Below are 243,793 nucleotides of genomic sequence, written 5' to 3'. Positions count from 1 at the left end.
ATGATCGTTAAGTGATGTATTTCTAATTTCAGATTTCGACACCCAGCATGTTTCAACTTAGCTTAATATGAAATATACACTCATTAATAATGATATACTTCGCATCGTTTCAAGTAAGATATTCCTAGTAAAATAATTGTCCATCGCTTTCTAAAGACAAAGTGAGCAATTCTTGTAAATTTATGACAACTTGCTAATGAAAGTTTTTATTTCTTCTAATCAGAATTCCTCTAACCCTCTCCCATAAGCCTAAATTCCAAGTCCTTACTCCAGTTCAAAATATCTGCACCAGGCGGCGCTACTGCTTCGGAGAAAAAACAAAAATCTACGACATGACACGCAATCCAGTACGTTTTGGAGAGCAGCCAATCAAGAGGCAGTTGGGCGGAGTTAACTCGAAACAGGCACGGCTGGGGTTTTCAGTTTACATGTCAGCCGAGTTAGGGTCTTCCTGTCTGACCGATTGCAGTTTGAGCGACCGTCCGTCTTTTACGAAAAAATTATAATAGAAATTCCATTTGATTTAGCATCTTCGCTCTGTGCATTTTATTGTTTTAAATTTAAGAACTTCTGATCGTTAAATAGTTTTGTTTATTCGAACTTCGTGATTTTTTTTTTTATTGGAATAAAACCGAATAGGACAGCTTATGGTCAGTTCAGGTCCGATCTTCAACAGAAGCAAATGATACATTAGCACAGCTGATTTTGATGCAAATTTAATTATCGGACTCGAACAATTTCTCTACCCGGTTCAACTTCATAAAAATTAATTCCGCAGTGAATTAATCTTTGAATCCAAGAGGGGACCATTTGAATTTCGAATGAAACGAACGACATCTTTTCCATACATCCGGATTAATTTCTGATGTAGCTGGAAAGGGATCATCAGAAAGAATAAGGGGTCGTCCTGTTTTATCTTCTGACCGCAAGCGCACCCACCAAGACTCAACCCTGGCTTCTGGACATAGCAAGGACTCTTACCGACGTGTGGCACAACACCTTCTGGCTCACATTTTGCCATCGAAGGAGACAACGGCATATATCACCTTTTCCACTCTGAGGCCCAACGAAACCGCCAAAATTTCGCCTTCCAAGAGCGGAGATAGTGCCGACATGGCGGAGACACAGCCGCAAAGTAAGTGACACATTTTTTAAAAAATAAAAATCTTCATGTTTTTATAGACTTTGTCATAAAAGCGTTCGTTAGCTGTATTTGCTTTGTTATGATCATAAATATGTAAATATAAGACCGATGTAAGATATCTGAGAGATTCGCTTTCACTAATTCAAAATTTGTATTTTTACTTATTTATATTAAATTGACGTTTTTTTTTTTTTTAAAGTCTGTTATCCTGGATTTTGTCATAAAAGCGTTAGTTAATTGATTGTAACTGCTTTGTATGATTATAGATATGCAACTATAAAACCGATAGAAGATATCTTACAGATTCGCATTCACTCATTCAGAATTTATATTTTTAATAATTCTCTTTTAAATGAACGCTTTTATTTACAAAAAGAAATGTCATGTTTCCACGGACATTTTATGACATTTGTCATAAAAGTGTCAGCTATTTGTAATTGCTTTCGTATGATTATAAATATGTTGTTATATGACCTATAAAAGATACCTTAGAGATTCGCTTTCACTAATTCAGAATTTGTATTTTTACTTATTTATATTAAATTGACGTTTTTTTTAAAAAGTCTGTTATCCTGGATTTTGTCATAAAAGCGTTAGTTAATTGATTGTAACTGCTTTGTATGATTATAGATATGCAACTATAAAACCGATAGAAGATATCTTATAGATTCGCATTCACTAATTCAGAATTTATATTTTTAATAATTCTCTTTTAAATGAACGTTTTTATTTACAAAAAGAAATGTCATGTTTCCACGGACATTTTATGACATTTGTCATAAAAGTGTCAGCTATTTGTAATTGCTTTCGTATGATTATAAATATGTTGTTATATGACCTATAAAAGATACCTTAGAGATTCGCTTTCACTAATTCAGAATTTGTATTTTTACTCATTTATATTTAATTGACGTTTATATATATATATATATATATATATATATAAGAAAAGTCTGTTATCCTAGACATTGCCATAAAAGCGTTAGCTAATTGTAACTGCTTTGGTTTGATTATAAATATGCAGCTATAAAACCAATAAAAGATACCTTATAGATTCACCTTCACTAATTCAGAATTTATATTCTTAATAACTCTCATTTAAATGGCGTTTTTATACAAAAAAAAAAAAAATCATGTTTTCACGGACTTTGTCATAAAACCGTTAGCTAGTTGTAATTGCCTTGCTATGGTTATAAATATATTAATATATGAATGATAAATGATACCTTAGATATTCGCTATCACTAATTCAAAATTTATATTTTTAATAATTCTCGTTCAAACGACACATTTTTAATTATTCAAAAATCATGTTTTGACGCACTTTGTCATAAAAGCATTAACTAGTTGTAATTTCTTTGGTATACGTTGTTATATGACCGACAAAAGGTACCTTAGAGATTCGCATTCATGAATTCAAAATTTGTATTTTTTAATGAATCTTGTTCAAACGGCGTTTTTGTTTATAAAAGGAAGTCATGTTTTCACGGACATTTTATTACATCTGTCATAAAAGTGTTAGCTTCCTGTAATTGCTTTGGTATGGTTATAGATATGTTATTATGACAGATAAAAGATACCTTAGATTTTCGCATTCACAAATTCGAATTCGCCTTTTTAATAATCTCAATTAAATGACAAGTTTTTATTTGCAAAAATATTATGCCTATCAAGAAATTTGTTATAAAAACATTAGTTTGTTGTAGTTTATTTGGTATAGTTATGGATATATAGTAAGATTTACAGTAGATCCATTTAATTTTCTTATTTACTAACTCATGATTCTTTTTTTCCCTACGAATTTTTTTTTTTTTTTTTACTTTTTTTATTTTTTAGAATAAAAATATTATTTTCTCACGGACGTTATAAAAGTTTTGCATTTTTTCTTAACATTGTGAAGTTGTTATCTAGTTTAATAAGATTACAAAATTTAGTTTAATTGTTCAATACGTTTTATAGTTTAGTAAGTTTATAATGATTTTACTAGGGATATTGAAAATTATTTTCAAATTTCAGATTATCATTATTATTAACATTTTTTTTCTTTTTTTGGGGGGGTGGGGAGGCGGCTTTTGTTCTCATTACATTTATGATTTTTTTCAAGGACTTTCTTATTAATTATTTATCTCAAAGAATATCATATTTTCAAAATCTTATTCGTAAAAATTATTTCGATTCTAATTGGTTATATCCAGTTTTCTCGTTTTGCAGCGTTTGCTAATATTACGAAACTGTTGTCTATTCTGGTAATGTAAACATTTTTTAGAAATGATACCGAAATGGATACATTTATACAAATAATATCGACAACTATTTCTCATTAGGTATTAATCATAGATAATATGCAACTATCAAAACCTTATTCCCAGAAGTAACCCCCCCCATTTGTTAACTAATTATATTGAGTCATCTTGTTTGAATTACATTTTTAAAAAAATAGAAATTTAAATTGCTTTCACATTTGATGTATTCCGATCTAAAATAATTTGATCGAAAATTCTGGCATAAACATTTATCCTGTTTCATTTACAAATTTCATTTAATAATAGATACTTAAATCAATTAAAAATGCTGTCAAAAATGGGATTAGTTATTCAAAATAATAAGATTTTCTTTCTTATGATATTTATCGAGCAGCTAATGCGATTTTAATATGAGTTAAAATGTTATTGCATTGTTTTTGTTTATAGGTTATAGAGTTAAAAAGGAAATGAACGTCATTTTCCGATTAACTATTTAAGAAAGGAAAAATTGTAATAAAAATAATGTATTTTTGAGAAATTTAGAATAAAGCAATATGTCAAATTTTAATTAAACAAATTTTAAATATTTTGTATATATTTTATTTGAATAATAGTGTAATTTATAATAAAAATAGAAATGACTTTCTAACAATCAGAATTTATTAATTTCCATTAGAGAAAGTAATTTTTTTTTTGAAAAAATATAAATTGCGTTAATATGAAAAATAATTTTGTGATTTTTTTGTTAAGTTTCTAAATAATTTTATATTTTTAGATTGTTAGAGTTTTTCTTTTCTTTTTGTATTTTAAATTGCTGGTAATTTACTTGTTACAATATAACAAATGCTAATATGGAGTTAAATAACTTTGAGATATTCTGTTAAATCTTTTAAAAACCCTTAAATTATGCTAGAATTTTCTAGAATTTCAGATTTTGAAAGTAAATATCAGACAACTAATTTTTTTAAAAAAAAGTGATCAGTGATATGACAAAATAGATTTGAAAATATTAGATAGTAAAGGATTTAAAATGAATCATAAGATTTCTATAGCATTTATCATTATTTACTTTTTTTAAATAACTTCTGACAACGAATTTTTTTCTCTATTATTGCTATTTCATTAATATTACGATGGCATCCTAGAGGAAAAAGTTATTGTAATGTTTATCAAATGTTTTTCGTCTTATCAAAAAAAGTTAAATAATAATAGAAAAAATAATTAAACATTTTCAAAAGAACAATAGACTTAAAATTTTATTCAAGAAACCAAGAGAAAACATTAAACGACAGATCGAAATTTTGATCAAACTTTACAATGTGTGGTCATATTCTGAATATAGAAAGTTCCCAACGGCTAATCTTCGGTCTATCGTAAGGATAAGTACAAACAAATGCTTATTATGATTTATTTTTTTCAATTCTCAATTCAAGGGACAATTCAATTGAATGCTTTGTATTATTTAGTATTTAATATTAATGCATTGCTCTTTTATGAGAAGTTATATGCAATTCTGGTTAGGGGAAAAGTTTTTAAGATGAAAGAAGCTTAGGTTATCATTCGCACTAATATTTAAATTCTGTTTGGTAATATATGCATTTAAGTATTCGTTAGTCCAAATATTACACTTCTAGTAATTATACAATATAGGAATTTTAATAATTTAAAATTCTGGATTTAATTTCTGATTTCGTATTATAATAGTAATTATAATAGTTATGCTTCCTTTTCACTCCTTGTTTTCCAATACAGTTTTTGGGCAGAAATAGTTCACACATTGTTTGAATTTTCGATACCCTTTTCTTTAAAAGCTACCTTTTTTTTTTTCTTAAGTATTGATATAACTTGATGAAATATAAACTTTGATTTTATGGATAAATTAAGTATTTTAAAATCGATGATTCTTGATAATATCTTTATAAAGGTTTCAAAATGGAATTTTTCTCATATTCAACAGCAATTCAAATAAAAACTCAGTCAACTTTTTTTATTTTATTCTGTTGAAATAAAAAGTCGTTTTTCTGCATTTCCATTCGCTAATAATATAATTTAGAGTATATTGTAGTTGAAAACATTAATTGCAAAAATTATTTTTAAAGCTAGTTCTGGCAAACTTTGATATTAAAAAATATTTCAAAACGACAGCTTTTTTATTATTAAATCTATTCATATTTTTTAAGATTAATTTTTTGAGTCTTAATTTAAAAATATTAAATAAGTGGAAAGTTGAAATAAAAATAAATATTTCTGAATGTAAATATAATTGACCAGTTTTGTAAAAAGAATCTTAAAATATTTTATTTAAAAAAAATGTCCGTTTTTTGTTTTGTTTTTTGAAATGAAAAAAGGAAAAACATTTCCATGATAGATAGAGATCCCCAAGGATGGATTTGAGATAATCGGCAATAACAAAGCGGTGAAACTTATTGGCATTATCAGATTACAATACAGAATTTTGCATATATCTGTAACAGACTTTTGCAAAGCTCAGTCTTAAAAAAGGGAACTCATTATTACTTGAACCCTGAAAACATTGTCTCTATTCATGATGCAACCTCCAACTGTTGAATGTGCTTAACATAAGATTTATTGGAAATGGCAATTAAATTTCTGCACATTGAAATGCTCAGACATAAAAGATTTTGGTAATAGTTATTTTTAACGAGATTCCTTGCTAAGAAAAGCAAAAAAGGAACGATGTTAGATAGTTTTTGGCGTTTTCTTTCCTAGAATTGGCGTTATTTTTTTTCATTTAAAAATTATTCTGTGCATTCATAAACTGTTTTATTTCATTTAAGATAGTTGCTTTGATTGTTTCCTAAATTCAGACTAAAATCCTTGATTGTTTCCTAAATTCTGACTAAAATCCTTGATTGTTTCCTAAATTCAGAATTCTAAATTTAATGGGATTCACTCCTTACATTTAAAAGTACTTTCAAAAGCAGTCCAAAGATATTTCTAAACACAATTTCGGATAGTTTGATACTAATTATTAATTAAATCTTGATATATTTAAAATTAAATAAAATTAAATATCTTCTTTTTTAAAAAAAAGAAAAATACGTTTCTTTAATTAAATTCATTTTTTAAAATATTACTTTCCATATACCAACTTGATTAGAAAGCTTTTTTACCAAGAGACAAAAGAACCATTTTTGTTTAAATTTCAAAATAAGTTTAATAATAAAGTTTGAAAATTAATAATAAGTTTTTATCTAAAGTTTTAGTTTTGGACTACTGTTTTCTTTTATTAATTTGATAAAATTTAAATTTATAAAACTTTAATGAAATTCACTGATTATATAAACATTTTATTTGTATTAAATCATTTAATTTCTGGTCGCTATGGCAGAAAATTTTATCCAACGCATGCAATTCACAATGTTACACATTCCGACTGTGAAAAATTTTGAATATTCATTTAAACTGCAATTTCAGGAATGAAATTAAAAAATATAAAGAGAGTCTGTTTCCATTACATTAATTTTAAATTTTTGATTAGCTTTCCAATTTAAATTAATAATCAGAGTTAAATGTGAAAAATTTGAAAATACATTCAATATAAGACAATATGCTTTCTTTTTAGATTGAAAAAAAATGTGCTCGTTTTCTATATCTATTTGTTTTAAAATTTGAGTTCAAAGGCAATTATCAAAGTTCAATGTTAAGAATTTAAAAAATTAAAGAAAATATTCTTTTTTGTTTGTTTAGAAAAACAGCAATAATTTGCATTTCTTACTAAAATACTCATATATTATTCTTGAAAGACGTAACGACTCAGATTTAAAACTACCAAGATATTATATTCTTAATTTATGGAAAATTTAAATCTTTTTAAACAATATTGCTTTTTTCATATAAAAATATCTTATAGATTTGTATAAAATATATAATATGTCAAAAATATGCTAAATACAAAGTTATTATTTATGCATTTCATTTTTAAAAAGAGGTTTTTCAACTATCTGTACAATTTTAATGCTTTTATATTTCTGCTTATGTTATGAAAAATCTTTATTAGTTAAAAATATCAAGTCCTAACATTTTTAAAGTTAATTTGGGTTATCAATACTAAAATTAATATTAAATCACATGGGGATTTAAAAATTCTGATTAGTTTTATTTTTAAGCAAACGCTTTCCTCATTATAACAATAGAATTTATGACAATCATTATTATGGTTACTTTCTGAAAATTTTTGTAGAAAAAGTGTTTTTTTTTTCTGTGTGAATCGTTTTAAGATAATTTTTATGTTAATGACAATATCAAATTTAATAAGAAATAAACTTTTTGAGCTCAACGAAAAAAGTAAAACTCCAATTTTTTTAAATGTAATTTCCTATACAAGTTGAGTAAAAGTTAATGATAATCTTATTCCGAAAAAAAATTAAGATTAAAATTAAATTAAAATAAAAAAAATTAAATCAAATATCATGCCAATTTATCAGCAGTATTAAAATTTTGACAATATTATAGGATTTCAGGACAAAATTTATTTACGTAAACAATTTTGGAGAAAATATATTTTATCAATTTCATATATCCGGTATTGTTTATTCGTTATGCGTTTCTTGCTCTAATACACAATATACATATATAAAAATAATTTATTTTTCTCAATTATGGTTAGCATTAATGATACGAAAAGCAAACATTCAAAATAAAAATAAAGTTTATTTTCGGTTTAAATTGAAAATATTTTGAACATTCAGACGGACACCTACCAAATGTGAATATTAATATGTAGATTTAGCATTCAAAATTATTATAAATTATTTTTATTTAATGTGAAAGTATTTTGAGCATTCAGACGGATTTTCACAAAATGTTAACATTAATAATATGCATATTTAGCATTCAAAGTTGTAATGAAGTTTGTTTTTACTTAACGTGAAAATATTTTGAGCACTCAGACGGACTCACACAAAATGTTAAAATGCAATGAGATTATGTTTTGGATTTAAATACAGGATAATTTTAACGATATAACGTCTTTGTATCATGATGTATTCGGGTTATAAGAAACTATTTTTAATATTAAGTTTAATAAGTTATAATTTATTGAAATTTTCTACATCCTCTTGAAGCGTTTTATGGACACATATCTTTTATATTACTCTCCTTTGTCTTATATAGTTCCGTGAATTAAAACAATTTTCTTTTAATCTATTTATTAAAATATCAAACGCAACTCATTTCCTTCCAGTGCGAGAGATTTTAATTTGAGATTTGAAAATTCAGAATATTTTTTGTCTTTTAATAAGCATTTGAAAAACCTGATCGGTAGAAAAACAAAATTTACAAAATTTCTCTATGTGCAATGCAATACTATTAGATTAAAAAGAAAGAAAACCTATTTTACAGTTATTTACAAAAATTTTAGCTTTAAAATGAAATTTCAATGATACCTATTAAATAAAGCTAAACGTGTAAATAAAAGTATTTATTTGTTTTATTTGAGTTATTTACTTTGAAATATTACTCAGTTATGATGAAAATTTAGTTTAACAACCATATTGTGGCAGTAAACTTAAATTCATTAGTAATATGCTGATTTTTAAACTTTAATTTATGAGGAATATGTTACTTTTTAGAATATTTTTTTAGAGTATATTTAAATTCATGAATTATATACTACTATTTAGTGTACCTTTTTTTATAGTGCATTTAAATTCATAATTAATATGCTGCTTTTTATAATACGTTTCAATTTATGAATAATATGCTGCTTTTAATACGTTTCAATTCATGGATAATATGCTGCTTTTTATAATACGTTTCAATTCATGAATAATATGCTGCTTTTTATGATACGTTTCAATTCATGAATAATATGCTGCTTTTTATGATACGTTTCAATTCATGAATAATATGCTGCTTTTTATGATACGTTTCAATTCATGATGCTACTTTTAAAAGTACTTTTTTTTACAATAAGTTTAATTCATGAGAAATAAGATGATTTTTACAGTAAATCTTAATTTATGGAGAAAATAGGGTTTTTTAGATTCTTGTGTAATACATTAATTTTAGAAAACCATTTTTTTACAGTATATGTTTGAATTCTTAAGGGGAAAAAAAAACAACAACTTTTTTTTCTGAAAGTAGTTGTGAGGTTTCTTAAGTGTAGAAACAATGAAATTACGTCTCTTTCTAGGAATATTCCTAAACATCCTAGGATTTAAAAAAAATCCAGAATAAAAAAAGTTTATTTTACATTTTAGAAGGACGTAACAAATAAAATATATTTGAAGTTAGAATTGATATGAGTATTCCAGACTTTTTTCTCATAGTAGTTGAATAAAGTAAATGTTTAAAAAGAAAAAAAAATATTATAGTTTTTGAAACATTATTTAGCAGTTTCCTAGTAATATGGTGTATCAGTTAATTGCTTCATTATTACTATATACTGTAAAAATCAAGAAAACGTCAATCAGGATATATAAAATAAAAGCGCCAAAATAAATTAAATATGTCACTTTATATCATGCTTGAATTTACATCTGATGACATCAAAGAAAAAGCACTTTCAATGAATTTTATTTAAAAAGTTAGAAAATATATCAAATAAAGTGTTTAATATTTTAAAAGAATTAAAATATAAGAATTAAAATATTTAAGTAAATAAGTAAATATTAAGAGTAAATATTGCCTGAGCTATAACTGAAACATTACGTACTTAAATCTGATACGATGAAAAAAGAGAATTTTAAATTTTAATATTTTACTGTCACAAATATATATCATAATATTAATTCCTTTTTTTACTACTCTGTTTTTGATTACAGAAAATTAATTTGTAAATACGAGCAGATTAAATGAAACACAACTATGAATTTTTTATACTTTATTGTAATTTCGACACTGTTGAAAACTAATTTCTGCAGTTGAATGTAAAAGATTTTGTCGAAATATATCCGAATTATTTTCTTTTATGAATCTCCGGTGAATTAGAAATACCGGAAAACGAGTTTCATTTTAACGGGGATGAAATGAAAATCATTCGGGCGATGATAACATACTTATTGCTGTTAAAATTAATCGAAATTGTTTATCATCAAATCATTTTTCAATTTCTAGATGTTGAAAACTTTAAGCTTGACGTAATTTGTTTCTGTGCTATAATTTTTTCTGTTATTTTTTTTGTTTCAAAAACCAATAAGAGAAGTTACATAAAAAGCAATTTTGTACAATTATTTATAAAAAAATGATGCAGTATTATTCATTTGCTATTGCATAATATTCATTTTAAAAAACGGAATTGAAACAAGAGATTTTGAATTAGACGGGACACAAATTAATTGATTCACATTTTTTTTCATTTACTTTGAAATTATTCTACATTTTTCAAAACTTAATCAGAAATGCAAAATAAAAACATCTTGAATAATATCAGGGATATTTGATGTTATTAAAAAGACACAAAAGTGTTTGAAAATTGTAATCAAAATTTGGCAAATTTAATACTCTTGCGATGTTATTTTTTGATTAAGATAAAAAAAGTTTTAAAGATGAAATTTTCATATAGCGATCGATATTATACCGGCAAAAAAAATATTTTCTTATTTATTTTACTTTAATATTTGCAGACAAAGATTTTTCAATTTTAATTAAGTAAACAAATATCTGAGACAAAGAATTTTTTGTACTTAAGTTAATCATAGAATTGTTGTGAAGGTTTTCATATTAATTTTAGGTATATAAATCAAGTTATAATATTAAGTGCAAGGGAAAATTGCAGAATAAAAATGCAGCAATAAAAAATTTTTGTGCGAATTATTTTAAGCTTTCAATACTTCCTTTAATGGATTTTTTTTTGCTTCAATCCATATTAGAAAAAAAGGGGGCGATTGAAAGCTATTTTTTAAAAAATTATTTGATGTTTTGATTTTGGCACATGGAGAAAACATAGTAAGATTTAAATATCAAAAATTAAATATTAATATTTTTTAAACTAAGACTGTTAATAGTATTTATGACTTAAAAAAACGAATATTGCTTGTTGTAACCGACACAGAAAATAGACATTATACTGTACGCGAAATATTTATTAATAACAATTTTGAAAAAAAAAAAAAACACTTGTATAATAATTAAATTACATCCGATAAAATCAAAGTAATTCTTTAAAAAAACTTGATTAAGTGCGTATATCTATATGAGCGTTATTTAATATAATATTTTTTCAACAATTCAAATCTGTACTTCAAAGATGAAGAATTTGGACATGCATTTAGCAATTTTCAGAATTTTGGTTTACACAATTTGCTCGGCTTTCAATCAAATAATAAGTTATCAGTTAATGTGACTGCTATCATTTCATTAGATTTTTCAGCATTGAAAAAGCACTATGAAAAAAATTTTGAATCATGCTCAATTAGCGGAAATTTGTTTGATATATTACTCACTTCTTAAATTGTCATGTAAAAACCAACTTGAAGAGGCTTGACTCTCGACAAAATTCTATGCACATTAGGCCCATATAAACATAGAATCATAAGACAGTGAATTAGGTACAATAGTATCATCTTTTTTAAATCGAGTTATTTTCTATACTCATATCCAATGGGAATTTCAAAAATTTTTAAATTATATTGATGATAAATGAATAATAATTATTACCAGATGCATCAAAAATCAGTTTAGAATAAAAATTTTCAGGATTGTAATCTATAATTTTATAATTATCCAAGTTATGACAAAATTCTATAAACATTGGAACCGTATAAACAAAGAGTATTTTTAAATGCAAAAACCGTAAACCTGCTATAAGACTATAATAAATATTATTTAGCTAAACAAAGAAATAATTACAAACAATATCGTTTAAAATAAGTGATTTATCTGCGGAAATCCGTTAAAGAAATGACTGTAATCAAGTAATGAATAAAAAGTTTCTCTTCAATGTGCTATTTAAGAATAGGATGCTTTTACAATCATAAAATAAAACTAATATGCCAATGAGCTTTCACTTTTCAACTTATTCACTTTGCTATTTTATTCTAAATTCATCCCAAATATGTTAGCTTCCAGGATTTAAATAACAAAAATGAGCCTAATTCTACCCAAGTATATCTATTTTTTAAAAAAAAAATTATTCGCGATTCTAACGAGCATCAGAAACACATCATACAGCATTCATTTTCATCATATCATCTTTAATAGGGACTGCAAGTGGAAAAAAAAAAAAGAATAAATTATATTTCATGTTAGCCTCTTTAGTCGGTCCCCGAAGTTGCTTTTATACCTTTAGCGCTGAGTATTCCCTGAACAAATGAAACAATTTGCATTTAAAATTTTTTTACCGCAACCTCTGTGCGTATTAAGTGCTAACAACTTATGCCCGAGCGCAATTGGTTTACTGTTAGGAATAAAAATGGATTAGAACTGTAGAAAAGAGAAAAGCATTTGTGCTTTCATTTTATTTTTCACTCTTCGAAAAGCTTTTATTATTATTTCCGAAAGTTTTTTTTTGATGTTCTGTTGTATTCTGATCGCATAAAAAGGTATCTACATTTCGGAAACGATTCAATTACCCATTTTCAATTATTTTAACATTATTTTTCTTGTTTCATAAGTAAAATTCTACACATTTTGTTTTTAAAAAGAACATATTAGTAAAAAAAGAGAATGTTTCTCAGTGTAAATGGTATTGTGAAAGATTGGTAACTAGAAAAAGTAGATATTTTTCGATTAAACTCAACATTCTCGCTTGATGTCTCCGAAACAATTGCTAAACATCATTATTTTTCATTTGCACCACCCGCAAATGTACATATTCAGTATACATTTATGGTGAACACTTAATAAAAACGCTTTGTTAAAAAACAAACGTTCAACTTTTTAAATTGTACTTCATTATTAAAACATATTTTGATATGTATCCAAAACTTGCAAGTACGTAATGTACTACATCAAAATGAACGTGAACTAAACGTAAATTATACTTCATTATTAAAACGTAAATAAACTACTTAACTTAAAATGAACAGTACATTCCAGACAAGAAAAGAAAACGGTATCAATTATAAACTTGCACTTAAATTATGCGGTTAACGTTATACAATCTTTTTTTTCTTGCAACAACTTAAACTGCTATGTTCATTTCTCTAGCTGTGTCTTATTAACTTCTGTTTTCACCTCTCACCAGAATTTATCCGTGCTTGTCGACAAACATCAAAGATGGGTCAAATATATTAGAATTTCACTAAATGTTCGATTTTTCACCGACAATTTTGATTTATGTCTATATTCAGTTCAAAATATTGACATTTTGCAATTTCGTTGTTTCATGGTAATTATATTACTGAGAATCATATCTATATACTTTGAGTCATATCTATGAATCATTGCACTATCTATAATTAGATATATAAAGCATATATATCTAACTTCGATAATAATATGCTTTGAATAATTAAGTAATTCATGGGAAGAATTTTGATAGACGCAAATACTAATGTTTTGTTATTATTTAATGGTATCTTGAACTTTCATCACTTTTCATTTTTCTTGTTCCATAAGCAAAATTCAACATATTTTGTTTTTAAAAAGGACTTACCAGTAAAAATAAAATATTTGATAATGCATATATTTAATTTCGTTGAATTGAATGGATGACTAGTTTATGTGAAGATTTTTGACTACATTTATGCATTGCATTTTGACTACATTTGCAGTTATTTAATGATATCTTGAGCTTTCTCCAAGTTATGGGTGATGGTATCTTGAACTAACGTCACGTTCCTAATTTTCCTGTCTTATAAGCAAAATTATCTGTTTCTAAAAAAAATAATATCTATAAATAGAGAATATTTTATAACGCATACTTCCAATTTCGATAATAATGTGTATTTAATAACTGATTAATTCATTGGTTGATTCTTTATTAATTCATTAATTTAACAATTTATTTATCAAATTCAAGAGGGAATTTTTAGCAAGATATAGACTTTAATGATTTATTGTTGTTTAATGGTATCTTGAATTTTCGCCATTTCTTTTCTTGTTTTATACGCAAAATTATCTATTTTGTTTCTGAAAAGGTCAATGTTGTAAACAGGGAATATTTTATATTGTAAATATCTAATTTCTGTGTTAATGTGCATTGAATGGATGATTAATTCATGAAAAGAATTTTAACGAATTATGGAACCTTAATGATTTATTGTTATTTAATATTATCTTGAACTTTCATCAAAGCTTGAATGGTATCTTGAACCTTCGACACTTTTTAATTTTCTTGTTTCTTAAAAGGATATATATATATATATATATATATATATATATATATATATATATATATATATATAAATATAATTTTTATAGCGTATATACCTATTTCAGATCGTTATGTGTGTTGAATGAATTAATTTTAAGTCATGGAAAGATTTTTGATGAGATGTGAGTTGTCATGATTTACTGTTCTTTAATGGTCTCAAGAATTTTCAGCAAGGAATCATAATGAGGCATAAATCTTATAATATACACTACTTCCGTTTATTATTATCTCGAAATTTCATCAAGAAATTCTGACTTCGTCATGATACGAATAATTTACAGTTTGTTTATGGATATTTGGAAATGTATATGCTCCTCTAATTCGTGAAAATATGACCATTTTAATTTTTTTATTTACTTTTTGGAGAAGGTGGCATTATAATCTCAAATTCATCGCGAGACGATCGCAATTCTGATATCGGATTCCTTCAAAAACACTTATATACGTATTCCAGACCTTCGTATGATTTGTTAGCTAGGAGAAAGACGTGCCAGTTCAGGTGTCGATTTCATTATCTAATCACAGTTCATAATTTCGCCAATCACCAATACATGCCAAAATCCCCCTCCAATAATATCAGTAGATGAAGAAAATCAGTAATCATTTATCAAAAGAATGAAAATTAATTGTAACTCAATTTAACTATAGATATTGAATTTTGACAGTAGATATTGAATTAATTGTAACTGTAGATATTGGATAGTAACTGTAGATACTGAATTAATTGTAACTGTAGATATTGGATAGTAACTGTAGATACTGAATTAATTGTAGTTGTAGATATTGGATTGTAACTGTAGTTAATGAATTAATTGTAACTGTAGATATTGGATAGTAATTGTAGTTACTGAATTAATTGTAACTGTAGATATAGGATAGCAACTTAGATACTGAATTAATTGTAACTGTAGATATAGGATAGCAACTTAGATACTGAATTAATTGGAACTGTAGATATTGGATAGTAACTGTAGATACGGAATTATAACTGTAGATACTGAATTAATTGGAACTGTAGATACGGAATTATAACTGTAGATACTGAATTAATTGGAACTGTAGATACGGAATTATAACTGTAGATACTGAATTAATTGTAACTGTACATATATTTATAATATAGAAGTTTTGCATCAAATTCAATTTTCCCTCTTCTCAAAGGAATGGTTTCAAGTAGCATCTGGCGTTAAAAATATATTTACCGATTTTTGATTTTTCATCTAGTATAATCTATTTTTTTTTCTTTTTTAATGTTCGGTTGAACCTTATTTTGTTGAAAAGAGAATGTTTTTTTTTCTTTGCAATAGTTTTTAATTTACTTTATTTAGAAGCATTAACAAAAGAAGACAATTCCTTAATTTTCGAAGAGGTATATAAATCATGATGACACGGGTATTTGCAATTCTCTGAATAATTTCAATAGGATAGTTCTGAAATTCTTTGATTTAATAGCAGTGGTTTCGAAATTAGAAGGAAAAGTTATCTCAATAAACGTTGAAAATAACTGAAAAGCATTGCATATAACCTAAGCAATGCCTTGAATAAAATGTTATGAAAGTGAATCGTACCTTAGTTATTGCAACATAAACGAGAATATTAAATATTATATATAATCGATAAAATATTTTGTATTATTTGTATCGATATAATTTATTACAAAATTGGCCATTTCTGAAGAATATGATACTTTCTATTTTTCTTAAATACAGTAGCCCCCCCCGCCGATCATCAATTTTATCAGTAATTAAAATGATAATGGAAATTTCTCATGATATATTTTAACTATAAAAAAATAAAAGCTAAGTAAAAAATAAAGAGAAAATCAATGTATTCACAACTTGGGGGAAAAAATGTATGATTGAAACTGCAACAAACAACAGCAATAAAATATAACCTCTGATATATAATATAACCATTAATATAGTTTATGAAATAGTTCCATTTAGAAAGGGATGGAGACATCTGAAAATTAAATATTAAATATTATTTTTTAAAAAAATATTATTTGTATCTATTTATGTGGTTCATCTTATTTCATAGAGTTCAAGATATTCTTCGTCAAATGGTCCAATATAGCACGATTATTTAGAATTCTAGGAACAAAATATCATTTGACGCTCAATGTTATGTCACATACTCCAATCTCATTCCAACTAAAATCTATTTTCTAAAACAAGCGAATTGCTTTTTTAAGCAACTGGAACGAATAATTTTTCGACATACAAGATTCAATATTATATTATCTTCAAAAATTTTGCACAAATATTTGTATCTGGTAAGCAGAAGATGTTCTAAAAGAAAGCAAGTGCACAAAATTATGTTTAATGAATTTATGTTTATGTGTAAGGAAATTCTGAGATTAATCATGAGAAATCAGGTGATATTTATGTTAAAATACCAGCAATAACAGGTATAATTCTTTAAAATAATACTTTAATGACATGTAATAAAGTTAAACCTTTTAATAGCTAGATTATCTATTTAGATAATACATTATTTTTGGAAAAGAGAATGTGTTGTCTTTTGATTCAACTAAAAGTCCATATAACACTCTCTGAGAGAAAATTATCTAAAACTTTCATCAATTTTTAATGACTTTAATAATTAATTTAAATTTATTAGTTTAAAAAACGAGCTCGATGAAAGTGGTTAAAAATTGAACCTTTGAAAAAACTTTCGTGGCAGTTCCAATGATTTCTATTAATACGTATTAAATCTTAATTAAGTTATAATAACATTGCGCTTATTAATCTTAACAAATATAATAAATTTTAAATGGATTATACTATAAAAACAGCTTTAAATGCAATGTTTTCCTCCGAGAATTTCTCATTTGTATCCAATGCTATTCGAAACTTATAGCTACATTCTTTACTTGCTTATCCCTACTTATTAAATATTAATTAAGGTTAATATAATATTGCGCTTATTAATTTTAACAAATATAATAAATTTTAAATGGATTATACTATAAAAACAGCTTTAAATGCATGTCGCCCCCCCCCCCCCGCAAATTTCTGTTTTATATCCAGCGCTATTCGTAGACGAATTTCCGAAACTTATTGCTTGATACATTCTTTTTTTCCCAGACTTTATCTCGAAATTTAATCAAGTGAGTTATTCCTCGGCAAATAGTGAGCTCCATTGCTACACAAAGAGATATATACATATTTACATCGCGCAGATATGTGTTTCCGAAATTATATCTCGCCGGTAATCACCTGCTACACAGACAAGTTTCTTGCTTCAGCTGTTTGCGAGACAGCGCTGAACAAACAGCAGCAAAAAGTTATTTGCTAAACGTGTTCACCCAGCTCGAGTTAGGACCTCACAATTCAGCAATTATAGAATCAGTTGTTTCCGATCTATTTCGGTTAGATGATCGTGGCAGATTTCGATTATTGTCTAACTACAGACTAAATTAAACGTTCAAAGAGATTATGATAAAATTTTGAGGTTCGATTAAACATGTATTGCCATTCGTTCAACAGATTATCTACAGGTGAGTTTTCTTTTGGTTTAGAATTAAAGAGATATGAACAAACTATGAATTTAATTTTTCCTTCGTATGAATTCATCAAATGTAGAACAAGACTTTCGATTTTGATGCGACGATTGATGACGAATATGGTTATTTCTATCTGCTGCCTAAACTAAGCGTTCAAAGAGATTCTGATAAAATTCTGAGGTTTAATTAAACATTTAATTCCAGTCGTTCAACGGATTATCTGCATGTGAATTTTCATTTCATTTAGAATTAAATAGACGTGAAAAAATTATTAATTCAGCCATTTGTTCGTGTGAATTCATTCTGCAAGTGTAGAACAAGTCTTCCAATTTTAATACGACGATTGATGCTGTGTATGGTTAATTCTATTAAGCGTTCAAAAACATGAATAAAAATATCATTATAAAATTCTAACGTTTAATTGCTTGAATATTCATTCATTTAACTGGTTAGATTAGAACTGACTGATATATTCATTTGTTAGTAAACTATAAATTTAGCCTTTCCTTTGTATGAATTCACCAAGTGTAGAAAAAGACTTCCGTATTTGATGCGATGATTGATGCGTTATATCGTTATTTCTATCAGCTGCCTAAACTAAATGTTCAAAGAATTTATGATAAAATTCTAAGAATTAAATAAACATGTACAGCCATTCGTTCAGATTATCTACAGGTGAGTTTCATTTCATTTAAATTTAAATAGTTATGAACAAACTATGAATTTAATTTTTCCTTCGTATGAATTCAGCAAGTGTAGAACAAGACTTCCGATTTTCCATCGAAGATTGATGCGGTGTATGGTTAATTTCATTTGCTACCTAAATTAAGCGTTCAAAGAGATTGTGACAAAATTCTGAGGTTTAATTAAACACGTGTAGCCATTCGTTCAATATATTATTTAAAGGTGAGTTTTCCTTTCGTTTAATATTAAATATATATGAGCAATGAATCTGAGAATGAATTGTGGAACAAAACTTCCGATTTTGATGCGATGATTGATTCTGAATAAGTTTAATTCCATTTGCTACCTAATTTACGCTTTCAAATATGAAAAAGATATGATTATAAAATTCTAACATCTAACATTGTGAATATTCATTCGTTTAACTGAATACTTATGGATACATTTTAAAGACAAATAGATATGAAATCGATATAAAGTTAGCTCTTCGTTCGTATGAATTCAACAACTGTAGAACAAGACTTCCGCATTTGATGCGATGATTGATACGGATTATTGGTATTTCTCTCTGCTGTATAAACTAAGCGTTCAAAGAGATTATGAGGAAATTCTAATTAGTATTTCCATTCGTTCAACATATTACCTACAAGTTTTCTTTTCGTTTAGAATTAAATAGGTATGAGCAAATTGTGAATTTAGCCTATCGTTCATTTGAATTCACTCTGCAAGTGAAGAACAAGACTTCCGATTTTTGATACGACAATTGGTGAGGCGTATGGTTAATTCCATTAAGCGTTCAAAGATATAAACAAAAATATTATTATAAAATCCTAAAATTTTATTACGCGTGATTATTCATTCATTTAACTGATTAGATTAGAAATGATGGATTTATTCATTGGTAGATATGGATAAACTATAAACTAAGCCTTTCGTTCGTGTAGATTCACCAAGTGTAGAAAAAGATTCCGATTTTGATGCGATGATTGATGCGAAATATAGTAATTTCTTTTTGCTGCTTAAAGAGATTAAGATAAAATTCTAAGATTTAATTGCGTATGAATGTTCATCCGTTCAACTGGTTACTTTGGATGAGTTTCGACAGATATGAACAAATTTTGTTCAAATAAATTTATTCGTTCGTTCGTATGAATTCAGTTATTTTTGTAACTACGGAATCAGATGTTTCTATTTTGGTAAAATGATTGTGACGAATTACGATTTTTTTTTCTACCACTCAAATTGAATGTTCAAAAAGATTACTATAAATTTTAAGGTCTAGTTAAACATCTATTTTCCTTTTCTCCACAGATTATTTATGAGTGAACTTTCATTGTTCAATATGAATAAAGTTGGTTCGTATGAATATATTTGCCCAAGCATATATTCACGAGTGAGTTTATCTTTCAATCATACCATACGCTATAATTCATTAAATTACAGGAAATAAAAAATGTGAATTTTTTATAAGCATTTGTATATTAAAGGGTGTCTTTCTTACTAGAATACTAAATATACAATAAAAAAAAAAAGTACTATGATCCTTAAAGAAAGCGACTTAAAATATTTATGTATTTTCATGTTTCAGATATCTAGAGTGCAAAAAATAATTTTAATTTCGCTGTCTGTTGGACTCCGTCAGCAGACGCGATATATCAAATATATAACAAAAAGGACAACTGAAACTTGATTTGTGAATCGTCTATCAAATTTGGGACGAAATACATCAATGAAAAGTCTTTCTTATTTGTCCATTGTCCACTTGCGAGCATGGTTATTCAAAAATGCATAGAACTAAATCAATGAGACGAATTTATCATCATCATATTTGATCAAACAATAAAGCACAAAGCTCACGCATTCATCATTTGTAGGTCTGTATATTAGGTCGTATATGAACACGGTAATTAATAAACGATATGAGATATTTTTTCAATTGTTGAACCTAATAAGTCAAAAGTCATGATCGGACAATGCAATGCATACTGGATTTCTATATTATACTATGAAACAAAAAATGCTCCATGTAATATTAATTATAAGAAAAAATTGGTGGAAGTACAGTCCAGCTAGTTAAATTGATAATGTCCATTGTAAAATAAAACATATACTTATAAGGTTCGTTTTATAGTAGAGTTAATGGAAAATTTGTTTTAATTCGTTCCGACATAAGTGAAAGTCACATTTCCTTATAGCTTCTATTAGGGTATGCGATACGTATTATTTCACTCTTATTGATTTATGAAACATGCAGCCGCAAAAATTCGATATTTCTCAGAAAATAAGAAATAAATTGTGAAAATATTTTCAATTTTCTTTTACAATTTTTAAAGAAACGTGTATTAAAATTATTTAATTTGCAATATATATTAATACTTCGATCATGAAGTCGCAATACTTCATATAAGCCTGGTTAACGGATCTATCTCAAGTGACGAGACATATCTAATTGTGGAGATATTATTGGAGAAATGCACATTTTTGCATGATTTTCCTGTCTTTTGGATCAGCCGAATTTTATTATAAATATACAATTTTGATATAAAATTCATTTTCCAAATTACGCTTGTGTAATTTGTTCTCTTGTTGTTTGGTACAGAGTGATAAGTTAGTATGTCTATGGCGATATATGGTTCTGCCGATTTTTTTAAGCTTATGGTACGGGGGCGTTTACTTGAGGAACTGGCTAGTATAAATGGAAATGCATATTTTTTTCAAGCTGTAAACTTGAAAAAGTAAAAATTCATCAGTTACTCGAAGGTGAATTTTTAAGGATAACTACACTCTGACCTGTTTTGCTAAGTTCACATAAAAATAAAAAAGATGCAATAAATATTAAATGCATTTTAATATTTTGAGCTTATATTTTTTTATTTTCTTCCGTTAAAGATATTTTTTAAATCGTTTTATCTGTGAGTTATCTGTGGTTTTTTTTATGTAGAATATGTAAAGAAAGTTGCAGGACAACTTCGCTTTTAGAAATCTATGCTCATATCAGTCAGAAACTAGCATTTTGTGCCAGAGATATAAGCAGCTTAGAACCTTATATATTATTTTATTGCATGATCTCTAATAAAGGTGTTCTCTCCCAAATAAAAGTGTTGATCTTGGGCGAGAATGCCACGTTTGCTAATGTTCTTTTATTTTCAAAGTCTAGAAAGCTTTATAATAAAGATTTCTAGCTAGCTTTATAATAAAGAAAACAATGTATGTATTTTGGATGTTTTCTTTTCGATGGATGAAACCAAAATTTTAGTTTAAAAAAAATGAACATATCAAACATAGTAAGCACTACTTCTAGTTTAGTTGCATATTAAATTTCATTTACCTACGTCGTTGCGTTTATGCGTTATCGTGTTTGAGTTGCGTTTTGAGTATGGATGCAAAAGTACATCCAACAGACAGCCAATTTTTTTACCTGAATTGATCGGTTCAAAATTCGATTAACGTTGAATTCTTGGACCACATTTTATCGTTCTAGCTCTTTGCGTTTTGAACTTATCGTGTTCATTTGCAATCGGCCAGGCAGACTTTCAATGGATGAATTTCATTAAAAATTCTATAGAAATCAGCAAATTTGGTGCAGAGACCAAATTTCGAACTCCTTCCGATCCATTTAGAGTTCTTTGAGTGTTCGAATTAGCAGACAAGTAAAGCAACATAACCAACGATCTATGGATTTTGATAAAAATAAACAAACAAACGGCGCTTAATAAAACGATAGGCAGATATAATCCCCTCTCTCAAGCACTTAAAATTTTTTTAAGTATATTAGGTTTCAGGAGTTCTGAAACTAGAAAATGTGTCAAAATCTAGAGGTCGAATTTTTCGCGACTATAAGTACTTTCTCAGTATATTTCTTATGCGAAAAAGTAAAGAACATTGCAATGTCTAGGAAAAATAGAAAACGATTTTTTTTTCTCAAATGTTAGTTTTCAACAAACGGCTTTATCGTTTTTTCTGAAAATATTTATAATGGCTATTGCTATAAATTAATGCATAATATAAGAATAAGCAATCCTTCATAAAACCATCGTCTTTTACAGAATTTTCCAATTTTTTTCCCTTGTCAGATTTTTTTCCCTTCTTTGATTTTAAAGTACCGATATATTATTTTCAGAGCATTATTTAAAAATGTAACTTTAAAAAATAACATAACAAAAATAAGTTATCTAAGGCCGCTGTTCATTGATTCGTATTCACTCGCCAGTGGTTGAAATATAAATGTATCAGTAAATGCAGGTTCTTTAGTCGAAAGTCAATTTTAATTCATTTGTGCAGTCTAGCCACACCAATGGAAGTACCTTCTTGAAAACCTTCTAGAGCTATTGAGCTATCTATAGAAAGCTATCAGAGATATTTGAAAGAGCTATCCTCCTCTCTAACACTGCATAGAATCATGGAACTTGGGCAGGGTCATGAAAATTGCAAATGGTCAGATTTTTATTTTCAGAATCAGGCACTTGAGAGTCATGCATTTCGAGGTATATTAATAATAATAAAAACGCATTTGTGTGGTTTAAATTTCATGACATTGGCGACAATAGTCTCAACTTCCGAACTTATCTAGTATGTGGTTTTTTGCAATTTCTTTTTTTTTTTTTTTTTTTGAGATTTATTACTTTCAAGCGGTTAATACGTTAGTACCAGAAAATCGAATATATACATGTTTCAGACAATTGAAATCAAATCAAATTTTGACTCGAAGATATATCTAATTTCGTTTATTTAAGTAACTGCGTTTTTGAATACTTTGTTTATATGCATATGAAAATACAGACCAATAGATGATCACTTCTTTGAAAGATTTGTTTCGAAATTTTATAAGAATCTGTACTTTAGATACTAAAAGTTTGGACCAAATTTCATTTACCTAAATTGTTGTGTATTTGAATCATCACATTTAGAGGAATGCAAAAGTACAGACCGACAAATGGTTACCTTTTGATGGATTTATTTCAATAGTTGATATAATTCTAATTTTTGATTCGAAATTTTTGTAAAATATTTTATTCGTTTAACTCTTTACGTATTGTATACACCATGTATGCTTGTAATCGTATAGCTAGACATATTTCTTGTGAATGAGTTTCCGCAAAATTTGAAAGAAATGTACAGTTTTTTTTAAAGGTTAATTTAATTTTTTTCTCTACAATTTATACTATATGTTTTGCACAGAATTAATTATAGATATACTTTAATAGGTAGTAGAATTCAATATTAAAAAATATAATTTATTATTGATAATACGCTATTGAGCATAGTAGCTGCTATATGCATCGCCAGTGATTCATACGTGTTTTCTAATTAGATGAGCTGTAAATTAGATTTACTATAGTTAAGAGATAGCAAAAAAGACGTTATATCTTTAGATACACGATTTAGTCGTGTATCTAAGCGAACTTATTAAAACACATTTACAAGATTTATTATTATGAAAATGAATTGCTTGTTATTCAGCTCTATACTTATAAGAAATTCGCCAGCATGTATATTTTTTGATTATGAATGCTAATCAAAATTTAATTTTTGATAGAATTTTTGGCTTTTGATAGAATGTTTGTATCTGATTCTTTCTTTGAGCTATGTTATTATAATTAAATCCATAGCACATAGTTATAATAATATTGTTATTTTAATTAAAATCAAATTCAGTTTCTTCGTTTTGTTTTCGGATGCCTGTCTATGAAAGAAATTATAAACATGAATTGTCAATTTAATACTTTTAATAAATATTTTTTATGCGCTAGAATTGGAAAAGAGCATAAATGCAGAGGTTTTTAATTTCTTTGAAATGGTTCTTTTTTCCCTTTCCAATTCCTACCAGCAAAAGTGAATGAAACCAGGAGAAAATATAGGAAGTATTTTTTCTGATTTGCAGTTTAATGTAAGACTATCCAAGAGTATATTCTTGTTAAATTGTATCACTAACGTGGAAGAAATTCTTACATCAATTTCATCTTTCAATGGCATATACAAAACTAAATAATAATATAAAAATAATTTTTTTTTAATGAATCTGTTTTACATTTTAAAATTATTTGTTGGATTTCTCTAAAGTTCAATGCACATAAAAATTGAATTTCATTTTAATTTCGACCAATTTACTTAAAAAAAACATTGGTCACTTGCTGAAATCAAGAAACTAATTTTTCACTTAGCAGATTATAAGTCTTATGATGTTAAAATATAGATGTTTTCGCCTATATAAAATTTTAAAAAATGATAAAAATAATTAATATTACTCGAATATCGAATTGTGAATTTCGCGTATTTTAAAATTATACTCATACATGAAAAAAAAATTACATACGCAAATTATTAAACTGCTTATAATACACCGCTATTTTGAATTAAAAATAGTTAGATTTCTCTTCAAATGGATATCAATGACTGTAAAATACTATTAATTATTACTTGACACCATCAAAATATTAAATACAAGAAATATAAAATACTTAATGATGGTTTGTAGTAACATAATAAAAGTCTTAAATATTCCATCAGAGATAAGGCACTTATGCCAGCAGATAATAAATAAAAACTATAATAAATTATTTCTCATAGCTTACTGGTTATTATGTCTAAATTTTATTAGTGAATGTCTGAAAAATTTTTTATTACAAAAATTTTGGCAGCGGTGGCATAAAAACATCTCAAGAATCTTTTGGTGCAGTCAAGTTTATCATCATCATTAAAAATTCTGGAACACAAAATAGGAGTTCAACAGATTTTCATCACTTTAAAAAGTAATAATTCACTATTATTTCAACACCTTTTCGTTTAAAACTCTCACCAATAAAAAAAATAATCAATTTTGATAACACTTGAGTTACTGAAATTAGACCGAAAATACCTCAATAGCCGTTAAAGGATTGCGTTTCAGATTTCATGGGAGCGCTAATCGGATATCTTTCTACAGTTATTAAAAAAAATCGATGAAAATTCATCCTCGGTTATTTAATTGCTTGTTATTACGAGAGTGCAAAAATTGTTAAAGAAAAAAGGCTAAAACTTTTCACCATGATGTAAACAATCAATTTGTTTGATCATAATAAGATTGCAATCGATTCTGTTTTGAATTTTATTATATTATCAAGAGAAATTTCGTAATGTAAAATATTGAGAAAATAATTTAAAATTTGATCGCCCAAATTGGAATATTTTTATTTAGATGACAGTTTCGGAAATTATTAATACTTCCCAAGATCAGGTATATATTAGATTAAAATTTTCGAATGCTAAAAATTTAAGAGAAATGTAAGTAAAAATTTTAAATTAAAGAAAAAGTATCTTTGATTTCTAAATGTTTTAATAATATTTGCTGATCTCAAAACTGCATCAAAAAGTTATAATATCCCATCCCCTATTATTAATTTAATAATGAAAACCAACGGTTAAAAATGACAATTCATGGAAATATAGAACTTTATATTGTGCAAAACATTACATCAGAATCATTTTAGAGCTCGAGAGCTTGATTCGTGAGATATAAAGAAATTTATAGAGCAGTGAAGCCAAAATTTCAAATATCAATTATTCTCGAATTTATAAACTTTAAATGGAATTGCATTTCCTATTAAAGTATTTTACTCCAATGTAGGATTATGAAATGGATTTTTTGGTAAACGTATTTTTTTTATTGTATACATTAAAAATTTGCTGTTTTTTGAAAACATTCTTGAATGTGATCGATATTTGAGAAAAATCACGTAAAAAGACTTAACAAACCATTAAGTAAACCCAAAATTTCCGATAAATCCCCATTGTATTACACAATAACATCGTTGTGCAAAATGATAAACTTTTTGAGGCGTGCCTTTAATGCCTTTGAGAAGATATGAAAAATGTTGGGAAAAAACAACAACAACTTTATAGCTTTAAATATAATTCTTTAAACATAGTATCTTATGCAGCTTTGTATTCTTTTATTTCATATCAGTCGTTTTTGGCAACTAGTTTTTCGCAAGGATTAACGGTTGGTAAAAATTTTAATTAAATGCTTTCTAAAACTACGCCTTATTGGCTCCTTCAATAAAATATTTTTAAATTTCAAATTTGGATTGGCATATAATTCATGCAGTTTTAGAAATCTTTCGCCATTCTGTTTATAGTGCGATGCATTTCCCCTAATTTTCTGTCAGTATCATTATAAATCCAATTATATAACACGAAAGAGTTACAATATTTAAAAGTTTGCGAATAATAAGAAGTTTCAAATATTGTTTATTTCAAAAGTTAAACCGTATATATAATTTCAACAATTTTAAAATAATTTGAAATATTTTTTTTTTAAAAAAAACATGTTTTAAAAACTGCGTTGTAAAAAAAATAATCCGAATTTTTATATCTTCGTTAGCAATGTTAAAAAAAAAAAAAAAAAAAAAAAAAGCTAGGATGAAATATTATCAATAATGATGGAAATGTTGCGAGTTTCATTTCAACAATGAAACATATTGCTGTAAAATATGCTTAAGATATTTTTTAAACTTTCATTAGTAATATATACCTTGATTGAATTTTTTTGAACAGAATTAACAGATCTAGGGCGTTGTTTATAAAAAGAGGTTTTAGTAAAAAGAATATTCTTTGTTTTAATCGTCATAAAATGAATTTCATTCAAATTATTTCAGACGGATTAAAGATAGGCGGAATATCTTTGCATTAAATCTGCTATTCTCTTTCTTATCCAGTTCTGACTCAATAAAAATAGAAGATACTACTGCAGAAATATTAAATTTCGTAATCAGGCATCAGCTGAATAATCACAAAGTCCAAGATAGTTTCCTCACATTTCTATTTTTAAGATTTATTTTTGAACTTTTCATGATTTTAAAATTTTTTATATATAGAATCCCTCTATTTAAGAAGTTTTAGTGTTTAGTGCCAGCTTTAGTGTTTTACAAAGAACATTCAGATTGACCAGAAAGAAAATTCTTCACTAAAATCTAATCTTACTCTGCTGGTAATTTCAATTGAATGCAACGGAAAAATGCTGAATGCTCTCCTGCAGAATTTAAACCGAGTTCATATAAAATTCACATTTTAAACGGTAATGCATATCAGTTTATAGTATGTGACCCTAAAGTCACATTTCGCGAAAATATTGAAATTTTTTTTATTTCATATTCTTTATTTCAGAACAGCTATATATATATATAAACGTTTGAATTTGTTTCTACATTCATTCTTTAGGAAGTTATATTCATTTCATATGTTCAACTCATATTTGTATTAAACGCGTTTTAATATTACTTTACATCTTTAAATGCTATTTTCTCAAATTCTAAAGTTTGGTAAAATCTTCATACGAAGAAAATTTAATAAACATTTTTTTTTCGTTCAAATTTGGTATGGTAATTTCTCAATATGTTGGGCAATTTTTGAAATGTAGAATGAGGAATCCGTTCAGATAAAAAGATTTTACAGTTATTTTAATGTATCATAATTCGAAAAAAATTATTTTTCAGTACTTACTAGAATTTAACAAATGGATGGAGAATCAGCTTACTTCTTAATTCTGAAACTACGTAATATATTTATTATGAGATATACAAAATTTTAAACAAATCTTTTGATAAACTTCCGAATTATAATATTTTTGTTTTATACTTCTTTTCTATGAAAAAAAATTATTTCTTTAGATTTTAAAAACAATTTTTATTTTCAATTGATACATTTTTGTTTCATTGGTGTGTGTCTGTTTTTTTTTCAATATATTTTGTGCAAAAAAATCAAAAATATAAGTATTTTATAAAATATTTTTAAAAAATTCATCTCGAGCGATGTTACGTGTTTTATGCTGGCAACATGCAAATTATTTTGCCTTTGATTGAGAGAAAGAAAAAAAAAATCACATTAATAAATGGATTCTAACTGAAGCTATTAATGTAACGAACGCATTTTCAAAAGAATTTCACTTAATATAAATATTCATTCTTTCTTTCAATGAGTAATCTTAAAATTTAAATCGAATTTTATTAATTTGGTCCTTCAATTGATTAATTAAAAGCACTTAAATAACAATTACGTAACTATGAAAATTGATATTCCAAAAGTCTTAATTGCTGTAAATCTCATGAGATTTTGTTCTTAAAAGCTTATGTGATGATACGCATTTTCGTGTAACAATTTTCTTCGTTAAAAAATGAAATGCAAATCATTGAGGTCACAGATAACATCGAATAGCTTTTTAATTATCAAATATTTCGAAAATCATCAGAAGGTTTCTTTAATTGCTTTGAAACACTCAGGTGTAAAAGCCTTGAAGCAAAACCATTTAAATCTAAGTAAAATAGCTTAAAAAGATATAATTAGCACTTTTTTTTATACACTGCTTCATAATTTAGACCCAAATTGTTAATTTTTAAAGAGCATTATTTTCATAATTTTATGTTTAATCTGGTATAAGATATTATTTTTAAATTCCATTTTTATAAATTTTGTACTAATAAAAATAACGGAACCAAATGTAATCATACTGAAAACTGAATTACTTAAAATTTCAATGGTATAAATATCTTATAATTTGCATTACTATAAAATATTTATAAATAAATGTAATAATAAAATGAGATGCATTATATATTGACATCAAATTTGACAATATCAGAAGAAAGTAACTTCATTCGTTTATTTAAACACGTATTTGCTTTTTTTTAATTCCACTTCGTAGATTTTAATTGCGAAAGTGTTTTCATCACATTTCAACGAATTCTAGGAACGTTATTTTATTGGAAATGAAAAAAAAAAAAAAAATAAATAAATAAACCTTTGTAATTTGCATTCGCATGCAACGTAAAAATAAGTAACAATTTTCAAGTGCATCTCACTGTTCAAGTTTTATAAAGCAAAATAAAGTTTGCTAGATATATGCCTTTATAATTAAAACGCAAAGGGAAAAAAAAAAAAAGGAAATCAGACGTAAGCAAACTGAAATTGTGACAAACTTTTTGAAAATAAATGAAACAAAAGCAAGCCATAGTGTTATTTTAATGTTCATGTTTCAGCTGCTTTAATAAGAAGCTTTTGATTTTAGAGAGATTCAAATTTTTTGTTATATTTGAATAATTTTTTTTAAATTTGCATATTGTCAATAATTAAAAAAAATGAATGTCAGTTACATTGATTTGTTATGGCTGCAAAACAAATGTTTCCTTTATTTTCTGTACAGATTTTATTATTTTTTTTAATTATTCAACATCTGCGTTTTTTACGATATATTAAGCACACATGCTAAAGACAGATTATATGTATGCGGTATTGTCAAATGCATACAAAACATCCCTTTTCTTTTTATGCTCAAAGCCAAAATCGCGGAAGATTTAATGTCATGTCTCGAGTATCTAGGTAGTAAATTATCAAGAAGCTGCACCTTACAAGGCGCATGAAGTCGTCAACCGGTCATAAATTACGCGCCTCCTTTGAAAGTGATACAAACGCATCTTTTTCTCTCTCTGCTTTTTTCTTATTTACGACTGGAACTGGTTAAAAATGATTTACGACTCATTTTGCCATCATTTTGATAGAATTTATTTCCACATTTCATCGTCTCAATTGCAGATTCTTTTTTACGCCAATAATAGGATTTGCAAATGGTGATACGGGTTTAAATTCTTCATATTTGAAATCTGCATTGAGAAATTACTGCAATCGACAAAAAAACTCGACGCTTAACATTTTGATAAATATTGATATTTCAGAACTGTTTAATTTTCTGTATGCAAAAATCTGCATAGTGAAATTATTGCAATCGACAAAAAATTCGATGCTTAACGTTTTGATAAATATTGACGTTTCGGAACTTTTTCATTTTTCGTATCATAATCTGTATTGTGAAATTATTGCAATCGACAAACAACTTGACGCTTAATAAATATATTGATTATCACAAATATTAATATTTCAGAACTGTTTAATTTTCTGTATATAAAAATGCGTATAGAGAAATTATTGCAACGAACAAAAAATTCGACGCTTCACGTTTTGATAAATATTGATGTTTTGGAACTTTTTAATTTTTCGTATGCATAATCCGTTTAGAGAAATTACTGTCATAGAATAAAAACAAAACTAATAACATTCTGATAAATATGAATTTAACAGATCCTTCTATAACAATAAAGAAAACCCTGTTTTGGAATTAAAATTTAATTCCAAAACAGGGTTTTCTTTATTGTTATAGAGGGATCTGTTAAATACATGTATAAACACACAAGAAAGTAATATCCAGTTGCATTTGATTATATACCTTCTTTGAAAAGCTTACAAATTTATCATTTTATTTCCTTTTTCTTTAATTACAACCGAAATTAATTAAACATTATTTTCAACTCCTTCTGCCATCATTATATTCGAATTTATATCAACATTTTACATCTTCTATTATTACCACAAGTGATAATTAACAATTTTACTTTTACGGATATGAAATCATCGCAGATGAATTATTGCAATCGACAAAAAACTTGATATTCAGCATTTTGATAAATATCGATGTTCCAGACTTTTTATTTAACTGCATACAAAATCTACGTACAAAAATTATTGCATACAAATTACTCGACATTTAATATTTTGATAAATATCGATGTGTCGGACTGTTTATGAATATCAATAATTATTTTTAAAAATCTATCTTTTCTTGTGTATGTGTGTTACAAAACAGAAACACAAAATGTTAGTTAAAAAATTCTTAAATATTGGATAGAATAGATAAATATAAACATTGTAAAAAAGTCTCATTTTTTTAAAAAAAATTCAGATTCATCAAATATGCAAAAATTTAAAGAAGTAAGCCGATTTCATTTATGTTTCCTAAATTGCTTTAAATTAAATGTTCTTGTTGTTATCATTAATTGAAACTACATTTTTTAAAAATTTGTTTCACTACACTGATATCGCAAAGAGATCTCTTCCATTCAAATCGGCTCCGAAGGTTAAAGTTAAATGAATGAAAAATGGCATAATATCTCTACGCTAAATTATAGGTAGGCAAGATATATAGACTTGTAGCATATAGAGACATTTTTTGCCTAATTGAACCCTATTATAACAATATCTAAGATAATATCCCAAAGAAAAAAATTTCCTAAATTCTGATGAAATATTGAAAATTATTGAATTTATAGATAAAAATGTAAAACATTTTTGCGAGCGATATTTAAAATCATTTCAAAAAGTATATAATTAAAGAGAAGTAAGAATGTATGACAGTAAAGCTGACATTAAGGATTTTTTTTTAATGTTTTTATATATAAAGGCATTCTAAAGATATTCTTTAGAAAATATTCCAATTTATTTTAAAATTTATGCATATTAAAATTAGTTTTATGCTGTCCCAGGTCTTGGAATTCTTTGAAATTATATTTTTCAATAAGTCAACAATTCTAGAATCTAATAAGGATTTTACATTTTGCCTTGTATTGGATGTAACATAGGCAATGTCTAATTTCCGCTCCAATGTATACCACAAACCATGTTACCATACCGAAATTATCAGAAAATCAAGAAAAAGATACGTGGTGCATGTTATAAAGTTTTAATTCTCAATCATTATCAGTGGATTAGCAATTGTACAAAAATCTTTTCTGATTAGCCGTTAGAATGAAAATCTTGTGTTGGACATTCTTAAAATATAACAAAGTCGAAGGGGCGAACGTCCATCTCCGAGTAAATAGTTCCACAAACATCAAAATATTTCGCTGTCAGTTCCACAAAGGGAAGAACATTTTGTGAATATATAATGGTGTTTATTTATTTATTTTGCTCACAAAGACCTAAAAATACTACATTGATGAAATCAATTAGACGATCACTTTGACGGGAAAAATTTGGATGCACAATACAAGAACATAATCCTTTCTGACCAGACGTTACAGTGACATTCTTGCGTGGGATATTCTTAGAATACAACAAAGTCGAAGGGGGCGAACTCGACCGATTCAATTTCATCCATCTCCGAGTAAATAGTCCCACAAACATCAAAGGATTTCGTTGTCAATCCCACAAAGGAAGCACGAGCACACACGATAGCAGATTAAAACATTAAATATTTACTCTGAGGAAGATTATGTTTGATGCCCGGACAATAGTCTTTTGTAGCCGTGGTGGTAAAACGCCGCATGTCATCCCTTATCATTGATTATCACGCATGTCATCGTAATTTGTCTTCGAGGAATTAATCGAAACGTGACAGATACGGGGATTACAAACAAAAAATAAAGTTACCCTATCAAATAGGTACTTGAATTCATTTTAAATAGAACTGCATTTAATATAATCACTTTTTAATATTTATATTTTTCAGATTAAACTGAGTATTCCGTTTGGATTGATTATAGATGTAATTGAACCATGAAAATTTTATTTCCCCTATTCATCTATTATATTATTCATATTATTTGGCGAAAAATGACTACAAAATATAACTTATCATAAAAAGTTTTATAAAATCCTTTAAATAATCGTTTTGATATAATTTTTATTGATTATTTATGACCGAAACTGATAATTCGATAATATATATAAATAACTGCAAGAGACTGCATTACTATAAAAAACTTAATGCGTGTTTCTATTTGTTTTTAAAAAAGTAGAAAGAATTTCAAGAAAATAAACACATAATTCCTGGAAAATAAACTCATGGAAACTTAACAATTTATGAAATCATTATATGCCTTCATAATTTTTATTTTAGTTCATATTTATAATGTATAATATATATTTGTTATTCATTTTCAAATGGAGATTTCAAAACTTTATGCCTTGAAGTCTTAAATTAGATGCATAAAAATCGTATCATTAACATGAGAACGAATATCGTATGAGTAGCATGCATCTAACAAGAAAATATCCCCATAATATATTATACTTAAAATAGTAATAAAAATAACAGCAATAATTATTCATTATATCCTAAAATTACATTCATTGTATACCGAACGTGCACTAATATATAGTCAGCCTTATTTGATATTATCAAAGTTTTTGCAGAACTGGTCAGAATTTTGACATCATGTGCACAGAAATCGTATGATTAACATGAGAATAGAATCTGTATCAAGAGAATATCTCCATTATATGTTATATTTGCCTCTAATAATAACAATAATGGTAACAAGTATTCAACGTTATACAAAAATCCTTTTCTAAATACACGAAGAGAACAAGTAAAGGTACTACACATGAAATATCATGTAATAGTTATGCAGCTTATTGAATAAAATCAAAGTGATTTCAGAATTGGCTAGAATTTTATTAATGGTTAAAAAATATAATAACCTTATAATCGGATTAAAATGAAACCTCACTTTGATTAGAGAAAGAAAAAAATGCTATCATTAGTTTTCAAATTTTGTTTAGCCGCCCACATTTCAGTAAAGCATCCTAGGTGAGCAAGAGAATTCATAAAAGAACTTTTTTTTATTATCAATTGATTCAATCGATGGTTAAACATATTCCTCATGCACACAAAAGGTGATCAAGGTTACGCATATTTTGTCATTCATTTGATAAAATTATGAAAAGTCTAAAAACATTCTCTCTCTAGACTAGAATTTAACAATTATTGAATTATTATGAAGTCTAATAAAATACCGATTTTTAAACATGCATCAAAAACCAGATTACAGTTTTTTTTTAATGAAAATTTTGACTTACTTGCTTAATTCGATTTTATTTAAAGTTCAGATAAGCTCTTCTTTTCTCCTGCCAGATCAAATTATTTAAATCATTTAAAGAACGAAATCGCTTGCCTCGCCTTAAAGTGGCAAACATCTCCAACCGCCCAAATCGGTATTATAAAGTAAATGTTCAAACTGTAACTTCACTTGGCAGACTCTCTAAGCATATGTCTTGTTTGTCATAGAAAATAATAATATCAAACAATCTTCCATTACAAATTTTCTTTTGATTGCTTGTTTCGTCAACGATTTTCAGCGAAATATAAATTTTACGTGATATAAAATAAATCTGTCGGGATCTTGAATTTCTCAAAAGTGTGGCATGGAACTTTGGATTGGGCTGGAACAGTTCATTTGACCAATGCCCAAAATTACAACGTCTTTTCCTAAATATCATTCAAAACGGCTTCGAAAAGGCAACGAAGATATGAATCTTATATGATATATAAGCTAAATCCATCGGAGTCATGTGACTTTCCATTAGTGGGGCATGGAAATCTGAATTAGTCAGAAACAATTCCCAAATATCATTTAAGAAGTTTTGAAAGGGCTAAGAAGATTCAATTAATTATTTCGTGGTGCAAATTTAGTTCATCGCAGTTGTATGATTTCGCACTTGGGGCATTGAATTTCGGATTGGGCAGAAACAATTCATCTGACCAATGCCAAAAATGGTCAAATGAACTGTTACAAATATCACTCCAGAGGCTTCGAAAATGCTACGAAGTTACGATTAATTCTTTCACGATTCAAGCAAAATTCATCGGAGTTGTGTGTCTTCCCACTGGTGGAAATTTGGATTGAGCAGAACTAGTTCATCTGATCATGATCCAAAATGGTAACTTTCGTTAAAAAACTCTCGCCCATGAGGCTCCAGAAAGGTAAAGGAATTGCGATTAATCCATCACTATTACGCTGTGATATTAGATAAATAGCGCCAAGATGCAGAATAATTTGATATTCACTTACACGGCGGGCATGGTGGAAATGGCTCGGATTCGCAGCGGAGGGTTGCAGATTCGAATGCCGAATCCCCAAAGACCTACAATTTAAATGGGCCTGTATCTTCCTGCTGGTGCGGCGATAGGTTTGAAGAAGAAATGGGTAACCAGAGCAGGTGAGGTCCTCCTCAGCTGATTGAAATTCAGAATTACGTTCAAGTGCGCCCGTCGCAAAATGGGCCAGTCTTGCTTCAAAATGGTTTGTAAACATAAATGTAATTAACATATAATTTATAATATAATTTATGTGACTAATAATCTCCTACCCGTTATGTATTTTTCCATGAGTTAATTTAGTTTTAGTTATATTAACGTCCCATTTTAAAGCAACACTAGAGCTATTTTGATACGGACCTCATAGTTTTGAACCACGATCAGATGACGCGCGCTTTTCCACGAACGTAAGAATTAAAGAAGATTCTTAAGTTCGTGGAAATTCTTACTAATAAAGATTAGTGTAATTATGGATTTAAAAACGTAGAAATAAACATTAATCCTGGAAGAATTTCATGATGTAATCTTTTCCCTATAGGGAAATACTTTACGAGGCGAAAATAGTCATAGGATAAGGCTTTAAGTTACACTCTTAAATTCATCTCAAGTAATAAAGATAGATGTGTGAGTGTTTTGAAGCTTTACTGGCCAGATTGTTCGATTTGGAACTACCACACATATATATACATTTGCAGGGTGAGAATACGCACGTCATATCTATTTTAAAAATTTCAATCAATTAAAATGTAGCGAAATTTAGCCTTTTTCTGCGATGATTTCCGAAAATATTACATAAATGATAAAAAAGATTTATTTTTCTTATAATTCAAGAGTTTTTCCTTTGAATGATACTAGTTTTTTCCATATAATTTTAGATTTTTAATCAATTAAAAAAAACTTCCAAGTGTACTTTTAACAAGAGTTTTTATTGTTGCTACTAACAATTAATCTTGACTTTTTGTTCAACTAGTTGATGATCAATATATGAAGATTCGACTTATTTTTCTCATGCCGTGTACGTTTCAATATAAGGTACACCTTAAACAAAATTTTTGAAATTATTCTTTCACTAATAATTGAGGTTGAATTTCGAAAATCAACTGCACCCATTTTTGAATATGACTGCTCCTTCCTCTGATACAATTAATTTCACAAAGATAGAGATAGAAAATTAGGAAAAAAAAATGAGCTGAAAGGCTTAAGGCTACTTACTGATTATGAGTTAAATATCTATTGGAGTTCGGAAAAGAAAAAAATATGCAGAGGAAGTTGTTAAGACTAAGTAAGACAAAATATTTAATTCAGATTTTTAGAAACCATTGCCAAAATAATATAAGTGAATTATGATTATAAAAATTTAAACCTTAAATATATTTCGCTGAAAAACATATTATGAAAACAAATTACATAATATATTAACTGAGCATTTTAGCGAGTATGAATACTTGCGCCAATACTTTGCGCGGTTGCTCGCCAAAGGGGCTAGCTATTAATAGAGACGTATGTGTGTATGTGTTAATTCTCAATAAGTCAAGCTATTTATTCTAGAGCTACCATATTTGGGAGATACATAAGAAGGATGGAAATGGGCTATTTCTAATGTAGCGGTTTTAAAATTTTAGCTACAATTTCAATAAATAAAAAATCATGTCAGATTGTAACATTTTTTTAGCTATCACTTCTGAAAACGTTACTAAACGAAATTGATTCACAACATTTAAAATTTACAATTGTATATTTTTTTTATTATTATTATGCCAAAAAGTATGATATCGTTCACGATATAAGTAAATATGGCAAATAAAAAATATAAAAAATTAGATTGATAAAATTCGGTGCACACATTAAGCACCTTAAATACAGATACCTATCGAATTTGGAATTAAATCCGTGAAGCGATTGACCGTATGTTGGCTTCTTGCGTACAGCCGACCACTCCGCCACCACTGAACGTAGCAGTATCGACAGGAGTCAGAATGTTGACTGACTGCATTTTTGCATGCTTATAAATATAATAAAATCGTAAATACATTGACTTAACTGAGTGAAATTTGATATGTTATCTTGAAATTACAACTGAAGTTTCATGTCATATTTTGTCAATCAGCTGGCAAAAAGGTGTGATTTACAACTTTATACACCGATTAATATTCTCGCAATACCTATTCTGATATCTTTCCAATACATATTCTCGCAATACCTATTCTAATATCTTTCCAATATATATTCTCGCAATACCTATTCTGATATCTTTCCAATACATATTCTCGCGATATATTCAGTAAAAATTCCAGATTCTCGCCAAATATCTATATTTCGTAGTTATCATTCACCAATTTCTTACAAGGTATTTATGGCCTTACTCAAGGTCTCCAATTTTTTACGGAAATTGTGAAATAAGATCTTTATTAAAAAGTATGCAAGACAGTTTTGCGTAGACCACGCAGGCTAATTTACACTAAATGTCATTGTTAAACTGAATTTCAAACCATTTTCATTGTTCTGTCATATATTTAATCATATGATTTTCTTCCATTTTTGAAAGCTATAAAAGAAGAATCCTGTTCAATATAGTTTGCATAAGAAATAAAAAAGACAAATATAATTCGGCAGAAATTAAACTGTCCGGACTGTAATTTTCTGATCAGTCTGGGATTAGATTACCTCATTGAGTCTGAATTTAATAGCACTATAATGCCATGCCTTTATTTGGTTGGTTCTCATACGCATTGAACAGAGAAGACATAAGAAAATTAAAATGACACAATCTTGATGTCTGTCACTGTTAGTTGATCGCCAAAGGCGGCTAGTATTTCTGATATATGACAAACATGCTTAAGATTCAAATAAAAGCATTAGTGACCCACAGTAGTATCAGAAATGCAATTACGAGGATATATTAAACCTCTTTTTACTTTCAGTTTTTTCCGCCAGAGTAACTTACATATATTCTAAATAGATGGCCTAACTCTGTAATGACGGATTGTGAAGCTTCGAGCGATCAAACGTTCATCACCTTAAAACTGAGAAATAATCAATTCACGTTTAAAATCTTAAAACAATAAATAAATGAATAAAAGGCAATTAGATTTAAGTAATCATTTGAAATAAATTTATGCTGATTAGTGGAGTTATAATGAACATAATCTACTGACATGATCGGAAAATTAGAAAGTTACACAATTAAAGAGTACTTGTGCGTGTTATAATAAGCAGATCCAGAATTAATGCTAATATATGAAAATTTTTAGTTTTTCTTTTAATTTAAATATATTTTTGAATCATGAAATGAATTTATATTATATTTAAAATAATTTTTGTGAAAAATATTACCAATTCTGTTTTATTATTACATTTCTCTGTAAATGAATACCTGATATCGCAATACGAATCCAATTTTTCCCATCATTATTATAAGGAAAATAATTAATTTACTTTTATGAATATACTATGTACCATTAAGGGGAATGTCTGCATTCCTGTGTGATTATGTTTTGGCCCTCTACAAGATTGAATTAGATTACCGAATTTAAGACAAATATTCTACACAGATAGAAGAAATCGAACACCTCGGAGTCTTTTTTTGAAACTTTAATTAATTAAAAATTAAGCCAGTTTATAGCAATCTCCGGCTATAAATTCCAAAAATATTACCATTGAAAAAATATTTTCAAACTGTTTAAAATTTTGGAAAATACATTTTAATAGTACCAGGTTCAATTACCACATAATTTTTTTTCCTGAAACTTGATAAATTTAAAAAAATATTTTGTTGCATAATTCCCAACAATATTTTGCTTTATTGCAATAAATTTCAAACAGTTTTCATTGTTTCCTCAAACATAAAAAAGAATGAGAAAATAAAAAAATAAAAAAGCGAATGAAAAATGAGAAGGAAATATAGGGAGTGAAAAAAATGGTAAGAAGATACGAGGAATGAGAAAATAAAGTAGCAATTTTGCGAAAGACGACGCCCAATTTGAAGCAGATTACCTAGATACGTAAGTGCTTAATGCCACTTTGATGCAATGGGATTCGACAAAACATTACAATGGTCCATGTATATTTATTAAATAAAATGAATGGAATTCTATTAAAATAGCATGGCTTTAATATCCGTAACAATTTTATACTTAAAAATAATTTGTTGGGGGACATAATAAGAATAAATGTTTTTCTTTTTTAATTTATTTGTTACGTTGAAAAGTTTCCCCTCCTATCTCCACTCCCGTCAAAGCACTTGCGTAGCTCATTGTGTCAAGGATCAATATGCGTAAAAGATATTTCATGAAATGATGCTGATATCAAAGACATTATTTCCCCAAGAATTATATACATTCGTTTTTGTTTCCCACATATGTGCTTGTTATGAAAATTCTACAGACTGTGGGTCGGAATTTAAATTCTGTTTAACATCATTTTTAAAAAAATTTTTAAATTATGTTTAACATCATTTTAAAAAATTTTTTTAAATTATGTTTAACATCATCAAAAAATTATTTATTCTGTTTAACATTATTTAACCAATAGGGAAATTTTGCACCTTCAATGTTTTTTTTTTCTTTTCGATTACCTATTTTTTTTTCTCAGAGAATTATATATATATATATATATATATATATATATATATATATATATTTGAAAAATAAAATGCCAAAAATATGACCAATGCATGTTTCAAAAAGGCTACATTTATTTTAGGACTTCTGTACTACCCTAATTTATTATTCACTTTTATTCGGAAATTATTTTCAATAATATTTTATTACAAATAAAGAATAAATGAGTAACATATGGAGTTTCAGCCATTAATATAGCAAATTTTAATAAGAGGAATTGAAATGAAAACTGTTTTTTACTTTCTTTTACAAGAAGTAGATAAAGAGAAAGAATTATAATCTAGTTATGGATAAGTAATATATGGAATGTTTTTGCTCTAAATAGTAAGTTTTAATAAAAGGATTGAAATTGAAGATGCTTTTTATTTTCTCTCACAAGAAGTGTACAAAAGAACAGTATGGAAATCGAATTTGGAATTTTGTCTAATTCCATATTTCAGATCCTTTAACTTGAAAAACACTTTTTTAGAATTATGTCAGTCTGTCTGTGTACACGATAGCTCACCCTAAAGTATAAATTTGTGTTAAATTTGGAACGAAATATATCAAGGGACTGACCGTCTGTCGGTCTGTATTTTCACAAGCAAGTAAACGCTATAATTCCAGAATGCAAGGACTTAAATATTTCGAATTTGATATGTACTTTTGTGACTACTATTGAAGTTCTTTGTCAAATTTTCTTTTTAATAGGTAGCAAAAAGGGCTTTTTGCTTAATGCATGTTCCATCTCCTGATACTTGTGCATTAACCGCAATTCAGGAATTAATCATCAAAGAACGCATCCAAATAGGCTCTTTCGTAACTCTTGTTCGCCAGTGGCATGTGATTAATAACGCACAAGTATATTTATTAGAGAATATGCGAGAAAATTTCTAGGAGACAACCCCTAATTGCCTTTTTTATTTTCGTTATTTTAGTTCTTCGGCACTAAAGAACATTATAGAAATCCGCAATAATTAATTCATGTGCCTACACTTTAGGGATGAAATGCACGCGCAACTTAGATTCTTAAAAGTTTGGTTTACCACAGAATAAAATACAGTTAAATTTTTTAATGAATCAAAAGGAAATAGTTTAAATTTGATTTTTTGTTGAACTGCTATGGTTTTTTCAATGCTCGTTATTATATCACTCATGAGTTACTCGAAATTAAAATAATTACATGTCTAATATTTTAAATGTAAAAAATAGTATTTTTGTACAATATTAGAACTCAAATATCTTTTTATCAGAAATATTTTTTTAAAAATTAAAATAAGAATATCATTTGAGGCAAACGATTTTTAAAAACAGCCGTTATCGAATTTTCTCCATATTAATAACTATATCAGATATAAATTATTCAAGTTATAAATTTTTAACTATCCGTTTTCAAATTTCTCGTTTAGGCATTTTCATCTTCTTCTGTTAATGTGTTCTAGAAATAGTTATATTTTTATTATTTTTATTTTATTTTGTTTAATTAATTAATTTTGTTCTTTAACAATAACAGACATTACTACAAATATTGCTCAAATTGTCTTTTAAAACCAATAAAAAATAATTAAAAAAATATTTTACAATTTTTATTTGTTTATTTATTTATTTTATTAATTTATTTTTTGCGAAAATATTCTAAAAAATTAATCAGAAATATATATAAAGTCTCACCGTCGTCCAACGACGGAGTATTTACAAATCTCCTTATTCCAAGATCTTCTACTTCTATTCAAGTATTTATTAATTTCTGAAAAATTAATACCAATTTTTGAAGAAATTGAATAAGAGGAATGAACTTCGTATCATTGAAAATTTGAAAACTAAGATAGCATTAAAAAAATTTCTTGTAGGATAATTTGCTCAGAAATTACTTTAGGAAAAATGCAAAATTTCGATTAATTCCTAGTTATTTGAATATTTAATTAACTTCTATACTTTGAAAAGCTAACACTATTCTTTCTCTTATCTGAAATAATAAGTATGCAAAGTTTGCCTGAATTTGCCAATTTGCTTAGGAGAATATGTAAAATACACAAACATAGATATTTATACAACCATATTCTTTCTCTTATCTGAAATAATAAGTATGCAAAGTTTGCCTGAATTCGCCCAGTTGCTTAGGGAAATAAGTTGAAACACACATACCTATATATTAACATATACAGCTTCGAAAAATTTATTTTATACTGATAATATTATTTAAAAATACTCATTGAAAAATAAGTATAACGCCCTTTCCTGTCACAAACATTTAAATCTATGCAGATTTATATTATTTCAATGAAATAACTTTTGTCGAACAATTCAGGTTAACAGAATCAATTCGCCGTTGTTTCAGATGAAATAGGTTAAAAGCTACGAACCAAATCTTTCAACACCTCACTTCTTCCCATCTGACAACTATTTCATTTGTCTCAATAAAAACGAGGGAGAATACAGACCCAGTCTATTATTAGTACGTCAGCGCATGTCTCAAAAGACGCGAACGTCAGTTTTCACACCCAATCCGTCACCCAATAACATAAATCCACCGCCGCACGCGGAAGAATGAGAACCCCCCTAAGGAATAAAAACGAAAAAAAAAGTGCGCCGCGGAGAAAAATAGTTCCCTCACCAGCCATTCGATCCTTTTGTTTACCGAGTCTCCATAAACGAATCCTATGATTACAGCTGGACATAGAGTCAACAAATCAAGCTCGGCACATAACGCTGACGGTTCTTCAACAAATAGCGCGTGCTTTTTCTTTCCCCCACCCCCAGACTCTTCAGAGTAGAATCTGCCGTAGCCGACAAGCTGGCACCAGCACTGATTGGAATGAAGTTCTCTTTTGTGCGGAATATTGGCTGCCTTATCAAACCGCAGAACTTGGGTGGGGAAATGATCGAATGTTGGAACGAGGAAAAAAGTAAATAAATATGAAAGGCAAATATAGAATAAAAAAAGTGGCGGACGTATTAGGACTTTTATATCGCTCCAAAATGGGAGAAAATTATGTTTTGTCAAGTGGATGATGGTTGGAAATTGAGGTTTGATCTTTTTCTGGTTTTTAGATTCGATGCGGTGATAATTTCGCGATTATTCTCTCGTTTTGGGAGAGCTTGATTTATTCCAAGAAATAGTAATCAAATGTTGATGGAATATTATGTATTATTTTCGATATGGATTGAATCAGAGTTTCTTATTGAATGATGTGACTGAAAAATAATCACGATACTATATAAAAATAATCTTTCTCCTTTTCCACATCAATGATTTTTTATTGACAGTTTTCATCTGTTGCGAGAAGTATATTAAAAATGCATAAAGAATTAACGGCGACTTGAGAGCAAATTTTCTGAATATCCTTTAAACCGAACCTAGCGAAAATCTTTGATTTATTAATTTTCAATTTTTGACTCTTTTTTTCAAATAAAGTAATAAACATTTTCACATTGAGTGACGGTTTTTTTTTCTCTCTCTCTCTTTCAAATTTTGTGATATATATTGGTTATTTTTCAATAGCATAATTTCGGATTGATTACTGGATCGAAGGAAAAAAAAAGTAAACAAACATCGAATAAAAAGTGATAGACGTTTTAAGATTTTCATTTCGCTCTAAACGGAAGAAAAATATGCTTTATCAAGTAGTTGATGACTAAAAAAATTACGACTTGATCTTTTTCTGATTTTAGATTCGATGCGTTGATAATTTTTTGATTATATTTTCTTATGTCAGATCTTGCTTTATTCCAGGAAACGATAAACGAATGTTAATGGAATATTACGTGTTCATATGACATTTTTTTTATATAAATTAAATCATAAATATGATAATGATGTTTAAAAATAATATTTTCCCTTTTTCACAATTGCATATCAACAATTTTTCATTGACTGTTTTTGTTTGTTGCGAAAAGTGTTCAAATTGCGTAAAAGCCACAGGTAATTCGAGGAGAAATTTTCTGACTGTCCACTTAATTGAATAGAAAAGAAGTTTTACTTTAAATAAAAAATATATATTATTTTAAAATGAAAACTATTATAATTTTTTATGAATTAATTATGGGTTATTCATTTCTTTACCCCCGATTTTGAAAGACTGGCTAAATTCAACATTTACATGCTTTTATTGAAAATCTTTAATTATTCCGAGCGCTCAGTTTAGTTAATAATTAAGAATTATTTCCATGTAAAACGTAACCAACCGAAAAAATAAAACCAAAATTACATGAAAAATGTGCATCTTATAAATTTATCAAATGTAAATTAAATTATAATAACTTGAAAATTTTCATAGTCACTAGAAAATATTTAATTTAAAAATGTCAACGGATCCAGAAGTAAAGTTTCGATTTAAAAAAAAAAAGAAGAAGAAGAAGAAGAAGAAGAAGAAGAAAACCAGCGTACGTCTTCTCCGTCACTTCGATATGTCTATTAAAAATATATGTTTCCATTGCCAACGGATTAATAAGCTGATTTTGACACTGAAAAATTTCAAGAGTAAGCCTAAAATTAAATGGCCTTTTTTTCGGAAAGGAGGTTGTTCAAACTTGAAGAGCCAATCTAAATTTACTATTCCTTCATAAAAAGGATAATAAATTTCGTTTTTTAAGTTTATCTTTCTTGTTAACAAACCAATATGACCTAATAGCAGAATCTCAGTTTTGAGGCCAGAGGAGTACAGTTTGGAAGGTATATGGTTTTATAAGAAAAAAAAAAAAAAAACGTGTGTACTTGTAGGATAACTGCAACTCAAGTCATAATCTTGGCTAGCCATTCCAAATTTATAATTCCTCCAGTGCCGAAAGGCCAATATGACTTAGTACTACAATCTCGGTTTCGAAACCAAAGGAATCGAGTGTAATAGGCGATTTTATAAAAGATCCGTGTGCCCCGTACATGTGGGAATGACTGCAAATTAAATTTATTGGGACCCAAGTCCACTGATTGGTGAGATGCGGAAATCCGAAGAGAACTCATTTGTCTTCCACTATATATAACTACAGTTCATCTCAAGAAACGTATTATAAACTAATTAACAAAGTTAAATTTTATAATGCCATCAAAGTAAAGATAAAATTCCCTCTAGCACTAATTGCACTTTTATTCTAACCTCTCTATCAAGACATCTTTAAAATAGGAATCACTTTACCAATTATAGATGTTATATGTATGAGCAAATACAAGGTTATATATATTTTTATATAATGTATACAATATATGGGGTGGCTATAAAATAACTTTTGCTGTTTGCTGGTCTTTACAAATTACAATTTTGGTCTTTACAACTAAAACTAATGACTGGACCGAAGCTCCATTTCGTATGCAGACTACAGAAGGCGAAGGAAAATTAATTTCGCAAATGCACCAAAAATTAGCAATGCAGTATTTTATACATTTGGAACATCAGGGCATGGAAGATGTAGCACGCGGAGTAGAGTATCTTATTGTCGATTAATAAAAGTTATTTCTCTCAGAATTTCATATCATTTATTTCTATAAGACTCACTTCAGTATCATTCATTTTTATAAGATTCATTCCAATATCATTCATTTCTGTAAGATTCATTTCAATATCATTTCTGTAAGATTCATTTCAATATCTTTCATTTCTATAAGATTCATTCCAATATCATTCATTTCTGTAAGATTCATTCCAATATCATTCATTTCTGTAAGATTCATTTCAATATCATTTCTATAAGATTCATTTGAATATCTTTCATTTCTATAAGATTCATTCCAATATCATTCATTTCTGTAAGATTCATTTCAATATCATTTCTATAAGATTCATTTCAATATCATTCATTTTTAAAAGCGATTTTTTTTTCACTGTAACATTCAAAGAATTTCGTAAAACCCATCGTGTATTATTTGTGAACTACTTTAGTTTGTTCAACGTCGAAAACTTTTCCATCGATAACTTTTATTATTATATTTTTATAACAACCTTATTTATTATAAACACAGATATTTTAGATAGATAAAATAAGATACAGAATCCACTTATCGTCTGCAGCTTAAATTTTAATTAAAACGAATATTATAATTTATCTGTATAAATTTCATGCAAATATAAATTGCACTTTTCCGTAAGTTATTATTAATTTTTAAAGAACGATACAAAATTTTAAGAAACATAACAGGTATAAATTCGGAAACAACATAAATAATATTATTTAAAATATTCATACATAACATTTTCATTCAACAGAAATGGCAAAATTGAATGTAAAATATTTAAACATCACTTTACAAAAAACACTTTACTGCAAATGGAAATATTCTTTTTATTAATAAAGAATGATTATTTAATGTGATTTCCGTATAAACTTGATTAAAACCTTTCTTATGGCTCATATACGAGAAAACTTTATAAAAAATCTATTCATTAGTTTGGATTTTTAGAATAAGTATACTTTTTCCGATTTCATTTTTATTTATATAAATAACCCAATTTTCAGAAATGACATTTCAACTTTTCAAAGTGTATAAGAAAGAAATATTTCATAAAAAATATCATTAAAGTTTTATAAAATTGAAAAATTTTATAAATTTCAATTAACACTGACCATGCCAGTTTATTTTCTTTATGAAAGTTACTACAATTCCAATGTATCGGACTAAAGCATTGGCACTTATATGCCTGGAACAGTATTATTATATAGTAGCTTTAACAAGAATAATTTACATCCTTTATGAAAAGAATTATCAAATATATATGAATAAATAAAAATATTGTCCAATGATTGAGCTAATAAAAATTGTTGCGAAAATTTTCTTCTTTTGTAGTCATGGCAATATGGTCTTTTATCATAACAAGTTATCAGTTGAAATCAAACGTGGCATTTTCAAATTAATGTTTTTAACCATTTATTCACGAATTATGATGGTACTTTGGGTCAAAATATTATTTTAAAATAATATTCCATAGTAATTTTTATGTGTTTAAAATTTTTTTTTTCTCTAGTCAATTGATTATTTCGTGAAATGATCAACAAATTTTTTCAAAACTCACCACTAGAAGTAACCAAACATCATCTTTATATGCAAATATATTTATATCGTTTACAAATCTACAGTTTTTTCCCTATCTTGAAAAAATCTGACGCACATGTTTCTTCAAATAGGTCACGGTCAAAACCAAAATAGAATTGAAAATTATAAAAATATTTTGCTGCTTTTTATTTCTATCTTCCAAACAATTTTATCCCTCAAAAATAATTTTTCGACATTCTTAAAATCCAAAAAATTGCCTTTTCATAATACCTGTCTCATTTCCGTGGAATTTTTTTTAATACATTTTTATTTAATTTGATATATATTCTGTAACGATGTTTTTACTGTTACGATAAAAATCTAAATAATGTCATTATTTCATTTAAAAAAATTCAGTTGCGTATTTTCGCAAAAATTAAAATTAAGATTTAAAAAACTGCTTTCATTGAATATTGATTCCGAAAGACTATTATAGAATTATATATACCTATTAAATATTATTATGCAGCTTAAAATTTTGATAATCCTATGTCTCAAACTATTATAATAACCATAAGAAGTACTGTTCATTGAACTGTGTATCTTTATAATTGTAAACAATTGTAAAATTTTAAATTCAAGTCTAAATAAGTTTTATTTATATGTATATAATTTAAAAATTCAGATGTTAACAATGAATTTTCTATTATGAAAGGAGATTTATATATCGCTTTTTATTTCGAGGTATAAACACTTTTTTCAATATGGACGAGCAATAATTTGCTGAAGAATTATTTCATTAGTTCCACAATTTTTGTTTCATCAAATAATAAGACGAAATTGTAAATGAATAGATTTTATATTAATTGCTTATCAATCAAGAATGATAATGTCGCCGCCAAAAGCTAGTATTATATAAAACAAGACATACGTTTAGTTTACTTGTGTACCCCTTGACTTATCATACTTCAAATGAATGATGATGATACGTAAGACGGTGAATGAGTGATTGTGTACATGGGATGTTCTATGCAATTTATTAATCAATAAATTCCTTTCTAGACCATTACTAATCTGAATAATAAATAAATAAACTTTTAATCCCTTGGTGCCAGTTCAGGGCGTAAAGTCAACGGCATCAAACTTTAATTTATTTAACCTAAGAAGAGGGAGATTGTGATCTGTTGATGACATGTGTTCAGTCAAATCTCTATCACTGTATATATGCCATTAACTGTATATGGCACTCTTTTCATTTTATTATTTTTTTCTATAAAAAATAATAAAATTATTATAATTTTATTTTACCTTTTTTTAACAAAGATATTTTTATGATTATCAATTATGCAGAAAGGACATATATTGGTAATTAGCCGCCTTTGGCGACCATCTGTTTCGCAGCAATTAATGCTCATTAAAATTTTCAATTAAATAGTTTATATAACTTGGTCTTTTAATATTTTCTTCTGCAACATATTTTTAAGCTTAAAATTTTGATAGGCATAGATCTCAAACTACAGGGTCAGTACAAATGATGAACCCGATTTAAAAAAATCATATTTTCGAAACTTCTGCACATATTACAATAAGTGATACATGAATGTAAAGAGAACTAAATCAAGTTTTTTTTCTGTTACAAATGTTCGAGATGTGACCCTCTTTTTACCCGGTATATGTCCAATCTGTAATCCGAATCGTTCCAAACATTTTGTAGCATCATTCTGAGGATGGTTCAAAATGCTACATATATACGTTCTTTAAGTTCTGGCCGTGCTTTCGACATTGGTGGTGCATGAACAATGTCTTTGACGTAACCCCACAAAAAAAATTCAAAACTTAAAGGTATACACGGTATATGTCCAATCTGTAATCCAATTCGTTCCAAACATTTTGTAGCATCACTCTGACAATGATTCTAAATGCTGCACAAATGCGTTCTTTAAGTTCTGGCAGTGCTTTCGATATTGGTGGTGCATAAACAATGTCTTTGACGCAACCCCACAAAAAAAAAATTCAGAACTTAAAGAACGCCTTTGTGCAGCATTTAGAATCATTGTCAGAGTGATGCTATAAAATGTTTGGAACTAATTGGATTACAGATTGGACGTATCACGAGTAACAAGAGAGTCACATCTCGAACATTTTCAACAGAAAAAAACCTTGATTTAGTTCTCTTTACATTCATGTATCACTTATTGTAATATGTGCAGAAGTTTCGAAAATATGATTTTTTAAAATGGAGTCCATCATTTGTACTCAAAATATATTACAGAAGCCTTAAGAAATATATTCATTTTACTGTGCATCTTTCTAATTTTCTGTTAGCTCCCGTAAGACTTCACATTCAAATCTAAATATGGAATAATTCAAGTGTGATTATAATAAATTTACATATATGTTCAATCTATCTACCAATGCCCACTATTACGTCTTTTTCCCCCTCCCTACCCGAAACCATTTCCAGCCCTCCTAGAGGTACGCGTACTGTAGATTGTGAAATACTTACTTAAGGGATAAATTAAGAATAAATATCATCACCGGACGAAAATGACTTTCATTCGCTAATTTTGGCATGCGGTCATCAACCCAAATCTCGCCAAGTAAAGCCCGTTGATTCACCCTTGCGAATTCTGCATTCACCATGTGCGTTTTTCATTGATGTTTACTCATCTGTTCTGTTAAACGAAATAATTATACCTCTACACCGTATCGTGCGCGTCAGGGTTAACCGATTTTAACGAGCATGTTCTTTTATGTTCCTCACCTATTTACATCAGATACAAGGTTCCAAATTAACAGGGCCCAGGCCTGGCACCTCCCCTTTCTCTCACTCACGCAACCCTCCACGGTTGAGCGCAGGCAAGGAACATATTTATACTGTTATGTCACGATCATATAAATAAGAGCGTCTTTTTGTCAGGTGTTATCTCCAGAGCTCGGCTAATGTAACACTGTTTTTCGAAAATCGTCAATAATTGTTTTTGTACACAATAGACGTTTAACGTATAACTGCGGTGGTTACTTTCTCATATGCGAATCACGTGAAGAATTCCTTCGAATTCGATAGTTCGGTGAATCTCCATGTTTCAGAAGGCTCTGAATCCGAAAAAATACGCATTTTGCGGATTATGTCTGCCTACCTGTGCACACGACGATAGCTCAAAAACTGAACTAAACTTAAACTTAGCTTAAAATGGATAGATGAAATGTAATATTTGGACTTTATACCAAACTTATAGATTTCTACAAAAAGTAGAGCATAATCCAGTCTTAGGAAGTCTGCCTGTCCGGCTGTTCAAATATCAGTAAATGCAATAATTACCAAATGAAGAGAGCCAGATAGATAAAATTTGGTACACATATCTATACTGTAGGTACCTGACTAATTTTGAGTCAAATCCAACAAGGGGTTGTGAGTCTGTCGGTATGTAAACGGAATTACTCAAAAACACAATGACTGAAATATATCAAATTTGGTATGAAAGCAAACATAACTGACAAGTATAAAGAATAGATATATGAAATTCAGTGCACATATTTATCAGTCATATGCATTCTCATATTACATTTTGAACTAATTTTGTCAAAGGGAATATAGTTCGTCGATTTGTACTTACGTATGCAAGTAAATACAATGATTTAAAAACTCGTCGATTAAATTAATTCCGATTTGTGATCTTGTAATCAAAATTTTAGTTCATGCGTCAAAATTGATTTCAACTGGTTGGGAAAAGGCGTCAGAAATACATATTCGGTTTTCTTTAATATACTTCTATCAAGTACAAAACAATCTTATGCATCACTCGTAGATTTTACAATCTTCTTCAAAGTATTGCGTAATTTCACGCGATGGGTAGGAAAGGGAGATATTCTCTTCTTTATAAGAGGGTATGCGAGAAAAAATCGGGGAACCACTCCCATTTGTTTGTTAAGGAAATTAGGAACTTCAAGTTATAGATAAGAGATTTAATTGATATTAAACGGAAACACTATATACAGTAAAACAACTGATCGACAAAGGAAGCTATTATTTAATATATAATTACATAAACTTTTCTAGTGTTTTTAATCTAATTTTGCTCTATTCAAATGCCCGCGCGCGCACACACACACACACACACACACACACACACACACACACACACACACACACACACACACACACACACACACACACACACACACATATATATATACATTCACACGCAACATGAATAATTAAAAAGAGTGATAGTAAACAAGATACAATACAATACGAATTTGTCTTTGGTACAAATAGTGGTAGGAATGTTACGTAGAAATATAGGCAGAAATGCACAAACTTTAAATTGTTTCTTTAAAGTATGTAATATATAAATTTGTCCTGTGTATGTGTTTGTCTGTGTAATAATAATTTCTAACTAATCTATTCTTTAAAAATGACTTTTTAATCGCTTAAACTCTAACTTCACTGAAATTTTAACTTTCGAATTATACGGGCTATTCATTTTCGTACGGTAAAACGCTGAATAAAACGAAATTATTTTATGATACTGTATAAGCTCCAAATGCGTTCTCATGGCTCTCTTTCTAGCTTTCGACCTTCCTATTTGATACGTGCTTTGTTCCCACTATGGCTTAGACAAGAAATCTTGACAATAGCTATACATATGTGTGTATGTGCGGGCACGTGCGCATGTTAGATAGCTATGTAAATGTGTGGTCAAAAAGAAGACAAAATTGAAATTCAATTTATTTTTCAGCAGGAGGGCATAATTTTTACAAGGCAAACAAAGGTGATATACGTTTGTACGCACTCGACTACAAGAGCGAAAGCGCATCAAGTTTTGCCCTTTAGTGCTTTTACGAAGAGATTCTTATAGGAATATTTTTTGGCATGTGGAAAGGGAATCTTACGTATCTTAAAAGGAGTACCGTAGGTATTTGGGATGTTTCTCTTCGCTTGGACCAGGAAAATTTAGAATCAACAATCGTTTTAGAGCGCGTGTTAGAAATAATTAAATGTAAAAAAGTTGCATTTAGATTAGGAAATAAAATGTTAGAATAAAGTAACATGGGCTAATTTCAGATAAAAAAAATAAATTAAGATTTAGATTAAGATATTATATATATATATATATATATATATATATATATATATATATATATAATTCTGCAAAAAACGCCATTTCAGACAAATTGGGAATCAATTTAGACAAATTATCGATAGTTTCAAATTTGGAAAGATTTTGAAATAACTGAATTGCGTCCCATCTCCATTCGTATGGGTTTTTTTTTTTTTTTTTTAAATCCTTAATCTTCGACCATGAAGTTTCAAAGTCTTCCTTTTTTTTTTTCAGAGAAGCGGCGTTCTTCTACCTGTGTTGGCTGCGGAGCTGCAATCACAGATCAATACATCCTGCGGGTCTCTCCCGACTTGGAATGGCACGCGGCGTGCCTCAAGTGTGCCGACTGTCACCAGTACCTCGACGAAACGTGCACGTGTTTCGTCAGGGACGGAAAGACGTACTGCAAAAGAGACTATTTCAGGTAAGTCTCCGTCACACGATTCCTTGCTCCAACAAATAATTTTTTTTCACTCTCCTGTGACGAAATATACCACTAGAAAGTAACTGTAACAGTCAAAAAGTTTGCCGGTATATTAATTAATGACCACTTTTTAAACCCCCTTTTCAAACGTCTTTATTGTCCTGTCTATCTGTGAATACGATATATTAAAATGATCTCCTCAAAAACACAAGGAGTTAAATGAAAATAACATGTTATTATAATACCAGATATATATATATATATATATATATATAAGCATTATTTTATGTGAAGCAGAATGCAGGTGCGACAATCAGTGAAGAGACTTTGTATTTTTAAGTTCGTTTTATTCTGGCAGGCATGATTTATTTACAAGAAGAAGCGGACAAGGCACGTCCGCCAAAGAGCGCCACAAAAGCAGAAGTCGGGAAGAGAGAGAAATAAATTATCCCTCGTCTTATATAACATGAGATATTGATAGGGAAAATATTTTTTTTACAGTGCTAATATATTATTAAGATTCTCATAGAGATTTCTGACTCATGTCAATTACAAGTAAGTCAAACACAGGGATCTTTTAAAAAGAATGTGCTTATTAGGCATTTTTCTAGCCCTTCACGCGGAGCGTGTGAATGTGTCGGCGTTTAACCAATTCAGCAGTTTTATAAAGCTTCTCTTAAATTAATTAAGTAGAAAAAGTGAAATCGGATCAGGATATAAGAGAATATTTTAGAATGAAGTTACTAAGGGCTAAATTAAGATAAAACTTTGGAAATTAATTAGAATTGAAATCAGAGCTTAAAATATCATTACATACATATATATATATATATATATATATATATATAAATGGAATCGACAAATTTGTCATCACATTGGTCAATGGCCATCCATCGATTTGCAACAGACTGATTCTCCGAACGTCTAACTATTCTTAATTCATGTGTATGAGATAACTCAATAAACTCAGTGAGATGTTATATATATCAAACTACTCAATAAGCGCGAGGGATTTTCAAGTGTATGAGATAATTCAAGAAGCGTTGTGATATTCCATGTATATGAGATAACTCAGAAAGCTCTGAGAAATTTCATGTATATGAGATAACTCAAGAAGCGGTATGAAATTTCATGTATATGAAATAATTCAAATGTGATATTGACACTAAAAATAGATTTGAATGAAATTTTGTATCTAATCGAAGAACAGGAGAGATCTAAAGTACATTCCCGATTTTCTTCTGGACACTGCAAAAGAAACACAGAGGGCATCATATTTTGGAAGCAAAATTTGGGGAAAAACAATTCGATTGATTTTGTTTACATATCTTAAAAGAAATAGTAAAGACAATTATAACAATATTTTTTTTCAAAAGAATACATAAATGGCAGTCTGAAATAGAGCAATATAAAATTTTCAAGTATAATGATAGTAAGTGGCTGCATATCAGTTATAATAAAACACATCTTTATCTTTTTAAACTTCAAAAAACTTCACTCCATGAAACTAAAAGTAGCGCAGGTTAATGTTCCGATTTGATATCGTTGATATCGTTATATTGAAAAATATAACGCCAGTTTATGTCACTGAACTCGACATTTTACTTATTTCATTTTACTTTTTTTAATGACTTTAAAAGCAAATTTCATATGAAAAAATTTAAGAAAAACAAAACTTCAATTCTTTTATGCAAGTTATTTTACTTATCAGCTATAAAATTAAATGCAATATACTTTTCAAATTAATTTAATTTATACCATTTTAGTTTATTCATAATCTAACTGTGGATAAACTCATTCTTTATTTCATGAAGAAAATTTCTTTTCCTTAGTCAACGTTTTGAACGCTTTCCTACTCCTACATTTAAAACCTATCAAAACATTTAGAAACCATTTTTGTAGGTTGAGTTATTCTTTAATCGTGAGTGAAATGGATTCATTTACCATTTTTTTGCCTTCCACTTTGGAAAGTTCCATATTTTAAATGATTAATGCTATCTTTGAATTTCATTTAGCGTTTGATTACCGATAACTTGATGTGATATAGTCATTTATATGACATCACATACTCTAAATTGCTTTTTCCACCACATAAATCCAAAATAAAATCATGCTATTATTCTTGTCATTTATTTAAACAACATAGATATATATAATCTTTTATTTAAGTCACATTCTAAGAACTCCCACATCTTAAACGTGGTTAGTAACCACCCTTCCCCATCCTACCTATGCATTTAACATATCGCAAAGTGATTAACCGCTTTGATCTTTATTTTGTCTGAGAGATATCAGCATTTCTTGCTTCGCCGATTGCACCAACGAAATAATAATAATATTTTTTGTTGTTTTGATAATCTCCATTCTTGCAGAGATTTGTAATCATATTCCCTGTCTATAGAACATGGATGTCTGTTATTTCCCACGTGTATTCCTCATTCATACTGCTGTAGTCATACAACTTGCCGTCAGAATAATGATTTATTAAGAACTGAGGAAGTTACTCCATGTATTTGATGTTTAATACCCATAATTGACCCTTGAGGCGTAGTAGATTGTAATCAATTAAAAAGAAACTATTGTAATGGTTATTCTAGAGTGATAGATACAATTTTTTAGATAAAGATTATAGCTACAATAAATGTTTTCATTGCTGTACATATTAGCAACTATCACATCTTTAAAAAATGATTAATGAGGTCACCTGCGTTCATATCTTGCATACCACTTGTATGAAGATAAGCTATTATGACAATGACGACGAAATAGCAACATAACGTGCTTATCACATCCCTATCCAACCTTTTAATCCTGTAAACCCCTTCGCATACCGATCAGCTGTTGCTATGCATGGCCAACCCCTTTCACGTCCAACTTCACAAGGTGGAAAATGCCATTGTATGTGGAGTCAGGGCGATCAATACGCTCACAGTCAAATTTCCAGCGTAGTCTAAACGATAGGTTATTCAGGGGCAAAGTGGGGGACTTAAATCACTCTAACGATATGGAATGCTTCTTTTAAGCGGCCTCTTCTTCGATGACGGTATTCGAGACGAGCGAAAGAGGAGATAGTCAGCGCATCCCTCTCTTGAAAGTCCCCGAGCTAATTTCGTGATTGGTTGGCCTCCTCGCCTGTCATTTGCTTCCAAACATTATGCTTTTCGCTTTAATAGAAACCCCTGAACTGATGCTCATGCGCTCCTAGAATCAACTGTTGAATAATTCAGGAGACTCCTGGAGCTCGTGCGGTTGAGAGAAGCGGTAACCGTACCGGTGCTGAATCCTCTTGGTATGCAGTCGCTTGCAGGAGGAGGGTAAAGGAAAAGTGGTGTGAGGGACTGAAGTGAAAGTGAAAAGAAATTCTGGAATGGAATTAAGATTTATGGATTATTTTTCTCGTTGGATTTTTGAGTACTCATGTCTAGGTACGTTTGGGTCTAAAAATGAGGCGTTTCCACATTTTTTTTTTACAACAAATTTAAGGATTATTTTAGAATTGTGGAATCAGACACATCTTCAGTTTTTCACAAATTTCACTCGTTTATAAAAAAATGTAGTAAAATGTTAAGTATTTTAAATGTGACAAATTAAAAAATAAGTAAAAATTAGCGAACAAGTGTACATATAAAACGAAGTGTTGCGACTTTTTGGCACCAAATTTAAAATTCAAATTGAATTAATGAAATTAGATGTATTTTTTATCTTCCAAAAATTATAAGTTTTGGTGAAAATGTAGTAATATATTATTTTCAAAATGCAAAACTGAAATTAAATGAAAATTAATACAACAAATGAACACATATGAGATAAAGTGTTTTGACTATTTGGCACCAAACTTAAAGATCAAATTAAATTTATGAAATCGGATACATTTTTTATTTTTCGAAAAATATCTGTTGTTAAAAATGTTGTAACATGTTATTTTCAAAGTGCAGAACTGAAAATAAATGAAAATTAATACGATAAATGAGTCAGTGCACATATTCGGTGAGGCGTTTCAATTTTTCGACACCACATTTAAAAATCATGTTGAATTAATAAAATTATATACATTTTTTTATTTTCCGAAAATTATATTTTAGATAAAAAGTGTAGTAATATATTATTTTTAAAGCGCAGGAACGAAGATAAATGAAAATTAATGTGGTAGATGCACAAATATAAGACGAGGCGTTTCGATTTTTCGACTGCAAATTTAATAATCAAATTAGGTTTGTCTATAAGTTTTCGAAAATGACATTTCTTAGCAAAAAGTTTTTATTATTAGATATTTTATTATTATTTTTTATTTATTATTAGCTTTTTTATTAATTTTTATTTTAGCTATTTATAAAGTTTTTATTATTTTTGTTATTTTTTAGCGATTTCAATAAAAAATAAAAACTAACGTGGAGATGCCGAAGTACACATATAAAGGAAATAAAAGATTTTTTTTAATGGATGATAATGGATTTAGAATGTTATGTGCGATACTAAATCTCATTATAACACATTTTCTCTACATAGATGGACAAATATACACATAAAGGAAGCAAAGGACTTTTTTAAATGGAAGATCGCATATTTAGAATGAGTTTTCAATATCACGAGTGAAATTATCTGTCACTAATCTACAGGATCAAAAGCAGCATAACACCATTACTATTTAATCTAGAGCTCCTCAAACTCTTACAAATAGACATTGGCTGAACTGAATAGAAATTGAACATTGGTTCGACTTAATGTGAGCAATCAATAAATCTCACATTGAGATTTATTAACTTTAGCAGACACTTTGTTTTCATATTTTATAATATTTTTTAAAACAAGTTTTGAATCTATTCAAGATTTATTGGACACCATGTACTTTACAAAACCGGATTTATGAAAAAGAAATGTAGAAATACAGAAATGTAATTAAAACAATATCTTTTCATTTTTTTGATAATCAATATCTTATCAAAATATTTTCTTTTATTTTAAAACGCAAAAGGTCATGGAATTATTAAATAGCTTATTATAACTTCCATTTTGCCGGATCATGTAAGATAAGATAGTTCTGTCGATAAATAAAATGCATAATTTGAAAGTTACATAAATATTGGATAGCTTTCAAAATAAGATAATATAACAATATTGTAGATAAAACTAGAACAATAACTTTTGATAAATAAATCGAACTTGTCTACACATGAAAATAACATTGTTGTTTTATTTGAAATTGGATAAGAATGCTGATAAGCATAATTATACTTTATTTGATATATCAACTGTAAAATGAGCGACTCAACAGACACGTATTGTTGTTATTCTAACGACATACGTGTTGTCATTCTTTCACAAAAGCTGAAAAGTATAAGAATTTGTACATAATTTTAGAGATAACATAAATACAATGGAGTTTAGTTCATTGTTTATATATTAAAGGGAAGATTTAATATGTTTTATTACTATATTTAATCAGCTGAATATTGAGGAATACATCTTTCTCTTCAAAGCATATGACAACGTTCAGAATCATATTTTGTTTGAAAAATATGATGAAAATATTTTGAATTTTTACATAGAATAAACTTTAAAAATGCCTATAAAATAATAATACATCAATTAAGAACGAAAAGCATTTCGAAATTGGGGAGAAATATGTTTTAACCCTTTACAAATAGATTTAAAGAAAAAAATTCTACTTTGGAAGTTTATTAGATGATTCCTTTAAATTTTGGCTAACAACATAAAAAGTATACTATCTAGTTATTGAACTAAAAAAGAGATTTTATTTTTACCTAGTGTTTAAATTTTAGAATTCGACTTATAAATAAAAGGTCATTTTTTATTTTTATTTTATTTATTTATTATTATTTTGTATTACTTACCGCTAAAATAACGGTAATTTTTAATGAAATTGTTTATTCTGTAAACTCGGAAACTGCCGAATATATTGAGAGATTAATATAAGAAATTTGAACAAAAATAAATCTTCTTCAGATTTTCGTTTGATTAGATTTTTGTACAAATATTTCAACAAAATTTAGATTTTGAGTTTTAAAAAATATGCAAATATAAAAATTTAGATAACTTCCAAACAATCGAAGATTTTCAGTGGTTTTTTATAAAGAAAAATTTCCAAAAATTAAGAACAATGAATAAAAGAACTCAATATCTTCACCAAAAGTCGACTAACGAGTTGAATATTTTCGGTTAAAAAACTATCTTACTTAAAGTATCAAAGTGAACTGTAACTTGAATAACATTGTTTTTGCAATCGTAATGCGTTTTCATACAAATGCTCAATTTTTTTCTCCAATAAATTGATGTAATTGTCATATATCATATAAATTCATTACAAAAGTCAAAGACAATGGAGATTTGACCGAATTTTGACATTTGACATGAAACTGCAATTTTACAAAGATTTTAAGAGATTACATGCTTACTAAATTTCATTTAATTTAACCATTGCGCTTTTTAAGTTATCGCGCTTGCATGCGTCTTAAAATGCAGACCAACAGATGGTCTGTCTTAAGACTGATTTGGATCAAGATACGTATCTGATACAGATCGATGTTGTGTACCATCCGAGTACCAAACACGATCGAAGAACCAAGTTTTATCCATCTATTTGTACTTAATTAACTCTGTTACCAATCTGGTGGATTAAATTTATCAAAATTATTTGTTTTGGCCTCAGATACACGCGTGAAATTTCTTGAAATTTTTTCCTTCAGTAAATTTATTTTCAAAAAATCAGTCCCAATAGTTAAGGCTCGTGCAACGTAATTCCATTAAATTTCTCTGTATATTACCCCATAAATAATCTAAATATTATTTTAATTAATTAATTATTTCATAAATAACAATAATGTGAATTAAATACCAAATTTCATGACGTTAGAGCTTTATTGCGCTCGTCCAAACTAGTTTCAATTAAATTTAACTTTTTCTCTAAACTAACAAATTAAAGTATCTATTCCAAATGATGATGTGGAGGTGCTCGTGACCACTTTGTCACATCGCGGAACTCCGAAACATCACGACGTTGCCGTTGCCGTTGACAGCCAGAGCTCATTTGAATGAATTTCGTTCAATAAATTTGAACGTGAAGACCATATGCAAAATTTGATTTGACGTATCTGATACAGATCGACGCTCTGTACCATCCGAGTACCAAAGACGATCTGAGTACCACGTTTTATCCAGCTATTTGTACTAGTCCCTGACAGCCAGAGCTCATTTGAATGAATTTCGTTCAATAAATTTGAACGTGAAGACCATATACAAAATTTGATCCGTCTATATCAAAACGTGTCTTAGTTACTGTGCTCGCAGACCGACCGACAAATAGATATAAATCCAAAAATGTATTTTTCGGATTCAGAGAAGTGTGAACCGTGAAGATTTATCGATTTCTCCACGTTTCATATTTTTTTACGATTACAATACTCACCCTGTATATTTAATATGTGATTTTTTTTTTGTTTTAAATCGAGATAAATTTCTGTGAAAGTGAGTTGGATCTCAATGCAAACGGGGAATACTAGAGAAACATCCAAAACAGAAATTAAATTATCATTAATACTTCTCAACACAAACTCAAAATAATTAATATTCCCTCTTTCCCTCCAACAAATTACTCTATCAACGCGGGCAACCGCAGAAGTATTAAACAGACATTTCGTTGGTTGTGCCGTCTTTTTTTCTTCGGCAGCAAAAGCTAGATGAACGCCACGTCTCGCTCATAATTGAGTAATGTTTTAATGGTACTTAATGAACCTTCATCTCAATGTTTCCTAATTTTTCCTTAACGGGAGCAATTATTTTCAAGTCATTTGGCCAGCTGAACATTGGTTCAACGTCATACATCATTGCTGTAACATCAAGGAGCATATCCCACTGGATATTGGGGAGTATTTTTCATTTCAGCTACAAAGAGCAAAGCAGCATTTGATTCTCTCCCATCATAAACGTTTCGGTTAGGAAAAAAAATCTTTAAAGAGTAATTAGTTGGCTTATCATTAAAATTACTTAGGAATAAGTTTAGAATTATGTGGAATTGTTTTCGAATTCTTTGTTTTCACTAGAAGTTCTATTTAGAAATTAAGTTAAGCTTGATGATTTTGGATCTTTAAAAAAATGAGAGGAAAAAGGTTAAAATAAAAAAATAATTTTCTTCTTATGTCCCTTTTTTTTTTAAATTGACCTTTAGTTTTTCATTTATCGTATTGCATCCATTAAAAAAATTACCTTTTAAAATAATGAATATTTTTTATCAATATTTAAAGAAATTAATAAGAGAATAAAGGGTATAATTTTTCTCTTCATAATTAAAACTGTTTTTTATCGGTTAAATATAACTTTAGATGAAAATATTTCTTTGAATTTCTTGAATAAATGTTTCTGATTTTTAAATGACTCTTTAAAAATGCGGAGGATTCTCTATGTTTTTTTTTTCAATTATTTTTTAATGGTTTGTTTTTAATAAAAAATAGCAAAATGAATACCGTAACATTGCATCATATTATTGCACAAATAGAGTTTCATAGGAAAAAATAAAACGCCAAGTCAATAAAGAGATTGGTTATTTCTCAGAAATTTTCATTTTATGAGCAAGAAATTTGATGAAACTTAAAAGGTATTTTATTTAAATTGTTTACTTAGTAAATATATTTTTTTTCTTGCTTATAATGTTTATTATTTTTCCATCGAATAAACACACATAATCCCCCCCCATATATTTTTGAAATATTTCGTTTATAAATTCAAAATAAAATAAGTCAAGTTCTTCAGAAAAACAATTTCAGTTTAAGATATCAATATCTGCTTTTCTGTAATGTCGGTGACTTTGAGTTTTAGGTAATGCATAGGGAAAATGTAAATAAATGTCTAAGAATAAATAGGTGGAATTTATTTATTTTTCTCCCATACTCAAAAATACACATTACACTCCTCCTTTCTCGCCTTACACTAATTATGGGCAAGGTCGTGAGCAAGGTCGAGTGCTCAAATTTCAGTCACGGATATGAGAGCTTTGTGCTGCCTAGTATAGTAAAGATAACCGAATATGCATTTCGAAGGCCTTTTTTCGACTATTTAAAATAAAAAAATTGAGACAAACTGCTCTTCTAATATCAAGATGTCGTTTACCAAACTTGATTTATCTAAAACATTGTGCATTTGGATTATCGCATTTTCATGTTAGTGATTGTACCTTCGAGCTGACAGATTTTCTAGCTGTTGAAAGCACAAAACTGAAATTTGATGAGAATTTTTAATTTAGATACTAAAACTGTGTTCTAAATTTCATTTATCAAAATTCTTGCGTTTTTGATTATAGAGTTTGCTTGTATTCGAAGGTATAGACCGTTCAACCTGTGGTGACGCTTTATAAGCCAGATAACAGCTGCGAGACATGACTAACTACTTTTGTCTTGTGGTCATGTTACTCGGCTATGAACCATAAAGTTACGAGTTCGATCCTCGCTTATCACCAACGGCAACATTGGTGACCTGATGACGAAAAATACAACTGTTGTGGCGCCCTCTACCAGAAATAGATAAATAAATAAAAAGCTGATAAATAATCAGCCAATAAATAAATGCTGATAAATAATCAGCCAATACAAAAAAATGGATAAAGCGCAACAGCCAATATCATCACTAATAAAAGCATTAAAAAAAAGACAAAATATCCTCCACCTCGCTGGAGGGGGAGTAACGTGGTGATGCTTTATAAGCCAGATAACAGCTACGAGATAAGAGTAATTATTTTTGTCTTGTGGTCATGTTACTCGGCTACGAACCATAAGGTTACGAGTTCGATCCTCGCCTATCTCCAACAGTAACAAACCTTCTGACGGATTATATATTCAGAGATTAACTCCGTCTCAGACAAAAGCCATTCGGAACAGAGATGTAGTCTGTCAAAATGACTCCGCCCATTTGAAGCGCAGGTATAACTTGTAAAATCAACAACAAAAATCCATCACTAGCCCATTTCAGTGAGACACCATCCGGTGTGTCCAGGCAACAGAGCACCCAATGAACATGTTCACACAGCCAGAAGACTATCGATTCCACTATTTTCCATTTGAAATACGATATAATATAGTATTTACAAATTCATTATAGCAAAATAAGACCATTGCAACAACACTTAAACAAAATTCGCACTCAATATTTGCTCCCGGAATACAAAATCATTATGGTAGTTTTTCATGAACACAATGAAGTCGAATAATATCGATATTAATACAAAGACCAGAATGAAAACATTAGCTGTAGCACTTCAGTAGAAAATATCTTAAAAGAGAAAATGCACATTGGATTCTTTTGAAATAGACATGCTTGGTGTAAGCCAAAGATATGGTTTAAATAGAAATCACTTTCATCCTCTTTGGTATAACATCTTTGAAACACTTTTTCAAGAGTTTCTTTTTCCGAGACATCCCTCCTTTTCTGCCATATTAAAGCATTTCTAATCTTATTTGTTCCCAATTTGCACTATGTTCCCTATTTAGCGAATTCCACACCAATATTTTCTCTATTTATTACTAACTTAATCCTCTTTTTTCATTACCATAAGTACCCTTATGAAAACCTGTCCCAAAATAATTTAATATTTTCTTATTTAAGAATCTTTTTATTTATTCTATAAATTATTGCTCTCTTATCTAACAGGGAATCTAATATCACTAACGCCGATTTTGAAAATTTTAATATTCTGTAAATTTTTTTCATTCAAGTTATCTATTGCTTTTTTAATAGCGATACTTCAGCTATATAAACAATATTTTCATTGCTCAAATGAATATGATGACAATCTTTCTCTTTTTGTTTATAAAAGTGGACAATCGCCGGCGTCCTGGCCTAGGGGTAACGTGTCTTCCCCGTGATCTAGGCGTTCCGGTTTCGAGTCTTGGTTCGGGCATGGTTGTTCTCTTCCTTGTGTTCTCTCTGTGAGGTGCGTGAATGAGCCTCCCTGTGAAAAGGGGTTGTGCAAGCGAGTGTGTGTGTGTGCTATCTTCATTTGAGCTAGAAGTCAGACGTCTGCCCTCGGGTGCTCAGGAATCTTTACTCTCAGAAGCTACTGAGCAAAAATTTGGCTTAAAATATCACACGACAAAAAAAAAAAAAAAAAAAAAAAAAAAAAGTGGACAAGCACAGCATCAACTTTATCACTGATTTTTGATTCATCCTCAGAAATACAATGGCTTTGATGAACTCCCATAAAAAAGCTCCACTGTATTCTTATCCCAATCTAGGGTCTTAATTTAATTCGATGATCAAAGTTCAATAAGCTCTTTAATTTTCCCTTGTCTTTTTAACGCTAGAATTTCCATGGAAATCTTTATATCTAAAAGGTGGACACCCCGCAAGAATTTGCAAGACCTCATTAGATACAGAACGATAGCACTCACTTTGTAATTGCGATTAAAGAAAGCCTCTGTATTTGTAAAAGATTGTTTATTCTTAGTGGATCTTTACCATACCAAAACTGATGAATCGCCATTAAATATCAATCATAATAGCGATTCGCCATTGATTTTCATCTTCAATTTTCGGAAAGTATCAGCTAAAAGAAGTATCAGACAACCGTTGTAGGGGATAAACGATGCATTAGAAAAATGTTTAATTATCTAAAATTAATTCATTTCATTTCCTAAAAGTTGAGAGTGGAACATGTTACTTAAATATTTCCAGATGAAGCAGTCTCTTCTGTCATATATTTATTTGCAACATTTCCTAGCATTCGATGACAGTTGTCTTGTTGTTTTCCACAGGTTATTTGGCATCAAATGCGCCCGGTGCAATGTGAGCTTCAGTAGGAACGATTTTGTGATGCGAGCCAGGAATAAGATCTACCACATCGAGTGCTTCCGGTGCGTCACATGCACGAGACAGTTGCTCCCGGGCGACGAGTTCGCCCTAAGGGACGATGGACTCTTTTGTAAAGCAGACAACGACTGTACGCCCATCGTTGAAAAGAAAATCACACCCAATGGTCACACGGCCAATGGTCAGCACTCGCCCCACAACGGTACAACACCCAACGGAACGTCCCTACAGATGGCAGGTAACTTCGCTCTTTTTATTCCTCTTTTAGTCAATAGAAAATTTGAATAAAACTGCTGAAAATGGCATTCTGAGTTATTGGAAATGTTATCCGTATTCTCATTAATGTTCATCAGTTAGTAGTGTACCTAAAGTTTCTTAAGAGTAAATAACTAGTACCTAAAGTTACTTATCAGTTATTAACTAGTACCTAAAGTTCCCTATCAGTTAGTATCTAAAATACCTATCAGTTAGCAATTAGTATCTAAAGTCCCTTATTAGCTAGTAACTAGTACCTTAAGTTACATATCTAAGTTTAAAACTTGTACTTTAAACAGTACCTAAAGTTACTTATCAGTTAGTCACTAATACCTAAAGCTACTCATCAGTTAGTCACTAGTACCTAAAGTTTCCTGTCAATTAGGTACCTGTCACCTAAGTAGTAACCTAATTGAAGAATCTGGGTTTCAGCCCAATCTCACAAGATTTTGTTTGTACCAGTGAAGGTGCATTTAAGCAGGTAATGTCCAAATTCTCTTTGGAATTAATTAAATGAAATACACTCTGAGGAGTTGTTATAGAGCATCTTATATATACAAAATCTGAATGAAATTGTCTTAAATGGAATTTTGGAATTATATGAATTGTTTCTGAAAATAGTCTGTACATAGTCTGTACCATCATTAATGATGTTAGCGACTTTGATGATCATTATCTATCAGCTAGTTACTAGCAACCAAGCACCAAACAAGCAGAAAGATCTGGACTTTTTGTTTGAAAGTTCCTGTTAAATTCTACAAGATTTTCAAATGGTTTCATCTCCTCATCAGTCAAGTTATTTAAGTTGATGATAATCATCAACCAAGTAGTAACAAACGGCTTATAACTTAATAGACGACGATACGATATTGAAAGTTCCTACCCAATTCCAAACAATATTTTTTACTCCAAGCCAAGTAAATTTCAGTAAATCATGAGAAAATGCCCTTGAAGAAAGTCATTAAATGAGATATGCACTCGGGACTTGTTCTAGATAAGCGCACAATGATTATGAATCACAATACATGTCTCAACTAATCATAGAATGAAACAATTTAATGTAATAATTCGAAAAATATATCAGAAACAAAATGCCTGACGTATAAACTTTTGTTAAAAGGGGGGGGGGAGTGTTTTTTGAAATTATTGTACAGGGATGAATCTTTCTTCATGAGTATGAAGGGGTTTAACAGTTTGCGAAGTAACATTTACCTAACTTTATTTCATAATGAATTTTAACTCTCCTATAAATTTTTTCAATGTTTATATCACATTGAAAGATAACAAATATAGGAAATAAAATAGAAAAATTTTAAATAAAATCATTTTTATGTGAATTCATTTCATGTACACTTCAGTTGAAACATACATAAATAATTTAATTCAAATAATTGTTTTTATTCGAATTATAATTCATCGTCTAATATTATCATTAGGGATTGCAATACCGGAATACCGGGATACCGAATACCGGTATTTTGAGCCATTTGAACAGTTTTGTAATACCGGTATTCACAAGTTTAAATACCGGTTTTTCGGTATTTACTAGAAATTTTTAAAATTGTCTCCACTATATGTTCAGGGATCGCGAACATTGCAAAATAGTGTACGTTTCTGTTTTTATGTCTCCCTAACGGGTAACTTTAATTAGCTAATTAATGGCTTAATTAATTACTTAAATCTAAATTAGCGAAACATGGATTATCCCTGAAAGAAAATATTGTATCCATAACCGCTGATGGAGCAACAATTATGAAAAAAGTTGGAAAGTTGATTGGTGAAAATCAGCGGTTGTGCTATGCACATGGAATTCAATTAGGAGTAATACATGTATTATACCAAAAAAAAAATAAAGAACAGAAGAATCCAAATACTGCGGATATAGAAACTTCGGATTCCAACTTTGAAAAGAGTAAGAGTGAGAGTGATATTGATAATGAAGATAATAATTGCTGAAGAAGATATTGCTAATGAGGATGAAATATTAACCTATCAAAAATTGCTTCCTATAATTTATAAAGTTCGAAAAATTGTTAAGATATTTAAACGTTCCCTATAAAAAGGATATTTTACTAAAATATATACTAACTGAAAATAAAACAGAATTTATGTTAATATTAGATTCTAAAACACTTTGGAACAGTTTACTCCTAATGATGGAACGATTTTTGAAACTGACAAATCCAATCCAAAAAGCAATAATCGACTTAAACCTGTAAATTAATTTTTCAGATAGTGAATTCGACTTAATATCCAGAACAGTATCAGCTCTACTTCCAATAAAACTGACTATTGGGGCATTATGTCGGAGAGATTCTAATTTATTAACAGCTAATGCAACAATAAATTTCATGTTGCAGTCACTGAAAGAACAGCACACATCGCTATCTGAAGAATTATATTATATTGAAAAATCGCACATAAGAAAGGCATACCGAAATAGAAAATGTCTTATGGTATTTACATAATTCTAATGATTTTAAAAATGAAAAAGAAGAAAAGAAAATAACCAATTCAAATCTGATAAGTTTAGAATAAATTTATTAAAATTTTTTACCCACAAACCTATCCACTTTCAGAAGAATTCGGTTCAATTATCGAAGATTATGACGTCACTACTGTCGATAGTGATAAGGAATTGTCTCTTGAACAAAAATTAGAGTTAGCGATAAATAAAAAAAATTTCAACGAACCAAAATGCAATACAGAAATCAGCTATATCCAAAACCATCCGACGAGAAATCGATTTATTTCAAGATGAGCGATTTAGAGATAAATACTTGGAAAAAGTATATCGCGCATTGCTAACAGTACCACCAACTAGTGTAGATGCCGAAAGAGCTTTTTCGAAAGCTGGTAATTTTTACACAAAATTACTTTTCAGGCTTAATGACAGTACAGTTGATGCATTATGTTTTTTAAGATCACGTTTCAAAAATTTGTAATAGTACCACAGACTGAATAGTGATATTTACACTTTTTTGTGATTTAAATAAATAAGATGTTTCTTTACTTTTTTGTGATTATATACTGTTATAATTTATAAATTACAAATTATTTTTTGTGATATTTACACTCTCTAACAAAACTGGCAAATAAAACAAAGAAACACCTGTGCTTTCTTTCTTTTTCTAAAATTTCTAATACCGGTATTAAAACCGGTATCCCGGTATTAAGATTTAAAAAATACCGAATGCCGGTATTGAAGTTTTGTTCCGGTATTGCAATCCCTAATTATCATGAATTATCTTTTCATTGGGTGCACAAATATTGAATAATAAATAATTATAAATATCTTATAAAGAAGCATTACATATTTACATTAAAACACTTTAATTACTAATCAGTGAAGAGACAAAGATTTTTTTTTTAAAGTTCACTCTAAATGGTTACTATTGAAAAGGTCATTGTCAAATTAATATAGATTGTTGATTCTAGCCAATGTCCAATGTCAGTTTAACTCGCACTTAGTGCCTTTATTTTCCCTGTACCCCTGTGTTTTTCATATGATTTTAATTTCACCAGAACAAACGCTTTCTGAATTATAAGAATATCAATATCGAGACAATCATTACCTAATCAATACACAATGGCGATCTTATCCAATGCCCAATGTCAATTTTAACCTATTTCCAATGCTCTTTTTCTTCCTCCTTTCCTCTGTATTTCTTCTTGGCTATAATTTTACCAAGCCAAAAAGCTTTATGAATTTTAAGTATTACCAGTGTCGAGAAAGTAATTGTCTAACCAACACACAATGTCGATTCTAACCAATGCCCAATGTCAATTTTCATTTATATCCAATGCCTTTTCCCAATTTTCTTCTTTAATACTCATATGGCTATAATTTTACTGGGCCAAACTCGTTCTCAATTGCCTGTATTACTAATATTCAGAGTGTCTTTGCCTAACCAACACACAATGCCGATTTAATTAAAGCCCAATGTCAATTTTAAGCTATATTCAATGCCTTCCCCTCCCCCGTTTCTCCGTATTTTTCATATGGCTATAATTTTAATGAGCTAAGCTCTTTAAGTATTATAAGTATTACCAATAGCAAGAAAGTCATTTCCTAACCACAATGTCGATTCTATCCAATAACAAATATCAATTTTAACTTATATCCAATGCCATTTTTCCCCTCTTTTTTTTTCTGTATTTCTCATATGACTATAATTTTACCGGGTTTTTAAACGCTTTCTGAATTGTAAGTATTACCAATATCGAGAAAATCATTGTCTAATTAACACACAATGGCGATTCTATTCAATGACCTAAGTAAACTTTAACTTATATCAAATGTACTTTTTTTCCTTGTTTCTTCTGTATTTCTCGTATGGCTGTAATTTTACCTTGCCAAACGTTTACTGAATTGTATTACCAATATCGAGAACGCCATTGCTTAATCAATACACAATGTCGATTCTATCCAATGTCCAATATCAGCTTTAACCAATTAATGCCAACTATATCCAGTGCCCCCCCTTTTTTTTTCTTCTTATTTTTCCAATATTTCTCAAATGGATAAATTTTATCTACCCAAACGTTTTCTGAATTGTAAATATTATTAATATCAAGAAAGTTATAGCCTAACCAACACATAATGTTGATTCTATCCAATGCTCAATGTCAACTTTAACATATATCCAGTGGCCCTTTTTTTTTCTTTGTGTTTCTCATATGGCTATAATTTTACCGGGCCAAACGCTTTCTGAATGGTATGTATTATCAATATCGAGGCAAATCAAAAGGCAAACGTGAGAAAGCAAGCGAAGCGTGCCTCCAACCTTTCCCACCGCAGTTCATGAAAACCTATTTAATCTTTCTTCTTTCGAGAGAGAGTGGCAGTTCTGGAAAGCCCCAAATTAGTGCCGGCTCCCTCAATAGCCCCTCATTTGACACGGGGCTTTGGAAGAGAGGACCGGGGAAAAAACACTACCTTTAAAGGACATCATCGATTATTAACGGACAATTATTATCCTTTCGCACTTGGGGGTGAGGGGTGCGTCTTTTGACAGGCAGCGCTTGTAGTGGGCGGGCTGGATTCTCACGCGCCCCGCACAGGCGTGGCGCGATCTTTCACGCGCGAGCCCCCTCCCACAGTGACACATTCCCGTGATCTTTGTGGGGCACAGAGGAACTGACCACTTTCTTTTTCCTTCGATGTGGACGTGTTCTGAGTGAAATGTAATGGAAAGAAGCAAAACTGGTTTCAATCTGGAAAGCGCAATGTTGTCACACTGAATTGTAAACATTAGAAGAAAAGCCAGTTTACGTCTTCACAGAAAGGTATCAGTTCAAGCAGTTAGCAGTAATATGACAAACGTCATTTAGTTTATACAAGTCGCGAATTTCATATTAGGCAGCTATATTGGACCACTAGAGTGAAATGAGTTTACGAAAATGCCAATTAAAAAAGAAATATTTTCCTGTTTGACAAATAAATAAGTTTGAAACCGGTGGAAGTAGTCTCCCAAAAACTTTCTCGCATATACTCTAATAAAGATCGCATCCCAGAGAATATGCCTTAAATATGTCATTGGTATACAATAAATACAAAATTTCAACCTTTGGCGTGAATTTAGTAATCGTTGAATCTATCGCATCGTTTTAGGAGAATTTTCTGGTGTTTAATTCCTTCCATGCGGTAAATAGTATTCCAAAATTTAATTTCTGTTTCAGACATATTTTTCCCAATCGATTGTAACTATCTACAAACAAGTAATACATAAAATTATACTTGTAGTCACAAAATCCCATATAAAATTTGATATATTTAGGTCTTTAAGTTTTTGAATTATTGTATTTACATGTTTCTCAAGGTAGAGATCTGCATACAAACCAATCCCTTGTTGGATTGGGCACAAAATTTGACACATGTCCACGCTGTAGATGTTAAATCTGTGTACCGAATTCTATCTATCTAGCTCTCTTCGTTTTGAAGTTATCGTGTTAACTTATATTCGAACAGCCGTACAGACAGACTTCCTAAGAAGGATTTACTCAAAATTTTATTAAAAAAATCTACGAAATTGGTGTAAAGATCGTTAGTAAAATTCCACCCGTCTAACTTAAAGCGTTTTTGAGTTGTTTTTGTCATAGACCGGCAGCGGGACAGACATTTTCCAAAAATTTTTTCTTCAAATTTAGGGATTTCAAAAACTTCGCCAAAATCATGACTTCGAATTTTTTGACGATTACAATATTTTTTCTGTACTGTGTAATGAGAAAGGAAAAATGCAAATTCAATTAATTATAAAATATTAGGATAATTACTGGTTTACTACAACAGGGAAATAAGCAATTTAACTTGAAAATTCGGAGTTCATTTTGTATAAAACTGGTAAATTTCTCTTCTTGAAGAATCCTTTCCTCTTTTTGTAATTTCTTTTTTTTTTTTCTTTATTTTGTGCGTTTAATCTTTGTCTTCATAATATTTATTATGAGTGATTCCTTAAAATTGAATATTCTTTAATTCTTTCTTATTTTTGAAACGGAATTCATTAAATGAAATCTTTTTAATATCTTATTTCTAGAATGAAATGGCATTTTTTTTTAAAAAAGCAAATGCTTTATAAAATTAATCATTGTTAAATTTTATATACAAGGAACTATTCTAAATGCGTTAATTGGGAAAAATAGATTCTAAAAATTTTTATACGGCAGGAGAAGACCTGACCCGATTCAACCAAAATTTGTGGTGGATTAAAGTCAAGGGCGCGTTAAATGTCATTAATCAAATACTCATCTATTTCTTCAAACTAGAAATCTCAAAAAATGGGAACCATAGTTTATAATAATAAAATTCTTCACAAAATAAGATAGTGTAGTTTCAAAACTAGATGTTATCCTGATTAAGCTAAACTTAACACACGGCAATACACAGTCCATACATTTACATTAGAGATTAGGGAAAAAAAATTCAAAATTTCAAATTTAGTTTATTTTACTAAGCAAGTTGAAATTTGTTAAAAAAAGCTTGCTTTTATATTAACAAAATATTTTATTACTACTGCTACGAAAGTATATATTCAAGAAATATGCAGTAATTTCAGTAAGTCTTGATAAAATTGTAGAAATAGTGATTCAAATAATTTGATCATGGCCATTCCAGTTTTGAACACTGCACTATAGCAGTAAAATATAACTTTGCAACTGCTATCTATAGATTATTATTGCTGAATTTTCATCGGCACTCATTGGTGCGTTTCAAAGAAACATCATAATTTATCAAAGCTCTCGCATTTTATTATCTGATGAACACTTTTCTTGATCTGCAATTAGATTAAGTGCATAAATTGAATATTTAACTTTTAGCAATAAAATAACCAAGTTCCAGCTGTTCTGACAATCCTTCGTAACTGTAGTATTGACCGAGATTCATTTTATTAAATTCAGAAATTACACAGAGAAAGGCCAGAATGAATTATTTTAGCGCTTAAACAAATAAAACTGGGGAATATATTTCTTTTGAACTTCTCTAGTTTCTAGCTGTACTTCAACTTTTTTTATTCTCTCGTATAAGAAAAATAATTGTACTTAGAGAAAGTAATTGTTCATTTTTTGTATAATTGTCCAAATCTACGAATTCCAGATTTTGATGAATTATCGTACTATCGATACTCCTTCGCCCGAAAACCACATTTTTGGAATTTGTGTCTGTTTATCTGGAAATGCAACAACTCAAAACTTTGAACTAGATGGATGAAATGTATTGTGTGGCCTTTATATCAAATTTGTGGGTTGCTCATAAATTTTGGAAGAAATCCATTCACAGCAAATCTTTATGTCCCGCTGTTCGGTTATAACTCAACAACTTCAAAATATAAAGCATTAAATATATAAGATATGTTGCACAGATTTGTCATCTAAAGTATAGATTCATATAAAATTTTAAACCAAATCTGTCAAAGTGTTGATCGTCTGTCAGTCTGTACCTTCGCATGCTCAAAAACGCAAACATTTAAATAAATGAAATTTGGTATGTAATCTTGTAACTACAATTGTATTTCGGTGACAAATTTTGGGGGGGAAAAGGGTGGGTGTGTGAAATACTTTCATTTTTCTTTACTATAACAAAAGTCTCACTACTGTCATGTGCGGTATTCCGAAAATAAAAATCTGAGCACTTGTGATGTTTACGGCCTGGTACAAAGGTTCACAGTTTTATGCAGGAGGCGAGAGGGAATAACACCTCTATCATAGAATAAGCGAGGAAGTTTCAGGGAGATCATTTCCGATCATTAAGCATACTACTGAAACAAAGTACGTGGAAGTCATTATTGTTTGTTCGGGTCATTATAGCCATATCTTTCTCCCATATTCGCAGCTGTTTGTATTTCTTTAATTTATAATTTTTAGCCTCCAAAAATTGCAAGAAATCATTTTTGCAAGTGTTATAATAATTATTAACTTTAAATTAAATAGGTATAAATATTTATTTGAAATAAAATTATATAAAAAATTCATTAGCAATGAATCGATTCTTAATATTTGCAGTTTCAAATTTTCTAACTTATTTCTTGAAGGGGAGAAAAAGTCCCATAATGTCAAAAGGATGTAAAATGTTTTTTTGAAAAAAACCCGAAGATATGAGATTCTGAATTTCCGAATTATCTGTTAAGATTTCTGTTTCTCATTTATTTACGAACAGGCCTGATAATTAAAAGCTGAAATTTGTCTGCACTTTTTTTAAATAATTTTTTTTATTTACTTTTACTTTTGAATTTTCTTTATTTTAAATTAAAGTCAAAAAGAAAGCGTTGACATTTCTTTGAAAAATGGAATTTGTTAAGGAAACGTAATTGAAAGTTTTAGCAGTGTATTTTTAGTTAGAATTTATCCTATGAAGGAATGTATGGGAAAATGCAATGAAATTTTATATATGTGAACTGCCAATTGAATTAAAAATGAAAAAATTGTGAATTTGAATTGCTGAAAACTAAATCCAAAATATTTTGATTTCGTTTATTTTTTTCTTTGAAGAACCTTAACACCTTTAATAGAAAGTATAAGAGAAAGTTTTGGAAAGACCATTCCCGCTGGTTTTCCCTGGGGGAAAAACAAAACTAATTCACTGTTTACTTATATTTATTTAAATTCCAAATCAAATGGTTCAAGATAAAAATGCAAAAACATTAAAATTTTCGTAAGCTTTTTTGTTTCAACAAACTTTTTTCTATGATACAAATCTCAAACATTTTGTATCATGTTTGAAGTCACAGATCTTTGCAAATCTTTTCTCATAAAACGTCTGCAAAAACTAATTATTTATTAAATTCATTTTTTTAATTGTGAGCAGGAACCTTATGAAAATAGATATAGAATACTATTTAAAACAGAAAATCACATCGCCATCTTCTATCTCTTTCAAATTTTGTAAGCAAAATGATTAAGAATTTACAACACCTCGAATGCAAGGAGAACTATTTGAAACTAACTTTTTTTATTTAACATTAATTAATGTTCAATTTTAATATCCCAATTTTGGATAATTTTGGTAGCTACCACCTAATTTTTTCTCAATTGGATTACTATAAATTTTGGTAAAATTAGGGTTTCGTAGTTCTTATTTGAAACGGGTTTATAAGCGAAAAGGAAGGTGTGGTGGGGGAGGAGGGAGGTAGAATCTACATAAGAGTATTTATGACATTTTTTTTTTTATCGTAATTAGATACAATTTTATTTATAATAAATATTTGATGTCATATCCACTTAAATAGTATAAAATGAATACTTTTGCATAATAAACCTGAACGTATCAAATGCTTCGAAATTAAACAAGGAATATGTATAAGTTAAATATGTATAAGTGTGATAAAGATTTTTTTTATCATTAATGTCATAAATAAATAATGCTTCGCTTCAGACAACCTTAGACGGCAAATTGCCAAAAATAAATAAATAAATTCGTAATAAAAGGGAAAAGCAAAATTGGAGATTAAAGCATTTATTTTTTTTATAAGTTTTAATATATCCGGTATTGCTTTTGTCCAGAAACACTTTAAGATACTAATTCTAACTAAAAACTTTTCGTAAATCGGTGAAATCTTTTTCTCTCCCCCCCCCAAAAAAAAAAAATTCTTAGATGTATTAACATATTTTGTATTCATGCTTAAAAGTTCTTCTGATTATGAATATATTACAAAACAGAACTAAAATTTCGGATTATTTTTTATCATTTTCTTTGACAAACATTTCATAGACGGTAAGCACCAGATAATATTCAATAATTGGACAATGGTAAGTACTCGATCATATTCAAAAATTGAACAATAATTATTTTTCCTAAAAGATTTTTTTTTTGTTATCAAAATTTAATATTTAGCCTTTTTATGAATTGATGCGTTTTCATCTATAACTAGGTGCAATAAAATAATCAGATATATCACATGAATGATTCTAACATATCAGTTATTGGTTCTTGTATTGGAAACTATTCTGTTACATTCGAAAAATTATGCTCTATATTTTCAAAACACTTATTTAGATTCACCTATTACCTATTAATGGATTATTATTTTATCCATTAATAGGTAATACAGAAATAATATTGCGACATTTAAAACCATCGATTATATTCTATGAAGCTATACAAATAAAATGGCTTAAAAAATTAAATCAAACATTCCAAATTCCTTGTTGAGGTGTATTTCTATAGTTTTCTAAAGAATATATTTCAGACATTTTATAATAATTAGAGAAAAATTTCATGAATAAGATCTGCTATGTATTTTCATTCAGAAATAGACAATACTCCAAATATTTTTAAATGAATAAAGTATTTTTCTAGAAGTATATCCAGTATTTGCTAAAGAAATAAGTATGGTCTTCATAAAATAAGTAAGCATTCATTTACTTATAAGTATTACAAGTTAAAGGCTGCAAATCAGAATTTCAGATAAAATTTTCATCAAGGATTCTTTTATGTTATTTAAGTAGGTGGTCCTTTAAGTACTAACAGATTAAGTACTAACACATTTTAGCTATTAATACATATTCCATTAACTTATAAACATTACTGGAAGTATATTCAAAATGAGGTGCTATAGGTTAAGTACTGCAATAATTTAGCCATTAATGTACATTCCATCAGCATATAACATCTCTGGAAGTATATTCAATATTACCAACGAAAGAAATAAGGTGTTTATGAATTCAGTAGCCTCTAATTTAATAAAAGATATTACAGATTAAAGGCCGCAACCAAGATTTTCACACAATTTCTGGACAGAGGCTCTTTCATGCTTTTTATTGACAACAAGCATTGGATGCTTCTCAATAATGCACATTTCCAGAAATATCATGCTTATTTTATTGTATTCTTTGACTCATATATAAACAGGAGGTCTTTTAAGTACTAATAGATAAGGTAGATACTAAGATAGGTTAAGTGCCGCAACATTTTAGCCATTAATGTACATTCCATTAACATATAACATTTCTGGAAGTATATTTAGTATTACCAAAGAAATAAAGATGGTGTTTATAAAATCGGTAACCTCTCATTTAATATGAGGTATTACAGGTTAACTACCGCAACCAAAGTTTTTGACACCTTCTAACCAGTGACCCTTTTATACTACTTATTGACAACAAGCACTGGATACTTCTCAGTAATGCACGTTTCCAGAAGTATTCCGTTCAAAAGTATTCTTTGACTCTAACATAAATAGGTGGTTTTTAAAGTACTAATAGGTGCTATAAAGTACTAGAACCTTTTAGCCATTAATGGACATTCCATTAGCTTACAAACATTTCTGGAAATATATTCAATATTACCAAAGAAATAAGAATGGTGTTCATAAAATGGGTAGCCTCTCATTTAATAAAAGGTTAAAGGCCGCAAACAAGATTTTGCGACAATTTCTGATTAGTGACTCTCTCATGCTGTTTATTGACAACAGGTAGTGGATATTTCTCATTAATGCGCGGTCCCAAAAGTATTCTATTCGAAAGCATTCTTTGACTCTTACATAAAAAGGTGGTCTTTTAAGTACTAATAGGTATTATATGGTCCATTCCATTAACTTATAAACATTTCTGGAAGTATATTCAATATTACCAAGAAATAAGTACGGTGTTTATAAAATGGGTAGCCTTTTATTTAGTAAGAGGTATAAAAGTTTAAAGGCCGCGACCAAGATTTTCAGACAATTTCTGATCAGTGATTGTTTATTGACAACAGGCATTGGATACTGCTCAATAATGGATTTTTCCAAAAATATGCTGTCCTGAAGTACTGTTTGGTCCATACACAAATCGGCGATCTTTCATGTACTAATAGGTATTACAGGTTAAGTACTGCAGCATTTTAGCCATTAATGCGCATTCCATTAACTTATGAACACGCGGTGGCTTTCACACCACGAAATCAAACCAGCCAGAATCCTCCCTTCTTTTCCATCGGCTCTCGAAAGAAAGGGAATAAAATAAAAATGAAGCCAAAGAATCGAAATGGAAAAAATCACGTCCCCCCCTACAAGCAATCTCTCCTGCATGATTGAATACTCCGCATTTCGGTTCTTGACTTGAAGTAGGGCTCTTCAAACCACCTTACGATTGAGAATGCGTCTTCCGTTCTCAAAGCGTGCTAACTGCCTCTAAAGAAAGAAGTGAACGATTCCAGGAGCCACATTTTGCAAAAGCAAGGGTCATTATTTCTTTCCAAAATGGGAAAAGAGGGGTTCGATTCCATCCACTTTTTTGAATGGTGAAAGATATGCTACGATGTAAAAAAAGAGAGAGGTACCACACGTGATGAGGACTGTTTCGTCAAGGATGCTTAAGTCAAATAGATTGTATCGAGTAACCTTTTATATCGATTTTTTTTTTATCATACTTCCATAGCTTCTTTTTTTTCTTACTTGAAAACAGGAGGAATTTTGGAATGGATTACTTTTAAGAATGGTTGAATGGTTTCGATTTCGTTTGACTTATGACTTCAGAGTACAAAAAAAATTTATAGCTCAAGCTCATGTGCAATGCTAAGTTGCTGTACTTACATACTTGCTACATTTTGTGACCAATTGATTCGCCAACTGATAATTTTAATTAAATTTATTCTGTCATTGGCTCGTGCCATTAGTATAGCCGTTGTTAATTATAGAAGCTAAAGCATATTTCTCGTATTAAATTCTTGTATTAATGTTGGTTAGTTCTCATTCTTGTAATTTCAAAATGTTAATAGAAACACTTTTGAAAATGTAACTATCGTCAAATATTTACTTTATATCGAATTTGTGAGTAAATGCAAATCATACCGTAGCGTAGTAAGAAAATTATCATTTCGTACACTTACTAATTATTATGCACATTATTATTAAATGGTTTTGATTTAGCAATAATTCTTTTTTAAAATAAAAATATGAAATAATTCCACGTTATCTCACTGTCATGAATTAAATGTTAAGTCTTATTATAATTTTATTTATATATACATTGTTTTATATATTAGGTTATTTCTCTAATACAGTAATAATTCCTTTCCCTAAAAATGAACACAGGATAATTACAAGCGATTTCCCTATCATATAACAAGTATAGCTAAGAATGTCGTCGTACGCTGTATGATCATCTCAAGTCTGTTTTTTTATTCTTTCAAAATGCACAATGGATTCCAAAATAAAACTTGTACAGAGAAGTTAATGATGATAATCATTTTACATATTAAAAGTATAAGTTACAATTTCTTTAAAAATAAAAACTTCAGATAAATCTTATTCAAAATTCCTTATTTCAAGTTTCATAGTCTGCTTATGCAAGGTTATAAAGACAAATTTTTTGTTCATATTAAAAACATCTTTCAAACATCATTTAGAAAGTACAAATAAGGTTACCATTAACGAAAAATGAGTAAAGTCAGAAGTCAGTTGACTAAGAAAAATTAGGCCAGTCTTTCATAAAATAATTTTAGTCAGTAGTAATAGAAATCATGACAGTAAGAATAATATCATTGACGCATCAGTGGAAGTGTCTCCCCAAAGTCTTCTCGCAACCACCATTATATATTTCTTGTTCCTTTTTCCCCGCATAAAATTACAGCCCTTTAGTAAGACCACGAATACCTTGTATAGCATTGGAGAACCATAGTTACAAAATACAGATCGTTGGTCGTGAATCTAACAATTGTATTGAATCTATTGTGAGAATATCCATTTTTGGCACTTTTTTGTTGAAAGACTGACATCAAAATTTAGTACAGAAACTACATTTGTAAACGCAAGATTTTCTACCAAATTTCATTAAGCCACTGTGTTTATGAATTATAGTATTTACATGCATGTGAAAGTACAAATCGACAGACAGTCAACCATTTGACAATTTGGCTCAAAATTTAAAAGAATCCACATTTTAAATGCTAAAACTGTGCATCAATTTTATCTAACAAGCTTTTTGTGCTTTGTAGCTACTGAGTTCACATGTACTTCGGGAGTCAGACATACGGACTTTTTGCGAATGGCTTTCATTCAAAATTTGATAGAAATCAATAAATTTGACAATGAGTGAGTCCATAAACCAAATTGCACCAGTCTAGCTCAAAGTGTTTTTGAGTTATCGTGTTCATAGACGGATAGACAAACAGATAGATATAATGTCTCAGTGAGAAAAATCATTTTACTCATTTCGGACCATTTTTTTAAATTTATTTATTTTTATGATTGCAATACTTCGTATAACCAGAAAGCAGAATTCAGTTGATGCATATTCAGTCCAATAAAAATATATTTGTTTACTTATATCTTTCATTAAATGGTTTCCTTTATCAGTGAAACAGTCTTCAACTGTGAAAGTAAGATTTTTTTTCCCACTTGCCACTTCAGCTTCTGCGTGGAGAGCTGCAGTATTTGCACACCAGATTGTTTCTCACGGTTCACCACCCCACTTCGTCAAGTAGGGTTCTAGAAATGTGATCTATATACATCCTTTACGGTGCCATAGAGCCTGCCCCCCATCCCAAATTTGCTAGACACGCTGCATGCAAAAAATCTCTGTTAAAAAACTTTTTTTTTTTCAAACACATTTCTTAATTAATGGCATAACAGTTAAAAAGTGTTTCCTGTTCTGGAAGTAAACAAACAAAAACCTGTAAAAAATACAAAATTAAACAATAATAAAAAAATTAAACAATTTTTATGCATATACATATGCATGAACTTATTCTAACATTATATTTGCATATTGTTCTGAAATATGTGTTTATTCAAAAGTTTGCAAATTGAATTTATGTCAAAATGCTCAATTTAATACAAAGTTTTTTCAAGCATTTTTAACTCTCACAAATAGGATGTCTCCCAACATCGTTATGAGGTGCTAGAAATTCACCAGTACCTAACATGTGATTTCTTCTTTATTATCCCCTTAAAGTAATGATACTCTGTATTTTCAGATATTTAAAAAGAAGAATCGTTTCAAAATATTAGACATACTACATTTTCACCACATTAGACAGGTTAAATTTTCAAAAGAATTAAATTTTTAGGAATACTACATTTTCAATATATTAGACATATTATATTTTCAACATATTAACATATATTTTCAACATATTACACATATATTTTTAACACATTATAGTTTTATTATTTTATGAGGATGATAAGAATTTCACCTTTTCAACCCTATAAAGTACATTTTCAACCTAGACACGCAACATCTTCAACATATTATAGTTTTATTACTTTATAAAGATAATAAGTATTTCCTATTTATTAAATATAAAAGTAATAGTAATTTGCACTTTAAGCATATTTAGCAAAAAGATGGGGAGAATGAAGGACATTTGAATTTTTTAAAAAATAAAAGATAACGGACATATACTTGTTCCTTAAAACTCTTTTCAAATATTTAAAGATCCATTACCTCAAAAAGCATTGGAATTATGGAACTGTTCCAAGGTTTTAAATTTTATTTTTAAATTTTTTGGCGCAACAGCCATCCTTGGCTTGACTCTGCCGGATTGTTTCATATAGAATGTTTTTCGCACCCTAAAGAGGACAAGCCTTTTGATGGTTCCTTGATGTTGGAATTCTTGGGGATTGACCCTCTGAAAATATCATATGACTGGTTAATTGTATCATTAAAAAATAAAATTTCAAATAATTATTATAATTACTTTTACTTCTAACAGTCATATTATTTAATTTCCATTTCTGTTTTAATTGTAGATTGTTAAATAGTTTTAAATTCATCAATTTTATTTTATCTTCGATAAATATTCTATCATTTATAACTATTCAAATATCATAAAGTATGAATGCTAAAATATTATTTAAACTTCTTCATTTCGGGGCCTCTTTCAATCTGGAGTCCGGGTGCCTTCTATTCTCTGCTTTTAACCCTTCAATCCCCTTGGTTCAAACATTTTTGAAATCCTGTCCTATAAATAAAGCTATTTTTAGTTCAAAATCAAAGCTCACTTTTGACATTTGAGGTTTCACTTTCACCATGCATCGAGCACAGAATATCAATTTTAATATTTTGGCTGCCACATGAATCACAGGTGATTCATACTTTGTTTCTAATTAGATGACCTCTTCTCGACTACAGTTAAGAGATATCAAAGAAGTTGTCATATGATTCAAAGCAAGTTGTCATAGATGGTTCGAATGACAGAGGTGAGTCGGGGCAGCAAACATGTTAATAAAATTGGTGTATGCGTAATTTTTCCTTGATTTTATTTTTTAATAACATCATAGCATTGACTATAGCTATGACTATTCAATGATATTAGAGCTAAGCCTAACGATCCTTAGTTAAAGCGGCTGTTGCTCCCGATCCATCCATGAGTTCTGAAGTTATTATCAGACCAAATGAACTGAAACGGGTCAAAGCACACTTGGCGATGTCTAATTATGGCAGATCCACTGCTGCTTTCCCCAATCTGGAACATACCCACAGTTCATCATTTCTCATTATATTTACATACAAAATAAGTTGACCAGTGGAGCACATCTAGCCTACTGGCACCTCTTGAAGCCTTCCTTTTGTTATCGAATTTCCCAACCACCAAAAAGGAAAAAGTCGGCTCTTCTACAGAAAGCAATTCCAAACAGAACTCTCAGCGGGAAAATGATGATAATAAGAACCTTCCCGGTGTTTGTCTTTCTTGGCCATTGCAGCAGTACTTGAGTTTGTTTGCCAACCGTTCTTCTTCTTTTCTTTTCTTCTGTGCTTTTTCGGTGCGGAGTGATTCGAGATTGTTGAACTATTCTCTTTCTTCTGCAGCCAATGCGGAGTCCATGCAGACGAATCGGAATCGGGACTCGGTGAGGCCGCAGGTGCACAAGCAGAACTCGGACCACAAGCCAACGCGGGTTCGGACCGTCCTCAACGAGAAGCAGCTGCACACGTTGCGCACTTGCTATGCTGCCAACCCCCGACCAGACGCTCTCATGAAGGAACAGTTGGTAGAAATGACGGGACTTAGTCCGCGTGTGATCAGGGTGTGGTTTCAGAACAAGAGGTGCAAAGATAAAAAGAAAAACCTCATGATGAAGCAATTACAACAACAGGAGAAAGTAAGTATCTCTCTTTCTCTTGGTTTCCATCTGTAAAACAATTGTTATTACTCATTTCACTTATGTCTTTAATAAACGAGAGTTTTTTAACACATTGATTGCCACGTGACTCCTATGTGATTCACATATACTTTGTAATTATATTGAAGCATCCATCTAATCAGAACAATTGTTATAAGCCTTCTACTAATTTCACTTATCTTTTTAATAAGTTTAGAGTTAGGGAATCATACGTGATGTCCACGTTGAATCATATGTGATTCACAGTTATATTCTAATTGTATTGGACCATCTATCTAATCAGATGATAGTAAAGAGATAACAAAGAAGCGGTAATCTAATTAGATAGATGCTCCGAATATGTGAGTTGTGGCAGTGAATGTTTTAAATTCATTTAATTTACGAGTGCGCACCACCATGAGAAACATTCTACCGATTTCCTTTATCTTTTTAATACTCCAGGAATTCGTTAACTTAATCAATTCGAGAATGTACAATAAATCTGATTAACATTTTCCGTATTACTTTTATTATTTAAATACGCCACATTATCTAAAACTCATCAAATCGCGCCCTCTATGAGGGTAATCTTATTTCCACTACTGATGTTATTCCTACAAACGTAAAGCAAGGATATAGCTAAAGAATGAAGCATTAATACAGTTTTATTCATTACTTAAATGTAGACTTAGAATTACTTAAATTTAGAAGTTTTAGTTTTAAAATTTATAATATGTGTTAAGTTCATGAAATAATTTAATTATGCATTATTCAGTCGTCTTACAATTACTTATGCACTTCAGTTTAATGGCAATTTTTATTGCCACATTAAAAAAGAAAAATTTTTAAGGTAGAAACTGGAAGAAAACATAATTCTAACTTGAATCAAACTTACGTATCAGAAAACAATACATAACATGTGAAAGAATTTAAACATATATATTTTAATACTTTTTTTAATTAAAGGTCAATTGGGAACTTAAAATGGTAATTCAAATCAACTTATTGTTGATTAATTGACCTTTATAAATCAATCAAAATGCTAATTTTGGATATTTGATATGTTTTAAGATAATATGAAATAATCCAAAAGGAAAGAAGTCAGTTTAATTTAATCTAAGTGATTTTTAAAGTGTCTTCAGTGAACGAAATTAGAATATTTCATTTTAATTATTTTCAGCGATTTGGTTTTGCAATTATAACTTCAATATTATAACTGAATATAATATTTAATTCAATTTTTCTTGAATTCTCTCTTAAGTTACGCAACTGGTTTTTAATCAAAGATTGCTTAATTTAATTCATTACCGAATAATTACAGATTTGGAAGTACTAAAACAGTGTTTTACCATTGAGAATATACAAGTGTATATTCTCAATTTCAAAACTCAAACAAATGATTGAAAAACTGTTACAAAATTTATCCGTTACAAATAACAGATTATTAATTAAACAAGCATTTTTTATCAAGGCATATTTGGAATTCAAAATGGAATCTTTATGTATTTTCTTAGCATTTTTATGTATTTTCTAAATAAGAATAAATAAAATGTTTAATTTTTTATTGTAACATTCTTTATGTGACTTGCTTTATTAATAAAATAATCCAAAAGAAAAGAAAGAATTGGGCTAAATTACAGTCTGTCGTTAATACCATTTGGTTTGTCTCATTTTTATTAGGGGAATGGGAGAGTGAATCCTCCCTCAAAGGGGTGTTTCACCACAAAAAAATATATTAGGTAATACGTCACGTGACCCAGATGTTTGGTAAACCATGGCACGTGCAATTGTCAGGCTCCCCCGTAAACGAGTTCTTCGAGCGGCCACAAAGTTGTCTGCTGGGGAAAGAAAAATTTCGTTTGGCCCTTCCTTTCCCCAAGGGATGAGCACATCGTCCCGCCCATAGATCTTTTATTATTTTTTTTTGCGCCAACCCCCTCCCCATCTTATTTCTTTTATGGGAAGTGAAGCAAAGGTGCCCCTTAATACCCCGTAAGTCGGTAGCTGGCCAGACAAATTTCATCGGTTCTAATCTACTTAGGGCTGTGCCATACGCCCCAACCCCCTGAGATTCGCGAGCGTTAATCATTGGCTTGCGTCACTTTTTACTAAGGATACGGAGAGAATTATATTTTTCTTTCACATAGGTTTGGGCTTTTGTTTTGTTCTCTTCATCATCCGCTTTCAGTTGTTGGCAGGGCTGGCCTTTAGGAGATGCGTGCCTATTTAAAAATAACTTTTACTTAGCCGCCCTGGCTTGCAGTCAACTTATACCGCATGTTTACTTCCTCTTTTTCCTTTTTTTTACACTGCTTTGCTTAAATTTAAAGATAATATTAAATGTAAAGTATTTAAATTGAAATTAAATTTTAAAAAAAATGCGGATTTCGAAAAGAAAAGCAATGCGAATTGAAAATTTTTAAAATCAGGCTAGAGCTATTTTATTCTTTTATTTTTAGTGTAATCTGTCAGTACAGAATTTTAGTTTTAAAAAAAAGGAATTTTCTATTAACCTTTACTAACGTTAAAGATAAAAGTGTGCATACCTATGTGAGTGTGTTGGCGCTCTACAGGTCAGACCATTTGACTTACAACCACCAAACATGGCCAAACATTAAGGAAAATATTGGTGAGATTTTTTTTTGTGATAATTTCTGTTTTATGTTTTTTCACTTTAACTAAAAGAATTCAAAAGATTACCTTTCAAATGCTCAATTTAATTGTTATTCAATTGTTTTAATCTATTTTTTATACATTTAAAATTTTTAAATTGTATTTAATAACAATACATTTCGCTGTTACAAAGAAATTCGTATCATTTTCATTATAGTTAATAGTATTCATTCTGTCTTTTTCATTGTTAATGGTCAAAATATAAAATTTCAACGTTTATTTCCAGAATGCGTTAGTTTCGGTTTTTATCAGCAAAATTTAAGGCATGACTTTAATAAAATGCGACGCAAATTTTTGAAAAATTCATTTAATGTTAAAAGCTACTATTCTATCCTGAGATATAATTGCATGTAAGAAGATATGGAGAGAAAATTACGGAAATACAAAAATACATAGCACATTGTACAAAACGGTATAAGGTCTTTAAAATAATATGTCATTATTATTATATGACATAAAATAATATCTCCTCTGAAATGGAAGCCCTTAAAAGCAGGGGGCCTGACTAGGAATAATCAGTCCAATCGGCTAAAGGTCAGCTGTAGTTGTTGACAGGGTCGGTTAGTTAGTTATATTAACATCCTGTTTTAAGCAACACTAGGGCTAATTTGGGACAGACCTCGTCATTTTGAACCGCTGTCAGATGATGAGGACGATACCTGAGCTGGCATCCCCCTCCCCATACCACGCAACACCAGCGGGAGGACGTTTGGCCTTGACGGATTTAACGTGCAACAGACCCCCTTACACGACGGTTCTTCGGTGGAATCGTGTCTCGAACCTGAAACCTTACGGCTCACGAGTCGAGACCTTACCACCAGCCCGCCATAGCCCCTTGATAGGGTCGGAGTAAGCATTATAGGGACCTTTTGGCAATCTAAATCTCGGAACTTCCCCATCCCCAACTTTCAAATCCAATATTTTTTTCATTGCTAAAATTTTTTTTTCTACTAATTAGTTTCTTAAATACCAAATTTTTTGACATACTGAAATAGTAAAGTACTTCGCTGTAAACACCTAAAAAGTTGGTTTCAATACGTATATTTCTCATTTAAAATATACAACTAAATATTTTTTAAATTATAAAGCCTCTACATTTTCTTAGAATTATAAAATATCGGCATCCAAAACTTACAAATGATAATTAATTACGGAAGTTACAAGGGAATTTAATTTGAATAAGATGGATTATTCTGCCTCTGTATTCAAATGAAAATACAAAATCAAGTAACTTTTCAAACTGTCCTGTCGCCTCCACACCCCCTAAAAAAGGGAAGGGCTCAAGGTTTCCTCTAAAAATTGCTGAGTCCAAAGACAGTTGCATACTTTGCCTAGTTAATCCTTTCCTAGTTGTTGGTATTCGGTGAAGGGATTTAGATTGAAATTTTACAAAGAAACAATTTGAAAATAAATAAATAATAATTAAGTTTCTTTAATACCTATGATCGTATTTTTAAACGTAAAAATCAAGATATTGGTTTTGAGCTGCTGTAATCGGGCAGATGTCTGATCACAAGATTGTCAAATTAAAGAAAATGACCGATTAGTGGAAGCTTCATTTAAAAAAACTTTTTTTTTCTTAAACAAACAAAATATGCAAAATTATACTTAAAATTACTCTATCTTTATATTTAAACTTTATTTTTATAATTTTTTTAAAAATCTATACTGATCTTTTATATATCTATAGAAGTTTAAAAAATCTTCCTGAAATTTTGCTCTTCAAGAAAAAAAAGAAAGCTACTGTCAACTTTTCAAAGTTCAAAAATCAATTAAAATTTAGCAAGTGTTGGGTCAAATAAGTGTTTTTCAGCTATAACTTCAGAAAATGACATTTCACAAAAATTATTTTCACATCGCATTAAAACTTAAATAATTACCTTCACCATTAATAGAATCATTAGGATTATCATCATTAGAAATTTGTCTAATGATGATTCATTTCTTTTCCGTACAATTTTTTCTCTACCTGGAAAAAAATTATAATTTAATTTGATACACAATTTTAATCTCATAATTTTATTCAAATAAATTTTGTTCCATCAATTACTTCCATAATATGCTTTTGCCAATTTAAATTAAGATAAAAGAATGCTTTCTTTAGATATTGACTCGGAAGAAGGATTTTCATTTCCTTTTTCTACACTTTTTAATTTACTCGCACAGTTATTTGTAATAGACTAATTCTATGTTATATTTTTATATGTGATACATCTTTTAGTACTATGAAATAACATAGTTTCACTTTAAGTAAATGCATTAATAAATTAACAGCCTTGAAAATTAATATTATGTACGAAAAAGCTGATCGTTAAAAACGGCTAATCTTCTATGAAATTAAATTTCAAATGCATTCAGTGATCTTTTTCTTTTTATTTTAAATCTACCCCACTCGCTCTCCTGAAAACGGCGAATTACCAATGGTACGGATTGGAACAATGACAAATTACGGATATGGTATCATAAAACACGATTATATTCGCGACCCATCTTAAAGCTTCTAAAAATAATTCTCCAAAATAAAAGAAAAACTTGAACGAATTTGTTACCATTCGTGTAGTAAACGGTTGGCAAGCCTATTAAAAGAAACCATTTGACAGCTGATAGTTTAGGGTTAGTAAATTTTAAATAATTATATAATTAAGTAGTGATAAATTTATATAAGAATATTTTATATAATGTTATTTTATAATTCTAAAAAAAAATGCGTGTTTTACAATTTAAAAAAAATATATCCAATCCTATTGTTAAATATTTTTGTTATTGAAAAAAAAAAAAAAAAAAAAAAAGATTATGCAAAGAAAATTTTTATCAATTTTTTTCTTCCTCTTTCATTACTTTATTCAAAATGATTTTTAAATTTCAATTGTATATACCTATATACGCGATATACTGAAACCAACTTTTCAGAAAGTGATCTGCAATTAAGCGTTTTGCTATTTCAGTTTGTCAAAATTCAATACTTAAAACTATTTTTATAAATATTAAATTAAAATCAATGGGAAAAAAAATATTTTTTTAATTTTGAGGGGGGGAAAAGGGGCCTCGAGATTTGTTTTGCCTAAGATTCTCAAAAAGGCTTAATCAGCGCTTATATTTAAATAAACCAAAACATCTGATCATCAATTATTTAAAGGAAAAATCATAACAATGTAACAAAGAATGGTCAGTATTAAAAGAACAACCCTTCTTATAATTTTTCTTAAATTCCAAACAACTATTTTTTTTTTTTTTTGGCGCATAAAGGATTGCACACAATAATAAACTGAGTAAGGAGTATTGAATGAAAAAAGAACAATTATGTGTGTTCCTTTATGACAATTTTTTTTGACAACTACATTTAATGGCCATTAAAAAATAGCTGCAAACCCACAAACATATTTAAATGGGGGGGGGGGGAAGAAAAATACGAAAATTCCTTTTAACACGAAACAAATGCTTTTTGGCCACTAATTCCTCTCTCCCCAAGCTATGTGTACAAAGCGAATCGTCCCTGCTCATCCCCGCAACAGTCCGTCTCCCTGTTCCGGGGCGCAAGGTTCTAGCTGTCCATCATACCAGGGCGTGACACCGTATTGCGTAAGTGCACCGCCAGCTGCCTAGAGCACCTAGGGCCCTAGGGGCGCATTAGATCCACATTACTCATCAGCATAACGGGAGATTATTACTTTATTAATTTTTGAACACGCATGAGAAGGGGTGTGTTTTGACTCCAGGATAACGGGGATTGACACCTGCACGGAACGCATCTTTCCTGTAGTGTGGGGTTTTAGCGGAGAAGATACATTCGCATTGCCACTTTTCTGCTTTCTTGTGAGGTTTAGTTTAGTAATGATAGCGATTTATTCGTTAGGTTAAGAACTAAAAATATTTGTGCGCCAGAGATAATTTCTGTTAATAATAAAGATAAAAATGTGCGTGTGTTGGTGCTCTACTGGATAAGGTCTATTGGCTCAAATATAGTTTTTGAGGGTAAAAATGCGCATTTCGTAGTGATTTCTTACAATTTCAGAAAGATTCTAATTAATTATGCATTTTTAGAGATTTTATGCATTTCACTACAATTCCCCAAAATATTATTTCAAAAACTGATTTTCACATCACTTTAAAATTTAAAAAAAGATGTTTTTAAAGGTTATCAGTTTAATTGCTGTGTAAATTTTTACTACATATCGGCAATTTTTAAAAATATTTGTTACGTGTATTTTTTAATTCATTTTATTGCTGAATTTAAATTCACATCATTTTTATCCTTCCATCAAATATATAATTTGATTTTCTTCAGTTGTTGAAAGCTAAGGAAGAAGAATTCTGCTGAATATTTGTGAAATGTAAATGACGAATCAGAAAAAGAAACATTACAGCGAAAGCTAGAAGATATATGAATCGGACAGTTATGATTTTAACAGTACTATGATTTCACAGGATTTGATTAAATTTCATAATTCATATACAAACTGAAGATAATACACTAGAACATTTTTGATGCACAGTGTTTCAAAGAGTTTTTAAGACTGGTGTTTAGCTTATGGTGACGTCTTCTGTGTAATCGCGCTTGCAAGATACATTTTAACTATCAGCTAAAGAATTTCTTAAAACACCATATATTTTTTTCACTGTCAATTCATGCAAAACCACTGAAATAAGTACCACTGAGATTAATATTTTATGAAACAAGTTTACGCTATTTTTATTAAGTAGATCTAATGTTTTCATTTGGCACTTTTTTTTTTCTTTTGCATAGAAGATACACTTTAGAAGACAATAAACTCACAAGAATACCAAGATCATCAAGAACATCTGAAATTTCGTGGCAATCACTGAGAATGATAGACGGATCTTTCAGTATTAACAAAGAAACGATTCGAATCACTCCGAAAAAAGATTTGAGTAAAACAAAAATGTTTATAAATTCACAGTCATAACTTACTAAACGTTTTTGGCAAAAAATAATGTCCGCGTGTTAAATCATCCACTGTATTCACCTGATTTAGCACCTTGCAACTTCTCTTTATTCTCAAATTGAAAGTGATGTTAAAACAAAAGGATTTGACACTAGCCTTGAAGTCAATCCCACAAAATAAAGTCAAACATGAATGCAAATCACTATTAATACCTTGTAACAAAATTATTGAAATGCAAAGAGCTCCTTTCGAACAAAAAAAACCCCTAAAAATATATATAATTGCCTGTTTTCATATAATTTTATAAACCCAATCTTTATAATTATTTGGCACACTGACTATGTAAGACTATTAAAATAACACTACTTTAATTTTTGCCACAATTTAATGCTTATAATTTTTATCAGGAATAATCGCTATAAAAAAAGTTTTAATTGAAATTAAACACCACCAATTTCAGTTAGACGCCAAAAGTGGCTAATTGTGGTTAATATTTTCAATGCGGGCGGTTAGATGATGAATGTGGATATTACTTTTCCTCACGAACGGTCAAATTAAGCTTTTGTTCTGTTAAGAGAACATAAAGCCTAAAGTTTGTTTCATGCCGATGGTTATTTTATTAGAATTCATTTCCTAGAAAGTAATATTGAATGTATATAATAAACATACATGCAATTATTGTTCAATTTTAACTTTATTTATTCATCGTAATAAATAAATTTTATATCTTACTTGTTCATATTTTTCTTCTCTTAATGCCAAATATCAGACATATGTCATCAAAATTTTAAACGATTAATTTCCCTTTATGTAATTTTATATAGTTTTATTGATTAATTTAAAAACAATATCAATAATTAGTTTTATATTTATTGAAAGGTAGCTGTTTCTGAGTAATAAATAGTAAATGAACCAAGTCCCTTTATAGATTCTTAAACACTTCTACAAAAAGAGAGCTGTATAGTATTTTAATTATGCATATTTCTGAATGCAACTTTTGTACATTCTGCAATAAAAGTGGTTATATGTCTATACACATTTCTCCTTCACAGCATTTAGATATGAATGCATATTAACATAGAAGAGAAGAAAATCTAACATCTGTTGTTTTTTTTTTTTTCACTTTTTAAAAGTGGACTATAATGAAAAGATAAAGAGAGAAAGAGAGGGGGGGGGGAGGAAAAAATAAAAGGAAGAAAATAAGAAATTCAAGTATATCTAGAAAAATTCTTCTTATTATTTTTTATCTAGAAAAATTGAAATAAACATTAATTACGAATATTTTTGACTGCAGTTTTTCTTATATGTATTATTTATTTTTTGCACATTATTTTGAATTTGAAAGTGGTTTTATGCCTATACACACTCCAGCTACGCAGCATTCGAATAGGAATGACAATAAGAACAAAAGGAGAGAAAATCCAATACCCATTGTTTCCTCACTTCTTAAAATTGTTCAAGAATGCAAGATAAAAAGATTGAAAGCAAATAAATAAATAAAAATATCCGAAATTCTTTTACTTTTTTTTTTACCGCTCCTCAATTCTTCTGACACGACAGAAAAAGAAGTTAAAGTCTCTGTAATTCTCTACAAAAATAGTTGTACAATACTTTAATTATGCATATTTTTGAATGCATTTTGAATGCAGTTATATTTATTTTTTGCATATTATTTTGTATTTGAAAGCGGTTTTATGCCTATACACACTCCAGCTACGCAGCATTCGGATATGAATGCCAATAAGAACAAAAGGAGAGAAAATCCAATACCTATTGTTTCCTCACTTCTTAAAATTGTTCCAGAATGCAAGATAAAGAGAGAGAAAGGAAAATTCCCGAAATCCTTTTATATTTTTTAACCGCTCCTCAATTCTCCTGACACGACAGAAAAAGAAGTTAAAGTCTCTGTAATTCTATATCCAGCAACTCTTCGAGCATATAACGTGAGAGTAAATAAACAACCAGCAAAAAAATTCCTCGAAAAATTCATTGAGATGCCTAACTCGTGGTCTTTCAAAGCGTTTGCTTCGTCTGATTTAATGACGTAGAAAAGAAATCGAATTATTGATTTAGTGTTTTGTTCGAAAGATGCGTCGAATCAAGGTCCCTTTTTAGTTTTCGTTTTTATTTGGCTTAACTTTTATACGCGCACGTATGTATTTCTGTGTCGCATTTTTTTCCCACTCCCCCTTTTTTTTCTTATTGTTGTTGTTATTGTTCCTTCGTCCGCCTTGCGCGGGAACAGCATTTTCAGATGAGTTTGAATTCGGATCTTTGCTTGTAAGGGATCGATATTTCACTCTCTCCTCCCCCCTTTCTTGCTCCTCCCACTTCGAACGTTGAAAACTTTTATGGGAGAGTCGACTTCTTCTGGACTCGAGGGGGTGGACTGCGTGTGTTTCTGTTGGTGGCTGCCATTCTTTAAACGAGTTAGAAACGGTCGATTTAAAAAAAGAAAAATAAAGAATAGAAAGCGAAAATCTGCTGAAATTGGCTTTGGTTGTGAAATACATTAAGACTTCGATTATTGGTTTTCTGTAGCGATTTGGTACCAGCTAGTTCACATGCCGCTTAAGTGATTTTTCGTAAGGAAAAAGAAATCCTAGTGCAGTAAGTGGCCTTTTATTCAAGCAGTAGAGTTTTTAAGGAACGATACTGAGGTAATTTATTTTTTTTAAATCTAACTTAAAGCATTAAATTCATAAAGGTTCGGAAAGAAGCATTATATAATCGTAAAAGCCATCTGTGGCAACCAGTTAGTACGCCTGTATTAATGGATGACAAAAATTTCAATTGAATATTTTTTATAACTTGGCCTTAATTAATTTCTCTGTAAAATATTAACTTCAAATTTTGATAAGCATATAACTCATTCTATATTAGCAGCCTACGCTTGTTCCTTTGCGCATTTGCATAATATTCTACATCTTAATCAGTTATTTCACAGGAAAGAGCAGATATTTCTATTTTCAGTTTCTTTAAGATAGGTTAAGTTAAAAAATGTTCCACCATTGTTTGATTCTGAGGTTAAATCTTAAATTGTAAGTACAAAAATATTTCAAATTTTTTTATTAAAAGCATGATTTATACTGAAATTTATTCAATATGAGAAAATCAGCTGAATCTTCACATCTTGATCAAAAATAGTAGAAAAAAGTCCAGATGAAACATTAATAACAATGAAAAGAATTCAATTTTCATGTTATCAATGAAATAAATCAATGTAAAAAGCGATTAAAATACTTTTTTTACGAAAAATTAGGTGAAAATAGAAAAAAATTATACTACAAATTATATTATTTTATTAAAAGCCTGATTTATACCGAAATTTATTCAACATGAGAAAATCAGCTGAATCTTCATATCTTGATCATAAAAAATTGAAAAAGTTCAGATGGAACATTAATAACAATGAAAATGATTTGATTTTTACGTCATCAATAAAATAAATCAATGTAAAAAGCAATTAAAATATTTTTTTTACAAAAAAAATTAGCTGATAATAGAAAAAATTATACAGCAAAAAATTGGTATCATTTAAAAGACAATTTTTGAATTTAAAGAAAATCGTTTTCTTACAAAAATATTTTCGAAAGATAACTTGAAAAAAAAATGTTGCTTGATGTTTATCAAATAAAAATTCTAGCTAAAAAAATTTTTAAAAGTCACCCCGAGGTGCACATTTCTGCCTTTCAAAATATATATGGACAAAGTTCTAAGTTAAACGATCTGACCTGTAGAGCGCCAACACACACACATTCCATTTTATTATTAATGGAGGATATTTATTTATTTAATTAATTAATTATTCATTTATTTTTTTCAAATAAAAAGTTATCGCGTATCATATTTTAGAATTAAATAAACAGATATATGATTGCATTAATAATTTTCATCTCGATCACTTAATAATTTTTTTCTTCATGGAAGAAATGCATTTCATTGCATTTTACCAGTTAATGGCTGGAATCTGAAACATAAGTAAGACGTTCGTATTGCTGTACAATATTTTCTTAACTCACTATTAGGATCGGGTTTCCTATATCACGATGGATACTGAGTTCATCTTTCCATAAGATCCGACTTTAATCGCCTTTTCTTTTGTTTTCTTTAATTTTTCTGTCGTTTCATTATTTATTGCGCTAATTTTACTCCCTTCTCCTTATCTTTTCCTTCATTTGTAGATATTTCTGTTATTTTTTCCATTCATCCTGTTTTCATCTTCTCTGACATAATTTATTTGATATCAATTGCCCAATTAACTATTAGACTCTGAAGCATGACTATATCCATTCACAAGATAATTACATTACGTTAGAAGACACCCAAAGTAAATTGTTAGACTTCAGATTTCCAATATCACAATGAATGCTGGATTCATCTTTTAAAGTAGTTTTTATATAGATAATCATTCTGAATACAGACTCTGGAAGATTATCTATAAAAATTCATTCTTAAATGTTTCTGTTATTTCATCATTCATCGTGATATTTTTGATTTCTCATATAACAAGTATGTAAATAGAAAGATAATATAGTCATCGTGAATTCGAATCGAAATATCGATGAATTCTTACGTTTCAGATCTCCCTTTATCTAAAAAGATCGTTTTTGGAATTAAGTTTATCTGTGAACACAAAAATCCAAAAACTTAATAAGGAAAAAGAGATGAAATTTAATATGTGATCGCTAAAAAAAGTGTAAATTTTAGGATGAAATCTGTCTCTTGATGCTTATCTGTCTGTATAGCTTCAAAATAATTCAAAACTGAAACGAGATTTTTAAAAAAAATAAAAAATGGCAAAAGATGTAATTTTGAATAACTTTATAAATAATTAAAACAAAAAAATATAGGAAAATTGAAATGATATCATTAAAACGTTAATTTTTTTAAATGCTAAAAAAGGGCTTACTTGCAATAGCATGCTCTGTAGTTAATGCGAACTCAAACTTTTCGTTTCATTTTTAGTTTAAAACCCATTTTAAATTTTTAAAACAATTTCTGAGAATCTACTACTCTCGAAATAACTATTTACCAAATTTGCTAACTCTACGTCAAAGAGTTTATTCTACAGTGTTTTGAATGATTTTTTTACACATATTTCGCAATTCAGAAATATATCTGGTTTATAAACAATATTAGGATTTTTTTTTAAAAAAGTTTGTTAGGAATCAAGAAAACAAAGCCGAATCTGGATAATAAAACGTTATAAAAAACGTTTTTTATGCCTTTTCACGGTGCTCATACTTGCTCATAAGCAATAACAAACAGCGAGACTTATTTTGGAGGTCAGATAACCCTTAAAATAACGAGCGGGAGCGTGAAATATTTATTTTCCCTCCTTTCCCAAATAAATCAACAGACCTCTTCACATTTAGTTCAACCCCAAATAAAAATGGCCTCATAGTATTTAAAAAAAGAGGAAATAAAATTCACAAACTCGCTGTCCCTATCTTGTTCGACTCTGGTACGTCTTTCTGGCTTCGGAGCTAACAGATGGCTTCCCGTTTCGCCCGATGTTATCGAGGTTTATCTACCGGGCATCTCTTACCGGCCCCGGGTTTACTACAGATTGCTTTTGCGCCTCGGTTGTGATTAAGCTTTGAGCCAATACAGAGGGACCGCACGCTTCGATGATCCGACCACCTATTATTTGAATGATTTTTTGTGGCGAGATATAAATGCGCCAAGATACAGCTGCGGAAAAATAGCGAATGGATAATTAATCGCATTGAAAAATTTCGTTTATTAACAATTTATTTATGGGGGAAACACAGCTTGATTTGGTAGGTTTTGCGGTTTGTTAAACAAATATGATGGTCTAAAATTAATAATTTCTAATTTATTATATTATTTTTATTTTCTGGAATTCGAAATATGCAAAGAGAAAAATTTTATAATCGCCCAAAAATTTCGAATAAAAGATTTTGACAAATCTCTATCTTTTAGACATTTCGGAATCCGAAAAACACAATTTTGGACTAACATCCATCTGTCCATCTAAGTAACTCTGACCTTGAAATATACTTTTTACTCCATGGATGTCTTCCTGTATGGCTGTTCCGAATACAAGTTATCACAATAAAACAAATCAAAGAGGTTAGAAACATGTACACCAAAGATAAAATTTGGCATATAGGTTTAGCATCTAAAATGTAGATACGTACCAAAGACAAAATTTGGTACACATGTTTACCACCTAAAATGTAGATTTGTATCAAATTTGGGACCTATCCATTAAGGAGTTGACCGTTTGTTACTTTTATATGCATATACACGCTATAACTCAAAAACACAACAAATTTTGTCAAATTTTGTTTTGAATATATCAAACAAGAGTTATCAAAAATACATATTCGTTTTTTTTTTTTTCTATGCTACTTTTCTAAATAAAACTCGTATGCGAGGGTCTGAAAATAAAAATATGAGCAATTTTAAGCAAGGAAGAGGGAAATAACTTATTAGATAGATGCAATAGAATTTTGGAGAGTCCGCACTCTTTGATTATATTTTAAAGATTTGCGCTAATAGTAAAAAATTAATTGTAAACATCTCTTGTTATTTTAAAGAAAGATACATTACATTTATTTTAAAGCGATTCATTTTGAAGAGATTTGGTTCCTTATTTTAACCTATACATCAGAGTTAAAACAAAAGACATAATGGCGAACTAGATCACTGTTTTTTAACTGCGTTACCTTCTTCATTTTAGGAATTTGCAACAATAAAAAAATAATTATCACAAATATTATCACAAAATTAAAGTAAGGGATATTACATTTAATTGAAAACTCTCATAATTTTGAATATATATAGTTTGTTTTTATTTCGTATAATGGCAACATATTGTAATTGAAACATTGGAAATACTATGATGGGATTTACTATCAACCGTGATATTATTATTCACAAAAATCAATCATGTCACAAACTTACGTGTCAAATATAACAAATGTCATAAAATTATTTATTAGCTAAGATTTATTATTCACCATTTTGTTTAATATGATATAAATTCAAATTGATTTAAATTAATGAAATTAAGGAAGAAAAAATAAAATAAAATAAGATATAAGACAAATATTGATGGAAAGGGCTGTTACGGAAGTCAAACAGGAATCTTTTTTTAAAACTAAGCTTAAAAAATTAAAGAAAGTAACTTTTATACTTAAAAACTACTTATTCTACAAAAGTGAAGCGAAGTAAATGAAGTTTTAAATTAAAGATTAAAAAAAATATCATTATTAACTAAAATCGGTGCTTTGTTACAACTTCAAATCAATTTAGTACAGCAAGGAAAACAAAAGAATTATAATAAATCTAAAGAATGACTAAAAAGAATAGATTAATATAAGAATGACAATAGATGAATTTTTGAAAAGCAAGTAAAAGAGGTAAGACTAATTTTTCTGTGAAACATTTTTAGATAAAAATATAGAAATTGATATATATCTACAAAAATCATACATTAATGAAAAGTTATGCTTTATATATTTATAACGAATTCAAATTAATTTAAATCCCTAAAAAAACGAAAAAAACCGCAAATTAATCCGAAGAATAATTAAATATTAGAATGTAAATATTGACGTAAAATTTTAAAAGGGCAAGAAAAAAAAAATGCTTTATAATTCCTTGAAAATTTATGATTACAAATTTTTCTAACTTAATTGGCAAGGTGATTGCACGATAAAGAGATAATAAAATCATGTATAAAATTTGAATATCACACCAAAATCAGAAAAATATCAAGAATCAGCTTACAGAAAACATTAAGAAACTTGTTATAAATTAGGATAATAAAAATTCTGGTCTATTGCAGTCTATTTAAAATTCTTGCTTAAAATTAAAAATGAAACAATAAAACATTAACTAAAGATAAAGAAATACGCCAATGATTGTTATTCACATTTAAGGTGACAAAAATTGGTGGCTTAAACTAATAAGTTTATTTTTGAAATGATTAGGCAGCAGTTAAGATGATTCATTTTCAGAAAGTAGGTCAAAACATATCAGTAAAATAAAGAAAATCTCGCACCCCGAGGAGAAAAGCTGGTAAACACAACAAAACTGTAAGCTTGTGGAAACTCCCTCTTCTCCACTTTTATTTAATTTAACCGATTGATATATTTCCAGGTCAATACTGCCTAAACGAATTTCCGAGAAATTCCGAATAAACTGAAATATTTATTAAACGGTAGCAAGAGATGTCATCGCGTTTAAGGCCCTCAAAAGAAATCTTATTATGTGAAATCGCAGTGCCACTCAAACAGACGCAACTGCGCTGACAGGTAAAAATTGAATTTTTCTGCTGCACAAACCGAGATGGCAACAGTTATACACTCCGAGGACAAGTGAATCAAGAATATGAAATCATTTGGAATTCAGCTGATTGTTTACTTTTTCTATTTCACTTAAATGTTATTGCTCGGTTTCAGACGAAAACAAATCGTCTGTGCATTAACACTATAAAACATAAATTGCATATATACTAAGATTTAACATAACTGATACATTTATATTGTACATATTAAAGCAACAGTAATAATGTTTTTGCTATATGTATGTATATTTAATTTGCTTTAGTATTATATTCAGTCTAGTTTTTTATCATGCCTTTTGTGCAAAATTTTAATTATCTACGATATTCCAATTTTTTTTAAATATCTATTTTATTCATTACTATATTGATATATTATATTTTTAATATCTATTTAAATCATTACTATATTGATATATATACTATATTTTTTAAATGTTTATTTTATTCGTTACTATGTTGATATACTATATTTTTTAAAAATATATTTTATTCATTACTATATTGATATACTGTATTTTTAAATATCTATTTTATTCATTACTATATTGATATATACTATATTTTTATTATCTATTTTATTCATTACTATATTGCTATATACTATATTTTTTAATATCTATTTTATTCATTACTATATTGATATATACTATATTTTTAATATCCATTTTATTCATTACTATATTGATATATATTATATTTTTAATATTTATTTTATTCATTACTTTAGTAATATATTACAAGCGAATATTAAATTTAAATGTCATTATACTGATTTGATTTCATATAATTTTCAACTGTCAACATGTTTGGCATTGATTAGTATTATTATTTTAAATAATATCACAATTTAATCTCATTTATTAAACTATAATCGGAGGCAATAATTTGTTATATTGTAAATATACAAGCCAAGCTTGACAACCAGTTGTCTGGACAGCATATTGACTTTGATTTTAGCTAAATATCTTATGTATAGCTTGTTGTCTATAATTCTCTTAATGACGTAATTTTAATCTTATATTGTAAAGCAGTGTTATTTCAATAGGCTTACACGTGCTCTTTTTACTGCATGAATGAAACTTTCTAATTGAGTCAAATCCCATGACATAATAATGTCATTGTAAATGTAACTGTTCGGGTATTTATTTTCAAATTGCACTCTGTCTTTATATCCAAAAAATAACTTAAATTTTAAAAAGTATGAAATGAATTAAAACACGCCAGAGAAATATTGAAATATTTTGAATATGTGTATGTGTTTCTCATAAAACTTCTACCGCAGTCGTATAAATGTAAATTTTATAAAGTACTTCGAATTTCTAAAGTTATATCATCGTAGTAAGCATTACAAATAGCAAAATATTCAACTATCACAGGAATTTTTGAAGATTGTAGACGTGGTATTTCGAAAAATATTTTGAAAACATCAAAACAAATAATAAATAATTAATAATTAAAACAATAATATTTTCTCAAAAAAATTTTTGATTAATGATTCTCATAAAACTCTGAAACTACAATTGTGGAAAACTGCGATTTAATTTTCGTTTATAAAAAAAATTTCTAGAATTATGTTTTTGATGTTTTTCTAGAATAATGATTCTGATTTCTATTTTATGTTTCTGATAAACATTTGCTATTCTTGAAATAAATATATATGTTTACTTGGAATTAGCAAAATTATTTGATTTTTAAACTGCGAAACATTTCTGCAAGTATTTCAATTAAAAAAAATAATATATTGTAATATTTTCAAAAAGTTTTCACGAGAAGCGTGACTCATAAAAATATCTCACCATATTTGCAGATAAAATTATCACTTGATTTCAATTTATAAAAGATTTTCTAGGAGCATGTCTCTCATAAAAATCTCGCGCCATATTTGCAGATAAAATTATCACTTAATTTCGGTTCATAAAAGATTTGTTAGAAGCATCTTTCTAATAAAAATCTCACATCATATTTGCAAATAAAGTAATCATGCGATTTCAGTTTAAAAAAGATTTGTTAGAAGCCTGTTTCTCAGAAGAATCTCACACCACTTTTCCCGCCATTCCCAACGTAATGGACATAGAGCTTTTCCATTCTTAGTTTCGAAATCTGCGAGGCGATGGTAGAATCTGTCGGTGGTTTTGTGGCATTTAGTGTCGAGAGAGATTAAAACATAACTTCCCATTACATATTGATTAATAATGCATAAGTTAAACGTCTGCCGACGTAATCTGTCATGCAGTGGTAACATCCCAACAGGAGCAAACTGTTTAAAATATTTTCTTCTTTTCCACTCTTAACTGTTCCCCAATGGGAGCTGCTTAAGAAGTTACGTGTAATTTGATATGGCGGAGAGGAGAGATGCTTCTTGCATTTTTCGTTGCTCTTTTTCCCCCTTTTCATAATTTGAGTTAAATATTGTCCAAATTAGCGACGTTGATTTGCTTAGCCTGGGATCCGTTGACAATACAGTGCCGCGCTTTTGTTTAATTTTTGCACTGGAATAGACAGATGAGACAGTTGTGTTGAAATCGTGTGTATGTGTCATTCCGGTTTATATCGTTCTTGAAATAAATATGAATATTCACCAACATAGTTTGTTCAGTTTTGATAGTATCATATTTTAATCTGTCTTTATATTGGGTAAACAGCTTTTGAAAAAGTAATAATAGCAATTCAAATTGTATTAAATTTGAAAGTAAATATCCAAGCGTTTCAGTAACAAGAATAAAATTCTAAACTTTGTAGTTGAATGTATAAGCCTTTAATTTCGTTTTTAATTCGTTATAAATGCTATCTTGGATATCAATATCACAGAAAATAAGTTAGATACACTAGCTTCAGTATTTCGGTTTTTTTACAATGCACTAGAATACAAAATAGCTTTGATTTTCTGCCTTATGGTAAGTTTAAAAGCTTTTAAACTGGAAAATTATGGGAAATTTCGTTAAAATTCCTATGTAGTGGGAATACTATTAGGAGTAAAAGACAAACATTGTGTGGAAGCTTGGTGTCAAATCCTCTTTATCACTATTTTAAAATATGAATTCCGAAACAAAAGAATTCTGGGCATTATCAAAACGAGATGTTAATCTAATTACACTAAACTCAACATTATATGGAAGGAAGATTTAGACAGATCTCAATATAAGTTTCGCAATATATTTTGTTGCTAATAAGGCAAAATATTTTGGGATTCCAAGCAGTATATCTTTAGGTCTAATAGTTTGTATAGACAATGAGGGTCAATTTGAATAGCATGTAGTTATAAATGTTTTACAGCCACATGCTATCTACGTCACCATCGTCATTATTATTATTTTTGAAATTTATCTTCTTGTAGAACGCTTTTTTTTCTGTGCTTTACTACATTTAAGAGGAAAAAATTTTATTTTGAGAATGGAGTATTCTGTGTGATAAAGCGCTTAAAATATAAAAATAAAACATATATATTCATGCTTTGTTTAAGCATTTTATAGAATATTATAAAATCGATCTATAATCTATCTATCTGTAACATATGTATTAGAAAGATAACAAATTTGCTATACGGAATATTTAAATTCAATTCTCCTCATGGATTTGTGTTATTTTTCATAATTTCTAAAAAACTGTAAAGAAAGAAATATGTAATAACAATTTAATCTTTTTTTTCATTAAAAAAAAATATGACCAATTTATGATCCTAAAGATACGGCAAAGTGTCCTAAATAATTCAAATTGATAAAATTATCATCTTGCAAACATCTTATATCTTTCATACATCAAACTGGCCGACTTAAAGAAAATATCTTTACGATTCTATTGATTTTATTATCACTTTTTGGGTTTCCTCTTTTCATCGTTAATTCTCACTTAAGTTTTGTTATAAAAGAAGTTATTTAAAATAAATTTGTAAATTATAATCTTTTTAAATTTTAAGAGAAATTATTTTTCACACTGTTAGTATATACTATATTGAAATATGATGATCGAGCTAGAAGATATTTGCTAATTATTTTATCTACTTTTTTTATTTTATGTCAAAATATAAACAATTTCAAAATTTTGATATCACATTTCAAAAAGTTCAAAAATGACGCTACAAAATAAAATATGTTTGAAACAAGGTGACTCATTTTCAAAATTTGAAACATTTTATGACCAGATTTTGGTATTCGTTCGTTAAGCAGTAATTAATGCGTAAGACTTGTAATAAAATAATTTATTTAAAATAAATTTGTAAGTTATCATTTTTTTAGATTTTAAGAGAAATTTTTTCTCACGCTTTTAGCATATATATATATATATTAAAATATAATAATCATGATAAAAGATAACATCTAAGAATTCTATCTACTACTTTTTTATTCTATGCCGACATTGTGACATAGCATTGTAGAAATGTCATTATTTTGAAACCATGGCTTTTCAAGATAAAATAAGTTTGAAACAAATTGATTCATTTTGAAAACTTGAAACAGCTTTATTTGAACTTGAGTTCAAATTATCTCTACGGAAAATTATCAGTGAAATGGAATTAAATTGTATCAGCAGATTTCAGTTTTCGTTCTTTAATCAGTAATTAATAGATATGATTTGTCATAACAGAAATGATTTAAAATAAATTTCTAGGTTATCATTTTTTAAATTTTAAGAAAAATTATTTCTCATATTGTTAATATTATATATATATATATATATTAAAATATGATGGTCAAGCTAAAAGATAACTACTAAGTAATATATCTACTTTTTTTCCCTATTTTATATCAAAATATGAGCAGTGTTAAAATTATGACACCGCATTTTAGAAAGTTCAAAATTTTGAAATCATGACGTTACAAGACAAAATACGTTTGAAACAAATTGACTCATTTTCAAAATTTGAAACATCAGTCTTCGATCTTGTGACAAATTACCTCCACAGGAGATGTATCAGTGAAATGGAATTAAATTGTATCAGTAAATTTCGGTTTTCGCTTTTTCATTAGTAATTAATACACCCATATAACGCGAACCCACAAAGACAATATTAATATGTTGTTTCACAGTTAAGATATTCAGAAAAGCTGTGCTCTAAGCTCAAGTACGTATTTAAAAAAGAACAGTTCTCTAAGCCCAGCTACATATCGAATCATTATAAACACCTTACAAACTACAAAACCGAGCTGCGTACGATGTTATAAAACCAAGAAAAGTGACAGTTAACTCGCGGTCTTAGTGTGGCCGAAGCACTGTGCGCTGAAATACAATGCATAATTAAATACATACCGCTGAAAAGACGGAAGAAATGATGCATGTTAAATCATACCAGTCCAAAACACGCCAAACAGGTGGCCGGCTAGGGTTCCGCCCCTTTCGCCGGTCGCTATCCGCACTCCACCCGTGAGACAAGAACGACGGCCGACCGTCTAAATATTTCCTGCGCGGTCGTTCGCCGCATGACTACGGCCGCGTGTCGCCGTAACCTATACGGACGCTCGCCGAGGCGGAAACCCCCGCATTGATTCGTCGACTGGTCGGCACGCGTCTTACTCGTCTAGCCCCCTCGAGTGCCATTGTGATACCGGAGCTCATTTGAGGGTTTTTGGATGTACACGCGCACAGTAAATTCGGCATTTGAACATTTTTATGTTGTATCCCCAACAAACGGGGGTGCAATCAAGAACTCGAGGGCTCGTCCGTCCCGTTTCTCACGGTGGGAGGGCCCGCCACGGTTTCGCTGAAGGGCCACTTTTGATGTGGGAGTTTTAAATTAAGAGCAGCGGAAAGTTCAAGAGTGTATACACCATTGAGAAAGACACGTGGCTATTAGAAACGATACTCTTGCAGTTGAATAAAGGGATTATGCGATTGCATGGATGCATTTTTCGGTAAGCTTCTTGAAGTTTGAAGCATTTGATTCCAAAAATTTGATATTTTTTTCAACATGGAATATTTTTTTATAATAGGTTTAAAATGCTCGAAGTGAAAATGAAACTACTAAGGCAGATGCTATCTTGTGAATAAAACTAGCTTTTTCTCACAGTAGAATAAGATGGTATAAACAGTAATATACCATCTGAAAATACCAGACATATTTATAATGTTATACACAATACAAATGAATAAATGATTTCAGATCTTCTTCAAAATAGCATCGCGAAAAAAATAAAAACTCTGAACAGTGATATTTGAAATCGATATATTTTAACAACTTATTATTCATGAAAATAATTCAATTAAATTAACTAAAATATGAGCACTACTGGTAAAAGCAGATCCGCATTGAAAAAAATTAATGGACAATTTCATTCAATAGAAAAGTTTTTTAATTGTGTAAAGAAAAAGAAAAATACAGACTTCAAAATTATTGTTAACATGGAAACCATGGATCACATTTCAAATATCGTTTAATGAATTAGAAGAAATATATATAAAAAAAATCATAAAAATTCGACTTTATTAAAGCTTTACGGCATGGTTTACATATATAAACTTCACAGCATTTTATATATAAATATAAATGTATAAACAAGCGATTTTATTAAAGTTTCACGGTCTTTTTTATATATAAGCTTCCCGACATTTAAAATTTGAATTTTGATCTAAAGATAGTTTTTTCTCTATATATATAACTTGAAAACAAAGTTGAAAGTGAATTAACATAAGTTAATATTTAACCATTAACTTATGTATTAGTTAGTTATGTACAAACTATGGAAATAGGTGAAATAACAGGACATTTAAAATACTTTAATCTGTCATAAAATTCTATTTTATGGAACCGTAACTAAATTTCATCAAAGGTGGTCAAATATTGCTGAAATAATTTAAATAAATACAAAATAGTAAAAACTAAAATCTAATAATAAACAATATATATTTTTATATATTTATAATACGCCAAAGAATTCATTTCAAGAACCGAAAAAATTTGTTAAAATATCAGAATGAATATTATATCTTTTTTTTCCCTTCGTCTTATAGTTTTTTCCCTCCGTCCCGAGTATAGTTTTTTATTTGGATTATATGTATCTTATAATTGATGGGAAATATGATGGTTTGTATCTCCCTCCCCAACCTTTGACTCTTTAAATTGATTTTATTTATCATAACCTATAGTAATAATAAACCTCTGTAACAAAAATTTCAGGAAACATTTTCAAATTAAAATTTCTATCCTTAAATTTGCATAGATTTAGATAATCAGCTATACTAACGTATTTATAAAGATGATTACATTAATTTAAAATTTTCTTACGATCTATAGGTTCATATTTAAAAATATATGATGGGAGATTTATACATCTGAAGTTTTCTTACCACATGCCACAAGAAACTTCATGCACATCATAAAGTTATGCACAATGCGATATATTCTGAAAAACATTTCATTAAATGATAATAACAATTTCTTCTAAAACAATAAAATGTTTAATATTTTCTTCTCTCTTAAATAATAAAAAGAAAACGATTAGAAACCCATCTTCCTTCTTTTTCTTTTTTTTTTAAGAAATTTTTCTGAATTAAATTTTTTCTAAATTTGAGTTATTTATTGCTTTTCTGAGATTAATAAACATTTTTAAGTCATGTTTTAAGCTATTTAAATGGAATTGTAAAGTCTGAAAAGATTAGCAAAATGAAAGAAGCACTTCAATTATACGAATACGGCAAATAAATTAAAAATTTAATTTGTGTCAGACTCTTCACGTTTAAAAACAGAAAATCATTATATTTCGTTGTTGCATAAAATATTACGAATTCTTTTGATTAAATATATTTAGTTTAGTCATAAATATGCGAAGATTTTAAAGTTTTTTACAAAACTTGATATCATAGTTCATAGCAATTTTCGAACCTATTGTAACAATATTTCCTCTAAATTTGTATTTATTTCTTGTATTATTTCTAATAAGAAGCTTCTTTAGTAAATGTATTATTTCGTGGTAAATATAAAACATTGAATATTAAATAGTGTGGTGAATATTTTTTTTTAAAAATCCAATATCATTCTTTTATTGCATTTAATTGTGCATATAGAATTGCTTAAATAATGCTATATAGTGTGATTGTTGTCAGAGGAGTAAAGACTGAATAATAATTTAGATAAGTAAGTTTTAATTGGTATTGCATATTTCAACATTATTGTAATAAGTTATAATTATTGATAATCGGTGGATTATAATGATAAAATTTCATAATTACTTAAATATATATTAAACTAACATGGTATTTTATAAGAATAATGAATTATAGTAGTTCTTTATAGTTATATTAATTAAATTACGAATATAAATTTATCATTTCATACAGAGGTAGATACAATGGAGGTAAAAAACCACACACTGCTGCATATTTTATTGTCTTGAAAAAAAATGTATTGTTTTAAAAATTTATTCAAAGTCAAAAAAAAAAAAAAAAAAAACTTGCTTCGAAAACAATTTTTAAATATGACTTCATTGTATAGAAATCGATATCGAAAAATATCGGCAGAAAAGAGTTAATATATTTTTTTTTTCTATTTTTAACTATGACATTATGTTGTTAAAATTTGCAGTTATTTTTGACCGAATACTTTTTAGTATTCAAAGTATATCTCATTTTTAAGAATCATATACGAAAAGAAGATGTATCCGTCTCTATTATTAATATCTAGATATTTTTATAAGATCGGTAAAAATGAAAACAAGTTTCAGATTGCGCTAACTTTTAGAAACAGAGACCATTGCGAGGTTGAAACTTGACATCTGAAGTATGATGAAATTTCGAAAGTATATTTAAGATGATTAAAATCTAAAGATATATGTAAGCTGTTTCATAATAGTTATATTATTTTACAACTATTGAACTATTTCATAACTATCCATTTCTTTGTTAATCATATAAGTTATAAAACTCCAAATAAAATTATTTATTTATGGTGCTATTTAAAACCAAGTATTTCAAAACTTATTTCCTTACGTATAAAAATGCAATTCTTGCCTCTTATATCGAAGACGTAACTTGAGATAAAGCAATTTCTCAAGCAACTAATACATTTTGGTTTGTCTGTATTTTTATAGGAATTCTTACCAAAGATATTTTTGTCATTCAAAAACTGATTGCATAATTCTTTAAGAAGATAATTTTACCTTAAATATATAAAGATAGAATATCAGACTGAAATATTTTATACATATTTAGAAATGGCCATTGTATGATTTTAATATAAAAAAATACTTCTAGCAATACATCAGCAGATACCTTTGCTTTTTTTTTTCTCTCAAAGAAAGACAATAATAAAATTTATTTTAAAGATAAGAGTTAAATGTGTCCTTCTATCTTCTGATTGCAGATGCTTAATCTTCATTTAAATAATAACATCATATTTTTGAATTAAAAAAATAAATAAAAGATAGAAGTTTCCGGGCTACATGTAACTATCAATTATTTTCCGTGCGCCTCAGAGTAGTCGATGTGTGATTACCTAACAGTTATTTCCTCGAGTGAAATATTTGTGGTATTAAACTAGTAACTGGTAGAAGTTTTTATTTTCTTGAATGAAAAAAAAAAAAAAAAGATTAAAATTTCTTAAACATGTCAGCAAGAATGGTTTCCTACAATCCTTCTCGCTTACTTCCTAAAAAGATGGCATCGATCTTCCTCACATGAAAATTTAAAACAATGGGCAAGGGCATAAATATCATGAGTATTCAGATTTGTATTAAGTCCAAAAAAATGAACGTTTTGTACTTCGTAGTATAGTGAACAAAGCTAAGCATTTTGGATATCGAATTATACGTTTTCAAGTCGTTTAAAACAAAATTTGACACAAAACTACAGTTTTAATAAGTTCATGTAATAAATTTCCCCGATCCTTGCGTTTTTGAGTGATCATGTTTACGCAAATGCAACGATTGACAGAAGATTAATTTGTGGATGTATTTCATTCAAAATTTGAGGCTTTTAATTGTGTATCATATTTTACCGATTTAGTTTTTTGAAATTCACTTCGACTCGGGCAGACAGACAGACAAACTTCATTTGAATGGATTCCTCTCATCATTTGAAAGAAATCTACAAACTTTCTGCAAAGATCACAAATCAAATTTCATCACCACAATTCGAAACAATTTCGAGGTATGGTGATCATGGAGAAATAAACATAATACGAACTTAGGGAGATCTGAAAAAAGATATTCGTCAAAATCTTGAGTTCGAATTATTTGGTGATTACAATACTTTCTCTTCGTAAAGAAAAATCAAAAGGTTTGAAATATTTCAATGATCTTCTGAAAATAATGTTTTCACCTTTACTAAGAAATCGCCGTTACAAATGTTTGCATCATTTATTAAAATCATAGACAGGAATTTTTTGGGTCACAATATCAACACCATAAATGCTACCCAAGTTTTCCGAAATATACCCTTTTCAAATATCTTCCATTAGTAAATGTCGTTGTTTATCTTTTGGGAAAATTCAAACTTCATATCATTTCAGTTCCACTCGCTATAAACGCGTAATAAAAATATGAGCCCCCACAAATATACTCCCACAATCGCAAATAATGAAAGTGCCACGTGTATGCTTCAACCGAGTCACTCATTTATATGAAGGCATTGTCCAATTACACAACATGAAAATGATGTGCTTTCTGTCTCTGCAATTGATCCGGAGTCAGCGGGATCATGGGGAGGGGGGTTGTGAAAGGACCCCTTTCCCACGAGCCCGCTGCCGAAGGTAAGGTCAGAGACTTCCATTGTGCGACCGCCATTACCTGGACATGGCCAGGAGATATCGATTTTTGGAACGAAAGGTAGAAAAGGGTCTGCAGAATCTCGCGTATTGTGCGTGTGGGAGGCGTTTTTGTTAATGATTCATGCAATGATTCTTGCTTCTGGAACAAGTCTTTTGTGTACAGTGCTGATTAGTCGGATGGTATAATTGGATCTACGCTAGACAACTATTTATGAAGGAAAAAGAGTTTAATATAAGATTTTAAATTAATATTTCAGAAATTCCTAACAGGAGCATAATCTTAAATATCTCTTTAAAAAATAGCTAATAAAGTACAAATTTGAACATGCTAATATAGTATTTTAAAGATAATAACAGAATCTGAAGATTCTTACATATTGTGCGTGTATGAGTAATTGTAATATATTGTAAATTATTCTTCCTTCTGGAACAAGTCTTCCCGCAAACGTCTTTTGTGTACAATGGTGATTATTTGGATGGTATAATTAGATCTATATTAGACAACTATTGTTTGGGGAAAAAACGTTAAAATAAGATTTTTAATTTATTTTCCTGAAGCTTCTAAACAAAAGAATATTCTCTAAATATCTCGTTCAAAAAATAGCTAACAAACTACAAATTTGAACATGCTAATAAAAGATTTTAAAGATAGTAATAAGATCTGAAGATTCTTCGTGTTGTACGTGTAGAAGTTAATGATTCATGTTATGATTCATGCGATGACTCTTAATTCTGGAAAACGTCTTTTCTAAAAGATCTTTTGTATGCAATGAGAATTATTAGGATCGTATAATTGGATCTATACCAGAAAACTGTTAATGATACTAAAAAACACTCAAAATAAGATTTTAAACAGTTTTTTCTGAAACTCCTAAACAAGAACATATTCTTTAAATATCTTGTTCAAAAAATAGCTATTAAAATGCAAATCTGAAAAAATGAAAATAAATATTTTAAAGGTAGCATATGGATCTGAAGATTCTCATGTATTGTGCGCATAGGATTTTTTTGTAAATGATTCATACATTGATTCTTGCTTTTGGGAAAAGTCTTTACAAATAAGTCTTTTACATGCAGTTATCATTATTCGGATGGTATAATCGGATCAATACCAACAATTGTTAATAATAATGAAGTGTTTTAAATAAGATTTTAAACAAACTTTTCTTAAGTTTCTAAACAAGAGCACATTCTATAAGTATGCTGTGCAAAGAATAGCCAACAAAATACAAATTTGTACATGCTAAGAAAATATTTTAAATGTAGCAATAGATATGAAGATTCATATATGCAGTGCGTGTAGATCTTTTTGTTAATGATTCATGCAATGATTCTTGCTTGTGGAATAAACCTTTCCACAAAAGTCTTTTCTGTACAGTAGTGTTTATTCGGATGACATAATTTGATCTATACCAAACAACTATACTTGGAAAAAAAAGGTATTAAAAAGATTTTAAATTAAAATCTTGATATTCCTAAACAAAACTATATTCATTGAATATCTCGCTTAAAAAATAGCCAACAAAATTCAAATCTGAATATGCTAATTAAATATTTTAAAGGTAGTAATAGGATTTGAAGATTCTCACGCATTGTGCAAGTAAAAGATCTTTTTGTTAATGATTCATGCAATGATTCTTGTTTCTGGAATACATCTTTTCACAAAATCTTTCGTAAAGAACGGTGATTATTCGGAAGGTTTAACAAGACTTGTAGAAATGGCTGCTACTGTTTATGAAGAAAAGGATTTGAAGAAAGATTTTAAACTAATTTTCCTGAAGTTCTAAACAATGACGTATTTGCTAAATGTCTACTATAGCTTCTTAATTTTTGTTGGCGTTCCATACAATGATTATTGCTTCTGAAACTCATCTTTCCATAAAAGTATTTGATATATGATTTTTGTTATTAAGATGACATAACTGAATCTGTATAAACGGATTTCAATTGTTTAAGAAGAAAAATTTTGAAATAAAATTTAAAATTAATTTTGCTTACATTCCTAAACAATGCTACATTTTAAAAACTATTTTGTGCTAATAAAGTATAAATAGCTAATAAAGTATAAATTTCAACATTTTGAAAATTAAAAAGATTTTAATAGTAGTAATCGGATCCGAAGAATCTCACGTATTCTACGCATGAGAAACTTTTTATCAAATGATTCATTCGGGGTTCTGAAACAAGTCTTTTTTTTTCTTTTTTTTTTTTAATTCGATGGTGACATAATTGGATCTATAAAAGTAGCTGCAATACTTATGAAAAAAAAAAGGTTTAGAAATCATATTTTAAACTAATTTTTTGAAGTTGTCAAATAATTATATATTTTAAAAATATTTTGTACAAAAAATATGTAAATATAAATCTGGAAATGCTAATCTTTTTTGGTGATGATTCATGGGAGACTTTCAAACTTTCTAAACATTGTTTATACTTTGAATTAAATTTCCAGACTTATTTTCACTTTTTAATACAACTTAAAAAAATGCTTTAATGATAAAAGTTCATTGTGGAACCATCCTTGAAGAGTATATGAAATGTTGCTGTAAATCAATCTCTTTGTATTAAAATCATGCGTTTATGTAATTTAAATATTCAGCATAAATTTGATTTAATCATCAAAAATCTATTTGTAAAAAGTCACTTCAAACTTAATTTAAATTATTTTTTTATAGTTTTGAGCTTTCGTTTTAAGTATTAGTAACATTTTCCTTTACTTCTTACTATTCACCTAAACTTCAGTTCTCAATTACTATGTTGTAATCCATTCGATTATTGAAAAAATCTCTATCTCTGAAGAATTCAATTTAAAAAAAAAATCAGAGGGAGTGGTTTCCTTCAAACTGTCTCGCACACTCATAAATAAAGTCGTTATAGCAGAGAACGTCTTGCATGGTATTTATATACTATAGTTAAGAAATATTGTTTTAAAGAATGAATTTAGAAGTTTTATGGAAATTAGCACATTTTCTAAATTTATTCTGTGATTCTATTCCGAGTTTTTTGGCTATTAATCCTTGGCATGCGGTTAATATTATCCGAAGATCTAATTTGTGTTGTTCTCGGTTTTTCCCAACCGACTGAAAGATCATAAACCAAAATTCGTTTGTCTAATTCAAAGCATTTTTTTTTTTAGTTATCTATGACCTAGACAAACAGACAAATTCCAAAAATGTATTGTTTTTTTAGTCAAGAAGGTCTAAAACGTGGAGATTCTTTAAAATCTGGAGTACTAATTCTTCGACAATTGTATTAATTTCTCTGTGTTTCTTATGAGAAAGTAAAAATGAGACCAACTAATGTGAAATAATGAAAAACTAAGCTTTAATGAATGAACGTTTCTCGCAAAGCAACGCTTTAAAATCACACGCACGCGAATGGCTGAAGCAGCGTTACTCCAATTCGAGCTTTGATGTTTTTGGAAAGCAAAGCCGCGTCTTTAGGTCTGAGCTCTCCTCTGGAAATCCTTCTCCTTGAATGGCAATGTGGGAAGGGGGAGGACCCGGTTGCCATGGCGACCGCAGCGAAGAAGGAAGATGGAAAGAGGTGGGGACAACTTTTACAGTTTCTACATAAATCATTCCTTCCAAGTTAGGAGTTGAAAAGCTTTGCCAATGATTCACTGTGGAGCCGAACTCATGATCATTCGTTAAAAGCGTGTTGTTGTACTTCATCGGTATTATATGTTGTTGCATGCTGTATATACAGGAATCTTTTCTTTTCTCTCCTTTCTTTTCGCTTCTCGTTTCGTATGAATCCCCGCTTGGCATTTTCTGATGATCTTTTCATCTCATTTCTGTATCGGATTAGATAAAAGCAAATTGCAATTAAATTTCTTTAAAAGAAAGAAATATAATCGAGGCGACTTTTCTTTTGTGTCTTCTCTTTGTCTTGTCAGTAATCTAGTTATCAAAACTGCTTCGTGTTTTTGATGAAGACAATGGTTGAATAGAGTATTCGATAATTTTTTTCCCCATCGTTTTGTCTTTTCTGTAAGTTTTTTGAAATTTTTTGGTGATTTTTGAAAAAAAATTAATTTGAAACGCAAGGTCTTATTTTCCTATTTGAACAAGAGAAATGTTAAGGAAATATTTTTTGAAACTTTTAACAATTGTATAGAATTATTTAATTATAAAGTTTGCTATGTAATTAAATTGAAATTTCTTTTCTACGCTATCCTTTTCTACCATTTCGAATTTTTTTTCTTCTAATTCTTTGAAATTTTATATAATTTATGGTAAACTTAATTTGAAATGTAAGATTCTTTTTTAATTTATCATTTCCCCCTCAAAAGATGGGATATTAAGAATGCATTTTCTTTTCTAACAGCTTATTTAAACAATTTAAATATTAACAATTTTTAAACAAATTTAATTAAAACAATTTAACTCCACCTATCATTTTGCCTTCTTAAAATTTTTAGATGATTTAAAAAAAAATAATTCATTTGGAATATATTATATATATATATATATATTAACCAATTAGATATTAACGAGACATTCTTATTTTTTTTTAAATTTCTAATAATTGAACCGAATTATTAGAAATCAAAACATTCATTTATTATGTTGTTTTTCTGAAAAACACAGTATAATCAATCAATCAATAAATGATTTCTATGATTTCTACTTATCATTTCTTTTCTCATCAAATTTATGCAATTTTAAATGATTTTTGAAAAATATTAGTTAGAAATGCAAGATTTTTTTTCCTTTAAACAAATGTATTATACAGTAAATTTTTTAAAACGTTTTATTGAATTAAACTATTTAATTACATGATTAAACTGCAATTTCATTTATATCCCCCTTCCATTATTTCGTCTTTCGTGCGAGTTCTTTGAGATGTTAGAAGATTTTTGAAAAAAAAAAAAAATTAAGTTGAAATCCAAGATTTCTTTCCCTTACTCCCACCTTACTTTAAACTCGTAAAATATCAAGAAAACTGGTTTTTTTTTTTTTTTTTTTTTTTTGAAACTTTTAACAATTGAACAGAAATATTTATTTATGAAGTCAATTATACGATTCAACTATAACTTCATTTACAAAAATAAATTGATTTACAAGAGAAAGTAGAAGTTTATGTAAATATTTAAATTTTAACCAATCTATAAAATTGAGAAATCACATGAAGAAGCAACATAATCCCTTTTGTATAAATTAATATATCGCTCGTTGCGAAATTTTAAACTAATCTACATATCAATATTATAATCTACAAATAATCTACAATATAAAATCAAAGTAATAATTCACTTAAAGGGGAAAAAATGGTTTGGAAAACTTTATTTAAGGTTTTGAAATAATAACAAATGTTACATATAAAATGTCCTGTCTAACTAAAAGGTTAAATAAATGCATACATCAAGGAGTGGTCACTCCGTGATCTATGTCGTTAACCACTTAAATGGTGTGTCCTTTCATCATTTTTGTATAATAAAACATAACATAAATTATCAATTATTCATCGTAAATATTATAAATTGATACAAAAGCTTCGATAATGAGTTTTTTAAGTATTCTAAGTTAAATCAGAATGTTCATTGCGTTAAATATATCTTTAGTATTTCCAAATTAAAATTTTTCATCGAATTATATGTAGTAAAACACAGCTGTGTAACAGTAAAAATTAAATTTTGAATTTCCTTATTGATAAAAAATGAATGATCTCCGTCCAAAAACCGAATAAAAAATTACATTTTTTTTCAGCTAGAATTACTATTAAGAATCATAAATTGATAAAAATTTGAGTAAAGTTTGTGCCGATAACTATGCTTTATGTTAGTTAACAATTTTGGACTCATTTTCTGATTGCTTCTGTGCATATTAAAACTAATGCTTACAAAAATATACATAGTGTCAATTTGGGAAGTAGCCAAAACTGATTTCTTCGTCATTTCAGTCAGCTTCAAATTTTGCGGTAAATTTTGTACCACCTTTATATAATTTCTATAGTCATTAGCGTCTTATTTTGACAACAAGGGTGGAATCATGAAGTGTATGATTACAATTAAATGTATCATTACAATTAATCAACTTCAGAATGAAGTGTATCATTACAATTAATCAAAAAATACTATTTATCATCCTAATGTACTTAAATGTAGTTGATGTATTGTTTCACCCAATCAAGGTATGCTATTTATCATCCTAATCTAGTTAAAAGTAATTGGTACATCTGAGCATATTTCAGATTTATTCAAGCAATCCAATTGATGTAATTAATAATTTAAAAACAAAATCGCTTGATTTGATTGAAGTTTTTCTGCTACAAATTAAAGACTTATAAAAGCGGGTGGTACGTTATGCACCAGTAATAAAATCATTGTATCTTTTTGCGTAGCCTTCTTGAATAGGCAATGATTATAATCTGTTATAGAATCTATAAGCTACTGATGAATATTCATGAAAGGATTTATGTTGAAATTTGTATACTGTATTTTCACCAAGGAAATTACAGTATAAATAATAATTGCGAATTCTAATTAGAATAACAATTTACTAACAAATATAAAAGTGATGCCAAAATTAATATACTTATAAACTTCAAAGTAGTAAAATTCACCAGCAAAATATAATTCGTAATTTAACAAAGTATATTTCGTAATTAATGTAATTTAGTAATTTTAATAATTCGTGTTTTCGAAACAACTGAAAAATCAAGCAATAACTGATTTTTATGAAATTCATTTTTAATCTTTTGGTATTCAAATATGGTAATTTTTACATATTATATCACACATTGGTATAATACACAGAAAATTTAAATCATAGAAGAAGAATTAGATCATATCTTGTATTAGCATGAACAATGAAGGATTTATGCAATTTGTAATTCATTATGAGGATACTTAATAAATTGATCAATCGAATTTCAAATTTTAGCATCAAAATTAGTCATTTCTTTTATAACTTTATCAATAAGTTAATATTATCTATATTTTTTTTGTTTCATTACTTTCTGAAAATATACGGTTTTATTTATGTACACACTCTTTCATATTTATTATTAGGAGAGATCAATTTGATTTCTGATTCAGATTTCATAAAAATTATCAATTTATTTTAATTTTGTCAATACGTTAACGATTTATTTATTTTATTTTTTGTTTTAATAACTTCCAGAAAATGTATGTTTTTATTTATTTATACATACGTTCATATTTATTATTAATAGTGATCAATGCACGTGTGTAAGCAATGTTATTTAATCAGACACTCGGGACTTAAAAATACCTAAATGAATGTAATGAAATAGAAAGGAACTTGACCATTTGTACGTGGTAAAATGTTAATATTATAAAATATTTTTACATTTTTATTTATTTAGTAATTTGGTTCTAGGCAGCTTCTTAGTTGGAAAACCGACATTAGACTTCGATTATATGACTCGCGTTAACTATGCATAAGAAAAAATATTTTTACAATTTTATTTATTTGGTAATTTGGTTCTAGGCAGCTTCCTAGCTGGAAAGCCGATGCAAGGTACATTACTTCTTGTATCTTGGAGATCTTTTTTTGTAAAATTGTAAATAAAATGTTATTTTATGACTCTTTTAAAGTTATAAACGAAATTTGATTGAATTGCAAACGTGGCATCGAACATGAGAAAACTGCATGAGAATTCGAAGCACTTCCCCATCTCTGATACGTTTATGAAAGTCATGTATAGCCCCATGTCAATATTTAGTTATAAAAAAAAAGGCTTTTGTGTATGTAAAATTATGTTTTTTCAGGAGATACCTATTTAGATTAAGTCAAAAAAGCAAAACTTATCTAAATATAAAATTTGATACAAATCGTTAGAGCACTTTCCGAGATGCATGAAATGAATTTATATATATATATATACACACAAGAATTGCTGATTTAAAGTTAATAAAATAATACAACTCGAGTTAGCTAACTAAGAGTTTAAGAATTAACTAGTTTAAGTATAAGAAAATTTAGTACAGTAAAACCTCTAACTTCTTAGCCCACGACTTCTGTGTCCTGGAAGTTAGCCAATTTTCTTCCATATCCCGCGATTTTCTTGGGTTAATGCGCTTTTTTTTACTATTACAGATTTAAATTCTAACATTGGATAGCATATTATATAATAGGTTGCTTCATATTAAAAATATTTGAACTTGTCTGAAAATATAGTTTTCAAATAGTGAATTTTTTTGTTCAAAAAATTGGCAATCAGAAGTTTAAAGTTAAGATTCAGTGTCATCCATGGGATTCGAGAGGCTGGTCTCTCTTGGCTTTTATTCCATGTTGGAAAAGGGGTTTAACCTGCTCCCAGATAATGGCTGTATAGAAGCTCGATTGCGTGACACTATGGCGTTCTCTCATTCGATCACGCGATGCGACGATTTGTCGGCTACTTTGATGATCCCCGCCATCTTTTCAACTGACTTCCTGATGCCGCCGGCCCACCAGATGTAATTACGAAGATTTATAGTTATTTGTAAAACTACCGAACCCTCCCTCTCTGTCCAATCATTCACACCCCATCTCCTTATTACGGATGTGACTGATCTATGTGTATGTGCATGCATGGCATGACGTGGTAAGTGGTGGTTCATTAGTAACATTAAGTGTTGATATGTGTATTTTCTTTTTATTGATTGTTAACAAAATTCAACTAATGTGAAACCCTAAAATCGTAAAATTCGAATATTTGTTAATATTTATATATTGGTTATTAACAAAATTCAACTAATGTGAAACCCTGGAATCGTGTAAAATTTGAATATTTGTTAATATTTATATATTTTTTTGTTAGTTATTAACAAAATTCAATTAATGTGAAACCCTGGAATCGTGTAAAATTTGAATATTTGTTAATATTTATATATTTTTTTGTTAGTTATTAACAAAATTCAACTAATGTGAAACCCTGGGATCGTAAAATTCGAATATTTGTTAATATATATATATTCTTCATATTGGTTATTAACAAAATTCAACTAATGTGAAACCCTGGAATTGTAAATTGGAATATTTGTTAATATTTATTCATTCTTTTCTATTGATTACTTATAAAAACTAAACTAATGGGATCGTAAAATTTGAGTATTTGTTAATATTTATATATTCTTTTTGTTGATTACCTATAAAAACTAAATGAAAATGTAAGCATGGATTGACCAAATTTGGCAATTTGTTGATGCTTATATTTCTTTCATTGTTCATATATTAAAATTAAGTTCAATTGTAAGTTTGGGATCTAATAAATACGGATATTTGTTGATGATTATATATATATATATATTCGTTATTACTTATTATATTTAAACTAAATTGTTGCAACAACTTATAATAAATGAAATTTAGTAAGTCAAATTGTTATTAAAATTGTAATTCAACATCAAATTTTGGTTTAAATCGCTCAGAAAAGAGTTTAAAATACAGACTCCATTTTGTTCACTATTCTACAGAGACAAAACTCTTGTATGCGGAATTCTGGAGATAATAATCTGAACACGTTTAGTATTTACGACATTAATTTTTTATATGACAATTTTTATGCTTAAGAGTCGGAGAATAATTACACGTTTCTCAAAAAGTTTGCGAAAATTTCGGATAGATCACTTCTGCTGGTTTTGGAAAAACACGTTTTTATTGACAAGCGAAAAAATAGATATTTTTCAAAAGTGTATTTTAATTTTCAAATAATAAAAACATTACATTTAATAATTATGATAATTACAACAAAAGGCATTTTAATTTATTTAGAATTTATTCTTCAGTTTTTTTTTTTTTAAATTTTTTAATTTTAATTTAATTTCTGTATAATATGTTTTTTGCACATACAAATCACACGATTAAGTTCTGATTTCTTTAATTTTATCATTCGCAGTTTGTGATCCTCTCCATGTCAGAATCAGACTCTTCGTCCCAGGCATCCGTGGTAGGGCCCTTACTTATTATTTCCACTTTATATAAACCTTTATTAAACCTTAATTATTATTTCCACTTTATTTAAATCTTTACTTATTATTTCCACTTAATTTTAAGTTTACTCTTCATTTAGTACAGATCTTCTTCATTATTTACTGAACCGATATTTTTTCTTGTTCATTAAAGGGAATTTTTATTAATTATATTATATATCTAATTAATAAGTTGAGCATTTATGACATTTTTATTTAGCAAACATATATTGAATCTATGAAATTAAAATTATATATAGCATCTTTTTATTTAGTGAAGTGATATTGAAATTTATACCAATGAAAAAATAGCACTAAGATCACGGATATTGTCCACAAAATTTTTCTTCATAATATCAAATAATAATTGTATAATGAATTCGTATTCATATCAAGGCATTCGACTATAATTATTTATTGTAATTTTATTTAATAAGCTGATTTCGAATATCAAAATTCTTAGTGCATTCTTTATTTTATTGTTGTTCATTAATAAACAATGAATAAAAACTTTTAGAGTTGTTTGGATTTTAGAGGTTAAATGGTACAGCAGTCATAATTCCTCTGCATACAGACAAGAATATTGTGGGTAAATTTAAGAAATTAAATCTCTGGTTTTGTTGAAAAATATTTTTCACGGCATTTATTGTCCATAAGATTTTTTTGACTTCAAAAAATGTATTTTAAATGATCTTCTTGAGTTAAAAAATTTCCAAAGCAAGTGATATCTTGTCATTTACATAAATTTACTCTATTTCTTATTATAAAAATTATTTTTATATTCAGCCATTGTATTTTGTAGCATGCATCAATATTAGATATTTTAGAGCAAAGAATTTTGTACATATTCCTGATGACGATTCAATAAACTTATCTATTGTAATTTGCTACTTACGTAATATTAAATTGAATATATATATTATTAATCTAATTTAAATCTTAATTAATTTTCTAAATTTTATCTTATGTTAACTTCACTCTAAAAGGCTCTCTTATTTGCTGATCCAATTCCTACTTTTATTTAATATTTTTTAATACGCACTCTGGACAACTGATGACTTTTGCATTTCCGACACTCAGAATGAAGGGATAAAAATCCCCAATGCTTACAACATTCTTTTATAGATACCTAAGATTCCCTTTCCTAAGTCTACATGTGTCAAAGAAATCCCTATCAGAATCTCATAGTAAAATCACTGAAGGGAAAATTTTCTGCTATTTTTTTTTTCTTGCATCGTGATGTAAAAAGACGACGTCATTTTATCATTGCTTCACTTTCTCCCCGTACAAATTATGCTCTCGTGGTGAAATAAATCGAAGTTAAAATTTCAAGTTTCTTTGTTTTTGTCTCGCATCTGCTAAATTATGTTTAGATATACATATATATACTGAATTCAGTATATTTATATAAGCTTATTAAACTAATTTTATGATAAAAAATGCTTTACTATTTTATAATCGAGCCGTTAAGTTTCATAAGCATATAATGACATTATTTTTATGGAGATTCAAAGCACAATATGTATAAAGAAAACATATTCTAACTATTGTCTCCTAAAGGGTTTTGGGCGCCTTTGCCTAATTTTTAGATTTATTAGGTTTCTTCATTATAAAGTAATCCGTTCTCTAGAAACTGAATTGATTTGAGAAACCTTCTTTAGTTAAAACAATTTTCTAAAATTTATTTAACAAATGTATTAAATTAAATATTCCAATATACGTCGTTAATCAGAACTTCATTTGCGCGTGAGGTCTTGAGAAAATTCTTCGTAAGAAAATGAGGTTGAGATTTTTGTTTAAGAAAGTTTAGCTTTTATCCAAATCTCAATAAAATTACTGATCATCAAACAACAACCTTGAATAATTTGGAAGCTTGTTCGCGTCTATTTGTAAGTTAAATGCCTTACAAGTTCACTCAGAAACTTGCAACTCTGTTTTGGGACAAATTGACTTAAGACTCCAAATGAAAATCTTTCAGGATTAACTGATTACATTTGCATCTTTTTTATTGAATGTAATATATAGACTCTGGAGTATCATCGGATAAAATTAATTTAAGAATCTCATGTTGTTATTTAAAATCATTGAGATGAATTTGCTTTATTTTCTAAAAAATAAGAAGTGTATTTCAAGTTTCAGCGTAGAAAATTAAAACGAACAAAATTAAATCGAGCTAGAGGTAGCTGATAGGAACATTCCAGGTCCTTTGAAATCGAAAAACTAATTACTGTGTTTCAAGAACTGGTGTGAAAGATTAATAGAACTGAAATCAAGTCTAGCTAGAAATGATTAATAGGAAAATTTCAGAACTTCTGAAATTTGCCTTTTTTAACAATATAATCTTTTGAAAATGGTAGCTAAATACAGTAATTCTAAAAAATAGTACAAAAACAACAAACAGTTCTAATTAATTGTGAAAAAGAAATATAGTCAACTTCATCTTACTATATCAGGCTCAATTAGAAATTTCTGAGATATTTAGATTAATCAAGGATTGCCTTTCTTGTTCAATGAGTTAAAAAATTTAACTAATTATATGATATAGAAATAAAATAATAATACTTAAGATATACTTAATTAAATAATAGTAATTAATAATAAATATAACGATTAATAATAATATAACGATAATAAAGATAATACTTAATCAATAATTAAATTCTGATACTTAAATATATCACTTAATAATCTCTGTTATTTGGTATATGTTTTAAGAATATGAAGTTTATAGAATACATTTTAAGAATGAGGGATTAAAAAGTGTATTGGCCAGGAAATGTTGTAAAAATAATTCATCTGGCAGTTTTTAAAAAAATTATTCCAAGGATTTAATTAATAATTTACGTAAAAAAAAAAAAAAAAAAAAAAAAAAAGCTCTAAAAATAAAGCATTTTTTTTAGGCTGATGAGAATTAAAGAGAAAAACAAACAAACAAACAAAAAAACTGTTTCATTTAAATATTTTTGCTTTAGAACTGTAAATAACAATAATGCTTTGCATTGTAAATATAATACCACTTTGTTATTGATAACTACACTCTGACCAAAATCTTTATTCCACAGAAAAATAAAATGAAAGGCTCATTTTTTTTTTCACTTTTTATAAACACTTAAATGACATTAAACATTACTGTTATGATTTTCATATTCCCTTTTAAAATTAGATTTTTTCTAGAACTCTTTATTTTTTCTTAATAATTTTATAAACTAATGTTGTTGCTGCGACTTAAGGCACTTTACAAGCCCGCTGACAGTTATCTGTCAGCGATTTAAGCCGAGTGAGTGTCTCTTATTCTTTCAGTAGCGTCAACTAGGGCCAAGAGTTCGATTTAGCTAATTCATGCGTCACATTCGCTTGCCCAATCCCTTTCTACAGGAGGGAGGGGGGCATTCACACACCTCACAGATAGAATATAGAAGAAGAAAACCATGCCCGCACCGGGGCTAGAACTCGCGGCGCTCAGATCATGGGGAAGATGCGCTACTCCTATTCCAGGAAGCCGGCTTATAAACTAATGCCTCATCTAACTGACTGCAAAATTCCTGGTATCAGTTTTCAATTTTTTTTTTTTTTTTATGGTGTGATAAGAATATTGCTTCATATAAATTCCATGTTTTAAAGAAGAGTTCATTGGAAGTTTCATTTTGCTCAAGCATTTTTTTCTTCTTATTATAAATATTTAAACTAAAATATTAAACATTATTTTAATACTTTTGGTACCTTTTTTTTGTTATGACATATTTAAAATTTTTCTTGCCCTTGTATTTTTTAAAAATTATTTAGTAAACCAATTTCGTATTCAATACATTGTAGATATCTTAGATTTATTTTTCAGAGAAACTGCTTCTTTGATGTATATTTGTGCAAAATATTTCTGTACCCGAAAAATAATGGCTAAAAAACGCATATATGCTGTAATTCAAAATTTAATTCTGATCCTAGTCTGCTATATCGTAGTTAGGTCACAGAAAGATCAACAAAAGTCACTGAATTCATTATTATTTGCTGAAATTTATTACTACTAGAAAACTAAATACTCAAACCCTTGTTTAAATATTATAACTGACGACTGAAAATTCAGTTATAATCGAAACCAACCATGTTATAGTAAAATATCATCTACAAAAAATAAAATTTCTCTTCATTAAATACTCCAAGACATGCCTACGTATCATAAATGAGAACTAAACATTTTATTCTAATCGAAACCGGTGACATGACAACATGATATAGGATTATCTACGAAAATCAGCTCTTGTTATTTGCAAAATTCTCATAATCAGTGGTTTGAAAATTAGAGAATAGATGTCGTTTGTTGATAATTACTCTCTCCAACAAGATTAGGTAAAATATACTTTCACCAACTTCGCTTCCCAGCCTTTTGTGCACTTTTCTCCATTTAATAAAAACAATCGTTGGTCTATTTTATATATATATAAAAATATATTACTTAATCTAATTTAAATCCTAATTAATTTCCTAATTATTATGTTAATTTAACTCTTATTTATTTCATTCTAAAATGTTCTCTTATTTTCCTGATCCAATTGTCATTTTTATTTAATTAATTCTGCATAAGCTTTATGAAACTGCTGGTCCCAATATTTTCTCAGGCTCCGAGTGTAAGGATAAAGTTCTTTTTTAAAATTAAGATTAAAATTCCCTTATTTACTTATTAAAACTTACTTAAAATTTCCTTTCCATAAAGTGACGTGTCAAAGAAATCCCTATTATAATCTCATAGTAAAATCACTGAAGAGAAATTTTTTTGTCTCTCCTGCTTTTGTGTCGCGATGTAGACTGGTGTATTTTTTACCACTTATTCTTTGTACTTAAATTATTTCTCCCGTGGTGAAATAAATCGAAGTTAAAATTTCAAAAGTTTCTTTTTCTCGGCCACTCAACTGCTAACATATATGAATATATAAAACAGAAAATTTAGTCCTAATCAAAATCGGCTATATTACAGCATGATATAGGATTATACATGAAAGTCAATCGTTATTTTCAAAAATCTCATAATCAGTAGTTCACATATTAGAGAATGGATGTCATTTGATAGCGCTTATCTACTCCAACCAAATTAGGTAAAATATAGTTTCACCGATTTCGCATCCCAGCTATTTGCACACTTTTCTCCATTTGCAAATATCTTTTTATTAATGAAATCCAAATTGGGGAGTAGATGCTTCGTGGTAGTAATTACTTTCCAAACTAATCTAAATCAATAATCCAAACCAATCATATATAGAAATTATATACAGTAAGATATAGGACCATTTATGAAGGTTAGACTTAATTATTTGCAAAAATCTCTATTAGTGGAATCCAAATTGGAAAGCAGATGTCTTGTGATAATAATTAACTTCCCCACCAGAGTTAGCTAAAATATATTTTTAAGAGACTTCGCTTCCCAACTTTTTGTACAACTTTCTCCATTTAATTCAAATACTCTTGAGTACGCAGCCGAATAGCGAAACAAAAAAAAAAACGGACCTAGCGCGAACAATCGATAGCAAAATGTGGCTAAACAATGTGCTCCTATGACTTGCTCTAACTTTACCAGCATTACCCAATAAACATGCACTATCCAGAAGGGGCAAATGCCCCTTGCGGTTACTTAGCAGAAATCAATGCTAGGTGAGTGCTCCAGTGACTGCCATCCATTTACTGCCCCCAAAGACAGGCGAAATGTTGCTATGGCTGCATTAAGCCACGCCGTCTATTGATCGCTAATAGGTCTATAAGCTTATTTAACGGTGGCTTTGGGGGGCGTGAGGCTTTAATATTGGATCAACGGAGGGTTTTTGCGCTGACAATGGGAAAGGAATCCGTTCCAAAATATCTCTCCCATTTCAGCACAAGCTTTTATTTTGCTTTGTCTTCAAGATTCGCTTTAAAAGCCGCAAGAAAAAGAATATTAAATTCTTCAGGAGTTCCAGATATCTTCCTTCTTTGTACGTCTCAAGCCCAGAGGAATATTTATACCTCTTTATATATGGCCTTTGATTTTTGTGAGTTACATGTGTTGTTAATTCGAAGTGTTCCATTTTCTGAATTTTTTCCTTAATAAAGGAAATAATTCGTCACTATTCACGTGAAAATTATATATCCGAGAGACTTTATTGATTATTATTTTTGTTTCGAGATACAAAAATGATAATCCTCCTTTTTGTTAATGATATTAGCTTTTCATATAATCAAGTCTGGTCATATGAAAACAATAATGAAAGGACGGGTGGTTTTTTTAAAATAAAAAGTTATATTAGGGAAGAAATATTTCAAGATATCCCGATATCTTCCTTTAAATTCCTGTCTCAAGCTCAGAGGATAATGTATCTCTTTGTATTTGGTTTTTGACTCCTACGATTTGCGCGTGTTGTTAATCTGCAAGCTTGCTCGAACATATTTCATTCATTTCTCTAAAAGAAAAAAAATTCATTACTACTTTGGGGAAATTTCATGACTCTAATGATTATTATTTTTGTATCGAGATATAAAAATGATAATCCTCCACTTTGTTAAGGATATGGTCTTTTCCGTTCTATCATATCTGAACATAAAGAAATAGCAATGAAGGTACTTTTCTTTTAATGAAAAGGTTTTTAAAACACCTGCAAAAAATAATCATCAATTCTTTAGAAGTTACAGGTATTAAATTCTTCAGAAGTTACAGATATCTTCCTTCCTTGCCTGTCATGAGGCCAAGAGGATTACTTATATCTCTTTGTATCTAGTATTGAACATATAATTATTTCGTTTTTTGTAAAAGAAACAATTTGATATATTTGTCGTGAAAGTTCAGTGTATGTAAGACTTTATTGATTATTATCTCTGTATCGAGATACAGATTTTTTTTTTCATTTTTTAATCTCTGATCATAAAGCAATGGAAATTTTACTATTATCACTATAGTTTTAGTTAAATATATTTAGAAAAAAATAGAAATTAATGTTAATTTTGCATAAAAACCTTAATAAAAGCATGGAAAAACGTTCATTTTATATAAGAGCCTTAATAAAAGCATTAATTTTAATGAAGGCATAAAATTTTTTTATGTACCATTGAATTATTGCTTATAAAGGAATAAATCAAAGACTGATAGCTATTCTGTGTGCGCTCATCTGTCTCTATGGCACTTTATAGGATTTGTCCATAATATCAGTATTATGTTCAAATGCTTATAAAGAGCAATATTATTATGATATATGCGGGCTGTTTCGCATATATCACAATAATTAAAGATTTTTTCTTCCAAAATCTATCATTTTGGTCCAATATTGATGAAATTTACACATAGGCACTTAGTTTTTAATACCTTTCTGCTATATTCCGAAAATATTATCGCACGAAAGAAATTTTTACAGTATACTAAAATTTAAAATTTTATATTTAAATGATAGCAATTTCTTCTCCGTACCTTTTCTTCACTAAATTTAATATTTTTTTAAAAAATTTAATTTGTTGCATAACTTATAAAAATGTTTTTCATTGTGATGAAATTCAAATTAAATTAATCCTTCCAATAAATGAAACAATCACTTACTTTCGCCAGCATTAAAATTAAGATAAGCAATTGGTTCCTTTTGGCATAAACAGCAAAACAGAAATGTCACTTTCACTTGTAATTTGTAATATGTACACTTTTCAACTTGCATGGACAAATAGAAAGATGGAATTTTAAACAAATGCATTCTGTAATGATATTTAAACAGCCGTGGAAGTAAGTTTGTCATCAAAGGCGGTTGATATTAAATAAACGAACGTATGAGAAGTAATCGAAATACTATTAAATCACTCCTGTGATGTTTCAACCACCATATTCGAACTACATGAAATTATGACTCACTTTGTTGATCTGTTCATCACAGAGAACTCAAACCTATTCCTCAACGTTATCAAACGAAAATTGCTAATCTCTTTTATCTGCCCATTTAATGAAGCGAGTTTCAGAAAACCTCTATTTAAAACAACATACATCATTCCCTAGTCACCCTTGTGCACAGATCACTTAGAACGAAATAAAAACAAACAGACAGACACCGAGCTAGCTATCAATTACACCCAACTTCAAAGCGGCCGATAGCGGCACTTTCTCCAGTATTATTTTACTCGCTACTTTCACTCATAACTCAGACTGAGCGAGAGTGAAATATAAATTTCACTTTGCATAAAATTTTTCAAGAGCCTCCAGTCTGACTCGCTAAATAATAAAGAGCTCATTTGTGAGCTCCTACCTATGAGTTTTATGCTTACCGTGAGTCAAAGGGGAGAAGCTAATACACCGGGATGAAAGCATGTTCACATTCACAATGAGAATTCCATCTAAGTTCAGAAACTACTGCTGCAATTAGAATGCTAGGATCCTTTGATGCGATAAAAATTTTAAGTAGGTAACTTTCCATCCAAATGGAGTTCTCAGTTGGACGAAGTTTAGAGGGAGAGAAGAGAGCAGATTTTGGATTCTATATAAATATATTCTCTGTATATGCATCCCTATCGTCGAGCGATATAATAGGAGAAATTATTCAGAGAGTTACACCAAGTGTTTCAGCATGAATACGTAATGAGAATAATTTTGAATCCGATATTCCGACAGCAGGCGTTGTTTCTCTTAGGGATAATGAATCCGAGAATATTGAATAGAGACACTTTGAATAATTTTCTTTGTATTAAAATTCTATTCTTGATTTATTAAAATGAATGAAAGTTAGAAAAAAAAAAGACTTTTCTGCTTATTAGTTCTTTATGTTATAGTCTTTCAATTCAAAAGATCTGATAATTAAGAAAGTTCAATTGTCGCAGATGACCAAATGTTTCATAATTATTTTTATGCAAATACATTACTATTGTTTTTGAATTCATTTTATTGAGTACAGATACTTTACATTTTATTTCATTAAATTGTGCTCTTTATCTTTGAATGCTGTTTAGTGTTACGGTCCACGGAGTTTTATTCTTGATTTGATTTCTTGAACGTTTGAATAATTTTTAAAAAACCGATTCTATTTGCTTTTATTAATTTTTTTCTCATTTTTCATTCATTTTTATAACAAAAATTCTGAAAATTAAGAAAATTCACTCGTTACAGATGATCATAGTTAATTTTATACAATATATAATTATTGTTTTTCAATTCCGCGTTTGTTTTATTGTGTAGGCTTAATTTTACCTTTTTATCTTTGAATTATATTTAATGTTACGGTACAAGAAATTTTATTCTTGATTTTTCTGAATAATTATATACGTATTTAAAAAAAACAACGATTCTATGTGCTTTTATTATTTGTTTTCTCATATTTCATTAATCCTTATGGCTGAAATTATAACTAAGAAATTGTTATTGTTAATAATAATCAAAATTTTCCTAAATATTTTTTTTACCACATAGTATTACCATTTTTAAATTATGTATACTAATACTAAAGACTATTCTTGATTTATTAAAATGATGAAAATTTTAAAAAAATCGCTGCTTGTTGTTAGTTTGTCATATTATAGCTTTTCAATTAAAAAAATATGATATTTACGAAAGTTCAATTGTTACAGATGACCAAAATTTTCATGATTATTTTTATACAATTACATAATTATTGTTCTTAAATTGCGCGTTTTATTTTATTGAGTTTTCTTAAATTGTATTCTTTATCTTTAAACGATATTTAGTGTTGCAGTTTATGGAATTTTATTCATGATTTTTCTGAATGGCTCAATAATAATAATAATAATAAAAGCGGTTCTATGTGCTCTTATCATTTGTCTTCTCATATTTCCTTAATCCTTATTGCTGAAATTATCAAAAAGAAGTAATTTCAGTTGTTATTAATAATCAATATATTCATAAATATTTTTCTTATCATATATAATTATTATTCTTAAATTATGCATACTATTACTAACCTTCAGATTATTCAAATCATTTTATATAAAACGTTATTTAGTGTTAAGGAATTTTATTTTCGATTTTTGTGAAAGACTAAAGAAAAAAGATGATTCTGTGAATTTTATTACTTATTCTCTCATATTTCTTTAAATGTTATGACTGAAAATATAATAACTAAAGAAATAGAATTATTACGAGTAACCATGATTCTCACGATTATTTTTATTAATCATTGTTCCCATTAAATTATAACCTTAAAATTCATATATTCATGTTAGAATGTTATGATTATCGTCATTTTTTTATTTCCGTGTTATTGTTTCTTCAGATTTACTTTAATAATTATAACGCATTGAATAAACATAATTAGGATAATTTTCTCGCCGTCTGATTATAAATTCTATAATTTTTAATTTATCAATTTTTTGATAAATCAATTCTCATTTTTTCTATCTATAAATTTTTTGATAATCAATTTTTCATTATCAATTTTTTGATTGTCTTGGAATGAAAAAATATCAATTTTTTATCTTAAAAATTAATAATTATACATTTAATAATTTAATGACCTTATAACTGAAGATGAGGGTGTTTTTAATAATTTATTATTATTTTATTTATTTTCTGAATGTATGTATTATATTTAAAAATTATTGTTTTATTGTTTGATGAGGCTCAAATTTAATTAAAATTTAAACGGAACATTCTTTTTTAAATTTTAAAAAATAATAATACTATCCTCTAAAATAAAATCTCAATTATCCCAAAAAATTGATAACTGAGATTTATATATTATTCATTGGCGTGATTAGTTCGATTATTATTTTATTCCAAGTTTTTGTGTATATGCTAGGTGAAAGTGATTAATCGATTATTATTAATAATAATCCCAGATTTTATTAATAATAATGAGTATTTGTTAAAAATATCTGGTCAATGAAATAAAATGATTTATCACTTTAACTGGCTATAATTAATAAAAAAATTAATCACAATTATCATAACGTTTTAAAAAGCAGATTCTTAATATGGGCCTTTAATGCAATACTACGTCTTCCCCCTTAAGGAGACAATTCATACACGAAATGATTCATCATCTGCTATTCAAAAAATAAACCGAGTTACTCACTTAATTTTTATTAAAATTGAAATGCGATTATAATTGAATAAGATTTATCAATAAAATAATAATTATTTTATGGAATAAGATTTCGAAAATTGTAGCAAGAAACTGAAAACTGAAATGTATATATATTTTTCAGCTGCTTGATTAGTTTAATTCTTATTTCATACCAAGTTTATGTGTATATGTTAGGTTAATGTGATTAATGGATTATTAGTAATAATAACCACAGATTTTATTATTAATAAAAAGTATTTATTAAAAATACCAGGTCGATATTATTAATAATAAATTAATCATATTTATCATAACATATCTAACATTTTAAAAAGCAAATTCTCAATCTGAGCCTTGAGCGCATCACTACATCTTTCCCCTTGGAGGGATAATTCATACATGAAATGATTAATCATCTGCTATTCAGAAAAATAACCGGATTATATACTTCATTTTTATTAAAATTTAAATGCGATTATCATTAAATAAGATTCACGCAGTTGAACTGAAAACAATTTACTGAACGAAACCAATCGAAATCTCATTTCAGCAGCGAATACACAAACGAAATTAAAACCGGAGTGAAAAATTATCTTCTTTAAGCCCATCTAGATATGCATTAGTCCCTCCATAAGACCCAAGAGACCATTTTGTTAATTATTACTTCGCTGTGTGAAAAATAATACCTCAGCCCAGGATTAAATCCGCGATATGTAATACTTGTTTAATTGAAAGAAGGAAAACGCCTGCGAGCTTTTAGTTTTCATGGAAATAATCACTTTCAGTTTTTTAAGGTTAATTTTAGGAATTGCATTCGCGCGTAACCATAACTGGTACGCTGAACCTCAAGGGTGTAAAGCTAGGCAGGATTTTCTCTCCACTGTATAGCCTAGATATAGCAAAGCGCTCTTGCGACGGATAAGTGCATTTGCTGGTCTTTGCGCTGCTAATTAATTTTCAACAACAAGATGCTGGAATAAGATTTTTGAGTATTTTTATCTAAAGTAAATTAAAAAACATCTTGTTACGGTTCACCTGCGGTGCAGAATCTCAGCTTGCAAGTTTGGGGTGGAAAAAGAACAGAAAAAAAAAAGTAATTTTTAATGCAGCTTGATTAACTGAGTTTTTTTCACGCGCCTGAAGATGAGGTTATAATATAATTTGCTCTTCGAGGAGTCTTTCCCTTCAGAAATTTAACGGTCCTTGTTTGAATTTTTTTTTTAACAATTTCTGCGGTAGTTGTTAAATGATACTTCAAAACTTTGTAATCTGGTATCTGAAAATACCTTTATTGATGAAGGTTTACGTTAGGATAGGAAAGTTTATGCAATCAAAATTAATTAAAATTGACACGAATTCAACAGAAAATACCTCGCGAGAAACTATTCATTCAAAACCGGTGCTAAATGAACACATGGAAATGAATGAAATATTTTCACTCTGAATTCTTGCAGATATTTTTCTTAATACGGAGAAAAGGAAAATTATTTTAATAAATATTTAATTTCATTTTGATGTAAATTTTAAAAATGCTATGAATTATTATTATTTTGAATCTTATAAAAATTTTCACAGATAAATGACAATCACAAAAATGAAAAACTATTGCTACTTATATTTTTGGACTGTTATTGTACTATTACGTAACAACTTTGTATCGAAGATTGATGCTACCCGATTTTGACTTGAAAAATTAGTTGAAAAAACTTTTAAAATTAATTATAATACTTTATCATAAATTACATATTCAACTTTCTACAACAGCACTTTAGGCACGTGTCATTCACAGGTCATGTTATTTATTTTAATTATTATTACATGCATGATTTTAAAATATTTTTTATAAATAGGAAAAAAATTTTAAAAAAAATAATTAGGAATATAAATATACTATGTGGCAAATAATTTAGATGCATAAGTGATATAAAATTTTATATTTTTAGTGAAGGAAAAAAAAAATAAGGTAATCTATTGATAGAAAAAAATATTTTTAATTCTGATGACGATTTTTAAAAAAAAAACAATTTATAAATATAAGAGTTGCATTAATAAACTGAGCAACCATTATTTGTTCGGCAAATAATCATTTTCATAAAAGATAATTTTTAAAACTGTTATGCAAAACTGAATTCCATACCATATATTAGCACTGCATTTCAATGTTAGAAAAAGAGAATGATTTTAGCTAGAAAAATTATAGTTATTTGTAGTACAAATTACATTACTCTTTTATTTTTAGCATTTTCTCTTCTTATATTGCATTTTAAACAACATAAAATTTTTAAAAAAAAAAACGTTGTACAACTTGTTTAGAGCCCATAAAATGTATAACTATTTAATTATTGTTATATTAGAGTTAGAAATAAATAAAAAGGAAAATAAATCAATATTCATGTATCGGATACATTAAATATTCTATATATTTGGTTTTGTTATATGATACATCAGAAAACTTTAGGTTTATGCAATCTTGATCATAATCTTTGCTACGGAATTCGATTTATTTAATCGCATTTTATAATTTTTTTAAACCTAAACAGAAAGAACAAAAATACACAAGAAAAGAATATCTTCCCAGTTTTGAAAATCCCGATTGCAATTTAGTTAATATCGAACAATTCGCAAACAACTTTGGCAAACCCGATATCGATATTATTTTCAGAATATTGTATAATACCACAGCAATGGCATTTATGTTTCGCTTTGCGTCCTTTTCAGCATTGTTTTTCATTTTTAAACCAGAAAATTTTAATTACTGAACAGCGCTCTTTATGAAAGCAATTGAAGTTTGTTCTTGCATTTATTTTTTGGGAAGTTACATCATTTTAATATTTACATAACAAACATTTTAATGCCTTTTTAAACTTTAAATGCTATTTTTTTAAATTCTAGATTTTGGTAAAATTTTCTTTTGAGGAGAAAAACACTTGTTAAAAACGATTTAATGGATATTTTTTGTTGAAATTTGGTATAATAATTTCCTCAGTAAGTACTGTGATTTCTTAGCAAAAAAATTCACAGTCTGCTCATTTGATGAAATTTTTTTTCATAATGAAAGAAATTGAAAATTTCATGACATTTATCTGCAGTACTAGTAGAATTATAAATATTTAAAGAAGTATTTTATGCCCTCAGTATTTAAAGAATGTATAGAAATACAGCTAATTTATTATTCCATCACATTTTAATATATCATCTTCGTGTAATTTTGCAAATATATATATATATATATATATATATATATATATGAAAATTATGAACAAATCACTTGATAGCCTTGTTTTTGTTTTATAACTCTTTTTAGAATTTTTTTTTAAACACCTTTAACACATATTTCAATTTTGAGGAAGATTAAAAAAAAAAAAAAAAAAAAAAAAAAAAACCCTTAAAAAACATATTTTATGTTAAATTTTAAAAATATAAATATTTAAAAACATTTTAAAAAATTCGTCCTGAACGTAGTCAGATATCTTAATATTATGATACGTTATTAAATTCGCACTATTTTTAAAACTTGAAACATTTGAGCGAACACAGTTCAAGACATTTCATCATCGTTGCTTATTTTTGTTCCATGTGTTTCAGGACGGGAGACAGCTGACCCTGGGATCCATGCGGGGCGTTCCTATGGTGGCCACAAGCCCCGTACGACACGAGAGTCCAATCCAGATGAACCCCATCGAAGTCCAGACTTACCAGCCGCCCTGGAAAGCTCTCACGGAGTACGCGGCCATGCAGCCCGATATAGACCCCACGACGCCGCACTTCCAGCAGATAGTCAGTCAGGTGAGACAACGCCTTTGTTTTTGAGGACAGAGAGTTCAGCTGGTACGAACTAGTTCGGTTCGTCTTATAATCATCCCTGATGGTAATTTTGGAAACTTTAATATCTGTCTAATATAGTTTTTAAGAAGGACAGTGAGCTCAGCTGGTACGAACTAATTCAGTTTGTCCTATAATCATCACTGATGGACATTTTGGAACTTAAATATATATCTAATATTGCTTAAAGCGTATTCTGAAAAGTATTACGCTTTGTCTTTTTTCAATATAATATTGCAATTAAAGATTGAAACAGCATTCAATAGTTTAATTAGTCAAAATTAATTTTAATTAGTCAAAATTTAAAATTTTAAGAAGGACATCGTGTTTAGTTGGTACGAACTAGTTCAGTATTGTATTATAATCATCATTGATGGATATTTTGAAGATTTTAATATCTATCTAGTATTGCTTAAATCATGCTCTGAAAAACATTAGCATTTTTTTTCTTTTAATATAACATTGAAATTAAAGATTTAAACATTATACATAAGTTACATTAATCAAAATGGACAATTTTGCGAAGGACAACGAGCTCAACGGGTACGAACTAGTTCAATTTTCCTACAATCATTACTGATGGATATTTTGAAAATATCTGTGGATATTCCAAATGGACAGTGGACTTTAACATCTGTATAGTATTGCGTCTAATGCATTCGTAAAAGTATTATGCCTTTTTTCCTTTTTCAATACAACATTGAAATTAAAAATTAAACATTTACGACAGTTTAATTAATCAGAATTTATTTTGTATTTGTAAGTTCGTTACAAATTATGTATTGAAATAATGTCTCATTTCTTCTACAAGCATCAATGATGGAGGAATACAGGCCAGACTAGAAGCTTAAATATCTGTCTAATATTCCATAAAATGTATTCGAAAAACTAATTTTATATCTTTTTTTTTAATATAAAATGAAATTAAGTATTTAAAATTGACAACTGTTTAAATATCCAAAATTTATTCTCAAGTTCGTTGAGAATTGTATGTATTAAAATATTACCATAATCAACAATCTTCACTTAAAAGCTTAAATATTTGTTTAATGCTGTGGAAAATGAATTCAGGAAAATATTACTTCCCTTTACATAAGATTGAAACTAAGGATTGTAACTTTATACAATACTTTATATAGTCAAAATTTATTTAGCGTTAATTCAAAATAATAAAAATAAGAGATAAAGAGATAAAGTGTTAAAATATATATGTATAGTGTTGTGGATAAGTGATTCCGAGATGAATAATAGGGTGTAACCTTATATAAAATGGGAAAATGAAATTGGATAGTTCTCATACGAAATAAAAAATTAACCTATTTAAAATGCCTGAAATATTATTAAAAATCTTGCATCGGAATATTTCCAAATGAACATCATAATGGCAGGGTGAATTAATAAATAGATAAAATAGGCAGCTGTCTAAGTGCCACACAGCTCTGCAGATCCTAAGATCTCTTAAATGTTTTTGTGGTATTTTCAAAAAATATATATGTATTTTACAAGATCGTGCAAAGGAATTTATTTAAATAAAATCAAGAAATGTTGGAGCTATGGAAAATTATATTAAAAGCATTCCTAATTCATAACTTTTTGCAAGTTTTGTTCACTATGTTTTAATAATTTAGCAAAATATGCTGTTTTATAATTTAAAAACTATCAGATCTTTAAATTAAATAGTATTTAAATTTCGTAAAAAAAAGTGCTGCCGTTTTTTTAAAAAATATTTTTGTTTCAAATACCCATATACATTTTATTTCAGTTTTTTATTATTATTATCGAGACGTTACATTGAAACCAAGAACATAGAAAATGACACGAACTAAATGTTTTGCTATTTCAGTATGTCAAAATTTACTTTTTAGAATTTCTTTAAAGATATTAAAAATAAAATCAATTAAAAAATAATTGGTTTTAGAAGTTGTGGAGATGAAAGAGAACTTCAAGATATGAATTATCTAAGACTTAATCCGGTCCTGCTTAGAAATATTTCTTAACTGCATGGGCATTTGTATTCATCGATGGCAAGAACAGTATCAACATTTGGATATAATTTTATTATATTAAAAATCAGTTATTTATTTTGATAAAAAAATTCAAATGATTGAAATACAATAGTGTTTATATATCATCTGCGTGTAGTGACAATAATTTATATATACACCAACAAAAACTGTTGAATTATCAATACTGATAAACAATATCTAACAAGCAATTTAAGGAAGCAGGAAAAATGATGCAATTAAGCGATCGGAGAAAAGTGTTGGCTAAAATTGAAAAATTGTCAGAAGTAACTGAATTATGAAATCAGCAGTGTATTTCTAACTAAGCAGCCGCTTATTACTGTTATGTTGAAGAAGACCTATTTAAAATTGCTTTTAGTCTCATTGCCAAACAAATGTGCAAAAAAATGTAACTATTCAAATTATAAAATATTAGAATAGTATCAACATTTTTTCTATTATAATTTATTAGTTTTTTATGCGTTTCATTTCTTACTTTTGCTTTATAGTATTTATAAACATCGAACGTTTATTCAAAAAATAATATTGTATACAAACGCTGATTCTGTACAATCATAAAACAAAAGAGTCAATTTATATATGCATTTTTACAAAAACTATTAAACTTTAACCTAAAATAAATCATTAACATTTCCATTAAGTTTACAATTTTAACTAAATCCAGTTTATTAAGCTTATAAAGTGTACAACCTAGAGTCGAAAAATGTCCAAATCCACCGATAATTAAAATGAAAGTGAATTCAAATATAACAACAACAACAAAAATATTTCAACAGCAATTTTTTTCCAAATTTGGAACAATTCGCTTCATAATAATAGTAATAAATAAAGCTTTTTTCCATTTCTACTTCAACCTGTATGTTTTCAACTGACCAATAGAATTTCTCGACTTAGCATAAAAGTTTCTCTAAATTTAAAAAAATCCCATTATTATTATTTTTTTAATTTTTCCATTTCTATTTCAGCCTGTATGTTTCCAACTTTCCAACCCAATTTCTCGACTTAAAAAGTTCTTAAAAAGTAATTAAAGTTTCTCTAAATTTGAAACAATTCGCTAATTATTTTTTTTAAAAAAAGTGTTCCATTTCTACTTTAATCAGTAAGTTTTCAAAAGACCAACTGAATTTAGCTTAAACTTTTCTCTAAATTTGAAACAATTCCCTTATTATTATTATTATTTTAATTTTCCACTTCTATTTCATCCTATACGTTTTCAAATTTCCAACTGAATATCTAGATTTAATATAAAAGTTTCTCCAAAGTAGAAACAATTTGCTATATGTATTTTTTTTTTAATTTTCCACTTCTACTTTAGCCTATACGTTTTCAACAGACAAACCGAACTTAGCATGAAAGTTTCTCTAAATTTGAAACAATTTCCTTTTTATTATTATTATTATTTTAATTTTCCACTTCCACTTCCGCCTGTACGTTTTTAATTTTCCAACTGAATATCTCGACTCATCATTAATGTTTCTGTAAATATGAAATAATTCGTCCAATAATTTTTTTTAAAGTATTCTACATTTGCTACAAAAAAAAAAAAAAAAAAAAAAAAAAAAAAAAAAAAAATGTTAATCTCTACCTTTTTCCACTGACCAACTTTTACTGTCAAATTCCACTAGATTAAATTCCCACACTTAAATCCCGAAGGCGGAACTGCTCCAAATTTTATCGCCAAGCGTAAACAGATAGAATTGTGTGCGAGAAAACAGAATAAAGAAAAACCAGAAGTGAATTTATCTATTATCGCTGCCGATTCCTAATGGTAGGTACCTCGGGAAAAAGCTTTCTCTTCCTAACCAGGAAAGTGTGGGGCTGAAAAAAATAAAATAAAACCGAACTAACAAGAAATCATTCGAAATCTTTTGGCAGCACATGCACCTTGCCATTCCTAAAAAAGCAGGCGCCGATCAGCAATAATTGCACAATAAAAGGTATCCGAAGGCGATTTCAGACCCCTACCGCAGACTGGTAGGGCCGAGCGCCGAGGCTAAGATAGCCATGGCGCCAATCCAGTCGTAGAGATTTCGCCGTGGTGCTTCCTGGACCTTGATATCTCTTCGTTTTTCTGGGCATGGTTGTTCTCAAGATTATCGCCAAACTCGGCCCAGTCGGCGTCAGACATGCAGTCTGCTCATCTACCAGGCCCAGGTCCTCCTGATATTGCTGGCCGATAGATTAGTAGTACTTGTTTTTTTCTTCTTTTCTCTGTTTGTTCTATCGGCAATAGAAAAAGAATTCTAAAAATGCAGCAGAAGAATCATGCCTATTAAAGTACAGGGTGGTCAGAATTCAAGAATCCTTGCTCGGAGACTACTGTGAAGGAAAAAGCCAGTGGTCATAAGAATATCCAATCTCGGTGTAGGATCGACAGACAATTGTCAAGGGACCTCACAGTTTTTCAAGGCCTCAGAGCCCCGATATTTCTTTTTATGCAGTATTTCCAAGTTAATATAATTTTGAATTTTAATTTATATGTAAAGTGGCTAATGTCTTCAAACATATATCTGGTAAAAATAATGGAAAAAGTTTATGGTGTGTTGGTTAGCCATAGAACAAAGAATCCGAGCTGCAAGTACAACATTTAGTGAAATATAACATTTAGTGAAAGTACAACATTTAGTGAAATATACTTTGGAAAGTGGGAATGGGCATTTCAGAACAATTTTTTGATTTTTTAATTTAAATTTTAAATAATTAAAAGTTGAGCAAAATTTTGACATTCTTTCACAAGTTTAAATAATATTACAGCATAAAAACGATATTTACATCATAAATGAAATTCGGAAAATTATCTTTTTAGTCACACTAAGTTTGTTAAAGTATAACTTTTTAAAAATTTCAATTAATATTTCAAAAAATTTTAAATTGTATTTCACATCACGTATTCATTTTCATTACAGAAGTGAAACTAAATCTTTTTCATTACTCTTTTTTAATATTTCATCATTTTGCATTGTTAATTATCAAGATATGAAGATTCGGCTTATTTTCTACATTGAGTAGATTTTAGTATAAAGTCTTTAACGAAATTTTTTCAAATATAGTTTACTTACAATTAAGGTTTAGCTTTAGAATTAAGCAAATATTTTTTTTAAATGTCATCCTTTGGTTTAAAATGGGTGATAATTGGATGTATAAAAATACAGACAGAAAACTGGAGAAAGCCTGGCCTGATGATGGGCAATTATGAAAGGTTTCTAAAATAATAAAAGTTTTATGCCTTCAAAATTAGAAATATTTTTTGAGAAAACCGTTAAGGGATAATAGATATACAAAATATTTAACTTCAATTTTTAAAATCAATTAATCTGGGTTAAGCACTGGTCACAAATGATGGCTAGCGAAACATACATTATAATACACCCATGAGAAATATTAAATCAAAGATAGCACATCCCCAAAGATCTATTTCTTGAAACCACCAACACAGCCATTATCCCACGAGCCTAAACTTAACACTTGATTTTTTTTTCTCCACCATCTGCCATTTAGATGTTAAGATGGTACCGCTAAAACAGCAAAAAGCTATCGAAAACAAATATATCCCTGCCCCCCAGGGGTGAGTTTTAGAGAAAAGGTTTAACAAGTCACGTTTGATTTCACAGCTCAGCACACGGCGGCCTTCTCGCGCAATAGCTTATCTTACCACTTTTCCGAGGGACCCCCGAGCGGCAGGGAATGTACCAGTTGCATAAACACATCCCTCCTCCCCCGTCAAACTATTTTAGAGAGTTCTTAAGAGGATTATGGAAACTGGGTAAGATTGGCAGCAGAGTGCTACTCGAAACACGAAGCAGAGATGATTGGAACACTTGAAATTTATTCCTTTCTTTTTCAGAGGATTCATGAATTTTTATTAGGTACTAGCCGCCTTTGGCGTCCAGTTGGTTCGCCGAAATTAACGGTGGCTGAAAAATTTAATTAAATATATTATGTAACTTGGTTTTAACAACTTCCCCACCAAATTATTTTTAACAAATTTTTGATAATCATATATTATTTTAGAAGACTTTAACAGTTCTGTTCACTGTTTTATGCATTTAGCTAATTTTCTATTCATGCTTTCATACATCCAAATATATTCCAGTAAAGATCAGCGGTGTTTAAAAATGGTGATACTTAAATTGTCATTATTATTATTATTGCTTGATTATGAATCTAAACCGTATTTGAAAGTACAAAAAAATTTCAAAAACTTTATTAAAAGCATACTTTATATCGAAATCTACTTAACTTGGGAAAATAAGTCAAGAAATTTCACTATGGCTTGATTATGAAACTAAACCGTAACAGAAAGTACAACAAAATTTCAAAAATTTTACTAAAAGTATACTTTATATTGAAATTTACTCAACATGTAGAAATAAGTCGAATCTTCATGTCTTAGTATTCAACAGTGAAAAAAAAAATTAGAATGAGTTATTTCCACCTGCAGTGGAATAGATATGAGTTTTACTTGAATTCAACAATGAAACAAATCGTTCTAAAATAGATTGTAAAAATCTTTTTACAAATTGTTGTAAATATTTTTTAAATTATTTATACCCTATTTTAAAGCATAAAAAAATCAAATGCGGATCAGATAATCATAAAAAGAGATATAAATTAAAAATAGAAAAAAAAATTATAAAGCTAAGAAAAATGGTGCAGTTGAAAAGGTGCTGTTTTGAATTTTAAGATGTAAAAATCCTTTTTCACTCCGTAATGTTATCAATAATTATCACGAAAAATCACCAACTTTTTAATTAATTAAATTAAAAAAAATCGTTTCCAGGTGGGCAATTCCTTGCCCCAAAATATGTATGCCAGTTTAGTACCTCTAGGTCAAACGGCCCAACCTGCAGAGCGCTCAATAGGCACAAGCACAAACAATTTAACATCACTATTAGTAAAGATTTCGAATCGTTATTTGATTTTTTAACAATACTTTTTGGTTCCTATACAGGCTATTAATATTCTGGGCACAATATTCTGTTTCTGTACCTTGGCGTAAATAGGACCCGTTTTCAAATAATTGCTGCGCTGAATCGAACCGAAAGTAGTGGTCTCTTCGAAACCTTTTTCACATACAATCTTACAAAGGTGCTATTCTGGAGACCGCATTGCATGGCAGCGGCATACAATAGTTAAAAAAATATAAATTTTTGGCGTGAATTTAGCAGTTTATTGAATTTATCATGTCGTCCTTGGCGAATTTTTTGGCGATTAATCCATGACATGTTATTTATAGTATCCGAAAATCCAATTTGTGTTTCAGTCGTATTTTTTCCAACCGAATGTAATAAAAATTTGATTCAAAACTATACTTGTAGACACAAAATCTCATAACAAATTTGATATATTTACGTCATAGCGTTTTTGAGTTATCGCGTTTATATGTTTCAGAAAGTAAAGACCGACAGACAGTCAACCGCTTATTGGATTTGGCTAAAAATTCGATAGTTGTCGTTTGCGATTATTAACATTCGAATAATTTTTAATTAATTTTAAGAACAATTAGTTTTTTTCTTTGTTAGCAGACTAAGAATGGTAATCTTAAGACTGAGACATTCACTTTTAATCATCATTAGATACAATTTTTTTATGCATTCAGTATTTTAAGTCCTTAAAGGCTAAATTTTTTATTACCATATTTTATATGTTCAATTTTTTAAAAGTATTTAAAATTTTTAATAATTTAACACCCTTTTTATTCTTGTTTCTAAATCAGAATATGTATTACACGAACATAAGGCAAAAAACAAAGTTAAAAGGTTATCTTCGTTAATACATCTTACTTATTCACACCGTGTTATGTCTTTTTATTGCTACCGGTATTTAAAATCTCATGTTGTCGCTCGTGTAAGAGATATTCTTTTCGCGTCTCAATTAGCAGGAAATAAAAATGAAGGACAAAATTGAGTGAGAAGAAAATTAGAATTCTTGTCCTTTAACGTAATTCTATGCTTCTCATATCTTTGCGCCTTTTATACTTTTTATTTTCCAATCAGAAAAATCGCTGTGAAGATTTTCTGAAAATAATTTTATGAAAATGATATTGAATGTCATAATCTTCTTTAAAATAATCAGGATAATACAATACAGTATATTAATTTTTCGGACAATCATAAAATATAAAATCAAAATTATTAAGATGTATTTACTTAAACCTGTATCTATCTAGAATATGAAATTTTTTTTTGTAAACACTGCGTTTTATTAGTTTTTTTATTGGTAAATAGCGAAACCAATGACATTTGAGATTTATTTTGCGAGTATTGTTTGAAAATTTAATGAAAAGTGTTATTACATTGTAGTAAATATTTATGTTGTACTTGACAGTGAAAAGGTGACAAAAAAACAAGAGAAAAAAAATAAAGCTTAGTTAACGGTAAATTAATAGCAAATGAGTTTAAACAATAATATTTGTTAATTCTACTTTTAGACAAACCATTTGTGGCAACACTAAGGAATAGCTTTCACGTTTGTTTACCTATTTTGTGTAACGGAAAATTTTTGAGCTGAACTTACCAATTTGAAAAGAAAACCTGATCGTGAAGCTGCTATGTTGGCGGCAAAGCGTGAAAAAATGAAACAATATTTGGATTTGGAGAACATGAGCAAAGAATGTTCATATTGTGGGGCATTGAATTTTGAATTGGACGTTGGTCGATCGGCGAACAAATATTATGATCATGGAAAAGATTAAGCTTCCAACATTAAACGAATGGCCAGTCAAGTTCAAAATTTGTTAACTGGAACTGAAGAATATCGGGTATAGTATCGGACAACATCGAAGTTTCCGAGCGAAAGCCAGCTGGGAGCGAAACCTTCTAATCTTACAGATTAATAAGTTCAGCATTTGCGGCAATTGCTTCTTCTTCTTGTGTGCTGCCGACCACCCCACCACCATTGAACAAAGCAGTATTGACAGTATTTGTTGTGGCCGATTGCTATCTTTAGCTTAGTACGCCCATAATACTGACCGATTTGTCGAACTGACATCCTCTTCGAGGCAACTGGCCTTTAGTCAGAAAATGGTCAATTACTGACATTCCTCCTCGTCTTCCCGTTCACCTATCTTTCTATTAAATAAGGAAGACATAACTTTAAAAAAAAATTTCCTCAAAATTCTCGCTTCACAACAACAGAAATTCAAACGCTTGATATTGATTGCTATCTATCTGCCGTTATACCACTGTACAATTAATACGTAATATAATGTTGAGAAAATAATTGCAAATTTGCAGCACAGAAAATGATAAACGTAAAATTTACAAATAAAACGATATCACTATTTGTCTATTAAGAATAGAAAATTTCGTCTTTGTCAGTTCATAGCTTTATCAGTTTAATAAAATACAGCTACTTAGTTCGTTTCTCTAGCGATATTTGTTCTTCAATTTACGAATTTCGATAAATGCACGTGCAAATTACTGTATTTAAATCAGTGTGACAAATAACTATTGCGAAATTTAAACTTTAAGCACTATTCTTTCATTCAATGAAAACTTTCTATAATGCACATTTGAATATCAAATTGGAATGCAAAATATTATAATTGTAATATTCGCATTTAAAGCAGTGTTGATTTTTCTTTTTTAATTTAAAACTCTAGCATTTCTGTAAGCAACTCATTGTCAGGCCTATTTGACAAATGATTATAATAGCAAAACTCATATTTGAAATAACATTAGAAATGAATGCAGTCTTTATAAATGTCCATTCCAGGGAAGGATATATCATAAACGTCGAAGCTTGCGTCACATATGTAAACACATTTTGACCGAGGGGCGGATATCTGTGTAGGTAGGCCCCATCGCAGTCGGTGGGTCGGCACGTGACCCAAACAGTGTCTCCGACGCACAATGCACTTATTTTCATCTTTTTGCCGAAAATCCCCTCCACGGCGCACGCCCACCACCTCTGGCCATTGTTCGCGCAGTTCACGCAACGATGGTCTCGATAACTGTCGGGATAGTTTGAAAAAAAAAATGATCGTACGCTTTGTCCATCTGTTTATTCGATTCAGGTATTCTCTTCCACCCCGATTATTACACGCAAGAGTGAATTTTGTTGAGCTCTGGGTGTGTAGGATGTAACTTCATTGAAACATAAGTGCAAGAAAATGATTTTTACGCATCGCGCCCATTCGACGCGTCTGTTACGTTTTGTTTCCTGGCCTTTTGAATTTGTTGTATTTTGTTACTTTTATTCTGTCTATTTTTTGTTACATTTACTGCATTTCATGCAGCAGCATTTTGAATTTTCTGTATTGCTTAACACAGAGCCTGAAATCTCTTCTCAGGTTTATTCGTGTGACCAAAAGAATCACAAGAAATCACAGGTAACTTGTCTGTTACGTTTTGTTTTCCAGGCTTTTGAATTTGTTGCCATTTGTTACTTTTATTCTGTCTATTTTTTGTTACATTTACTGCATTTCATGTAGCAGCATTTTGAATTTTCTGTATTGCTTAACATAGAGCCTGAAATTTCTTCTCAGGGTTATTCGTGTGACTCAAAGAATCACAAGAAATCGCAATGACGTATCTATTACATTTTGTTCCCAGGCTTTTGAATTTATCCTCTCAGGATTATTTATGTGACCGAAGTATCTCAAGAAATCACAGGTGATGCGTCTGTTTCGTGTTGTTTTTCAGGCTTTTGAATTTGTAGCCTTTTGTTACGTTTATTCCGTTTTATGCAGCAACATTTTCCATTTTCTGTTTTGAAGTATTGCTTAACGTAGAATATAAAATGTCTTTTCAGGTTTATTCGTGTGATCGAAAGAATCACAAGAAATCACAGGTAACCTGTCTGTTACGTTTTGTTTTCCAGGCTTTTGAATTTGTTGCCATTTGTTACTTTTATTCTGTCTATTTTTTGTTACATTTACTGCATTTCATGTAGCAGCATTTTGAATTTTCTGTATTGCTTAACATAGAGCCTGAAATTTCTTCTCAGGGTTATTCGTGTGACTCAAAGAATCACAAGAAATCGCAATGACGCATCTATTACATTTTGTTCCCAGGCTTTTGAATTTATCCTCTCAGGATTATTTATGTGACCGAAGTATCTCAAGAAATCACAGGTGATGCGTCTGTTTCGTGTTGTTTTTCAGGCTTTTGAATTTGTAGCCTTTTGTTACGTTTATTCCGTTTTATGCAGCAACATTTTCCATTTTCTGTTTTGAAGTATTGCTTAACGTAGAATATAAAATGTCTTTTCAGGTTTATTCGTGTGATCGAAAGAATCACAAAAAATCTCAGGTGACGCATCTATTACATTTTGCTCCGAAGGCTTTTTGGATTTGTTACATTTACTTCGCTTGATGCAGCAATATTTTGAAGTATTGATTAACGTAGAATATAAATGTCTTCTCAAGATTATTCGTGTGACCAAAAGAATCACAAGAAATCACAGTGTCGTATCAATTGCAATATGTTTCTCAGACTTTTGAAATTTGTTGTCCTTTGTTACATTTTTATCAGTTTCATGCAGCAGCATTTCGATTTTTTTATTTTGAAGTATTGCTTAACCCAGAGCCTGAAAAGTCTTCTCAGGTTTATTCGTGTGATCGAAAGAATCACAAGATATCACAGGTAACGTGTCTGTTACACTTTGTTTCCCAGGCTTTTGAATGTGTTGTCTTTTCTTACTTTTATAATGTTTACTTTAATTTTATTGACAAAACTTATAGCAAATAAGAAATCTTAATAAAATAATGAATTATGGCAAATATAAATTATGAGATGTAAAATAAGTATGATTAATTGAACAATTAATAAAATGCATAAAAAATTTATTTTAATTCCAATAGAATTTTATTTTAATTTATGCATTTTCTTTTCTATATATGTGCAATACAGTACACTCCCGAGTATCCGGTTCTCGATTATCCGGCTTCCGTACTATCGGGCGTAGTTTTCTTTATCGCAATTAAATGAGGAATGCAAGGCATTGCATTGGCAACATTGCTAAGGCATTGGAAGAGAGCGTCTGCTACGATCTTCCTACGTGTCTTGTGCAAAATAGAAATTGTGACAGGAAAAGAGCAGCGTTCTGCTCGTTGTTCATTGTTTCGTCAGTATGTAACGGACCTCAATTGTCGCTGTTGTTCATGATTATAACTGCATAGTGCGTACAGAATTCGTAAATTGTTCTTGGGATATGCTTAATGATTTTTTAAGTATACCACAGTGAAGTGTATAGAATTCATGTTAAAATGTGAATATATATCCTGTAACTTACTTTTTCTCAGATAAATTCGTGCAGTGCAGTACATAAACTACCAATACAAAGCCTTCTAATTTAACTCGACAATTATTTACCTGCAATTGCTAGTATATTTCGCCGGGCCGTGGCTGTGTTCACATTCTACGTGGTTTGAGATGAATGGAGGGCTTAGTATTCATTAAGAAGGGAGAAAATACGTATTGCAACAGTGAGTTTTGGTATAAAATCTTTGTCTCCTTGTATTGATGGACAAAAAAATAGAACTTCGGTCTATCCGGCGTTTTTATTATCAGGTCCGCCCTTCCGCCACGTTAGGCTGGATACTAGAGAATGTACTATATTTCGTTTAATGGGAAGTTTTCCTTACGTTCCGTTAAACAAATTCAGTTTATTAAATTGTTTTAAGAAATTATTAAAAGGATGAAGGGTTCTCTCATCCAATTTATTTTTATACATGAAAGAATGTCAATAAATTATCAAATTATACATTCAATACTCGAGGTTAATCAATACATATAAATTAAGTGAATCTTAGTGTCTGTTTTGTATTGTATTATCACTATGCATCACCTTATCGCACTTAATTAGCTGTTTAATTTAATGTAATATCTCGTTAAGATTGCTCATAAATCCAAAAGAATATCAAGATATCCAGAATTTTTTTTTCTTGCTACATCGACTTATTTCCTTTCTGCAATATGTATTATCAGCAATCCGTCGCACTTGACCACTTGCGATGAATAGACGTGCCATGCACGTTTAGGTGCTATTGTCACAATATCGCCAATGACATGCTACAAACGTCAGCAGGCAATTGTCACAGAAGTGAAATGATGATGTTCACGTAGTAGAGATTGTTTGCTGGAACACAATTTACTAGAGTGCAGATTTAAATTGAAAATTAGAAAATACAAATCTTTTTCCTGATTCCTCTGATTTGTGTGGCCATGCTGCGAGCTACAATGGACTGTTTTGGTACACAATCCCTGTGAATTTCTTGTCATCGCACGTAATTAACAGGCAGTTGAATTTATTGAATTTAATGTATAGTCTTATGAGGAATATATGTAGATCCAGAAGAACATCAGGACATCCCAAATTTCTTCATTGCAATGAATCATTTGTATTGAACTCACAGGATTTTTCTCTAATTAATGTCGCACAAATCAGAATAACTAGCAATCGCCGTGGTTCAATCAGAAGAAATTTCGTTTATAATTGGTTAGTCTATGGCTCGAATCATAACCACGACGTTTTATCCAAAGACTGGGATTTTTTTATTTAAAATGTTATCTAAGATCTGGAAGGTTCTAGATCTTTCATAAATATTCAAACTAGATTGTTCTCGAACATTCTATATGTTTATAAGATGAGGCCCATCAATGATGGGTAAGTTCTCAGTCTCATGCTGTTGTGAGTCGCTTCTTTCTCATAAATGTATTTGTTTGTTTAAACTAACGACGCAGTTCTTTACATCTTCGTGACATTATATCCTATTTGTTTTTTAAAAAGCATGTTGATAATTGCAATATTGCCGAGTAGATGAAGTTAGCGTAGATAAACCGAGTGTTAGTCAAAGATAACACTCACTAATCTCAACTCGAGTTCTTATTCAAGGGACTAAATATTACATCTGTTTTTATACACAAGACGAAAATAACTCGAATCTTCCAGATTTAGAAAGATACAGAAATTATAAGACCATTCTAGAGCAAACGAGAAATAAGAGAAAGTAAATCAAACACAACACAATTTCTTAGGCAACTTGTCTGCAGTCAGATACGAATTGCCGCTTTCAGTTCATAGCTTTTTACCATTGAGCTATTCAGATAGAAAAAGTTACGTTACAATATTATATCCGGATTATCCATGCAGCCAAAAAATATTTCATATTAATATATTCAATATATCCGTTACAGTTTGTTTCTTGCATTTTTTTTAATTTGTTAATTTCATGATATTTAGTTTGACTGTTTCTTCGTGAAAATAATCTGGAAACAAAATATCTAATAACGATTATTTTCAGGACTAAAAAACTTGGAGATGACACATTTTATGATAACCTTTCTTGGTGAATGTCTTTTGTGACCATCGCTTCACCACTTCATTGATAATTTTCTTGATATCTCCTAATAATTTTAATATTCATAAAAATTCGACCGAAGAAATTTTCTTTTTATCCAAGAATGAAATCTTGAACACTTGTTTTATTAAACATTTTTCTTCATTCCTGGCGCAGATTGAATCGGTTTCTTTTAACCAAGCTATTCTGTTAGCTTTATTCGTTCTTTATTCACAACTTATCGTTTCATCTGTATTTTTCAACTCGTTTTATGATCTCGACTGCCTTGCTTCTTTTTCGTTAAAGATAATGATTGCCACATTAAAAACGTTTATTGTTCTTTTAATTTTTAGGAAAGAAGCCGACACGTGGGTTCCGATCGTAAAGACATAAAACTAATCGCTTTTATTTTCTTTGTAGGTCTATTTTAAAAGAATTCCGCACAGGTTATTCAAATCTAAATAGTTCTCGCTATAGAAATTTTGACTAAAGCTGATTATATATCTTAATAAAACTTTTAATTGCAATTTTATGGAATGCTAAATAAAATATCAAACTTTGAAAATTCCTCCTAAATTTGGAATATAAAAAAATTAAGAAATTATAAAATTTTCCAAAAATTTAAAGTTTAAGTAATAAGTGATACTCTATTTAATTAAGATCGTTTATATATTATCTAAATTTTAATATCTTATAATTATACAGTAGGAAAATTTTACATTTTTCTGAACGTTTTTTAGTATATATATTAATAATTAATTATTATCTTTTCAGAAATAGTTCAGATAATAGTTGTAGCTGATTGCGACACCCTAAAAATAAAATTCAAAGATTGAAATTCTATGGGGAAAGGATATTTTATTATAAATTACTAAAATAAATACTTACTAGAAAGTATCACTGTTTTGAGAACGTCATTGAAATGTTATATTTGATAATCATGATAATATTTTTTCCTTGCGTGATTAAGTTAATAGCAGTGGTATAGAGACCTAACTTTTGTTTTTCGCCTCTTTTTGGGGCCTGGTTAAAAAAAAAAAAAAAAAAGTGCTAAGTTTGTTATGTCCTTTACTTTGTATATCCACGTCATCCCGCATTTACCATCGCGTCACCACTGATTATGCGACTTTATTTTCTTAGAAAAATTGTTATATATATATATATATATATATATATATATATATATATATATATATATATATATATATATATATATATATATATATATATTTCCTTTCTCTCATGCGAAATATAGAGTAGATATTGCAATCGTGAAAAATTCGAACTCGTGATTTTGACGAATCTCCACGATTCAGACTTCACTTCGCTCAAAAAATAGATTTTTGGAAAATGTCCGTCTATCTATCTGTCTATGGCAAAAATAATTAAAAAACGCTTTGAGCTACACAGATGAAATTTGGTATATGATCTTTACAGTTAATTTGTAGATTGTTTTCAAATTTTGAGCAAAATACGTGTAGGGAAAATCTGATCAGCTGCTCGAATATAAGTTAACATGATAACTATAAAAAGATAGCTAGATAGATTAAATTTGGTATACAGGTTTAACATCTATAGAGTAGACACTAATCAAATTTTGAGCTAATTTCAACAAGGGATTGAACGTCTGCTTATATTTACTTCCAAAATAATGTAAACGCGATAGCTCAAAAATGCAATGATTTCAATATATCAATTTTGATATGTGATTTTATGACTAGAGTGTAATTTTTTTGTCACATTTTTATTTCAGTCGGTTGAAAAAAAGGCATCTAAAACACAAATTCGATTTTCGGATACTACTAACCTCATGTCAGATATGAATCGCCAAAAATACTCCCCAAGAATCGTGCGATAAATTCAATAAAAGCGCCAAATTCTCTCCAAAGAATATTTCTGTGACTATTGTGTGCGAATGCCATGCAAGGTATTCTCTAGGATATTAACTTTATTAGAGAGGATGCAAGAAAGTTTTAAGGAGACCAATCCTGCTGGTTATTAAATTTATTAGTTGATTGTTTATAACTAAATCGTATGTTTAAAGATTTTGTATTTTGAAAATTAACGTTACTCATTAATAAAAGATATGAATGAAGAAAATTTATCTTAACAAGCATCTTATCTATCATTTCTATCTGAATGATATTGTAAATTTTTTTTCGAAGATCAATATAAGCAGATTCCTAAAATCGTCTTTTCCCTTTAATTTTTAATTTTCACAAAATTATCTGCTAAAAAATCCTGTAATGTGAAAAATAATGCACAGATAAAAGAGAAATCTATTTTATCTGATTAAGGAACTAAAAATAAAAGAAACAAACTGTAATCCTTGAAACAAACAAATAAACAAAAATATCTTTCAACTCTGACAAAAAAAAGATCAAGCAAAGAAGTAATTTTATCATAATGTCGTTTGTTTGAAACTTATCGAAATTTCGGTTTTTAAATGTGAGCATTTATTTTTAATAAAATATACGACCACTGAAAGTGTTGCTGTCTGGACGATAATCATGCTGATGATTAGAATTTTTTTCAAGGATAAATTTAAACGAGATCCTAAATAATCCTTCTTTTTTATTTTAATATTCACCCTAATTATCTGCTCAACAATTCTTCTGCGAGGAAAAATAACCGAAACATAAAATTTTATAAAATTGAGTAAGAAAATAAAGGAAATATTTTCTTTGGTGAAAGTAATAAAAAAACAAGCAAGTTGAATCTTGGAACAAAGCTTCAAAATCTTCCAATTGTAACAAATAAAAAATAGTGAAAAAAATTCGAGAGAGGAAATAAGAATGTTTATAATCATAATCTTTTGACTGAACTTTTATATTTTAAAACTAAATGTTACTTTTCAATGAAAGTTTTGCTGAGTGGACGATAAGCATGTTCATAATTGTAAATTATTTTTTTTAATGATCAGTTTAAATTTAAGCTGGATCCTAAATAATCTTCTTTTCCTTTTTTTTTTTTTTTTTTTTTTTTGCTAGAATTATCTGTTCAATAATCCTCCTGTGAGGAAAAATAATTGAAAACGAAATTTTATAAAAATGAGTAAGTGGAAAAGAAAATCATTTTCTCTGATCAAGACACACTAAAAAAAAACTGCGATGCTTGGGACAAAGGATCAAAATCTCCCAACTCTTAACAGACAAAAAAAAAAAAAAAAAAAAAAAAAAAATTCAAAGAAGAAAATGGAAGCAAAAAAAAAAAAAAAAGAACTAATAAAATCTGCAGGAGGTTTTATTTATGCATAACGTAGGGAAGCGCAAGATGGAAGCAAAATGGTAAAATAAAAAATAAAAAAATGTCAATACTCAAGCAGGAGTAGTAATAATAACTGGCTGAGGCCTCTCCCTTGGCGCGATGGGGCGCAAAGTTGGAATCGCGCCAAAGCTCCTGATGAAATACGGAGTTCGCTTGGTGACAGATATGGTGATGGGTTTTGCTGAGAGAGACGAAGTGGGGTTTAAAACATCGGAATACGAATTTATGACTTTACCAAGGAAGTCATAAAGAGTCACGGGAAAACACAAACTGCTTGCGTCATGTACCACCACACAGCCTAGCCTAAAACTTGAAGAATGATAACTCGAAAGCATCATTTCTTCGTTTTCTTCCTGCCTTCTGCATTAGTTGGCGTGTATAGTTATTCTTTTTTCGATTAAAATGGAACAATGCTTACTTTTTTTTGTGCAAATTCGTAAACAGAAGGCTTTTTTTTTTCTTTTTTTTTTTTTGCTGGCTAGCAAAAACCAAATTTTACAACCACCATGGTTGGATGTAATATCTAGTCTTTACATTTGCAATTTCTTTTTAGTTTAAATTTACTTTTTCTTAATGTCTTGGTATAAAATTTGAAAAGAAAATCCTAAGAAATTTCTTATCTCTTTTGCACTTTATCTTATTTGTGTCTCTACATGTCTGTACTGCACCACTTCACTACCAATAAAACTGAATGTATGTTTATGTGGGCTCTGTACAGGTCAGACTGTATGACCTAGAGCTACCAAACTTGGGATATATATAATTTGGAAAGCTAAAATATGCTATTCGGAGGATTTTTTAAAAATTATTTTTTCCAATTTAAATAAAACTATAGAAAACTAAAGAAGTGCATCTTTGTCTAGCAAGCATATTTATGTTATATATCCTTTTTGAGTTTGGCTTTGTATTATAATAAATGTAATCGAATAGGTACATATATATTTCTTTCAATTGAGCTTTTGTATTCAGAATTCAATATAGATATGCAATTACAATGATAAAACAATATGCCAATGAATTACTTTTTTGTGCTTCTAGTAATAGTGAATCTGTCTGTGTGCAAGTGAATTTAGACTTCCTACTACTAGATTATGTTCAAAATTTTATATGTTTCCAAATTTTTACTTTAAAGAATAAATAATATATTTCATTTTTGTTTCTTCTTCCATTTAAATGTTACCAAGTTCATAGACAGACAGATCGGTAGGTAGATATGAAGGTAACATCTCAAGATCGTTTATTTTTAATGATTAATACTTTCATTTTTTGGACTATACAGAAATCAAAATATACCTATTTTTGGAATAAAATATTGGAAAAAGACATTTTCGTTCAAAACCAAAATACAGTTTTTTGAATTACAAAATGTTTATGCATTGGGAAAAAAAGGGTGCGGGATTGTTGCCTAAAGCTTCAAAATTATGTGCAAAATAAAAAATTTTGAACAAGACTCAGTAGAAAGAGAGATGGCTAAAATTTATAAGGGAAATAGGGTTAAATTAAATCAATCAAATCATGAAAGAAAAAAAAATATTCATGCATTGCTAAAAAGGGTGGGTGATTGTTCAAAACTTCAAAATTCGATGCAAAATAATAAAATTTGAGCAAAAATCGGTGGAAGGCGAGATGGATTAAATTTATAAAGAAAATGGGATTAAATCAAATCATGAAGGGAAAAAATAATTAAAATATGTTAATCCATGAAAACAATGTAAATCAAAGGAAGAATACTGTCTCGCTTCTATTCCTAAACAGAAGCCCAAACCTTTTCTCTAAGTCCGTACAACAGTATTAAAACCTTCATGTTTGGATGTCATGCCTGGTCTCCTTCTAATTTCTTCCTTTTGCCATCTCTTTTACTTAAAATTTATTATCGTTTTTCGGTGTGTCTGGAATGAAAAAATTGTCGTAAAATATGAGTGAGAGCAGCTGCTGATAAGGGCCACGGCAGTTGCGCTCTTCTTTCTTTGGGCAAGGCTGTGGACTTCGACAGCGAATCGGATCGTTGCATAAGGTGACATAACTTTTCTTTTTTTTTTTTCGGATCGTGTATCTGATACACTCTTTTCGGAACTCTGACAGACAAAAATAAAAGAAAACGAAGAAAGCATATAAATGTTAAGAAACTCTCTGCTTCAAAAATAATTTATCGGTGCCATTTGTTTGAAAAGGACACTATTATTACAAGTTATTAAGATAGATATAAAAAGTGAGATCTGAAGAAAGAAAGAAAGGTCTTCCTAAAAAGACCCAGTTTGATTGAGATTCAAGGAAGTTTAATTTCCAAGGTCGAAACACAAATATATAAAAGAAAAAAGAAAGAATTTGTATAGCAATACTGAGTTTTTAAGGTTTAGGATATAAAAAGGAGTCTGGAATAAATCTAACTTAAAGTATGTTCTACGTGTTAATTAAATAAATGCATGAGACTATCATTTCCAGGGCTATAATTTTTTTAAACAAGTTAATTAGGGCTGCTTTATCAAGGGGAGATAAAAATTAAGTGATCTTTTTTTATCTTCAAGTGTTTAATGGCTTCTTATGTAAGAATATTATCTCAATTAACGCTTGTTCTACAATCTATATTTCATGTAAAAATTTATGCGGTATTTCGTTACTTGTATGATATAAAAATTCTTATTCGACCTTGTAATACATTCACTGTGATATGGATTTCAAGAAATTATTTTGATTTTCTATCTCCTATACGAAGTATGGAGAAAATATTGTAATCGATTAAAAAATAAAAATAAATAAATAATCGAACTCGAGATTTTGACGAATCTCCACGTTTTAGATCCCTCTGAGTTCGAACAATTCAATTTTGGAAAATGTCCATCTGTCTGTGATAAAAATAACTCAATAACGCTTTGAGCTAGACGGTTGAAATTTGGTATACAATCTTTTCATCAAATTTGTAGACGTCTTTCAAATATTAATCAAAATTCATTAAGAGAAAGTTCTGCCTGCCCGGCTATTTAAATATAAGTTAACACGATAACTACAAAACGAAGGGAACTAGATAGATGAAATTCGGTACACAGATTCAATGTCTATAATGTAGACACCTTTCAAAATTTGAGCCAAATCCAACTTCGGATTGACTTTCTGTCGGTCTATACTTTCAAAAAGTTTAAACGCTGTAATTCAAAAATGCAGTGACTTAAATATATGCAATTAGATATGGGATTCTGTGACTACAAGTTAAATTTTGTGTCAAATTTTTGTTTCAATCGATGTGAAAAATGTGTCTAAAAGACAAATTTGATTTTTCGATACTGTTAACTGCATATCAGGGATTAATCATCAAATAACTCGCCAAGGATGACAGATAGATTCAGTAAAAATGCTAAATTCGCGCCAAAAGTTAGTATTTCGCCAATTATACGCCAATGCTGTATAAGGCATTCTCTGACATGACAAGTTTATTAGAGAGTGCAGAAAAGGTCTTGAGGAAACTATTCCCGCTGATTTGATTATAAAAAAAATATTTTTTTTTAATTTTTAATGTTTTTTATTGTTATTATTATTTGTAACGTATATGAAAAATTTTGCTATCATTATTATTATTATTTGCATTTCAAAACTCAAAGTTTTTTTTTACAAATTTATTTTGATAATTAAAAACAAAATAAGATCTGACATTAGGGGGAAAACAAATTTAATAAAATCAGCTTATTAAATCAATTATTTAAGTTTATTTAATAAAATCAATTTATTAAATTTTATAAAATTTAATAAATTGCGCTGCAGAATAGGAATATTTCATATTAATCATTTTTAATTTTCTTAATCCTTAATTTTTAATTCAATATAATAAATATTACGGAATACTCACATCGGTTTTCCACCAAATTCAAATCAAAAGTATGAAATCAAAATTTAATTAGATTTATTGCATAATATTAAAATAGTGCATTATTAATCCCTTATAACAAATATTATGAAAGAGTGTTGTCAGTTTCCCGCAAATATATAATCATACGCAAGAAATCAAAATTTAATTCCAATAACGGATTAATTCATCATCAAGTTCTGATAATATTAAAATAATGCAGTCCTCGAGAATATATAAATGCAAAAATTTTGAGTCTTTATGAAATCAGAAAAAAAATGAAAAATCAACCATAAAATTCAATTCATACAATCAAGGCACACGTTAAATAAATTATATAAGAAAAAGAAGTTAACTTAATTCATATAACATTTATTTTATCACGTTTCCTGTTAAGACTCAAAACCGTGATTCAGATCATATATTTAATTAGATAATTCGTTTTAACCTATCTCTGAACTGTAGAGAAGAGGTAACCTATTTAGAAATTAGGCGTGAATCACAGACGATTCACATGGCAGTCAATAAATTTATTAAATGCAAACAGATTTTCAGGAAGATTAATTTTTAGATTAAAATACTTTTATAAAATATTTTTTATCATTAATATATAAAATTAATTATTATTTATAGATAATTCAAAATTATTTGTTCACTATCGTCTTTTTTTATATTTAAAATAATGAGATTTCCTTTCATATTTTATTGAGTATAGTTTGTGATTTTGTTTAGAAATACAAAATATTTAACTACTACCGAGAAAAAGAAATTTCACTTTAGTAGTTTCGTGTTTTCCGATAAGAATTTCAATGATAATTTTCAGTGACCTAATTGCTCTGATGATTTTATGTGAAAATATAAATTCTTAAAGAAATTCGTGTTTTCCAATAACAGCTGCAATGATTATTTTCCGTGAGTAGGCCTAATTGTCCTGATGATTTTCAGCGATAATTTTTCTTGAGTTCATTGCATTGATAATTTTATGTGAAAAAATAAACTCCAAAGGTTCGTGTTTTCCCAATAACAGTTGCAATGATAATTTTCTGGGAGTTAATTGTCCTGATGATTTTAAGCGAAAATATAAATTCTCAGAGGTTTGTGTTTTCCAGTAAGAGTCGCAATGATAATTTTCCGTGAGTTAGTTGTTAGTTGCTCTGATGATTTTAAGTGAATATATAAATTCTCGAAAGTTTCGTTCGTGTTTTCCAATAATAGTTTCAATGATAATTTTCCGTGAGTTAATTGTCCTGTTTGATTTTAGTGAAAATATAAATTCTCAGAGGTTCGTGTTTTCTAATAAGAGTTCCACCGATAATTTTCCGTGAGTTTGTTTCAAATTTAGGTGAAAGGTTCACGGAAGTTACCTTCCAAGTGTTTCATCATATCTAAATAACCTTAAAAAGAAGCGTAATGAAAATCCTGTCTCATTAAGTACTTTTGACCTCAACATTTCACAACTACAATTCAGTTTTCTTTTAAATGTATTGTTCTTAACAATGAACACAATAGAGTTGGTATGGAGTTATTATCCACTATTACAATGTGTTCTGACAATCATATTTAAAAATATTGACGTCAATTAAATTATAAAATAGCTTGTTTTAAAATACATTACGAATGAAGGACAGTTGTCTTCTAAGAAAATATTAAACAATCATTGTTTTAAAATAAATGCAAATAATTTTTAAAAATTTCTTGGACAGTAAATTTTCTTAAATTGAAAAAAATATCTGCATTTTTTAAAAAGAAAATTGTGAGAAATATAATTAGTTGCTTTTATCTAAGAATTTTGTTTAAGATAACCGAATCAGATTATTATTTCAACATAATTAAATATTTGTTTAGACATGCTATTCAGAAGTTTAACGGTAAACATTTTCTAAATTTTACATCATTATGTAAATTATAATGATATAAAATATATCATTTTTGCTATATTTTATATTAGATACTAATATATTCACTTAAAGTTTAAGGCAATATCAATAATAAAATTACCCTTAAATAAACTTAAAAGGTGAAATTTCAGTTATCATTTCTGGATTTATGTGATGAACATGAGAAGAATTTTTTTCAAAAAATCATGTATAAAGAAAATTTGAACTCGTTATATATGATTGATTAAAACATAGTATTTTTTTTCAAACTTTTTTTTGTCAAAGATATCTTTTTATGCCTTTTTCCATAATCTATGAATGATGAAATATCAATAAAAGATAATGAGATTATACGTTTTTCATGTAAACCGATCAAAATTTCCTTCCCTACAGCAATATTATTTTCCAAATTAAATTTATAATTCCATATTCATAAAAAATGTGAGGGAGTAAAATTTTATTCTTCTCATTTGTAAGTATGCGATGTCTGTCATCATTGAAAAAATGAATAGAATAGCTGATTTATTATAGCTGAAAAATTCATATTTAATATTTTTTTATACATTTTGTCGGAAGATTTTTTTGTAACTTTAAATCATATTTTGCGATAGAAATTGTCATAATTATTTAAAAAGAACTGCAATATCTACAAATCATGATGCGATTTTACGTTTTTCTTGCTAACCGATCAAAATTACCTTCTTTTCAACAGTATTAACCTCCAGTTTAAACTGATATGTTCATATTCATAAAAAAACTGTAAGAGTTGAGATTTCTTTGGCTACTTCTATACATGTGCAATGCTTACTATAAAACTTCCGAGCATGTATGTTATAACGTAATACCATATGATTTTATAACAAAGAAAATATTTATGAACAAATATTTGATCAAAATGGCCACTATTTATATCTCATAAATTAATATCAAATTAATTCTAATTGGAATTATAATATAAAAAGATCTCATTTCTGAAACAGATAAATTAGTCACTACTCGCCTAAATACATGTTGCAACAAGTTTGCTAGCTTTTGATTGGATTGAGTTATATTAACGTCCCATTTTTAAAGCAACAGTGATATTATTTTGTGACGAACCTCGTAAGTTAGAATAGTGATCAATGACGAGGACGACACCTGAGCTGGAACCACCCACTCAAAAGTTTCGTATCACACCAGCGGGAGGACAATTGGCCCCTACGGACTGAACGTACATAGGACCCGCTTACACGACGGTTCAGTTTCGAGTCTCAAACTTGGAACCCTCCGGTCCCGAAGCCGAGACATTACCACCACGACCCAGCTTTTTAATTGGATGTGGGGGGGCTGTAAACAGGGCAGTTTGATAATATTAAAGTTTACCATAAATTACCAAAATACTAGATACATCTTTAAGCACCAGCGCACACACACACACACACACACACACACACATTCTCATCGCTCAATGTAGAATATAATGCAATTAGTGTGGATTTTCATTAAAAAAAATTATGCATTCATTTTGGAAACTTTATTATCTTATGTAAAACAGAATCACGAAAGCAGATTGGTGATTTAATTACAGCTAATAAGCAAGCTTCTTAAGCAAAATGTTAAACGGCTAATTCCAGTAAAGCAAACCGTAAAGAACGTAGAAAGGATTTATACCATACTATTTCGTGAAACTATTAACTTAGTTCTATGAAATGATTCCTTAAATTTAATTTAAATTAATAAATATAATTTTACTCATTTTTTTAAATGATAAAAAGTAATATTTTTATAAGAGTATTTTCCGTATAAATATTTTCTACTAATTCACATTCATATTCTTTATTCATATTTTTTGCAATGAAGTTTGTGTTAAATCATAATGATCAGATAATCGAACAGTTTAGCGTAAGAAAAATTATTAGAAAAATGAACAACATTTTATTTTAATAATACATATATAGGAGATAAATTCGCTAAAAAAATCTAAGAAAAAAGAATCATAGATTATCATCAATATAATCCAGTTATAAAGCAGATAATTCAATTTAACAGTTTGCCTTTTTAGACGTTTTGCCATATTTTCTTCAAATCATGAAGATTCAAGGACTCAAAACTGTTTTACATAAAATTTTATTAAACTATTTTACTATATTACAGAAAAGGAATTAAACCTCACCATTCAGGAACAATTTCTTGGATTTATCTAAATTTGGAAGGATAGCATTTATTTGACTAAATGTCAAAACAGACGATCTAATGTGGGAGGACCATCCTTTAACAGCAAAGATAAAAATACTTTTCAAAAATCTGAATCACATTTTTCTCGCACCAGAAAGGCTCAGAGTAGTTTTACCCTAAGCTAAGTCCTTACAGGAAAAGAACTATGACTCATCTTACAGCAATTAGTAGAGTCCAAAAGTTAAAACAGACGCATCATCTGTAGCTCATTTTTTAAGAAATTAAGGCGATTTGTCTTTTTAAACTGAAAAGGTAGTTAAAACTGAAAATGTTTTTGCAGAAACTCGAGTCACATTTTCTTCTCGCTAAAGAAGTCTAAGACTAATACTTCTTTTACAGAAAGTTAGGTCTTTACAGAAAAAGAATTATGAGTCATCATATAGCAATTAGTAGAGTCCAAAAGTCAAAACAGACACATCAAGCGGTGCTCGTTTTTCAACTCCCCCGTGCCACTACACGCGACCCAGCGCTAACTTCGCGCCTAAAGAAGTTGTCTCGGAGGTACCAAGAAGCAATTTCTCAAGTCGAGCCGTCCGGGGACGTCGTGGTTATCGGTCCCTTGTCACGTGACATATCAGGTGACCATTGGCTTGATTTATAGTTGTCTGGCTCGGTTGGAGCCTTCCTTTGATCGGCTCCTGCACCCCTAAGGCGGGCCATTCGCAACGCCAGATAAAACGGCCATCTATCGTGACTTGCGGACGACGTCACTTTTAATTTACCCATCCCACAAGAAAAAGGTGATAGTTTGTTTTATTATCTGGTACCTTCTAGGGGGATAGACGTCATGTCTTGTGTGAGAAACTGTGATGTCAAAAAAGTGGTATTTAGTTATGTAAATCTCGGGAAGAAAACGGATCTCAATAAAAATCATGTCAGAGGAATGAACGATACTGTTATTTCAGATAAAGTCGGTTTGGCAATATGGATATGAGAAAAGTTCTTTTATCAATAGAACACGCAGTCACACACACACACATACACAAATACATACATACATGCATGCATGCATGCAAAGAAAGAAAAGCCATTATCATTTCACATCGTTTCATGACGAATGCAGCATATTTTATAATAAATGGGCAGAGGCCCACATCAACCACTAAAGTTTCGAATAAGCAAAATGGTATACTTTTATTTCACGCAAAGGCAGTTTGTCCTTATGAATTAGGATATAGGTTTCATGAATACTTGAGTGCAGAAACTTCGTTTGCAATTGTAAAATTCTCAATTAAGAAGGCTTTACAGAGGTTGGTTCATTTCAGTGGTTGAATCCAGTTTATTAGTGATTGTAAAATTCTCGAATAAGGAGGTTTTACAGAGGTTGATTCATTTCGCATGAGCCCAGTTTATTATTTTAAAGTAAGACGCAGAAAGTAATACTAATAGAAAAAGATCTTCCATCTAAAAATTTTTAAAAAGTCCTCGCAATATAAATGTTTTTTATTTTCTGGTACTGTTATGATATTTTAAATGATTGGATGGTGCTGTAAATATAAAATTATTTTATGTAAAGTCAACTTGCCCTTATGAATTCAAAAAACAGCTCTTGCGTCCGAAAAAGAGATAATACGAAATTATTTATTACGATAATTACGTTGGAGCAAAAATTGTGTCAATGATTGGCAAGATTCTCTGATAAGGAGATAAAAATCAATCGGTTGTATTGATTCATATGGCGAGGAATAGATCTCTCGTATCTATATAGTTAGAAAATTTGCCGATTCTGTTAGCACAATTCACTAATGATCGTGATATCTAGTTAATTCAATAAAGAAGTTCCATTAGAGATCATCACCAGCTCTTATTTCAATGAATCGATCATGATTCGTTGAAATAAGAGCTGGTTCATTTCAAGGAATTCATTGTCCTGATGAATCAGGACAAATCAATCCTGATTCATTCTTCAGACTTTTCAATGAATCGATTCTAATTCAATGAAAATTAACAAGTCTTTTCCGAAAAAGATTGCCGTTGCTGTAAATTGAAAGAAAATGAAAAATACAAAAGTGACAATTTGCCACGCTCAGATGAATCGAAGAAATGAAGAGAAAAAATCTCCCAATAGCTGTTTATACGTCAGTGGTGGATTTAGGTATTTGGCGGTCCTTGGCGGCCCCCCTCTTTGATTAAGTAATTTGGCTTTCAACATACGATAATCTAATTTTAGTTATTGGCTTTCAACATATATAATTAACATGATGTTAAGTTAGCCATATTTTGGGCTATCTTTCATTTTTATACATTTATAAAATTCGTATGATTTTATTTTTAATTTATTAGAAAATCTGCAGTGTTAGAAGTATAATATTCCTCTTAACAGTATTTCAGATGCGATTGTCACAGATTAACTAAAGTAAATTGTAAGAGAAAATTCTCATGTACATTTATAAAGCGCTAAAGAAATTTTTAAAAAAATGTTATTTGTTATAGAATTGACTAGACGTAAATATATAAAACCTTTTAAGGTTTTGTTTCCATGCAGTAGATCTTTTTTATTCAAACTGATCAGACCTCAGCTCATTGACCTTTGCTGCAATCGTGTAAAAAATGTAAATAAAATATGAAGTTTACTATCCATAGTTAAAATATTTATGCTTAGTTATATTCGCATACTGATAAATCAGTCAATTTAAAAATTAATATAAATTTCTCTGCTTTGCTGAACAGAAATTGGGATTTGCACATCGGATAAAAACGCGGAACAAAATGCACATTTTTAACTCCGTCTCACGTTACAAATTCTGTTATAAACTACAAACTATTATTTAAACATATTAGGTTCTGCTTTATTATACTTGACAGAAAATGAATATCATTCTAATATTTTATAACTGGATTTATAGCAATTGTATTTTTTTATAAATTTATTAGGCGGTTGGGCTAATAACGTCTATTTAATTTATCTGTCTGCTGTTTACATATTCTTTAAATATTGCAATATATTGTATCTGCTTTATATGAAAATATATAAAATAAATATAGCAGGAAAAACATTATAAATATAAAAATAACTCGTTAACCAACAGTTATTCTTGCGGAAGTGTTAACTCGGTTCCAGTGATTACACAGACTCTTTACCATTACTTTCTCGGTTACTTAATTAGATGAACCTACTATTTTTAAACTGATAATTAGGTACCTACTGTTGTAAAACTGGTTTAATTAGATATCTACTATCGTGAAAATAGGCTGTTTCATTCAAATAAGATGCTCAGATGTTCATGGACTCCACGTTATTTTCTTATCGAATTATAAATGCTTTGAAAGACTTAATTTTAACATGCTTGTTTAAAATTCCGGTACTCTATGTATGCTTGATATACTTGTATTTGTATTGTTTACTATGTATAGTTGAAACTTATATTTGTTAAGGGGAATTAAAATAAAAGCAATCCAAGACCCAAGAGAATTCTGAAGAATGGGTATAAGATATAATAAATCTCGACAACAAAATCTTTAATGTTTTTTTTCTTGTTTTTTTTTCCCTCGTTCAATTTGAAAGTATTAATTTTTAAAGCCTTTGATTACCATCGTTCTTTGAAAGTTATTATTTTTGCTTCCATATTTTCTTGATTTGGAATATCTTCCATTGAATGTCTAACCTTGGAATTACAAAAAGATAAAAATAAAAAAAAAAAGAAAGAAATGACAGAATAATAGCTAGGCCGAGAAAATAATCGCTCTGAAAATGAATTCTAAAAAGATAAAGTAAAAGGTGGTAAGAGTTTGAAAAGCGAATTTTTAAAGCCTCTGCTTTTCAGCAAAAACTTTAAAAAAAAAAATGATTTTTTTTTTTTTGTACAAAACCATTCGAAGAAAGAAAGAACAAAACACTATCGCGGAAATAAGAAAGAAAAAAAAATCTATAATAATAAGAAAAAATAACTTCTTGTATAGAAGGAATAGGGACGTTTTCCCTTCTTTCCAAAATAGTAGAGAAAAAAAAAAGGGGAAAAAATTTAAAAAAAAGGGAAGGAAAAAAAATTGATTTGAAGAAAAATTCCGCTACGTACCACGCCCGAAGAGAGGGTGGAAAAAATAAAAAAAAAAACGAACGAAGGAACTAAAAAAAAATCTGGTGTATATAGATATATTATACGTTGAGAAAAAAAAAAAATCAGAGGAAAAAAAAAAAAAACCCTGACTAGAGAGAGTTAGGGAGGAAGCTTTTTGGCATAGGGAGAGGCAGAACGTGGCGTTCTACCTTCATCGATTCGAATCTGACATATTCCAGGCAATTCCTCCCCCAACTCTATACTTTTTTGCTTCTTGTTCTTTCCCGTTTTTGCTTTTTCTGTCTTTCCTCTTTTAGTTGAGAGCTTCTATGTGGCTCTATATCTCGGCCGTGCGATACTCACTGTAGCAGACATTTTTGCTGCCATGTTGTCTGCAGAGAATGCAAAAGCAGGAACAACTTTATTGCCTCACTTTTACATATGGCCATATCATTTCTTTTTTTCTGTTATTATTCCTTGTTGAAGATTATTGCTATACATCCGTATCGGCATTTGTTGTTTCGCTCTGAGAGAAAGAATTCTCCAAAGCACGCACTTAAAATATGTAAATAGAAATGTTTTCGTGTCTAAATTCCTGCATGCGGTAGAGTTTGTCTATTAATGCTGCCATGGAAGTTTTGGGATTTTGGTTTTATTTAGAGGTTGTCTTAAAAATCATGCAATCATTGCTTTAGCTTAAATTTGATGTATTGAAAAATTGCACTGAAAAAACGTGGAATTGCATATGGCGCAATTTAACAATATCTTAATTTTAATAGAATGCAAGATCAAATTTTCTTTTATATTACTCTAAATAATAAACCCTTATTGTCTCATTTCTATCATATACTTTTTTTTCTATTACTATCCCTTGCTGAAGACTTTATATCGGCATTAGATATTTTTTTCTAGACAAAGAATTTTTTAAAATGTCTAATAGAAATATATTTGTGAATTTTATTCCTGTTTTGGTAGGGTTTGATATGTGTTTCGCCTATTAGTGCTGTCATAGGAGATTCTGGAGTTTTGTTTTTATTTTGAGGTTGCTTAAAATCCCTGAAATATAAAATCACGCAGTTACTGCTTTAGCTTGAGAATATATGAACTGACATGCGAAAATATGATGCACATTAAATCTGATATGTTGAGAAATTGTATGGGAAAATCACTTGGAATCGCTATATATAATTCCACACATATTAATAAAGAATATGAAGTTAATTTTCTTTTACATTACTCTAAGTGATGTCACTTTATTGTCTCATTTTTATCTGAGCTCATATCTTTTTTCTGTCAGTATTTCTTCCAGAAGATTTTTGCTATATATCCAAAATTTATTACCATGCGGGCCATGTCTTTTCCTTTTCCGTGAGTTATTCCTTGTTGAATATTAATACTATATGTACATAATGTATTGCCATATCTGTTCTGAACACTATATGCTACCATATCTTTTCCTTGCTGTAGATCCGTCATTTATTGGCTTGCGAGCATATCTTTCCTTTTCTGTTAGTTATTCCTTGTTTAAGAATATTACTATAGATCCGTCATTTATGTTCCTGCGGCCATATATGTTCCTCTTCTGAACACGATATGCGACCATATTTTTTTTTTTTTTTTTGTGGATTTCTGTTATAGATTCATCATTTGTGGAAAGGATTCATCAAAGGAAAGGCCATATCCTTTCCTTTTCTGAAGACCGTATGCGACTTATCTTCTCTTCTGAAGACCATATGCGACCATATTTTTTTCTTGCTGAAGATTTCTGCAGTTGATTAGTCATTTATTGTCTTGCGGACATATCTTTTCCTTTTCTATTAATATTTCTTGCAGAAGGTCAGTACTGTAGATCCGTCATTTACAGGATAATATACTTCCCTCTTCTCTTAGATTTTTTGATGAAAATTATTGCTATAGATTCGGGACTATTGCCATATATTCGAATTTTAAATTCATTTGAAACTGTGCCTTGTTTTTGATGATAATGCAATTTCATTTTTTTTTTTTCACGCAAACTACTACTTATTTAAACCGCAGACTCTTCGTTCATTAGCTTTCAGAAATGGTAGAAAATCAAGTCATTAAAATTGAATGAAACAATAAAAGTAGTTTGAATTTCTTTGTAGCAATGAAATCAATTGAGAAAAATAAGTAGGAATTATTTTAAAAAAATTCAGAATTCAGAATATTATTGCACAGCAATTACCTTGGTATCATTTAAAAGAAAATATTCTAAATTTTAAAATAACATAAAAAAACTAACTTGGGCTATAATATTTTTTGCAAGATATAGCTATAAAACAACCTAAAAGTGCATTTTAATTTTTAATTAATTAAAATTTGTAGATGGGGATTGAGGGGCAAAAATTTATTAGGATGAATGGTCTGTTCTTTACAGCGCTGATTCATACATAAACACATTTTCTTTCGTAAGCATAGAATCATTTCATTATTTTACTTGTGGTTTGTGAAGAATGAAACTCATTAACTTTACTATTAATCTCATGATTTTTTCCTAATATTTAATAATTTTATATTCTTTTCAATTAATATGATGATTTTCAGTTAGGTTTCTTTTAAATTTTATTTAGGAAATAAAAGCGTGGAAGAAAACTTGTTGAATGCATAAAATTGAGTTTGTCATTTTCATAGCAAAGCTCTGAATGTTATTTCAATATTTTGCCTTCTAAAGATTCTTCAAATCTTTCTCCGAATTTTAACCGAAATACCTCGGTGTTTATCAGCGCAAGTCTACTTCTACTTTGCAGGTTATTCCCTTTTATGTACCACTCACTTCTACACGACAGCATTATTGAAATCATCGACTTCTGGTAGTTTATGGACTAAGTAGGAGGAAAGGGAGGGAAAAAGTCAAAACCAAACAAAAGAGAAAGGGGGGTGTAGGGGTGGAATGGAACAATTTGACGACTCTATATATCCCCCCCCCCTCTGTCCCCAAGGGTAAAATGCAGCGAAATCCCGGACAAAAATATTTTTATAAAATGGTCTGAGTCTGGCTCAAACGACTCTTGAAGTGGCAGGGGAATCCTTTCCTGATGTGTTCAGGACAGGCAGCGAGCGCTGTAGCCGCTGGCAGAATCAGCAAAGTGGGCAGAAATCCTGACACAACATCATCCGAGTCGAAGCTCACAACAAAAAGAAGCACAAACAGAAGAACATACAAGCGGGTGTGCGAGGTACTGCCCCTCCCCCTCCACCCCACTATTCTTTTCCTAACAGAGGGAAGCAACAAAATGAAGAAAAGAGAACTCTATTATTTATTTATTTATTTCGTTACTCTTTTGACTTGAGCATTGCAGTCCGTCCGTCTTGAAATTTGCCTGACATATTGACATGGGAATAATCTTTTTTTTGTTGTTAACTGCCTTGCGGTACGCGTCAGAGGTGTTTAGCGCTGGACCTCCCTGTATTTAGCTGAACTATGGAGGCGGGAAATAATAACAGCGTGCGGCAAATCGTCCGTGCTCAAATGTGGGATTGAACAGATTACGCGCTTTTCGCGGGAGCTAAAAGATTGAAGAAATCCTGGAAGAATTTTTTTTTTCTTTACGTAGGAGTCAAGGCAGGCGGACGTAAAGATTATAAACATGGAAAAGTTCTTTCTGGAGAATCGTAATAGCTGGTAATTGCTAGTCTGGTAAGAGGCACATTCAAGAATGAAATTGGACTAGTGAACAATAGTATGGTTAACAACGTCGGAGTTTAGTCCAGTTTTTCAACAGGTCTTTGCACTTTTGTAACAAAAGAAGTAATAATAAAGTATATGGAATGCCGGTTGTTGCTCGAAGAAATTGAGTTTTGAATAGAATGGAGCTTTATATTATACGATTTGTTTATAAGAAATTACTTTTTGAACAGAGTAACATTTCATATATTACTCATACTGTCAAAATTTGCTTTTGCACAGATTAAAACTTAATCGATATAATTTGAAAGTTTGCAAGTCAAAATTTAATGCTGAAAACAATGAAACTTTATATTGCATATGTGTAATGCTATCTTTTAATCTAATTAAAACTTAATTAATTTCCTAATTTTTATTTTTATTTAATCTCATATTAACTTCATTTTAAAATGGCTTCTTATTTCCTGATCCAATTCCAACTTTCTTATTTAATTAATCCTACACGAGCTCTGTAAAACTGCTAAAATCAGCAGGTTCTCAAGTTCCGAGTGAAGGGATAAAATGTAATGTTTGTTATATTCTTTTAAATATACCTTATATTTCCCTTTCCTAAGTCTACACTTGTCAAAGTTTTACCTATAAGTATCTCATAGTATGAAATCACCGAGGAAAAAAATTCGGTTTCTTTTTTTACTCTTCTGCTCTTGTCCGTTCACAAGCAATACATCAGTTTTATCCTCGCGTCTTGCACATAAATTATGCCTCCCGGGATGGAATAAATTGAGTTTAAAAATTTAAAAGTGCCTTTTCTTATCGGCCACGAATTTGCTAAAAAATTGTTATATAATTATACAGAGTGTGTTTGACTTAAGCTGTTAAACGAAAAAGAGTGGTAGAAAAGCCTATGTGAATCACAAAACACTATGGCAACCCTTTCCAATCTTCTACCATTTGCAAGTTATGGGAAATAAAGTAATTACATTAACAGTCGGAGAAAATCCTAATTTAAAAACGTTTCTGGCAAATTATACATATAATACACGAGCTCTGTAAGTGATATATAATACACGAGCGAACAGGAAAAATAAGAGGGTACCATTTTCATAAGGATATCTGTATTTAAAGCGAGAGACAAGCATTTGGCCCAAGAAATCTTGGGCCAAATGCAAAATCAAACTGTCTCCAAAATCTTGAACGTTGAATCCACTGCTGTTACAATTTAACAAAAACTTATCTATTCCATCAGCTACGAATGAGCTTATAGTAAATCATATAACATGAGGAAAGAGACACTAAAGTCTTGGATGAAATTACACACACACACACACACACACACCTCATACTTGTTAAAATCGTTGACATAGCATGACGGAGAATGTCTATATCGACCAAATACTTTGTATCAGTTTAATATAGTATCAGTGGACTGAAAACGACTGAGGCCAATCGAATCCAAAAATTAATACCGAGTATCTGATGCTCTTAATGTCAGTTTTATGTACTTGATATAAAATATCAGGTTGAAACAGTACATTATTTAGTCCTAATTTAAATTAACTGTTGAATATGAAACTTGATTTATTATAAAACCTCTTTTTTTCTTACAGATGCATGGATATGGCGATCCTGGTCCAGACCACCACGTGATGTCCCACGGGCCTCCACATCAGCTGCCCCCTTACCTGACCGATGACCACTCTTTGCATCAGCCACCTAGCAACCTCTCATCGCACATTCCCGGCACACCTTCCGAATTGTCGAGCCCGACGAGCGAATGATGTCCGACGACCCCACGGCCGAAACGGGGTCGGCCGCCAAGAACGTCCGACTGATCCGCACAGAACGACACGAGCTTGCATCTACTCACTCATCAGTCCGCTCGTACGAGTGTCTTTGAAAGTCCAATGAGAAATGGATGTTTGCTCATCTCTGAGAGGGTCGAAGCTTGTTTTTCGATGGAAAACGCCGGAACAAAAAAGGCAACAAGTGATATTAACAGAGAAGACAAAATGTTAGGTTATTTATTTTGAAACTGCACAAAGGAATTCTGATGACGGAAAGAAATTCAAAACGTTGTATTTAACGGAATTTTTAAATATATATTTAATTATTCCTTTCCTGTTTCTAATGCAGATTATTTCATAATCAGATAATCAATCAATTAATTTCTAATATAATGATCTTCTACTGCTACATATTTGAACTATATCATTCTATTATCGGATAACGTTATAATAATATTTCGTTTCGTTTTAAGTCGATATTCGGCACAGTTGTTCAGAAACAACGATAGTTTTCATTGATTCTTATGAGATCCCTAACTTCAAATACTTTACATAGCTACTGTAAGCATATCTTCATATACAAATTTCTATGTAATAAAAAAATTAATTAAAATATATTTCGAAGAATTATTTAAGTTAAAATTAATTACTTAATTACAATAAATTTCTAAGAACAAATATATTATACATATCCTACTTAGCATGTGTTCTCACAAAATTTTCTACTACAATTTTTCACCATTTTTTATTTAAAAGAAAAAGAATTTTTGAATTATTTTGGCAAATAATGTTTTTTTTTTTAAATCGGTTATCAGAGAGTTAAATGTCAATGGACCATTAATTAGATGTACAAAATGAAGATCTAATGTTACGTTCCTAATAATCTTTTTAAAATGTTAACTATTTTTAAAAGGTTTTGATAAAATATAATTATTTTAATAATTCATTGCTCAATCTTGTACAAATTTTGATTTATACAGGAAAAAATAATTTTAAAGTTGACGTGAAAAGTTCTTTAATACAAACATAATTAAAAAGAATGATATGTTAATTAGGCTATTGGCACTGTTAAAATGAATGAATGATTATCCTATGATTTGGTAAAGAAATAAGATGAAAAAGTAGATTAATACGAAATAATTTTAATATCAGTAACTTTACAGAAGGTAACGTATAATAATCTGCATTTCGTTGAAAATCAACAAATAAATTGATAACAGATAATAATTAATATTTTGAAAATAAATTAATTATATAGAAATGTGAAAAAAATATTAAAATATTTTTTCTGAGTAGGCAAATAATGGAGGAAATATATCCCAATAATTTCTTTCAATGGTTATATAATTTTAAAATGAACAAACAATTTCATGACAAAATTTTTTGTTAAACGTTAACACCTATTTGTAAATAGCAGCAACAACAACAACAAAAAAAAAAAAAAAAAATTCACAGATACCCTTAAAAATTGAAATGTATTTGAATGATCAGAAACAGCACGAAATTAATTGAAAAAAAACGAAATAATTTATTAAAAAAGTTATAGATATTTCATTTACACGAACAAGTTTTTATGTTATAAAAAATATATATTTTCAGGAAACTAATTCTTAATTGACCTACATTTTTATCAGAATACATTTATATATATATTTTTAAATAACCGCTTGTAATCTGTATATAAAGAAAATAATTTCCTTTTCAGAGTTAAACTATAAAAAAATGATTCGCGTATGCGACAAAAGATTTAAATATTTCTTTTTATTACCTAATACATTTTTGAAAAATTCGGAGCAAATGCAACGTTTTAATTTCTTTCATCGTGGTGAATGTTTACTGCCAATAACTGTGATTGGATATATTTCTATCACTGGTGATGTTAAGTTTATGCGAAGAAAAACTTTCATATGAAGAGTGTAATGGACAAAAGACATAATAACCATGTAAAATATCGCAAATTTTTCTACCGTACATGAACATATGCAACAAATGACCTTTTCTATTCAATTCATGGTGTTGCAAATGAATTGTTACGCATCAGCCAAAGTAGAAACTGTCCGAGGAATCGCAAATGTTTGAACCTCCCAAGTATTCTAAGTCATCAAAATAAAATAAAAAATGCTTTCTATAAATGTTTCAGATCTTATTTCCTGCGCAGTGTGTCATCTGATGCTATTCATTTCGCAGTGTGAAATTAAAGAACTTAGAAACGTGTGTGTGTGTGTGCGTGTGTGTACAATGTTGGGAGAAAATGTAACTTTATGGAGATATTTCTGAGATTTTTTGTAGATTGCAGACGTGTGTGTATAAATAAATGTCTGCAAAGTTAAATATGCAGTTTGTATAAGTTATATGAATAAATGTGTACATACTTAATTGATTTATATGGTTTGTTTATTTTTGGCTTTACTTAAGTTTCTATAATTCAAACACTAATGTGGTTGTAAATTTTCCTTAATTTTAAATAACACTATGGTTATTTCCAGACGGACCTCGCAATTTTGAACCGCGGTCAGATTACGAGGACGACACCTGAGCTGGCATTCCCCTCTCGAAATTTCGCACCACATCAGGGCGATTTACCTTTAGGGATTTAACGTGCACCCGACACGTTCACAACGATTCTTCGATGGAATCGGATCCCGAACCACAGTCAGTTCAAAGGAAACGGAAATTTTTACATATCTACTATTTAAAGAAAACGAAATATATTGTTGAATCAAGCACAAATAATTTTAAAAACTAGCAAATCAAAATTTCTAGGAAAAAGTGAAGTTATGTCAAATTCTTTGCATTTTCAGAAAACACATTATGTGTTGAATCATTTACAGGTGTGGTTTTAAAAACCAACTTTTAAAAACAAAATGGGCAAATGTCATGTAATGAAAGTTCCTTTTAAGTTCTACTGGTACCCCATTTCCTATTAAATGCTGTTTTTTTTCTAATGCTGCTTCTTAAATACTATATTTAGAATGGTGGAAATTCATACCCCCCCCCTCCTTAAACTAAAAGAAACATTAACAAACAAAAAACTGTTTAGTTATTAAAAAATTCAGCTTAAAATAGCTATTCCGCAGATTTGAATATGTTGTTTTTAAAGATATAACTGTAAATGTTTAGTTTGCAAAAACTGAATACAAGTAAACTTATTACTACAAAAAAATTCAAAAGCTTAAATTTTTAAAAAATATTTTACTTGATATAGCAACCACAGTGATTTGAAAACGCTTTACTATAATAAAGTTTTCAATAAAAAAAAATATTTCAATATCACGAATATTAATAATTGAGTTTATACTATTAATAATTGAAATATTTCGCAATTTTAAACTTTTTCATATGACGTTAGCAATACTTTAGGTGGCATCTCAAAAATTAATTAAAATATTTCAATTTTTCCTCAATAAATTTGTAATATATTATTGCACCAAAATTGTTTTTACATCACTTTAAAAAAATAATTAATATAATTTCTTTCATATTTTTTTTCCTGGAATTTATAAATCTTTAAATATTTAAATTTATTTTACAACAATACCCTATATTGTTTTAATTGTTACGTTTATTCATACACAAGCTGCGAGAATATTAAGGTTTTTTTTTATGCGCGTTATCATTACTATAAATAACGATAAATTTCTAAAAATAATATTAAGATAAATCAAGTCTTATTTATTATCCAGCTAAGATGTTTCAGGTTAGTTCGAATACATTATTAATTTTTTATTGAATTGCAAATGAAATTAAATCATCATGGTAACTTTATTTTATAACAAATTGGTAATTTAATACTTATATTCCTGGCAATCATTGCATTTATTAACGTTTCGTTGAATTCCAACATTTTGAAATTCCATTGTATCATTTCTTAAGCGTAAATTAATACTGCTTTAAATTAACACAACAAATTTATCATTATTTGAGTAGTATTTTTATTAAGATATTCCATTCCATTTTTTATTACCTTTATTATTTTTTTCTGAAGAATTAATTTTGAATTCTAAGGGAAAAATTTCAAACAAATGCAAAAATAATTAACAAATTACTTTTGAAAAAATCTGAATTACTTTTGTGTAATATAAAGAAAACAATTTTAAAGGAAAACATAGAATCGTGAATGTTCAAAGTTAAGAATATTTAAATTAGGATATTTAGAGCGAATGTTTCTTTATAAAATAGTTTACTTAGTCGCAGTTCAATTTGAATATAAACTCACGCAAACGCTACAAAAAAATGCAACTTGTAGCATTGTTTCTATCAAATTGCGAAACATTTGCACGAAGTTGGTCACAGCTGTGGCCATTCCCAAAGAGAATACCCGCCAGATGGTCAGTTTTGTAACAGCGAAAACTACCAAATGTTGAAGGATGAAATAATCACAATCATAAAAAAAATACAACAAATACAAAACAAATAGCCGAAACTAGATAGAAAACACGGACAGGTGTGGTCAGAAGGGGGCCGGGAGCGGCCAGCCGTAGTCATGGTAGCAGAGTTACAACACACGGTTACGGTTTCGATCGTCCCTATCATTCAAAGAAGATTACATTCAAAAAGGAGCCAAGCGTGTTCACGCGCTACGTGGCAAAACATAATATTTTGCGTGTCGAGAATCAGAGTTTGGGGACAAAAGCTTTCTTCTGACTCTTTCACGCAAAATGTGACGGCTTTCAGCTTTCTTGAGTCAACTACGACGCTTTCAATTACAATAACATCCTCCATTGCGAACAATACAGACATCCCATTCAGAGTGGGTCGTTTCTGAATAACGCTCTGAAAAATGAAATAGACAATTTGTGCCTTATGCCAACCACTGGTGACCTTGGCAATTGGAATATAATAATGTTCGATATTTTTTTCTCCACCTCTGGCACTGCCTGGCTCTTTTCCCACGTTCAGTGATTCTCCAGGTGTACGGTTCTAACAGAAAAAGAACACATGGTAAAGTTTCGCTCGAAATTCCTATGTATAAAAGGTTCTTCATGAGATACTTATTTTAAATGTATTACGTTGGAGCTAGGATTTAAAAAAAAAATTAAACCCCTAGTAAGAAAAAAATTAGCCAAGTTTTTCTTTTTATTGGAATTTGCATTCTCGTACAGGAAGTATACAATGAGGAACAATTAAACAAACGGTTAGTTTTAGTGGCACTAAGAGGGATGTATTGATGGTTTGAAAGCTTATTTTATTATTTAGTGTGTCAATTCTCAAGGGCATCACAATGACCTCATTTTGTCCATCAGGATTGGCTGATACTGTATCAACCTGATATTTTGTATCATGTATGTGAAAGTACTAGGTACACAAAACTTATAAAAACTAAATATATCATGTACTCATATCAATCTTGATCAACCGTTTTTGATAGCGTAATGCAATCTGAATTTGATATAAAATATTAGGTGGTTATATTGAGGTGACAAAAGCCAGAGGATAGTAATAGGCAAATAGCAGTAATAATCCCCTTCAAAATGTATAAAGGGGCAGTGAATTGGCAGAGCTTTCATTTGTATTCAAGTGATTCATGTGAAAAGGATTCTGACGTGATTATGGCCGCACGATGGGAATTAACAGACTTTGAACACGAAATAATAGTTGGAGATAGACGCATGGGAAATTCCATTTGGGAAATCGTTTGGGAATACAACATTTCGAGATTCACAGTGTCAAGAATGTGCCGAGAATACCTAATTTCAGGTATAACATCCCAGGATGCATAACTCAGTGGCCGACTGCTTGCGCTTAATGACGGAGACCTGCGACGTGTGCGAGAATTGTTAGTGTTAAGGGACAAGCAACACTGCGTGAAATAACCATAGGAATCAATGTGGGACGTACAACGGATGTGTCCTATGACTAAATTTGGATTTAATGGGCAGAAGACCGACTCGTGTGCTTTTACTAACATGACATTACTTGCATCGCCTCGCCTGGGCTGGTAAAAATATCGGTTGGGCCCTACACGATTGGAAAACCGTAACTGATGAGTCACGATTTCAGTTGGTCCATGGTTTGGTGGGCAGACCACAGCAAACCATGAACTCAAGTTGTCAAAAACTGGCTCCATATTTTTACATGGAATGGACTGGGTCCTCTGGTCCAACTGAACCAATCATTGATTGGGAATGGTCATGTCCAGGATGGCTGGTGGTCTCCATGGCTCCTAATCAACGATGGAATTCGTATGGATGAGAATATGCCATGTCACTGGATCACAATTGTTCTTAATTGATTTGAAGAGCATTCTGGACAGTTCCAGCGAATGATTTAGAGGCCAAGTTCATCTGCCATGAATCTCACAGGACATTTATGGCACATAATTGAGATATCAGTTCATGCTCAAAATCCTGCACCTGCAATACTTTCGCTATTATGGATATATGTAGAGCATTATGGTTTAATGTTTTTGTAGGAGCTATGTATATTAAGTTCTCTTTATTTGATTACGAATCACCCAACTTTGATTACGAATCACTCCACAAAATCTGAGCACTTCTTTTATTCGGTATTGACCGAAGTGCAAAATTTCATACGGTGGGAGGAAGAGAAAACACCTTTATTAAAGTCTATGCGAAAAGATTTGGTGCGAAAGAATGGAGAGGCCAAATCCTAGAGTTTTTCCGGATATTTTTCTGCCATATCTTCACAAGTCTGCATATTAACAATATTTGAAACCTTTGATTGATTTTAGCTACAACCCGTTTAGGGATTGATTCAAAATTTGAAACAAATCTACATTTTAGATGCTAAAATTGTGTACCAAATCTCATTTATCTGGCTTTTAATGTGGTCGCTTGTCTTTAAAAGATAGACCGACACATTTTCCTGAATGAATTTCATTCAAAAATTCGGAGAAAACTATGTATTTCATGTAAATACCAAGTAACAAATTTCATTCATCTGACTCAAACAATTTTTTAATTAACGCATTCACAAACAAAAATAAAATTAAAAATGAACTTTTTCGATTTAAGGAGGTCTAAAATGTGGAGATTCGTCAAAAATTCGAGTTTGAATTATTTGATGATTACAATATTTTTGCTGCATACATTAATAGAAAAGCAAAAAGGTGCAATATTAAAAAATAATAGCATTTTGTACAATGAAAATCTATTCTAAATTTACAAATCCCCATTCCAAGAAGGTACTAAAATAAGAAAAAAAAAAAAAAAAAAAAAAAAAAAAAAAAACAATCTCATTAAAAATCAAGCGACAAAAATAATCCGTTAATGAAATAATCCGTTTGGATAATTTGTTATTGAAAAATAATTATAATATATCTTTTCTGGTGCTTAATCCTCTTCATCCCATTTTGTTTTTTGATTTTCATAATTACTTTCGCAGAAATCTGTATGCTATGCCGATTTCAAAACTCGCAATTTAATTAATTATTCTGTAACAGCAAAAATGTCGCTTATTTATAAATATTTCTTTGATTTTGATTTGAGACACTGAACAACAGCAACAACAAATTGAATAAAGCGATTTCACATGTTAATATTCGTCATAAATAATTAAAATTTAACTATTGTTACAATCTGTTTTGCATTGTAAGAAAATGTAAATTGCCTTTATAAATTAAATTAATTTACCTAACATTTTTCATTTATTTAAGTCATTGGATTTTGAATCCCGCGACAATATGTATGCAAAAGTATAGACAGACGGATGGTCAACTCTTCGAAAAGATTTGGTTGAAAATTCAATAAATGTCTTATTTTAGATGTTAAAATTGCGTGCCAAATTATAAAAGGTGCCCCAAAATTAACGCAAGATTTGAATTTGCAACCATCCGTGTAGCAAAGTATTGGCAACTCTATTTAAAAAAAAAGATTTGTTGATAGTTTAGATTTAGTAAAAATGGAGCGTTACACGATAGAATAACGTGTTTTCATTATTGAACAATATTTCAAAAAATAATGAAAATCTAGCGGACACACACCGAAAATTTGAGAATTGACCCCCCTAATTCGTGTGATTTAACACCATTTTTTTCTCCTAATATGGGGTTATTTGAAGTCAAAAGTTCATGCCAACAAGTCCACAAGTATGTGTGCATTGAACAAGGAAATTCAACGCTGCCTCAAGAAATTCAGTCACATTTATGCAAAAGGATTATGGAAAGTTTTGACAAGAGAATGCGTATGTGCCAGCAAGGCCAAGAAGGCCATTTGCCCTATGTGTTATTCCATACATAGCCCTATCCGGAGTGCTTTACATTTCAATAAAAATATTACAATAAAAAATACTGTGTTTTTTATTTAATTCAAATCTTGCGTTAACACGTTTTTCTATCGTGTAAGGCTCTATTTCTACTAACCTTAAATTATCACCTATCAATTTTTTTTTAATAGGGTTACCAACGTATGGTGGCAAATTCAAATCTTGCGTTAACACGTTTTTCTATCGTGTAAGGCTCTATTTCTACTAACCTTAAATTATCACCTATCAATTTTTTTTTAATAGGGTTACCAACGTATGGTGGCAAATTCAAATCTTGCGTTAACACGTTTTTCTATCGTGTAAGGCTCTATTTCTACTAACCTTAAATTATCACCTATCAATTTTTTTTTAATAGGGTTACCAACGTATGGTGGCAAATTCAAATCTTGCGTTAATTTTGAAACACCTTTACATATCGGAGTCATTCTTTTTTTTTCGTTATAGCGTTTGCATATCTGCGAAATTACAGACCGATGGGCGGTCAACCCTTAGCTAGATTTGGTTCAAAATGTGACGCGGATTTACACTGTAACTGCTAAATTTATATGCCACATTTCATGAATCTAGCTCCTTAAGTATTGTAGTTACCATGTTCATATGTAATCGGACATTCATCCACACTTCCAATGAATGGCTTTCGATCAAAATCTGATACACATCTGCAAATTAAATGTAAAAAAATCACAACACGTAATAAATATGCGTTTAATTGAAAGTGTTTTAGATTTGTCGTGTTTACGGATAGAAAAAGATATAATTCCAAAAGGCATTTTTCGGGTTTTGAGAGGTAGGAAACGTGAACATTCGTTTCTATATTTAAAATATTTTCATTTTGTATGCATCGAATACAAAAAAGGATATATAAGAAGTTTAAAACACAACAAAATTATTCATGGAAGGAATAGTAAATACAAAGTCTTTTTTTTTTTTTTTTTTTTGCAAGTTTTAAGAGAATTTTGACTGCCCAGATGGTCAATAGGATCTAAGACACGCGCGGTTGAGTCTTTGAAACTTGTGTTCCATTGTTTATTTCGTGGCAGTCAGCAAGAAAATGTTTTGAAAAGAATCTCATGAATAAGCAGAAAGTATCTTTTGATAAAACTAGTGTGACTCTCTGCTTTCTATTGCCTTTGAAGCAAGCCTTTCAATTCATAGACAGCGACGGTTTGCTGACAACTGTCGTAAGTGTTGTGTAGCTCCTTTTACAAAAACACTTAAATGTTTAAAATTCAAAACTCAAATATAAGTTTTTTTTTTTTTTTTTTAATATTCTTGTAGATAGTGATTATATATATTTTTAAAATACTTTTTAATTTTCTTTTATTTTATTATATATTATAACTAGCCGGAGGAAATGAGGTTTCGCGTCATTTATCAATTCGATACGTAAAAAAGAAAAAGAAAATATTCTTAAATCGTTCAGTTTTCAAATTCAACTCCTTAAGATATTCAACTATAAATAATTACTAATCGAAACCTCATTTCGTATGGCCGAAATTTTTAATTTCAGGTTTGGGGCATATTATATGTATTAATCATATTTTAGCAGTTGCGTACTGAATAGTAGGAACTTTGATTTATTTCACTACGGGAGGCAGTTGTACAAGAAGCGATGATGAAATTGACGTCCGTTTACATCGCGATACAAGAGCAGAAGAGCAAAGAAGACTAAAATTGTTCTCGTCAGTGTTTTTATAATGAGATTTTGATAGGGATTTCTTTGACACGTGTAGTCTTAGGAAAGGGAAATTTAGGCATCTTTAACCCTTTGGCTGCCGCGGGCGTATATGTACGTCTCCTTAAGTCAATGTGTTAACTGCCCCTGCCTTATATTTACATCTCCTTAAGTAAACTGCCCCTGGCGTATATATACGTCTCGCAACTATATACGTATAGTATATACGTGGCACTGGGGACCGAATCTCGCAAGCTATCCTCGGCAGGTAAGGGGTTAAAAGAATGTTGCTAATATTAGGGAATTTTATTCCTTCGCAAAGAGCTTGAGAGCCTGTTGATTAAAGCAGTTTTATAGAGCATGTGTAAAATTAATTAAATAAATAAATAAAAAAGTGGGAATTGGATCAGGAAATAAGAGAGTATCTTAGAATGAAGCTAATATGGGTTTAATTAAGATAAAAAGTAAGAATTTAAGTAACATTATATATCATTTTAGATTCTTTAAAAATTTCTTATTTTATTAAATATTATAACAAACCGTAGAAAATGGGGCTTCGCAACGTTTATCTATTTAATATATAAGTACAAAGAAGCAAAATACAAAATTTATATTCAACTCCTTAAGAAGTTTTAAGACCTTTAACTGTTATTAATTATTAATCAAAAGTTTTCAGTGAGACGACATTTTTAGTTTCCGATTTTGCTGTTATACACAAAGACTACTCGGAACTAATTTTATATAATTGGATGTTTAGCTTTTAAATCCAACCGACTTTTTAAGGAGATTAACAAAAATAATAAGAAGCAACTTAAAAGCTCTTTGGGATTAGGTAACAGGCGTATGATTTAAAATTTGTGGTAACAACATACGCACACAATTTAATATAAACTGACTATTAGAGAAAAAAATTAAAAAGAAATTAAAAATTTTCGTTTTTGTGCAAGTAAATAAATTTTATACAAGTTCCAGTTACAGCATACAATATACAGCATATTGTATGCTGCATAAATACAGTTTTCATGTTGCAGAATACCAATGCATTTATGAATAAACATATTGTTACGGAATTTCCGGGTTCGTATGGATAGTGGGAGTTATATGGTGTGGAGAACGCTCAATCACCAGGCGGCAGTAGAAAATAAACAACGACGTTTATTTACACGAAGACACACAGGACAGCACAAAGACGACACTATATACAGCACAGAAGACGATTATCTTCAGCCGAGACGTGCAGCAACAACAACAGCTCGACTCCGTCGCTGCTGCGCTAGTGCCTGGAAGACCAGATCTTCACCGCCGATTTCCACTGGTCCACGACGACCAATTCACCACTACGACTCTGGTTCACTCTACTCTACTCTGCCGCTTCCGACTTCTTCTCAATTCACCGCTGCTGGGTCACGACTGCCCGGCAGCTGCGGCTGCTTCCTTTTATAGGTCTCAGGAAGCGGGGCTAGACGCCTCTTAACCAATCATTAACGTTCGAGGCGTATCTCCATTCCTACTCGACAGATCGGGAAAATTCTCGATGTTTCGGTTTTAATCTATTTTGGCGCCAAAGTCGCCAAATTGTCGCCAAGCTCTGGGACCTCCTATGGAACCAGCTATGCTGGGAAGCCGCATCGCAGATTCGTAACAATATATTTGGATTTCAGATGATACAACATACATCTTTAGTTATGTTTTTCATTTTTCCGAAAATATTTTTTGATTTGGGGCAGATTTTATGATTCGCACTCATATTCCTTCTGTTTCAGGAGCTTTATCATTCAAAATTTTCACACTGTTATTATATATTAAGGACACATTATATTGCTACGTGGGTACTTTAGTGTGGAATGCAATGACACACACAAGAAGTAGAGCTAAACCAATTTATTAACTCAACTCTGAACTCAGAAGACAGTGACTGACAGATATTCTGTTTTTATACTAGCAGGGAAAGTTCCAGAATACTTTTCTGGAGACAGTAAGAAAAGTCCAGAACACTTTTATGATAAACTAAAGAAAGGTCTAGAATCTCCTGGAACATGAAATAAAGGAAAACAAAAAATCAATTAATTAAATATTTACACAAACTGTGAATCGTATTGTCTCTAGCAGGATTCGAACTTACGATCTCTTGATTATGAGACCATTGCTATGCCTTCGGCCATGGAGAGTCGACTGCCTCTTTTCAATAGGGCAATATAGGGCAATAATATGGCAATAATTATTAGTAAGAACAAAAAATAATGAATAAATAAAGCCTGGACTGGATATTACAAAATTGAAGAAAGGTTAAATATCAGTACTTAGGAAATGAAAAACTAAAATGAAATGTTTGCTAATACATTCTTAAAAAGTACGATTATGAAGTTGGTGAGATAAAATATATAACTTTGATAATGCAACAAAGAAGGAAAAATTTACGAGGGAAAATAAAATACTATTCAATAAACTCAAATTAAAAACAGTAAAAAGAGAAATATGACAACTAGGCGATTAAAATCTTAAGTGCTAGAATATGAGACAAAATACGCCAAACAGCAAAGAAATTGCAACCATTTTTTAAAAGATAGTGTTAAATGATGAATTACAGCGATCGTATATATTAAAAGCAAAATATATATTTTGCTTTTAATCAATATATTAAAAGTAAAAATAAAAAATATAAAGAGGTATTTAAGACTGATAAAATAACGCTAATGATACATTATATATATATGAAAAGTTTAATATTTCGATAAAAAATAATTGAAACCGATAAAAATTGTTTGAAAAATTGATTAAAAACCGGAGAAAAACAGTGTGTTAAGGAAAATGATGTCATCTATAAAACTAGCATTTTGAATTTTATGATGGTGTAAAATATTATTTTCCAATGTTTTGTTTATAAACTATGACGGAAAAATTATTTTAAATTTTTTAAATCAACTCCCATTTCACCCCCTTTACAAGGCTATAATGATTTTCTAATATTGCAATATTGATTGATATTATTTATTTTCATATCAATTAAAGCTCTACTGTTCTTTGAATATTTTGCAAGCATGTGGCGAAAAATAAACACGAAAAGGAAAAAAAAATATATATCTAAGATAATAACCAAAGAAATCGTTTTTTAAAAATTATTATTTCAATAGGTAGAGAATATATTTGATTAAATAATAAAATAACCTTGAATTTCCATACAACAGTAAAAATTATTTTTGTAAATTAAAATTAAAAATAGTTTAAAAAAATCATAAAAATCGAGAATAAAACTGTCCAAAAACTAAATATGCATCTTTAAAAAGATTTTTTTTAAAAGTTAGTGTAAAAGTTATTTTACCGTTTCCAAAAATTATTGGGAACAAATAGAAGCATTTTAATATTTTTTTTAAATAAAGAATTTTTTTTTTTTTTTTAATTTTTATTAAACTACACATCCTTCAATATTAGTACAAATTTGGCACGTAGTTTTATGTTCAGCAGGTTTGAGAGTTTTAATTTGATACTATCTTCCTTAAATTTCATTTCATTCATTTTTCATCAAAATTCACTTTTTTAATGTGCCGATTTAGGGAAGCATTATAAAAAGGCACTAATATATTTCTTCTACCATTCTTTTATAAAGCCAAAATAATAATATTTCTTTGAATTATGCTGCATCATTGATTTTTTTTTTCTCCTTAAAACTATGATTTCATGTGAACAGTTATTATTAAAACCAGTGGAAGGCTTCTCTGAGAAACTTTCTCTCATATTTTCTAATAAATTTCCTCTCTCATGCAACCCCCCCCCCCTCTCTCGCGCATAAAACTGTGCAGAGGCCGCGAATTCTATGAGAGTTCAAATTTCTATCTTCAGAGCCCTGCGAATAAGAATCTTGTCCTTTGTAGTATAGTAGGAGAAAATGGCGAATATGCATTTTGGATATTTTTTTATTCGATGAAACCAAAAACTGACACAGAAATACAAATTTACTAATAATATCAAATGCTAAATTTCATTTATTTGATTCGTTACGTTTTAAAGTTATAGCTTTCACAATCATGCAGAAGAAGAGACTGACAGAAGATTTTTTTTTCACAGATTGGGTTCGATCTTATGAAGATTTAAACTTGAACTGCGAAACCTTCGTATCCAATTTCATTTATTTAAATCTTTGAGTTGCCGCTTTTACATGCATACAATGAATGGATTACAAGAGCCAATCTTCTTATGACTCAGTTTAAAATTTTCTTACGATCTACATTTTAAATATTAAATCGTAAACCAAATTTTATTCACCTATCTTTTTACATTTTGCAATTATTGTATTCGGACAATCAGACATCCTCTCCGTGAATAAATTTTGTTCAAAATTTGATTTAAAAAAATCTATAAAATTTTGTGTAAAGACCGTACATCAAATATGCTTTAGATATCAGTCTAGCTCAAAACGTTTAAGACTTATCCTTTCACAGACAGACATTACCATTTTCCATTATTCCAGACATTATTGTATTTTCAGATTCAGGAAAATCTGATACGTGGAGATTTGTCAAAATCTCGAGTTTGAATTTTTGGACGATTGCAATATTTCTTCTTAATATATTTCGTATACGAAAAAGTAAAAAGGGGGTATATTGTTAAAATAAGATTTTTTGAAAGCATATCTACTTTATGCTTTTAGTATCATGGATAAATTATTCGAGAAAAATAGCCTGCTGAACATCTGGATCAAAAAGTTTTTCAGATATTAACTTTCGCCAAGAAAGGCTTCGGCCCCATTTTAATTTACATATTGTTAGTTCCATCTTTTATTTCTTGGAACTCTTTGCAGAATCTCTGTGCGACAACAAATACATGTCTGAATTATGTAGAGAAATATTTCAGAACTGAATTCCTCTGCGGCATGTCTGTAAGATACATGCTAGACAACTGTCTAGACATCTGACGAAAATTTCTAGAAATTCTTGCTTTGAACAAAAGACAGCGGTTTTTCGCAATTGTAACGCACCCGAATTTATTTTTATAATTATCACAGCACTGTTCCTATGGACATTCACTTGATTAAATGTATTTCGTATTGATATAGTCTTATATTTAAAAATAAAATTCATTTCATAAAAATACCAAAAGGAAATTTTATTAGAACATTCAAATGTCATATAAATTACAGGATTACAGAAAAAAAAGGTCCCCCTCCCCTAAAAGTCTATTTTTCTCCAGAATTAAAAAATTATATTTTAAAAGGGAAAACTGCTTACAAAGAATTAATTTTTTTGCGTAATTTCTTGTGATTGTTCAAATTAGAAACGAAAAATATAATAAAGTAAGAACTTTTTATATAAATTACACTCTAAAAGATTTTAATCATGCTGCTTTAATAACAGGACACTTATTCTCTTCTATGCTTGTTTTTAAGCAAATAAAAATTGAAAATATTTTATAAATTAAATTTTTACAAATGTAATTAGGATCAAAAGTATTCTCCTATTCTCCTTTCCCATATGGCATGCTTTGCATTTGAATTCAATATATAAATGAAGAAAACGCCTTTTGAAAAAACCTCTCTCCTTTAATGTATTTGCTTTGAAACCTAAAACAGATATATTATTTTGGAGACAAGAACACATACTAAACTTCCACGGAGTTTCTGATTTATAGTATTTACATATACTCGCTCTAAACAGCCTTCATATATTTTAAGAGCGGGGTGAATACATTAAAATCTAGAAGAATAACAATGAAGGAGAATACAAGAGCTTTCTTTGCTGAAATTTCCACATTAAAAGGCTGTTTTGAGATTTCATCTATCAGTACTCAAAACAGTAAATACTACCTCTATGCCGAAGATCAATCCTCAGTTGTTTCAAGATGAGAATTTGCAATCATTTGATTAAGAAAGAAATATCTAGAAAGCACAATATGGTCTATTATCTATTCCAAATCTATTATAATATATTGATAGGAATATAGGAATATTTTGAATAGGAATATCTTGATAGCATAATTGGAATATGAATAGGAATATCTGGATAGCACGCTTGGAATATGAATTGGAATATCTGGATAGCACGCTTGGAATATGAATAGGAATATCTGGATAGCACGCTTGGAATATGAATAGGAATATCTGGATAGCACGCTTGGAATATCAAAAGGAATATCTGGATAGCACGCTTGGAATATCAAAAGGAATATCTGGATAGCACGCTTGGAATATCAAAAGGAATATCTGGATAGCACGCTTGGAATATCAAAAGGAATATCTTGATAGCACGCTTGGAATATGAATAGGAATATCTTGATAGCACGCTTGGAATATGAATAGGAATATCTGGATAGCACGCTTGGAATATGAATAGGAATATCTTGATAGCACGCTTGGAATATGAATAGGAATATCTGGATAGCACGCTTGGAATATCAATAGGAATACCTTGATAGCACGATTGGAATATCAAAAGGAATATCATGAAAGCACGATTGGAATATCATGAAAGCACGACTGGAATATCATGAAAGCACGACTGGAATATCAATAGGAATATCGTGAAAGCACAAGCCTATTACCTATTATATTTGATAAATAATATCGTATATCCAAAACTAAACAGTAAATATCAAACCTATGCGAAGGATGGATCCTAGGTTGAATTAAGAAGTGAAATAGCAATCATTTGAACAAGAAAGAATAGTCCTGGAAGCACAATGTGGTTATCCTCTTGTCCATTAAAATGTCATATTTCAAAATTGAATTTTTGTCTCCGATTGTCTAATAAGATCTTCCGTTGCATCAATCATTTCGGTAATAACACATTGTTAATGTCTTGCAATTTTGTACTTGTTAACCTAACTGCCCTTTCTCAAACTTTCCGCCAGTTATTGCGCTGTGACCCCCATCTTTGAGGAGGAATGGTGAATTATTCTCTCGTCCATTCTTCCATTCTTGTCAAAAGCACAAAAGGATGATTTAACTTTGTAGAATTAGAAATTGTTATCTGAACAAACGTTTGTATTTCCACAGAATTGCAGTAGAATCCTAAAGTAAATAATGGGCCGAGCAATTTAATTTCAATTTCACCTTCGCATTGCCCATTCTTTATGAGGAACCCCCCCAATGCCTTTTAAGCGTTGGAGTAAATATAAGACCTGATAAAGGAAAAAAATTATATATAGTATTATGCGATTGATAGATAGTTGTTAGCATTCATTAGCATAGCTTTTAATTTACAAAATGCTCTTGTTCAAATTTTTAATACTTTAATTCAAAAATCAGAAAAGTAAAATTCCAATTGCTTCATCTGCTATTAAAATCTTTCGTACAGGCTACATATTCGTTAATGCTAGCCGGAATTGCATGCTCTTTCCAATAACGATTACACGCTTTTATTTATTGTCAAGAAAAATCTGACAACATACTGATTAAATCATCACATTACCCTTAAGTGAATATCGATCACAGCATTAGGTCTCGATCGATAGTCGCTCTGATCACATCACAGAAATTAGATTTCTCCTAAAGCGCTACTTCTCATAAACTGAAAATTTTATAAGTCTACATTTATTAAAAGCGATTAAAATTAATTTAATTTCTACTTATCATCTGCCTTTCAAAACATTAATTATGTAAGGCTGTGATTAGATCTGAACATTTAACATTATAATTTAGAAGATTTCGGCTATAAAGACTGGTATTAGACAAGGAAAAGTTTATATTTCTAGTTAGATCTTTTCAGAATACAAATATATATTAAGAAAAGAAAAAGAACATGTAATCTGTTATCACAAATTTCAAATTATCATCATTTCAGATCATATTTATTTTCTAATATAAATTTTCAATCGTAGCTGGTCACACGAAATACATTGATAAATTGCACGAAATATTCCGAAAAAAAATTGAGGGAGATTTATTCCTTAATCGTTTAAAAAAATACTCTTTTGTTCTATTGAATTTAGAAATTGAAGGTACCGATTAAAAATCCAAATAAATTTTGAAATCGTTTCCATTGTATATGCCAATTGATGCCCATATTTGACTAGTTCCAAGCTAGATTTCTGTTTCGATTTTTTTTTAATTCCAATTATTTCTTTCTTTGATTTGTTTTCAGCTCTATTTATTACTTTCTCATGTACCTAGTACAGAAAAAGTATAGCAATTGTCAAAAAATCTGAACTCGAAATTTTTACGAATCTCCTCGTTTCAGATCACCCCGAGTTCGAAAAATATATTTTTTGAAAAATATCCATCTTTCTGCCTGTCTGTGATAAAGATAACTCAAAAACGCTTTGAGTTAGAATAGATGAAATGTGCTATACTTTTCTTAAAACAAATTTACAGATTTCTAACAAATTTTGTATAAAATCTGTTCACAGGAAGTGCGATTGTTAGAATATAAGTTAACACGATAACTATAGAACGAAGAGAGCTAGATAGATAAAATTCGGCACACAGATTTAATATCTATAGTATAGACATCTATCAATGTTTGAAACTAAACTAATAACGCGTTTACTGGCAGTCGGTCTTTACTTTTAGAAAAATTTTTGATTGATAATTAAAAAACTCAATAACTTAATTATAACAAATTAGATACAAGATTTATGACTACAAGTATAGTTTTATGCCAAATATTTGTCTCAATCGATTGTGAAAGGTGTATCTAAACCACAAATCTGAATTTTGGATACTATTAACCGCAGGTAAGGATTAATAACCAGAAAACGAGCCAAGGTTGTGTAAAAATACTACATTCACGCCAAAAGTTAACATTTCGTAATTGTTGTACGCCAATGTCATGCTTGGCGTTTTCTGACATGACAAGTTCATTACAGAGTGTACGAGCAAGACTTAAAGAGATCACTCCGGCTGGTTTAATTACTTTTTTTCAAGCTAATAAATTTTGGTTTACATTCATTTAAACTTTTCCAAAATAAAGGAATAGGTGTAGAAATTTATTATTATTACTTATTCTTTATATTTATACATACTAATTTATTATTTGCTATATTTGGATAATTTTTTTCGAGTATCATAAATCCCACTGCGAAATTGCATCATGTTCTTCCAAGATAATAAGTAAATAAAGTGAGTTACATATTCATGTATCTTTGCCTCGATAAATACTAAGCATTTGGGGATAAATTCGCATTTGGTACAATATTTTCTACTGCTTTTTTTTCCTACTCGAATTAAGTGATTTTCTGTTCTGTACAGTTCAAGACCAGTGGATGAAAGTAAATATATCTCGTTTCTATTTCACGTAGATTCTGTTCAGAAATTTGTCTAAAAAGTGGCATTGTCTAGAAAATGGCAAAACTATTGTCAAGTCGTTAACACACATAAAAAAAATATACATCTAATCACGTCAAAAAGATTGTACGATTAAGCCACAAAAGAGCAATCAAAATAATACAAGATATATTATATTTTTGAATTTAAGCATAAAGTAGATTAAAACAAAAAAATATTAGTTGAAGGCAAAAGTGTCTAGAAATGTGGGGCCTTTTTTGAGGGGGGAGGGGAGGGAGACTAAAAGGTAAACAAAGCAAAACTTTTCAGTTTGGAAGTTTCTCAAATGTTTTGTCAAATTTTTTTATAAATGAGGAAGACTTACCAAGTACTTGACCTAAGAAAATAATTATTTCCAACCAATCTTTAAATAATGAATTCGAATGATAAGAAGCAGAGAATTTTCAATTGTTTCAGTATTATGAAGCGTTAAAAACTTAAAATTTTATATCACTTTTATTAAGGAAATCATAAACAAAGTTTTGCATAAAATATGCAATAGAAATTAGACACAAGCAATATTCCCATCGATCAAGTTGGTCGCCAAAAGGTGGTTAGTGTTGAACAAGAATACGATCATTAATAATGAAATTCTAATTGCCATGAAAGGCTACAAATTCAGATTCAAACATTTTTAATATTACGAATAATATTGAAAACAAAAGAATATAAAAAACTTCGCCTTTCTTTCCGGAGCAAATTATTGTTGTTTCCGTGCAATTTTATGTTTTTCTCCATAAGCCAAAATTCAAGCATCTTTTACGAGGTAGTCATAAATATCTCTAGAAAAGAAATATACATATTTTACTCAAAAAAAAAAAAAAATTGTTTCAACCAATCTCACAATTTGGCTAGAAAAGAACAAATCTCTACTCGGGGACTGCCAAGAGTGAAAAAGTTGCTCGCCAAGAAACGAAATGCCTGGATCCATCCAAAGAAAGCAACGAATTATTCAAATATTTGTTATGTTTTTTCCCCGCGTTTAATCTGTTGCTTCATTTCACTTCGGATAACGAATGTCTCTCCGAACTAACTCAGCTCCTCAAACATCATTTCTTCAGGGCTCAAAAAGGAAACTAGAGGGGGAAGGAACCCTAAATTTATCACACAGGCATCGAGAAACTTTCCTCGGTTGTATATTTCACTCGTGTCGACACCTTATTTACCTCTCAACTTCGAAAATCGAATAAAAAAAAAAAAAAATCGTTTGGCGAAATCTTTTTCATTCCTTTTCGAAGTCTGCAGTTGCTCTTCTAAGTCAAAATGGCTGAAGTCAAAAGACGAAATGATGCTGTTTTCTTCACTCTGATTTATTACGTTGCTACAGATAATTGTATTGAAAAAAAAATTGTTTGGCGAAAGTAGCATTTTTTTTTTTTTTAATTTTAACAAATTTCTTTATAATTTTTTTTTTTTTTTTTTTTTTGGATTTTGCATCTACTTTTATTATTTGGAAAGTAACAACCATTTTTATATTTGCGAAATATATATTTTAAAGCTATTTGTTAGATTCTAAACTTTTCTATTTTAAATCCGGTACTTATCGGTTGTAACGTCGACCAAATGCACACCAAGAAAAAAATTCGTAAATTGAGCGATTTTAATCGTCAAATCATGTGATTCATACGTTCAAAATTTTTCATTATAAATAATAATGCACTTGAGTATAATTTTATAATTTGGCTAATTTTTTTCTTGGCGTATTTGGTCGCGTTAAAACCGACAAGTACCCTAAATCTTCTTTAAAAATTTTCATAAATTAAAATCAAATAGCAGATTAATTCAAATTTTGTATAATGTTTTCGCAATATGTCACTTATTTTCATATATAAAAAGTAAATAATCTATTTAGTTTAAAAGATTTTATAGTTTTCATTTTGCGAAAAAAATTGAAATTATAATGTTATTCACCAATGGAACCCAAACAATTAGATAGGAACATAGCTTACCTCTTAATTTAGTAATCATTTATATACTTTTAATAAAGCATAAAATTTTGAATAATTTTTTTAATAAACTTCTTTAGTAGAAAGATTGATTTATATAATTTTTTTGGGGAAAAAAAAAAGAATATATATTTTGTCCAATTTTTACACTACTTCTGTCTTTTAACAGATTTACTTTTGTTTCAGAAGCATTTTTTCATTATATTTCATTCAAAAATAAGTGTTTCATATTCCTTTTTTTTTTAAATTCATTCTGAATTTAACTCATTAAATTTATTCTGACGCTGAAAATTGGAAAAATCAGCCAAATTCGTATTTTCAAAACTTTAAATTCGTATCATCTGGGGGTCTTTTGATTCAAACTCATTTCTGAAAACTTGTACCAAAATTATATAACTCTTGGTAGATATTCGGCCACAAATGTGTGCAACCAATAAATGAAGACCCGTAAATTCTTCAAATAGCGGCGAAAATAAAGCATTTATTAAGTAATTAATTAGATACGTAATTGTTATTAAAATTCAGATAATTGTTATTTGATATTTATATTAAGGAATTGTTACAAAATTTAATAGCCATGGCTGGAAAATATTTTAGTTTTCTATCTAAATTATCAAACGTAAAGTATTTAAAAAATGAAGGAAATCAGCAAAAGGATTACAATTTGATGAAGCTTAAAATACACTGGAATGCCTGATTAGATGACATCCTTACAGTTAAGTTTTTAATTCTATCATGATGTCATGGGACTCAATTTCATTAGGGAGGTTTAAATACGCAATAAACATAATAGATGTAAAGTTATTAAATTAATATTGCTTATCTGACTATTGAAACTTAATATTTAAAAATATATTTTATTTGGAGAATTATAAACATAAGAGATTTCAATGGAATTAAGCACATCCAGTACCCCCATCAAACCTGCGGGTTGCTAAAGATAGCTAGTGGGAAATAAAATACAGTTTATACTGATATTATATGGAAAGGAACTGCCTGTCTTTTAAAATTCTAATAAAGTAAAAAGATTTTGAAATGAATTCACTGTGCCTCGAAACACGCCAGAAGAAGAGTACTATGGTTTGTATCCTTCTTCAAAAAAGAAAAGAAAAAAAAAAGAAGAAAAAAAAAAGGAGAGTTTGGTAGTTGAAAGAAACAGTTGGCATGGCAACGACCTATCATCCAATCATACGTTTAAAGTTACGTTTCTACGAAATCTTTTATTGGAAACGACAGAAATCGCATAAATCTCTTTTTGCCAATTACAAATCGGTACTTTGTAAATAGCTGAATAATGGATCCAAGTGCCGATTTAATACAATTCAATAGATATATGAGATGTGAAATTTTAAAGTCTGATTTTGTGGTTTATGCTGAAAATTGATTTTTTCACGCCCAATTTCAATCATATTTTGTATTCTTTGACGCGTGTTCTCTTTTAAAATGGATAAGAAATATTCTTTGAATAATTCAAGACATTATGCAAAATTTAGATATTAACAATTTATTTGTTTAAAAATTGATTTTATAACAAAATTAATTAATTTAGAGTTTTATACAATTTCAAATAGTTCAAGAAGTGATAAAAAATAATAATAAATTATTTATATTTGAGAATTAAAATAAGTTTTGTAGGTAATGAGTGTCTGTAGATTTATCCCACACACGATTGCAATAATTTTATTATTTATTTTTCATTTCATTGAACAATAATTCATAAGAGTTTTCATCATTACTCACAAGTTTAACATCATTGAAATAAAGAATATTCTAAATGCAAAAGTGCGTGTCTAATTGATCTTTTTATAGGAGAACTGAAGTAAATAATTTTTAAATGTTTAATTCATGTCATATTAATCCATAACATTTCCATATTTTATAAATATATTCAACATATTAGAACGACAACAGAAGGAAAAAAAAATTCACAAGTCTTCCGTGAAAATTTCACGTTATTTGAACATTTGAATTCTGTCCAAGGCACTGTTTGGAGTCAGCAGAATTGATATTTCTTCATCATCATCTTTATTTTTTGAAATATTTCCAATTGTATTTATATTCTGGTTGGCATCACTATCTGACGCCTAGACTTCGGTATTTTCAGCTGCTCCTGACTGAAATATTTATAACAGTCTAGGGCTGTATATTATTGTTTTTAAATTAAAGAGGAATTTTGGAAAGAAATTTTAATTAACCTAACGATAAAATTCGTATACTGACATTTTGCCATCAGCAAAATTATTCTAATATGATAATCTCTACTTTCGGTATTATTTTTTATTCAACATATTTTACATATTTTTAGCAATAAAATATGGTTTTTAATATTAAATACGTGGGAAAAATAATCGGAATGATTTGACAAACATGAGCTGTTTTACGGTATGTAAAAAAATTTTACGAAATACTCATATTTTTAAATTTCTGCATAAAATAGATTTAAAAAAAAAACACTTATAAAACCGAAATCAGTTAAAAGACAAAAGTGCTTAGAAAATAAAAAAAAACATGCTCTGTTTGGTCTAAAAGAAGCAAACCTAAGCAAGTTGACCTAGCTTAGAAGATAATATAATTTATTGAATAGCTTGAAGATAATTTAAGAAATAAACAGTATTTCTATCATCTTTAAGTATTGGTTTTATTCTGATAAATAACATGGCATTTTCATTTCTTTCTTCATTATGAAATATTCAAGTGACTAATTTTATTTAAATGGACATATCACTTTTCCTGTTATTTAGGAACTGCAAATCACAACGAAAAACATTATAACAAATTTAATTTAAAAAATATGCTTTAGATTTCAATTTTTGAAGTTTAGGGTAAGAAGATTTGCCAAAGATTTAGCATTTGAGAAAATTGCATTTGAAGATGTGAAATAGATAGGAAAGATGTAAAATAGCTTTTTGTAAGAAATAGCATTAACTTACAAAAAGATTGAATCAATGTCATTATCCAAAGATTGAACATAAAAGAAAATGCAAATAATTTATAAAGAATGCTGTTTAGAAAAGAAAAAAAAACCCTATTGTACACAAAACTATACCATATTGTTTACAATATATTACTATTTTAATCAAAAATCTACTTTCTGAAGGAATCAATTACCTTAAAATCTTTCTAATTACTAGTTTGGCAACCACGCTCTCTCCCTGGCCAATTTCTTATCATATACACTTAAAATTATTAATTCTAAAAAAATACCACAAAAAGATTTCATGGCTTTAAAAATAATAATTTTTAAAAGTGTTTACTTAACTAGAACAGACCTCATTCACCTGGATGTATTTCTTACATTAGCAGATTGTTCATAAACTGTTTGCTAACAGCGCCCACGTCTCAAATGGGGCATTAGAGGAAATAGTTTCATGAAGGTTCCATGTCAAAAAACGTAAACAAAAGCAGTGTCTAATATTAAGAACAACTCAACTTTAAAAATGAATATGAAGAAGCCGCCATTAATTATATTAATGAGAGGTAAATAAAAAAAAATGTTTATCAGAAAGTAAACTGTTAATACTTTTTTTTGTAAATGAAGAACACAAAGTGCTATAATCATGAAAAAATTAGACAGCGAGATGTTGAAGAATCTCCATGTTTTAAAATCCCATTTAGAATATGAAAAAAATACATCTTTTTTCCAGTTATGTCTGATTTGTGTGCTGCATCTGAACACAATAACTGAAAAATATTTGAGCTCGGCAGAAGGAAATGAACAAATTAACTTTTTAAACCTATTATTTTTATTTTTAGGTAGATTCCTATAGAAAGACTACCTATTGCAATGGTTTACATGACAAAACTTCAAGAAAATTTCTTGAAGTTATTTAAGGATCATGATCCTCAAAATCACCCTTCTTTCAAAATATATGTGGTGAAGCTTTATATGCCAGATAACAGTCTCTAGACAGGAGTGATCACTTTTGTCTAGTGGTCATGTTACTCGGCTACGAACACAAACATAGCGAGTTCGGTCCTCGCTATCTCGAAATGCTATCTTGCCCATGCTATCTTGTGAACAGGACAACTAGAGTAATTTTGTTTAGGGGGGAGATTTTAATTATCTTAGAATATGTTGTTAGAAATGTAAAAATCTCGGACGAGTTCGTAAATGGGCCTTCTAGCTCAAAGAGGTGGAGGGGGGGGGATAATGAAATTTTCATTTCGTTATAACTTTCTTAATGTTAAAGACAGAAGAATAAATCCGGTGAGTCAAATTAGAGCCTCATTAAAACGAACAACTTTTGTATTTAAAGTTTTTAAATAACTGCAATGTTTTGGGAGCTAGGGGCTGAAGAGCGATTTTCTCGCAAAAATTTTGACTGTTTCTAACTTCAATAATTTATGTTGCCAGATTGTAACTTAATGTAAAGGAATCTATCTTTATTTTCCAGCTCGACGAGAGAGAACTTTTTAAAAATTCGCCTTTTAAAAATTTACTCACAAACGTATCTAGGGAAGCTACTTTCCTAGATATGTTAGTGATACAAAATACTACAAAAGTATCATCAAGTATTCAGCCAAATGCATTTAAAGGGAGTGGAAATTTCACATATATTTTCATTGTTTGATGATATGAATAACTCAAAAACACTTTGAGATTGGCGAATGGAAATTGGCAGACAAGCCTTTAAACTATTTTTTTAATCATTTTTCGCAGGAAATCCATTTACAGGAAGTTCGTCTGTCTATCAGCATAAGTAAGAATGAATACGATTTTCACAAAATTTGGCATATGGTCTTTATACCAAATTTGTAGATGTTTTTTTAAGAGCAAGTTATGTTAAAATGTTAAGAGGAAGATAAATGAAAATTTGGTAAACAATTTTAATGTCTAAAGTGCAGAGAAGTAGCACATTTTGAATTAAAGTTTACGGTTGACAACGGACGGTCTGTGCATTCACCAACATGCAATAGCGATAACTCAAAAATAAAAGGGTTTTAATATTAAAATTGATTAAATTTTAGTAACAATCTGTAGTTCAATTATATTAACACCCCGTTTTAAAGCAACACCAAGGCTATTTTGGGACGGACCTCATAATTTTGAACCACAGTCATGTGACGAGGACTACACCTGAACTGGCACTCCAACTCTAAAACTTCCGCACTAATATCAATCTATAGAGAAAAAAAGTGTAAAATACATACAAGTTTTTTTATCACTATACTAAGAAGCACGCTAATATGCGAGACCCAATAATAAATATCGGAGCACTACTAGCTTTCACAGCCAAGCCAAAAATCCACATTTCTTATACTAGAGGAACGGGGCATACATTTTTATTAGAGAATACGTGAAGAAGTTTCGTTAAAACATTTCCTCTAGTTTGAAAAATGTATTGTGCATTTTCTGCACTTGTTTTAATCAGCTGTAATTGAGATCTCCTACACTACAAAATAATTACATTTTTAAATATTAATTAAAAACACTTCAAAGCATACCAGAATGTTAATTGTCCATTCGTACTGAATTCTAATTTTGAATACGCAGTAGAAATGTAAAGGTTAAAATATATGCAGATATACCTGCATTTAATAGTGACTGAAATAAGGCCCAGGTGTTACATAAAGTCGTATCACAGAAAAATAAACACAAAGAAATCCATAACAAGACTTCTGACAATTATCCATTTCAAAAAAGAAGCTTAATTTTTCTTTTTTCACAGATACTTGTTAATGCATTTAATTGGCCATAAATATTATCAATTAGATTTCAATATTTTTTTTTCTTATATCTAAAATGGGATAAAAGTCAAGACGGAAAAACATATCAGGTGACCTAATTTTTTGCTCATTTATATAAGCTGTTTTATTAATCGGATATATTTCGTCCAAAACACTATCGAAGAAATTTGTTATAGTAGATTAATCTTTATAAAAAAGAAGAAAAAGTAAATGGATCAGTAAGGTTAAAGAGTTATCAGCTAAGGACAAAGCAAAATAAAACTAGTGACCGAGGAAACTGCCATCATTTTGAATACTTTTAAAATACGGGGAGGAAAATAATTAACGCTTTTTCTGAACGAATAAGTAATTTGCGTTTATCTGAAATAACGGACATTCCAAACGCTAGATTTTTCTAATTATTTATAAAAGTTAAAACATAATAATTTATTTTCAAGGATTCTTTTACCCCATTCCAAGAAATTGCATATAGACTAATTAGAAATTATCGAATCTTTTCAGTAGAGGATTTAAGGAAGGAATAGTGCATTTTTGAAATGGAATATTTCCAACCATATTACACCAGGCTAACGGCGTAGGAATAGGAGGTCAAAGATATAAAAAATACTCTGGATGACTGTATCTAACCACATCAGAATTGATTGAACATTATTGATTACTTTGAAGGATTCTTTAACCTCCTTCCAAGACACTGCATCTAGACTAATTACAAATTATTGAACCTTATCAGCTGGAGGATTTAAGGAATAAAGAGCTGAATTTTGAAGCCTGATTTTTGAAAGGGAATATTTTCAACTTTATTATACCAGGCAACGGCATATAGGAGGTCAAGGATATATAAATACTTTATCTGTATCTAACCAAATCATAATTGCTGAATCAATTAGCTTGAGGATTTATGGGAAACAGTGTGGAACTATACAATAATAAGATTTTTCGAGCATACTTTAGAATTGGTATATTTTCGGATTTAATTACACCTGGCTAAAGCCATAGGGAGAAGAAGGTAAAGGGTATGTAGATATCCTTGTGCTAGGCCTTGAGGACAAAATATTAGTTCATTTACGAGAAATGGCGACACTCTTTAAAGAGAAATCATACCATGCCCCAGATGCCACTTACCTTTGCTCTACATCATGACACTTTTCCTAATATAGTTAATATATAAAAGTATTTCTTTCGACATAATATATAGTGTTTCCAAATTTGAAAGAGATTCGAGCTTTCTCAGGCCAATTCTATCCATGAAGGATTAAACGTTAGTTAAAAATTTGGCACAGAAAAGGTTATGGTAGCTTTTGATTCCTCCTGTCAATTAAAAAAATTGATATAATTCTTTTAATTATTATTGCAGTAATTCTTAAAATAATGAAACTAAACAGTGTAAATAAGTTCATATTTTTTAAAATAAAAATAATAAATAAATATCAATAAAAATATTTATCATATTAAAATTATTGAAAATGACCATTCATTCTTCTCGTTTAACTTGGAACGAAAAGCTAAACAACTTCCATTTAAATTGTTTTATTCTTTGGAAATCTATTATTCTCTAAGGCAATTGCAAATCTCTTTAATTTACCTTGATTTATTACGCTTTTCCAAAAAACTTTTGTTTTTCTTGCTGAAATTCTTGCTGAGACATCGAAATTATCAAAATAATTCTAAAAAAAAATCAATTATTTCAATAATTTTGCCCATCATGCTTTGTTACATCATTTGAATATTTCTTAAGATGTGATAAATGTAAAGGATAGATCTCATAATAAATTCGAGGATGTAAGAGTGAAGAACTTTTCTCTATTCACCTGAACGAATTGTATATTAAGAAAGCCGTGCTAATTTAGTTTTGGAATTTACAATCCACCTGACAGCAAAAAAAAAGGACGTTGCATTACCAGAGAGTAAGACAACGTATAATTCGATGTTGGATGTCATGTACAGTTAAGTCTCTACAGAGATTGTAGCGTCAAGTGAAATGAATTTACTAGAAATCCTTTGCCATAATTCAAATGCAAAAAATAAAAAGAAAAAAATATGAAAGTCCTGGAACTTTATAATTTCTTAAATATCGCCTAACATGTTGTGTAACAAGATTTCAAATTATATTCTGTATTTATATAATATATGTCTTCATACCATCAATTTCGTAAAAGGAATACGATTAGCTAAATACTATTAATTCCTTCTAACTATTATTTATATAATTAGTATAATTAAGGAAATCGAAGTGCATGACCCCATGTCTTCAATTTAAATATTCTATAAAAGCTCTTCCTCCCTAGCTATCCCATTAACGGTTCTCATGCTTCCTTTATTTCCAAAAGAAATTTCAAAGATACTAATTCGCCATATATTCTTTACGGGGAAAGAAACACGACATAATCTTCTCACCTCAATCACCATAACAATTTCGGATATTTTCATAATTTTATTTGAAAGCTAATAACCTTTAATTACACCAGCAATGATCGTCTACTTCATCTTCCTCTCCATTTCGCAGACAAATATCAGTTTTATTTCATGTAGATTTTCTGTGCTGAAGAACAATAAACAGAATCCCTCATCCTTAATTACAGTACCGATTTCGTCAATTTCATTTGAAGGCTAAAGATATTCGGATACGTCATGAATAGTTGCCTTCCCTCCATTTTCGAGATATATCGCAAAATAAAACTTAAGAAAAGACCCCCGTTCTCAACAACTAGAACGCTTTCATCAATTTTACTCGATAACTCAATTTACCGTCCTGGACGCAGTTAATCAATCATAATGCTCTGTATTTAGTATGCAAATACTTTCATTAAGTATGATGAAATATAATTCAAAAACGTTGATTGGTAGTACTGAATTAAAGCTATTAATAACTGACGAATAACTGTTCGGCGAAAGCGGCTTATTTTGATTTAAAATTTTATTGGATATATCTTAGTTTAAATTAAATACTAAATAATTTCCTTAATTATGCCTTAAATTAGTTCAGGTTACTTTATTGTGAAATTTTCTTATTTCCTGATCCATATCCCACTTTTTTTTATTTCATTATTTCTAACACGCGCTCTAAAAAAAATTGTTGATGCTTTAGTTTCCCACACTTCACGTGAAAGAATAGAAATTTCTAACACTTATGGTATAACTTCAAAGATACCCAAGGTTTCTTTTCCTAAATTGGCAAGTGTCTAAGAAATCCTTGTAAAAACTTCTTAGCACCAGCACTGAAGGGGGAAAAAAATCAAACACTTTGTAATTGTGTCGTGATATAAATAGATAAGTTACATTGCTTTGATCGTGTACAAATTATGCCCTACCGGGAAAAAATTAGAATTAACAAAAACAGTCTCAATAAAATAAGACCCCAAATTGATTCCTCTCAATGTTTTGTTACACTCACAGTGAAATTGAATAAATTCATAGAATATTATATGTCTCGTAATACGATTTCCTGTTACGCGAAACTTATATTTACCGTTATAGGGTCAAACATTCAACATTGTATCTTTTCTTTAACCCTGATTATCATGGCCTTGTGTATTATTGCTTTTTAGACTTATAAACTGAAATTAACTTATTCAAAGACTGTAAAATTCATAAAAAAAGTATTCATAATCCTTAAACATTCTGTGAATTCTTAATCTAATCAGTAAATACAGTACATTCCCTAACAGAAGTTGCCATCTAACAAAATAAATATAAATAAATAACATTTATAGATGTTTTTGTTTCTTTCATCAATGTTGTGTTAGGGCAACGTTATATTTGGTAACTCAGGCTTGAGCATGATTCAGTAGCACAAAAATAGTTCCGAGTAGATAACTCGGAGTTGCAAAACAATACTCTTGTAACCTCTTCAGTTTGTCACTTGCGCACTTTTGACAGAAGATTCTGCAAAATGTCCAAGTTATGATAAAGCTAATAGCCCATTTCGTCGAAGCAATAATTTACTCCTGGATCTCTTTAGATTTAGAAATTAGGAAACACAACAGACTATCGATTTTTTATATAAACCAGCTTGAGTGGTTTAACCGAAACTTTCTCGCACTTTCTAATTAATTCTTTCTAAGATTAACCCTTTTACCTCCTTTAAATTTTGGATCATGGGACAAATCGTTAAGGCTATGAGTGCTGAAGTTTTTATTTTCAATGTTAAACACATTAGCATTTTGTTCTTCGTAATTTTGGGGGAAAGAGGGGAAGCGACAGTGAACCAAAATTGATTTCGATCGAATATAACCAAAATTGGATGCAATTAATATTTTAACTACACGATTGCATGGTATATTTCCTTTATCTAAATCATTGCAGTTTTTGTATTATCGCGTTTATATGCATGGAAAAACACAGATCAACAGATAGTCAACCCCTCGATGGATGGAAATTTTATGACTCTACATTTTATGTACTAAAAATGTGTATCAAATCTTATCTTATTCGTATATATTCGGACGGCCAGACAGATTTTCTGTGTAAGGATTTCCTTTAAAATTTCATAGAAATTTGCAAATTTGGTGTTAAAGCAAAATACTAAATTTTAACCACCTAACCTAAAGCGTTTTTGAGTGAATCCGTTAAAAGACGGATGAAATTCCCAAAATGGGTATTTCGGATCCAAAGTTTAAAAATCCGAATCCATCTTTGAAGGTCTGAAAAGTGGAGATTTGCCAAAATTTAAAGTTCAAAATTTTTATCGATAATACTTTTTTTTTATATATATATATATATATATTTGTATATGATAATGTAACAAAGCCTTCAATTTGACTGATCTAAAAATTTAGGGGATTTAGCTATAAATATGCTTTAAGCTATACAGATGAAATTTGATAAATGATCTTGACAAAATTTGCAGATTTCTTTCAAATTTTGAGAAATATCTGTTCATAGGAAGTTTGTCTGGCTGTCGAATGCGAGTTAACTCGATAAATACAAAACATATATAGGTTTAACAACTAAAATTTAGATTCTTATAGAATTTTGAACCAAATCCGCCAAAGTTTTAGCCGTTCTGCAGGTCTGCATGTATGTATGTATGTAAATGGAAAAATACAAAAACACAATAACTCAAGTACATGAGATTCGATATGCTACTTCGCGATTACAAAATGTAAAGTATGCCTAATTTTGAATTTAAAAAATGCGCCTAAAATATATATTCCAGTTTTGGATAAATGCATGGCAGGAATTAATCTAAATAAATAAATCGCCAAATCGCGCCAAAATTCAAGGAAAAGAACTATATTTCGTAACTACTGATCGCCAATGCCATGCAAGACATTCGTGGAGTTACGCCAAGTCCCAGTTATATGAAAGGGGGATAGCTCCATTTCCGAAAGTATGCAGGAAGATTTAACGGAAGCCATTGCCTTTTATTTTATTATTTAATAAAAAATAATAAACTGAATGTTTTCTCGAGGACAATTTTATTCAAAATTAGATATAGATCAACAGTGTTGGGAACAAGTATTACATATAATGGATTTTTGAGTTGATGAAAAATGATGCAAGTCGGAGGATAGTAAACTCTCCGAAAACCACTTAAATGGATTAAATAAATACTGAGGAGGGTTTCACTGACTATGAGGAACTTTTAGCTGAGGTTTCTACTAAAAGTCTTCAAGTTCACAAGTTTAACTCTTCTAGTATGCTCCATTTTGAATAATTGTATGCACATACATAAAGATATATAAAAGCGTTGCAAATGAAGGTAACCCGATGAAAACGGGAACGTAAAAGCGGGGTTATAATGTATACAAATTTAATTCTTATAATTTGTTCCGTTTGTGAATAATTGCATTCATATACACACGGACACGGAAATCGTTACAAGTGAAGAGAAAATAATGAAAAAGGAAATGTAAAAGCGGGACAATAACGTATTCAAGTTTAACTCTTCTAATATGTTCCTTTATCCAGCAATTGCATTCATATACAAAGTGTTTTAAATGAAGGAAAAGCAGTGGTAATAATATATCAAGTTTTATTACTATTTAGTTTACTTTTTTATAGATCAATCATATTTACATGCATATGGATATGTATAAATATTGCTAATGGAGGAAAAAATATTGAAGACGAGAATTCAAATCTGGAATAATAATGCGTGAAGTTTAATTCTGAAAGTTTTTTTTCAGTTAGAGATGTAGTATATGAGTTGACATAATTCCAAAAAAATGTTTCTCTTCTTTCATTGAGGTCTAACAAAGAGATCAAACAAAGAAAATCATTAGTATTTGGAATAAGAATTTTTCGACGAATACGAAGCTTTTTATTCGTACAACAGCAAATAAAGAGCCTCTGCAATAATGTAATGAAAACATTCACTTTTTTTATGCATATTCTTTTAAAGGAGAAGGTAAATGATTTTGTTCCAGGACGTACCAATTTAAGCTGTACATTGATTAATTTTCAAAAACACTGATTTGCTTTCGGTATAATTAAATTCGATTTTTTTTTTACCCCCGTACGGATAATTAAAATTTTCAAATAATTGAAATGTGCCTTTTATTCTTTTACTTTTTTTTTTTCAGTATTGAATGCATATAATCTAAATCATTCGAAGTTTTTTTTTTTTTTTTTCATGTTAAGATACAATCTTATGCCCCAAAATGTTTACATGAAGCGTCAAAGTTTTGCACATGGTACTAAATGAAAATTTTTGCAACGAACCAAATAATCGACAGAGGGGGCCAATATATAATAATTTCACTTTAACCGTCTTTTTAAACTGAATTATTTTCTAATCATTCGATATCAAACTTTTCTTGCGCGCATTTTTGATTTCCGCGTTAAGTTAAGCGCTTCAGTATATATACGTATTGTTAATAAACTTTATTTTACCTAAAATTTCGGGAAATTTCTCTTTTGAAGATATATAAGCTCTGAATGCGTTCCCAAAATCTTTTTTTACAGCTTTCTGAGTTCCTATTCGAACCGCGTAGTTACTTTGTCATGACACCAACAACCAAATTTGAATAATTAATGATAATTGAGAAGTTTTTTTAATATTCATGAGAAAAATAAAAAATATCCTTCAAAAACATATAGCCTATTCCTTTCCCTGAAATCAACTATTTCATGAACTTTTATTCAATTGAATAATTTGTTTTCATGAGAAAAAATATCTTATTTTAAGAAATGTGACAATATATTTCAATGCCTTTCTTTTCTTAAAAAAAGTTAAACACTCTCTATAAACGGATCATTTTAATGTAAAGTTAAATTTAACAACTCCCTAAAACCGGGTCTTATCTGGACCCAAACTATATTCTGAGTAAATCCCGAAGTCCATCGCCGAGTTGTTCACCTCCCCTCACCCTGGCAAAAGTGGCTCCCTCTGTACGCCTCCATATCCGACTCCCGACCAATAGGCAGCAACCATTCCCGTGAACTGGGTGTGGCAGACGCTTTTACGGTAGCTCGAAGGTGTCTGCCACACCCCTCCCAAGAAAATGAAGGCGGCCGCTCTCTCGTCATGCAATAAATCGTAGCCTAGCTCCGGGCAATGCTAAGTCTTTGAGGGTGCAGTCGCAGACAAAAAGAGACCGCTCGCTACTAACACTGCCGTGCTTTTTTTTATTCTTTTTCGCGAAGATAACGAAGAATTTATTTAGTGTGGCGGTCGAGTCAAAGCCACAAAAAAATTCGCATCCTTGTTTGGGAAGAGGGCTGTTTTGTGGTCGCCGGAATTAAAAGTTTTGTCATTCGATTTTATTTTTCTGAAGTTGCAGGATTCATTCTTTTCTTCGATTAAGAATTCCTTTTTCTGTTTTAATGGCTTTCTAAAAAATATAAAGTGAACTCTTAAGTTTTAAACCCCTTTTTGATAATAAATTTTAATTTCATGCTTCGAATAAACAATAAGTCATGGAATTATTATTATAATTCCGAGACAAGTAACGACAGTATATACAATATAAACCATATAAAAGGAGGATGTACTTGATTTTTGTCAAAATAATGTAACTATTAGTTACCCCACCCCCAAACAAAAGTATGACAAATGAAACATTAGCTTGAAATGCTTTCAAATTTCATATATCAAAATGATAATTTAGTACATTTTTCTATTTATTGCAATACGAAATTAAAGACAAAGGATTTAAAGAATATGTAAACATGATAAATAATTAAATTGTTTTTACAAAATTAATATTTTAATAACTAATAATCATTAATAAATCAAAAATAAAGAAATTCTTGGTTTATAAGCTAATAAAACACATTTTGGGATACGAATTACTCGAATAAGTTTACAATATACGATTTTTATTTTATTTTTATATATATGCATTCCAATTTTATTGATAATACGTCACTATAATCCAGTTTTTGCAGTTAATTCAGAACTAATGAATAAAAGTCTAAGAAGAAAAATTCTTCTTCACAATGCTAAACTAATTTTTTTTTTTAAATTAATATTTTAATACCTAATAATTGTTATTAAATCAAATATAAAAAAATAGTTGTTTTATAAGCAAATAAAATACAATTTTATATGCGAATTACATGAATGAGCTTACAATGTACGATTTTTTTTTTTACTTTTTTACAATCGTATTCCAAATTCATTGATAAAATACTACTATAATTCATTTTTTTAGAAAATTCAAAATTGTCAAATAAAATGTCTATGAAGATAAATCGTTTTTAACAATGCAATAACTAATTTTATAAAACTAATATTTCAATAACTAATAATCATTAATAATATCAAATGTTAAAAAATAGTTATTTCATAAGCTAATAAAATTACAATTTGGAAATGCAAATTACTTATTAAACTTGCAATATACGATATATTTTTTTTAAAAATTATATTTGTATTCCAAATTTACTGATAAAATATCACCATAATTCAGTTTTTCTGCTTTCAAAACTGACAAATAAAATATTTTAGAAGGTGAATCGTTCTTAACAATGCTGAACTAATTTTATAAAATTAATATTTTAATACTAAAAATCATTTATAAATCAAATATTAAAAAAATAGTTGTTTCATAAGCTAATAAAATACGCGAATTACTTGAATATGCTTACAGTATATGGTTTTTATATTCCAAAATCATTGATAAAATATTACCATAATTCAATTTGTCGGCTTATTCAGGACTGACAATGCTGAACATAAGTTGCTTTTAAAGATCTTTTTGCAGATATTTAATTTGATATATTCTGCATTAAGGAATTTAGTAAGCACAATCTGATTTTCAGAACAATTCCAATTCAAATAAATTATTCTTATATAATTAGTTTAATATTTATACTAACAAATCAATTCAACCAACAACGCTATCTTGTAAAAACATATTTCAGTTTTGAAACATTTGAGAAAATCGTCTTCATTTAGTTTGTGAACATAATAAATATTATTAATAGAAAACCCATATGACATCCCACATCGTAATAAATTTCGAATCTTTTCTTAAACGAAATGATAGCCCTTTCGATTATGATTTGTCGATACAGGGTGTTTATAAATGTCTATCCCAACTCTGCACGTCTATATTATATATTATATATAATGCCTTGCTGTTCATTAAAAGTCAAGAAGAATAGTTTAGAATTTAAATTCAACCCAGTTATAAGTGTTTAATGGTTTAATGTAAGCCCTTCTAGATATGCAAATGATATCAAAATGGTGCTAAAACTCGTTCTTCATGAAGCTTTGAAAGGATGTGTACGGCGATACTTGATTTTTTTTCTGGGATTACATCAAACAGTAGATGTTTATGCCTCTGCTACCAACTAGCGTTGATAAACTTAAGAAGTGCATATCCGCAGACTTTTAAGGCATCACATCAGAGATGCTGAAAGAGTGTGGGATGAGTTATCGTATCGAGTTGATATCGTTCGAATTTTTGGCGGTGCTTATAATGAACATTAATAACTGTGTTAAATTTAAATTTTCAACGGTTATTTATAATTCCTGATGAATAACAAAGTTATGTTTTGTTTTGCGTTCGTTTAACAGCCCTGCAAAGTTGGGATATTCCTTTATAAATACCTTACAGAGTCAGCATTAAGTATCTGCTAGTATAGTATGTAAGTGTGATTTGTGTATAAATAACACGATGATAATCAAATGTATATTTAACTGATATAAAAATAATCGATTCAAAACTAAAAAAGGGCGGGGAAACGAAATTATTTTCCCAAAATTATTCATACAGAGCTTTCCCGATTGTTATTGGCATGGCGACAGACTACCCCTAGGGCTATCACAATGACGAGTAAGACGTCATTTTAAAAGGAATATGACAAGCACAAGCGATAAACCTACTATGTAATAGAATGTCATCTATGCTTCCTACGACATTGGAAGTTGTCTATTTCTTAATATTGTTCCAAAAAATTATGAAATTATTTTGGTAGAATCGATTATTAAAAGACACGTCTATAGATATGCGAAACAAAAGGGGAAAAAATCATTTGGAAAACTTTTGAAGATCCGATAGTTTGAAAAAGAGGACACATTTTTTAAAACTTATTATAATTAGATCAGAGTATTCCAATAAGAGTATTCATATACTTTATACAACGAAATTTACACTAGAAAGAAAGTTTATATAAATTTTTTTATCAAGATTAAGAAAAAAGTTTATTTTAAGATTTATATAAAACATTTAAGTTTGCTTTAAATACGAAACACTAATTGCATTTCGAAATTATTTAATCTTCAAAATTATTTTTTATTCATTTGCAAAATTATTTAATTTTCAAAGGAAAATGTATAAAATTCTTTATTATTATTATTATTATTAATTTACTTTCCTTGCGTTTGAAGTTTGACCATGTATTGATCAAAATCATTGACGCATCATCATTAATATTTTTTTTCGAAGAAGGGAAATTCCAAGTTGGAATCAAAATCCTATCAGTATCATATCAGTCTTGACAGAGGTGCGAAAACCGATACACACCAAGTACCAGTACTTGCAAAATCCGGTATTAACCCAATCCTATATAGAACGTTTGAAGGCAAACTGCAGCTAATAATCATTTCTTCCAAATTTGGATAAAGATCTAGGATTTGTTTAAAGATCATATACCTAATTTCATCAGTCTTAATTGATTTCTTTTTTAAGTTTTTTTTTATATAATTCCAGAAATATACTTTTCAAACGTAAAGAAATCGAAATTCATCAAAATCTTATGATAAAATGTATTTAGCTGCCACAATATATTCTCCAAGAAAGATAAAATTTAAAAAAATAATAAAAAATAAACGGAATGTATTTCTAAAGGAAGTCAATGACAAATGACAAGATCAGTTTTGTTATAAATATACAGATGAATAAATATCTTGTTTCCTATTTTTTTTATCTTCAATTTTTAACCAATTTCGGAACCAATTTGAAATTTAGCAACTTCAAAGATAACAAAAAAATTATTTAAGCTGGCGCATTATTTGTGAAACTAAGCAGAAATATTTGGAAAAATATTTTGTTTCTGTTTATTATATCATATATATTGTAAAGTACTGAAGGACTAGACACTTTGGTGAGTTGGCGACAGAAACTAAATTTAGTTGGTGCCGAGTGGCAACGTGGAGAAAGAAGCGTGGAGCGGAATGATGTGGTGTGCGTGAAAAAGGAACACCGAAAGGAATAGCTTATTAAAATTTAAAATGTTTCATGTTTAAATGTTAGTCTTTGTAAAGTTGTGTAATGTAATGATCGTCCCTATGTGTCAAAAATGAAATAAACCAATTCGGTTTAAAAATCGGTCTGTTTCTTTTGAATAATCCACGCTACCATATTACAATATTATATATATTACAATATTATATATATATATATATATATATATATATATATATGCACACACTATTTTGGAATGGATCTTGTAATTTCGAACTACGATAGAATGACGAAGACGACATCTTAGCCGGTAACCTCTTCAAAATATCCGTGCCACGGCCAGTCAGAGAACATTTAATCCCAAATGATTGTAACGTACAGTAAGCTCACTTGCATGATGCTTCGCTAGAAAATACCATTTCGCATCAAGAAACTTCTAATCTCATAGTCGAAATCTAGAAGTCAAGTACCCCTCCACCTGGATACGAAAAAATATTAAGGAAAAGAACTTTAACTAATTCATTCACTCATATTAGCAATCAAACCAGACATTACAGAACTGAAAACTTGCGACTACGTACAAATCAGTTTCGATCAAGAATTTTATTAATTTCATTCTATAAAAAGAAACATTTTATCCGACAATAACTTATTTCCAGCTTATTCTGATCATTATTAAATTTTCTAATGAACTAGTTTTTCTATGGTAAAGTTTCTTATTCGTTTCCATGATTGTTCTTTATTTTCTCGTATGCGAAGATATAAATAGAAAGTATCGTAATCGTCAAAAAATCCGATTTGAAGATCTGGCCGAACCTTTGTATTTCAGTCTCCCCTCAATCAGTATCTTCCCTATTCAGCATTTTCGGAATTATGCCTGTTTGTAAACTCCGTAGCTCAAAAATGCTTTCAACCAGATGGGTGAAATTTAGCATGTGCTCTTGCAGTTGTACAAAATCAAGCTTACGTTAATGGAAGTTTGCCTGTCTGAATGCAAGTGAATTCTATAACTGCAAATCATAAAGAGATAGGTAAAATGTGAAACACAGCCCTAATATTACGTGTAGATTGCAGATACGATAAAATTTTGAATTAAATCCAACAAAGGATTAATCCATCGATCGGCCAATATATTTGTATGCATGCAAATACGACAACTCATAATACAATGACTAAGATAAATGGTATTTAGTTTGTGACCTTGTTACTAAAATTGCAGTTCTATTTCAAATTTTGATTCATAATCGCCCGGAAAAAAGCGTGCAAGACACATATGCCACATACAAGCGTTCATATTCATATGTTGCATAAAGTGCTCTTGTGCGGGACATTAAAAAAGAAAGGGGGATTAAAATCTGTGCACAAGTGAAGTTTACGATCTTGCGCAAACTCTACAATTTTTCAGTTGCGGGAAGATGGGAAAACACTTTCATTAGATACGATAGCTTATGTATACTTACGCATAGATACCAATGCGAAATTACGATAGCTTATTTGTACAATAATTCTAAGCAATTGTAAAATCTATTTTATGATAAAGTTTCTCATAAATTTCTGCAAATCTTTTTTTTTTATCTGATTATTACTTAACTTTTTCTTTAAGAATCTGATTTTATGTACGGATCCAGAAAAAAAGCTTCATTTGCAAATGGTGTACAGAGTGGCCTCCCCCTTCTTAACCAATCGCAATTTCAAGAATGTAGCCGGCAAAGTCTATTCCAACTCCTTACCTTCGATTGTAAACCACGTCACACTCCACCACGATTTATAATCAAAGCTCCAAGAAAACAGCCAGGACTTATTTAAATTATCAACGCAATTTTATGAAAAAGATTTCATTTCAGAGCAGTTCACAGCTCAGTACTGTGTTCCACCTTTCCGTCCGCAAACGACAGCACCTAATTTTCAAGGAACAAGCAAGCTGGCTTCAACAGTGGCGATCTAATACAGAGAAGGGCAATCTTTCGTACGCTCTTATTCAAGGCAAGTACTCATGGGTTCACGGCCTAGCTGAAAGTCCACACGTTATATGGGAGGGGGGGGGGGTAGTTGGAATACCATCTTTATTAAGTAATATGGTGAAAGGTTCAGGGGGAGAGCTCTGATTATTCTGACTTCCCAATGTTTTGAGATTAACTTAAAATCTAATCTTTTTAAGAAAAAGCCTATAAGTACAAATCCAGAAAAACATCCATTTTGTAAATGCTGAATAATGTTTTCACCCTTTTTAACCAATTACAACTGGCAAGAATGTTGCCAACAATAGCTTCTGCCAACTCTGAAACAATCAGTCTTGCGTGGTTTACAATCGCGGTTCCAAGAAAACACCAAAAAACTTATTCAGATCATCAGCGTACCTGTGAGCAAAATATTTCACTCCCAGAACCATTCACAACTCAGAACTGTGTTTCACTTTTCCTAACTTTTCCCTCCATAAACGACTGCACCTAATCTTCGAGGCACAGCCAAGCTGGCCTCAGCAGTAACGACCTGATGCAGGGAGCAATCTTCCCAGGACCATTATTCAGGGTAAGGGCTGAAAAATATCCGGCAGAGTTTTCGAAGGGTTGGGTTAATAGAAAATCGCTTCGCAACTACTGGAATCGAGAAGAGTTCATTAAAAATTAAACGCCTGCAGACAGGAACAGAAGGATAATTTGTTTCTGGAAAGATGAGCATTAGACTGAGATGGTGGAGCTTAGAAGGACGGGTGGAGGGGGGCCATTTTTCCCCCTACTTCCTTCATTCCTTTTTTGCCGATTAATCCAGGCGTCTACATTTTTGCAAAGGGTCACTCTCTCTGAAGGTTTTTATCCTCTCCACTTTTTATTCTTTTCCGGGATATTTTTTTTCCCTGCATAGTAAAAATGGGGAATCTTTTATGGAGGAGAAAGTTTTAGTTTTAGTTTTTGTCTTTATCTTGGAAGGAATGGGTTCCCAGATTAGCTATTCGTGAAAATTTTTCCGGCTGATAATCATTTATCCTTAAGTTATTGAGTTCTTTTAAGTTAATAGTGAATTAATTGAGTTAACTTAATCATGGAACTGAATTTGGAGATAGTTAAAGAAAGTTGCACTTTAACTTATAAATTTTTAATGATGCCATTTTGAATCAAAGAGCTGGTTTAATAGTTATTTATCAATTTAAATTATACTAGTTTATAATTAATATACCTAATTTGAAATGAATTTCATACATATTATTAGCGATGTATCCAGTGGAATTAAAAAACAAAACAAAAACGTGAATAATTATGTATTAATAAGTATCTGGAAAGAAAAAAAATTAAAATTTGTTACTTAAAATTAATTATTGTTCAATAAAAGCTAGATAAACACTTAACCCTTTGCTCTGGGATGGTGACTTTCACTCACCATTCAAAATGGTGCATTATCTTGACGTTTTATTGTTTTAGACGTGAGACGTTTTTAAAGCGTGATTATTTACAAGCAGAGACGCGGACAAGGCACGTCCGCCACAGCGCGACACAAAAGCAGAAGTAAGGAAGGGACGAAACAAATGATAGCTAGTCCTATATAACATGAGATTTCCAGCCACTTGGTGAATTAATACACGTGTTGACCTTTGACAAGGGCAACGGAGGGATCATTTTCACTTGACACGGAGAACTGATGGCGGAGTAAATTTTACACAGCTTCACACGTGGAATGGGATCAGGAAACAAGAGAACACTTTAGAATGACCCCCACATGGGCCGAATTAGACAAAAAATTTAGGAAATTAATTTGGATTAAATTAGATATTAAAATATCATTATATATATTTCGGAGCAATGAACAAGTCCTTGTCTTAAATGAATAAATATGCATCGCATTACTTTTCCGAGCGCAAAGGGTTAATATACTACTAATTTCTTTATATTAATAGTATATAAATTGCTTTAACGTAATTATGAAATTTCAATTGGAAATTACAGGAAAAAAACTGCTCTTATTTATTTAATTTAAATTCATTTTTCATTCATATACTTCTAATAATTTAATTTCGTGCATATTATTCGAAATACATTAATTGAATTTCATTCATTTTTCGATCAAAAGACGTGTAAAAGGAAAGAGTAGATTTCAGAAATGAAACAAAAAAATATTCGTATTAATTTTTAATTAAAATTTATCAATTAAAACTGTATAATTAAAAAGTTTCTTTTTTCAGTTCATTGAAAAAATATTTGGTGAAATTTTTGAACAATTGCGTATAGAAATTCAGAAAACGACAAAAATTCAGTCATTCAATTTTTAATCATTGCACAATACAAATTTAATTCAACAGATTGCTACAAATATTAAACAAAACATACATTTTCATTGAGAAAAGAGGTTATAAAGACAAAATGTGTATAAGAAATATTTTGTTCTTCGTCTGATTTCATATGTAAATTACTTTTGTAAGGTTTTTCTTCTTATTTTAAAAATTAATATCCCAGGAGGAAGGCCATTTCATTAAACAAATTCAGTCAAACCAAAAGAAACCTTTCTTTTGTTGGAGTTGACTACTGAGTTTCACTATAAAATTTTATTCATTATATTTGAATTAAAACTTAAAATTTTGATTTAAAGCCATAATATTACAATAATAATAAAAGGAAAATGAGTAAATAGTTCTCTCATTAAATTTGCTGTTTCGAATTTTAATACATTATTTTAGTCTATTATAATATTTCAAAATTCAAAATATTAACTCGACATTGTTTAGTTAAAAAGTTGTCGTTTCTCTAGCATAAAAAAATATGCTAGTTTTATTCCGACTAGACACTTTTTTTTATTATTAATTATTTTCCTTATTACTGGAGAAAGATAAAAGAGAGCGAAAGAGAATGAGAGAAAATTGCTATATCGAAGAATTCAATCTTCATTGGTAAATTTCAAAAAAATTTTTTTTTCCCGTTGCACTTTTTTTAAAAAGGGGGAAAAATATTTTAAGACAAATTTTCAAATCAACCATTCCAAATTTTTTAGTTATTAATCTCTTTCTTTGTTGGAGGTGCTAATATACAGTAGACTCCCGATTATCCGCGGGCGGGTTATCCGCGCCTGCAGCACAAAAAGTTTTTTTTTTGACTGATTTTTTCAAAAAGGTGCAGTTTTACAGTTATGCTTTTGTAATTACATAATACATTACAGTATTAAAACAGTACATATGTATTAATTTTTCTGTGTATCCTTGACGCCTCTCGTAAATACAAAGCACTTTTCTGTTTTCATTAACAAAATGCATTTTAGGTTAGTTTTGAGTGATAAACTAAAATATCAAGCGTTAGTTAAACATTTCCTGCTGTTTATTTTACGTTTTATTGTACATAAAACTATTTTTCAAAGTTGGAATGACTGTTTTCTTTTTTGCTATACCCGTTTTTAGCTTTTTTCGGATTATCCGCGATTTTTGTTATCTGCGACGGCCGTGCCACCCAATTCCGCGGATAATCGGGAGTGTACTGTATTTTTTTTTTCTTACGCATTACTTTAATTCATAGAATTTTTATACATATATCTATAGTTCCTCAGAATGTTTTCAACTCTTGAAAGTTACATTATGAAATTGTAACATGCATATCTCTCTGGAAATTATTCACATAATAAAATTTCTGCTATATTTCCTTCATACTTCTTTTCAAAAGAAAAAATGAATTTAATGAATGAAAAAAATGAATTATTGATTATATTGATATTCTTTTCATTCCTTTTTTCATATTTGTTTTTAAAAACTTATCATCATTAATTATGACATTGTTAAAAAATAATTCATTAAAGGCTCAAACGAAAAAAATGCTATTAAAAGTCAAAAGTATTTCAAAATAATGATACTAGAACTCCACTCGAATTTACAATTTAGTATATTATTCGATACAAATTAAAAGAAACATAAAAACTCTTCTTAACCAAAATAAAATAACATTTATATCCAAAGAAATTTCAGACGACAAAAATTAGCGACCAGCAAAAGCACTTATACAAAATATTGAATGACATTAACAAAAACAGTAATATATTTGCATGAATTCAGAATGAGAACCTGAAGTTAATGACTTTAATTCAAAGATAATGCACGTCTTATGATCACTGAACTGAACCTGTCTGTCTGTCTTGTGAGTACCTCCGCTGTTGCTTGTCAATTATGTGTCTAATATTATCTTTGAGCTGAAACCGAATGTGAGCTTTAAACCTCCATATGTCAAACATTTCACGCAAAAAGATTAGTGTTCCTTGTAATTACTGTCCCGCCATTGTTTGGGTTTCTGACAAATGAAATTGCAGAACTTAAAATCAGGTTCCACGAGACTAGTTTTTCAAAAAAAATTTCCGTCTTCGTTTTTATATCAGCTGTCAGATTCTGGTTCCTGTTTCTTTGTGTCTATTTGTTTCGCCCATTTCACGTAATTAAAACTCTATCCAATAATTATTTTGTTACATTTCTAAACTTGTAAATACGTACGAAAATACTTGAAAAATATTTAAAAATAATATATTTTTGAATTTATACATTAACCGCTTAAATGTTTTTCCCAAGTGCCATACGTGCATCGATTAATCGAATTTTGATTGTTGTAAACAAAAAGTAAACCATTCATAACGATTTTAATTCAATGTTAAAATTACTTCAAATGCATAGATAAGTCAAATATTCAATGGATTTCCATTTGAATCAAAATAAGAAAATATTCTCAAAATAGAAGGTATAATTTTATTAGATAATAAAGAAAATAAAGCAGTTAAGTGGTTAAAATGAAAAAACATACTAAGGTGACAAATATATTCAAATATATAATCTTTTTAAAGAAACGGATTGATTATTTAATAGTTTAAAAAAAACGCAGTACATATTTAAAATTATTATACTAAATTTGAATAAAAACTTCATTAGATTTTAATTTATAAAGTTTTTGGTAAAATTTTTTTTACCAACATTTAAATTTTGAGAAAATATAATTAAAAGTGCAATGAAAAGATAAAGACGAAAATTAAATTTAAACTGTTTTTATAAAGAAAATTGTTAAGAAATTAAGAATATTGAATAAAAATCCACTTAGTTTAAAATGCATCATTTTTTATGTTGCAAAACTGTTTGAGAAAAATTCAAACGTTAGCTCAACAATTAAAATAAACATAAATGATTTTACAAAATTGATGTCTCTATTTTTCTCCTCCATAAAGGGATTATATAATTAGTTTTTTTTTTTATCGATTTCAATTACATTTTATCTTTCTTTTTAAAATTAATTCTACACTATACAGACATATATATTTAAAAACTTAAGTTTCTACTTTTAACATGTTATATCCAACATATTAATAAAAATTTAAAAAAAATTCATTACAATTTTTTATTTCTTATACTATAAAATTTTCGAAAGAAATTTAACATTAACGTATGCAGTTTATTAAAGAAATAAATAGATTTTAATTAAAAAATTTCTGTTTAAAATTAATTTCCAAACTATTTTTCTTGTATTTATTACATAAGTGAAATAGTTTATATCGTATAATATTAAATTACTGTCGAGGGGAAATATTATGCAAAGACGTATTAAAAGGAAATAATTATTTTTTTAAAAAAGATTTTAAACAATTTTATTAAAATTAAAAAGTAAATCAAATATCTTATTTATCATTTGTTAAAGCACTGTTTCTTTTCCTAAGTTTTACTCACAACTGAATAAATTACATGACGTCATATTTGTTTATCCTGTAAGATGCGCAGTGAATTTTAAAATCAAATTATTATGATGTATTTGACGAGTATTGCAAATACTGATATTTCTAGAAAGTTGGAATACCTACTAATTAGATTCGTTTTTTAAGGAATTGTGATGAGGACGCGGAGTGAATATTAACTCGAAATGAGAATGAGGGTACATCGAAATGAGGATGAGAAGCTTCCGGCATGGTGATTGGTTCTCGCCACCCTGGAGGGTACAGGAAAAGGTGAGTGGGTCTGGCTCCTATCATTGATGGCGGGACGTACTTCTTAGGGATGGGTTGTACCGTGGCCGATGCTAGCCCTTCGGACTCAACCATAGTTCCAGCCAGTGTTGCTGTAGAGGCTGTCAGGTCATTCAGTTTTTTCATCCGTCTGCCTTCGGACTGGTCGGAGAGTCAGTAATATCACTTAACTTTCCTCTTCCAACTCTCTCTTATCTTTTCGTATTTAGTTTTGATGAATTTCTTTTTTATGGGAATAAATGAGGTATCATGTATATTATTACAGTGATGAATAGTCTTTTTCCTCCCCCTTATACAGATCCTACAACGATAAATAATATACGTTTGAATAAGATTTTTTTACCTACTTCAGTGATATATTTAGTTTCAGTGATCATTTGGCGTTAAACGGCACTCGTTAAATAAAAAAATTCTGTATCTATTTAAAATAGTTTGAGTTTTGAATAATAGTGTAGCGAAATAATATTTCTCAACACATCGTATTCGAAAAAGGTAAAAATTGAAGATTTTAGCTTATTAACCTTTGCAACAATCCATCATTAAAAATGTAAATAAAATGCGCCGTTTATAATCATATAACTAATTATTATTCATGCTTAACATTATTCACACACCGATAAAACGGTGAATCAAAACAAAAAAATTAGTATTAATTGCTATATATCGAAACAGATGAAGTGATTTCACACTGGTAAAGGCGTAAACCAAAAGGGTAGAGATATTTTGAACTTTGTCCAGTGTTGCAGACAGCAGTACATAGTTATATATATATTGACTGTTTATAATTAGGATAATTCAAAGATAGCATGCATTCATTTAAGGTTATGAAGTCACGGAAGTCGCATTCCATCGTTTAGTATTAATCTGTTTCAAGGGTAAAAAAAATTGCTTTTTTCAGCACCTGGTCTTTTCCCAACATTCCTCAAAATGAAGGCACTAAGCTGGTATTTTTAGTAATAAACCAACGGAAGGGATTAACAAATGCTTTAATAAAGTTGTTATCCTTTGCTAATCCCACATTAATCTGTGGACTTTTGGTTAGGTTCATGAATGCTATGAGTGCTCAGATTTTTATTTTTAGAGACCCGAATGAAATTAAAATTTAAGACAGAATTACAATTTTAATAGCATGATCCATCAAGTATCAAATTGCATTTATTTATTGCGTTTTCGGTAATGACGTTTACATGTATATGAAAGCATAAGTAAACAGACTTTCATAGATTTAATACAAAATCAAATAATTATTGACACTTTTGATGATAAGATTAGAAACCAACCTTAGTTTACCTAAATTGTTACGCTTTTGAATTATCTCGGTTATAGGCGCGCAAAATTACAAACCCTTTACAAATCTGCTTCTAAATTTGAAAATATTTACACTTTAGATATTAAAAATGTATACTATGTATATTTCACCTATCTATATCTTTCTGTTTTTGAATTCTCATTTACATGCATATGAATGTACACACGTACATTTCACCTATGTATTTCACCTATCTATATCTTTGTGTTTTTGAATTCTCATTTACATGCATATGAATGTACACACGTACATTTCACCTATGTATTTCACCTATCTATATCTTTATGTTTTTGAATTCTCATTTACATGCATATGAATGTACACACGTACATTTCACCTATGTATTTCACCTATCTATATCTTTATGTTTTTGAATTCTCATTTACATGCATATGAATGTACACACGTACATTTCACCTATCTATATCTTTGTGTTTTTGAATTTTCTCATTTACATGCATATGAATGTACACACGAACATTTCACCTATGTATTTCACCTATCTATATCTTTGCGTTTTTGAATTCTCATTTACATGCATATGAATGTACACACGTACATTTCACCTATGTATTTCACCTATCTATATCTTTGTGCTTTTGAATTTTCTCATTTACATGCATATGAATGTACACACGAGTTGGTAACCCCTTTGAAAGATTTGGTTCAACACTTACTGTATACATCTACAGTTTAGATGCTAAAACTGTTTAATAAATTTTACCCCTCTAGTTATTTCGTTTTACAGTCACATTCAGATAGACAGGCTGATAAACTTCCGGTGAATGGATCTCATTCGAAATTTGAATATATAAATTTGATCAAAACATCAAATACTTAATTTTATTCATCTAACTCAAAGCATTTTTGAGCTATCATGTTTATAAACAAATATATAATTGCAAAAATATGTTTTTTGGACTTAGAAGGTTGATATTTGATGATCCTTCACAATCTTGAATTCAAATTTTTTGATGATAATTATACTTCTTAACTGCATACTTCGATAAGAAAAAGTAAAAATAAATTAATTCTCTATAAAAAGTATATTCCAAGAAAAATTATTCGATTTTGATGGAATATCTCCCAGCTCGCAATAGGTGTGGTCTCATCAAGCGGACACTATAATCACACGACAGCGCGGCGCGACTGTGACGACCTCTGGAGTCGTTCAAATGGGAATCGTCTGTCGCCGGACACTTGACACGCTGTGGCAAACGCCCCGCAAACGACAAAACTTCGAGATAGAGGTCCTGTCTGTCATCTGTTGCAGGGTGCTTCTGTTATCCTACACCAACCTTATCAGAACTCGTCTAGGAAATACACGTGATTTATGTTTGGGAGTATTTTTTGGGATGTCTTGTTATTCATTTTTATTCCGTGTTTGACAAATTTTCTTCAACAGTTTTGAAAATCTAATAATTTTGTTATCGATAGACACGAAAGTAATGTCTTTTAGATGAAGTGATACAAATGTTTTTCTACCGTAATAAAACTCTCCCTGACATTTCAACATAATATTGTTAAGTCTTTAGTGAACATTTCTTGTTTCATAACGTTTAATTGGTTTTTCATAGTGAGAAATAGATTAAGAATAAATTATTATTCTTTATCTTTTTCTGACCGTGAATGCTGGCAGTGAATGTTAAATGGATTGTCTTCAAAACTATTTAAAAATATACATTCAGAATATATAACTCGCATATACGTTCCTCTTATTCAAAGGAGCATAGTCTAATGAGACAATTTTGTAATATTTTTTCTGGCAGATGTAAAAAATATTAATCTATATCAAATAATAAACTATTTACTTTAAGCCTTCAGTACATACATCTAGTTTCTGAACCTTAGAACTCGCGAGGGGTCATTTTAACCCAAAATCGTCAAGCACTTATTTCCCATCTTATTGGTTATCTTATAACTTAAAAGAGCAATTCTTGTATACTATATTTCGTGTATATTGGGAGCGACTCAATGATTTGGATCAAATTTTATACTTAGATAAGGTGTTGCTTTTTAAATTTATCCATATGGTGTCCTTAAAAAAACAATTTTATACAAACACAGATTTTTTAATAACTAAATAATGACAAGTGACATGACATGCATAAGCGTATCAGAGACAGAGCAGTAACTTCGGACTCGCATGCATGTTTCTCATGTTCAATCCCGCATTTGCAATTCAATTAGATTTTTAACTTTTAATGAGCCATGGGATAGGATTTTATTTATGATTTTACAAAGATAAATTGATAAATAAACTTGCCAAGATTGGTTTCCGAGGTACTTTGATTAAAAATAAAATATGATCAGAGTATATGAATATTTTTTCGTGCAAATATGTTCTATTTAAGACAAAAACTATTTTTAATAAGAAAAAAAAATCGAATTTAGTCACTTTTTCAATAACTTTTCCACAATCATTCATTTTCTTCCCCCCTTTTTTTTTCCATATAAAACATTTTTTAAGTAAGTAATTTTTATCTGTATAAAATATTTAAAGAGTAATAAAATCTATATTTCATATAAAGTTTGCATTTTAAATTTACTGGAAATGAAATTCAAGCATACAATTTTGAAAATTCATAATATTTTTGTCTTCCATTTTCATCATTTCACATTTAGAATGAGGTGAATTTTTAACACGAATTTCAAGAACATTTATATTATAAGGAAAGGCATTTTATAAAAAGATTTTCCGCTTTTTTTCATGAGCAGGGTAAAAAAATCTTTCCATCAAAAATTCTGCGTTTTGTTATGATTCTGCATAATAATCACTTCCCATAATTTCATCAAGATTCCTCTGAAGAATCTGAACTACCATCATTTTATCTACCGGTAGGAATACTTGTAAAAACGTCTCCAAATCTCTGCGTTCACGTTCGTTCGCTCTCATAGCCATAACATTAAAGGTAGCATACTTAGCGGTAGCATAGCACGGTCAGCGGAAATGGTAGCATACACAAGGGTCATTTTGAGCCCAACCCACCAGTAATAAATAGGATACATTGTTTTATTGATTTCTGCTGTCCGAATCTTCTTGTACTCATACTATCATCGGAGAGCAAGTAATAACAGATATAAACTTTTAAAAATTCCAAGAATTTCTTTACAAAAAAAAAGAAAGAATAGGGTGAAAGAGGCTTCTTGTATGTGCTGACGGTTTAACTTTGAGGCCTGGAGCACTATTTGGGATATTTAGTTTTATATCGTGCTTGATAAATGTTTGTCAACAGTTTTGAAAATTAGATACTATATTATATATTACTGTTATAATTATTATTAGACACTAGGAGAAAAGCATCTGAAATAGAATTATGTAATGTCCCTACGCAAAATGTTTTCTTTTGAGAATACAATATCATTAAAATTTTTTGTTCTCTTATCAGTGAACTGGTTTTTCATCAATAGAAACAGATAAAAAAAATATATTATTTATTCGAACTGAAACTCAACGTTAAAAGGATTGCCTTCAAAATTGCTGAAACGTGTTGAAAATCTAGAACAGGCAGAATGTATTTAGTATAGAAATTATGTCGACTGCAGAAACAAAATTTTCCTACACAACGTCTTGGAAGTAACCAACAAAAATATTAGTCTAAATTAAATTAATTACTCAACTTCTTTAAAATTTTAAGACAAGTAAAAAATTTTTTTAGTATTGATCCCAGACCCTAATCAGAAAACAGTTATCTAGAATTGCACCATCAATCTCTCTCAAGACATAGAATTTGTTCATTTAAATATTACTATTATCACGATCGCTGCCTCGATTTATTCTTGCGATTCGGATAGTCTATCTAAGTAAATGACTTCTTTACTATCTCTTGAATGAAGAATTATCTAATTAAACAGTAGACGCGAGCTAATTAGATAGCAAATGTGAATCACAGGTGAGTCACGTGCCAATAATAAAATTTTTCGGCTTACAACCCACTAATATTCGTTACGCTTTAAAGGCCAGATCAATCATATTTTTCAATAACAGTGTTATATACCTTTAGCAGTGATTATAATTAATCTCATTACATGTCAATCTCCTTTTTGTGATTTAATATTCTAATTCTTACGATATCAGAACCGAAACCAACGCACCTTTATCAGAAAAACAGCTAAATAATTCGCCAGAATGTACGGTTTAAATATTTCATTTTTCTATCATCAAAAATAAAGTCAAGATATTTATATTAATGCCACTGATTTTGGGAAACTATCGACATCTCTAAACCGGAAATCGGCGAAATTCACTTATTTTCCATACATATTTCCTCTCAACAATTTCAGAACAGTCGTATTTACTCTGAGTTCATATAACTCGAATTTGATGGAAGATCACATACTAAATTTCAACCGTTAAAAGGGATTTTGAGTTATCAACATAATCTCAAAAATACGTTTTTATTATTTAAGAAGATCTGAAACGTGAAAATTTGTCAAAATATCAAAAGATATTTTTCTTACAAAAATATTTTTTTATTTTAAACTAGGGGTCGTAGATAATAATGATGTGGGGTAGAAAAAAACACACCACATCATTATTAACTACGTAGAAAAGTATAAAAAATATTTCGTTTGGAAAACTGAAGAAGGTATATAGATATCAAACTATAAAAAAACTTTACAAAAAACTGACAATTTTTAAAAAATTCTTAATTAAATTCTAGAACACACTCTATACTTAAAAAAAAAAAAAAAAAAAAACTCTAAAACGCTTGGCTACTATCTTCTAACTCATACATTCTTTGAAGAGAAATACATTTTTTTTAAAGTTAATAATAGTTAATGGAGATTTTCTCTTTTATTATTGTAGAACTACTGGTATTGTCTTCAAAAAATAATACTGTCATAATTAACAAGGAAAAAACATATCTACGTATCAGCCATGTGAGTTAAATTCTGACTTATATGTAAGAAGCAAGAAACGCCTTTCACTTTCCATGTCTAAAGCCGAATTTATTAGAAAACATAGAAGATTGTAAAAGCATTTAATAAAAAGTCAACCGAAATGAAAACTGGCAGATTTCTTAAGACTAAGTTTCCAAATTAACGGGGAAGTGAAATGAATAGCTATTTAATCTAGACAGGTATGCGTCAACTGCCGGATTACGAAGACAACTTTCGAGATTTTTTTTCGGACTTCTGTTTTTATGTATATGACATAATGACAACTCATCAAGAACTTTTTTTAGTAGCCCTTAGAAAAAAAATATTAATTTCACTTCAGAAATGCGTAGTAAAATCAGCATATATGTAGAAAATGCGTTAAAAAAACCCGGAATGTAGTCATTTTTGCAAGGAACTGAAGTTGTTCGAAATAGTGTTCAAAGTTCTTTATGTGGTCTTCAAGAGGGAAAACCAGTCTGAGTTTTCTCTCTGAAATCTTCAAATCTTCTGGCATGACTTCTAATAAAGGCATGAAAGATTTTTAAAACATTCTTTAATTAACACACTAAAAGAGAAATGTTTCATTTTAATCATTTTCTAGTTTGAGTCTTTAAATGATCTTGTCATAAAAATTATTATGGAATCATTTAATCCTTTTTTTTTTATAATTTTACTATAAAGGTGGGGGACTTACATATAACAAAAATTGGTTATTTGATTTACACCTAATTCTGAAAATATTAAAATAGTTTAATGTCATCGAAAACACATTAGTATATAAAATTTCTTGAATTCATGCACTTCAGAAAATGAAGGATATATTAAATAACAAAATTCTACAAGGAAACAACAAGGGTTACAAACATGGAAATTATTCAAGTTAAATATAAAAAAATGTATAAACCACAGATATTTTTTATTTTCCACGTTTCAATGAGCAACTATATACCTGAAAAAATGATTTTTGGTGCTCATTAGCGATTTCAAACAAGGTGCGGGAATTTTAAAGATCCTCACTAGCAAAGAATTATTCGGCAAATCGAACATCAGTTTCTGTGCACTCAAAATATGCAAATCAGGACATTTCTCCACATTAGATGATTTCAAAAGATCATAAGTGAAAGTGTTAGTTCCATAAGTGATCATAAGTTTTAATCCAGTGTTAATGCCATTCACTCTCCAATAATAACAAAGGAAAGCTACAGCGCGTACGCTTGTGTGTGTGTGTGTGTGTGTGTGTGTGTGTGTTAACGTTCTATAGACAGAACAATTTGTCCAAGAACTACCACATTTGGCACATATATGCTTTGGATAGAGAGAATATGCACTTAGGAGTGACAATTTAAACAAATTTCAATTAATAATTACGCGAGATTCTGGCACTTTTTCACATATCTTTCAAAAATATTACGGTACAAAATTAATTTTTACAGGTCGGTAAGTAGGTTTTACGGTAAGTAGGTTTCAATACAAAGTATCCTTTAAAAAATATCATTGCACTTACATTTAAGTAATGGTGAAAAGTTTTAGAGTGTGCCCATTTTTAAATATTGCTCCTCTCACCAATAACTTAATTGAAGTATATGCATATGTAGCAAATGAGGGAAACGCATATCACAATGAACAGAATAACGCAAGACTTCTAAAACAGTATACGACATATGTCTTCCGAAATGTATTACTTTAAAATATTTTGTTGAATAAGCCGTTAAAGCATAATAATGCAAAATACTGAGTAATACTGAAATAATACTGAAATTAAAGTATTATGTTGGCAAATTCGCAGGTCGCCACAGGCGGCTAGTATTGAATAAGAGAAATTTTCCATGTGATTTCAGTGATATTCAGCTAGGATCAACTTTAAAAAAAAATACACAACTAGGTGTATTTTTTAGTTCTAAATTTATTTTCTACGCTAGTTCTAATTTTATAGTTCTAAATTTATTTTCTAACGCTAGTTCTAAATTTATTTTCCTTTCATCTTATCGTTTACATCTCACATCTTCATTATATTTTATCCAATTCTCTTTTGCATATTTCCGCCTATTTTTCCCGTTTTTATTATTCTCAATAAACTTTCAACTAAAGCAAATCGGTGCACGTGCGATATCACAAAAATAGTTAACAGTATATTAACCATATTATTGTTACATAATCCGATTAAGTACACATACAGCTTGAATATTTTGTAAAAAGCTTTTTAATGACACCGTTCTCGTAAATTATTGAGAGCATTAATTCATTTTAAACTTGCTTAGTTCTTTGTTAAATTCTTCATTGATCCTTTTACACATATTTTAATAAATATATAGTTAAAATTAGTGTAATGAATGGGGTAAAAATTCAAAAGTTAAAAATATAAAATTGCTCGGTCTTATATGTAACGTCCATAATGGCATTTTTCATTTCAGAATGAAGGTTTCGAAGCTTATCTTTCAGTTTGTCATTATTTTCATCATGCGACTAGTTTCACCGAATTTTCATATTTATTAGGCTATGAATCATTAGGTAAGCCTAAAAATCAACTGCAAGAAAGCTTCTTAGACTCTTTTCGGTAGCATGAAGGGTTGTAATTATTTAAAACTCTTTTCTGAAGTGCCAGAATTCAGCCAGAGTTCGCCAATATTTAATTTTCTCGCCAACCAATGAAGTATGAAAAGAATGTGGAAAGTATCGCATATTAAAATAAAAATCTATATTTTTATTTTTATAAAATAAGTATTTGTGCGTGTGCTGTACTCTACAAGATGTATAATTTGACATACAGCTACCAAATATGGTAGGTATACTTTGGAAAGTAAAAATGTGATATCAGAGCGATTTAAAAAAAAAAAATTAATGAGGATTTAGTTATGAAATTAAAGAATTTAATGAAAATGTGTTTGAATTATTTAGTTGATTAAAAATTAAACAAGATCTTAATTTTTAATCAATATAGTTAATTATATAGTTAGTTTAATCAATTTTTAATCACATATATGTATTCATTATAAAATATTTATTGAAAATATTTGCGGCTGTGTGAAACTCTTTATCATTTAGTATGTTATTATTTTTAGTGTGGTACCAACTAGAATTGAAAATTTATAAAAACAAACATTAAAACAAAATAAATAATAGACTACTTTATCTTCAGTTTTGTGTAAAATAAAAAACAGAAACTGGGCGAGATTGTATTAAGTTAATATGAGTTATAAAGTTATTAATAAAATTAATTTATATTAATACAAAATAAGCATTACAAATAACTCAATTTTAAAGGTAAAAACTTTCAGCGAAATATTGAATATTTTTTATTATTAATCACAGCACATGCACAGAGTTACATGAATTTTATTACAAAGTTTATTCGTTGGGAAGTTATTTTCATTTTTATAATTGCGTAATTTTGTTTTGAATGCTATTTCACATCTTTAAACGCTGTTTCCACTTTTTGCTTTTTCTATTTTGTTTTTTTAAACCACTGTTTTAGTTAAATCATCCTACGAAAAACTTCATAAATTAAAATCTAGATCATATTTTTTGTTCAAATTTGGTACAATAATTTCTCAATATACTTAGCTGTGTCCAAACTACAAATGAACAATCTCTTCTTTTTAAGGCTTTACAATGTATGCGTATTGCATTTTATGGAGAAATTGGGTGGAATATGTATTTTAAAATATATTTTTGAAACATTCTCCCTTAATATAATCATATCTTACAAAGAGGAAAAACACTTGATAGTTGGTTGCAATTAATATGTGAAAGGCCACATGATGTCCAGAAAAAATTAAAAAGATTCATCAAATAAAAGAGCCAATAAATTTTATTGAAAGTAAAAGCATCATCATCTTGGCATCTTCTGGAAGACACTAAATCGCCAAGTCTGGCGAATTGATTGCATTTTTCCGAAGCTTTAGAAACCAGGTGACGTACAAAGTTAAGATCACGTCATTTTAAATGATGATAAATGACGAGGAGATATTGACTTGTTCTCCCTACGAGAGCCAAATAATTATAATGCCTTTGTTATTACTCAAAGAGAAAAAGACATTTTCTTTCATTCATTTTCGCCCTCTTCCTCTTTTTTTTCCGAGAACAGCGAGCCGAGATAAGGGATATACATCAAGTAATAAGGAACAAAAATAATATCTGTCAATGTACTTACAAATCTTTAAAATAAACGACCGAAACTTTTAGCGATGCAGAGATCTCAATGAAGCTATTTATGTATATTGGGTTTTATATGTTCCAAAGATCTGTGATTCGATGTGACAAGGGTTTTTCTTAAGGACAGAAATCTTATTTTTACCGCTATTCTTTTAATGCACAGTTCGGATCTTTATTTTTTTCTCCTCCCAAGAAAAAAGATATTCAAGAAGAACAAAAGTGACTTGCGTTCAGAAATCCATTCTGAAATCTCCTCTAATAATAAAGAAGAATGTATGTATTAGTTTTAAGCTATATCATTTTATTTAAGACTACTAAATTAAGTATATGTATAATATATGGAGTAAGAGGAAATGTACATCTCAGAATGAATTCTAAAAATTGAATGAATTCTAATAAAAATTAAAGAGATTTGGTAATCTTTTCGTTATAACTTTCGAAAACATTATTGCACTAAAGTGGTTTTCATACCATTTGGAAATTAAATATGTATCATTATTTTAGTTGAAGCAGAAGGCAGGTTTGAAGACATAGATGAGAAATTTTACATTTTTAAATTAATTTTAATATCCATTCCGGGAAAGCATAATTATTTACAAGCAGAAACGCGGACAAAACATGTCCGCCACAGCGCAGCACAAAAGCAGAAGTGGGGAAGAAGAGAGAAATAAATTATCCCTCGTCTTATATAACCTGAGATTTTGATAGGGAAAATATTTCTTCATAGTTCTAATATATTAATAAGATTCTCATGGAGATTTCTGACGCATGTCAATTACAAGTAAGGGAAACACAGGGATCTTTTTAAAAGAATGTGCTTACTGGACATTTTCGTATCCCTTCAAGCGGACCGTGAGAATGTGTCGGCGTTTAGCCGATTCAGCAATATTATAAAGCTTCTCTTGAATTAATTAAATAGAGAAAGTGGAATTGGATCAAGAAATAAGAGAATGAACTTACTATGGGCTAAATTAAGATAAAACTTTGGAAATTAATTGAATTGAAATTAAGAGTTAAAATATCATTACATATCATTACATATTATATATATATATATATATATATATATATATATATATATATATATATATATATATATATATATATATATATATATATATATATATATACTAGTTAATGATATTAGTAATCAGCGTTAAATCAGTAATTTTAATCAGCGTTCGATTACTTCCAAAATTTTGGACCATTTTTAAAAAATATTTTTCTTTTCATCATCTTTACATCTAGATCAGAAAGAAACAACAGTAGCAACTTATGATTCAAGGTACAAGTGGTGTGATCCGAGGCACAAGATTGTTTTGTAATAAAGATAATTCTGCATGCTATTATAATTTTCCTATTTAATTCTTCATATCACCCTTTTTAAAGACAGTGAAAACTAAAACTGAATGCATACTCCAGTAAGATATCTAAAGAAAGTTGGGAAACTATCCGCTTGAGGTTTCTATCGCCTCTTTACTGCATAAAATTATGAACCTTGTATACGGTCACAAATACCTTGCATAACATTAGTGAATGACGGTTGCGAAATATAGATCTGCGGTGTGAAACTAGCATTTCTTTGAATATATTGCAAGAATATATAGTATTTTGGACACCTTTTTCTAGCCGATTGACACCAATTCATGCGTTATTGCGTTTCTTTCATACGAAAGACCGGCATATGATCATTCCTTTAACAGATTTATTTCTAAATTTGATAAGAGTTTATATATTAGATGCGAAGGCTGTATATCAAATTTTGACTCAAGCTCTCTTCTTTTTATAGTTATCAATTTCTTATACTCGAACAGCTAGAAAGGCAGACCTTTTGTAAATGTATTTCGTTCAAATTGTTGTTGAAATCTACAAATTTGATCATATTTCCATTTACGAAATTTCTTTTGTCTCGTTCAACGCGAGTTTGAGTTATTCAGTTCAGATAGGCATAATACTAAACATGTGTTTTTCACACTCAGGGCCGTCTGAAACGCGAAGATTCTTCAAAATTTTCAGTTTGAATGTTTTGACGATTGCAGTAGTTCTTTTTATGAGAGAAAGTAATAAAATGTGATATCGTTACTTTTTAGGTATTTAACAGAAAAAATATCCAAAGTACAACAATCTCAAGTACATAATCTGAAATTCAACATTTAGGTTTTACCCGTTTGTGAACTGTTTTGATCATTATCTTTCTTTGTGCCATATTTTAGTATTAAATTACTTGCACTATTATTTACCTCAGAAGTATATGTCGCAGGGAGAGGATGAAAAAGGAGATTTGATCAAATCTCAAAGGTAGATGATCATTTCACGGAAGATGTTAAAATAACAATTCTGTGGAGGTGATTTCCCAAAAGAAAATAAGTGATTTGATCAAATTCCTCACATAAAATTTTCGATCCATATCCTTCATTGACTCTATTCCCACATATTGTATGCACCAGATTTTTACAAATACGGTGAGGTAAAGTGAAATGGTAACAAGTGAAACAGTTGTTTGAGCCCTGGCTTATTTATTTCATCTTCTCATTAAAAAAGTTACGGAATTCGATCAAATCACTATTTTCTTTAGGGAAAGCCCCTCATAGAGTTATTTTAATATCTTCCATGAACTGATCATCTACCTAAGGGATTTGATCAATTCTCCATTTTCATCCTCTCAGTGCGACATATATAAAAAGTTGTTATAAGATCTTTTTATAACCAAATATATAGTATTCGGAATATTTAGTCTCTGTAATACCAAATGCTTTTCTTTTAGTGTGGAAAGAGTTTCGCTAAAACGTGTATATTGCTGGAATGTGCATATCTGATTTAAAAGTATTAATTCATCGAAAAGCTGTTTAACCCTTTAAAAGGCCACTTTTTTCTAGTCATGGTATTTAAAAAAAATTAAGAATTGAAATTGGGTTAAGAAAGGTAATTAATTTAACTTATTAGATAAATTTAATTAGATTAATTAATAATAAAGTAAAAAAATCAAGACAATTTCGTGTGAGATCAGGAACTGAAGCGATGAGCTTCTATCTAATGGAAAGATTTGTGAAAAATTTTAATAATTAATAATTAACAAAACAAGACACCATTTCGTGTGAGATCAGGAACTGAAGCTCCTTTCTGTCTAATTGAAACTTGTCAGAGCTAATTAATAATTAAGTGACAAATCAAGGCACATCATTTTGTGTGAGATCTGGAACGGAAGTACCTAAGCTTCTGTCTAATCGAAAAATTTGTCAGAACGAATTCATAATTCAGTATCAAATTACAATACCATTTTGTTTGAACTCAGGACTAAAGTGCCTAAGTTCTGTCTAATAGAAAAACTTGACAGAACTTATGCCAATCTGCATAACTCCATACAAAAATTAATTAATTTGGTGAGAAGTATATTTTCTATGACCCTTGGAAAGGTTAATAGATTGTCGATTGTATTGATAATTGGAACAGAGTGCTTTCTATTTCTTTTTAGACTTGCAAAAGATCTTAACTTTTCATTACGTTACGTTTACTTCATGCTCTTCCTCTCTTCCATATATTTTGATTCAATTTTTTTTTGTCTAGATAGGACACAAAGTAGTAGAGAAAACCTGAATTAATATAAATTCCTTCTTTAGAATATATTTTTAGATAACATTAAATCCAGAAATTCGGTATCCAAACAACAAACCAACTTGGCGACAAAGTTTCAAACAAAGTACAGAATACAGATTTAAGGAGAACATTTGCTGGGATTTTTTACTTTAAAGCCAACGAAACAAATGTACTTATTCCAAATTTCACAAAGGCGGGAAAGTTCACCTTTTATTCTCTCACTTTTAGAAGTATATATTTTGCGCAATCGAATAAAATATTCATTTTTCTCTTTAAACGTATTTTCCGCGCTCGCGTTAAGACAAAGCCAAAAATTTCATATTTTTACGGGAAGGAATTCATATTCAAAAATATAACGAGATCAGATGAACGCCGGGAGCGCGTTCTTCAGTAAACAGAAAAATTTTTCACTCTTCTAACTGGATTCTGCACATTTACGGATTTTCCAAATGTTTCCCCGCACTTTGCGCGCCATTTTCTCCTGCTCCGAGCGATTTTGCTTTGAAAAGTACAAGCAAAAACTTTGGGATAGGACTTACTCGTTAAAAGGGTGGAATTTTCCTGCAAGCGTTACTTTTCTCGCAAGTTTTAACACTTTTCCAAAGCTTTGGGATCTGTTTTAAGTTTAAACATCGAGTGAGAAGCTTCTGCGATTTGACATATAGATGATTCTTGAAAACCAATTTAAGAATCATAACTCCAAGAGTTCCAACACCAGCATAAAGCGAGTTTATTTTTTTATACTAAGATTTACCTTTTAAACCTGAACCTAAGAGTTTAAAAGCATATGATAACAGGACACCTTGCAGCATTATGTTTAAGTGCAACTTAACTTTCTTATGAAGCGATTTTAAAATAGTCAACCGGAGTGCCCTTGGTTTTATTATTATTTTTATTCATTTAGTTTATATTCAAGCTAACGATGCATTCACAATTTTTTAATCTCAAATAATACCTTTTGCATGCACATGTTCATTGGGAAACTATTCAAAATAAGACAATCTATTTTTCACATAAAATGATTCTTTCTATTTTTCAAGAATTAATCTTCGTATAAAGTTTTAGAGCCATTCTTTAAAAATTACACTTAAGTAATCTACATTTAAATATACTCTTAAGTTTAGATTTGAGATTTATGTTAAATAAAAGACTATTTTATACAATTCTATTACATGAAATATCAAAAATAAAAACACAAGGCATGAATATATGAATAATCTTCGGTTTTAAAACTTTTGCTTCGTCAAATTGGGTTCGTGACTTATGGACAAAAAATGTTTGAGTTATCTGTAAGAGCCAGACTATTTATTTTTTTTATAATTAAAAGTTATTCCATGGAACGTCCAAAACGAAAGCAAAAAGACGGAATATCTACATATTTTTCCATTTTGAAATTATTGCTTGGTTGAATTTGATTATTGGTGCATACGTTAGTACCGTCTTTAAGTGCAAAGCTATTTACATTACAAATTCTAAACTATTACATGAAATATAAGAAATAGGAATACAAAACAGGAGTAAGTACATTTTCTTGCATTTTGACACTGTTGATTGAATAGGTTTGTGTTTATTGATAGTATTTTGAGCATGCAGTACCAAACTTGAAAACTTTTTTAATTATTTGGGGGGCATAAAATAAAATTTAAATGTTTAGACCAGGAGCAATGATAAAAAAAAATTGAATAATCAAGTAACGATAGCTTATTTCTTACTACAAAATCATTCTATAAAGTGCGAGCTTAGTTTTGTTGTATTAACATGCCGTATGAAAGCAACACTAGGGTTATTCTGGAAGAACCCAAGCGTTTTGAACCCTGGTCAGATGACGAGGACTATACCTGAGCTGGTATCCCCTCTACAGACTTCTCCACCAGCGGGAAGACGTTTCACTCAAAACATCGGATCAAAGTGTTCCGACCCGTATATAGGGCTGATTATTAGTGGAATGGGTCCCAAACCAGCAATTCTCCTGTTCCTAGACCTTACCACTAGACCACTGCGGCTCTGGTGTAAGGTAGGAAAATAGGCTTAAAAAAGGGATTGAAACCCTTCGAATATTCAGAAATTTAGGATAAGTGAAGGAGGAGATCATTTATTTATTGAAAAAGGCTCAAGTCATCGCCAGAATATGGGCGGTAAATAAGGGTATACGTTATAGTTCATTTGACTAAAATAAGATATTTAAATTAAATAGGAAATCAGTTCTGGATTCAAGAGACTAAGTGGAAAAGTACATAGAGAAAGTAACACACATAAGCATTTAATTTATATATTTGGCTTTAACTTGTAATTGGCTTTCAACTTATTAACTTGTAATTGGCTTTCAACTTATTAACTTGTAATTGGCTTTCAACTTATTATTTAACTCATAATTGGCTTTTAACTTATGTATTTTCGTTTCATAGGTTTCTTTTTAAATTATTTTGCGCACAAATTAAAAAATATAAGTATTTTTTTTAAAAAAAAACTCATACCGATCTTTATTACATACTTTTTGAATCCATTTATAATTATTAAATATTTTTATACTTGATATTAAATGCGTCGATTTTTGAGTTGATGCCCAGTTTTCAATTTCTTTCGTAGCATCTGAAACAATATTTTGACAGACTCTTAACGTAAGTGCCCTTTCAAAATATCTGAATACCAACGACTGCGTCTCTCTGTCGGCAAAATTCTCTTCAAAGGTAAGTGTACGCTGCACAAAAATATACTTCCAGGGCCAAAAATTCCATTTATTTCTCTGAGCATAAAGAGAGGCAGCTACTAAAAATAGGTATAGAACATTAAAAAGCAAACGCAGTAGCATTGGAAATGGAATCTCTTTTTTATATATATTATGATTGTCATTCTTCGTGCTAAACTGGAGGCTGTCGGTTGTGATTTCATGCTTCTGTTCCCAGTGAGAGGGTAAGGGGGTGGGGGGTCGAAAAACCAGGGACTTGTGCGAAACTGTCATTGTTATCATTAGGTACCCTTCATGCTTTTCGCCTCCTCCGTGTCTTACGGACCATTACACACCGGCGCTCTATTAGAGCGAGCGGCGAAACTTACACCGTCTAAAAGAAGTCCTTAGAAAAACGATTTCTTTTTCTGTTACTGGCTCTCCCAAAACCCTCAGTCCATTAAATATGAACAGTTTTTGAACACGCGTTATCTCTCTCTCGCGCTCTTTTTTAAAAGCGTTTTTATTTCTATGGAAAATAATGCGGAATATATGTATAAGCAGATGTTTCTGGATGGGATGTTTTTTAGGGTGAATATGAAGCCACCATGCTTTTAAGGATGTCTTTGTTGGAATTTTTATAATAGTAAACGAGTTTTATGTTTCGAATAATAGATATGATCCCAGAAAAAAACCGCGTAGAGAATAGCCAAGATATGTCTTTTATCGCGATATTTTCAACAAAACTTTGATTTTTTTTTATAACAATATAAAGAGGTTACAACGGAATTTTTTTTTTAATGGAGCAAAGATTGAAGCACATTTCATGTAGATAAATTGTTTGATCACCCAATGGCAAGCATGAAAATTAATATTTAATATGAAATTTTTATTTAGATAATAGATATAAATATAAAAAAAAGTACTTGAATTTTTTTCTAGATAAAAGAAGTATCATTTTCCTTGAAAAAAAAAATACACAAAATTTTACTTCGTTGAATTCTGCCCTGAAGCATATTACATTTAAATAAATTATTTTATGACACTGCTATATGGCATGTGAACTTCTTAGATACGAATTTCATATTTCAAAAAATAGATATAATATTCAAAAATCAAATATATAGAAAATAGATAAGACGTGTCTTTTATCAAGAGAAAAAAAATATCATGAAATCTTATTGAAAATACAACATAGAGAGGCTACAACGGCTTCTGTATGGGAATGGGGACAAGCGTATTTCGCTTTGAAAAATCATTTGATCAGATAATTACATGGCATGTAAATTGAAATTTAATGTTAAATTTATACTTAGATAATAGATATGTAATAGAAAGAAAAAAAGATCTTCCTCAAGAAAAAAATTTCACGAAATTTTGTTAAATTTTTTTTTTTATAAGAGAACATTGCTTTTTGCTACAATGGATTCTGTATGAAAATGTTGAGTGAAGCATATTCCTTTTAAATAATAGGTAAATTTTATGTGAGTTTCTCGTTTTTTTAAAGAGAGAAATAAATAAAGAATTTAAAAACATACAGAAAGTAGCCAAGAGATGTCTTATCAAAAAGAAAAATATTTGTTGTTCGTTGAAAATAATATAAAGAACCTACAAAAAACGATGTAGATGATGGAACGTAGATTGAAGCATATTAAATACATTACATCATTTCATACATTATTTGAAGACTCAATTAGTATTACATGCCAAATGAGATTACGCGCATAACTATTATTTTTATACCCGAGTTTCCTACTTCGGAAAATAGTTATAATCTAAAAAAAAAAAAAAAAGTAGAATTTTTTTAAAGATACAATATTATATATATATATATATATATATATATATATATATATATATATATATATATATATATATATATATATATATATATTCCAGAAATTGTTGCACTGCCGCAATATAATTATTATAAATATTTATCTTGAATAAACTCTTTATACCAGATTTATTTTATTATTGATTCGCTTAAATATTATTTTTCTATCTACCCTATAGCATTGTGATAACATGACTTTATTAGCAATTATTTATTCTAATTAGTATTATTATTAAAATCCAAATAATATATTTACTTATTTGCTATTAATTATTCTGATTCAAAATAAACGACTCATCTATTTTCAATAATTTTATTTCCGCCACGGCAAGTTATACTTTTAATGATTATCCAGTTGTAGATTTATTATTTTATTGGAGATTAGTTCCCACTTAAAGGAGGAGAATTACCATTGTTTTTAAAATGATTCATTCGATTTCATTCTTCTTCTCGCTTTGTGAAAAAGCAATGATGAAAGATTATTTCCCATTCTTAGAAAGCTCTGAGTCATTCAAGTTTTACCCAGGAATTATAGGTAGGAATTCGGTTGCTTTAGCTTAAGGTTTATAGAATGATACGTACATATTTCTTGGTCTCCTTTCACAGTATTCAAGAGTGAATATGAACTGAATACGTAGAGCGATGTGAATGTGATTTCTTTGTAGAACACAAAACTGCGATAGACATTAAAGTTGTACTATATTAATAGTTTTAAAAATACACCGTTCATTCCACATTTTTAATAGAGTCAAGTCTATTGAAATCATATTATCATTAAAATCTCTTGTGTCCAGGTAATCTATTTTCTACTGCATGTTGTTTTTAACGATAATGCAATCTCACTTTTTGATTCCTTGTGTAACGATGTGCGTTTCTGAGCAATTAATTAGAAAAATCGTTTGTCATTAGTTTTTAAATGAAGGAATATCAAACGATAAAATATTTGATGAAACAATGAAAACGGCTTGAATTTCATTTCAGTAATGAAATTCAAGCAGCTATTGTAAACCTTTCCATTATTGAAAATCATGAATACTTTTTTTAAAGAAAAAATATTGAAGACCAGGAGAATAAAAAACAATGCATGGCAATTAAATTAGTATCATTAGAAAGGCAATTTTTTGAATTTTAAAATAATTAAAAATACTTTTTATACTGTGATATTTTAGCTATCTTGGAATAATCGCCGAATTCGGTTCAATTTGTAAATAATATTCTAATTAAAATTTTAAAATGATAGCTTAATGTTATACTTTTCCATTTTCGACAGTATCTCTGTGACAAATTTGATAGCTCTAGTTTAAATAGCCTACCTTGCAGAGCACCAATACATACAAAAAATGCATTTTTTTTTTTTTAATGATGAGAGATAGAGACAAAGATTGAAATCATCTTTAAATAGAATACATATTTGCTTCAATGAGAGATAAATAAAAAAAAATCTTCAGTAATCATCAATTAAATATTTGTTAATGTTAGCTGCTTTTGATTCACCGAGCAATTTGCGACTTGCGTATATACATAATAGTGCCGATTTTTCTTAAACAAATGTTATTAAATTACTAAAATTGGGTCAGAACTTTCCCAATCTTTAAGGAATGAAACTTATATTGAAGTTAGAATTTCTAATTCATTTTATAATGCAAAAAAAAAAAAAAAAAAACCTTTTATTAAAATTTCTCATTTTAAGCATTTAAGGGGTATCTTATCTGAATCTTTAAAAGAGGGATTTCTTAAAAATTTATTTTAAAATGCCTTCTTGAATAAATCACGGAGAAAATGCTTTAAAAAATAACATTTCGTGTATGGCTAAGAATCAACTTATGGCCAAAAGGCAGCACTGGGCTTGAGCTAAAAGATATTGTTAGATATAGATTGAAATCCTTTATTTTCAAATATCAACTTTTTGTTTTCAAATATCAGCATTACAGAATAAATTATGGTATTCTTAACTATAAAAGCAAAAAAAAAAAAAAAAAAAAAAAAATTAACATACAAGCGACCTTTCTTAACATTTCCCCTATTAAACATTCGTGCTACCATACATTGATTCAATAACATTTTTAGACGTATCTTAAAAAGCATAAAGTGGAACAGCATGCATCATAAACAGGCATAGAATAATAATATTTTCATAATATTTTAGAAGAAAAAAATTGACTATGCAGCTTTAGGGCACCTCTCGGTATTTAAGGTTTCAATTCCAAATAATTTCTTATTTTCCCAAACCTTGAATTCATACTACCCCTCCCTCCGAAAAAAAAAGCCAAATTCAATAAAAGCCAGAAAAATGTAACAAAAATAAACCAACTGATGTTTCATTTCAATTACATACCGCAAATATGTAAACAAGATAAAAATCCTCCCCCCAAATCCAGCTGATAAACATCTAAACCAAGCATTGTATCATTTGTCCCCAAAGATAAAGGTGGATCTAGCCGACTCTAAAGCTAATATGTTATTTTTCTTAAAGCTTTCGGCGAGATATCGGTTACAAAAGTTCGAAGCTTGTTTTCCCCCTCAATGGATCTCAATCGGATTCCATGTCAATTCTACTTCTCTTCTTCTGTCCTGCCCCCTCCGGGCTATTTCAGCACTCGCCCCACACCCCCTCCTTGCCCCACGCCAGATTGCTTTCCAATGTACGGATTACTTCAAGTCAAGCATTCAGGAGAAAAGCGACGTATGCCTCTGATTTTAGTTTGCTTCACTGCAGAGCACTGGAGTGGAGAGGGGAAGTTTCTGGAGGTCGTTTTCAGGGAATGGAGGCGTCCTTAGTTCTTTCTCTTTTTTTTATTTTCTCGAATATAAAGAATAGAGGATGTATAGTAATTGTTAAAAAAATTCGAACTCTATATTTCGAAGAATATCTACGTTTTAGACCCCCTGAGTTTGGAAAATATCCGCCTGTATTTCTGTGACAAAGATAACTCGAAAACGTTTTGATCTAGACAGATATTTGATCTATACGGTCTTCCGATCAAATTTGTGGATATCTATCAAATTTTGAGCAAATTCCGTTAAAAAGGAGACTGTATGTTCCGCTGTCTGAATGAAAGTTAATACAATAACTAAAAAACGAAGAGAATTAAATCGATAAAATTTTGTATACAGATTCAACATCTGTAATGTAAACGTCTATCAAATTATGTGCCAACTCAAACCACAGTTTGATCGTATGTCGGTTTGTACTTTCTAAAACATGTAAACACGATAATTCAAAAATAGAATGACTTAAATATATGAAAACTGGTATGAGATTTTGTTATTACAAATGTAACTTTGGGTCAAATTTTTGTGTGAATCTGATGGAAAATACGCATCTAAATCACAAAGTTGATTTTCGGATACAATCAACCTCTCGACAGGGATTCATCGCAAAAAACCTCGCCAAAGATGACACTAAAGATTCAGTAAAAATGCTAAATTTATGCCAAAAGTTGGTATTTCGTAACTATTGTACACCAATGCCTTACAAGACGTTCTCTAGGATACACCTTCGTGAGACAGTAAGCGAGGAAGTTCTGAGGAGACAATTCCCGCTGGTTTACTTTATACAAATAAAAAGTATACAAAAAAGTATATATAAAGTATACAAAAAAGAAGTATTGTAATTGTCGAAACTCTTATTTCGAGGTTTTGATGAATTTCCACGTTTCTTAATTCCCCGCATGCGAAGAATTCCTTTTTGGAGATGATGTCTATATCTAAATATGATAACTACAAAAGCTTCGCAGATAAAGAATAAGGAAAGAATATCATACGATTAAATGTTTGCTGAGAGTGAAGATTTTAACTTCATTACTACAATGAAGACTATTATTGAAAATTGAGGTGTATATTGAAAAGCAAAAAAATAAAATCGATTTTAATTGTACATATGTACATATTAAATAAGTATCATTAAAACGCTGTTTTTCCTCTAAAGGATAAATAAATAATTTTTTTGAACAATAATATTTTTTGAAGTTATCATGGAGAAAGACCAAAATCTCGTTAAACTTCTAAATACATTCTAACAATTTTCTTTAAATAAAAGAAATTCCTCCGAAATACAAACTCACACCTTCCAAACTCCAAATTCTTATCTTCCATAACCCGAATTTAATAACTTCTTTGTCCAATGGACCGGCACACACTTATTTTCTATTATTATTAGCATGGATGGATTATTAGTTTATAACACCTGTATTCAACTATATAGAATGAAATTTCTTCCCATTCGTGTAATACCTACCAAACATACCACTTCAATCTTATTTTGCAACAAGAAATTTGATTCATCACACATCCAATTATACAAAAATAAGTCCATTCACATTCATGTAATACCCACCAAATGTACCACTTCGATTTTATTTTTGAACAAGATGGGATGTAATAATATATTTATGGTCATATGCTCAGTTTATAATATGCAGTGGTGATTTTCATGCAACTGATATCCATGATGATAATGCTGCAAAACTGTTATATAATAATTAGTTTGAATGATTGACTTGAATGATATATATTACTTCTACAGTTTGATAAACTTATTTTCATATGGATAACCGACTCTCTGCTTCCTGGAGTTTAACCCTTTCAAAAAACTATATAATCAGTTATGTTCAATGTTAGCAGTCTCAAATCTACTGAAAGCAAATTATTCAATATTCACAATTAAATGAATCATGATTAATTACATCGTAATTAATTTGGACAACTAACTGGATATATACATATGCACTCCACAATTTGATTATCTTTCATTCATATAATCGACTCTTTGGCCGCAGCAGATTTAACTCTCTCAGCAAACTATACAAGTGAATCAGCTATCAGCAATATATTCGATAATCCTTAATTAAATGAGTCATGATTAATTACATTACAATTAATACGAGCATCTGATTGGATATTTAATATTATCTACATAATTAGATAATCTTTTTTTATTCCGCTAATCGACTCCCCATTTGCCAAGTTCAATCTCTTCAACTATATAAGTGAATCAGATACCAAATTTAATACTGTCAGTAATACCGATGATATCTTTATCTAATATACTACTAATAATAGATTTCATGATTTCCAATTAAATAAATTAAGCTGCCACCAGGTATGTTTTCGTAAAGGCATACACGCATAAATAAGGGACACATTGCTGTAATACTTTTATTTATTTGTAAGCTCCTTTGAAACAAAATAATGTGTCGAAATAGTATGAAAATAATTCACATTACATATTATTCCAGACACTCTTAATAGTGGAGAGCGATGTATCCATTAAAACCATGCAGCTAAATGCGGTGTCTCCTTTGTTAACAGAGACATCTTTTAAGAGAAAAGGTTAATAAATTAATTTGCAGTGTTGCGCCACGGGGGAATTTCTTCCTAATCAAAATGCGGCGGGAACTCTTTTCAACTTACCCACTTTTGTTTAACCTCTCGGAATAAGAGTTTCTTTTTAACCGAAATGCAAACACAGAAATCGCGCTGATTCTGGTTATTTCAACCCTATCGCTGCTCCAATGTTTACCTCCAGCCAGGAACAAAAGCGGCCGGGGCGTCTAGTTTTATTTACATATATCCCTTTGTGAAGAGCCGCCCCAGCGAGAAGATAATCAAATTGGAAGCTCTTTTCGGTAGCCCTTTTGGGGCGGCGAACATTTCGGAATCATCTGAGAAGAGGGAGGGGAGAGCCCAGAACGCGACGGATCTGGTGACAACGCTCGGCAACTCGATTCGTTGAAACGAAGCCGGTGGTGTCGCCTTTCCTTGCCTCCTGGCCCATGCTGCAAGAGAATGAAAATGTGCGCGCGTTCTGTGGAACATTTGAGGTAAAGGAACAACCGATTCGAGTAAGAATTGTTTCGGTAAAATATTATCATACAATGCCAAATAAAAGTGGGACCGTGATTCTTTGGGATTTTATTCTATATGGCAGAACAATGAATTTTATTCGACAGACAAAGCCGGATTAAGTCCCCTAGCGGCTTCCCTAACGAAGTCCTCTTTTCTTCTTCCTAAACTTCAAAATCAGACATAATTTTTTTAATTTAATTTAAATGTCTATATAAATAGTTGAATAAGTAAAATTGAGAAATTAAAAGTGACCAAAACAAGTAACAATAAAAAACGGGCCTCTTTCAAGGGAGGTTATTATACTTTATCGATAAGAAAAATTTTAAATTAGAATTTCAAGGTAATTTTGAAAAAAATAATAAAAAGGAAAATGAAACTTTTTTAAAACACAATTTAAATACTGCTCATATTTTGGTCGGACATTAAAAAAACAGTATATATTTTAAATTCATAAAGCAACACAATATAAAATTTGCCGAAAATAAAATAGGAATGCTTTTAGAATAATATTTCCAAATTTAAACGATATTTAATTAGAATAAGTTCAGACATCTTATTACCTTAAGAAATTTTAAACAAATTATTAAATTACTCTGGTAGCAATTCGAAACGTCTCCAGGTAATCAAGATAATAGACAATTGTCTATTTTGTCTGTTTAATGATATGAGTCTTTCTGATAAAAATTCATGTGCATGTTAACAGAATCTGGTATTAATTCATGGCGAAATGTTGTTGAATGAAATAGACGAAACAGAACTGGTAAATTCGCACCATGGATTTCTCTAAATAGTTTTGAGAGCACCAAGTTAATTTTTATCGGCAAATTTTTTAATGCATGAAATATATACGTGACTGAATGTATGTCACGAAATGCAATTTTCGGTGGTGCAGTAATTATTATGAAAGTCAAGTGGATTTCACCTCTCTGAGATATGTCACCTATGTTTATATTTAATTTTCGCATCATCAAAAAAATACATGATATGCCCCAGTTACACATATATTCCACCACCCAATTGTAACTGTCAATTTCCCTAACTGTAAACTACAGTCTGATAGATGATTACAGCCAAAAATATATATGAAATGAATGTATATCACGAAAGGCGCTTATATGATGAAGCAGTAATTCTTATATTTACAAATCAAATGTTGTGAACCTGGTAAGAAGAAAAGAAAATCCATATGCGCTTTGGATGTAACATTCTAAACTGGTTATGACTAGATAAATCAAATAATCATGCATTTCAATTTACAATCAGTTTCATTTCATCAGAATATAAAAATAAAAGAGAAAAAGGTAGAGCAAAATCAGGATTTAAATCTCTGGAATATATGAATTTTTTTTCATCACAAACTATCCAGTAAATTAGCATGTATGAAATGCCTTTCATTCTATTACTTTTTCGGTCTTAGAAGATATTTTACTTTAAAAAGAAACATAAGCGAACTAATGTCTTGTCTCTAATCTGGTATTCAGGCCTTTAACTCCCCTCCCCCTTGGCCTCCTCCTCGATCGCTCTGCCCTTGGTAAATTTTCGTTTCTGTAAATATCTTTCATCCAGCCGATTTTTTAATAATAAATAAATAATTTATAACAATTGTATATTCCGTAAACAATTATATATCCGTGCACTATTTATTATTTCTCTATAGCACAATTAAAAAGACTCGTTTTGGTAAATCTGGATAGATTTAAAAAAAAAAAAACCCATTTAATTACTAATTTTTGAAGAATTAAATATTATACATTCTGATATATAAGACTTAAATATGTAAGAAACTATTCTATAAATTTCAGAATAACAGTATTCTTTTCACCTGATTTACATGTTTTCAGTGAAAATATTTTCTAAATAGAATTTTTCAATCAGAGATGAAATCAATACATTTCCTGGCTTATTTAATAATCCAAGCTTTTATCTCATTACATGATTTTAAAAACAAAATGACACCTCTTGTGTTTAGTTGTAGAATGCAAACTCGTTAAAAACTGCAAATTCATTAAAATCTTAAATCTAGTATAGAAGTTTTGAACATTTTACTGGTCTGCTTTAAAAAAGTAAATTTTATACATTTGCAAATCAAGAATCCACTTCCAAAGTAAAACTGTGCAAACAAAGAAAGACTTTTGATTTGCTTGCACAGTTTCGTCAAGTCAGCGTCTACCTTCGAGTATCTAGTCAGAAAGTGGTCAGGATGCACCTTTTACTATTCTCGGGAGAGGCCAAATAAGAGTGTATTCTGACAGAGGTTTTGTCCTCTCGGAAGGAAACACCACCAGGGGATGCGGGTGTAAGAGACCCTCCCCCTAGGGGCTTTTACACTTGATGTCACCCTCTATTCCCACTGCGAAAGTATCTGAAGTTACAGCACCAATTGATGCGAGTTTCATGTACATAAATCCCACAGCGCCGAGGCATCGATGTTTCTCTGCTACAGAATCCCTATTTGGGTGTCTGTCCCTACCCCCCTCTTTCCGACATGCGGAGGTAAAAATCTAAAGCCAAAAATTTCCTACTTGTACTCTCCAATTTCCTTCAAACTCTTTGCGCATATAGTTCAATCGAATTGTCATGAAAAGCATCAAAATGTGAAAAAAATACATAATTTTATTGGTTTATTAAGTTATTGAATTGATTATACAAAACAGGACTTTAATTTTGCATTCTGATATATTACCATATAAGGGAGAGAGAAAGATTTGAATTTAAAACTTTTCGAACATTAATTGCTTAACCCTTTAAAAGGGCCATTTTTTTCTAGTCATATTATGTTAAAATATTTTTAGGCTTGAAATTAGAATAAGGAAAGGGATTCATTTAATTTATTAGATAAATTTATTTTAATTAATTAATTAGGTTAATTAATAATTAACAAATCAAGACATTATTTTGTCTGAGATAAAGAACTGAAGCATCTAAGTTTCTGTCTTACTAAAAAAAAATTGTCAGAACTTATGCCAACCTACATAATTTCATGCAAAGATTGATAAATTTGGTGGGAAGCGTACTTCCCACGGTCTTAGAAAGGGTAAAAAATGTGCTTAAGCAAAGTACTGGGCGGTTATGATTAAATTCCACTTTTAAATGGTCATAAAAGGAAAACTACTTGATCAAATTTTATCCAACTATAATAGTTTAAAGAAGGTCACGGAAATATCCTTTCCGTCAAATAACTTCCAAAACTCACCACCAGGGGTATAATCCGCTGTATGGATTATTGTTAAACTAAATAAGACCATAAACCAATAATTAAATAAACCATAAAACCCATAATAAAAAATTAATGAATAAACCATAAATAAATAATAAACTAAAAAAACCCATTTATAATAATAAATATTATAAATGTATAATAAACTAAATAAGATGCCTTCATATCCTATTTTGTTTAACAATATTGAATACAGCGTAGTATCCTGACTGATAGTAAGTTTTTGAACTTTTTTTTGGCAGAAAAGAAATTCCCATGATCTTTGTTGAACTAATACTAAGTTTGATAACGATAACAAATTCAATCAATAAATTATTGTATATTTTTTATGTCAAAGGAGAAATCTAGATATCTGAATTATTATTATTATTATTTTTGAGAAGTGCAACTTAGAGTAAAGAAACAGGTATCGGGTACAAATTTTGAGGTTTGTTTCGGATACAAACTCAATCAATAAAATTTTATTTTTTTATGATAAAGTACAATTTTTTCATGCCAAAAAAGAAATCCAGATTGGTATTTGCATTATTTATTGGAAAATGCAACTTAGTTGAAGAAAGCAGGATACTGAGTACAGATTGAGGTTTATTTCGGATACAATTAACTCGCTGGACTAATAATGATTTTAGATTTAGTTAGAATATACATTAATTAACAGGATAATGCTTATGGAAACAGAATACTACTCAAATTGTATGATGTAATTAAATGTAATGAAAAAATGTTACACGGACTGTATAGCGCAACCCTTGATATTAAATCTGGCAAGTACTTTATTTTGATGTTGTAAGTATTCATTATGGAAAGAATTTTTTAAATTTTATCTAAAAAATAATCTAAATATTTTTTCTTAATATTTTTGAGAATCTCTATGTTATATCACTTTAAAACAAACTTATATACTTTCCCGCGTATTCGCTAATAAATATTTTAACCTTCTTTTTCAATTGCGAACCGTGGGTAAGGCTGATAATATCTTGCGGGGAATTGGTGAACGACAGTTACAAAATATAGATTTTTGGCATGAATCCAACATTTTACCTTATCTACGGTGAGAATAGGCTTTTTATTTTTTGCCATCCGGTTGACACCGAAATCCGAGACGGAACTACAATATTAATCACAAAATAACGTACTGAACTTCATTGATTTAAGACAATGTGTTTTTCAGTTATTGCGTTGTACCGAGCAACAGACGGCCAATCGTTTAAAGTACAGATCAGCAGGCGGTCAATCGTTTGACATATTTTGCTCAAAATTTGATAATAACCTATATTTCAGATACTAAGCTATAGCATCAAATTTTATTTACCTAATTCTTTGTGTTTTATAGTTACCGAGTTAACTTGTACTCAAACAATCAGTCAGACTTCCTGTAAATGGGTTTTGTTCAAAATTTAATAGAAGTTTATAAATTTGGCTATAATTTCATATACCAAATTTCAATAATCTAGCTTAAAGCGTTTTTTATTTAATGTGCTCACAAACT

The 243,793-nt window shown here is 29.3% G+C and overlaps 1 protein-coding gene across 2 annotated transcripts; it reads left to right on the top strand.

Annotated features, from left to right (window-relative positions):
* The first annotated feature begins 446 nt into the window (after positions 1–446).
* LOC129962118 (insulin gene enhancer protein ISL-1-like) lies at positions 447–170,811 on the top strand. Of its 2 annotated transcripts, XM_056075851.1 has the most exons (7): positions 447–1,135; positions 52,437–52,626; positions 64,383–64,675; positions 81,919–82,211; positions 118,654–118,704; positions 133,315–133,515; positions 168,303–170,811. In XM_056075851.1, the coding sequence occupies exons 1-7, from the start codon at positions 1,114–1,116 to the stop codon at positions 168,471–168,473; spliced, it is 1,221 nt and encodes a 406-aa protein (XP_055931826.1). In that variant the 5' UTR covers positions 447–1,113; the 3' UTR covers positions 168,474–170,811. The 2 variants fall into 2 exon arrangements, with proteins under 2 accessions (XP_055931826.1, XP_055931827.1); XM_056075852.1 differs by lacking the exon at positions 118,654–118,704.
* The last annotated feature ends 72,982 nt before the right edge of the window (positions 170,812–243,793 follow it).

This window comes from Argiope bruennichi, chromosome 2 (assembly GCF_947563725.1).
Source record: "Argiope bruennichi chromosome 2, qqArgBrue1.1, whole genome shotgun sequence".
Classification (NCBI taxonomy): Eukaryota; Metazoa; Arthropoda; class Arachnida; order Araneae; family Araneidae; genus Argiope; species Argiope bruennichi.
The sequence above is the reverse complement of the archived record's forward strand: the minus strand, read 5'-3'. Positions and strand labels throughout refer to the sequence as shown.

Bases quoted from the DNA above. Each gene is read 5' to 3' on its own strand.
- LOC129962118 (XM_056075851.1), top strand. From the start codon at position 1,114: ATGGCGGAGACACAGCCGCAAA. The intron at 52,627-64,382 runs GTAAGTCTCCGT...TGTTTTCCACAG, and splicing joins TGCAAAAGAGACTATTTCAG to GTTATTTGGCATCAAATGCG. The intron at 82,212-118,653 runs GTAAGTATCTCT...TATCATTCGCAG, and splicing joins AATTACAACAACAGGAGAAA to TTTGTGATCCTCTCCATGTC.